General features: G+C 50.7%; 21 protein-coding genes and 3 long non-coding RNA genes across 44 annotated transcripts in view; 8 read left to right on the top strand and 16 right to left on the bottom strand.

The window, feature by feature from the left end:
- The window catches only part of LOC149916058 (galanin receptor type 3-like), a 5344-nt gene extending 1763 nt beyond the window's left edge, over positions 1 to 3581 (top strand). Inside the window, exons 1-2 of one of the 2 annotated variants that reach the window (XM_090150504.1) lie at positions 1 to 302; positions 1873 to 3581. The exon at positions 1 to 302 is cut by the window's left edge and continues 1580 nt beyond it. In XM_090150504.1, the coding sequence (XP_090006630.1) occupies positions 1913 to 2554 (642 nt within the window). In that variant the 5' untranslated portion in view covers positions 1 to 302; positions 1873 to 1912 and the 3' untranslated portion in view covers positions 2555 to 3581. The remainder of the gene's footprint in view (positions 303 to 1872) is intronic. The other variant, XM_090150503.1, reaches the window with a different exon arrangement.
- On the bottom strand, positions 2675 to 5729 carry LOC149916057 (uncharacterized). The gene is made up of 3 exons (XR_016471180.1): positions 5527 to 5729; positions 3869 to 4095; positions 2675 to 2793 (listed from the first exon to the last, which is right to left on the bottom strand). It is a non-coding gene; the product is annotated as an uncharacterized LOC149916057 (long non-coding RNA).
- A 4418-nt stretch (positions 5730 to 10147) lies between these two features.
- On the bottom strand, positions 10148 to 71857 carry LOC116229514 (uncharacterized). Of its 5 annotated transcripts, none has more exons than XR_016471174.1 (10): positions 71695 to 71857; positions 69603 to 69682; positions 69299 to 69480; positions 68321 to 68476; positions 67128 to 67275; positions 65865 to 66065; positions 52048 to 52216; positions 36211 to 36304; positions 17319 to 17459; positions 10149 to 16526 (listed from the first exon to the last, which is right to left on the bottom strand). It is a non-coding gene; the product is annotated as an uncharacterized LOC116229514 (long non-coding RNA). The 5 variants fall into 5 exon arrangements; XR_016471172.1 differs by lacking the exon at positions 71695 to 71857 and adding an exon at positions 70786 to 70870; XR_016471173.1 differs by lacking the exons at positions 69603 to 69682; positions 71695 to 71857 and adding an exon at positions 19539 to 19720 and having other exon boundaries at positions 10148 to 16526; positions 69299 to 69592.
- On the top strand, positions 29344 to 42251 carry LPAR4 (lysophosphatidic acid receptor 4). Of its 2 annotated transcripts, none has more exons than XM_031594019.2 (2): positions 29344 to 29762; positions 39876 to 42251. In XM_031594019.2, exon 2 carries the CDS (start codon positions 40031 to 40033, stop codon positions 41075 to 41077), a length of 1047 nt encoding a protein of 348 aa, XP_031449879.2. In that variant the 5' UTR covers positions 29344 to 29762; positions 39876 to 40030; the 3' UTR covers positions 41078 to 42251. The 2 variants fall into 2 exon arrangements, with proteins under 2 accessions (XP_031449879.2, XP_031449880.2); XM_031594020.2 differs by lacking the exon at positions 29344 to 29762 and adding an exon at positions 30446 to 30583.
- LOC116229513 (putative P2Y purinoceptor 10) lies at positions 68314 to 75711 on the top strand. Its single transcript, XM_031594021.2, has 2 exons — positions 68314 to 68444; positions 73076 to 75711. Exon 2 carries the CDS (start codon positions 73078 to 73080, stop codon positions 74098 to 74100), a length of 1023 nt encoding a protein of 340 aa, XP_031449881.1. The 5' UTR covers positions 68314 to 68444; positions 73076 to 73077; the 3' UTR covers positions 74101 to 75711.
- A 1373-nt stretch (positions 75712 to 77084) lies between these two features.
- LOC149916056 (uncharacterized) lies at positions 77085 to 88076 on the bottom strand. Its single transcript, XR_016471176.1, has 3 exons — positions 87985 to 88076; positions 87696 to 87901; positions 77085 to 77399 (listed from the first exon to the last, which is right to left on the bottom strand). It is a non-coding gene; the product is annotated as an uncharacterized LOC149916056 (long non-coding RNA).
- LOC116229515 (putative P2Y purinoceptor 10) lies at positions 77951 to 82921 on the top strand. Its single transcript, XM_031594022.2, has 2 exons — positions 77951 to 78396; positions 80755 to 82921. Exon 2 carries the CDS (start codon positions 80805 to 80807, stop codon positions 81918 to 81920), a length of 1116 nt encoding a protein of 371 aa, XP_031449882.2. The 5' UTR covers positions 77951 to 78396; positions 80755 to 80804; the 3' UTR covers positions 81921 to 82921.
- GPR174 (G protein-coupled receptor 174) lies at positions 86948 to 92900 on the top strand. Its single transcript, XM_031594023.2, has 2 exons — positions 86948 to 87085; positions 90101 to 92900. The coding sequence occupies exon 2, from the start codon at positions 90565 to 90567 to the stop codon at positions 91585 to 91587; it is 1023 nt and encodes a 340-aa protein (XP_031449883.1). The 5' UTR covers positions 86948 to 87085; positions 90101 to 90564; the 3' UTR covers positions 91588 to 92900.
- A 9317-nt stretch (positions 92901 to 102217) lies between these two features.
- On the bottom strand, positions 102218 to 110586 carry ITM2A (integral membrane protein 2A). Its single transcript, XM_031594024.2, has 6 exons — positions 110429 to 110586; positions 107567 to 107698; positions 107149 to 107337; positions 106473 to 106583; positions 105220 to 105370; positions 102218 to 102781 (listed from the first exon to the last, which is right to left on the bottom strand). The coding sequence occupies exons 1-6, from the start codon at positions 110510 to 110512 to the stop codon at positions 102693 to 102695; spliced, it is 756 nt and encodes a 251-aa protein (XP_031449884.1). The 5' UTR covers positions 110513 to 110586; the 3' UTR covers positions 102218 to 102692.
- A 14007-nt stretch (positions 110587 to 124593) lies between these two features.
- LOC149916055 (uncharacterized) lies at positions 124594 to 129450 on the bottom strand. 3 transcript variants are annotated; one of them, XM_090150262.1, is made up of 3 exons: positions 129395 to 129444; positions 129051 to 129174; positions 124594 to 125429 (listed from the first exon to the last, which is right to left on the bottom strand). In XM_090150262.1, exons 1-3 carry the CDS (start codon positions 129418 to 129420, stop codon positions 125268 to 125270), a joined length of 312 nt encoding a protein of 103 aa, XP_090006388.1. In that variant the 5' UTR covers positions 129421 to 129444; the 3' UTR covers positions 124594 to 125267. The 3 variants fall into 3 exon arrangements, 1 of the variants encoding a protein (XP_090006388.1); XR_016471093.1 differs by lacking the exon at positions 124594 to 125429 and adding an exon at positions 126890 to 127158 and having other exon boundaries at positions 129395 to 129450; XR_016471092.1 differs by lacking the exon at positions 124594 to 125429 and adding an exon at positions 128535 to 128916 and having other exon boundaries at positions 129395 to 129450.
- Positions 129451 to 135916: 6466 nt separating this feature from the next.
- Positions 135917 to 140900, top strand: TBX22 (T-box transcription factor 22). The gene is made up of 8 exons (XM_031593910.2): positions 135917 to 136052; positions 136139 to 136268; positions 136582 to 136683; positions 137172 to 137346; positions 137427 to 137591; positions 137667 to 137731; positions 137802 to 137887; positions 139557 to 140900. Exons 1-8 carry the CDS (start codon positions 135917 to 135919, stop codon positions 140165 to 140167), a joined length of 1470 nt encoding a protein of 489 aa, XP_031449770.2. The 3' UTR covers positions 140168 to 140900.
- Positions 140901 to 150223: 9323 nt separating this feature from the next.
- CHMP1B (charged multivesicular body protein 1B) lies at positions 150224 to 159353 on the bottom strand. Its single transcript, XM_031594025.2, has 8 exons — positions 159196 to 159353; positions 156874 to 156971; positions 156351 to 156497; positions 155539 to 155607; positions 155325 to 155432; positions 154492 to 154535; positions 154004 to 154076; positions 150224 to 153481 (listed from the first exon to the last, which is right to left on the bottom strand). Exons 1-8 carry the CDS (start codon positions 159209 to 159211, stop codon positions 153437 to 153439), a joined length of 600 nt encoding a protein of 199 aa, XP_031449885.1. The 5' UTR covers positions 159212 to 159353; the 3' UTR covers positions 150224 to 153436.
- Positions 159354 to 160202: 849 nt separating this feature from the next.
- ENOX2 (ecto-NOX disulfide-thiol exchanger 2) lies at positions 160203 to 184118 on the bottom strand. 5 transcript variants are annotated; one of them, XM_031594026.2, is made up of 16 exons: positions 183974 to 184118; positions 177327 to 177470; positions 176499 to 176633; positions 175070 to 175153; positions 172700 to 172855; positions 171949 to 172155; positions 171372 to 171605; positions 170461 to 170673; positions 168869 to 168975; positions 166408 to 166522; positions 164915 to 165096; positions 163644 to 163751; positions 163039 to 163095; positions 162260 to 162368; positions 161655 to 161740; positions 160203 to 161518 (listed from the first exon to the last, which is right to left on the bottom strand). In XM_031594026.2, exons 1-16 carry the CDS (start codon positions 184023 to 184025, stop codon positions 161387 to 161389), a joined length of 2121 nt encoding a protein of 706 aa, XP_031449886.1. In that variant the 5' UTR covers positions 184026 to 184118; the 3' UTR covers positions 160203 to 161386. The 5 variants fall into 5 exon arrangements, with proteins under 5 accessions (XP_031449886.1, XP_031449887.1, XP_090006618.1 ...); XM_031594027.2 differs by having other exon boundaries at positions 176499 to 176630; XM_090150492.1 differs by lacking the exon at positions 183974 to 184118 and adding an exon at positions 182036 to 182562.
- A 134-nt stretch (positions 184119 to 184252) lies between these two features.
- On the bottom strand, positions 184253 to 187803 carry GPR119 (G protein-coupled receptor 119). Its single transcript, XM_031594030.2, has one exon. The coding sequence runs from the start codon at positions 187083 to 187085 to the stop codon at positions 186123 to 186125; it is 963 nt and encodes a 320-aa protein (XP_031449890.2). The 5' UTR covers positions 187086 to 187803; the 3' UTR covers positions 184253 to 186122.
- A 1157-nt stretch (positions 187804 to 188960) lies between these two features.
- Positions 188961 to 195399, bottom strand: SLC25A14 (solute carrier family 25 member 14). Of its 3 annotated transcripts, none has more exons than XM_031594031.2 (9): positions 195256 to 195399; positions 195034 to 195181; positions 194771 to 194865; positions 192842 to 192927; positions 192497 to 192592; positions 191730 to 191854; positions 190521 to 190656; positions 190214 to 190294; positions 188961 to 189421 (listed from the first exon to the last, which is right to left on the bottom strand). In XM_031594031.2, the coding sequence occupies exons 1-9, from the start codon at positions 195317 to 195319 to the stop codon at positions 189380 to 189382; spliced, it is 873 nt and encodes a 290-aa protein (XP_031449891.1). In that variant the 5' UTR covers positions 195320 to 195399; the 3' UTR covers positions 188961 to 189379. The 3 variants fall into 3 exon arrangements, with proteins under 3 accessions (XP_031449891.1, XP_090006620.1, XP_090006621.1); XM_090150494.1 differs by lacking the exon at positions 188961 to 189421 and adding an exon at positions 189882 to 190102 and having other exon boundaries at positions 190189 to 190294; XM_090150495.1 differs by lacking the exon at positions 188961 to 189421 and having other exon boundaries at positions 190086 to 190294.
- A 145-nt stretch (positions 195400 to 195544) lies between these two features.
- On the bottom strand, positions 195545 to 198073 carry RBMX2 (RNA binding motif protein X-linked 2). 2 transcript variants are annotated; one of them, XM_031594032.2, is made up of 6 exons: positions 197968 to 198073; positions 197780 to 197895; positions 197605 to 197656; positions 197397 to 197526; positions 197134 to 197314; positions 195553 to 196714 (listed from the first exon to the last, which is right to left on the bottom strand). In XM_031594032.2, the coding sequence occupies exons 1-6, from the start codon at positions 197970 to 197972 to the stop codon at positions 196272 to 196274; spliced, it is 927 nt and encodes a 308-aa protein (XP_031449892.2). In that variant the 5' UTR covers positions 197973 to 198073; the 3' UTR covers positions 195553 to 196271. The 2 variants fall into 2 exon arrangements, with proteins under 2 accessions (XP_090006622.1, XP_031449892.2); XM_090150496.1 differs by lacking the exon at positions 197605 to 197656 and having other exon boundaries at positions 195545 to 196714.
- Positions 198074 to 198083: 10 nt separating this feature from the next.
- Positions 198084 to 204034, bottom strand: RAB33A (RAB33A, member RAS oncogene family). The gene is made up of 2 exons (XM_031594033.2): positions 202168 to 204034; positions 198084 to 198539 (listed from the first exon to the last, which is right to left on the bottom strand). Exons 1-2 carry the CDS (start codon positions 202384 to 202386, stop codon positions 198084 to 198086), a joined length of 675 nt encoding a protein of 224 aa, XP_031449893.2. The 5' UTR covers positions 202387 to 204034.
- An 816-nt stretch (positions 204035 to 204850) lies between these two features.
- On the bottom strand, positions 204851 to 207990 carry MARS2 (methionyl-tRNA synthetase 2, mitochondrial). The gene is made up of 3 exons (XM_031594041.2): positions 207703 to 207990; positions 206940 to 207274; positions 204851 to 206069 (listed from the first exon to the last, which is right to left on the bottom strand). Exons 1-3 carry the CDS (start codon positions 207905 to 207907, stop codon positions 204891 to 204893), a joined length of 1719 nt encoding a protein of 572 aa, XP_031449901.2. The 5' UTR covers positions 207908 to 207990; the 3' UTR covers positions 204851 to 204890.
- Positions 207991 to 208031: 41 nt separating this feature from the next.
- Positions 208032 to 219274, top strand: AIFM1 (apoptosis inducing factor mitochondria associated 1). 2 transcript variants are annotated; one of them, XM_031594038.2, is made up of 16 exons: positions 208032 to 208189; positions 209563 to 209690; positions 210269 to 210362; positions 210938 to 211050; positions 211182 to 211312; positions 212046 to 212136; positions 212847 to 212931; positions 213584 to 213660; positions 214590 to 214698; positions 214848 to 214955; positions 215045 to 215133; positions 215207 to 215347; positions 215887 to 216029; positions 217692 to 217816; positions 218457 to 218653; positions 219067 to 219274. In XM_031594038.2, exons 1-16 carry the CDS (start codon positions 208105 to 208107, stop codon positions 219136 to 219138), a joined length of 1788 nt encoding a protein of 595 aa, XP_031449898.2. In that variant the 5' UTR covers positions 208032 to 208104; the 3' UTR covers positions 219139 to 219274. The 2 variants fall into 2 exon arrangements, with proteins under 2 accessions (XP_031449898.2, XP_031449900.1); XM_031594040.2 differs by lacking the exons at positions 208032 to 208189; positions 209563 to 209690; positions 210269 to 210362; ... (1 more) ...; positions 211182 to 211312; positions 212046 to 212136 and adding an exon at positions 212222 to 212369.
- Positions 219275 to 220720: 1446 nt separating this feature from the next.
- Positions 220721 to 241707, bottom strand: BCORL1 (BCL6 corepressor like 1). 2 transcript variants are annotated; one of them, XM_031594037.2, is made up of 14 exons: positions 241559 to 241707; positions 235095 to 235233; positions 232870 to 232960; positions 230017 to 232590; positions 229539 to 229704; positions 229239 to 229319; positions 228627 to 229049; positions 227287 to 227516; positions 226969 to 227175; positions 226711 to 226877; positions 226085 to 226230; positions 225100 to 225177; positions 223008 to 223161; positions 220721 to 222237 (listed from the first exon to the last, which is right to left on the bottom strand). In XM_031594037.2, the coding sequence occupies exons 2-14, from the start codon at positions 235178 to 235180 to the stop codon at positions 221961 to 221963; spliced, it is 4680 nt and encodes a 1559-aa protein (XP_031449897.2). In that variant the 5' UTR covers positions 235181 to 235233; positions 241559 to 241707; the 3' UTR covers positions 220721 to 221960. The 2 variants fall into 2 exon arrangements, with proteins under 2 accessions (XP_031449897.2, XP_031449896.2); XM_031594036.2 differs by lacking the exon at positions 241559 to 241707 and having other exon boundaries at positions 235095 to 240703.
- Positions 241708 to 246983: 5276 nt separating this feature from the next.
- On the bottom strand, positions 246984 to 252351 carry UTP14A (UTP14A small subunit processome component). The gene is made up of 14 exons (XM_031594042.2): positions 252022 to 252351; positions 251785 to 251855; positions 251612 to 251676; positions 251307 to 251449; positions 250988 to 251143; positions 250372 to 250491; positions 250195 to 250289; positions 249868 to 249991; positions 249701 to 249778; positions 249175 to 249598; positions 248709 to 249091; positions 248451 to 248638; positions 248276 to 248375; positions 246984 to 247968 (listed from the first exon to the last, which is right to left on the bottom strand). The coding sequence occupies exons 1-14, from the start codon at positions 252163 to 252165 to the stop codon at positions 247696 to 247698; spliced, it is 2364 nt and encodes a 787-aa protein (XP_031449902.2). The 5' UTR covers positions 252166 to 252351; the 3' UTR covers positions 246984 to 247695.
- A 221-nt stretch (positions 252352 to 252572) lies between these two features.
- ZDHHC9 (zDHHC palmitoyltransferase 9) lies at positions 252573 to 263109 on the top strand. Of its 2 annotated transcripts, XM_031594047.2 has the most exons (10): positions 252573 to 252652; positions 252930 to 253196; positions 258634 to 258794; positions 259391 to 259549; positions 260483 to 260620; positions 260757 to 260805; positions 261102 to 261204; positions 261361 to 261464; positions 261981 to 262146; positions 262430 to 263109. In XM_031594047.2, the coding sequence occupies exons 2-10, from the start codon at positions 253030 to 253032 to the stop codon at positions 262532 to 262534; spliced, it is 1152 nt and encodes a 383-aa protein (XP_031449907.1). In that variant the 5' UTR covers positions 252573 to 252652; positions 252930 to 253029; the 3' UTR covers positions 262535 to 263109. The 2 variants fall into 2 exon arrangements, with proteins under 2 accessions (XP_031449907.1, XP_090006613.1); XM_090150487.1 differs by lacking the exons at positions 252573 to 252652; positions 252930 to 253196 and adding an exon at positions 256775 to 257095 and having other exon boundaries at positions 258616 to 258794.
- A 1242-nt stretch (positions 263110 to 264351) lies between these two features.
- SASH3 (SAM and SH3 domain containing 3) lies at positions 264352 to 268477 on the bottom strand. Of its 3 annotated transcripts, none has more exons than XM_031594046.2 (8): positions 268316 to 268477; positions 267117 to 267212; positions 266839 to 266994; positions 266629 to 266767; positions 266405 to 266556; positions 265976 to 266182; positions 265536 to 265686; positions 264352 to 265443 (listed from the first exon to the last, which is right to left on the bottom strand). In XM_031594046.2, the coding sequence occupies exons 1-8, from the start codon at positions 268367 to 268369 to the stop codon at positions 265253 to 265255; spliced, it is 1146 nt and encodes a 381-aa protein (XP_031449906.1). In that variant the 5' UTR covers positions 268370 to 268477; the 3' UTR covers positions 264352 to 265252. The 3 variants fall into 3 exon arrangements, with proteins under 3 accessions (XP_031449906.1, XP_031449903.1, XP_031449905.1); XM_031594043.2 differs by having other exon boundaries at positions 266629 to 266770; positions 268316 to 268474; XM_031594045.2 differs by having other exon boundaries at positions 264352 to 265440; positions 266629 to 266770; positions 268316 to 268472.
- A 268-nt stretch (positions 268478 to 268745) lies between these two features.
- Positions 268746 to 272928, bottom strand: XPNPEP2 (X-prolyl aminopeptidase 2). The gene is made up of 21 exons (XM_031593922.2): positions 272743 to 272928; positions 272591 to 272664; positions 272388 to 272498; positions 272256 to 272319; positions 272047 to 272151; positions 271889 to 271975; positions 271659 to 271805; positions 271484 to 271585; positions 271318 to 271399; positions 270881 to 271076; positions 270709 to 270798; positions 270511 to 270620; positions 270354 to 270431; positions 270209 to 270280; positions 270072 to 270132; positions 269915 to 269984; positions 269727 to 269831; positions 269580 to 269639; positions 269357 to 269433; positions 269149 to 269247; positions 268746 to 269060 (listed from the first exon to the last, which is right to left on the bottom strand). Exons 1-21 carry the CDS (start codon positions 272786 to 272788, stop codon positions 268863 to 268865), a joined length of 2034 nt encoding a protein of 677 aa, XP_031449782.2. The 5' UTR covers positions 272789 to 272928; the 3' UTR covers positions 268746 to 268862.
- Positions 272929 to 273344: the final 416 nt, after the last annotated feature.

Below are 273344 nucleotides of genomic sequence, written 5' to 3'. Positions count from 1 at the left end.
CTGATGATCTTAGACATCTTTCCCAACCTTAATGATTCCAGCAGCCAGCCCAACAAGGAGGAACTTCCTTGAGTAACAGAATGAAGCAGAGCTCAGCTGTACGTAGCACAGTTTGGTTTTCCTCCACCACCAGCCAGAAGGACAAGCTTTCACACTGCAGGTGGGGAGGGTTTGTTCCAACAGCAGATCCTCATTCCAGCAATGCTTTTTGTCCAAGCAAGTGGTCAAACCAACACTCAGTGACCAACCCTCCTCTTCACCTCCACTTCCATCAGCAGTGAGGCAGTGCCACATCTTGGCAGGTTAGTGGGCTGTAAAGGGCTGAGCTGGCAAAGACCCTTGTGTTAATGGAGAGAGTCCTGAACTGCAGAGAAGTGTTGCTTTTGACAGAAAGAGATTTTTTTTCAAATTAATCAGTGTGGAAAATGAGGGTAAGATGAACCACGTCCCAGTTCAGCTGCAGTACAGCTGAGTTTTTCCTACCTCTTCAGCAAAGGATTCCCCCAAGTTGGCTCGGGTACATAAAAGAAGAGAAAAGGTGCCCATGGATCTCAGATGAGTCAACCTGGATGAGTAATTGAGCCTCAACAAGCAACAGGAATCCCATCCTTACAAACGCTGGCTCCTGTAGTGCCTTTCTTAGGAATTACACACAATTATCACTTTGGCATTGTCTCATGAAAACAAAAATCAGGCAGGAACCACAGCAGCCACTCAGACCTGTTGGGTAACTACAGGAAAAGCCTTGCATGCAGTACAACCCCAAGGTGCTCCTGCCAGGGGGAGCAACAACGACATCTCCTTCATCTGTGATCTGAATTGACATCAGGGCAGTTTAACAGATGAGCATCTCTTCTAATCCAGGCTGTGCAATGCTGACTCCTTCCGCTCTGAATCATGTTTTAGCTTTCTTTCGTCGTCTTCAATCCACATCAAACACTGCCAGCAGTCGACACCTTTCTCAGACTACTGGACCCACAAACGGTTACAGAATTCTTGCTCATGTGTTACAGCAGACTTCATAAGCTAACTCAATAAGTGAGCTCTGTTCCTTATTCTGCAGATCCTCCTCGGATACATCATTCCTCCAATTTCTGATAATTAGCCTCTCATTTTTCCACCTCCCTAGGCATGACTTAACTGTAGCTCTTCCTAGTCTGCACTGCCTAGCTCACTCCTTTGTATGATGCCTCATAACACAATATTGAAAGTCTTAACGAAATCCAAGAGAAATATATCTTAATTTTATATAGATACATAAATAGAAGATGCTTGTGACTGCTTTCTCCCCCCAGGGTCTATCACCCTGCTAGAGAATGGAGCTTGGCAACTCAGTGTGCTTCACCTGTGAGAAACCCCCATGAGTTTCCTTATCTCCACTCCATCACTCAGATGACGTTTGGTTATTCCAGCAGTTTGCTGGGAAGGGGCCCCTCTTGCTCCTCCCTCGGGACAGGGCCTGCTTTTCTTCTCCAAGTTCTCTGGAGCTTTTCCCGTTTGTCCTTAAGGACTTCTCGGTGATAATCATGAATATCTCTGAAATTGCTTCATCCCATGGCAAGCCGGAAAAAAAAAAAAACTTGCATAATGGAAGTAGCACTATTCTGACCTTGGTTTCCCAGTATTCACACAGAGTCATTACAGTTCCCTGCATTAATTACGAGAAAATGCTAGGATCCCCTGGGTTTGTAGGCCATTTCTTTCATAATTGATGCACTTTGAGGATTTCACACTAAATGACTCCGATTCTGGGTAACAGCCAATGCCACAGCAGTGCTGCAGTGAGCTGGGAGTTTGTACAAGCATGTAACGTTTGTCTGGAACGTATCCCACCAGTCTTATGTATAACCACCTTCTTTATATGCTTTCCAGGTGTTCTTCCCTAGCTGGCATTTCCAGGGAGAGGGACCACATGAAGGATTTCAGAAGATACCTGGTGCTTAAGTACATCCAGTACCTCGTCCTGTCATCTTCCAACGCCATCAGCACCCTGCTGGGTGTGCTGGGCAGTGGCTACGTGATGCTCATCCTGCAGTCCTCCAGAGTTTCCTCCAAATCCACTGCAGTTTTCATCTCCAGCCTAGCAAAAGCAGACCTCCTCATTTTTGTGAGTGCTGTTGCTGAGCTGTTCCTGTGGACCTCCAGTGCTTCTGTCCCACGCACAGCATTCACACCAGCACTGCTGCAGAACCTCCTGGTGGCCAACACACACATCAGTGCGCTGCTGCTCAGCTGTGTGGCCGTGGAGGCATACCTCATCACCTTCTTCCCCATGGAGTCCCGCAGCCTGCGGACAGTGAGAAATGCCAGGCTGACCTCCAGAGCCATCTGGCTGCTGGTTGCTGCTGAGTGCATCCTGCTGCAGGTTGATGATGTCCTGAAAGCCAGCAGCACTTCTCCATCCTGCGGCCCCATTGTCTGGTTGTTCCTCCTCTCCAGTGGGGCTGCAGCCCTCCTCAGAGCCCTCAGCTACCTCCTGGGCATCCTTCTAAGGATTGTCAATGTCTACATCTACTACAAAATATTCTTCAGTGTGTCCAACAGAACAAAGTAGTGGGCGCAGCCAGAGGGAGCAGCACGTCAACACCAGGCAGAAGACCCTCCAACACAAATGGTTTGAAAACCTTCCAACAACCAGGAAGCCAGGGCTCGTGTTTTGGTGCACAAATCTGTCCTGCTTCCTGATGCTTGGTGATGAGGATCGTGGGGGCCTGAGGAGACCTGGAACCCATAGTTGTCCTGTGAGGTAACACAGCCCCGCAGTGGGTGTTCTCAGTCTGGAGTCTGTCTGCTCTGCAGGTAAAACAAATGACATTTCGTGAAGGATGGTGGGAATTGAAGCAATCAAAATGTATTTATATAAAAAATGATGCTTAGAGGCTTACTCAGGGATGCGTTGAGCCAAGAGCTGTACGACTGTATATTAAAACCATTATTTATGTCCTACAATCTCTAACTCAGGTGAAGCACGGGGCTCAGCACTAGGATCAGGAGACAAGGGGGCTTTGGGAGATGAAACCACCTTGGTGTGTTGTTCTGCAATCTGTGGTCATTCACAGACCTTGCTGCCCAGATCTCTGCTTCTACAGCAGAAACCAAGCAGAGGTGATGTCAATGGCATGGCTGGCTCTAAGCAATGAAAGCACCAAGCTCTTACCTCAGCTGCCACAATCCTTTACAACAATCCAATCCTTTGGCTGCAGTGATAGATTTTAAAAAAAAGCAATGGATATGGTTTTTATAAAAAGAAAATCACAGAGGCATCAGCCTAAGTGCCATTACAACAAATACCAGTTGTGTCAGAGGCACTGCATGCAGGGATGAGGACAACACAGGGCCAGGAGCACACAGAGGGCTCATGGCAAAGCAGGGAGCACCAAAACACATTGCTTACTGAGCTCTGCTGCAATGCCATCAGTTAGGGTGTTGCCTAACAAAGCTGATTCCTTCTGCAGGGAGGATTTAATAACTTGTTGTACTATGGTGTGCCCTTGTTTTGAAAGCTTAAAGAGAAATGAAACCTAAAGTGTTGTAACCAATAAAGCTTTGTTAAAGCACACACGCTGTTAGAAATGTGCATTCTTCCTGAGGATCCTTCACTGCTGTGCTTTCAGCAGCTCCTCCCTCAGCCCATGCCTCATTGCAAGCAGGATCAGAGCTTTGCTACAAAAGGCCCACAGAACTTTAAGTCTCAAACCCTCCACCTGGCAGCAGCATTATGAGCCTGATTTTTGTGACAGGTGTTTTGCCCTCAGACCAACTATCTTTCCCTCAAGAAACTGATGGAAGCAACTACTGAGCACAGCTGGGCTCAGGCAGCACCTAAAAGCAGGCAGCCTATAGCAAAACACAGCAGGAATTGACTTACAGCTGGATGCTGGGCTCTTAAGACCAAACTGTGTGTGCACCTTCTTTTGCTCTTGCCCAGCCTGGGGGACACAGAGCTGTAGCAGCACTATTCCTGCAGCAGCTGCAGAGCAGCACAGCTTTCCTCCCAGGAAACCACGCTGCCTGCTTTGCTTTCCCATCAGGTCAGCTCTGTGGCTCTTGGAGTCTGCGTGCTTCATTTCTTGCTTTATCTTGAAGGCTTTAAACCTGGATGTAATGATTAATAAAATGATTACCACGGGTTCATCTTCTGGGTGTCTACCCAGTGTCTGGTGAACTCAGTGCCAGTCGTGGCAGCGTTTCAATGAAATGCAAAAGGCTGCGGCAACAGAAAAAAACCAAGGAAGCAGCACAAGAGGATGTTGTTGTCTTCTGGAAACGGAGACTTCATAATTGTGCTGAGACGCCAGCAAGTTCACGCTGCTCAGAGGCTGCCCTGGGCATCCACTGCTGTCTGCTGTGGCAGGGACAGGTTGGCACCTGGTAGCCTTAGAAAACAGAATTAAATGGAAATACATTGGGGTGGGTGCCAGCAGCAGTGGGGTCTTTGGTGCAGCACGAGGCACTTAGTGCTCCTGAACACAGTGAGATTCAGGGCTGCCCACCACTGGCATCCCTCGCTGCATTTCAGGCCCTCTGCCGGGCTGCAAACTGCTCAGTATTCCAATGTTCTCATAGGTTTTGTTACACCATCATCTTGCAGTGGGAAATTTGGACAGCAACCTCCGTTCAGGAGCAGGATGCTTCCCGTGGCTCTTCTCATGCTGCTTCCTTCTGCATGCGAGGCACTTGGCTGTGAGCTTAGCCCTGTGCCTCACCAGGTGCCCCCCCCCAGCACAGCGCAGCCTGCTTGTCCCACTGTCCAAGGAATGGCCATACTGACATTCAGAAACACCAAGGATACACATGCTCTGGAAAAGCAAAGCACTGAACAAGACCCTCCTCCAAATGGTGAGCAAAGAGAGCTGAGGATCTCAGCACAGTTCTCCTCCCCCCCGAGTGACTCATTCCCATAATGTGAATGAAGCAGTGACTGTAAGCACGGATGTTAGCTGATGCTAATGCTGCTGCTCTTCCCTACAGAATCAAAGGGCTCAGTGGTGGTTACTGTCATACTCCATCATGACTGAGCATGGTCTGTACCCCAGAATACCACCTTGGGTACTCCTTCAGGGTGGTTTTTAGTAGTTACTCCTAGACACTTGTCTGAAAATAAGCATACAGCCAGGTTATCTCTGCCAGAGCCAAAGCAATGCTGCCCTGCTGCCTGCTCTCGTGCACTTTAGCAAGCAATGAACTCTTCTGTGATTTTTCCTGCCTGAGACCTGATGATATACGCACAGAAACAAGTCATCCCATGGCTCCAAGATCTCCTCGTGCTATCTGCTAATGACACATTTTCCTGAAAGGCAAATTAATCTCTCAAAGAGGCTCCAACAAATGAAATATAAACCAAAGTAAAATGCAAAAGCCAAGGGATGATCATCCCTCTGCAGAAGTAACCACAGCCCCATAAGAGCGGCTGCTGCCGGCGCTCTGATTGCTGTGGCTCTGCCCTGATGGGTTTTTGCAGGGAGAGCCACCATCACAGCCCCGTGGGGGTTTTCTCTTCTGTGCTGAAGTCAGAGAATTGCTCACCTCTCATTTCAGTGCATGCAGGACACGTGGGGAGCAGAGCATTCACCTCCTCCCTCTGACACGAGTTGAAGGGCAGAGGTCCTGTGTTAGGCCATAAACTCACCACGAAAGAAGGGCTAAGGAATTTAGCATGATTTTTATTAGGGAACATTCAGACCACATTTGACTTCTTGCAAGGCAAATGGAGACACTGAGAAAAATCAAAGGACAGAGAGGTGCTGCCATGTACATGCATCTCCTGCCCTCCATTCGCACAGCAGAGGGTAAATCCACACTGCAGCAGTCCCCATCTCCTCCATCGCTGATCACCTTCTCGAGCACAGAGGAAACAAACCTTACACAGGATGATAGAACTGATAATACAAAGCGTTTCCTTTCCCCTGTCAGCAGAGAGCCCCCAGGGGGCTCAGCAATCCCAGGGCCTCACATAGGGTCAGCACAGTTTGGTAGCTTGGGGAGAAGAGCCCCTTTTCCTATTATGGAAGGCTGTTTTCCTGCACTCCTGCACAGATACTGGGCTGAAGCAGAGGGGGATGCTCCACAGGAAAGCTCTGTCCCTGGAGCAACACCTTAAGCATCAGAGCAAACCAGCAGGAACTGCATTTGGGAATCCCCAGGCAGCTCTCTGGTTGATGACAGCTGCCGCGCTGCCTCTGTTTGCATCCTGACATGAGATTTCAAAACCATTGCAGGAAAGGGGATTTCTCCACAGCCTTGCCAACATACGCGGGATTTTTTGGTTTGTTTTTCTTTTGTGCTTGAAGCACGACTCCCTGCATGGTGTGGGCTGAGGAGCTGCTCATTCACAGGGCTGTGGCCACGAGGTCAGGCTGCTCTTTGCACCAGCTCTGTGTTTGTCAAGAGCTCAGGGCTATTTCTGCAATGAAATCAGCACACACAGCCTCGCGTTCATTGGCACTGTGATTCTATGGTGACTGCAGGATGGTTTGAGTTGAAGAGGACCTTTAAAGGCCATCTGGTCTCACTCCTTACAATGAACAGACCCCCCCAGCTCCATCGGGTGCTCAGAGCCCCTCCAGCCTGAGCTCAGGTGCTTCCAGGGATGGGGCATCACCACCTGTGTGGGACAAACCACCTGTGTGGGACAATGTGTGCCCGTGCCTCACCGCCCTATGGAAGGGTGGTAGGGACAAAGGGCAGAACACAGCCCAGCACTGGCAGCTGCAGGCAGGCACTGACACAGCCACCAGAACTTCCATTTGCATTTGGTGTGCTTTGGCACCAAATACTCAAAGCCAGCACCTTGGCACCCAACCTAGAATCCTCCCACAGCTCTAAAAAGAATTAGCATTGCAGTGCTTTTAAGGGTTTTCCAAGCTCTTGTTTTTTTGAGCACTTGCCAAGCAGCAAAGCACACATCAGCCCCACTGGGTAGGGTTGCAAAATCCTTGGAGAGCCCATCACTGTCTGCTGCTGAAGTCAGGAGGCCTGGAGCCAGCAGTAGACAAGCAATTCCAGCATACAACTCCAAGAGAGGATCCAGCAGGGCAGGGAGCACAGCTGCACTGAGGAGCATGGGGCCAGCAGCTGACAGATGTGGGCAATTTGGGGCTCTAAGTATGGGCTGAGCGGGAGCTGCATTGCTGTGATCACACTGTGCCAAGCAGCAAGTCAGAATGAAAGGAAATTTGGAATAGATATGAAATGGTGCACAAAGAGGGAAATTTCCAGGTCGTGGGAAGGGCTGAACCAGAGCTGCTAAAATACACTGCCACGATAAGGAGTGTGTATTCCTCACTTAGTAATTATAGCAGCAGCTCAGCCTCTCTCATGTCTTCACCCTTGCAAAGAAAGTCTGCTGGCAGTCTGAGGAGCGATTTCTGAGAAGGAATCAGATGGGGAAGTGCTGCACCACACAGAGGACATCCGTCAGAGATCTGATTTCTCAAGCACTGATGACACAAGTGAAGGTCTTGAATTTAGACCTCGCATGACCCACAGCATCAGATCAAACCCAAAGGCTTTTGCTCCCTGTAGTAAGTTATGTTGCCAGGAGATGCTGAGTTATCTCGGCATATTTTGACAACAGTGCCTAAGAAACCCTGAAAATGAGCACCAGATCTCCTGGTAATGGATGCTGGCTCGATTTTCTTTAATTCACAGAATTCCTCCCAAATCACATTAAAAATAGCCCTGAAGTGAGCAGTGAGAACCCACCGTGCCCACCTCTGCGCTGTACATCTCTTAAGTGCTGCTGCTCTCAGCCACACGGGTGCCCTCTGCTGGGAAATCAAAGCTCGGGGCAGAGGGGAGAACACAGCCCCGCTGTGCTGCTGTTCACCCACAGCCTGGAGCTGTGCACGTTACAGCTCTGCCAAACGAGCCCCACCAGGGCTGAGTGCCCACCTCTTTGCCCCGTGGAGGGGCTGCTCAGATCATCCATGGCACTGCTGCAAAGCCAGGGCAGGGGAACAGATCTGTCCCACTTGTTTTGTAGCATTTTGTAAACATTGGTACTTATGAAATATGTAATTAAGCCTAACATCATGATTCTTCCCTAAACTTTTAGTCCAAACAGGGGTATAATGCTATAATGCAATGGAAGGACAGCAATGATAGCAGAGTAACAAAAGCCCTAGGCTACAGTGAGTGAGGGTATGCTCAACATGAGCCAAAAAAACAAATTAAAAAATGCTACTTACTCTTAGAAAGCCTCAGGTACACAGAGACCTCCAGCAAGGTACCCTTGTCTCCACTGCCAACCCTTAAATGAGGGCTGGGAAGGGGTGGATTCTTCATTGTATGCATCTGAGCTCCCCTTGGCTGGCCCTGCCCCCCCCCCCCCCCCAGGTGCTCCATCACTGCTTCAGGCCCTGACTTGGCATTTCTGCTTCTTGGATTTGCATTCTGACTTTTACTTCCAATTCCCTGATAAGAAAAGCAGAAGCAGGAAAGCACTGCATCCATCTGGGTTGCACACTGACCAGTCCTGGCCGTGCCCAAAGCACTCTGCTGCTGCTCCAGGGCTTTGCGGAGCTCTGAGAACCCACAGCTGTCACATCCCACACACTGAGGGCTTCTCTGCAGTGCCAGGATGAACTGCCTGCCCTGTGCTCAGCTGGGGGGTACCTGGTCTGCTGGGTGATAAGAAATCACTGGGACAAGTGAGCGTGGCACAGCGGTGGCTGTGGCGGAAGCAGTGGGGATGTGTGTAACCTCCAACCCCATCTAAATGCACTGCAGTGCAGGGAAAGCCCTCCCGGGTAGCACTTGGATGGAAAGAACCAAATGCTTCTCCCCAAACCCTGCAAGCAGCAAAGCACTGCTACTCATTGCATTCAAACCCAAAGGCACCATGGCTGGAACCACACAGGGAACAGAGGAGGGGCACAGCAGCACCGAAAGCTTCTAGAGAGGCAAGGTTTTTTTTAGTAAAGCCATGAAAAATGTGCTTTGTGGAAGGGCTGCATTGCACACATCCCCATCATGCAGCAATGTTTGGTGAGAGCATTGCAAAAGCAGAAGAGGTTCAGTTTGTACCCTGCGAAGGGCTCCTAAATGCAACAGGTGGTTCTTTCTGGATGCTCCCGAGGGGCAGCAGGAAGGCTCTGCAGAGCTACTGCTTGGCAATAGTGTGCCTGACAGCAGCAGCCAGGCACTGAGGGCATCGCTATGGAGGATGGTGGGGTGACACAGCCCCCAGGTGTCACTGCTCGTTGGCTGGGGGCTGCCTGCACACCTCCCGAGGGAGGGGAGGTTGGGAGGAGCCACCTAATGGGTGGTTTAGAGCTTGGGAAGAGTGAATACGCCTGGAAATGAAGAACAGAAGTTGCATCCTTAACAACAACAACAACAAAAAAAAAGCACAACAACAACAAAAAGATGAAAATCACACACACACACACAAAAAAAAACCCAGACTTTGCAGCTGCCGACAGCTCCGAGCGAACACAGCCGGGGACAGAGTGCCCTCTGCTGCGCATCGTGGGGCTCTGCTCGGTGCCGTAGGAAATACAGAGCTTCAGTGGGGAGAAAGGAAGGAAAGCCTCTCTTTGCCTGTGTCCCAGCTCATACCTCCTGTTTTACGTGGGTCGCTCCCAAAGTAACGCCTCCTGCTTACTTCCACGGAAGCTGCTCATACAGAGAGCCCCATGACATTTTTTATAGGCAGAGGATATCCTTGGCTATAAAACACTGCCTTCCAACACAGTCATTGCCATCAGCTCTGCATTTTCACCAGCAACGAGCAAGAGCTTGCATGGCATGCACGTACAGATCTGCACCAGCAGAGGTGACCACTGTTCCATGGCTGCTTTTCATGGTTGATTTTCATTGCTAGGGAGACCATGCCCACATCGCCCACCTTTCATTGGCCTCAGCAGATGGCAATCTGAATGCACCAAACCCGGGCTATGCAGTGGGAGTGGTTGGACAGCCCAACCAGGACAGGCAAGACTCTTCACATGAGTTGTTATGTGACCTCAATCACTTTGTTGCAGAATTAGCAGCCGCAGTAGAGGCTGTATGGTATTTAGGGGAGAAAGGACAACCAGCCATCACACTTCCCCCCACCCTATTTTTCAGACCCTCTTTCTCCAGGCATTTCTCAAGCAGGCAGTCAGAATCTCTGCTTAATGCCTTGCTCCACTTTTTTATCCCTGACCATAAAGCCAAAGCCATTTGCAGCATCTGATGCACGGACTCAGATGTGAATGATCCAAATTGTTTATTACAAGTTCTCACATCACTTACATACCTTCACAAGTTTTCTAGCTTTCCCATCCACCCCTACAACTTTCCCATCCACCTTTCCATGTCAGCAGAGCATTCTACAAAACACTCTTCAACCGTTCACACAGGTGCTTATCCAATCAGAGCCGTGAGACGTTCTTTCTTCTCCTAGAGGTGTCCTTGGTTCTCATGCTGTTTATCTTGCTCCACAGCTTCTGCTCTGAACGGTTTTTCTTCTATTCCCACACCAGGGGCCGTTTGCTGGGCAATGCTGTGTCCTCAGCCCACGGTGCTCCCCTACAGCTGGGATCTGCCACAGCCACACAGCCAGGATTCACAGCACCCAGGGATGTGATGGACTGCACAGCTCAATTCTTATTTCATTTCCTAAAATCAGGCCGGACAGACACCCAGACCAGAAGCATCTGTTTCTCTTTTCGATGTCAGCAGTGCCAATAAGAAGCATCTGCAATGTTTTGATTTCACACACACATTGTTTTTGGCTTTCCCTCGAGGATGGAGCTCAGTGTGGCTGTGACCCAGCACCAGGCACAAAGCACTCTGTTTGCAGGGCCGTGGGGAAATGCCTGCAAATGCTCCCACAATTCACCCCATGCAGCTCCTGCAGGATGAGGGCTGGGTGCTGCACCCCACTGCCATCCATCGCACCCCAGCTGGGATGCACCACACACAGCAATAAGCTCACACTCATTGCCACAGTGGGGAGCCAGCATCCTTCACAAAGGCTGCCTGCCTGCCTGTCCTGCAGCTCCTTTTTCTTTTCTTTCTTTCTTGAAGGAGATGAAGAGGAATATACGACAGCTTTGGCAGGGCAGTGGGGCTGGCTCGCCTTCTTTTCCCAAAGAACATTGTTAATGAGACAAGCTGTGGCCCTGAGAATGCAGAAAACATGCATTTTTCTTGTAAACACAGCAGCACAGTGGTTAGCTGGAATTCACCCCAGAGCAGGGAGCAAGCCTCGGGTTCAGAGGTCATGCTATAAGCAGATACTTTAGTACAGTTTACATTTTCAGATCTACAAGCATGCAGCAACAAATTAGATTTTCCTGTGTCTACTGAAGCAAAGCACAGATGAGGCCCTGGCAGACCTCAGCCCTGGGATTGGGACCTCTGGTGCTGCCCCACAGACCCCACCCAGCCCACACTCTGCATTTTCCTCCTTGTAAAGCCATTTTGAATCACACAACCCTGGAACCCTTAATGAAGGTTGGAAAAGACTACTGAAGATCATCTGTGGGGCATCTGGGATCTCTGGTGGGGCTGGAATGGTGGGGGATGCTTTGGGATACCCCCAGCTGTGGGGCTCAGTGTTGTTACTGTACATGAGAAAGCACAGATTTGCTGTTAGGTGGCTGAAGCAAGATGCAAGAGAGGCTCAGCCACAGGAATACAGGAACACTGCACCAGAGAGAGATGTTATCCTAAGGGGAAGCTTTGTCCAACATATAAATAACATGGAATAGGAAAAAATATCACATGGATTGGGACATTTGGAGAAGGAAAAGGGCTTTTCTCTGAGGAGGCTGCAGGGATATCAGAGGATATCAGAGGGAGGAGGCAGTGCCGTGCAGATAGTGGAGCTGCTGACCTCCAACTCAGGCAAAACGCTGCTCCTTGCTGAGGTCAGAAGTTGTTTTTGCTTTTTCAGCAATGCCTCAGAGCTGCAGCCTCTGTTATCCAAAAGCTGCAAGCCTGTGCTTATGGGGGAGGAGAGAAGCGAGGGCGGCGGCAGGCAGAGCTGGAGCACAAAACTGAGGGTTTTTGTGCCAACAGATGACACAAGTCAAAGAATCAAACACAGCTGACATGGGGACAGCCATGACATTTAGAGCAGCCTCTCACCAGCAGCTGCTGTCACCTGGATGCCCGCTGGGCACAGATCCTGGGCTGTGATGCTGAGCCCCAGGTTGGGTCCTGAGCATCCTGCATAGAGGGCAGAACCTGAGACTGGGAAAGTTGCAAAAGCTGCCTGGTAGAAAAGAGAGAGAAGATCTCAGCTCAACTTGCGGGACAAGCTCAGCTTAGCTCTGGACTCCTGAGCAGTTTCAGGCTCGCCTGGCTGTTTTTCCCCATGTTCCATTACATGGAAGCTGAATAGAATAACTTGTGGATAAAATATGCAATAGCCAGTTTGACAATTACTTTTGAATTCAGTTAGCTGCGAGTTTCGTTGACAAGACAGGAGACACATCAAGCAGCTGAAAGAAGAAAGGCATTTCTGAGTACATCCACAGCCAGAGAGCAGAGACGAGAAGCAGATGTTGGAGGCAGCTGTGTCAAGAAAATACTGAGTGGGCCAGAAAAGAGATCATAACAAAATAACAGCACCTCTGCTGATGGCAGCTGGGTTTCAGGGCTGGGGATACCACCATCCTGGGGCTGTGTGTAGCCATGCACAGGGCACCGAGCAGCTGATGCTCTGGGGATGGCCCCATGTGGCTGTTATTGTGACTGCAAACCTCAGCATCCACTCTGCATTACTTGCAAACAAAGATCCAAGCAATCCCACTCTGCCAGAACTCTTCCCCCCTCCATGGGCTGGGCTTGTTCCCATTGCAGCCTGCTTGGATTTTCATTAGGAGTAGAGCAGGGAATGCACAAACAAACCGCAGTGCTGGCAGTGGGAGATCGTGGAGGGTCCCAGGGTGGAAGGGAGCCATGGGGATGGGAGAGAGGAGATGCACAACTCCAGCCCACAGTGCCCTGCAGGCACTGCGTGTCAGCATCACCCCAGGGCAGGACTGAAAGCTATGGTCTGGTAGGAAATGAAAATGAACACACTTTGTTTGGTTGAGCACAGGTTTGTCTGCTTTCCAGCATTGTTCACACAGAAGGAAGTAATGTCTTCCTTGGGGCAAATAAAGCTCCGGGTGAGGCAAACAACACAGTGGTCATTTGGATGTCTTTGGAGAGTGGGGAGAGCATCAGACAGAGCATCATTGGTTTATTCTGCTATGAAATTCCAAAAACATACACCAAATGGCATAGTCAACTCTTGGAAAGGGTAAATAACAGCAGGACAAGGGGAAATGATTTTAAGTTGGGGGAGGGAAGATTTAGGTTCGATGTGAGGGGGAAGTTGTTTGCTGTGAGAGTGGTGAGGTGCTGGAACAGCTGCCCAGAGAGGCTGTGGATGCCCCGTCCATCCCTGGAGGTGTTCAAGGCCAGGTTGGATGGGGCCCTGGGCAGCCTGGGCTGCTCTGAAATGTGGAGGTTGGTGGCCCTGCGTGTGGCAGGGGGTTGGAGCTTCGTGATTCTTGAGCTCCCTTCCAATCTGGGCCATTCTGTGACTCTATGAGTCTATGATATGGCAAGGTGGGGCCCGTTCAGGTGCTCGATGCAAACAACCAAGCAGCCAACCAATCCTGCAGTGGGCTCCACTACGCCATGCGTGGCAATTCCTTACAGAGCCCCGAAATGAGACCTCTGCAACACTGCAGCCAGAGTTCTGGCAATCAAACGCACCGTGAAACTCTTTGTCCCACTCAAGGCAGTACAAAACTCAAGCCAAGGTCCAGGTTACACAACTGCTTGCCATGGGGGGGTCCTCCCCAACACAAATGTAGAAGAAGCCACATTTCATTGTCTGCAATAATTCTCCAAGGAGAGAAACGCCAGCAATGAAAATACTTTGGCATCCGACCAACTATTCCAAATATTCAACAGTGACCTTGAGAATTAGAGGAGGATCCATTTAAAGTTTAAGGAAAAAAAAAAAAAAAGAGAGAGAAGCAACGCAACAGAGCACAAAAGACAAAAAGACATTTCCTGGCAGAATGTGGTGCTGTGCACGCTGACTGTGAAATGCTTTACCCCAGATAAGCTCTGCACACAATGAGAACGGGTTTAAACGTAAAAGAAAGGGAAACCAGCTTGACTCTTTGCCTTAAAATCATTTTGTGACACTGCGTGCGTGTGACAATTAATTCAATTTCCCAACTACTTCATTCCATAGCACTGAGCTGCTGCTCGGAGCAAGGAGAGCGCCCGGGTCCTGCGCTGCTGCTGGGTGCAGTTTGGATTCATGAGATGCACTGCTTCCATGCACAGATGTGCTGCTGCAGCACTGCAGCTCCTCTCCCTGGAACCTCCAGGTGTTGTGCTGTGTCTCAAGCGTGGGTTTTGTGGTCCAACAGACAGGAAGAGGTGCTTTCTGGTGGAGAGACCCTATTTCTCCCTACAGCCCCAACGGGTGCCCTGGGATGCTGAGATGTTCCTTGCCTCCTTTTTCCCATACAATGCCCCATGTCTCCTAGCGGATGTGAACCCACACAGCAGCTGCAGGGAAGTGGCACACAGATGTGCTTTGGGTCAAACTGCAGAGAAATGAGGTTCCTGGGAGAGCTCAGAGCAGGGGGAGATGACAGAGGCCAGCCAGAGATAATGGGGCCCTCTGTGCTTTAACTTCTGTTAGAGCTTATCTGCTTTTTTATGGCCTATGAACTGATTACTCATGTCCTAGAAGCATGGACATCAGAAATACAGCCACAAGCATCCTGGCTCTGCCAGCACAGGGCTGCTCAGCTCAGCCTATGCATGGCTTTTCCCATTCAGCAGACCTTCCCTGGTTCCCAAGAGGGGCTCTTCCCCCGGTTATCAGAGGCATTTAGGAAATACCAAAACACTTCCAGACTCCCAGCCCCAAGCCACAAACAAAGATAAACCAAATAGCTCGAATTGTGGTGCGTCTTCCACTACCTGTCCTCACAGACTCTGGCATTTCTGCTCACACACTATGGCATAGGAGCTCCAGCAGGATCAGTATTATCCTCACTGCTACTGCAGCACAGCATCACCCTTCTTCTTATGGACAGCATAAACCTGCTTTTATTTCTCCACCTCCCCCAGACTGTAAGGAAAATAATCCCAGGTATGAAGCAGAGAGCAGCTCATCCACAACCTCCATACCCAGCCAAGCTGTAAATCTCAGTGCTCATTTCTCTGCAATACTCGTGTTGTTTTTTAACTCGTTGGGTGTGGTACATGGTTCACATTGTCAGTAATGCGCCTTCAAAACAAACTTTGGGCTCCTGTGGGAACTGCTTCCCAGCTGCAGCAAATGGGGCACCAAGACCCAACTAGCCATTAAGTGGTTAATAAATATTTTCTGAGATTTTAGTTGATTTTTCCCTCTAACCTCAGCTTTGGCATTTGACATCGCTCCACCCAGACAAGGGCAAGGATGTGGGGGTCAGAAGAATGGGATGGAGACAGAATTTGTCCAGGCAGCCCACAGCTGCCCAGCATCTCTCTTAGCAATGAAGGAGGGAACAGAGGACTGAAATCACATAGCACAAGCAAAGTAAACACCTACCTTGAAAATTAAATGATTAAATTTAAAAGTGTTTTTGATCAGAATAAAGTAAGTGATCCTCTTTGGGTGTGGGGAGCATGGGGGGCTGCCATAGGGGCTGCGCAGCATCCCAGAGGGATGGCAAAGCTGCTCTGTAAGAAGTGCCAGACGCTTTCACTTGGTGCCCAGAAGATAAAGCACGTGTTGAGGATTGCACGAACACTAGGGAAGTCACACGAGGTTATGTTAATCGCTTACATGTGCCTATTATTAGCTGAAAAAGCTGAAAGGAAGGGAGAGACTGAACAAGGCAAGGTTTCATTTTGTGCTTTTCAACAAAACGAGCAAAGATATTCTTTAAATTCCAACATGAGCACATGATCAGCCCTCAGTGCCAACCTGCTGATGGGGGAATGGGAGAAGGATGTTGTTCTCCTTCCCTCCTTCCCTCCCCAGCACCAGCAGTGGACCTGCTCCCATCTACACTGCGATTGCATGCTGGGCTGTGTGTCCCAGGGCTGTGGACGGGGCGAGGGCAGCCCTCAGGAAGCCTGCAGGAAGACCTCGAGTGCTGCACCCAGAGCTGCCCATTGTCCCACTGAACCTGCAGGGCTCCAGTTTGGCTCCAACCGTGCTCATATGGAGCAACCCTGCAGCGCCATCACTGAGATGGGGACCAAGGGCACGTCCCCATCACTGGGCACAACCCTTCCTAGTGCCAGCACAGGGATGGCAGCAGTGTCCTGAGGTCACACCAACACTGAGCATAACACTGCTCACCCAGCACCCAGCTCCTCACCAGCTGTGGCCAGGGCTGTGCTCACTTGGAGCTACCCAGGCAACTTAGCCCTTCTGACAAATCCATCACCCAGAAAGCAAACAGCATTTGGCATGAGCTGCAGCTGCGTGGTCGGCTGTGGGAAGCATTTTCCAGGTCTGCCCAAACATTTGTGTTTCTGCTCTCTTGCACGTTTCCATCCGCCTTCCAGTCACCCTGTGAAAATATGAATTCCTCTTCTAAGCAGATAATTAACTAACCCTGAGCAGCTGCAAGGAATCAAGCATGGCAACAGACACCCAACCCAGCAGTGCTTACATCCAGATGAATAACATTACTGCTTCCTACCAAAGCCTTTCCTCAACACTGAGCTAAAAAAAAAAACAGGCAAATGAAAATAAATCAGGCAGTGTCCGTTTGCTTTTTTCCTATATGGTTTTATTGTGCAGTGTAACTTGACAGAGCAGAGCCTGATGGCTGAGGCCGTTGTGGGAGCCTGATTTGATGCCCAAGACCTGTTGAATGGGGTTTGGACTTCACTTCGTGATCCATCAGGACTCCATTCTGTGTTGCTACAGCATGCACTGTCCTGTGTGTGCCCTACAGCCAGGACCCCAAAATGGGCAGAGAATGGTCCAGGTGAGCTCCTTTGCTCTAGCTGCACATCCTCTGCTCTGACACACAGAGAACTGAGGCAGTGACCATCCCAGACAGGTGCACAGATTAATTATTATTAGTATGGAAAACCTACATGTCAGAGATGAGTCTGAGCCACCCGCAGGCACTGCTGTGCCTATTGCTGTGCTGAAGCCCCAGCCTGTGCCTCACACCTTGCTGTCCACTCTCTGTGCAGTTCCAGTCGCAGGTCCATGTGAGATAGAGGCAGCCTGGGGATGTTTGCAGTGTTCTACATTCATCTCAGAGCCATAAAACAATGCTGAGTGTCCTCCAAGCTTACAGCATTGCACGCCACGCTCAGGCTCTGTCTCTAATTCTTATTATTTTTACCTGCTTGCTCTTGGCTCCAGCTCCAGGTGCCTTTCCAGAAGCCCAGTTTGCTCAGCTGTAGGAAAAATCTCTCTCAGCTTTCCACCAGGTTCACGGAGAGGCAGCAGCTCAGCCTGACAGCCAGCAGCTTAATTGGCTCCCCTGGAAAATGGAAAAAGTCAAATAATTGTCCTGACCTAACAGAGTGCCTGCCCGCTAATTAGAACCTCCCTAAAGAACTGCTCAGACAGTGGAGCAGTGCTGCTGCCCTTCTGGCAGAGCTGAGCATCCCAGTGTTGAGCTGTGGGTGCTGGGAAACCCAATAGGCAGAGAAGTGCCCTGCAGCTCTCATGCCAGATTTCTGTTCTGTACGAAATCCCCCTTGTGAATGACACCTCCCTGCTGTCCATGGCAGAGGGGCTGCCTCTATGGCACACTGCAGCTGTGGGTTATTTTCCCCCAGTGACCCACAGAGCTGCTGGGGGCTGACATGCTGGTGGGGGACTCTAAGGCTGTGCCAAGCTCTCTGCTTTCTCTAATATGGAGAGCCAGCAAAAAGAAGAAAAAACTGGTGAGAAGGGCTGAGTGTACCTGAAAATCCAGCCCAGCAAGTTCTCCTCTTCCCCCCTCTGTGTGCTCCGTAATGGAACGGGTTTGAATCTAGAGCTATCAAATTCACAGCAGCTTCCACGTTCAGTGAGGACCGAAGAGGCAGAGCCTGAACAAGATCTCATTGATGGCCTCAATGCCTGTGTGAACGGCACGTCCGCCTCCACAAGCAGCACATTCATGGTGCCATTGGCCACCAGGTCCCCATGCTCCACTGCAATGCTTTGTGGATGTGCTGTGGGCTCCTTTCATCCCTGGGGTCGGGGCTATTTTGGAGCCTGGGGCTGACACAGGGCTCACTGTGCTCACGTCTCTGCTGAGACACCTCAGTGCTGCGGCTCACAGAGGGCTCAGAATAGATGCAGCTCAGGAAATCCTCCCGGGTACATTAGCAACAAGAACCCCCAATGAATCAGAGCAATGCTGAGTGCTCCGTGGACCTAACAAAACCCTCAGGACGCAGCAGGCAGAGCCAGGTTCCTGCCTGTCCATGGCTGAGCAAAGCTCACACACGGGTCACAGCCCTGGGAGCTGTGCTGAGCAGATTTCACTGTCTCTATGTCCCTTTGATGATGGATTTTTTGTATTATCCGTGCTGATGTGGGGCAGCAGTGCTGTTGGAGAGCCGGATGGTGATCCCTGCAGCATCCCCACTGCACTCAAATGGTTTCCTCCTGCTCTTTCCCTGCAAGCTGCTCCCTGGGGCAGGAGGGAGCAGACACTTTCCTTCCTTCCTGACCTCACACCTCCCTGCAGAGGGGGGATGCAGACTGAGCACAGAGCAGCCTGCATCCCACTGCTTGTGCCACTCGGAGCACCGTGCTTTGCTCTCTGGCTGCATTTCTGCTGAGCTCCAGCCCTGGCAGGCTCTGTGCCTGCTGCTGCTCTGCCTGTGGCTCCAGCAGCAAAGGATGGCTGTGTGCAAGCCCTGCCAGGAGCACAGGTGGAGGTTTTCCAGGCGAGGTGATGCCATCCTTCAGGGCCTGGCCCAGTGCTCTGGGGAGAAAAGAGATCCTGCAGTGCTTTGTGCACACAGACAGCTCCAGGACCAAAACAAATGGGTGTTTAATGCAGCTTGTTATCAGCTAGCCCCCACGTTTCAAATCTCTTTTGCTCTGTGCTATGAAGGCACATTATGATGGATAGCTTCCAAATCCCATTCTGATATTTTCTCACCAACCATACCCAGGAATCCATCTGGCACAGAAGAATCCTTTGAAAGCAGGCAATAAGAAAAGCCCCTGAGGTAGATAAACTCTTTATAAAGACTTAAGACAGTTTTTCAAGCCCTGCAACCTGCTGCTTATCATTCTGTGCACTACACAGCGCAGCATCTTATGGGGAAAGTGCTGTCCTTCCTGGTGCAAAAATTGCACAGACAACCAAAATAGTGCATGTCCTCACTCCTTGTGCAGTCTGGATTGACTCTACTGCTCTATTCACACTTGCCTGTGTTTAAACCACAAGATAAGAGGTAAATCCTAAGTGCCAAAGAGTGCAAAATGAAATTTCTTTGCAAAAGCAGCTTGTGCAAACCACCAAAATGGTCCCTAAATACTGACTGCACCCATGCAGCCTTGACAGCTCTATGAAACAAGCAGTTTTAAAGGGAAACCTTTACTCATTACTTACTGAAGTGCTCCTGCTGTATCTGATATTCTTTCTGCAAGGACCTGATGATGGAAATTGCAATAGCCATGGCTCACTGTGCTTTGCAGGGCTCCCAGGTCCCCTCCCAGTGATGGCTCAGTGCAGCCATGGGGGTGTGCTCAGCAAAAACATCCACAAATGTTGGAGACGTGCAGCTGGCTAATCTATACATAGGAAAACAAATAACCCCGAGCTTTGATTGTTCAAGTTCACAGCAGAGATTACTTACCTTGGCAGATACATATTCAAGACATACGGCTTGTAATTCCTCAGCTAGTGCTAAGCAAAACCATGTGTTCTGCTAAAATAAGGGGAAAGTTTAACTCTGACATTGCAAAGACAGAGTAACTGTCATACATGTATTCATGGCACAGCTAAACCGAGGAGGGACACCAAGAGGAGAGCAAAGCTGCTGCAGTGGTGAGAAGCTGTGATGCTTCCCATGGCTCCGTGTTCTCCAGCGTTCCCCAAACACAGCCAGTGCCATCTGGGCTCCTTTTCCCTTCTCTCTCCAGGAGATGAGCTGCAGAGGCTGCATACCTCCCTCCTGCACAGCTTGCAGCTCACATCCAACACACTGAGAGCTCTGCTGCCCCTGAGGGCTCAGAGGATGAGGAAAGCAGAACCTAAAAGTTCACTCTCACTCCACCCTCGTGCAACACAACCCATCCCAACCCCAGTGGTTACCCCATGCACTGGCTAATTTTCTCCTGTCATCAGAATAGAGAATCTCTCTCTCCTTCTCCAAACAAAGGACCATTACTGGAAACAGAGCTGCTGCAGACACTGCTTTCCACCCAGAAAGGCCTCTCTTCTGGCTCATTTCCCATGCCTGGTACTTTTTTGGTGCTACAGAAAGCTTAGATTGAACGGCCATTTGCCAACGCAGTCCTCACTGCAAGACAGCATAGTCAAAAGAATAACTAAAATCACATTAGAAAGAAAGAGATTGGGAAGCAAAAGCCTGGGCTTGTACAGCTGGGGCGGCTGCAAAGCACTCCTGGGCTCAGAGGTGCATCCATCAGCATGACAAATTAGCAGGAGCTGAGTCTAAGTGCAAAGAACCAACGTGATGGAAACAAAAGAAAGAAAAGAGGCAACGGTTTTCTATCCCTCACATTGCAAACAGATGTCCCAGCAGTGCTGGAGCAGGGCACCCTAGCCAAAAAGGTGAGGTCATGCTTCTCAGGGGATGGCTGGAAATCAGGCATTGATCCGAGGTGAGGCAGCGAGGGCAGCTTGAACCAACAGGCTGCAATGAGAATGGAGGAGATGAGCAACTTGAGGGCAGCTCAGAAAGATCTGGGAGATGGGAGGAGATGGTTTGGGAAGGGAAGAGGAAAAAAAAAAAAATAGGGAAAATGCTTACAGAATAGGTGTAGCAAAGACTCAACAGAAAGGGAGCGACTGGCAATGATTTCTGTTCAGAACAACGTTGGTGGGATCAAAGCAGTGCTCAAGGAGGCTCTGCTCCTTTTCAAATGGCTCTGGAAGAGCTGCACTCATTGACAGCGATGGTGGTGAGCCCTTTAAGTGGGGAACTTGGAGTGTAACCTCTGCTATTTAAAGACAACTCAGCACCAGGACAAATTTAGCACCCATGGTCAATGTGCGAGAAGTCGCTGTGAATTCCCATGAGAATGCTTTGTCACAAGGCCATCAGAGCCCTGCTGTGGCACACAGCACAGCAGCACCCAGCACTGGGTGATGCTCAGTTCCACTCTGCATCTCCAAGCTGTGTGCCATGTGTGGCTGTCATTGTGCTGCACGAGGTGGGATGACAGCCTCAAGATCCCGGGCAGATTCCATGGATTCTAAGTGCATTTTGTCTCTCCAGTGCTTCCCTCTGGGCATGCTGCAATGCAGCACAGAGCCAGGCCCTGCAGAGGAGCGTGGAAGCTGGGCCATTTGGAATCATGAGGTTAATTAAAGCCATTTACAAGAAGTAACAAAAATACTGAGCAAGCCGGTGGGCTGTGAGTGCATCATTTGCCAGCTGGATTCTGTGAAAAATCACCCTGGCTTTCCTTTTGCTGAACAGCACACCTGCAGCCCTGACCAAGGAAAGGTGTGCATTGAACCAGGAGCTGACTGAACTCAGAGCATCCACAGAGATGGGTGAAGTGGCACAGAATGCTCAGCCTGAACGGCCATGCTGGTATCAGCAAGTCAACAGAGAACAAGCTAAAGAAAAAAAGTCATTGCTCTGTAGGTGCTGCTTTCCTCTGGGAAAACAATGTTTTTTCAAGTGTTTCTTTCCCTCTGACAACAAAGGGAAATGTTACACAAGGATTTCCATCCTTATCAGGGTGCTCCTTGGCAGGGTGGCCATTCCCAGCTGCCTCTCACACTCCTCCTCCCAGCAGCAGCACACACACTATAGGATAAGCAGCATTTTTTCAGTGTTCTCTCTTTTTTTTTTTGTCTAGATGCTCTTTCTTCAACCCAACAGCACCACAGGAACACCCGTGTCCTCCAAAGGACCGCTGTTCCTCAGTCACTGCGTGCCCTTGATGAGATGAACCACAAATTATTACAAAGTCATCACCCATGGAACGATGCTGAAGCGCCCCAGGGCTGAATGTTCATCACCTCTGAACGTGCACCCCATGCAGTGCTGTGCCTTCCAACCCTGTGCATGGCACGGTGACACCTGCATTCCCCATCCCATGGCCCGTTGGCAGCAGCGGAGCAGTGCCCAGGTGTCGCACACAGCCAGCCCACACCGTGGGCATCCCAAGGAAGCCCACCAAAACCACCCGCCGTTATCTGCTGGCAGCACCCGGCTTTGTTCTGAACCATGGCGCCGGTTATGAAGTTTGGCGAGGAGATCTGTGCGCCCTGAGCTGCCCGTGTCTGCAGGAAGTGGTGGTTTGGAGCTCTGTCCTCTGGGTTGGCCTGTATTGCTGCACCAACCCAAGCTGCTCCTCCAAGCCACATGCTGTGTGCTGTACCAGTGACAGGCTGCTAGGACACACTGATGTGTCCCCGGGCACCAGGTGTTTGCACTGCAGTGGGAGCAATGCTTGGCCCGTTCACTGCCTCTCTCCATGAGAAGTTGTCTGGATTCCCCTCCTGGGGACACGCAGCTCACCCTGCATTCATTCCATTCCATCACCGTTAGTGTGGGTACGAACACTGGGTTGTGAGCAAAAGCCACTGAGACTTGTTTGTAATTTCAGGCTGAACTTCTTGCCTGAATGCTGGAGGAGGGACCTCTCCCTGCATCAGGGAAACCCCCAGGTTCTCCTCTTGCACTGAATTACCATGAGATACTTCTAGATTAAGAAGAAAGGAAATTATCTGATGCTTATCTGTTCAAACCCAACGTTACTTTTACGTTGTTTCAGCACAGATGCACAGAGCAGTTCACGGAATTACAAGATGTAAAGATCACAGGCAAAACAGAGATAGAAGAGTGTTAGAAAGAGCCTGGAAAGGGCAACAGCTGCATTTTGGGGGGCAGTTGGGTGTTCAGGGGTTCCCTTGTCTCCCTGCTATTGCTGCAGCAGTGCAGGATGACAGAGCACAGCACAGAGGGCTTCTGCATTCTGGGAGCTGATGTAGGACAAGACAATAAGAGATCAGCCCAATTCAACACTCCCATCTTCAGCTGGAAATGCAGTTATTTCCAAAGTGAATCCCAGGCTTTGCTTCATTTTCACATTGGTATATGGGCAACACAGCCAGACCTTGATATCTACATCAGGATCTCCCCATTTACCTGCTTTACTACACATAACCCTACTTGCATCAGGAATGCAACTGTTGTTTGGAGTCTCCAAAAGAAGAAACCCTGAGACACCTTTTGCTGGTAGAAAAACGCTGCAGGAAAGCATTGCCCTACTGCAGGACATTAAAGACGTCATTTTCTCCCCTCAGAAAATCACTTTGCAATCAGATTAACAAACACTGCGCTACCGAAATAGCTTCCATGAGTCATAGAAATTATCAAAACTATCAAACAAGGGCATTACCACTGCAGCTTGTGGTATATTCCCCGCGATACCCATTGTGCAGAGCCTTTCAGAGCACGAACAATTAAAACCCAAACGGCCAGCCTCCAAGGCTGCTTTGTTAAGAGCTTAATTGCAATCAGATTGACACGGTGCCAAAGGGCTACCAACAATGGGCTGGTGCAGAGCAGGAGGTAAGTGCTGGTGCAACACGGATAACGCTGCTTTGGTTTGCATGACACTGCTGGGCTGTGAGCGCAGCAGCAAAGCAGCCAGCTTGCTGCAATTAGCTGTGTTAATATGCTCTGCTGGCAGTGCTCGGGGCTGAAGCACAATGCAGCAGCACTTCTCACTCAGCATCCCTTGTGCTGAGATACCCTAAAGGGTCTCCTTCTACCATGGGTGTGAGGGAAGCCCACAGCTATACCAGTTGCTAGGTATCACTAAGGAAAACTGGAAATATTTAATTTCTCTTCTGTTCCAGCATATTTCTAGCAAGTCCTCTGTGCAATCAATGGGTGTGCAATCAATGGGTGTGCAATCAATGGGTGTGCAATGGTCAGGCTAAATAGGATTATTGCAGTAGAAAGGTGATAAATGAAAGATACTCACCAATGTTGTAGGCTTGTAATAAACTCTACAAGGAGTGACCTCCAAAAGAGATCCTTCCTCAGTGGTAGTCAGCACTTAAATGGGTCTAAGAGAGGTGCAGCCAGGCTTCATCCCTTCCAGTGGCACAGGAGAATTGCCTTCACCTGTGCTCCCATGGCTGACTCATTGCTCACCTCAGGTGGTCAATCAGAGGTTCAGGCTGTGATCAGCAGTTCCCATACACCCTCTGATAGGAGCCATGCTGCTGCATGTCCTGCATCTCCAGGTCTCCATGGGTTGTACCCATGGAGCTCTGTATCAGCTCTCTGTGGATGATGCAGCTGTGCAGGTGGCATTTCCCAGACTCTGGGTCAGGGGGATCCTGATGGGGCCGTGAGCAGTGGGACACCCAATCCCCCTTTGCAGCACAGCCCAAATTGTCCCATAGCATCGAAGTACCACTGCACACAGAGTGCGCACAGAGATGTGATGGGAGATGACTGTGCAACGGGATTACGAGGGAAGCAGCCGCCCTCTAGAGGGAGCAGGACCGGGATTGATAGAAACTCCTTTAGGAGATGCGGAGAGCAGGCTTCCTCTCGGGGTCGACAGCCTGCGCAGCACGGCATCCCTCAGCCTCCCCGTTTGGAACAACCTCTCCAAAGCCCTGCATCAAAAAGCACCGTGTGAGGACGTTGCTAGCAATAGCAGCGCTCTGCTCCCTGCCTATTGCAAACCGTGCTGCAGTGCTGAAGGATTTCTGTCCGTATACACGTGATGGTTTCGCCCAGCATCCATCCTGCAGCCCAGTGCATCCCTCGGGAGCCTCGGTGCAGCCTCACAGCGTGCATTGTTACAGCACGCTTCCTGACATTCAGCTTCTTCCTTCTATTCACGGCTGCAGAATGGTGAGCTCCTGCCCGGCTGTGCCTTCAATTGTTTGAGGTCCTCCCAGCTCCATCCAGGCTGGGGTTTTATCGCCAGCTCCTCATGTCCCTGTGGCACAGGGGATAAGATTTTGGCATTGCTGGTGCCCCTTGTCCAAACAGCAGCTTATCCATTTATTGGAGCAGGACCCACAGCACGCAGAGCTGACGGCCAGTTCCCTGAACTGTGCAAAGAGAATCATCCAGACCCCACAGTGCAGCAGGACAGAGCTGTGCCCGAGCTCAACCTGCAGGAGGGGCTTCCTGGGTGTTTCTCTCCCACCTGGAGCAGCTCTTGTGTGCCAAACCTCTGCTGGATGCAGCTCCTGAAGGGAGATTTCATGCGCAAGGGTTTGTCACGCCCAACTGGAAATTGCTTCGTGTAATGGGGAAAAATGAGTAATGAGCAAAATGAGTCTGCAAAATGAATGCATTGACAAGAAAAATGAAAGGCTCTGAAGCTACTAGGACACACTTGGAAGAGCCCCATTGAGCTGCTGGGAAACACAGAGAGCAAAGAGGAAGATACCATCCAAAATAGCTGTACTCTCCTGGCTTAGTGGGGATGCCAATGAGAAGGAAAGCAAGGTTTATGGGGAAGATGTCTGGTTTGGGGAGACATGCAGGCTCAGGGAAATGGTGCTGCCAGAGGTCTCTGTGTGACCCAGCCAACGTTATGGACTTTGGTTTGCTTTCCTTCTTTGTGGATTCCATTTCACTTTTTTACCCAATGAAACGCTTTTCAGCAGCTCGTGTTCTAATGCCTTCACTTCAAGTTAATTGCACTTAATAAAGGCGGGCCCTCAGGGCTCATGAATGAAAACAGCTGCACTTTGATAGCTTTGAGAATGAGAGAAATAAATCACAGATTAATCAGTTGATCTGACACTCCTTTGGATGGGAGCAAATCTGAGGCTCGGGGGCTGAGAAGGCTGCCAGCTCCTGGCAGAGGGATCTCTGGATGCTCCAGCACTGCTCTGCCACCAGCAGCACCTGCTCCTGGAGGGCTCTGATTTGAGCAAACATTTGGAAAAGAATCTTCCTGATGCTTGTTAGCAAAGCCCTGCTGGATGGGAGAGGAGCTGAGCTCCGAGCAGCAGCGAGTTAGCAGGACACAGCACACAGACAAAGCCTTCAAACTGCAAGGAAACCCATCCCAAAGAGCTCTTGCTTTTTCCCTCATCTGCCTGCAGCGTTGAAAATGGTTTTCCATGTCTTTCCAAAAGCGTATTTAAAAGCAAATACACAAACAGGATGAGGCTTTGCGCTTCCATTTGAGTTTTATAGCCTTCTCATGAAGCTCTTCAGAAAGGATTTCGAATGGAAACGTTGACAAACTATTAAGCATTAGTGAACACTGCAGCATTAGTGAGCTCCTGATGGCTCTGTTAGATGTGCTCAGGAATTTTCCTTCAGCAGAGGCTGTGGTTTCTGCAAAGTGACTTTTTTCCCCCCATGCAAATATCAGCATTAATAATTTTTTCCTTTGCTTTCCTGGGGACCATCTGAATGAAATTCTCTGTTTGAATGGGGTTGAACCTTTTTCTTTTTTTCAATCATCCAAATGTTTCCTTTGGGGTCACCCCAGCACTACCATCATTCTGCAGGAGCTGCTGTCCTCAGGCTGCTGCTTCAGAAGGGTGAGATGGTAGGAAGCTGTAAGCCTCACGGGCTGAGCAAATGGTACATCACAGGGATGGGCTGCGTGTGGGCAATGTGTTTTGACCCCTCAGATTCTGAAAGCTCAAAGGACAGACATTTTGGCAGCAGAGGGTTGGCCATTTCCCCAAGCAGGATATCCCCCCTGTGGTGAAGAGCATCTCATGCAGGGCTCATTCTGAGCACTGCAGGTAACAGCAGGCTGGCCACAAACCCCCCTGCAGCATGAGGGCTCCCCGTGCCACACACCACTGCTGCACACTGTTGTACCCCAACAGACCAATGCAGCATTCAGCATCCAAGTGACAACATCTGAGATGGAGAGACAGCAGAGAAAGGAAACATCCTGCCAAAGAGCAGAGGAGGAAGGGGAAAAGCAAATATTTGTATCATTTACATTCTAGTGGCCTTTAAATCATAGAATCACAGAATGGCCTGACTTGGAAGGGACCTCAAGGATCACCAAGCTCCCTGCCACAGGTGCCAACCTCCAGATCTGATATTTGTCTTTGCTTTCTACTCTCTAGCTTCTTCTGAGAGCTCAGAAGTGCCCTGCAGCAGAAGTCTTGGCACATTAAAGCACCATTGACTGAAAACGGTCAGTGTGTCCAATAGCATAAGGGATAAGCATCAGTCAGCCAGAAATGCAACGTGCTGCTCACCTAGGCTAATTTATTCCCAAAGTTCAGATATTCCTGCCTGGCTCATACCAATAGAAACGTATGCCACAGCCATGGACCACTGACACAACAGAACCAGAAGCACGAGAGAAAGCAAAATATCAGCTGGGTTTTTGTGCACAAGCAGAAAGTCAGAGGAGAGCAAACACGGGGTAAAACTTCAGCTTCAAGATGCTATGCCAGCTCAGCAGCCACAGTTTCCAACAAGATAACAGTCCTGTCTGCCTTGTTTTCCAAAATAACTGGGGATTATTGGTGTGCTGCCAATGCTGTAAGCAGAGCTCGCCTTATCCCCAGCCTGAGCCCAACGCCATGGGACCGGGGTGGGGACAGCAGTGGAGCAGTTTGGAGAAGGGAGATGAAGAGCCATGCAGTCTGCTCATTGTTTTTCCACGTTAAAGAAAAACACTTCCCTGTAACTGTAACCAAGCAGAGAAGCAGCCACCTCCGTCCTTCATGTTTGGCAAATAGACCTATGCTGAGTGAGGGCACTTCGTTGGGAGTGTTTGTACTTGATTCATTTAAAAAGATACATGCAGATTACACGGACAGCACAGCGTTCGGTCTGTTTGCTCTGGTGTGGCAGAGAGGCTGACGGCGTGCATTGCTCTGTGATGGGGATGGGGGCAGGAATGCATGGCTCTGGGGACATTATTTTTCTCTTCACATTCCAGAAGGGAATTTTTATTATCGTTATTTTTAATGATCTCTTGAGGCTGAAGAGAAGCACTGAGAGTCAGCCTAGAGATACAACTGCCTGGCTCCCTGTTTGGGCTGCAGCTGGCAGGAAAAGATGCTCCTTTTTCATGAAAGAAACCCCAAATCCACAAAAGCAAGCAAAAGGGAGGTGACTGGAGCACCTGCTGGCTAAAGATGCCTTTAAATCCAATGGCAACCCTGGGTGGAGAGCAGGTTGGAATCACTGCAGAAGGACGATCGCCATAAAGGACAGAAATACCGACCTCAGTCTCCTGTTAAGTGAGAGGTAACATTATAAGGAGTTGCTGAGAGCTCTTGAAGTTCACAACAGCTGAAGACTTGTTAGACGTGTTTAATTAAACCAGTATCCCTAGAGAGAAAGCAAACACCCCGGACAGGTACAGCTGCTCGCTTCAATTCCACCAGCATCCGCTGTTGGCACAATGGCCACGTTTTGGCCAAATACTGCATGAAGCACAAAGGTTTTGTTTCATGGTTTATCCTATGCTTATCCGAGGGTATTCTGGCACTCTTTCAGCTTCAGCAGAACTACAGCAAGTCTAATGGCTCTGCCCGGGACTGGTCCCTCAATCCACAAAGGGTTTCAATGTGCTCATTCTGCATCACGGCGCAGCACACCCAGGCTCAAACCATCCGCACCTCTTCCCCTAAACAGAGGGATTTCAAATGCAGACATGTTGTTTAATCAGTCCCCACTGACAGCACTCACACCCACATAAGAATGGGTGCCAGGGGCTGCAAAACTGCTGCATTATACCCGAGCAATCAGGCTTGCCCTGAAAGCAGAAAAATGCCCGCAAGCCATAAAAGGCGAAAGCTGACTGCTGCTCACAAGTTGCCATTCGTTATAGGAAGGATGGGGGAAAGTTGGCAATACTTGAACCAGAAGGGGAAGGCACAGCCCATCCTGCTCCTCCGTGGGGCACCCAGCTGCCAGCCCAGCACACAGGCTGCTCACACTGGTGGGCTCTGCACCCCAACCTCCCCCAGCATCCACCCTTACGTTCACAGCGATGCACAGCAATGGCTGATGCCTTTGGCCTCCCTTTGCAATATACCCAGATCATCTCTCATCTCATCCAAAAAAAAAAAAAAAGAAGGAAAAATGAAGGAAAAATGAAGGAAAAATGCCCCTTTGACCACGAGGGGTAGGAAACATCTGCACCTTCAGCGTTTTCAGCTGAAATCCACGCTCGCCTTTTACGGTCTCTGCAGCACCGTGACCCCTCGGAGGATGAGGTTTGCAGGCTGCAGGGAGGCTGTTACATGAGATATTCAGGAAGTTATTTGAGTCGCCTGGATAAAAGCCTGTGGCAGCTGGGCGTGCTGCAGAAGCGAGACAGAGCCCACTGCATCAGCCACCAGCCCGAGGAATAACATTAGTTCCAGCCTCACAATGAGCTGTTTACTGGCCTTGGCTGCCTGTGGGAACGGCCAAGAAGAGCGGAGGAAAAGGACAGACAAACACAATGCGAGCGGGACGCGCTAGATGGGAGGCTGGGCTTTAAACTCGCCCTCAGGATTTCAACCCTATGGAACTGGAGAGGGCTGAAAGAGAAATAAAAGGGCACTGGCTGCTCTGCAGCACAAACAGGCCGAGACAAATCAGCCATCTGCTGCGCTGCTGCTGCCGCCTGGAGATCCCCGGTCCTGGCTGGAGGGCTGATACTGAAGGTAAGAGATAAAGCACAGCCTTAGGCGGTGGTTCTGCTGAAAGGCAGCTCTGGGGAGAGCTGAACGACAAGAAAGCGGTGCTTTCCCTGCAGAAAGCAGCGCTTGTAGCTGCGTCCTCGTGTTTTTGAGAGCCGACGGGTTTTCCAGCCAGAACGTGGGGCTCTGAGAGCAATCTGCTGGGGAACCACATCCCAGGGGGGCTCCGGGCAACCTTTTTGAGAAGTTTTCCCCGACAAAAAGCGAGCAGCAAACCAACAACAAGTCTTCCTAAATCCCTTTAGAAAGATTTTTCCTTTCCGGCTGAGGCTGCCTTGCAGCTTCCCGCTGCTTTCCCCACTCCCACCCCCTCCTCATCGGAAGCACCGAGGAGGTAAAGCCGCTCTCCGAGGCGCGACCCCCCCCCCCCCCCCCCCCGGCGCGGGGCCCTGCGGGCTGTGCCGGCCCCCCCTCCGGGCGATGCTCAGCGAGGGGCAGCCCGAGAGGGGCGCGGGGCGGGGCGGGCTGTGCCTGCCATACCGTGGCCCTGCCCAATGGAAAGCTTTTCCTATAGAGACCCCCGAGAGCTCCCGCTGCCCGCAGATCCCCGCGCAGACGTCGGGTCCGTTCTTCCCGAGACGCGATGGCCGCAGCCTCCAGCAGTTCTGTTTCCTCTCCGAACAAAGGGAGGCTGAGAGCTGCCGGGCGCTTCGGATTTTAATGATGAACAGCGAAGTTTTAGCGGCGAGAGCGCGCAGCCCTCCCGCGTGGGAATAGCAGGGCGCTGGCTGCAGCGCACGGAAAGGATCCATGGGGAACGGCAGCGAGGAACGGGTCCGAACCCGGTAAGTGCTCAGCACAGAGCCTTCCCATCCCCATCGCGTGTCAGCACCGAGAAACGATTGGGGCCTTTTCTGAACTCTGCCAGCTCAGACAAAGCCGGGCACGAAGCTCGCGGGCGGCGCTGAGCGGTGCGTTTCAATGCGGAATAGCCGAGTTTTGTCGGACGGATCTTCCTCCGAGAGCCGTGCTGTGATTTGAGTGGAAGAAATGAATGTTTGTGTCCGTTTCTGACTTGTTGGGAAGGAGTGGAGCAGCTCCGTGTCCCAACTGCTGCTGGGGAAGCTGTCCTCAATCACAACGTAATTGCCGTCGTGTCACTGCAGTTGACACGTTGAGGGTTTTTCCATCCCCCGGCGTTTGGTGCAGATTTGTGAATCTGCCGTTCCGAGGGTTTTGTTTCAATGCTTGAAGTCAGGGTTGTAAGAACACTTGAATATGAGCTGAAGAAAGGGCTGTGTATAAACGTGGCTTTCAGCTTGCAGTGATACACGTGCTGTGAGATCTGGTTCCTATAGGTTATATTAAAAAGTAGGAAATGAGTTGCATTTCTTATCCTGCAAAAGTGCAGCATTTTATTTCTCACTTTGGCTTCCATTTATGGCTCAAATTGACTCCTTTTAAACTCAGTGGCAAAATTCCACAGGAAAAAGAAATCGAGTACAGCTCTGAGCAGATAAAAATACCTCTGCCAGGAGCAAAGTGAATGCTCAACAGCAGACTTATAACAATCTAAAGATACAGCCGTTTAGAGTCAATAGGATTTACAGTACAAAGAAGAGTTTGCAAGGATTGTTTTGTTGCTTGTTTTAAATGAGAGCCCTTAATCTGTCTTTAAGAGGGGACAATTGTGTGCTGCAGCACTGCTCTCCTGTCTGAGCAGGATGGTAAAACCCACGCGATGGGAAGTGCAAAGTTCACATGTTGGTGATAAGGATATTCCCCCCCATAGCACTTTTTCATCTTCTTTCCCTTACTGAAAGCCAAAATAAAACAGGCAGGAAGCTAACCTTGCTATTTCAGGGGGTTCAAAGCCTATTCAATTCGAAAGACACTCCTGAAAACATGGCAGGGAGGAAGGGTGGGGGAAGCTGAGCTGCATTTCATTTTAATCCTTTGAGACTGAAAATGAGACTCCTGCCTGGCTGGGGTTAGGGCAGCTGATAGAAATCAGCCATTAGATTCTGGAGAGAGGAAGTTGCTCTCTCCAGCTTTCTTTAAGTTGTAGAATTGCTCTCTCCAGCTCCCCGAAAGGAGGTTGTGTCGAGGTGGGATCAGCCTCTGCTCCCAGGTAACAGCTATAGGACGAAAGGGAAAGGCCTCAAGTTGCAATGGGGAGCAGCAGGTTGGATGTTAGGAAGAAGTGCTTCTCAGAAAGAGTGGTGTTGCACTGGTACAGGCTGCCCAGGGAATGGTGGAGGCCCTAGAAGCATTTGAGGAAAGGGAAGGTGTAGCACTTAGGGACGTAGTTTAGTGAGCAGTATTGGTGATAAGGGGACAGTTGGAGTAGATGATATTAGAGGTCTTATCCAACCTTAAGAATTGTATGATTCTATGAGCTGTGCTGGGACACAAACAGAACCAATGCCTGAATGCTGTTATCCACTCACTTGCATTGCAAAGTGTTGCAGTGAGACAGAAAATGGAAAGCACTGTGCTTTCCATTAATACAGCAAGGCCCTGCAGCAGGGGAGGGTGCACTCCCTGCTGTAAGATGGTTATCCTCCTCCTGTCTGTGGCCTCACATGAGATCAGGAATTAAGGCAGTTTCAGCCAAAGCTTCATCCAGCTCCCAGGAAAAGGGAGCAGCAAAGGAGGGTACAATCATAGACCATCTCGAGTTGGAAGGGACTCATAAAGACCATGGAGTCCAACCCCATGGCTTTGGGTAGGAAAGGTGTAAGATTTCCTGAGTCAATGGACTAGGTTCTCAATGATCATATTCACTGTATGCTGGTATTTCTAATGCATCTGTGCAGGCTGCAACTAACCTTGGCTCAAGCCATATCTTTGGACCTGCATTCACTGCTGTCTGAGTGCTGCTGGCCACTTGTATATGGATAACTGCTCTCAGTCTCATGGCCCAGGGTCACAAGCAAGACACCAGTGAGCCACCCCATCCATGGGGCTGGGGGGGGTGAGAACAGCTCCTGGAGCTCACACCCAGCCCTCAGGAGGTCTCTCCAGGTCAAATGCATGCACAGACTCTGCTCCTTCCCACATTGCACCTCCTCCATAAATAAGGACCTGATTTAGTCTCAGGGAAGGGAAGCCTGCTGCCTTGTACAAAAGGCAAATTCTCTCCTTGAAAAGAGGATCTCTGTATTCCCAAGAACAGACAGTGGCTCTGCAAGGTTTCCTCTAATGCACCATCTTCTGAGCTCAGTCCCACAAGAGGTGGTAAAGATGCACGCAGCCTCAGAGCCAAATTAGCCTGAGTTGACCCTAGCAGCAAGGAAAGTTTCGGAATCATTTGTAGCAGTTTGGCTTGGTTCTGTAGAAAATCAGTCTCTTGATCTTAGCAAGTGAAATTGAGGGGCACTGACTGGTCCCTAAGCCTTGAGCAACAACATAGCAATGCAGCAGATTGCTTTCTCTGTGCATCTCACGCTTCCACATCATCTTATGCACCTATTTCTTTCTTTTTAGCTATCATCATTTAGGTATCACGTTTACTTTCACACACTGGTGCAGCGTGTTGCTCCATCACTCTGCACTGTGGCACGGCTGCACGCAGTGCTGCCTCACACTGCACACCAAGGGGTGCTGTGGGGATGTAGCTGCTGAGAAGGGCAGTCAGATTGATGGAGCAGATGAGGCTGCAGCCGCCCACACCCACCCCTGTCAGAACGGAGCCTCAAACCATCCTTCACACCCCAAATAATGCAATTAGAGAGAAAAAAGCCCTGCTTTGTGTACCCCATCCAGTACATGAATGCGGGGCACAAATCCTCACACTAGAGCAATGCACAGGTTGCCTCCTGCCCTGCTAATTCCCATGGATGCAGACCTACAAGGAAACCAGCTGCTCTTGCACTGAGGTTGAGCTTGCAAAAGCTGAAACAGGCATCTGTGCTGCGGTGCTGGCAGCTGGATGAGCCACGTTGATGCTAATGCATGCAAAGGAAAAAAAAAAAGAGCCCATGGTTTTTGGATAAACAGAGGTGAAAGTTCAACAGGGCTATGAGCAAAGGGACTGCAGAGGAAGCAGTGCAGAGCAAGACAGTGGGCATGGCATGGGGTGAAAGGAGGGCTTCATGCTGCAGGGCCAGGGAGGGCAGCTGGGAGCACTGCAAGTGGTGTCCAGAGGCAAAGAAAGGAAGCTGTGGGGCTGGGTGCTGACTGGAAGGCATTCTGGAAGTGTAGGCAAATAAACTGAGTCCTGTTGTTGGATTCCCGTGTGGTTCAGGGAAACAGGACTCTTCTTTTTTTTCCTTAACCACGCTTTGTAAATAAACAGGGCTGCATCAAAGGCACAGCCACCTCCAGCACCACCTTCTGCTCCTGAGTGAAAACAACCTGTGAATCTCCATGCATTGGCCCAGAGGGCAATGCAGCATCTCATCAAGATTTTCCTCATATCTAAGTCTCTTTACCACGCTCTCCATTGCACCTAGCAATTCTATTAAAGCGTGAGCCTCTTGCTAAGGGGAGATCAGGAGTCCAAAGAGCAGCATTCCTACAGCCCTCCATCATCAGACTGAGGTTTCCTTGCGAGCAAAACTGTTCCTCTTATAAGAGTAAAATAAGGCAGATTTTGCTGAGAAGCGTGGGGTGAATCCCACCATTTCTGGGCTGTGGGCCAGGCCCTCGGGAGGCCACAGCACTGCAAGGGTTAAACGGGTGATGTAAATGAAGACAGACATTCTCAGTGAAAACAAAAAGAGAGTCATGCCCCGAGGATCAGCGTCTGGATACGGGGTAAGGCAGTTCACCATGCTCTGCAGAAGGAAACATTTTAATTAGCTCAACACAAAACAGATACAGCACAGAGAAGTGACCACGAGCAGGAAATGCTTTGTAGGTCTCAAAGGACAGTGAGGAGACAACGGCGGTGCTGGGCAATTAAAAGAAGAGAAAAAAGGGGGGAAAAGGAGAGTGCCGTGGGGATGAGGTCCAATAGGATCCAGTTTCCACCTCCCAGCTCCATCTTTGGGAGGAGTAAAACTGGGGTCCTCCTGGGGAATGGGGAGGGCTGGGGCTGCCTGCTGGGGCTAGGAGGGAGCCACAGAAGTGGGAAACACCATGCTGGCACTGCCTGCCTTCTGCTGAAGGAGTGGGAAAGTGGATGGAGAAAGCCAGTGGACTGAAAGGGTCCCAGTGTGGGAGGTGTCACTGAGCCAACAGCAAGTGCTGGGAAAATGGGGGTAACGCTGCCATTGAAGACCCTGGCACTGTGAGTGTCAGAGCCATGAATAAGAGCCTTGCTGCCCACCTTCTGTGCTAATCATCAACATCATCCTCTTTTCACCCAGCACAACTGAGGCATTTGCTCTGATAGATTAACCCAGGGAAGAATGGCCCTTGGAAACTACAGAAGTGCTGCCATAGTTCACACTTCTGTCTATTCCAGATACATCCCTTCAGATTAGTCAAGGAAAGAAATGAAAGCACTTCTGCCTTCCTCACTTCATGCGGGCAGCAGAGCAGTGCTTACAGGCAGCTGCTGCCTCCCACTGCCAAACCCAACCTTCCTCCTGCTCCCACCTCAGCATGGGGTACATCAGACTGCCGGAGGTGCTGGGGAGGATGGAGAGTTCAAAGCAGCCCTGCAGGCTGCTCAGCTCAGAAACCAGCCCTGAACGTGGTGCCCCATCACAAAGCAGATGGTGCTGCAGTGGGGTCTGCCAATGGCACCTGTCACATCACAGCATGCCGTGAGCCCACACCAGGGGGAACAGGGGGATGGAGCCTCACAAAGACAGCAGATAGATTCCCCACAAAGTTCTCCTCACGTGCAAAACTAAACCAGCAAAGCTTCTGCTGAAAGGAGGCAGCATTGGGAAGCCAGGATCCTGCTGTGGTTACAGATATTGCGGGCAGCAGAGCAGTTTGAGCTCAGTGCAAGGCTGCACTGCTGCATTTCATTGCTGCTTTACTTGCTTTGAATTCACTTGTTGTAGTTTTCAGATTAATATTTGTATGCCTTCAGAGCTAACCATTTTGGTGGCATGATTGCCCAGTAGTGTTGCTATAGAATTATCACAAATGATGGCTTCTGCAGCTAGAAAATGGCTGTTTCTATCCATGTATTTCACACTTAGAGCAGTTGTGGTGTATCTCACCCCCCTACAGTACCTGTAACTGGACTGGAATAAGTCCTATGGCCTTGTGGCTGGGTGGACATTAGGACTGGATGGTGTTGGAGGTCACCAACCTCAGTGATTACACAGAATTATCCAAACCATCCCATGCAGTTATTGTGCCACCCGGATAATGGGGATGTAAATTCTCTGGTGAATGTGGTTCTTGTCAAGGGAACCACATAAAGCGTGTGCTGTGCCCAAGGGAAACATCTGTTTCCAAGGTGAGGGGCTGAGATGGTATCGAAACACAACAAGTGCTGCCATGATCTTGAGGGATTTCTGGACAAAACAAAAAGATGCTTCAGGTTTGAAACGTTTCCACTTACGGTGATGAAACGGCTCTGCAGTGCTCAGCTATGGATACAAGTGCACACGGGGTGCCCAGCATCCTCCATAAATCAGTGTTACCTCTGATATCTCCTATTAAAAACACAGAGGAGAAAACATGGAGATGAGAAAAGTCAGTCCCAAATTTCACACTGCCATTCTGCTGACCTCCATTTGACAGCAGCACGGAAATGAGATGAGCGTGAAAGGAGAAGGAACGGCCTTAGTGCTTGTTTACCTGGAGTTATTTTCTGTACAAAACAACAAACAAACCCAAAAGAACAAAAGCAATGGTTGCTCAGAATCCTGCTGATGCCTTGAAGACTTCTTGGGGTGCAAGGAGGAGGAAACAGAAGAACCCCAAACAGGATGGGATAGCTGTGTGCCAAGGGAAGGAAGGCACAGAAGGTCTCCTTTGTTTTTAGCATGCAAAAGACAGGGACTCTGCAGCAGAAGGCAGATGTGAGCAAACCCTGAGCCCCACTTTGTATGAGAATAAGGGGGCTACGTGAGGGACAGCTGCTGTGGGTTTGCTGTATCATCCCCTCTACAAGAGGAAATATTGATAACGTCCCCACGTGAGCCAGGCCGTGCATTCCGTGATGGTGCCACTCCTGACAGTTCGACACAACCTGTCCCTCACCCACAGAGCCCATTTTAGGCACAGCAATTAAAGCTTTGAGCTGATTGAACGACACACTGGAAGAGCCTTCATACCCCACTCAGCATTGAACACCACCAGTTCTCCCAGCAAAGCAGCAGCAGTGAACGTGCTGCACATGAAGAGCATCCTGTTGCTTTAATCCTTGGTGAAAAGGAAGCAGAGCGTCTTACATCCAGAAAACCAAACCTGTGGACTGATGCTGCAGAATTTAAAGCACGTGGCTCAGTCTGAAAGCAGCTTGTCAGCTTGTTTAAACCCCGCAGGGTTAGGTGGGTAAACAACACACGCTTACATTTCCAAGACCATAACCTGGCTGGACAATTGCTGGCAAGCAGTTCCCATACAGCAGAAAAGCTGTATTTGTCCCTGTGATCGTCTGTTGCAGAGCAAGGAAAAATAACCAGCTGATGGAGCTCCTTTTCTCCCGTGCTTTAAGCATCTGGGTCAGGCTGCTGGCAGGGACCACATAGCCAGCAGTGAAGGTAAGGATTTCAAAGCTGTCTTTTAAACCTGCTGCACCCAGCTGTGCTTTGAGGAGCAGCCAAAATCCCGCAGTGTGTGCACAGAATGCAAAGCAGGGCTTCCACCCAACCCCAGCACAGCCCTGTGGAGGCACCCAGCAAGCCTCAAACCTCACCCAGACCTGGAGCCCAACACATCTGGGTTCTGCACACAGCAGGAGAAAAGGTGCTGTGGAGGTTACACTTCAGTATAAGCCAAACTTGCTCCTGATGGAGATAACACACTGCCTCTTTCATTGCTGGACGAGTTATTTAACGCGTTAAGCTGAGGTTGGAGCTAAGAGGCACAAGTATTCCTGTCGGAGCTAATGTTTGCTCTTGAATACAGCTAAGCTCTTGCCAAGGGGCATTTCAACTGCTAGGTGAGACTCTGCTTGTTTAGATTACCATGCATTGAAAAAAAAAAGCGCACCTTTGAAACGTTACTGCCCTTTTCATAGCAATTTTAAGTGTTTGTTTTCTTAAGTCGTTTCACAATGATGTTCATTTAGCCATCAGTTAGGAAGAAAAACGCTGAGATGAGTGCAGAAGCCCATAGGGCCTCACATCACGCTGCTCCCCTGCACAGCCCGCTCCTGCTGTCAGTCCCCACTCGTGCATGAAGGAAAGCTTCACGGTGGGCTTTTAGCTCGTTTCATCTCATTTCTCATTGTCACACAATCAGCTGCCATCAGGTGAAGGCACATCTACCCCTGATTTGAGTGTCTGCTAAGGCAGGATATTGTTATCGCTGCAGATGGTAACACAGAACGCACACAAAAGGAGGGAAGATTTGCTGAGTTAGAAGCGTGTACCAATAATGCCATCTATGGAAACAACTGAGTTCAGGGAGCTCAAGGTTCGCACAGCAAACCCAGCAGGACAGCAGCACGGGGCAGCAGGCAAGAAACCTCCCCTGAAATAGTCCTAAGTCATTTTCTGGGACACCAAAAAGATTGAAGTCGCTCAAAGCCTTCCTGGCTTCACACCCCACTTGTCTGTGGGCAGGATGCTGCTCACAGCACACAGTGAGCCCCGTGCTGCCAGGCTGTGAGCACAGCCAGTCCGTGCTGCATCCCTCCACAGCTGGCAGTTCAGCAGCTGGCTCACTGACAGCACGCAGGAACTATTGTTAGTGTGAGTCTGGTAGGAAAAACATATGGAAAACATTTGATTTTGATCTGTTTGCATCTTCGATGGTCTCAATTCCATGCTTTCTCCCTTCGTTTGTTTGTTTGCACGTTGCCATTCCAACCTTTAACACCAGCCTGCTCAGTTATGTGTTTGCTGTTGTAACCACGTTATCAATCACTTTCTGGAACAGGTCCTACAGTTCACAATGGTTTCATCTCCAAGTTACTCAATAGCTGCAGTTACTAAGAGGTTTCCTAGATTACAAATTACAAAAGGCTGACAAACTGTTTTGGATTCAGTTTGCTGTGTTTAACAAGTCAAAGGTCCCCACCCTGGTTGCCCAGCTTCACATCACCAAGGCGTGCCCCCAGCCCAGCCCACAGCCCTTCTCATGCTGGTTAATGAGATTTCTCCATTGCTTCTGCTCACAGGCCTCAAACACTTGGCATAGTCACAGGAGGATAACATCAAGGTGGTTCAGGAAGCTCTTGTTTCCAACAAATAACACGCTTACTTCAACTCCACTCTTCCCCAGAGCTGACTAAATTGGGATACGGTCCTACAAGAGTGCAGCTCATGAGATTTCCCAAATTTCAGGTTCAGAAAGGTGACAAGGAAGAGAAATAAAATGAAGTTGTCAGCACAGCTTAGAGAGGAGTCCTTTTTGCAAAGCATTTTGTGCTTTAAAACAAAATCCCTTTAGTAAATCGTGTCATTTTTGCAGAAAAATTGCAGAATGGAAACCCCATCATTTTCCCAAGGAAAAGGCATCACTTTGGAAAGTGTTCTATGCAAAATTTTTCTAAGGACAACATTTCAGTTCTGCGCTTCAAAAAAACTGCACAAAAGGCTCCTACTTTCAGGTAGAAAAAAGGCAAAGGAGCACTTTGTCAGTACAAGTTCTCAATATTTTTTTCATTTAAAGGAGTTGCAAAACCATAGAAGCTTCATTCCTGCACAGCTCAGAGTAAGCACTAACATTTCCAGCTCCTTTTGCTCTTGTCACATGCTTAGGTGAGCAGTTGCCTGGGTGTAGAATCAAAGAGCAGCCTGAATATTGCAGCCCATGGCGTCTTCCCAAACACAGTGGGCCAAATCCATCTCAGATTTTAAGGGAAAGCCTTTCCAGGTGGAACATTGGAATTGGCTGTCACTCTCCTTCCAACAGGAGGACAGGGGAGCAAAGCAAAACCAAGTGCGGTAACTGCTGTGTCCAACTTTGCTAAGTTCCACTGACAGTGGAATTCATAACAATTTATAAAGACTGGCTGTAAACTAATTACTGGTCCTGTCTGAACGTTTGGAAAGGACACGCAGGGTGGTAATAGATGGCAAAACTGATGGCTTTTATTTCTCTTGTCTTTAGGATGAAAGGATGCACAATGAGGATGTGGTAGCAAGGATTCAAGCAACCTTCCTGGAATGCGTTTCGTCGGGAAGAAAAGAGATGACAGCCTGATTTTATGGATGGCACTGAAGTATAGACTTTGACACTCTTCGGAAGCACACCACAGACTTGGCATGGGAAACCACAGCAACAACCATACCTGTTTGACAGATGATTCCTTTAAGTACAACTTGTACGGAGCCGTGTACAGCGTGGTCTTCATCCTCGGTTTGATCACTAACTGCGCTTCCCTCTTTGTTTTCTGCTGCCGGATGAAGATGCGGAGCGAAACAGCCATCTTCATGACAAACCTGGCGGTTTCAGATCTGCTGTTTGTGTTCACTTTGCCTTTTAAAATTTTTTATAACTTCAACAGGCATTGGCCTTTTGGAGATAGCCTGTGCAAGATATCTGGGACAGCGTTTCTCACCAATATCTATGGGAGCATGCTGTTCCTCACCTGCATCAGCGTTGACCGTTTCCTTGCAATAGTCTACCCGTTCCGATCCCGTACCATTAGGACCAGAAGAAATTCTGCCATAGTCTGTGCTGGCGTTTGGATTCTGGTCCTCAGCGGTGGAATCTCAGCCTCCTTGTTCTCCACAACCAATGTTTCCAACACCAGCACCACCTGCTTTGAAGGCTTTTCCAAACGGATCTGGAAAACCTATTTGTCTAAGATCACTATATTTATTGAGGTGGTGGGGTTCATCATCCCTTTGCTACTCAACCTCACGTGCTCTTCCTTAGTGCTCAGGACTCTCCGGAAACCTGCCACCTTGTCTCAGATCGGGACAAACAAAGAGAAAGTATTGAAGATGATCATTGTGCACGTGGCCATTTTTGTTGTGTGCTTCGTGCCTTATAACTCCATTCTCTTCTTGTATGCTCTCGTGCGGTCCCAGGCGATAGCAAACTGCTCCTTGGAGAGGTTTGCACGGACAATGTACCCAATCACATTGTGCATTGCAACCATGAACTGCTGCTTTGACCCGTTCATCTATTACTTCACATCAGAATCCTTCCAGAAGTCTTTCAACATAAAGACCCAGATCAAAATGGACTCTCTTTTCAAGACTGAGACCCCTCTAACAAAGACTGCTCTACCAGCACAGCAGGATGAAATGAGTGACCAGGCCATTACAAACGGGGGAGATCCAACGTCTGAATCACACTTCTAGTGCCACGTTGACACGTGCCTTATCCCAAATTACCTTTTGATTAACGCCAGGTGTGAAACAGTTCTTTGAGAGCACACGGGTTCTCGCACACTGCTAATGAATAAAATCACTGGGGAATAACTGCACAGGTAGATAAGTTCCTATGGTGGGATGGTCCCACCAAACAGCTGAACACAAAATATAAAAATCCTGATGGCACTCTGTAGAGAGAATGGCTGAGGGACAACGTATGTACCAGCAAAGGAGGGAACAGAGCAGATTCCTTAATCAGAATATGCAGAACGTGCCAACGTTTGGCATTCCTTCTCCCCAGTGGTTGACATGGGACCAGTTGGGAAATATCAAGTTTAATTTTTCTTAGAGATATCTGCCAGTATTTCACGCCTTCTGGAAACGCATCATCGTATGTTAACTCAGTAACTTCACACAATATGTATGTTTGCTTAAAAAGGTATAATAAAAGCTTTGGGCTTTTCCTTATTTCACTGCAAGAGTATATGCATCCCAGCTTTACTAGATACAGCCACGTTAAGTTCACTGTATGGAAAGGTTTGGAGCATACATAATTCTTTTGAAAGTAGGTAGATCAGTTGCTTGATGATGTAAAAAAAAGCTAAAAGGTAATTAATGATGCAGTTTCAAAGTAAGTTTCATTCTGTAAGACTAAACTGTCTCTTAATTTTTTTTTTTTAATTTTTAACTCTCCCTAGAGATGTCACTTAGGAGCACATCACTGCTCTGTTGCACCTGGGCTTTTGTGTCCCAGGAGATTATGGGACTATTTATGGTAGGTAGCTAAAGGAAAGGGCCTGGAACCCCACAGCTCTCACCAACCCAAGCCTCTCCAATGGGACAATGTGAGGCTGAAGAACCCCAGAGTGCTGCCCTGACAAAAGAGCATTCGGATACAGACAATTGGTGTCAGAGCATCCAATTAACAGAAGACATCCAATTAAGAGAAATCTTGTCGGTAACTGCCTGCTGGATTTTTGCTATACACTCAACTAATTAAACTAAAAGGTCTCAAAGTAACTCCAGAAGAAGTTAAATGAGTTAGCCACATTCTTTTCCTCATTACCACAATGTTGCCTTGTTTTGCAATTAATTTATTACATATCCTGCGTTTCCTTTTATAGAAATAGATTATATAAATACATGTGGAATATTAACTACCTGTATATGTTGTTGTTTTACGAGATGATTCATTTCTCCAGCTGTTGTTTCAAGCTATCCTGACCTAAATAGGCCAATTCATCCGTAAGCATAAGACGCCTAAACGAGAAAACCACCCAAACGTTAAGTATGAAGTATTACCTCTTAGATCTGTAAAGCCTACATTTCCACAGTATAGCATCAAGCTACTTCTCAGGATACAAAGGGAAAAACAAAGGCAAAACAGTAAATGAACGGGTGTTTTCTGCGTAGCCATTTATCTTCACTCTGGTCAAAGCTGATGAGACACTGAGCTACAGCAGCATTATGACAGCAGTCTGTTTTCTGACACATTAAAAGAAAAAATGTTTTGCTTTGACAGGAATATTAATTTAGCAATGCATTGACTTTAAATGAAAAATATCCCATTGCTCACCAAGGCCAAGATGGACCCTAGAGGTCACTGCTCCAGCACTCACAGGACTGTCACTTACCTACTGCTCCTTACAGAAGGGTAAGACCCCAATGTCTGACTTGAACATTAGCTTTGTTCTCACCTTCCTCCTCCTAGAGATCAGTGTTCCTCTCTAACCCCACAAACATGCCCCTGTCATCCAGCACATCTTGTGCCAAGAGAGCTGCCACGCTCCTTCCTCTCCATCCCTTCCCATGCAGTCTGTAGCGTTCATTTAAACCCTTTAAGAATTGTATTTCCTTTGGCTGAGGAACCTGTTTCAGCACTTGCCATGAAATGCAGCTATTTCAGAAAAGATGCTGCCATAATTTGAGTCTGAAATGCCAAGTGAGACAAGAGGCTCCCATGGAAGCACAGTTGTCCAGCACAGCTCACAGTGCTGCCGGGGGACGGAAGGGGCTGAGAAGGGTGACAGCTGGGACACATCCCTGCACACTGCCCTGCCATTTACCACCAGTTGGAAGTGGAGCTCGGTGAGAGGAGTGCTCTATTCATAGGGACAGAAGAGAAAGAGTACAAGCAGAAAGAACCACTAAAAAGCTGAGGGTATGGTACTGAAGGTGCATTTCACTCTGTTGATGGGTAAAACACATGGCACATAAACAAATGTTTGTCTCTGATGCAAAAAAACAACCTTTTCTTCTTTTTTACATAGACTGAAGCTGGGTTCCACGCTAACTTGCTCTCGGTGGGCACCCTTTATTTGTTAGCTTGCAAACCTTCACAGCCTGCAAGGAAGATGCAGAAAGCTGGGATTCTCCTACTGCTCAGGGGCCGGGGGCTTTGTGGCAGGACCTGCTCTCACCCATCACTCCAGGCCAAACAGGGGCAGAATGGGACTGACAGCAAACATCACTTGTGGGAATCCTGGAGCAGCTTCTGCTCTGCTGCCTTCCTCCAGCAAAATCCAGGGGAAAAAAACATCCAGCCCAGAAACCACTGTCTCGCCTTCTTAAGGAAACATTAAAAGAGAGGGGGGAAGAACTGTGTGTGACTGGACAACCTCCAGGCTGTGCATACATAGCTTAACTGTAACCCGAGCATAATGGGTGTCTTTTTCTAAGGGAAACCAGTGCCAATGCTTACAAATCCCTGTTTGCAGTTTTATGGGGCGAGAGCTGCGGTCAATATTCTCACATAAAACGTAACACTGTCATCATGTGCCAAAACGCTAACTGAAAAGATTCATTATTTTGTAATTTAATGCCTTATAAATTATATGGAGATCAGATGTTGACTGACACTCACATCTGGTAGGACAGTTCTTGACTAATTTTTTTCTAGATCAGGTATACCGAGCAAATGCTCTGTGTTTTGTGTATAAATAACCAATTAGGCATTCAGAGAGAAAAAAGTCACTTCTCAGAGGCTGGTAAAGCCAGGCTGGAAGGAATGATGGTGGTAAATGAAAAGTGGATTCACAGTTTTTCTGGCTAACACGCGGTGTTCTTTCTGCTGCCTAACAAAAGGCTGTTGTCAGCGAGCAGCACGCAGCAGAAGTGCGAGTTCCAAAGCAAAAATCAAATTAATGAGAAATTAGTGCCTTATCTAGTTGGAGCGGGGAGACAGGATGCAGCAGCCCTCTCAGATGCTGAACATACAGCATTGGCCAAGGGTTCCACCACTGCCTGCCAGCTCGGTTTTCCTGTCCCTCCACCTTCCTCATGCGATTTGTTTGCTGCAAGCTCACCAGATTGCTCTGCTCTGCTGGGGAGTGAAGCCCCGAAAAGCAATTTCTGCCCAAACTCATCTCTGCATATGTACATCTGTGCACCATGATGTGCTGGTTTGAGTTTTCATGGTGGTTGTCATGGCATAAGGAAGAAGGGCTTTGTATGACAGCCACCATGAAGCTCTCTGCCCATGGTAGGACCTCCTCGTAACACAACAGGCTCTGCATCAGATAAAAGGTGCCCAGTGTTCGTGTGACAGCATAAATCCTTTCAGCTTTGTAGTGTGAATTACTCAGGCTCAAATCTATGAAATGCAAAGGCAAGAATGCACACAAGTCACACAGAGGTTGTGCACTGGCTGCTTGTGCAAGTGAAAAGGATGAGAAATCTCCGCTCCTCAGCAAAGAAAGCTGTTCCTCCTCAGTGTCCATCACAGCCCTGCTGTGTGGGTTCTGCCTCTGGGTCCTTCCACACCCCCAGGGCTTTATGAAGCTGAACCCACGATGCTGCAGGGGGCACATTGGGTCTCACCTCTCTGCACACACCACTCACGCCTTCCCTCTGACCAAAAGCAGGTAAAGGAGCGAGGGACCTTTCACCCTGATGGGACTGCACAACACCTTTGGCAATCTCCTTGAAGGCTGCTGTCCCTGCTCAACCCCCAGCGCTGCTCCGTGTCTCTCAGCAGGAGGATTTGCTGTAAAACAGGCAGGAAATGACCGTCTTGGAAACACTGTCTCAGAACACGGAACAGCAACAAACAACACTGCTGTGAAAGAGCACTTACACAGAGCTCTGTTTGGAGAGAAAAACACTCAGGAGGAGCACGGTACTGGAGAGGAGTGTTTCCACAACACGCCACAGAGATGCTCAAACCATCAGCGCTGCAGACTGCAAAGCCCAAGCAAACAGGGAGAGCCGTGGGGAGCTGCACAGGGGCAGCCGTCCTGCTGGCACAGTGCTGTCCCTCCCCAGCATACAGTGACCCCAAGGCTTCCCTGCAGCCCACAGGGCAGGCTGCAAACTGTCTTTGGGGTGTGATTTAAGGGCAGCAAACACAACAGCCCTTGTTGCTGTAAGCAGATTATGCTGCTTGGCATTAAGGGGCGCAGCTATGCTGTGCAAGATTACAAGTCCCAACCCTATTTCTCCCCATCTAATGCTGATGTTGGCTTTGAGTGCTGACCTCAGGCTCACCTGTGAGCCCCATCTGGGTGCAAGTGGTGCACTGGGTCTCTGGCACAGCTCCAAATTCCACAAGGTGTTGCACTGCAGAGGTGTCACATTTGGAAAGTTAACCTTATGACAGACTCAACAACGCATGCAAACCAGAGCCTCAGAAGTGAGAAAGATCTGTGCAGAACATTTACTTCTCACAACCAAACGATCGCCTCCAGATACAGATCCCTGCTGCTGGAATCTTCGTGCTTGCTCTGCAAACATCCATGTGTGTCAGTAAGGGCTGCTCCTGCCCCTCCCTGTTGCTTTTGCTGGGGGTGTGATGTGCAGTGAGCTTGCACTGATAGAAGCAAAGCTGCCATGCAGAGCCAAAGCAGAGCCTTGTGCTGGGCAGGCTGCTGCACCCTGCAGGTCAGCAGAAAGAGAGACAGACAGCAGGCAACTTCTCTTAAGCTCATCATTAAACACAGTGGTTTTGCTCTCATTTGACAACGAGGAAAAGGATCACACAACTCCTGTTTTTCTACAGAAAATGTTGTTTCTTTTAAAAATAACAACACTGCTGGCTGCCCTCAATCGTTACATTGCACCTCTCCCAGGCTCTCAAACACTGGGACAAGGAGGGAGTCAGGCAGTGTCCTTAGGGTTGCTGTGTGCAGCAAGTCCCAATACTTGTCCCAAGTATTTCACTAGCAGGTACCTAAGAAAGCCCCATGCTGACTGCTCTCTGCCTGCTGGATTTACCCAAGGTAAATACTGTACAGAAATGAACAACATGCATGTTCTGCACTGCTTGCTCTTGTAGAAATGTGTGTGTATAGCAAAGCAGGAAAGTCTTATCTGGAAAAACAGTACGTGTGAGTTTGCGTTTATTCCCAGCTTCTATAAATACACATCAGCTGGCATAATGCTTAAACTGAAGGTTTTCTGCAGAGCTCCTGGGAAAGTGACTGCATCCATCACACGTGGAGAATTCCCTGAAACCACACCATGGGAAGATGCTTTTTCTTCTGGTTGTGCACCCACAGCTTCTGAGATACTGCATCCCCCAGAAGCAAACAACTGCCTTCCTCGCTGCAGAGCCCAACTCGTGCTCTGTTATTTCACTTTGCTATCTCAACCTGTTTGGTTTTGCACTTCAGCTCTTGTACTATCAAAGCACCTTCTGCTTATTCAGCACTGTGTCCTTGGGAAAGAAATAAGCAGTGTTGTTAAAAGCATCCTTTAAAGTTATCAGTGGGCCTGCAGCTAGGAGGGACAGTTATCACTTTATCCTTGTCAGCCACAGCAGGACATCTCGAGTACAGTTACAAGGCCAAAGAAAAAAGGGATCTGGATAAGCAGTGTCAGGATGCATCTACAATTGCCTGAGTTCAGGAGGAGTCCTTGAATGTGTGAGACTGCCATGGCCATGAGCCAGACCTGGATGCAAAAATCACAGGGCTGGGCATTTAGTCTATGTAAGGCTTTTCAATCATAAGTGGATTTACCCAGCAGAGCCTCAGATTTGGTGTGATCCAACCCTGTAGTGACAGGCTGGAGGATGTGCTGCTACACTGAAACTCACCACGAGCAAATTCCCTGAAGGGTAAAACAAACGAAACAGAAAACTCATCTAGTTACCCAAATACAGCCCCAGGAGAGACACTTCAGTTCCCGATTCACCAACACTTAAACCAAGATAACCCTGTGATAAGCAGGAGTGTTGTGCTGCAAGCTGACTACATCCGCTTCTTATTGTACCAGGTGCAATTCAACTAACAGCAATGGTCTGCAGGGCGATGCATCCCTGCACAGCTCCACTGCTGCTCTGCAAAGCAAAGACCACCCCACACTGCTTCAGAGCACAGAGACATGCCCAGAAGTTTGCTCATCCCTGGGGGATGTGGCCTGAGAGCTGCTCTCCATGCATGTCAGCTGGGATCTGATTTCACACGAGGTTTCAAAGGACTATGAAGGCAGAAAGGCGAGAAGCAAACACAGTAAGACGTTCAAGGTCATTAGTTATATGCACTTGTGTATCTCATAATTAATTCAGTGATTTCTAGGAGTTGCTTACACTACAGAGGAAGGTTAGGATTTGGGAGGAACGGGGCTGGAGGAGCAGAGAAAGGTTGTGCTCTGAAATCAGGACTGCACCTCCCCAAGCAGCACACAGATCTGAGCCTTCCTCAGGATTTACATCCACTGGCCAAGCGTGGGGTGGGGGGCAGCCAGCCCCACCTGAGCTCAGAGCAGCACTGTGCTCCAACCCCCATAAATCCCAGCTCTCAGCAGGGGCTGCTGGCCCAGGCTCAGCACTGAGCTAACGCAGCCCCTTGTTTCCTCCTGTCCTTGGCTCACACCTGGGCAGCCCTGAGAGCCAACAGCTCAGCCCAGGTCCACCCACAAAGCACCAGACCTCCACACATCAGGTGCTTTGCAAACAGTTCTGCAGCCCGATGGGGTTTTTGGTTTTCTTTGATTGCAAACAGGGGTTTTTAACCAGAGCAAGCTGGAAAGGAGTTTTCCAAACAAGATGCAATCGTGCATCTTGGGCTGCGGGAGGGAAGAAAATCATTGCCTGTTGCCAAAGCCATTGCAGTGAGTCACAGCCCTGCAGGACCAGAGCCATCCGACAACAATAGCGATCCGGCAGTTCGCATCTGTGAGTTAAACAAGCTCACGAGCCCTAAAAATAAACCTGCTAAGCTGCTGAAGTCGTATTTTCCTACCAAATTTCCTGCTGAGCTGTTCCAACCATCATTCGACCGCATACTGCCTCATTGATAGACCTTTGTGGTTTATTGCAGGCAAGGAGATTTAATTAGCGAGCGAGGAAGCAAGGAATTCCTGTTGGTGTTTTTGCGAGGGGGAGCTGGAGGGAAGGACAAATGAGACAAATTATGAACGGTGTGAGTGTTTTCCTGGCATCAGAGCCACCTCGGGATAAATGTGATCCTATGAAACACACCTCCTTCCTCTGTGGGTCTCCTTTCCTTCCCTTCATACAGCGTGGTTTAAATAAAGAAACATCTGCAGAAACTCTGCAGCAGATGAGCCCTAATCAGGTGAAGATAAACACACATGTAGGGTGCATGGAGAGGTGTAGGACAGCAAGGGCTTTGTGAGCAGGGGGTCCCAGGCTGCAGAATAGAGCTGGCAGGGGTTTCACAGAGCTGAATGTCTGTTCCCAATGGGGAAGCATGCTGCAGCACAGACACAGCCCAGGGAGTGCCATGGGAAAGTACACACTGAATATCACAGCACAAAAAGGAATATACAGACGTCTGAGAAAAAAGGAAATGCTATGAGAATCTAGGCAGCAGATGTATGGGATGAGTTGCTGATAATGCGAGGATATTTGTGGTGTGAGCAGTTTACAGCAAGAGCCAGAATTACCCTTTGGTTCCACAGAATGACTTTTTTTTATGCGTGGGAGATTTCAGAAGCAGACCCTGTCTGTGTCTTCCTGTCTGTGCGTAGGGACAATCCAAGGTAAGACAGTCACAGCCCCAACCAGGGCTTTGTTTGGGAAATGAGCTATCAGGGTCCCCTTCCCAGGAGGTGCTCTCTGGATGCCTCCTGGAGCAGGAGAACTCAACCTCTGCTAATGCCAGTAGAAGACCCAGTCTCTGTGCAACCACAACGATTCACATTGTGCTGCTTTGCTCTGCCACCATTCAAAGCAGTCTCTATCTGTTAGCAGCACTACAGCAGCGTCAGTGCCTCAAACAGGAAATCTGCATCACAGGGCTCTGTGAGCAGCAGCCACTGCTGTCAGTGCTGCTCCTTCCCCTGCTCTTCTGCTGGATGTCCCACCTGGAGGGGATGAATTACAGATTTAAAGCAGCTCCTCATAAAAACCGCTCCGTCCCACTGCTCCAGGAGGGAAATTTCATCTGCTGAAGCTGAGCAGACAGTTGCAGCTGGAGAGGGGTGAGACCAATGCCTTGCACAGGATATATTTTTACTGGCTTGGTCTCCCTTGGCTGCTACAGCAAGAAACCTGAGGGCTCTGGGCAAGGATCAGGCATCAAGTTTACTTCCTTTTCTTGCAGAGTTTAAAGCAAAAGAGCATATTTCACTCTGCCCTCTCATGAAAACATACTAAGCACATATAAATATATTCATTTTGCCATAGCTATGCATGACTGCGGTGGATAAAGACCAGAGACAGGGTCTGGTGTCTGTCTATCATTGACATTACACTGGATGGCTTCAAATACAGAGTTCCAGAGATAGGTTGGAGAACTCTTGCAGGAAGAATGTAACCAGCTAATTGCTAACGTGCTTGGCTGAGGGCTGGGAGGGAACTCCAGAGCCTGAGCAGAGCTGATGAAAGCTGCACCTCTCAGCTGTGTAACACCACACCAGAGCCATGGGGTGCTTATCAGATCCAGGCAGGTTGTGCAGCCCAAGGTCACAGCTAACCTTGCACAGAGCAACACAGTTCAGCTGCAAGCTCACACCATGCCAAGAGCCTTCCTGCTCCAGCTATTTCACAGTGCTAAGGAAAACAGTGCCTTAGAATCACAGAACCCCCAAAGTTGGAAGAGAACTCCAAGGTCATCCAGTCCAACCATCGACCTGTCACCAGTATTTCCCATTAAACCATGTCTCTTAGTGCCACATCTACATGTTTCTTGGTCCCTCCAGGGGCAGTGACTCCACCATCTCCCTGGGAGCTCATTCCAGCACCTGACCACTCTTTTTGGAAAGTTTGAATTTCATCTCCATCTCCCCAGCCCATACTGCAGTGGTGAAGCCACAGCATTTCACACAACAGCTCCAGATCTCAAGTGGTCACAGACTGCCAGGTTGCCACTTCTCAGGGACAAATACACTGGTAGTCAGCTTGTTTCTGACTGCTGCTACTCTTCACATTTTCATGCGAACATGAAAAATGAGGAAGGAAGCTTCATCTGCACAGAGAAAACATTTCAGCTATGGGAACACAGGATAAATGAAAATGCAAAGGGATGCAGATAATCCAGGGGTTGAATTACTGAGTTAACCAGCAAGCTCCAGTCACATTTTGGAGACCATCCTAGAAAAGGCCATTTATTCCCAGCACCATAGCAACAGAGCATTGGTTCATGTTGTAGTTTTGTGCCTCGAGCAGGAAATCAGGGGAGGAATTCTGATTATAAGAGAGCACTGCTGAAGATGTGTCTTTGGATAAAAAGCCTTTTCTGCAGGGGGGGGTATAGGGTGGAGAAGACAAGCCAGCTCCCTTTGTTTCTCAACTCATAGTCAAGCCCTAATCCCATACATAGAGCCTGGCAAAGTTGGATTTCCATAGCAACTCTCTCAGGACAGCAGAGAAAGCTGGCAAAGGGGGAAAGGTCATGATTTAAATACCTTCTTGCTACTACAAGAAACTGGATGCCAAACACGCAGAATCAACTGCATGTTTAAGATGGATCTATTTACAAAAAAAAAAAACAACTCCTCCAGTGTGAAACCCATCCTTTTAGGATATGCACCTTCTTGGCTTCACACAGCATCCTACACACTTTACCTTGCTTCTGAATGACCACAGCCACCCCACTGCTTGCTTTTGCTCAGATCGAGCTGTGCTGCAGACAGGACTGAAGCTGACTCAAACACAAACCTTAACAGCCCTGTGTCCCAAAGCCAAAGGGAAAAATCACCTTTGGAGAGCTCTGCTGAGCTGTCCTGGAGCTATCACAGACCTTGGAAGAATGGAGCCCTAGTTCAGAAGCCAAGTTGAGATGCCTGTTCCATATGCACACAATTTATAAATCAAAATTGAAACTGTTTTGCATAGGGTGTTTTTTCCAACCAACCATGGAGATAACAGCTTTTCCTTTAAGAAGCAATAAAAGCCCCCCAGATGCTGCTTTGAGCACTCAAACAACAACAAAAACCAACACAACAACAACAACAAGGCATCGAGTCTCAAGTTTGCACACCTGCATTCGGACACACGAAGCAGCAAACCACCACCTGCCCTTAGCACAGGGCTTCACACACAAGCACTGCTGCAGCTGAGTGCTGACAACACCATTTTATTCCCCCTTCTGATGGCCAACACCTCCATCTAGCAGCAGGAAGGAGGCAGCCAGACATTTGCTGTGAGTGCCCAGGTGTGCTGGGTTTTTTACTTCGGATGCCCAGTCATCCCATTGCAAACGTGAGATGTCAGCAAAACAACAAATTTGATTCCAGTGCCAGATCCCTAAGGCAACAACAGTGCTATTACTCCAAAATATAAAGAATTTAGACAGTGTCACTGCTTGTCTGTGGCCTTTGAAGCTCTGGTGCTCATTTCAAGTGAGAGCTGAGGTTAGGGTAAGTGTCCTCCAGCATCCCTCTCCCAGTTCTCTGAGGCATCAATACAATAGCTCATTAGACAATGTGACAAACAATAATGCAGACTATTCCAGCTCAAAAGACAATAGGACATCTTTTCCTTCCAGCCTTTGTGAACATTAGAAGCATATGTCTGAAAGTGGCATCTCCACAGCCAGCAGCTGTCTCCTTACCTCCACTCCACAGGCACGATGCTCAGTGCTATGGGATGTGGTCACTGAATGATGCCATACGAGGTCTGCAGACCAGCACGACTCCTTGCACACATTACAGGACTGATGAGATGAGGCCAGGGAGGAGAGTCATCACAACACTTCTCTGCCCACTGTCTGTTGGAGGACCCTGGAAAAGAACAGGATCGTTAGCAGCCAGCATCTGGGTACGTGTTGCTTTGCAGGCACAGAGATGTCAGCTGCTCCTGGGCCCTGCTTACAGTCCTATTCCATCTTTGGAGATTAATTTAGTCCTGGAAATCAAACCAGATTCTGCCTGACAAATCATGCTCCCAAAACGCATCTCCTCAAGTTACCTCTTAGCCACCTAATTTGATTTTACCCAGTTAAATGCATTACCCTGCATTAAGGAATCAGAACTAAGCCTGACTGCTAACACAGGCTGGACAGATGTCTTGAACGCTCCCATCAAATTAAAAGGGAGAAAGAGAGCTTGAAGTCTTCCTATGTCCCCAAAGAAATAGAGGTTAGAAGAAATAACAGAAGGGGAGAACAGGAGAAAGATGTGAAAGTGCCAGGTGAGCTCAGGCAAAGGAGGAGTGGTAGAGCAGAAATAAACCTGTCAAAGCACAAGGCAAGGAGAGCACTAGCTGGAGAGAAAAGATAATGGGGCAGAAGAGGGAAGTGGTGTAGAACAGACAGGAAGGAAAAATCTGGAACTTAAAGGCATGAACTCAGAAGAAAGGTTAAACCATAGTGAGTCACTTGTTTGCATCCCTCAGCCATCACATGCTGAAGCTCTCCTACAGGGCAGACACTTCTGAGTCCAGTTTTTCCTTGTGAGACCCCACATGCAATGATGTAACGTGGCCCAAGAGAGCAGACCATTGCCACTCCATCACTACTTGCACATGCACAGTAATTCCTAAAGAAGCACCTCCCAGCAGGAATTCACCAGGTTGTTATTCTACTGCAAGCTCATTACAACACTAATTCCAATTATTCTCTCCCATCAAGGAGACATGAAACTTTCCATTTTATAGGGTGGGAGCATCAACTCTACGTGAATTCCCAGAACATGCACACTCCCCATCTCCTTTCCTGCTCATCCCATTGCAAGGGCAATACAGCAATACACCCTGCAGGAAACATCTGGGAATTACTTCTAGTTCTGCACTTACTGCCCTTTGGAATAGGGCTTCTCCAGTTAACCACTATGAGGCTGAAAGCACTTTGCTAAGACCTGTTCACAACATTTCTGGGTCTTCAGCTGCCTCTCCCAAATGAAGAGCAAAACATGAACAATTTCCTATTCTTTTGTTCCTGCAAACATCTCTCAGAACCTTTATTTTGTAAGGTAATCATTGTAAAAGCCTGACCATTGAGCGTGGTAAAAGATGCTCCTGGGTTTATTGGGACCCATTTACAAGGAGAGCATTCCCCAGTGACAAATGATTGCATCCACATAGCCAGTTCTTCTCTGCTGCCTAGAGAAGCAGGGCTGCATTCTGCCCTTGTATCATACAGAGAAACTGCCCAAGGTAATGGTCAAGCTCATGGCAACAGATTGACAACAAAACCAGAAGCCCAGCTGTGAGGGCTGGACCCAAAACTGCTAATTGACATCGGAATCCTGGTCCTGCTGAGAGCAGCAGCAGAGGGCAGCCATGGGACACGGAAGGAAGATGCAATCAGAAGCAAAAAAAAAAAAAAAATATGCGGGACTGAGGGTTTCCTTCCACAAATTCATCTCCTGACAGAAAGCCGAGGGTGCTTTTAGAGGAAAAATACTGCTGGTACCCATGTGACCCTGTGAGTAAAGGAAATAAGGAAAAACAACCATTAAGGGACCTTCAGAAAGAAAACTGCGCTCATCTGAAATCTTCTCCAGGCCAATGCGAGGCACTTCAAATCCTAATGACGCCCACAGCCAGGATTTATTTCTCTACAGCTGCTCCTGAAGGTGTTCTCCCTCTGAGCTGCTTTTGTCCCTCCCTCAACACATCCCTTTGACAAAATGTTTGCTGCTCCAAAGCCCCAAAATGGCTTTTCCCATTGCATCACCTTGAGCTAGGAATGAATTGCATTTTTATAGAGGAAAGGAAGATGAGATTTTAAGCATGGGGGAAGAAATAGTTTTCATTTCTTGCAAGCCACCACACAGAAGAAGGATTAGAAGTGTTCACTCTGTTTTTAAAATTGAATACTGCCAGTGTTGCATAAGGCACATACTGCCATCGTGTGTGCAGGAAGGAAAATGAGAGAAAGCTCTGACTTGAGCAGCCCCACAGCTGGGAAGCCACTGTTTTCCAGATCCTCAAGCAGACCCAGGAGCAATGCTCCAGCTGCACCTGCCTTCCAGCACTCTCCCTGCAGTTCAGAGTCATTCTTTGACAATAATAGCCTTAGTTATTATGGTGGTGTAATGCTATAATGGGATGATAATTGCAGGGTGGTAAAGCCTTCGGCTAAAGCAAATGAGAACAAGCCCAAATGCAGCAGCCACAAATACAGAAAAGAAAGAAAAGAGCTGCTTACCTTTGAAAGGCCTCAGGCAGGGATCTCCAGCAAGAGATGCCCTCACCTCCACTGCCAACCCTTAAATGAGGGCTGGGAAGGGGTGGATCCTGCCTCCATCCCTTCCATCTCTCAGTACATTGCATGCACCTGAGCTCCCCTGGGTTGGTCCTACCTTCCCACCAGGTGCTCCATCACTGCTTCAGCCCCTAAATTAGCATTTCCACTGCAGGTGGCAGAGACTGAACTACACACCTATAGATGCTGGGAATTAGAGTGAGGCTCTTGAAAAAGGTACAGAAAGCACTTGCTGATGACTTTCCTTATTAACCCCCTGAACCATAGCATCATTGTCCCAAAAGGAAACTTGGCCATTCTAGGAGAGTTTTTCAGAGCTTATTACAACAAGATAGACAGAGTGATTATTACTTCAGAAGGCTGAACTACTCATGTCTTCATAATTGAAGAGAGTTGATCAGGGACATTAAGAGAAGGGGCAATCTGAAAGACCCCTGGATTCACATGACAGCTGATGTGGAACTCAGCTCCCAAGCGCACACAGAAGTGGTTAAAACTGAGAGAAGAACCATCTGCTAAATGTAAACCCAAAGCAAATGATTTATTCTTTGAGGTTTGCAAGAACAAAGTTCTTTCTGCCCCTCCAGCTTTCACACCTCTTAGAAAGTCATTACGTCATTCCATATTGAAAGTACCAGCGGTTTGCTTGGACCTGCTAGCATCACTGTCACAGCACAGGCTTTTCCCTTTTCTAATTAAGCACAGTCCTGAGCAATTAAGGGCAGACAGCACTCGTTGTTCAGGACACGATTGGCACCTGGAAAAAAGCATTTTTAATTCTATATCAAGAGCAGAAGGAGGATAGGAGGGAGAAAGAATGAAAGAAGAGATGGATGGAAAAGGTGGTCTCAGGTGGAAAGTGTAGGCCTGAAACAAGGTTGTTGTGAGGGATAAAGGCTTCTCTAGAGAACAATGAAAGCTTTCAGAGGCAAAAGGAAAATGTAGAAGAGAGGTAAAGAAAATGAAACAGAAAATGAACAAAATGAGAGCCAGCATTGCAGAAAGAGGACTGGAAACAAGTGGGCGATGTAAAGATAAAGGTGTTCTGCCTGTGCAAGGGGAGGTTTAGGCACCAAAGGGGGCAAGACGACAGGAGGACTGGTTAGAAGGAAAGAAATGAGAAGAGATGGAGGGCTTGAAGACTGGGAAAGGGAAGATACGGGGAAGGCAGCAAAGAGCAAAAGGAGGAAGGTGGAAAGGAGCACATCTTTGTTGCCAGGAGAGCTACACGGAGGGCAGCATCAGCATACAGGGCTGTTGTACTGCGTGGGCTGACAAAAACAAGAAGTGTCCGTGGGTTCAGTTAACAGACTGCTTCCTTCAGAAACCGCCGCTGAGGCACAGGGGCTGCTGGTGGGGGTGAGCCCTCACCACAGCAGCCCCATCTGCAGACACCCGCTGCTTCCCCCCACCACAATGGTGCTGCTAAGATGGCCGCGGGGGACCTTCCGCCCCAACAGAGCTCTGTGAGCAGCAGCTGAGGGCAAATGGTCTCGGAGCAGCACTTGGGTGCACACAGAGCAAGCAGTGGCCCCTCCCTTGCTGCTGGGAGCACCGCTGCCACCATTTCCTCCATCCCCACCACCCCCTGCCTGCTTGGCCACCATTTTCTGAATAGCATCACCACACTGGGCCTGCAGCTGGGAGAGCTTGGCATTATCTTTAGCAACTGCACAGAGCAAGAAGCATGGGGGAAACTGGCAGTTTTAGTGTAGTCCCACACACATCTTATTTCCTGCTCCATGTCGTCTGCTCCAGCAGTTCAAGACAGGAACAGCCTTCAATAATCCATGTTGAATGCTGTACGTACAAATGCTTTCATTTCACTGAATTTCAGTAGTAGACATCATAGCCTGAGGCAAATAATTGCCTACAGAAGATGCTTTAATATCTGAAATGGAACTGAAGCTCATTGTTACAAATAGTCACATAATCAGGTTAAAAGGGAAATAAGTTTTGACAAAGTCAAGTTCCTTCCTGTTCTGAACACACGTGTGCAGCAAGGGAAAGTTCATTTAGCCTGGGCTTGAAGCTGAAAAATAATCTTAAAATAGCAAGCGGGCCCCAGAAGATAAGAAGTCATAATTATAATTAACCCCTAAATGCAAGTGCATGAAGCTGAAATGAGCTCCACAGCCACGTTTGCCATAGAGCAAGTAGTGGTCAGATGTTGTCAGGGAAAGAAGCCCATCAGCAGCAATATCACAGATGTAAGGAAGAACAGCAGTTGCACAGCTGTTCTAAGGGCACAGCATTGAAGGAGTACAGTGCTCAGTTCCTGCTCTGACCCTCAGCCCAGGTACACCTGGCTAGGCTCAAAAGGTGTTTAACAGCTCACTTAGGCGGAAATTAGGACCTTAAATCCCAAACCAAGATCCCACAGTCTCTTGTACTTCTGCTGCCTGAACTCTGTAGGCAATGCTGATCTTGACCTTTCATTAGCTCTAAACAGAGCACGTGACACAACTTACATAATCTTAGATGCTAGTTAGTCATTTAGGGTTTCCCTTTAGCCCCCAGAGAAAAACAAACAAAATGGCAAAGTTTATCTTCGAGAACAGGCAACTAAAACAATCATACCACATCCATACCCATTTCTCCTTGGTAACCAAAGGAGCCCAAAGCTCTGCTGCATGCCTGAAGCAACGGAAACAATCAACTCTGCATTTTTCTAAAGTATGATGGCCTTGATTCTTAATCAAGCACAGAGTGCTCCTTTGGGCCCCAACAGGACCCCTACAAACCCTCCAAGGACTCTCCCCAGGACAAGGTACCTGCACTGCATAGCTGATGTCTATCCTAGTGACGTGACCAGAGGTGATGCTGGAGATGAGCATGGCTGTACCAAAGGCAAGAAAGAGCTGAGAGCCTTGGCCTGAGCTTAATTAAATAGAGCCATGAGCAATTGTGGGGAGCCCAGGTGAGATTGCTCAGGGTTATTAAGGGATAGCATAATAATTAGCAAAGTGATTTTGTAATTGGGTGCAGCTGCTGCTAAGTGTCACTGCTGTGAGGCTCTGCCTGTGGAGTCCTGAAGCCTCTCAGACTTCTATACAAGAAATTGAGTGACTGTTACATCAAGCTTCCCTTTGGCAGGTCCCTGAAAACCCTGCTTCCCTTTCCAGTAAACCGACATTCTGTTAGCACAGCAGATGCCTCTTCATTCTCCTCACCACCACCACAACTGTTGACCACAGGGAAAGAATGTGGCCTTGTAAATGTGAGGCTGACCCTCAGCAAGTCTCCCTGCCTTTATCTGAGCACAGAGACAGGACACGCCTGGTCACAATTTTTGATGACAATCTTCACCTCCCACAGTGCAGCCCTGCTGCATGCTGTTGTACACTATGCCCACTGATGGCTGATGTAGTGAGGAGGCCCTGCAAAAGCAGGGGGAGGCTGAGAGGAACGTGGATTTCCACTGCAGGAGCCATCAACCACAGCTTTGGCAGCAGTGAGAGCCAAGCCCTGAGCAGCTTCTGGCAAAGCTGTTGGGCTGGTGTGAGGAGGTCCCTGCTTCTTCCTGGCCACCTCGAGCTGTGCCAGGGCTGGCACCTGAGCAGCTCCCCCAATCCTCTAGCAGTGCTTGGCACGAGGCTTTGATCCACCTCATCTGTAGCACTTCTCAGACTCTTTCCAAGACTGCTTATTAAAAAAGCCCTAGCCGGAGCAAAGGAAGGATGGCACAGCACAGGAGCCAGCCCTAGTGACTGTTAGGTTTGGGATAGCAAGCACAGGAGTGATGAGGTCTCCCTGTCCTGCAATGCAGTGTGTGCATCCCAATGGCGTGCCAGCTGACTTTCTATAGAGATTAAATAGATAGAGAACCAGCTGCTGTTTTGGAAGTGATTTGAGGCTGCCATGGTATGCTGGACTCATTCTGGTTTTATGAAGAGTGAAAGGCCCTAAAATCTGTGAAGACCTTTTAGCAGGGCTGTGTGGCGATACGCTGGTTTGGCACAGCTGCATCCATCAGCAAAGCTGCAGAGCAGTGAGCCTCTGCACGTGGGCTTCTCTCATCAGGCAGGCAGCTGCAGAGGCAGAGCTGCATAAACACGGATGGGAAAGGCCGCGTGGGTAAGGAGACCAAGAACACGAGAGATCAGAAGCCTTTTGTCTCGGTTCTTTGTGTTTCTTGCACCCTTTGTGCAAAACAGTGCTAATAGCACTGTCCTGCCTGATGCTGAGCCGTTAAAGGTCAGTGGGTGTTCAAACAATTCATCGGGGATGTTAACATAAACACACAAACGAGTCTGTACTTCATCTCACACCTCAGGAGGGTCCCAAACCTGCTGTCTGGGGAGCTAGTAGCAGTCACAGCTGCATGAAGCAGTGTGGGCTGTAAAGCTGCCCGCAGCACTGCGATAAATATATGGAGGCAGCACAGCACAGAGCTGCACCATTACAGCCACACTGCTGGTTGTGCTGGAGCTGAGCTCTGAGAGCAAGGTGTGCTGCAGCAGCTGCACCATGCTGTGCTCCATGGGATCATCCAGAGCTGGTGGGGTTCCCAGTTGGGGCAGTCACACCTCAGTCACACCTCAGTCTAATAAAGGCAGTGGGGAGTGCAGGACAAGTTTATACAAGAGGACAGAGGCCTCCTAAGCACGTTAATCCAAAGCAAAAATGTTGAGAACAAATGTGAAAGCTCAGTGAATCCGGACCAGGTAAACCTGTGTTCATGCAGCTGCTTGGTTGGTGTTCTAGTGTTAGCAATCTTTTGCCAAATTTACTCTTTTAATGAGAAACAGGCTGAGAGAAATGTGTATTATTCTTAAAGCTCAGTTTGGTGACCTGCACGAGGAAATCTCTCAATTGCCTTCACCAGTGATCAGCTTTCCATCAGCAACCTCATGGCCAAGCAGCCAAAATGAGCTTGAAATAAGGACCTGGGCTTCTTAGAAGTGGTTTTGATTGAACAAAGGCACCAAAATTGCAGCCAACGTTGCCACGGATGTACCAAAGAGCTGCAGGCACTTTGTGTTCCCACCTGGGTCCATGGAGTTGTGCCACAGGCCCTGAGCTGGCCCTGCTCGGGGCAATTCCTGCCTCAGTCCAGCTGGAAAGAGCTTCACACTTAATGGGGAACTTAGGTGGCCCCATGAGCCCAGCACACGTCCTGACAGGATCAGGCTCCACTCAGAAAACAGCTGCAGAGATGCTTAGGCTAAACAAATGGAAGCCATGAGCCTGGCATGAGCTGTGGTGGTGCTCATTGTCTGCAACGCCATCGGAGCTGGCATTCAAGGTGGGCTCCCACCCATGCCTCAAGGGAGACTGCCCTCAGTCAGTTATTCACTGCAAAAAGGAAGGGTGCCCTCTCCACCCTTCCTTTCGCAGCTCTTCCAGTTGTGCTGCCAAGAGTTCAAGATACACTGAGTCAAACAAAGAAGGGAAAGGTCGCACTGTGGGCTCGGCTTTTCCTCTGAGCATCTTGCTTTGCTCTCCCGAGGAGCCTTCATCCCTGGGGCCAGAGAAGAATCCCATGAGATGCAATGAATGGAGTGTGCTTCACTCTCCCAGCACCAAGCATAGAAGTGCCTGCTGTGCAAGGCACATCTGCTGGCTGATATGCTGGCTGTAACCCCAGCACACATGGGCGGAAAACAGCCACGTACGCCTTGGGCCAGTTTCAGAAGAAAGTTATATATAGCTGTGCCTGCAAAAGTAGCTATGAGATGAAGGGCAGCCCAGACTTAAACATGTAATTTTCAAAATATAGCTGTAACAGTAGAGGCTGTTGGCTACGGGAGGAGATGAGTTCAGATCTTTATGGGAAAGGGCTCCCATTTAAACAGCACGGCAGTGGAATTTAAATGCCCTGCCTCCATCTTTTGGCATAGAGGACAGAAAAACAATGACTTCTCTCAGCTGCAGAGCTCCTCTGGCTTTAATTTATGTTTCAGGAAGAAAAAATAATATATTTTCTGCCATCACCCATTCACTCCTCAGGAGAATAAGTTTAATTACTTTTGCCAGTTTTAACAAGAAACCACATTGCCAGCAAATAGCAAACATTTCCTGCTTGCAGGTTTGGCCTGTGAAGTCAGTCCCGACTCTCTCTCCCTGCTCTGCAGCTCAAAGCAGATTTCATCATCCGGTGGCTGTGCCCAACCCCATCTCAGTGCCAGACTACTCAAACTCACCATCCCTCCATCCTCCTGCAAGTTGCTCTGTTCCCTGCTCAGGATTTGCTCATCCCTTTCAGCACACAGCACTTCCTACCTGCCAGAGCTGTCTGACCACGCGTAGGTCACCCACAGCTGCTGTCAGAGTGGTGAAGCCCTCCCCAGCCCTGGCCATACCCCTCTCATTCTCTCTCTGGAATTTGGCTGCTGCTCTGACACGTATTGCATTACAGCCACGCGCTCCAGGGAGGGCATCTCTTTCCTTCCTCTGAAGCATCTGCTGAGGCTGCTGACAGAAGGCAGGACACTGCTCTGATGAAGCACGATGCCTTCTGCTCCATGGCAATCTAATAAATACACACTAATAGAGCTAACTTGAAATCCCTGATACAGGCTGTACGGCTCTTCTCCCAGTTGTTAGTCCTCCTTCCAGTCAGAAGGGGAGAAACACGAATCCCTCTGATATCTTTGCACCCCGACACCTTTGTTCTGCTGAGCAAAGTTCTCACATCACCGTGCATGCCTTGACCACAAACCAGGGTTGTTTTATTTAAAAACAAAGAACTGCCTCATCGTTCTCAAAAAAGGACGGCTGCTCTGTGAGTACGTGAGCGGCAGCTCCCCGAGGCAATCAGTTTTATCATCTACAGTGGCGAAACTTGTTTTTATCTATGTGCAAAGATGATGAGAAGTAGGGATGGGGGTGACGTCGGTGTGGAAGAGGAACCTGAGAACTGCCTGCAGGTCTGGGAAACGTCTGCATTTTGCTTACAAAATGCAAACAGAAAAACACACCCCAAAGGGCTTCAATACAGCTCAGCAAGGCAAGCAGACAAGCAAACCAAAACCCACAGCCAGACACAGCCTGATCGTCTGGCCTGAAAGGAGAAATTGCAACAGCTGCATGCAAAGCACTCTGCTGTTTCACAGCCAGAGCCCACAGCATGCTGCCGTTTGCTCTGCACTGCTGCCCAGGGGGCAGGAGGGCTGCTGTGCTGCTTGGAAGTATGGGGCTCTATGCCATGCCCTGTGACCAAAAAGCATCTCCCACCGAGTTCAGGGTGGAGGAGGAACAAAGCATACTCTCAGCCTGGCTTTCTGAATGCTTTCTCTCTTTAACTAACCTTTGGGATGTCCTATACATGGAGCCCACCCAAGAGGTTTGGATGACAAGGCATTATCCCAATCTCCAGGCTGAATGTGGCTCTGGGGAGCCTGGTCTGATGGTTGGTGACCCTGCCTGTGGCAGGGAGGTTGAAACTAGATGATCACTGTGGTCCTTTTCAACCCAGGCCATTCTATGATTCTATGATTCTATAATCTCAAAGGTTTTCTGCCAAATCTCCCAAATATTCTTAAAGGTCTTCATTTGAAAGCAACAAAACCTGAATTTTATACGGCAGGCAGAAGCGTGAGAGATGCTTGGTTCTTCAGGGGGTGCAGAATGGTGTGATCTGGCTTCTTAGTGTTAGCTAAACATGCAGTGTGCATGGGAAGTCATCTGCAAGAGGTGTTTGTCATTAATGCCCTTAGTGTTTGCACACACAGCTCAGATGCACCTCGAGCAGAGCTGATTTCTGTGCTAGAATTAAGCAGCATGCCAGCCCTAGGAACTGTGTGCAGCATTTGCACTGTGTGCAGACAGCTGGAGCTCTGCCCTCAGCCCCAGTGAGCAGGCAGGACTCGAGGCAGTGGGTCAGACACTGTGCACTTTCCCTCTGCACATGGCACTGTAATGCAGAGGGGAAAATAAACTTACAGTGACTCAAAGGAAGCAAACGTTTCCTTCTCCCTGCTCATTAGTCCTAGATGTAATCATTTATGCATAAAAGCAGAGACTTGGACTTCAATCCTTTAGGGCAGCCAATAACCCAGCTTCAGCAGTACAGTATAGGGAACTGGTGGTTTAATATAATCCATTTTAAGGGTAGAAAATTTAAAAAAAAAAAAAAAAAAAAAGAGAGAGAGAGAAACTTAAAAGGTAGAAAACAGTGATAAAAAGAAAGAAAAACAGATGTAGCTGAGTCGTGTCATCCCAGAATTTGAAGGGTGCTCTTTGTTTGCTTTAAACATGGCACAACTGCAGAAAGCTGTAGATATAATTAAGATATTGTGTTGTTTTTCCTTTTCAGTTGTCACAGAAAAACCATATCTGGTGAGTGAAAGACAAAACTAAGCAAGAAAATAGGGCGGGTGGGGAGAAGGAGACGACCTAAATACAGACATACTGGAGAAACCATCAAAAGGAGAAGTTGTGACTGAAACAAATCATCAGGGCCAATGCACTGCCATTGCCAAGGAAATCTTGACTCCTCTATCCAAACGAAACTGCCCATAACCGTACAGGCTTACTCACTGCTTCCAGCACACAGATGGAGCTAACAGCCCCCGTGAGATGTGAGCAAAGGACAGCACTGGCCAGGCTGGGAAGCAGCCCCAGCACTGACATGCATTCCCTTGGCTCCTGCCCTCCCATCGATGCGAGAAGCCCAAATCCACCTCTTTGTGGGACACCACAGCTCCTTTCCAATCCCCTCCCCAGATCTCCTCTGCCTGTTTGCCTGGAGCTTGCTGTTCTGCAGGACTTCAGACGGAGCCCTCCATGCCCACAGGAAGGAGCAGCCTTGGCACCGGTAACCAGCAGCGCTCAGCTTTGGTGGAGTCCAAGCAGTTCAGCAGTTTGGCAGCTTGTTACACGCTGCAAGAATGACAGCTTACCTAGGTCCTTTATAAGCAAAAGAGGAGTGCTAGGAGCCTCTACCAACCAGCAGCTCCCCCAGGCAGAGCTGGAACATGACTTCGTTATCGATGGCTCTGTGGTAGTTGCTGTTGTCATCAAACTTCTTTTTTTTTTTTCTTGAAGAGGTTTACATCCTGATAGCTAGGCATGTGCTGGGATGGGTGTTTGTGTCCATAAGGCACTTTGTTTGTCTTACAGATCCCCCGACCAGCCTTGAACCGCACGACTTGAAGGAATGGTGGCAGCTCTGCACAATGGCTGCAATGCAGAGCTCCCTTGGGAAATAACCCAATTGTAATGCAGTCCCACAGAGTGTTTCCATCGCAGTCCTACTGCTCCCTCTTCGTGTAGCTGTACCCCCACCTGCATCCCCATCAACCCTTTCCTGTCTGGGCTTCAGGTAGTGCTTTCCAGCCTGGATTCCTCTTGGCCCTGTAGGTCAACAGCAGCATCAATGGCTCCTTAGGCTTCAGCCCCTTGCTACATAGGACTCTGCAGGACAACCAGTGAAGTTACAAAGAATTTAATTCTCTTTCAGCTGCAGGTGGCTTTGGTTTAGGGCAGGATGTAGGAATGGACCTTGTATGGGATTAGCATTAGTGTCGTGCCTCTTCCAGTACTTCAATACGTCAGTTTAGCTGACTTGCTCTGACTTTTGCTGTCCCCTGGTTTGATTTGCGTACCAACCTCACTTGTGGACGTTAGCAGCCTGACCTCAGTCTTGTCAACTGATTCCTGTTTTTCAATTTATTCAAGATCTCTGCTAAAACATTTGCTGCTGCCTGCCTCGCTGAAGTGAAAGGGGAAGCACAGTGAAGGACAGGAGTGGAGGGGCTCATGGCTGCTGGGAGGGTATTTTCCAGCCTCGGGAATCCCCCCCGTGGAATTAATGCACTGTTTTTGTGTTCCAGTTCACATGAAAATGCTTGCCTTTCACTTCACAGCCTGCAGCATCACAGACAGCATTCAGGACATCAGCACACCAGTGGCTGCTGAAGCATCGTTGTTTTCCTTCCAGCCTTCTCAGTGTCTACTCCTCTGCCTTTCTGTGCATGCCAAAAGCATGCTGTGGCTCCAGCGCCTGTAGGCAGCATCACACAACGGGTGGGAACTTTTCTGGCCTGTTTTGCAGAGAGGAAGCAATGCAAAGATGCAAATAGCTGAGTTTAGAACCATGGATCTTCCCACACTGGTTTCATGAACTTTCCACAGCAGAGCCAGGCTCTTCAAAGCTACAAAACCTGCTGCCTCGAGCAGCAGCAACAGAGCTGTGGGGGATGCCCCAGTGATCCAGAACAGGTTGAAAGCCTCATTTTCTGAAAGCAAGCTACTGTATTCATGTAGGTTCTCAATGGCAACATCCTGAGGGCGTACTGCTACATGCCAGGATTGTGGCTTTCATCAGCACTCTTCTTCTAATTGTCTTGCCAATAGTAGGTGGTCAGTCACCAGCACTACGAGTTGCCATAGCTGGCAGGTGATTGCTGCAGGGCTGACCTGGCTCCTTTGATACGATGATCTGGTACTGGGAGGTGGGAAAAATCTCCTTGGACTGCATGACCTTGTAGGTCTTTTCCAACCTTGTGATTCTGAGACTCCATTGCTTACAACAGTGCATGAAGAGCTGAATCCTCACACAGAGCTCTGCAAACCCTCTCGTTCGTGTGACATTTACTGAGTTGGGCCCTCCGGGAGCAATGGAAACAAGGACAGTGCTCCCAAAGGCACACTGGGATGCATTCAGGATGTGGGCAGGTAAGGAAACACATGCAGGAGTGCTGGAGCTGCTATAGAGCATGGGTTACTTACAGCTGTAAGACACCCTTAGAAGCAGAACTTTTGCAATCCTCTTGGACAAAGCAAGCAAAGCAATTAAAACCATCATGCTATGACAAATAAGCAAGCATTCCCTCCTGGTCCCTCCCTCCTTTTCTTTCATTCACTCCAAAAAGCCAGAGGTACCGTGTTGGGGGATTTGGAACTGGGAAGGACAGCAAAGAAGTTTCAGGCCAGGCAATGGATAAAGCTATTTTTAGTGGCATGGAAAATGCTCCTCAGAGGCTGTGGAGTGCTGCAGTGCAAGACACGTCCCCTCCTTCCTAGTTTCGGCTGAAAGAAGAGAACTTTAGAAGCAAACAGCAAAAACGAGAATACAACCACTCCATTGGATGACTGCCTGTGGCTGCATTGGCAGCAGCATTTTCTTAGGGGAAAATCCCAGTGCCACCCAGTTTGGGGGGTCCAGGGACTCAGCTGGGGTGCATAGAGCCTGGGGTGTGCTGCCAAGGGTTCACAGCTCCAAAACACAAAGATACCACCAGGTACTCCAAAATTATTTCTCCCAGGACACCTACTTGTTACCTTTCCCCTATGGCTGTTTTAATTGTAATCCTCCAAGGCAGGAATGATTCCCATCACGGTAGAGGGGAGAGCTGGAAGCAGCGCATTTTGAAATGCTTGTCAGCGTTCCTCTTTCTGTTATCTGATAAAAAGGGGTTTAGAATAAATAATGTCCTTCAACGTCCACATCTGCTTTTCGCTTCCTGCTTGCGCTCCTATAAATAAATGATTATAACATGTAAGGGTGACGCACGCATAAAGATAATAACGTGATATATAACATGTGTTACATGTATCATATGTAATATAGAAAGATTAAAAGCCTCATATATAATTTTTATATAACACTGAATATATTGAATATGAACATTGAATATTTACGTAACACTGAATAATATTATTATTATAGTAATAATAATTAAACCCCCACAGCTTCCCAACCCCAGGCAGCGCTGGTGGCTGCACAGAGCCCAGGGGATCCTTCTCACTGCTGAGGCAGAGGACAGCAAGGTGAGCAGTGCTGCAGATCTCCCTGCAGTGTGTGTGTTCTGCCCTGGGTTCCAATTCCCACATTATTGCTCGTGGCGTTTTGCAGGAGCACAGTTCTCCTTTCCTACAGATCATCCTGGTAGCAAAAGTTTCTCGTGAGCCAAACCAGTAACAGGAGCAATTTCCAGCATGGTACGCAAAATCAGGTGTTACCTATATAATTAGGGCAAATCTATGGGGAAAGCACCTCTGTAACCAGCATAACTGTCTATAAAATCCCTAGAGTATATTTGGTTTTATCAGCAAAAAACCCTCTTCCTCGCTCCCTGCCTGCATGATAACGCATAGGAAGCTGACACGCAGCACAGCAAGCAAGATCTCTATCCTCCAGGTTCACACACTGCCCTGTCCTAGCACTGAGCTCCCTTAGGAGTGGTAGCACGGAATTGGAGCGATCACCCAAGAGAGTTTTGACTGTATTATTTCAGCCAGCTCTTACAAAAGCCCAGACAACAAACATCCTTTTGTTTGGGACAGCTGAAAGCTGTCCCCACTTTGCAGCTGGGTCAGCTTCAGCGTGAAGAACTTCAGCAGAGCAGTTCTGCAGGTGCCATGGCTGGTGCTGTTAGAACTGCCGTGCTGTTGCTGTGCTTTGTGTACAACCACCTGCACTGAACACAGAACCGTTTGTGTGCAAATCGCTGAGCTGTTCCAAGCCTGTTGTGCAAGTAGAGCTGTTCACACATACGCAGTGCACTTCTACAATTTTTCTTTTTGGTAGAGCTCACTTTTCGAGGTGGGCAATGTGTTCCATGTACCAACGTGTGCTCTGGTCAACTCCATCTCTCCTTTGCCCAGTTTGGCTCCAATTGGTCAGGCCTATGAGCTGAGTGAGGCTGAAAGGGCTGCAGATGGAGGCTCGTGCAGATGTTCCACCTGTCAGAGAGGACAAGGGTTGTTTCCCAAATGTTGCTCAGGTCCATCACTGCTCCTGAGGTCCTTTCCCCAGTCAGGCTCTGCCTTGCTGAGCTGCAGCACTGAGTGGTGCCCCCATGGAACAGACAACTGCGACTGGATGAATTCCAGCTGCTACAACAGCTTACAAACCAGCTAAACAGGATGCACTGATAAACGCTGCAGTATTGGCCAACAGCTCAATATTGCTTTTCATCAAGTCCCTGTAAATGATTTTAAAAATAAACATCTGACAATCTCCTGACTTCTAGCGAGCTCCTTTGACAATTCGTGGAAGCAGGGCAGCCCATAAAGCACAGCAGGGCATTTTAAGGCGTGTTCATTGTGGGCCATAATTGCCTGAATTAGAGCCATTAGTTTTCCATCCTTTCATGCCCTTTGTCCCCCATCAGGGCATGGGCACAGCAACCTTCCCCTGCACACTCTTAAAACTCAACGGATTGGAGAACCAGAGGGCTGAGCCTCATTTACACCCAGAGTAAAGGTGAGGTGAGATTTCACCCCACTGCTGGAAAAACTTTAAGTAGCGCAACCACTCAACATTGCTGGCAGCAGCTTCAGTACGTCTAGTCTGAGCAGTCTGCTTATTAAGAACAAGAGAAACGTCAAGCAAGGCTCAAGCGAGATCTATAAAAAGCTATTGGGAAGTTGGGCTCTGCTGGGGACAGGAGTGGATGAGATGGAGCAGCCAGGGGCTGTGACTGAGCCCCTTGGTTGGGAGGCGAGGGCAGAGCTGATTGCAGGAACCTTGGGGTCATGTCCATGGTCAGCTCGGCGCTGTGCTTGGAAGAGAGGCATGGTGGCAGTGCTGCTCAGCTCAGGACATTCTGCAGCATCACAAGGATCCAAGCCACCCTGGAGCCAAAACCCATGAGGGCACATGAACCCCATTTGGGGACAACATTGCATGCACCCACCCAGGACTCAGCTCTGCAGGGCTGGGAACCCAGCAGTTGAGTCCCCCCAAAGCAGAGCCACACACCACAGGCACACATCAAAGCATCACCTTTGGGCAGGCTGTGATGTCACGCAGGTTGCCACGCTGGTGTAAACAAGGCTGGTGCGGTGCTGCAGCCGGCGCACTTCCTCCTGCCTGCAGCGCTGAGCCGGCTGGGTCACTGCCTGACGAGGTAAGGCTGCTTTTACTCTCTCTCTTTATGATCTAGAACAAGCATTAACGAGATTTTAGGGTCTCCTGAGGAGGCGTTGCCCTCCCTGGATTTTTCCCTGGGCTCAGGTCATGCAGGGAGGGGGTTTGGGAAGCTCTGGCTCTCGGCACAGCAGCCCTCCGAGAGCTCCAATCCTCTGCACGAGCGCATGCAGGAGGCACAACAGCACTGCATGAGGTTGCTGCCATCAGAGCAGGCAGAGGTTCAGCGTGGGCAGCTCCCGGTGCTCCCCAGGATCACTGCTGGGCCCGGATTCCTTCCTTTACCTGATTTCTCCAAGAATATCTTTGACTTTAAAACGGCACTCGGCAGTAAGGGGAACTGCAGCAGATCTATTTAGGTTTCCTTTTTTTGCTTTTTTTTTTTTTTCCTCCTAACAGCAATTTATATTGCCACTTAAGGAATAATAATCTCATGCTGCCCATGTGGCACCCATGCTGCCCTTTGCCTGAATCACAATGGCGGGACATCACTGCTGGAGGTTGGGGACACAGCGTGACATGCAAGTGGGCTGCTTGGATGTGGTTTTGTCCTCAAGAGTGCTGAGGCTCAGAGCTGCAATTTCAAGTTTCAACTGCAGCCAATGGCTAAAATTTAGCTAACTTCATTCACTGGTGCTTTTAAGCCATAGTTTGTCAGAGGAGCAATGGGATAGCATCCTTAGGAGGAGCTCGACAGCACAGCCCAGGGGCAGTTTGGCAGTGATGGATGAGATCCACATTGAGTGGATCCTAAACCTGAAATTTCTTAAAGCAAATCAAAATGGAAAAGCAAATCAAAGTACTGAGTGTGAATCAGTGTCAAACTGGGCTTACCGCAGACCGGTGTCAGGGAGGACAGCAGCACCGGGGCAGCAGGTGGTGCAGAAGGAGAGAGCTGCTCCAGGCAGGGTTCCAGCTCCCAGCTCAGCCCTGGGTGGGCAGTGGGACCAATGATGTGCCCACACCTCCAGCACTGGGAATAGCACTGCAGCATGGGGCTGTGCAGTCCAAGCCAGCTGTGGGAGTAGGAGTGAGAGCAGAACGCAAACCGAAATCTTCACAGCCCATTCAACAGCCCAGATCCGCTCCAATTTTCTTTGTTGTAAAAGAAAAACAGGAAAAAAAAAAAAAAAAGTACCTGTAACTGTAGGACTTTCCACTTGAGTGCAGAGGTTTCAGACTGAAGCGTGACTGCAAAAGTGTGAGATACTCACAGCCCTAAAATGAGGACAGAAGAGTTTGTGCTGTAATCAGATCAACCTGCTGCAGGCAGGCAGCCAGCAGAGCACCGTGCTACGTTGAGATGAACCTCTTTTTCCTGGAAGTGCCATGTTGTGTTTCCAAATTATCCTGCTACGAGTAATTATGTGCATGCTTCATTCTTTCCCTGTTGCAATAGCCTCAGAAATACAGACTCCAGGGGAAGCAGCACTTAAATAACACTGCATAAGTCTACTACCAATTTTTTTTTATTATTATTTTATTTTTAAACTGCATATTAGGAGCTGTCTTCCCTCAATGTGGTGCGAGGGACCAACAAAAAACACTTTTTGACGTGACACATGGTGACAAGCGCTGATAAAATCAGCTCAAAAACTTCAGCCTTTGCTGATACTTCGCATAGCAAATGCTGTCTGAACAGCTTTGCAGATAGGAAGCCCGATTGCAGGCAGCCAGGGGCATCTGTGTGTGTCTGTGTTTGTCCTTGGGGACGAAGGTGAGAGGGATGGAGACCCCAGTCTGAGCAAACAGGAGGAAGGGGGCAGTGCAGCTGTGTTTTCCTGGAAATGCCATGTTGTGCTTCCAAATTGTCCCACTACAAGTGACTGTACGCATGCTTCATTCTTTCCTTACTGCAACAGCCTCAGGAACACAGACTCTGCAGAGCAGATCCCACAGGAACTGCCATAGGAAGTCCACTCTTACTTGATGCGCCCCCTGGCAAAGCCTAAGGACACATCAAGGAAAAGAGGGCTGCATTTGAGTTAGGGAGCAGCAATACCTTTCCTTTCCCAAGAACCTTGAGATCAGGTTAATCACTCATAGCCACTGCTAAATTGCCTCCTGTGCAATTTGGAGGAAGGGATGGATTCATTTGTGGCAGAGTCATCATTCTCAGCACCCACCACGTGCCAACGAGCAATCACCCATATGCACATTGATGGCATTAATGCTGCTGCACCCAACAGGGTCACCCCACTCAGTCCATGTTCTTGGACATGCCCAGCCCTGAGGCCAGTTGAGGCAGAGAAGAGGCTGTCCCCTGCCCCATGGCCCCAGTGCTGCCCCATGCACCCCCTGCCCACCAGTCACATCCTTACATTTGCTCAGGTAATGGAGCTGAGACATCTCCTGCCCCTTCATAAGAGGGTTCTGCAGCCTGTGGCTCTGAGGGCTGAAGCTCCCAACCTCCACTGTCTCCAAGTAAACACCAGGGATAAGAATACTAACTCCCAGAGCATTTTTTCCCCTAATGCCAGCATTCTTCTTTTTGGGATCATCCTAGAAGACAGCAACACAAAGTCATGAGGATGTGGCCATACCACCACCTCTGCCCCTCCATCTGTCCTATGGGCTTAGAAAACTGCCCTCAACTGAGCAAAGAAGAGAAGTTTTGATTAACTCTGACACCTTGTGGACAATTAGCAGATGAGGACAAAGCCTGGGGGGATCTCTCTGTGTAGGGGGCTCCACCATGGGCTCAGGCTGCTGCAGCCCACTGGTGCCCATCTGGTGTCTGGACACAGCTTGCTGCCATCAGAGCATGAAGGCTGAGATGTGAGACCAAGCATGTGCATCATCCTCGTGTTACAGCAGATATGCATCCCGGACATGTACATTTACCCTAAATATCTCTGTTTGGTGGCCACTTTGAGTCAGCAGCCTGAGCCTGATTACTCTGAAAGTTGCTGTTGCAGCCTAGTTCTGAGCTGTCACATGAAATGTAAATAAGTCTAACTGTACCCTGGAACCCCGACATGCAAACTGACTGCTGTGACTCATCTGACCTCAGACCCTCTGAATATCACAGGTCTGTTGGCCAGCATTTGAATAGAAGCATGTTCTCAAAATGGCACATTTTGCAAATGCACCCAATCCTCTGTGGTGTCAGTGGCCATCTGGTGTTGTGTTTTGTCAGAGCACGGGGCAGTCAGGCTGACCTTGGCATGCAGGCAGCTAATAACTCTGACAGTGATGCTTAATGGCTTCTTGGCAAAGAGGGAGCTCACCTGGAGGGTGGTGAGGGAGCAGCACGCGTCCAGCTGGAGCTGCAGATGGACCTGGCCTGGGACACCTCAGTGTTATTGTGCTGTCCCAGTGAAGGAGGGGTTGGGCAGTGCCCCCCCAGCTACAGCATTTCTTTGCAATTTGATGCAGCTGAAGGATGTAGCTCAGTTGCTAAACACAAGCACATGGCAGGAGATAACGCTGCCTTTTGCAAACCATGAGAAAATGAAACAGAAGTTAAAGAGAAGCAGAATTGTCAGCAGCTCCTGTTAACAAAGCCTGTAGGTGCAGACACTCAGTGGCCCAGGGCTGGGGGTCAGCTGCAGCCCCAATTAACAAAGTGAAGAAAACCAACACTAGTTGTGCTCTTTGTCACTTGAGAGCTCTAATCTCTTTTTGTTTACAGCACAAAGATAAGAACCCTTAGTAACAGGGGATGAGTTACTAATACCTACCTACAGAGACACTTTTTCTGGCAAATGCCCCATGCGAGTTTTGCTGTCAGGAAATGAGTCAGAAGCAGGGGAGCAGTGCCTGCAGTGCCGTATGAAACAGGAAGCCAGCATTCAGTGTTAACCGTTGCTTTAGACACGGAAGGGAATCACTATACTAAGAATTAGAACCCCATGGGGAAATACCCCATAAAACCAAACTCCTGTAACTCAACCACAGGTATAATTCAGTTGTTGGCATCCAGATTTCGGTCACTGGGCTACATGGTTGCTTGCTTGTAGAAGTCAGGCTATGGCACACTGTAACAATCAGAAAGATCAAGGCAATGGAATGGTGTTACAGGAGATGTAACCACAAGGAGACCAGTGCAATAGAAAGGTGTTACAAAGAAAAAGTACTCACCCATCTCCAAAAAGTTTAGGCTCACAGGGAAAACTCCAGACAGGAGGGATCTCCAACCAGAGACCCTTCCCCAGTGGCAGTCAGCCCTTAAATGAGGGCTAAGAGAGGTGCAGCCAGGCTCCAACCCTTCTGATTGCACAGGTGAATTGCTTTCACCTGTGCTCTCAGGGCTGACCAGGTCTTCTCCCCAGGTGCTCAATCAGTGGTTCAGATCAGGACTCCACGGTTCCCTTCCTCCTGTGTATTCCTTGCTAGCTGGAAACCATGTCACAGATGGGTCAGAGCTGCCAGGATGGGAAGCTCCTCCTGCTCCTCCATGAGGAGTGGAAAGCACAGCAAGGGGACTGATGCTGCAGTAGCAGTCCTATCTCCTCTGCAGTAAGAACAGGAGGGACAGATTTGAAGGAGGTAGCAGCATGTTCTGTGCAGGGGGCGTTCTAAACGTCAGTGTTGTCAGATAGGAAACGTGAATACAGACAACTCTTGCAGTGCCTTTGCCTTTACAACCACTGCTTTTGCTCTCCCCAGGAATGACCCACACTCCCTCTCCTGTGCCAAATGCTCCCAGCAGTCCCATCATGATGCACAGCAACTGGACCTGCTCCGATCCCAATGTAATGTACAAATCCACGCTGTACGCAGCCACCTACACCATCATCTTCATCCCCGGCCTGCTGGCCAACAGCGCTGCCCTCTGGGTGCTGTGCCGCTTCATCAGCAAGAAGAACAAAGCCATCATCTTCATGATCAACCTGGCCGTGGCCGACCTGGCGCACGTCCTGTCGCTGCCGCTGCGGATTTACTATTACATCAACCGCGCGTGGCCTTTTGGGAAATTCCTCTGCATGCTGTGCTTCTACCTGAAGTACCTCAACATGTACGCCAGCATCTGCTTCCTCACCTGCATCAGCATCCAGCGGTACTTCTTCCTGTACCAGCCCTTCAAGGCCAAGGACTGGAAGCGGCGCTACGACATCGCCATCAGCGCGGCCGTCTGGCTCTTTGTGGGCGCCGCCTGCTCCCCGTTCCCCATCATGCGCGGCTTCCGCCTGCAGAACAATTCCAACACCTGCTTTGCAGACCTGGAGGTGCGGCAGATCGAGAGCAAAGTGGCCACCGTGGCGATGACGGCCACCGCGGAGCTCTTCGGCTTCATTGGGCCGCTCATCGTCATCGTGTTCTGTACCTGGAAAACAAAGGTCTCCCTTCGGGGCTTCCGGATACCGCTGCAAAACAACAGCGAGGGGCGGAAAGCTTCGAGGATGGTATCCACCTGTGCCATCGTGTTCTTTGTGTGTTTTGCACCCTATCACATCAATTTCTTCTTCTACATGATGGTGAAAGAGAACGTTATCACAGATTGCCTCCTGCGCAGGATCACGCTGCACACCCAGCCCTTCTGCTTAACTCTTGCAAGTCTGGACTGCTGCTTGGATCCGATCCTCTATTTCTTTATGACCTCAGAGTTTCAGGACCAGATCTCCAGGCACAGCAGCATGGCCATCAGGAGTCGGCTCATGAGCAAAGAGAGCGCGTCGTCAGTTAAGGAGTGAAATAAAGCCAGCTTAAGAGAATTAAGATATTTCATCTGAAATCCAAGATTGTTCTTCTACCAACTCCGTTACAGAAGACCCCTCGATTGTTCAGGGGAGTTTTGTAGCAGTGGAAATCTTTCGATACACACAAGATAAAACTTTATGATTAATGTGTAGGAGTGACACAGCAGACAATGACTGCACCTACCGCTGTGATGCCCGCTTCTGACCCAGCGGGAATGGAAAATCCCCAGAGCCTTTCATGGTAAATGGTGGAAACATCCTAGGAGCTCTTCTTTCCATTTCTCCAACTCCAGAGGCTCTTTGTTCAAGCCAAAGATGATTATTCATCCATACACTGGCGTCCGCTGAAGTGCTTTCTCTGCACACCGTGCATGCAAGACCATGGAAGTGGCCAGGAACAGCGAGCAGCAGTTTTGCTGTCCATGCTCAGGGACACAGATGTGTGAACTTGCTCCAGCACGGAGCCCCAGCTCGCTGCTGCCTGCCACGGCTCTCAGAGCATTGCTCTGGTCATCACGCTTACCACTGCTTCATTTCTTTCTGCTCTTTTCATCAACTCCTCCTTCTCACCCTGCTCCATGTATGCTCCTTACCTGTGGATGCATCCTGTGCCTTACCCTGCAGCCAGTGCTGTGAGGCTGCTCACATTCTGCACAGCAGGACCTTTCCTCTCTCCATGCCCCCTTCAGACCCCAAGGAACAGCACTGCCAACAGTGGGGGACCAGCATCAGTGCTGCTGGGTTGGGTGACCCCAGTGGCACCACGCAGGTCCCCATCCCCATTATGTCCTCATCCCCATTATGTGCACGGCTCCTTCAGCCTAGTGCTGAGACCACACTGTGAGATCCTTCTTTAGGGGTTCAGGGACACATCCACTAGAGAAGAAAGGTGCCCTTCCCTCGCTGGTTTCCCTCAGATGTGACAAATCCTAGGCCAAACTCTGCCCATGTGTGTAACAGTGGTTTCTCCATGATAACTGAGGACTCTTGCTGAACAGAAGCACTGATTTATTCCCTCTGAAACCTGTGTCTTTCCAAAACAAATGCATTCAATGGCACCATCTCACATGTTGCCACAAAGCAGATAAAATACCAGAAACACTTGCTGGGTATATTTTAACCACACAATTCCTCTTAACTGCTTTTTCACTTACCCAACCTTTTTCTGCATATTACAGTTTTTTACTTGACTGTTTTACAACAAAGTGGGGGCAATTCAACATCCAGGTTTGGAAAACCATTACACTGGAGCTCTTCTCAAAGGCAGTGACCAGCTGTTGATTGAACCCAATTAGCTGCCATAGTTCTCCTCTTTTTGGTGAGAGGATGATTATGAAAAACAGTATTATGAACTTAATCTTACAAGCAGATAAGTGAGGATGCCAAAAGATGCTCATCCAAATGGAGTAGTGTTCACATTGTGTTACTGCAGCTTCTGTAGCTTTGTATAAGAACTGGGAGCTGTTTGCTGTGTTTACAATTCTCTGTTTATCAGGTGAGAACAAGTTGAAGGCACTGTTATGGCAAGTGTGTAGCTCATCCTACATTGTTCTTTCCAAAAACTGATGCTTCAGAAATAAACTCATTTTTGCAAGCGTAAGCTAAGTTTCCTAGTGGTCCCTTGCACCTGCAGAACAGAATGGGATCAGCTCCTCCTTCAGAGGATCAGAGGTCATTATGAAGTGCATTGGTGGCTGCTGACTTCTCTTGTTCTTTAAGATTCCTCTCCAGTCTACGGAAAGGTGTGGGATGGACCTCCAGAAGGGATAATATTCCCATCCCCATGAGGGCATCCCCAGCACTTCATCTCCTGCTGTCACCCCATCTCCCTGCCTTGCTCACCTCTGGGCTCCCTCAGATCCCACTTAACCAGCTTGTCTGATCTGTTGCACATCAGAGACCGACAGCCTGTCCTCTGCAGTCCCATACAAGAACTGCCAAGGTTTTAGTCCAAGCTAAACACTCAGCAGCAGAACTGGCCCCCAGCAGACCCAGCTGCCCCCAAGGAGGGGATGTGGAGATGCAGATGTGCCAGCCCCACTTCCTGCAATTCACTCCATTTCCCATTGCCATACAATCTGTTTATTATTTTGTCCATAGGAAGCATCGCCTCACGTTGTTCCTCCTCAACTGTCTCCTGTGCTGGTGTCATTAGCAAAAGAGATATGTCTTTTGCAGGGCAAGCAAATGGTTCCTCAAGCTGACTGATGTCAGAGCTGAGAGGTTCCTCTCCTGCCTGGGGAAGGATCCTCCTCTATTGAACAGGAACAGGAGTGGGGTTACAGTCCGTGGGGTTTCTTGCCTTCCTGCAGGTTCACAGTGCTGAGCTGCAGGATTCTGTGAGTGCCTGGGCACACGACTTGTGCATTTCCACTAAAAAATACCTGGCTTGTGCTTTACACAAGAACTTAATCTGAATAGGTTGGCAATGACCAACTCCAATCTTCCTACCACTGCTCTCATAGGGACCCACGTGCCGTGGGGACCAGCACAGCCCCAGTGCCACACACTGCCAGCCTGGTCAGCCCAGTCCCTGCCCAGGGCTTTGTGCAAAAGAGAGCAGCCCCTCCAAGAGCTGTTTGTCAGACATCCTTCAGGTGCATCCTGTCAGACATTTCCCAGTGCCGAGCACTTACAGAGGTGTGGGTGATCTGCCCTTGGCCTCCTGCCCACAGGATACCAGTCTGAATGCAGAGCAGACCTTCCGCGGGAGGCTCAGATAAAGCCTCATGTAGCTATTAAAAAGTTCCTTCGTGTCTTCTGCTTTTAAAAATATAAATGTGCAGAGTGCAGAATGCATGTCCTGCATCTCCTGCTGGAGTGCTGAGCAGCAGGGAGGGGCTCAGTGGGGGTATGAGGGGGAGATCAGTGACCAGCGAGTCCATACAGGTAGCTCCAGAAATGGGGCTGAAGTGGATGGGAGCGGGCTGGATGCATGCCCTGGCCTCAGAAGGAGGACATCCTCACAGGATATCCTGGTAAAACATCACATTGCTTCGAGATCAACCTTTAACCTCTGCAGAGAGATGCTCCGGCACAATCCACCCCCCCTTGTACAAATCTGAGCTCTTTGCAAACAATTGCACACAGTTATTTCTCCCAGGGATTGCAGTCAGCTGCTGAAAATGATTCATGGGGAGAAAAGATGAATGATGAGCAGCTCTTTCACCTTCCAAACCACTCTGCAGGGTTGGTTCCAGGGTTGGTTGGGGACTTGCACTGCACTTGGTGTTACCTCTTTCGCCTCTCTTCCACAGTTGTGCTCTTGCTCATTTTGCAGGGTCATAGGTCTGCTAAAGAAAATAAATACAGAACAGAATAAGATAGGATGGGATGGAGTAGGGTAAGGTGGGATGGGATAGTCAAAACGGACCTAGAAAAGATCATCAAAGAGCCCTTATTTACTACTGCACATTAAGTGCAAGACAAAAGGGGAATATGGCAGCATCCACTTCAGCTTTACCAACCCCAGGGCCAGAAAATGCAGCACTGAGAATGAGGCAGCTCAGAAGAAGTCATGTGATGTGTAGGTTTGACAGTGCTCAGCACTTGAGAAAGAAGAAGGTCATACTCAGCAGTAGGGGAAATAAAAGTCATGTATGTGTATATACGGATACACATACATAGATACGGAGAAGGAATTCAAGGATGTGAAAACTGAAAAGAAATGGGTAATGGTGGACATTCTGTTTTTGTAAAAAAGTACTGCTTGGGGAACATTTCAATCTTAAACCATCACATAATTTCAGAAATAAATTCCAAAGCCCTTTAAGCTTTAGCCTATGGGGTTCATCATCTGAAATTCCAAGAGAATGCAAGGAAATCACTGCCTTCCAATAACTTTCTACTGATCCAGAGTTTGGTTTTCCTTTTCCGTATGAAACAATTTTCACGAGCATGGGAAAGCAGGGAAAAAGAGAAGCGGGCTGAGCAAAGCTCACGTTCACATCATGCAACTTTGGGCAGAAAGAAGAGTGCATCCGAGCTCCGTCCCATGGCATTGGTCACAGTGACATCACCCCCCTTCCAGCTGTTTTCACGTCATTCACCGAACACATTTTGTGTGCTGGAGGGAAACGAAATCCAGGATTTCCTGTTCTGCAGCCGCTGTGTCGGGCTGCAGATGCCGGCAGGATTCCTTCCAGTGCTCCAAAAACATGTGGGAGTTTGGAGGGGAGCCGCTGCAGCCGGGAGCGCTGCAAGGAGCCGCCGCAAAGCAAAGGCGAGGGCTCACTGCTCCTGCAGCCTAGCATGGATGCCAGCCCCGTGCAGGATGAGAGCTGTGGGGAGGTAAGCCCGCTGCTGCTGTGTTTTGTGTGTTGTTTTTCTTTTTCCAGTAGATAGAAGCTGTGGCGGTTCCGAGCAACTCTACTGCGGTAGGTTTTGATTTTCTGTTTTATATTTGGTTTTATATTCTGGCAGTGACTGTGGCTGCGCATTTCTGTGCCGCTGGCTGGGAGGGGGAACAGAGCGCTGTGCACACGAGCTGGAGGGCAGCTTGCAGCAAGCATTGCCTCCTCCAGCAAAGAACTTCAGCTTTGTTACGGGCAGGAGCTGCTAGAACCGACTGGTTCTGTTTATGCATTTCCCGTCAGTGCTTGGATTAAAAAAACAAAACTACTTCTTGAAACACAGCTTCTAAAAAGCCTCTGTTACTTGAAATCAGCAGCTTACTTCAAGCCAAAAGCATGGGGATTCTTCTTTTTCATAATGTTTTCTTTACTCGGCTGCTTCTCCCTCCAGCATCCCAGCAATGAACAGGACTGGAGGGCTCTGCCATTCTGTCCCATCCCATCCCATTCACTCCATCCTGCCTGATCCAATCCCATCCCACTGCAGCCAGACTCCAGCACAGCTCCGTCTGCCCAACAAACCCATGGAAAGGATGAGGGAGAGTTTGAAAGTGGATCTGGGAGCACTAAAAGCTGTACCACAGAAATGCAGGGCTGGGTGGGGCAGGCAGTGATTCAGAGCAGCCAGGCGATTTCCAATACTGACAGCCATGTACGTGTCCAGAAAAAGACACTGCTCACATGCTCCAAAAAGCTCCACGGTGCTGTGATAGCAGCCTTAGTGCCCTGATGAAGCACAGTTAGCTGGTGCTCACAGCTGATGGCTCTGCCCTCTCTCCCCTCTGCATTTCCAGCTGTAAACCCACCAGGACAGGCACGAAGTTTGTCTTGCAGCTGGATAAATCTCAGCTTTGCCTTGGATAAAAGCCCCCCCAGCTTCTGTCCGCATGTAAATCAGAGTGGAGAGAGGGCATTACTTGTTACACCAATAGCAATAAGAAAAAGAAATATAAAAACAATGAAGGAATTGCAGGCAAAGCCCTGCCAAGGCACAGCAGCAGCCCTGCTTTGTAATGAATGAAAATCCGATGCTGTCAGGAGGAGCTGTGCTGGGTGAGCTCCGGCAGGACCCGGTGCTGCTGGCAGCAGGGAGCTCCCCCTGCTCTCACCAGGTGTAATGAGAAGAACTGCCAAACCAAAACTGCACATCCAGGTGATGGCCCAGCCAAGAAAGGCACACTGCTGGGCTGCAAAGCCAACAAATGGAAAAAGAAGGCAGCGAGGCTCCCCATGGCCACAGCTCTTAGGATGTGGGCTGCAGGGACAGGAGAACCCCTCTGACACATAGGATACATATGTAGCATCCTATGTATGAATAGTGTCCTATCTCTTTATAGAGGTCTTTGTATTTATATCATCCTTTATATCTGCATAGAGAAAGCATCCAGTGTACATATAGAGCATCCTCTCCACAGCATCCTCGAGCACACAGATGCACGCCAGCCCCCAGCATGACCTGCCAACACCCCTGTGCTGGAAGGAGAAACAGGCAAAGGAACAGAAAGAAACTCTGCTCACTAGGAGACAGATGCATTTATCTTCCTGCGTGTCCTGCTGTTGGAGGACCACTCCTGTTGCCATAACACAATGCCTGCACAGTGCACCACGAGGACCCAAATTGAGTTAGCAGGACCAGCAGAGGGGCTGGCGTGCGTTCGGCCAGCTATTAGCTTATAACCCAGCTCTGAGTCTGGAGCCAGAGCTCTGATGGATCTGTCTGCACCTCCCTGGCCAGCCACTGCTCTGTTCTGCTGAGCACTGTTCATGGGTGCTTCCTTACTGCCATGCTCCTGGTTCGCACCGAACCTCTGTGCTGAGCCAAAAAGGCCCACTCATAGCCCCTCTTTTTTTGTAGCATCGTGAAAATCACTTGTAGGTGTACCAGGGAGCACCAATTTGGTCAGAGTTGGACAGAAAGCTCTGTGCAGTAGAAGTAGTTCTGGAAAAAGCCTGGAGAGATGAAGATGGCTCAGGTATTAGCAATGGCAATTAATGATACGGCACTTAAGGCAAGGTGATACTGGGCTGGGGACAAAAAAAAAAAAAAAACAGCTGTAGTTTTGCAGACAAAATCTTCCAGAAGCAACACAGAGGATGCCCAGGGTCACCACGGCCTGAAGTGCATTATTCAATGTGGGGAAATACTGTGAGGTTTTTTGGCAGTACTTGGGGACATGGTTTAGGGGGCATTGCAGTGAGGGTTCAAGGCTTGGACTCGATGATCTTGGTGGTCTTTTCCAACCGTAGAATCACAAGATTGTTATACTTAAAACACTAAAGTGTTTGCTCCTTGCAGGAAGACTCCGTCCGCCTGAACCCACTGGTGACTGAGGAGTCTGGGCTGCGATGGAGAGCAACGCATCCTTGGGGAACTGCAGCCAGCCCCAAATGTCCTTCCAGAGCACGCTGTACGCAGCCACCTACACCATCATCTTCATCCCCGGCCTGCTGGCCAACAGCGCTGCCCTCTGGGTGCTGTGCCGCTTCATCAGCAAGAAGAGCAAGGCTGTCATCTTCATGATCAACCTGGCCGTGGCCGACCTGGCGCACGTCCTGTCGCTGCCGCTGCGGATGTATTACTACATCAACCACACGTGGCCCTTTGGGACCTTCCTCTGCCAGCTGTGCTTCTACCTGAAGTACCTCAACATGTACGCCAGCATCTGCTTCCTCACCTGCATCAGCATCCAGCGGTACCTCTTCCTCCTGCATCCCTTCAAGGCCACGGCTTGGAAGCGCCGCTACGACGTGGGGCTCAGCGCGGCCGTCTGGCTCTTTGTGGGCGCCGCCTGCCTGCCTCTGCCCATCGTCAGGAGCCCGGCCCTATCCAACAGCACCACCACCTGCTTCTCCGACCTGGCCGTCAAGCAGCTGACGCCAGGAGCCTCCATCACTCTGGTGACGGTGGCGGAGCTCTTTGGGTTCGTCATCCCCTTCGGCATCATCGCGTGGTGCACCTGGAAGATGCGGCAGTCGCTGCAGGAGGGCGGGACGCAGCTGCAGAGCGCCAGTGAGAAGCAGAAGGCACTAAAGATGGTGCTGATGTGTGCCGCCGTCTTCTTCATCTGCTTCACCCCCTACCACATCAACTTCCCCTTCTTCATGCTGGTGATCGAGAACATCATCAAGGACTGCACCGTGCACAGCAACACGCTCCGCTTCCACCCCATCTCCCTCTGCCTCGCCAGCCTCAACTGCTGCCTGGATCCGGTCCTCTACTACTTCATGACCTCCGAGTTCCAGGACCAGCTGCTCCGGCACGGCTGTGCTGCCCTACGGGCTCACTTCACACGCAGCCGACGCAGCCTCACCACGAGTGACGCCGGCCACGACATCCGCACCAAGCGGAGAAACCTGCCCAGGTTTCGGTTTTGGTCCCTCCCCAAGTTCTTTGGAAGGATAAACAGCATGGAAATCCCCCCGATGCAGCCCGACGAGCTCCTGTTGGAGTCCATCTCTTGAAAATGAGGCATTCTTCTCCACCTTGGCATTCCCATTGCTTGAGTGAAGATTGTGTTACGTCTCCAAGTGCGCATGAATACATGTTGGTCTCCAAATACGTGTTAGTCCATGTTGAATTACCCTCGTGTGCGACAGGTGCAGGGATCAGACCTGGGAGGACATTCTGATCAAGGAAGGTTTGATGCTGCTGTTGGGAACTGTTTGCCTTACAGCATTTTCCTTTATGTCACAGCTAAGATATCATAGCCAACACCAATGTCGGTGTTTCTCCCGTGCTGGACTATGAGGGCCTTCCTCCCCTGCCGTCGTTGTTGATTCAGTGTTTTACCTATTTATCAGCTACAGAAGTCCTCCTGCTGCAGCCTGGCTCTCCGCACACCAGGATCAGGACACTCAGTGATCTGCATGTAAAGCAAACCTCTCCAATGGGAAAACCCATAATCTGGGCAGAACCCAGACGGGTAGGGACCTCAGGGCTGCAGTGGGAGGACGAAGGGCTGGCAGTGCCATTCCTCCTGTCATCACAAAGGCCCTGTGCTACCCAGCACTTTGCTCAAGCCTCTGCTCGTTGATGCAGATGCTATGCAGCCCCTCGGTTCTGCTTCATAACCCAAAAACGGTCCCGGCCTTCACTGGGGACCAAGAAACGTTTACAAACCCAACCTGAGTGCATCCTATGGACTTCAAACTCGGGGGGAAATAAAATGTTCTCAACAAGTCTTCACACACACGGGTATTATTTTAAAGGCTGCCACTTGCAAATAATCTTGTGGTTGTACAGATGGATTTGAGTCTCCTCAAAATGCCCCAAGCACCACTCTCAGGCAGCATTTCCAATCCATGCTCTTCTCAACAGCTGCATTCACTCCATTTAGCAGCTAGACCCACACCAGCTCTGCTCCCACAGCACAGCACAAGCTCCAGGGCTGCCCACCACATTTGTGCTACTGGAAGCTCCAAAAAGCCCCATGGGCAGTGCATGGGTTGGAGCTTTGCCCTCTCAGACCAAAGCACTGGCAACAGCAGTGCCAAAAACCCCTTGGAGAATTACTTAAGTCATTATAGGCATAGGGTTGGGGTTTTTTTTTTTTTGGGGGGGGGGGGGATAAAAAACAGGCTGATTGATAATTGGATGCACATTTCCAACCTGTGCGACACTTCTGGCAGAGTGTAAGCAGGCGGTGTTTCTCTGTAGCTGGAGCTACAGCAGAGGGACAGGCAGAACGTGGAGAAACTCTTTGCTATGTACTGCACACCCAGGGCAGGAGCACGCACACATTGCCCCCCAGTGCACACTGCCCCCCACTTGCCCAAATCCCTCACCAGGACCCCTAAGAACAACAAAACAAAGAGAGGGAAAAAGGTTTTTTAGGGCTGAAAATGCATGCACATAGGGGTGGACTTTCAGGTGGACCCCAGGGAGCGCTCTTGGCCCTGAGTGAAAGCAAACCTGGCCACAGCAGCTCCGTCACTGCTGCGACCTCACCGCTTCCTTCCCAGAGAAAACAGGAAAAAGAAAGCAAAAACAAAAGTGGCAGCAGTCTGTCACATGCAGAGAGCAGCACTTGTTCCGGCAGGCAGCCCTGTCTGCACCACAGCTCACAGGGAAATTCGGCAGTAAGAAACCCTTTGGGGGCTACGTGCATGGGACAGCAATGATTCTGCTGTTGCTGGTGCTAGAGAAAGAGCTTTAATAACTTCCTGAGCAGAGAGATGATGGGAGGGGACTTTGCTCTTGTACCTCGCTCAGCCTAAGTGAAAGCTTTTCTTGTTGCTGTTACTGGTTCTGCTCTGGCAGAAGAGGAATTTGTTGGGTTTTAACCAAACCTGAGGAGATTCCCTTCCCACGGTGGCTGCTCTGACAGTTTGCTTTGCAGGAGCACAGGAAAAGCTGAAGGTTGGAGGGAAAGGAGAGCAGGGGGTAAGGGCTCAGACTGGCAGCATCTACGGGTGAGCAGCAAAACTGGGCTCCCTGCATTTAGCACTGCATCCCGAGATCCCACATGCAATTAGCTGTGCTACCCAAAGACAATGAGTTATTCCACCCGCATGCCATTAATTATAACACCCAACATTCTGCAGCCCTTAAACAAGGACTGCCAGGGTGATGCCTCTTGCACACAATACTTCCGAGGGCGCTGCAGGAAGGGAAGAACGGCTGCTTTTCTCTCTGCTAAAAATACCTTTTCCTGCCTCCATGGCTGCACGCTTCCAGCCCAGCCCCCAAAGCTTTTTGGCCTCTGCAGAAGCACCAGGCAGGAGCAGAGCTCACATCCCCCAGCCAGGAGCGAGCCTGGGGAGCGCTGAGCTGGCATGGGAACAAACACACAGGCAGGGCTGGAGTGCTGGTGTGACCCAGCAGCACAGACAGTAGATTTTGTTGCTTCAAACCAAACTGAGACAAGGAGAGGTTTTCCAGACAGGCGTGATTTCATCTGACCCATGGCCAAGTTTTGCTTCACGGGCACAGCCACCACCCTGCAAAGCCCAGGGCATGGATGTGTACCGCGGTGGCACCAGTTGAGCAACCCATGGCTGTTCATCAGCCCCTCACACACAGCAGAGGGAGCAGAGCAACACCGCGCAGCCACAAATCCCTGCTCACAGCACATTGAAATTGCAGAAAAGTGCACTGATGCTCACAATTGTGCATTGCTGGGACACCCCACACAGTGAGGGTCACTGCCATGACCCAACGCAGCCCAGTCCCACTGCACATAGTGAGACTTTCCCAGACTTTCCACTGCCACACCAATCCATAGGGGATTTTTACCTGGTTGTTTGTTTGTTTTTTTGTTTTTTCTTAAACAATATTTCCCCAAGATAAGCAGAGAGGAAAAAAATTCATCCCCAGGCAGAACTTTTTGGCCGTGGGATGGTGAGAGCAGCGCCAGCTCATCTTGCACACGTCCTATGCCCTGTGTGCCCTTGTGCCCTTCCTGGGCTCCTCCTTGCTAAGTTGGCACCAAGCAAACCAGCTCATTAGCAAACCAGCTCATTAGCACCTGCCTGGGATGGGAGGATGTGCAGCCACGCCAACTACAAGCCCTACTTGCAGCTTCTGAAGTGGGGAGGATGGCTGCGGCACGGCAGTGGGACATTGCCAAAACAGGATATGGTTATGCTCCCAAAGGTGGCTTTGAAATAAAAACCTTATCTGTACAGTAAGTGCTGCCCAAACATGGGTCATGCCTTCTTATAAACGGGCTGGCTTCTGTGAAAATGAAAGTGTAAAGCAAAGCATCCATCGCACAGCTGAGCAGGAAACAAAAATACAGTTTTCGGAGCCCAGGTTTAGGTATGAGGTTTTTTTGGTGCCGTCCCCATTCCCGTCACTTGGCTGAGTTTGAAAGCAGCACCCAAACCCACAGGATGGGGAAGTTGAGCACCCTGAGCTATGCAGCATAGCAGGCAGCCATGCACACCGTTGCAGGCTGCTTCCCACGCTGCCCAACTTGCCCCATTTTGGGGGGTCATTCAGCAAGCCCTTGGGCTGAGGAGCCTGGAGACTGCCAGATCTTACATTACATGGTTTTAGGAAGGATGGAAGAAAAGGGTTTTCTTGCAATCACTTGGCTGAAAGCACCCTGCAGAGAGCACAGGCAGCTGCCAGGAGGCGCAGTGCACTCAGGGACGTTTCTCACCGCTAAAAGCAATAATGGAAACATTGTGGGACCAACAAGACCAAGGGAGCAGCTCCCCAGGGCCCCCAGGGTCACAGAAGCAGCAAAACCCAACCCCAGTGCTTTGATTCCAAAAGCAGCAGCAGATTGATCCAACCCTCAGCCCAAGGGACAGCGCTGCGGTGAACACACCACAGCGCTGACAGCTCCCACACAAGATTAATTATCGTGCATTAAGTAATCATCAGGTTTCAAAAGCAATGCCTGTGAGCTCTGTATATTAGGACATAGCTGTTCAAGCAGCCAAGTGCCCGTGTGCTTTGGGAGATGCAAGCCCTGCACAGGGCTGTGCCACCACAACGACCAGAGCATGCCCCTGTGTCCACCAAAATGAACTGAATTATCAGTCTTCAACACTTCAACAATCCTCAGTCCTTCTTGGGCTCATAGAGTCACAGAATGGCTGGGTTGGAAGGGACCTTAAAACAATCCCAGCCCAAGCCCTGCAATGTGGGCTGGGTGCCCCCCAGCTCAGGCTGCACAGGGCCCATCTGTGGCTCTGGGCACCTCAGGGATGGGGCACCCACACCTTCCCAAGAGATAACTGCTACAACTGCTCACTAAAATCATGACATCACGAAGCACTACAGAGGAAAGCCCTTGTCCTGGTGAAGTCTATCCCATTGACTTCAGTGCATCCCTGTCCAAGGAGATGTCAATTCATGCACATGTTCATTTTTCCACATCACTCCTCAGATCTTCCATTTCTATATTTGCCTTCAACAGGAGGAAAGAATGCTTAAAAAAACACAGAAGTGATCAAATGCTTCTACATTTTGTAATGAAAGCATGTGAACACTCATCCCCACAGGGCAGGTTTGTGCTGGGCGGTGGTGAGCGGGGTGGCACAGGGGGAGCAGCCCCAACCCACATTCTTGTGATAGGGAAGGAAAAAAGAGCAAAATCATCTCGTATGAATCAGGGGGATTGGAAAAGACCACTAGGATCCCCAACTCAATTCCAGCACACCTCACCACGCCATCACCACGTCCTTCATTGCCACATCCCCATGGCTCTGGGGCACCTCAGGGATGGTGACCCCACTGCTCCCTGGGCAGCCCACGTGTCACTGCTCTTTCTAAGAATGAATTTTTCCTCATATCCAACATGAAAAGAGGAGAGAACACAGCTCTCAGCCTCGTTAGCCCCGTGTCCTTGCAACGAGGGGCTCTGCAAAGAGGTGACTGCCTCCACACTGCACCAGGCAGGAAGCTCTCCTTCCAAAACCCACTGAAAGCAGCAGCGCTTCCGTAGAGCTCTTGACCACGTACATAAATAAATGGGGGGAAAAAGGAAAAAAAAAAAAAAAAGACAACCACCTACCATGCTGGGCTCTGCCCTGACACCACGGGCAGCAGTGAGGCGAGCCCTTTGGGGAGGGTCCTGCGCCGGCGCAGCCTGCACGCCTGCAGCAGCGGTTGCACTTTTGCTTTGAGAGCCGAGAGCGGTGGGAGCGCGCCCAGGCACCGTGGGTCTGCCAAGGTAGGAGCACGCTTTGGTCAGGTTCATTGCTGGGGTAGGTTGTGTTTTTCTTATTGTTAGTGCCAGGTAGATCATGGAATGGCTTGGGTTGGAAGGGACCTTAAAGATCAGCTAGTTCCGACCTCTCATCGAGGCGACTTTGTGCCGCTTGCAGTAGGAGAGGACAGGGGATGCTGAGCAGAGGGGCACCGTCAGAAATCTCCTAATTAAGTGACTAAAAGCAAGGAGACTCAATGGTAAAAATTAGTGCTTGCTGTGCCTTGGGGAGGCTGCTGTGGGGATGAGTTGGAGTATGCATTGTGGGAACACCAGCTCTGCTCAGCCGGGGGCACACGGCTGTGCCCCAACACTGTGTGCCAGCAGTTTGGGTGGAAACCTCACGGCTTTGGTGACTTTGGTGACCAGCTAACCCACAGCACATCAGGGAAAGGAGGCAGTGCGGGCTCCAGGCTGAACCCCAGCACTCCCTCAGCGTGCGTTTTCCACTTCAAATGCGGATAAATATCAACAAGGGAGGAAAAGAGCTTGGGCAAATGGTTAAGAGGCAAAAGCAGAGCATCTCACTGGGAATTGAAGTGTTTACATTTTCGTGCACATCAGTGGGACTTACCCAGCTGAAATCCCCCTGCCTGCCCAGCCGCTGCTCCTGGGGCAGCCCCAGTCAGTGCAACTGGGATCGAGCGTCCTGATCCTCCCCAGGAGCAGCTCCAGAGGGTGATGATGGTTTACAATCAGCCATGGGGGCTCCTCTCTGCTTGACCTGGCAGCCCAACCACTTCCAGCACTGCAGGGATGGGGCTGGCAGCAATCACACATCTGGAGCATGAGCAAATGAGAAGTTAATGAGGAACAATGGAAGGAAACCTCATTCAGCTGTGCCAATGCCCCCCAGCCCTAACCTGTACGGTCTTGGCTCTCACTGCTCTTCTTCTGTAATAAGCACTCAGCACTTGAGTGACTCATGTTTCAAGCAACCACAGGCGATGATGAATGGGCAGCTGCTCCAGTGCTCTGCAACTGAATCAAACAGAACAGCTGTATCTGCCTTGAAAACAGACAGCAAATATTTTATGACAAGCCAAAGCAGGGTGGGTGCTCAGCTCAGATGAGATGCTGCATGGAGTGGATGCTCCGGAGGCTGCTGGTAACCTGGGCTGGGGCACAAAGCTCTGCTCCCAACACAACTCTGGGGTGGGAGCACAGAGTTCGGGGTTCACCTGGCTCAGAGCACATCAACATCATGAGGATGGCCAAACACATGAGGATCTGAGGATGATGGCCAGCAAAAACACATTGGCTCCTTTGGTAGCATCTACAAACTGGAGAAGGAAAGAGAGGCACCTGCACGTCTGACTGTGAGATGCAGAACTGCCCCTGGAGAAGATGTAAACCCAAAAATCTGCCAGCAAACTGGTTCCAGAGAGAGGACTCTTTTTTATTCAGAACCTAGAAGCAGTCTTACATAATTATGAGATCATATTTTGATAACTTCTGCTTGTTACTTATTAAGTACCAACAAGAAGCCTCCATCCAGCATCCTAAAGTGTCCGACTGTGGGGACTGCTGGCAAAATGAAGAGGGGGCAGAAGCCTTGGAGGAAGAAGGAAGTCATGCCTCACCCCCACCACAGTCTGAGCTGCCGTGAAACAAAATTTCCCCTTTTTGCAGCCTTTTTTTTTTTAGTCTCTGGCTGCTTTTTATGCAGTCCTCTGCCTGAAACACTGTGCTCAGCACTGCGGCTGCTGGGATTTCCAAGGAGCAGTTTCTCACTGCATCAGGGTCCTGTGGCTGCAGAGCATCCCCCAATCCTGGGTGGGCAGCAGGAAAGTCCCTGAGCACCCACAGAAGGACCCTGAAGCTGTTTGTCCCATTGGCCGTCTGTCCCTCCTCCACGTGATGCTGAACCCCAGAGCTGCTGCTGAAGCCTGGTCCCATCACCCCCCTGCTACTGGTGCCACTGCAGCAGGCAGCGATGGGAGTCCCCAGCTCCCCACCCATGCTGAGACACCCCTGTAACTCACAGATTACTCACACTTCTGGAATTAATCGTGGCTGATGGTCAACTTCAGAGCTAATAAAAGAATTGGGAAGTCTTTGCAAAACAAGCCCACGACTCAGTGCTGGTTGCTTCTGGAGTTAATGTGATTACTGCCCATGGTTACACTGGATGTTGGCTCCCTGGAAAAAGAAACATCTCCATCTCATTGGGCTCATCATTGCGGTACAAGCAAAAGCGACGCAGAAAGCTGCCCCTGGAACTGTTTCCTTTTGCAGGTTTTCTCATTTCATCACCCAAAGCAGCATTACAGCCACACTGGCACATGCTAGGTGTCAGCTTTGTTGGCAGACATGTATTTTAGCACAGGAAGAAGCACCGCACAGCACAGCAGGATGCAGCTCTATAGCCATGTCTGCTGCACCCACGTGGCACCCACGCTGTTACCACTTCAGCCCTTCACACTGAAGCAAAAGCCAAACCAGAGCAATGTGGATCAGAGGGCTGAACTCCCCCTGTATTTATAAGATCTGCTTGTTGGGGGTTTTTTTTGGTCTGATATATTTAGGTAAGGTCAACTGCTCACCATGCAAACAAGCTTTAAATCAAGCCCACCCACTTGCTTGATGCAGAACCGATACCTGGGATTTCCAGTGCTGATGCTCACCAGGTGGCTGAAGGAAAGGCTCAAAAAAGCCACGGGGAGAAAATCAGATTCACTGCCCTGAGTGCATTCAGGTGGCAGAAAGTGGCTGATGGGCACTGGAGCTGCAGAACCAGCTCACAGCCCGAATCTGTCCTGCAACACCAGGAGCTGCTGCTCGTGCCCTGGTTTGCAATGATGATTGAACCCATGTTCTGCTCACTCTCTGGGGGTTTGGCACATGGTTGCATGCAGTGCTGGGTGGGTGGTGAGGAGCTGCCACCAGATGCCACCCATTGGGTTTTTCTTACGGGCAGAGATGTTCCCTGGTTTCTGCACATCCACACTGTGCTCTAAACACATCTTTGTCTTTCAGCTTCTTTGAAGGAGGGTCTGCAGTGCCCAGTGGGGTTACAGACTGGCACTGGGCTGCCCACTGCTTCAGCTGGTGACGATGGGTTTCCACGTGGGATCTCACCTTGTCCAGCACTGCCAGCAGCTGCACTGACATCAGGCAGCTTCTGAGAACACAGCAGCACAGCTCGGACCAATGCACAAAGCTCCTGGCCAAGAGCATGGGGCAGTCGGGTCTCTGAGCCTCGCTCACCAACCCCGGTGCTGGAGGGCCTTAAACCTTCTGATTTCAGTCTCAGGTCAACCCAGTGAGGATGATGTCACCGCATTGGAGCATCGATCCCACACACCTACACGGCCACAGCAGCAAAATTCATGAAGAGCAAAGGCAGATGGTGCTTGGAAGGAGGGGAAGCAAAGCTTTGGGGCAGGGGCAGCACTGAGCTCACAGACCCCAACACACACTAGGACTGGGGCACTGGGGCCATGGAGAACAGCTCCAGCTGCTCCGCCAGCACTGACCTGAAGCTCTACTACGCCATCATATACGCATTCATCCTCATCCCTGGACTCATAGGAAACGTCTTGGCTTTGTGGGTTTTCTACGGCTACATGAAAGAGACGAAAAGGGCTGTGATATTTATGATCAACTTGGCCATCGCCGACTTATCACAAGTTTTATCCTTACCCCTGAGGATTTTCTACTACTTGACCAAGACGTGGAAATTTGGAAGAGGCCTCTGCATGTTCTGCTTCTACCTGAAGTACGTCAACATGTACGCCAGCATCTACTTCTTGGTGTGCATCAGCGTGCGCCGCTTCTTGTTCCTGATGTACCCCTTCCGATTCAGCGACTGTAAGCGTGTCTGCGATGTGTACATCAGCATCGTGGGCTGGGTGGTGGTGTGCATTGGCTGCCTGCCTTTCCCCTTGCTGAGGCTCACTCAGAACGCCACCGAAGAGTGCTTTGTGGACCTGCCCGTGCAGGAGGTGGACCTTCCCACCTCCATCATCATGATGACCATCGGGGAGCTGGTGGGCTTTGTGACGCCCCTGCTGATCATCCTGTACTGCTCCTGGAAGACGGTCTTATCGCTGAAGGAAAGGAATTCTGCTTCACCAGACCTCGGGGAGAAAAAAAAGGCTCTGAAGATGATTCTCACCTGCGCTCTGGTATTTCTGATCTGCTTCGCGCCTTACCACATCAGCTTCCCCCTGGATTTCTTTGTCAAAACCAAAAAGATTAAGAACTGCTGCACCCAGAAGGTGATCTCGGTGTTCCACGCTGTCGCCCTCTGTCTCGCCAGCCTCAACTCCTGCGTGGACCCAATCCTCTACTACTTCACCACGGATGAGTTCCGCAGGCGGCTGTCCCGACAGGAGCTGCACGACAGTGCTCCACTGCACAGCCACGGCCAGCAGCACACGCAGGACACACTGCAGGACAACGTCCCTCTGAATGCTCCTGGCCAGCAGTGTGCACTGCAGGACAAGCCCACCGATTGCTAGCACGGTACCCATGGTTTTGGGGTTTGGCCAATGATTTCAGAAAGGATTTGAGCTTTAAGAAAAAAAGCCGAACTTGAAAAGCCTGCCGTGCTTTAATATTTTGGCCCTGTATGTAGTTCACCCACAACCACGTGTAGTTCCCCATTCCTGAGCTGGGCAGCCAGGAGCAGGACACAGAGCCATGCTGTCACCTGGCCATGTCACGGTCACACCAGCACCACGCAAGGGGCAGCAGAGATTTGAGGGTTTCCTTATGCAGAATTTGGTCCTAAAAGTGAGCACGTGGCCTAGAGGTGTATTCTGCTGACGCAAAAGGCCACTGAGCAATGCAACTCACTTCCATAGGGTGCCCAGAGCCCACCTCATTCCATGCTGACTACATCCAGGAGCCTAACAGCCCTGCTGTGCCAACAGTTAGCCCCTTCTGGGGGTGCACCAGATGACAATTCCCCAAATTGCAATGTCACTCAAGTTCCCACACACTATTTTTCTACCCTCATTTTGTTCTACCACCAGTTATTTTTCTACCATCAATTTATATCTGAATCAGGGTGAGAAGTAGCAGAACATCACCAGCGAAGCCCAAAGCCCTCTTTGCTGCCTGTGATAAGCTTTAAGCATGGACTCCTGCTTCGAGGGCATTCATTCAGGCTCCAGCAAGCCTCCTGGGTCCCTTTTTCCCCCCAAGAATGGGACGTGGCTCTGCACCACTGCACTACCATCAGCACAGCACTGAGCTCACCCCGATCCAACAACTGCTACATCTGGGCAGCTTCCTATAACCTTACAAAGGCCAACTCGTGAAGTTCAGGCCCTTAACCCCAGCTTGGCTGAGATGCTGTCAGAGGAACCAAAGCTGTCTGAAGCTTAAAGCAATGGAATCCACTCTTTGCCGAGCCACACAAGAGGCACGGAGACTTATAAAGAAATATTCGAGGGTGGGTGGATTTCTAATGGTCATTACTTCCAAAAAATCAAGCAACAGCAGCTTTGTGCTCATCTGGCATTTTGTTTGCACCTTCTTGTAAAATTGTTGTGGGAATATTTGAAATGCTACGTTTTGGAAACATAAAAATACTGTGACAATATGAAAACTTTATTTAATGCTAACGCTGTTTTATAGATTTAACTTATGAAAACATAAATATTTTGTAGAAAAATGATGTGAATCCCATTTCTTTGTTGTTTCAGAACCCTTCCATTTAATAAAAGAGAACTCCACCAGCCTGTGTGCTTGCATTCACCACGAATTCACAGAGACCAACAGCACACTGCAACTATTTCTTTTCCGCTACCTACTTGCATTCCCTGCAGTGAACACTTCCCTTTTTCCCAGCTTTCAGCACAGCCCTTGGCCTGCTCTCACCCCAGCAAGCATCACCAGCTCACGCGGCAGGGCAGCACCTGCAGCACTGATACCTCACGTGCACCTGCAGAAACCCAGCTGGGGACGCAGAGCATCTCCCAGGGGATCCAGAGACATCAGACACACTTCACTGCAGCATTTGTGTTTTAAGATAATGCAGATTTTAAGCTTTTTCACCCTCTTATGAACAGCCATGCATTTCAGAGCAGCCCCAAACGGGGCTCTCTTGCCCTAGGTCCATCGGGCTGTGATTGGGCTGGTCCCATTTCAAGATGAGAAACCCCCATTACTGGAAGGGATGAGACCCCCGACCCACACTGGCCGACATCAGCAGCTGCGGATGTGTGGGAGGCAGGCGATGGGTGTCAGAAGTTCAGAAATAGATGAGAAAAACTCACTGTGCTTTGGTTTTCCCACCTAGGAAATACCGTAGGTGGGCCATCAGCCATGTGGTTATTTATATTAGCTCCGTGAGTCTCTTCGTACAGGAAGTGCTGCGACAGCCTCAGCACTCACGTGAGCCGGGTTCAGGGCTCTGCATCCTCTGCGGCCCCAGCAGTGCTCTCTGTCATGGAATCACAGAATGATTAGGATCAGAAAAGCCCTCTCAGATCCCCACCCCCACCCCACCGTGTCCATCACTGCATCCCTCAGTCCCACGTCCCCACGGTTCTGGAACATCTCTGGGCAGCCCGTGCCGATGCATCACGGCTCTTTTGGACAGTAAGTTGTTCTTAATGCCCAACCTGAGCCATCACCTCTCATCCTACCATCTCACAGCCTTTATCTGATGCTCTGTGGACACTCAGAGAACAGAGACATTGCCTTGCATGGGCAAACAGTGAGGCTTGTGCCCAGGCAATGGCTCTGTAGCAGCTCAGAGGGATGCTCTGGGTTTCTTCAAGCATCCTCTGCACAGTGCATTTCTCCAGCAGTCCCCATAGAGCTGGGCTGACGCCATCCTGAAGCAACACCCAGCTCAGTCAACCAGTGCTATGCCAAAAGGAAAAGTCTGTCCCCTTCTTATTTGCAGCATCACATTTCAGGAGAGTTCTCCTTCATGGAGCAATGGAAGGCTTCTTCATGGATTACTGAAGGAATTTTCCTTGCAGGGACGTGCAGCTCCAGCTGCAATTGAGCCAAAGCTCCCACAGGGTCAGCTCTATTTCTGCTTCCCCACGCTTTATTTTTTCAGATTGTTGCACAAAGTTTATTTTCAACTTTGCAGCTTTCACCATCACCCTGAGACACTCCAAACCTCAGAGGAACACGGATGTTTTCCTGGGAAGTTCTGATCTTATCAAAAAGCTAATTTTCCATTAATTAAAAAAGTCCAAATCAAGCATTTTCCCTGACCTCGTTCCAACACTCCATCTGCAGACTGAGACCTGTGCTCTCCCTGATGCTGCTCAGCATCTGCTCCCAGCAGCTGCATCCCACCCGATGCCATTTGTAGCAATAGCACAGAACCGAGGAAAAATAGGTTATGTGGGGACCTGAGCTGCTCAGCAGCAGCACCAAGGTGGGCTCTGTTTTGGGAAACGGGGAGCTCGACTGGGCTGTGGGTCACAGCAAGGCTCTCATCTCACAGTCCCATTCCCACTGCCTGCCCTAGTTTCAGGAGCTTCCACCACCAGTGCTGTCTTGCTTGGCTTCCTCTGGTCTGGCACCAGGGCAGAAGCACAGCAGGGCATGCATGGCAAGGCCTGAAGCTGCAGTGGCTGCAGGAATTGGGGGAGCGTGCACCTGGGCTGTCAATAGCAGGGCCATCCTCCCTCTCAGAGGGCAATCCTCAGCCAGCAGATGTCCAGTACAAACGTATCCATCTGCTTGTTAAAGACTAGATCCAAAGCAGGACTGGGGTTTTAGCAGCACATGAATCTTGCTGTCCTAAAACACAGGGAAAGGATAAAGTTGTCACTGCTCCTCCCTGTAAGTATAAGACAGGAAATGGTTAAGATTACTCCTTCATCCAAGAGGGGATTTGAAACTCTGCTTCCTCACGCTCTGAAAATGCCTTTGGCTGTTCTACATGAGGACTCCTCTCCTCTCATCGAAGCAGTGGAGAAAAAGAAAAGCTGAGTAGCTGGTGCTGGGACCAGGGAGCAGACACAGACACAGCTTGCAGTGGTCAGTGCCCTCTGCTCAAAGGGGAAGGCACTTGTTCCTGCTGCAAGCTCTATTTCTGTACCTGACGTCAGACCAACACTGGTTATGACCCATGAAAATCACCAGCTGCTGGGAGGGGCACAGTGTGTTTTGGTGGCAGGAGGCACACCCTGCTAAGGGATCACCATCCTGCCAGTTTGGCACCATGCACCGATGTCCTGAGAGCCTGTGCAGGCTGCAGGGCATTTGGATGTCAAAACAGTTCTCAACCCCAAAAGAGAAAACGTCCTTAGGTGGGTCAAAGCTCATGTTCACACACAGAGGTGTCAGCATGAAGCTAAAGAGAGGGAAAATGAAGCCTCTTGGAGGCTGCCTACCTCTACAGTTTGCAGCCATTTGAGCAGTGCTTGTCAGGATGGCAATTCTCAGTGCAGTTCTGATGAAGTTCAAAAATCAGACCGAACCAAACAGTAAGCTTAGGATGAATGTGATAAACATAACCGACTGCCAGCGAGAACTAAAAACTCCTTCACTCTTCTGCATATTCATTTTCCCAGTGTGATCCAAGGACACATCTTGTCAGGGCTCAGGTGGGTGAAGGTCATGGCTTTTACCAGCCATAGCATACAGCTGTCCATGGCCTGGTGCAAGCACCCAATGACCAGCCTCACCCCCTTGCCTGCCTTCCAGATGTCCTAGCAAAAGACCCTCTATGTCAGACTCCCTGAAGATCTGTCTCTGCTGACAAGGTTCTGTAATCTGCTGGAAGCCCATGTATCAGCCCTGTGATTCAGTGCCATTATCTCACACAAACCCCATATTACATGACGTAGTCAATATTTAAAGAAATGGTGAGTCCTTGTGGTCAGAGGTCTGTGAGCTAAAGAGAAAGTTTCCAGGAGACCTACATAAAACAGAAGCTAACAATTGCACGGCTTTGGGTTTCTTGTTTAAGGAGAGGTGTCTTATTTAAGCAAATTAACACTAACCACAGCTTCACATCCCAGCTTGTTCCTGTTGGTTAGCAGACCTTCAAACCCATCACAAGCCCACAGTAGCACCTGCTCCACCCCAAGTTTCCTCTCTAGGTTTGCTCACCCCTGGACTCTCCCACCAAACAGTCAATGGCATCTCTTTGGCTGCACCCTGGTTCTGTGGAATTTCCTACAGCACTCACTGGCCTAGGACAGGTCTAGGCTCTATCTATATGACTAAGGAAGTATTTACAGTCCATCATTTTGTCTTCTAAGCAAGTCACGTTCTACAAAAGGTTCCAGGAAATAGGGTGGCTGCAGGACAGGGGTGACCTTATAAACACTACTACAAATGCTATCCAATCTCTCAGAAGTAAGAGTCAAGCAGGTCTCTTTTATTGGTAAAAGGGATGTGGGGCAGCTGGCACAGCCTCTGGAGGGAGCAGAGGATCCCTCTGTGCCTTCTCCTCAGAGCTACGAGGCACGATGCTGAACTTGTGCCCAGAGAGGCAGGAGGTAAACCACCACAGCTGCCTTGGATGGAGAAGCATGATGGTATGGGGCAAACAGCCCTGCTGCTCACAGGGGCACCTGCAGGCAACACACAGCCCCAGACTCACATCATCAGGCAGTGCCGTTTCCTGAAGCCAGACTCAGCTCCCAGGGCACCCTGCCTGGTCCCCACACTGCTACAAAGCCTCCAGCTGGTTTGTGTGTCTGGAGCCTGGCACCAGCTCTGCTCTCAGCCTCCCCTCTGGTTTATGCTCCTTCCTTCAAAGCTGTCCATGATGGAGTCAGGCACTGCCTTTCTGCTCCCTGAGAGGGATGCTCTGCTCTCAGCTGCTTTCTTCCTTCCTTTGGGGCACAACAATTGTCTCTATCCAGACAAAAGCAAGCCAGGCACTTGTTTTCCTATTCCAAGTCACTTGTTTCTCTCAAGGCTCCATATTGCATGCCTGGAAGAGTTTAAAATCTTTGGTGATAGATCATTTAATATTGACTGGAAACAGCCATTTATTATTTTTTTTTTAATCAGTTTTCCCATAACTTTCTCCTTTCTCTGAGCAGCCCCAGGACATGTGTGTTGTACTGGAGTGCACTCAGGCAGTGCTCAGTCCCTGGATTAGCAAGCCCAAAGCAAGAACAAAAATCTGATCTCTGCAAGACAAACCCTTGTAGAATTAACAAACAGGGACTACAATGATGCCCATCCAGAGGCAAAAGGATGAACATAAAAGCAACACTGCATGGCTCTGAAGAGCACATCCATGGAGCCTCAGCCAGCACGACCTCTTTGATGTATGAAATCACAGAAGAAAATCAAACAATGCTGGGAGGGAAAATAGTACATTTTATACAGGGAAACCATTCATTTCTTTAAGAAATAATGAATATTGTGAGTCTAGGATATGAAGAGAGCTTCTACAAATAGGAAAAATAGAGAAGTGGTCGAGGTCTGGAACTTCTTTCTGCCACACTCAAGGCACTCAGGTCAGACACTTTGTTCTCCCTCCTGTTAGCACCAGTCAGGCTGGGAGGCACAGTGAGAGCAGGGCCCAGGAGGACACTGGGGGTCAGCAATGGGAGGAGGCAGTGCCTTCGGACGGCCTCCCCTCCTCCTCAGCTATCCATCCCACCCAGCAGAGCTTTGCAAACCATCAGAGGTGACAGAATCGTTTTTAGAAGAGCAGAATCCATACAGGAAAGCAGCTCACACTGCAGCACAGATGTACAAGATAAGGAGAGGTGCTTTCGTTTCTCTTCAGACTGTTAACTTACGCAAAAAAAAAAAAACAACACAGCAGTTGCAGCTCGGATCACAGCCACAGAAGTGCTGCTGTTTGCTCTGTACGAAGCAGTCTGACTTCCTCTTCTAGCATAAGATGAGCAGAGTTCCAACGGCTGCCGGCTGTGCTGGCTGAGGAGCCGTGCTGCGAGGATAGCAGCTCACACAGAGCTCCAATTTTCCGAAGCAATAACTCAGTGACAATGGCTAAGAACCTGCAGCGACAAAGACGACAGTACAGTCAAATGCAGAGAAGGCAAAGTGCTGACTTACAACTGATATTACTGTCCCAGCAAAAAAAAATAAGCAGCAAAAGTCAAACACAGCCCCCACCTACCTCAAACCAGGCATTTCTGATCACAGACCACCTGTAGGCTCCTGACCAGCCTCACAGGCAGGCATTCTAACTCCAGAAGAAGAGCACCTGGCTCTGCTCCAGAGAGGGATCAGGTTTACAGGAAGGAAGTCCCTATTTCAGAATAAGGTGTCCACGTATGGGCTTAACCTGGAACAACTTCAAGTGTCAGCAAGCCTTCAAAATGGAACGGCTCAACGTCGAAGCCGAGCACTCCTATAACAAAGGCAGCCTGCTGCCATCCACAGTCAGAGTGCTGCTTAAAAATTCACTCTTGCATTTGTTAATGAGGCTTGGGAGTGGTGTCACTGCACAAAGAAATAGCAAAGAAGCTTAAGTAAACCAAATAATTGGAACTGTAAGAACTAATTTCCTCTGGAGGCGGAGCGCTAGACAGCGAGGCTCTAATTACTCTCAAGACAGGAAATACAGCCATTTATATCGCCTAGCAATGTCATCAATATAAACACATAATAAAGAAATCATTTTAATGAAATAGTGTGACTAATTACACGTACTTGTGATCGTTTTGGTTAGAGTCTCAAAGCCACAATCAGTGTGTTTGGGCACCATGCCACGGCTGGCAGGCGAGCCATCCCCCACAGCTCAAAATGAGGACAGGCAGAGCAGCTTTAATCCATCCGAGCCTCACCTCGAGCAGTCTTCCAGAGTTGTCATTCAGCCACATGGCAGCAAACATAGCACTGCAGAGACTCCATGAATTGTGCTTATCCTATTGTAGGCCTTCTCTTCCACTCTAGGATTTGAAGTTCAGGGCACACCAGGAGAATACGAGTTGAAACACAACAGACCAGGCATGGTTTTACTTTATATTTAAGACCACCGTGTTTTCTCTCTCCCTAACTTTCCTGAGTGCTTCAGAAAAGGCTGAGAAACAAAATGATCCACCTCAAAAAGTAAAGCTGTCAGCTGCTCCATCACCAAGGAGGCCATCCAATTCAGCCCGCCCTGTTGCAAGCAGAGCTGTAAGAACTGGGAGAGAATTAATCGCAAGCACAGGAGGAAGATTTTAAAGCATGAAAACAAACTTCCTCCGGGAAATACAGAGCTGATTTCAGAGCTTGAATACTTCTGCCACTCACCACTAAAACCTCTGAGTGCATCTGTATTTTTGGTGGTTTTTCCTGTGATGCTGAGAACCACGAGAGGCCCACAGAAGTCAGACTGGTCTTGCTGGAGTCCCAGCAGATTCCTCTTCTGGCCATGCAGACAACATGACCTCTGCTTTAGATGTGAGGTGAGATTTTTCACACCAATGTCAGCCTGATTGTGCTGTAACAGCCTGTGGTGCAGAGCTGAGCCTGTGGTGAAAAACGACTGACTTTTTGCCAAATGGCTCATCAGTGGTTGAGGCCTCTGTAAGTCTTTCAAACGTCTCCTTGCTGTTTCCATTTTAATTTCCCTGGATCTCCATCTCGTAGTATTTATATATGCAAATGACAACTTAATTCCTATGAATTTTTACAAAAATCAAGCTGGAGAAAACCTAGAGTTCAGGTGTAGGCAAGCACTTCGCTGGTGGAAGCATCTGCCTATCATTATGCCACCAGCAGCAGCCTGCACCTTAAAGCCACGTTCAGAAAGCTGCCAGGCTTCTGCAAAGGCCAGCAGCATCTCCTCAGAGTAACAAACTCACGCTTGCTCTTACGTGCCACTTTCTCAGGTGTCCTTCTGATCAGCATACAAGGAAACACAAAAAAACCTCATATGCTGGAACAGGAATCATCCAAAGCGCTGGATTCCATTTTAACATTCCTAAAGGTGCTTAAGACTTAAACATTAGATCAATAAAAAGATAACTGCAAGGTAGCATAAGCATAACTGGTCTAGTAGCTAGTGCAGAGATGCTTCTGATTATACTGTGTATGTTGATCACTTTCAGTAAACAGACTTACCAAAAGCAGCAGCTTCTGTAAAGAAGTTTGCATGTGCACCTTGGTAATGTTATCATGCAGTTATCACACTCATGGGTGAAGCTAAGTTTTACCCAGATATTAAATAGGATTTTATACACTTACACAAAGATAAAACTCATGCCCATAACCAAAGATGCTTAACATCAGCTGAAGAAAGCTTGCATCAACCCGTTTTTAGGCTTAGTTATGGCAGCTCACTGAAAATCTGCATTTTAGGCTAAAAAGAAAGAGCAGCAGTGTGGGTTAACTCAGTGCACAGCTGGTGCTGATGCACCAAGGTTTTATCAGCTGCCCGTACTTCATGCCCAAGCAGCTCAGAAGCACAAGGGTTTGCTGACTGTGCCATCTGCTGGTGCAAACCATCTTTCCAACTCAGCCCAGCTTCCTGCGGAGCAGATGAAGGCAGGAGCTGCTCGGGTACAGAATCAAATCCTGGGAATACTGGTTATTCTCATAGAAACAACCTTGAAACTGTGGCCCTTTGATCCCAATGCCTGCTTGCAGAGTACGAGTGGTTGGGGCCACGCACAGCACACACTGGCCTGAAACTGCAGCTACCTTCTCACTGAGGCACACAAAGTAGGTAAGGAGAACAATATGTTCCTTTGAATACGTTGGCTTATTGCCTAGAACATCTAATAGGTTTTTAAGGAACTGACTTCATTCTTTTAAAATCTTTACCAGGCAAAGGTAAGAGAAACTGTTTCAGCCTATCTGGAAGCATTTCTAGTGTTTCTATTACATGTCTCAGGATAGCTGGGAGGCTTTAGTCTTGTGCAGTGAGAGCTATCTGTCACTCCAAGCTGGAAGGGAAAAAAAAAAAAAAAAATCACCTTTTCTGTTCTCAATAAAGTCAGAGCTTCGTGCTGCAATCAGATGCTCCCTATTCTCTGCAACGAACTCATTTCCAGACCTCTCCACTCAAGGCTACCAAAACAAACCAGACAACCACCCCACCCTTGATATCCTCTCAGACAATCAGGAAATTGTTGCAATAGTAACTTGTCCAAACCCACAGCAAGCAACTTGTCCGGGCAGCTACCTCCACACTACAACGCAGGCTTCGTTACCAATTACGAGTTTTATTTCAGTTTTATGCTCTCAACTTCGTTACTACCTTCTACATTTACTAAACCCCAGTTTAGGGACACATCATCTGCATTGCTATGCACCTAAGGCCTGCACTGCTATACACCTAAGGCAAAGAGCTGCGTTAGTTTCCAAGAGGAGACAGCAGGACTCCCTGCTGCCCAGGAGCTGTTATCTCACTCACCAGCCTCAACAATACCCAAAAATACATGCTATAATTCAGCTGTTTTCTTTGCCGTATTCTCACGCCAGGAAGTCTGCTCAATGAATTCAGTTTACAGCATTCAACTGTCCCTCGGGGGATCAAGTTTGAAGTGATGCATCTTTTCCTCCCCCTGTTGCTCAAGCTGGCCTTGCAGCATAACATATTTCCACCATTAACAATATGAGGAAAGCGAGCATCACAGGCAGAAGGGGATGGGGGAAGAAGGGAGAACAGCAGATGCTGCCCTGGAGCCACACACTGCTGTACTGCACTCTGCTTCTGAGCACCAGGAAGTCACACAAACACCAAGTTTTTAGAGAAACATTTATTATAGGGTCGCAGAATTTATGCCAATATAAAGTCCCTTAATAAAACTCTCATCAACTGCAGGATGCTAGCTTCACTACCTTCATAGACAGCTTTCAAAGAAAGAACAACGCGCTGACTGCAGTAGTAATGCTACTTGCTCATAAAAAGTTGATCTAAAAAGTCTGTATAAGCCAGAGTAGTTTAAGTTTACAACTACAGTCACATTCACAAGTGAGCTATTACCAGAACAGATTCTTGAAATAGGAAGTTGTAAGATAAACCAATTCATAACCAAAATACTGACGAGCTTTAAGAGCAAAGCCATCTGAATCTAAACAACTAAATACCAAAACAAAAATAAAGGGTAGAAGAATTAAATGTAAGCTCAGGGAGGGTTCCAAATATACATACGAATTCAATACAGTAATTGCACAAAAAGAAAGAGGGTAGTGTTAGAGGTTTGTGATCACTGAGGTTGGATTTTACATGCTTCACACATGGATGTTAAAAGAAACCTTTAATGATACACATCAGGTTTTTAGCCAGAAGACTGAGTGCAGAACTATTCTACAGAACTACACAAGATGTGCAAACCACAGATTATTAATACAGCAATCATTCTGTGAAAGTTAAGGTGAACAGAACTGGTTCCTGGTTAACATTGTTGTATATATATGGGTTTTTTTCTGCCATTCCCAGGTTACTGCAGATCACACGCATTCAGTGGATAAACTGATATCACCCTTCTAAAAAAAAAACTTACTCAAACTTAAGTTCTACATGAGACAACTAAAAATAGATATACCAAGGATCAAAGAAAGCTGAAATGGTGACTGTCTTTTTGAAATACAAGCAATACACAGAAAATGCATAAGGCTTTTGATTATCACTGCACATTTTAATTTAAGAAGTCGACACCTAAAGCTCAGACTTCTCAATGAAGGTGTGAACTGGTCACCGCCCACCCAGCACCTCTCACTGCTGACAGATCTTTGTTTCAACAACGAAAGAGTTTTCAAAGTGTCTGATTGAATGGCAGTTCTCCACTGAACGTTTCTGCAGACCTGGGGAGGAGAGAAAATGAGAGGCTCAGTACAGCAAGAGATCAGCAACTCTGCAGCAAGTATTTACACACTTCTCTTCTTAAATAATTCTGAACAGCAGTGAGTGACAACCATTCTGTGCTTATTGATTCCACAGCCATGAATTCATGAATTGCCATTTGAGCTGGACACTCCATCACAAAACCTTCCATCTTCAGAACAGTGACAACTCAGAGGGCCACACAAACAGGGAATAAAGCAAACAAAGATACTGCCAATTTTTCCCTAGTATCCAGCAAACATTCCAGTGACAGAAGAGAACATTAAATTGATTCTTTATCATTTCTCTTAGTCCTTCCTAATCACAAAGGAAAGAAAGGCAAAGCAGGATGGAACTACAGGGAGAGAGCTGGAAAACAAATCTGAAAAGGTACAGGAAAAAGGAAAAAGTTAAAAAAAATAAAATAGTTATCAGCATTTCTCCACTCCCACTGCACATCAACAGAAAGTGTAATTCCATAGCACAGCATTCACACAAGAAGAGAGATGGGGATTTCCCACACAGCTGATGATGATCTTATGAGGGGTCTTTTCCTAACGTTATTAAAGATTTTCTCCTTTCTGGGACATGTCAGCAGAACCAATAACAGTTTACTTTTATCAGCTGTGGATCTTTAATAGGAGATAAGAACATGGTAGTCTCGCAACCAAAGCCAAGCTGATTAATTAAAGCATTCCAGTATACAAGAAAAAAGCTTTACAGCTTGTTTAATAAGCACAGAATCATTCAGAGCTGTAATTCTATGAGTATTTTCTCTAAAACTAAACACAGCAGGGTGCTGTTTTATTTTATGAACCCTTAATGAATGGACTGTGAGCTCATCCTTCAATTCATCTCCATCCCAGCTTGTACAAGCATTAGGAAGCTTCCAATGGCTATCTAACCAGACACACACACAAAACAGCAGGATGATCTGTCCAGTCTCCCATGCCTTCAACCACAGCTCTAGAAACTGCCTCAGAACCTATGGACAGTCCAACCTAGCAAACCAATCAAGCTCTACAATAATCTGAGGGCAAACACAGCATCAGCTAAACGAACAGACTTCCTCACAGAGGTTACAGGAGTTCATCCTCTGTGGTCTAATTAAGTGGGACAGTTTTGTACTTGCCAGAAGGTGTGCAAACACCTAGAAGGCAAGAAGTGTTTTCTCCTCATGACCATTATTCATCTGTCTAGATTTTTCTCTTCCCATCAAGGGCAAACAAAGTCAATTACAGGAAAGAAACTGTCCCAAGAAGCATCACTTATTTGCTAAAATCCTTTTGTGGAAGTACTCTACAGAAGTTTTTACTGTGCAGTGAAGCTGTCAGCAGCATGAACTGAAACATAGGAAGGAGATTTTAAGAAAATACTGTAACTGCTCTTCATTGTACTGTCAGCAGACTACAGCCAGAGCAACAGCCAGTTTAGACTTATTCACAAAAGCATGTTTATAACAGCTAAAATACACATGCCTCTCCCTCCCTTAAAGGCAACATGTATTGTTTCATCTGCTTTTGCTACACAGTACCACTGTTTTATGTTTCCACATACAGAGCCTTCCATCTTGTTGTAAAAAGGACGTTTTAAGATCTCGCAAACAGCAGATGTGGTTCCTAACACTACAAGCTGCAACTGGGGAGAGGAAAATCTTGCCCAACAGTTTGGCAGGAAAACTAGAGCAGAGAGTTCTGACAAACCCATCATTTGCATTCTGAAAAGCAGTTACGGACAAAGGATCAGTTTGCTCTGCATTTGGTGAGAGCAGCAGACCTCAAAACGCCTCAAGTGAACACAGAGTCATAGTTCTATACTTCAGACCTCCTTCCAATGTGTCAAAGCACTGCCATGCCAAAATCAGTCCTTTCCACAGGAGGGTAAGGGGTGGCACAAGGAGACATGGGAAAGTAGAAATAGAGCTCGTAAATTCCTAAGAAGTCGTCTTCCCCTTTCAGAGAGGAAGCCTGGGATGTCCAGATCCAGATGTTCAATTTTTTCAGAGCAAATTAACAAAATGATAATGCTGTCATTCTGTGCTCCGGTGACTCAGATTTAGAAAGGAGAGTGGAAGAGCAAGTTACAGCTACAGCTAATCACATCATCTGATGGACCATGTGAATTCTGGGGCCAAACCAACCCATGGCTCCAATCAGAAGAACTGAACAAGTTGCATTTAAATCTGTTTCAGCCATAAGTTTCAACTTCGTAACTGCAATCTTCTATTACTTTGAGTAAAGCTTACAGTAATGCTTGAAAGTAGGAAAAAACACACAGCAGTTTTATCAGTAGTCTCAGCTCAGAAGGCATGAGTAACACCAACAGATTTACAGGTAGAAAAATACTAAATTTCGAGGTATTTACTCTTTCCCTACTCTGATAACAGTTTTAGTTTTACTTTTTACTGAAGGAAACTTACCCATTATTTGGTCTCTGCGCTGAAGTTTGAAGGTCTCTTTTCCAACACAGAGCTGGTAAATGAAGATCCCCAGATCAGATACATTCTCTATCTCCTCTGTAACCACCATTTCTTCACGCACCAGGTAGGTCTGAGGCAAGTAGGAACCAGTCTGAAAAGACAAAGTGCTCTGAGATATACTGTAACACCTGAAGAGGACAAACATCACTACATTTTATCCTTAGCTTGGGAAGGACTTGAAGTCCTAGATTCCAGCTTGCTTTCTTTTTTATATTAAAGATACGCTAGTCTTGAAGAGCTGCATACCAGCAGTGTTAAAAACCAACAAAAGCTGTGTCAAACAGCTGCAGTTACATTCAAATACAGTACAGTTAACTTTAACACTGCTTTCAAGTGTTTTGCACATTTCTCACCTCATACAAAGCAAACACTAATATGATCTGTTCAAGTTTATCTGTGTGCGACAGAAAGGTCACAGAAGTATGGAAACAAGAAAAATGAAGTATTAAGAAGGTTCTCTTATTTGAGGCAATATTACCCAATACAGAAAGAAGCAGCATGACCTATAAAAGCTAAGTCCTCACCAAAAGGTTATAGCTCTATTAAAATAGCTTCCTGCTGCTCACAATCAACTTCTAAATGCAGAGGCAAGGGAACACACTTAAATTTTGTCTTTATTAAGGTGAAAAAAGGATGAAAAATGAATTGAACTAAGCTAGATCACTGGGCACAAGATCGTTCAGTATTGCATTCAATCTGCAAATAACAGCAAGCTCTATCAGCTTGACCTGTAAGTTAAATCCTCCTGGAAGAACACCACTTTCAGTCACTGAAAAGTCAAAATGCTTGCAGTGAGCTCATAACCATAGTGATAGTGAAACAGAAGAACAATTGCTCTTTTCATGACAACTCTTGCAGAGCAAGTGAGCTTTCCAGCAGTCACTTTCAGGTTTAGGCTTTCACCGACACTTGGAACCACACGAAATTCCTTTATAATAGCTAAATTTGACCTTAGTTACGAGTTGCTTTCAGTTTTCATAAAGCTATGTATTAGTAAGAGCATTATGCATGAATCTGCTCAACATAATATACACTGACAGCTGGCCTCAACTTCAGCACAGTGACTGAGCCAGGAGGATTATGCACTTTGATAGCAAGAGGACTGTTCTAGCAAGAGATTTTAGCTCCAGAGCTAACATCCAGCATTCTTAGCAGGAGTGATCATGTCAGGACAGCTAAAAGCCTCCACGTACCGCCAGTTTTGCAAAGAGATCCATCAGATTTCTTGGTGGCATAACTATGGATGTGTTCAGTGGAATCACGTAGCATTTACCCAGTTGCAGGTCAAGATATGCTGTCAAAAGCTATTTTAGGAAAAAAAACAAGTTTTCAGTTCATTTAGCGTGGCTTTTGATTATTAGAACACAAATCTACAGGGTCTAAAAAAGGAATTCCAAACTGCTGAAGACCATGCACAGCAAGCTGAACGCTTTGACACAAATGTCTAGTACAAGAACTTGGCAGTGACTGCTTTTCCAAACAAAGCTGTTACAGTAATGCTTTGCTCACATAGGATTCTTGAACTGCAAGTGTCACTTCCATACACACCATGGGCAACAACAGTCAAAACTGCACATCACTGAGATATATTACTTGAGAAACGATACAGCAGACTCAGTCTGGGTCTGAATTTTTCTAATATAATTGTAACAAAGAAATCAGTCCACTACTGGAGAGTTAAAAGGCAACAGACCCACAGTATTCCAAGGGCCCGATTTCCCACACTGAAGCCCAAACCCAAAGAAGTGTTTGCACTAACAGTAAGCTTCAGCATCTCAGCAACTAAAACCCTGGAGCTACAACTTCCATTTGCTCCAGCTTCCCAGGGAGCACGGATTAGCTATTTCTTGCTGCCTCACATGCACTCACCCTATCAAAGTCATGAACAATCGCAGCCGGATCACTGTCGGAGAACTTTGGAACGGGCACATCAATGATGGCAATGTTGTCATCCTCCCGGATGTCAGCTTCTTCAGCAATAGGAAGGAAATAAGGTTCGACCGCACGATCCCGATTCTCATTCTCAAAGTAACACATTTCACCACGGTACACCTTGTGCTGAAAGGAAGAGCAAGGGTAGGTTTCTCTGTTAGTTTGTTTTACAGTGAATGGTGCTTTAAAATTGCATTTCCAACACTCGTGTTACAATGAAACGCAAATCTGCAAGACCTAGAATTGTTAAAGGATACAGCAGTCTTGAGACAAAAGATTTATATTACAGAGGTAACCATTTATAGTTACAGCTTTTTGTTTATTGATGCTTAAAGAGAACAAACTTTCACATTACCTTCGGCATGAAGTACTTGTAGATGCAGGCTCCACCAACAACAACTCCTGCCAAGATGAATGCTAAACCCAGCAGAGTCAACAGGCATCTTCCAGACGAGTTCTCACCTCCCTGCGTGGCAACTTCAGGATCCTTCAAACAATGAATGATGAGAATTGAGACTGTGTAGCCACTCGCAATTTAAAAGCAAGCAGAAATCAAGTACTTTACTTTGACCAACAACTATTCTCAGCATACATACAGAAGAAACAGAAGTCAAGCATAATACAGTAAGAAAACACCTGCATGAAATGCTGTTATATCATATTGAGATCAGTTTTCAAACAGCGCTGAAGAGAAGATATTGTCTCAGAGTAAGCTTCCTAGACTAATCTGTGTTCAGACACTGAAGCTATTTGAAAGAGGCAATTTGAGTTACAGGAAATTTAACTAGCTGTAACAGAAGATACAGTGCTGCAGCTGCTGAACAGTACAAGGAAAGCAAGATTTGTAGAGCAAGGTCACTTCCAGGTACACTGTGTTTTCAGCCCTGTTCCCAAAGCCTACTTTCTATACTCCTCTGTCCCTATCAGATGAAAGGAGATAGTGTTGCTTTTCCTTACAGTGCTGGACTAACAGGAAAAAAAAAAATTGAGGTGCTATTCTTTTTTCCTATTAGTTGGGAAAGAGACATCCAACATGAGGCTGACACTCAGGTTTCAGAACTTACTCATAATAAGCACAGGTTCACCGTGAAGGAGAACTACTCATTAGCTCTAGCACAGCTTCAAATTATGTCCAACAAAAATAAACTCCTGCAGCACATCCTACCTTGCAGCCCCAAAATAATCCTCCTTCCACAGAACCACGGAAGCTGTTTGTTTCTTTTTAATCCAGCAGCCTACAGCTCTCTAGTTCAGCGCCTTGTTTTTTCCTGGTGTGCTCTGACAGAGCAGGACTGCAGCCAAGGGAAAGGCTGATCACCATTACATAACACAGTGATCCCATTGTGATACCTCGTGCTGATATCAGAACATTCATTTTTACATGCTATTCTCTAGGCCCTTCCAGGCTTACAAGCAAGAAACCCACACTGAGCCCTTTGGAGAAGAAGAAAAGCACCCTCAAATACTAAACAACCAAAGAAGGCACTCACCTGGAAAACACCCTGTCCTTAGGTCCTTAAAACACCCACAAACACTGATAATGTTTGGTCAGGAACGTCCCTGCGATGATTCATGACTATAGGATTTAACTCCCACGTTATCAGGACTTGCTCTTTCACTTCTACATGCAGAAAAAGGATTTCACGTGGGGTGCAAGAAGTCTTTTCTTCCTGCTATTTCTCCATTCAGTGCCTACATTTAGCACAGCAGCCTCCACAGCCCTTCTTAATCCCAGCCCCCTTGTTTGCATTCCTGCACAGCACATTTCAGTGATCTGTGATCAGAACAAGCCACAATACCACTACCAAAGCTGCACACACTCCTGTGCCCAGCAAGATATGTCAGCACAGAAACCAAACACACCAACTACACAACCAGGGAAACAAACACCAATCTGTTTAGTGAAAATCAGCATTCCTACATTCCACTCTCCCATCCTCCAAGCAGAAAATCATTAGTTCAGCAAGATTAAGCTGCTCCAATCAGCTGGTTAAACACTTGCCAAAAACATGGAAGAGAAAAAACCCAACAGCTTGGTTTCAAGTCAGAACGATGCCACCCGTATACACCATTATGCAGAATGCATCTTTCAGAGCTAGCACTGCTTTAGGATCACCTGCTTTTCTGTTCTCCTCCTGTTCTGCCATCTTCTCCCACACCTTTCAGCCCCTCAATTACTCATCAAGCCTTTCATTAGCTGAACACAGCAGTTTGCAGCAGGTTTTGGCACTACAGACAGCCCAGCACTTGCATAATGTCAGTATGTCAGTAGCTACACTCGCACTACATTTGTCTCAAACAAAGCCAAGCTATTTATCACGTTAAGACACAACGTAGGAAGCCTGACTCTCAGAAGGCTGACAGAGCTGATAAGGGAACACAATACCAAGAGTTTGCTCCAGTGGGTTACGCGGCCTCTGCTCTAAAACAACAGGAGCATAAAAACGCAATTCGAAGCCGCGCAGTAGCAGGCAAAGAAAGCCGGGAGCAACAGAGGAAAGCAATCACTCGCGTTCACATCTGCAGCAAGGTCAAACCACGAGGCTGACAGCCACCTCCACGGGACCAGCTCTGCAGGGCCAGCACTCCGCGAGCTCCGTGCAGGTATCCTGGTGGCTTTTTAGAGGCGAAATCTATTTGCTCCGCACAAACGTCCCACCACGACAAAAGCAGCGGCGCCCCGGCAGCTCAGAGCAGCGCCGCGAGCTCAGCGACCGCAGCGCGGAGCTCAAGACAAAAAGGCAAAGCGCAGCACAGGCTGACACCGAGCGCAGCCCAGGTCCGACACAGCGGCGCAAACGGCTTCCGAGCCGGGCAGGGCGGCTCCGCGAGGGCAGGAGCGGGCGTGCGGCAGCGCCAGGCCGAGCGCCGTTCGAACAGAGCCCGAGCTGCCGGGTAGCGGGGCCGGCTTCGCCCCGCAGGACCGACGGACGTTCTCGCGCACTCCGTCCTCTCCACCTCGCCGTTACCCCGCGCTCCTAACAGCCGGCCGGGCTCCGCCCGCACAGCCGAGCCCCCCGTGCGGCTCGCAGCCGCCACATCCCGCCCGTGCCGCCCCGTGCCGCTCCGTGCCCGCGGTGCGGCGGATCCGCGCAGCCCGGCCCCCCCCCGGCCCTCCGCCGCGAGAAGATGGCGGCGCTCCGGCCTCCGCCTCCCCCCTCACCGCCTCCTTCCCCTCGCCCCCCGGTCCCCGCCGCTCCCCGGCTCCCCGAAGCACCTTGTCGGCCACCAGAGCCTCGCTCGCCTCTTTCTTGGGTTCGCCCTTCTGGGCGAAGGGGGAGCTGAAGGCGATTTTCACCATGGCGCCGACGCCGATCAACGCCGCTCCGCTTCGCAGCCTCCGGCCGAAGGGGGCGGGGCCAGTCACTGAGCCACGCCCACAGCGGGGCTCCGCCCACCGCCGGGGTTACAGCGCCCCCTGCCGGGCGGGCGCCGTCACAATGCGGGCGTTACGGCGGGCGGCGTCCTGCCCGTGCGGGGCGGGAGGCGGGGGGGGGGAGGGGAAGCGAGCCGCGTGCTCGCGGTGTTGCGAAGCGCAGCAGCGTCGTGCGGGCGCCATGAGCCCGTGAAGGGGGCTGAATCTGCCACGTGTGCCAACACAGGTCCTCCAAGCGCTGGGGTGCTGCGATCGGCTGCTCTTGTGATCCCCCTCCTCTTGCGATCCCCTGTGCTGAGCCCGGCAGAGGCTTTTTTAAGCCGTTCCTGAAGGTGACAGTTCATAAGGTGACATTAAACATGGACGCCTCTCATTTCAGTGGCGGTGACGCTGCAGGCAGCCCAGGCAGCCCATGAGTTGTGACATCGGGTAGCATCTCTTGCTGAAGCATGGGGTCAGTGGGTGATGTCACTTGAACCACCTTTCTGAGCAACCCTGCCGTAGCACTGGAACTAATCTTCAACACGTAGGAGTTTTTGGATTATTGCTATGTGGTTTTTTTTTTAAGCATGCAAACATTATGAAATGCATCTGCATTTATTCTGCCTCCTCCTCGTGCATGCCAGGAGAGTGGTTCCTTACCTTTTGGGAGCAATGTGGTATTTGGTTCGTCACAGTTTGTATTCTCAGACTTTGAAACAGGAGGCACTGCGTGCAATCTCCAGCCACGTACATTGCTCCAGTTCAAACAAAGCTGTGAGCAAGAGGGCTGCAGTCTGGCAAGATGGAAGCACGCGCCTTACGTTTCAGTGCTCGCTCACAGCTGAATGCTGAGCACATGTTCAAGGATTCTGTCAGACCCGAATCCGTGTACACAGCCAAACGCTGAAGTGCATGTTCAGTCAATGTGGTCTTGCAGCTCTTCCTGCACATCACACACGTTCACATGGATGGTGATTGCCCCTTATGAAAAATACATAGGGAGCATTGCACTGTTGAGATCCAGCCTGGATCCGCATGAGCACACACAGAGAAACAGTAATTAATACGAGTCATTGATAATGGTTTTAAATATACACGACATCTTTCAATTGAAATTCATTTCATGAAATTCAGAGTAGCATAATTACTGAAAGAAGGGCAACAAAAAGTAAACAACAAGTGTTCATGGAAGACTTAAAAATGAAAGAGAAAGTACAGGCGTGGCAACGTTTGCAAAAGGAGACCTTCCTTAATTTTGACCACTTATGGTTATGCAGATGCCTAAAGTCCTATTTTTGAACTCCAGTCCTTTTCATCCCTCTTTATAAATCTTCCTCATCTCCTCAGCCCATTTTCCTTCTCTCTCTAACTCTGATAATCACCGACTTCATTACTTCTCAAAGCTGTTCTTTCTTCCTCCAGTCCCTCCATGTGCACCTCACTCATGCTTGTAAGGCTGTTGATCAGGAACAGCATTTCAGGCTGTGAAACTGTCGTGCTGACAGCTGCCAACACAAACCTTTGCAGGAGAAAAGTGTTCCCCGTGGGTTGTGGTGAATTTGGGCCTTTGACTGAGGGTGATTCTGGACAGCACTGACTGTGTTTGCTCCACTGTTTCCCACGCTGCGTGCAGTGCTTTTCTTTACGGCGTAGTTGCAGCAATATTAGATTAATATCTGTGGCACAACCAGCAAGCATTACTCACTTCTACTGATTGCCTCATTGCCAAGGACCGTAACGAGAATATTAGTTACATGCAAAGTAACCCATCTGCATTCAAGAGAAAATCACGAGTCCATTTTCTCCTTGGTGACAAACTGCGAGGAGCACAAAAGCGAGCCTGAAGGAGATGGAGAGGTGACCCCAACCCAGCATCACCACCAGCCTGTCCCCCAGCAGCTGTGCTCAGGCTGTGCTGAGGACCCAGCTGCCCACACAGCAGTTGCCTCACCGTGCAGAACTCCACCAGAAATTCCAGTCTTCCATAAAATGTGCAGTGCAAGCAGCACGCCCAGGGCACCCAGCGACTGCAGGACCGCCTTCACCTCTGGGGTGGCTGCAGTGAAGCAAGCAGAATTCCACCGGAGAGATACGAGGGAGACAGGTCTGAAAGAGCATTGCTTATCTCTGTTAGTGGAGGAAAACCAATAAACACTCAGAGCTCATGCTATCTCCCACTGAGCTGACCGGCAACGTCCAGCTTCTCTTATCGGTGGCAGCAAAACAACGACGTGTTGGAGGGTGTTACTGTGAGCTTAATTTCACACAGTGCACAGCACAGGAGCTCCTTGCTTTGCTGTGTTGTCTGATGCTGCACTGAATGCTGCCTGTGCTTCCCTACAAATGCTGTTAAGCTGCAGCTGTGTGATGATCTTCCCAGATCAGCAGTGCTGTGTTGGCAGAGGTCCCCACTGTACTGTCAAACCATGCATCAGCTGCTGCAGCTCGTTGGACACGTTGTGTGCTGTTTTGTTTTGCAATGTGTTGATATGGCTGCGTGCACAGTCTGGCATGATGGAAATAGAGTCAGGATCCCCCTAAATCATGCAGATGGTTGTTGTGGAGGCGTATGATCAGCTTAACATTCATTAAGGCTCACGGTGAGGAGGCAGTTCTGAAAGAAGCCGAGGAAACAAAAGCTCTCCTCTGCTCTGATTGTTTACATCCATGCTGTTTGCAGTTTGCATATCGAACAGCTGTGTCTGTTAATATGGCATTAATAAGGGATGTATAGATAGACAGCATTCCAGCTGGAGGCTCTTCCTCTTTGCAAGGTGATGCAATCAGGTGCTCTGGCTGTGGAGCACTGTGCCAGGAGACTGTGGGAGACTGTGGGAGAATATAGGAGACTGTCGGAGACTATAGAGACTATGGGAGGTTTTGGAGCTGGCGTGAAAAATCCCAGGTGCATCTTCAGGGGCTCTGGCAGAGTTTCATTCATTATCACAGAATCAGAATCACAGAATTGTAGGGGTTGGAAGGGACCTCCAGAGATCATCGAGTCCAACCCCCAAATTATGCAGAGGTATATCGAATTTGGAACTGATTGTGCATAGTGTGAAAGCTGTGCTACAGTGGTAGAGACACTTTGCCTACACTTTGTCACTTCTGCATTCTTTTAACTAATGAAACAATATGATTTTTCAGCACTTATGGAAAATGAAGCTGCCCTCACCATCATCAGCTCCTCTGGGTGTTTTTTTAGAGTACAGGTGTCCTTTTTCATCTGCCTGAAGCTTGCACTGTCAAAAATAGCAGTACCACAGAACACCTGTCCCAACAGCAGCAGCTCGGAGTACAAATATTATCAGTTAAAGAGATTTGCTGCTTTTTTTTCCTGCAGATTGGAGGAGAAGTTGTGCAACGGGCCGGAGATTTTCTGTTAAGGAGCAGAGCAGGTGACAGCGGTATCCTGTTATGGCCTTTATCTCTGAGCAAGGGGACTCACAGCCCTGAGAGGCAAAGCCTCATCAAGGCTGTGGTGTCTGCTCCGGGTGAAGACGAAAGCAGCTCAGTAAGATGGAGGCTGCAAAGCTCAGCTTGAGTTTCCTCGTTACAGTGCAGAGAGGAAGAAGCACAAAGATAGGAAGGTCGCACCACACTCAGACAAAAATGCCTACTTACACGTGCTAAGTTTGATGCTTATAGCAAATATCACGGTGTCCAAACAGATCCCAATAAAATTATTCTTGTTTTTATTATTATGAATTCAGAAAAGGTGGCTTTTCATGTTGACAGAAGGGAAATCTACTGCCTGCATCATTTTTGCAAACTGTTTTACTGCAGATGTTTTCTGTACATCCGATACCACATCACGGCACAGGAACTCACTTGCGGTACTTTATTTTCCTCTTCCAAGCAATCTCTTCAAAGAATTTGTTTTCATGCTGAGGAGACACCTGGTGATGTTAGAAGGCTTTGATGGGACCCCCTGCAATGCTATTTTTGAACGTGTTGGATCTCCAGCAGACAGCAGAGTAAACAGCACTCAGATTTTAAAGGAGTGGAATTGAGAAATGCTTTAAAACTGTGTACTTTTCCCTATTGCACTTTTGTGTGAAACTCCCCAGTTCTGAAAGCAGTTCAAGACGTATTGAAATCTTACACACTAATGCTAAGGGCATGTGTACTGGCCTGAATTTAAGATCATAGAAATATGGAAACGTTTGCTGGAGAGGAATTCTGCTGGGCGTTTAGTCCAACCTCCCACCCAATGAAGGACTTCCACTAGCGTTCAATTGGATTTTGTGCTGCTGAATCTTGAAAATCCCTAAGGATGGAAAGTCTCCAACTGTTCCTCAGTGACCTGTTCCAGTCCTACAGCACCTTACCATAGGATCATCGAATTGCTCAGGTTGGAAAAGACCTTTGAGATCATCCAGTCCAACCTCAACCTAACCATGCTACTCAACCCACCACTAAACCTTCCTACTGATCCTTATATTCCTAACGTTCAGTTGGGTCTCCCAAGCCACAGTTAGTGTTTGTTGCACACATTTCTGCCTCCTGGCCCCACATATGGTGTCTCAGTGTCCTTGGCCTGCATGAAGCCCAGCAGTGAAGCTGAATGAAAGGCCTCGCTGAAAGCTGTAATGGTTTCCCTCATTCTACTGCAGGCCAATGTGTGGTTTTCTCTATTTGAGACAATAGCACGCTATTGGCTCATGGTCAGCCTGGAATTTGCTGTAATCCCCAGGTGATTAAGTAAAATATTCTGAGATACTGGTTCATATGCTTAGTAATGCAAAGCAGTGACAGCAACACCACAAATAAACCCAAACCAACCAACAAACCCAAGCTTACAAACCAACAAAGCCGCAGCTCGCTACGGTTTGATTGGAACATTCACACCCCAAGCAGTGCTGGGATGTGAGCTCAGCCAGAGCCCTGGGAGTGCTGGGAACAGCTTTGGGACACAGGGGAATCGTGGCTCTGCCCCGTGACGCCGTGGCCTTTTCCTTCATAACCTCAGGTCGCGTGGCTGCAGCGATGTGGAGGAGGTCACGTTCCCCATGCCCTGCTTCTAACTCCATCGTACAGCTGAGGATGGAGAGTTTCCAGGAATTTGACCATCCTGTTCAATCAAACACAACTCTGTTCTTCTGGAATTGAACAGCTCCTTAGAATTTTAGTAGCCCTTTACAGTGAGGATCGTTTCAGGGCTTGGTGTTGCATTTCCTGGGGATGACAATGCAGTTGCCCTACAGGAAGAACTGCGCAGAGCCAGCAGTGTGTTTACTTCCTCTTCTTCAAGGCTTGCACCACAGAGAAATACAGTTCCTGGCAGTTATGTTGCAATGCTTTATTCTTTAGTAATGCTCACATAAACTAAGATCCAAACCGTTTCCCTGCTTCATGCAACAATAATGAAATTCACGGTGCTGGGTGTTCACATGGGACCACTTAAGGGCTCTTCGTGGTCTCTTGGGGTTTTTAGTATTTTCCAAAGCCTGTGCTACTCTTGCTTCCCCACGATGGGTGTCCACCTGCCTGCCACGCTCAGCAGGAAAATTACTTCAGTCTCAGCACTACTTGGGTTGTCTGGAGACCAATGACCTTATTTCTAGGTTATTTTCTCCTACTTCTTCCCAAGTGAATATTCCCCCTTTGTGAAGGATATGATCCCCCCTGCTGCATCCTGCTTACTCCATCTCATTTGACAGAGGCCTGGAGATGGTGCTGTATTTAATCCAAATTTAACCCTGCTTCATGTGTGCACTGCCACCTTCCTGAAATTCAACTGCTTTCAACAGGTGGAGATGGATGGTGATTCCCAGTACAAAAAGTTGACACAAAATTAATGAGAGCATTAGAAATTCTCCCGCTTGCATTCTGTATAACCTGTGGGGATAATAACTACACACCATGTAACGAACAGAAGTCTCTTTGGAAGTGCTTTCTGAAGAAAGTTATTTGGATGAGCTTCTTTTTCACCTTGATTAGCAGAACTGTGCCTGGTTCATTTCAAGATTTGTTGGGAATTGTTATTAACTGAGGGCAGTATCTGTTCAATTACTGCACCAGAAGGGTAAGGAGCAGCCTCACTGCTGGTTTCCATCCTGCAGACAGTGCAAGTAGACATTCCACTGGAGATATCACACAGATCATTGCTTTCATAACCATGTTGCTCACCACGTTTTAATCACTGAGATCGGCAAGAAAGGAGGGGCTGGAAAGTGCTGTGCAGGGCAGAGAGCTGGGCAGGAAAGAACAAGGGGCAGGAGTGGGAAAGAGGTGCTGAGCAGCACTGAGGAAGGAGGAATTGGGAAGGAAATGCTTGCCAAAATGCAAAATTCAGTGCTGCTTGAGAACATTCGACCATTTACATAAACACACTGATCCTCTACGGAGCATTGCAGCTATCGGGCAGCAAGGGGCTGAGGGTGGTTTTGGAGCTCTGCTTATGTGAGGAAGTACAGAGCCCATCACTGTCACCTTGAGCCCATGACTTACAGAGGAAGCATCATTTGCTGACCAAAAAAAAAAAAAAAAAGAAAAAGAAAAACAGATGAAGGGAAACAAATGAATTCCAACACCTGAAGACGAAAGTTTGGCACCAGCACCAGAGGACCTGCAGTGAACTCAGCAGCAGTACAGGCGTGTGTGTCTGTTCATGTGCTACAAATGCATTACGGACTCGTGGCCCCAGAAAATAGAGAGAGAGCAGAAAGGAGCTGGTGCAGCAAGGCAAGGCACTCAGAAGGGTTTTAAGCCTGGAAAACAAGGGCTTCCCAGGGCACGGCTGCCCACACAGGGCAGAGGCAGCAGAGCAGTGGCCAGGTGAGTTCACTGCCTTCTCCTCATTCAGCTGAACATTTTCCTTGCCACCATGTGCCTAAAGAGGCACGCTGAGAGCCCAGCAGGCCTTACCAGCCCCTGCTTTCTGGCAAATGCTGAACTGCATTCTGACTTTGGGCTTCCAACCCATCCTGGCCCCAGTCCCAGCAGGAGGTGGTTCCCCCCAGCAGCACAGCGCTCTGCTGTCAGCTTTCAGACACCTCTGCAGAGCCCAAGAGCCGTCAGAGGAGCACCAGAGCCACGTTGCTTTTCCCAGCTTCTTCACAATAGCTTCAAACAGAAGACAAAAAATGAACACGGAAATGCACCGTGCAAAACGAAACATTCAGTCCCTCGGGGCTTTAAGGCAGTGAAATCAAAGGGAAATGAGATCTCGGGGTGTTCAGGGACGTGGCTGTGGGCAGAGGGCAGGAAGGAGCTTGGCAGATGGGTGCACAGCGGGCAGGGCAGGAGCAGCTCTGTCGGTGCCAAACAGCAAAGCCCAGGGACATCTTTCCAGCCATCCTTTTCCATTGCCCTTCAGAAAGAACGGTAAGATTTCAGAAGTAGAATTGAGCCAGAAGGTGAACAAGAGAGAAGGGCAGCACGCTGCCATCCAGGTGTCCCTTTCAGCCCCCACTCGTGCTCCAGCTTTTGCACAAGACGCTCTTTCTGCAGCCACGTTGACCCTGCAGTGTGGCATTGAGCAATGAATCAAGCAAGGACAAGGGGAAATGTTTTTAAGTTGAAGGAGGGAAGATTGAGGTTGGATGTCAGGGGGAAGTTCTTGACAGAGAGAGTGGTGAGGTGCTGGAACAGCTGCCCAGAGAGGCTGTGGATGCCCCGTCCATCCCTGGAGGTGTTCAAGGCCAGGCTGGATGGGGCCCTGGGCAGCCTGGGCTGGTGTGAAATGCTGAGGTTGGTGGCTCTCCATGTGGTGGGGGGTTGGAGGTTTGTGATCCTTGAGGTCCCTTCCAACCCGGGCCATTCTGTGATTCTGTGAGCAATACTTCTCCAGGGAAAAGAGCTGCAGCATTCACTGTCCTCTGCAGAGCTGGGCAGGAGCAACACCTATTTTGGCAGCCTTTGCAGTCTCCTCGTATCAGATAAACGAGAGATGATGAAAAATACGGTTCATTAAAAAAAAAAAAAAAAAAGAAAAAAAAGAAAAAACCCACAGATAGTAATCTGAGAAAATTAAACACGTGCAATCTCTAAATGCGGCTTAATTGCCTTAAATGACGACCAACCCGAAGGCAAAGAGCTCAATCTGAAGGCTCCATCTCGCGGCAAAGAGCAGCAAGTTCACTTCTGGTGAAGAAATACCGGCGGGGTGCCAACGGGAGTTGCTCCCACTCGTGCAGGAATTCGCCACCCAGCACTCATTGCTCTGCCTACCACCCCAATGAGCTCCCCGCTCCCAAACTGCATCACAGCCCCTTGAAATCCTTCCCCAGCGCTGCCTTCATCTTTCTGCTGGGCAGCCCAGAGGAAGAGCAGCAGCTGCCGCCTTATCGGCCTTCTTGCCAGCACCTCGCTGCCGTGCGTCATCTTTCTTCTTCTCCTTCTTTGTTTTCCTTGGCTATGATTGCATGGTTCAAATGTAAAGTAAGGCTTGCGCCATGCCCGGTCATCCCCTCCTTCCTCCCATCCCCAGCAGGAAGAGGAGCACAGAGCCATCAGCTGCCTTAAGGACGCATAGAGAATGCTGCCACTTGGGTAATCACACTGCTCTAGATGTATTCATCACTCTGCTCCGTGCCTTTCTATGTGTTTCCCTGCCCTGGCTACAGTGCCAAGTGGCAAACGAATGCACTGTGATGTAACATTAGATTTAAAGCAGTGTTTTCCTGTTGCTGTTCCCCATGAATTGGTCCTTAATGTCCTTCATAAGAAATATTTACTTTGAGGACTTTGGTCCTGAGCACGCCAAGTGATCAAAACCAGACAGCTCAGTTTTTCCTGGAGAAAAAGAAAGGGGGAACAAAAAAAAAATCTCACTTTCCAAATTAACAGAAATCAGCTTGAAGATCAGCTTGTCCCAATAAATGAACACGATGTTCTTTCTCGGTCACGGGCCTTTCTTGTGGGAGCTGCAGAGAAAACACTTTTCAGCTAATCTTGTGGCATGGCAGCATTTCTCCTTCTCCGAATTTCCTCCCTGCAGACACACCAGGCAGAGCTCACGCTGCTCTCCGTGCAGCTGCCCTTCAGACAGGTGACCTCGCTGATCCTAGAGCTCTGCCCTGCTGGTTCCCTGCCTGCTGCTCCCTGTGTGAAGCTTTCTGCTATTCCTCGATGCTGCACGAAGCCTTCTGAGGGATCCTCGTGCTGTCTGAAATACGGTTTGCCGTTTCATTCTATGAGGTTTTGTCCATAAAGCAGCAGGGTGTAATTATACCCTGCGACCATCCCGACTTGAAAGCGCCGTGCTCCCTCCCTTGTTCTCCACGAGCTGTAACTCAATGCAAAGCCCTCTGTCGGTTCCCATTTTCCAGTTCTTTCATTCAGTCCTGCTGAGTAATTAAAAATGGCTCATAAATAAACACCGGGGATGATTTCCGAAATGTTCCGTATTTACTTGCAGGGCTGGTTCTTCTGTCATTGGCCCACTTAAGTGATTTTGAAGGCTTGTATACGGGCTCCTTTTACAGCGTATTTGAAGTTTGTAATCCTGCTTAAATACACAAAAATAGGAAGGATTAACAAACTGCCACACTGAGGCCAAAAGAAGACAGAACTAAAAGCAATCAAGGAGCGGCCTATCGGATACATGAAATAAATTGAGGGAAAAGTGGAAAACTGTCAACAAAAATAATACGTTATGGATCCTCAAGCCTTTGTGTTTATGCTAGAGGAAGCCTAAAATAATCTGTGGTTTCTGGTGCTTGATTTAGTTTTCCACAAGCCTAATTAACACCAGATTAAGCTTGCTGCCACAACAGTTTATTACTGAGATTGACAAATACTGGCTGTTTATTTGTTTTCTACAAGAAATGACTGCAGGCAATAACAGTATGACACAGCTAATAAGCTTGAAAACAATGTTGTAATATTCATTTCTGTAAACTTCATCTTTAGGAAAAACCCCGTGACTTTCCATATGTTCTGCATCCTTCTGTTCTGTTTCCTTTTGAAGGAAAAAGTCCCATTGATTGGAAGTCCCTGTGACTGGATGGCCCATTGGCTGGAAGGCCGTTGATGGGATGTCCCACTGATTTAGGATACATCCCTGGATGTGCCCAAGGCCAGGCTGGGGGGACCCTGGGCAACCTGATCTGTTAGGGTACAACCAGCCCACAGCAGGGCTTTGGGAGGGCTTTGGGATCCCTTCCAACCCAACCATTCTATGATTCTGGGATTCTGTGATGCTGTGAAATGAATACATCAATGAATAAAACCAGGGCAGGGCACAGGGGGGTGAGCAGGTCAGATGGACACTCACTTCACAGCAGATCAAGGCCAGCCCCGCTGCTGGGATTTCCCTCTGCAGTCCTCACCTCTCCCCAAAGCCAAGGCTGAAAGGCACAGCAGAGCCCCAGCTATTTCTGGAAAGCATGAAGGGATCAGCCAGTGCCAATGCCTGGTGAGAAGGAGCAAATGTCAGGATTTAGTGGCTTTCTGCTGTTTGCATTTACATCACTGCTGGAAGCAGCTCACTGGGGTATGACACGGGCTGTGAGGACACCCACAGTGGGACACAGCTCACATCTGTCTCTCCAGCCATGCAGTTCAGAGGTGACACCTCTGTGCACTCTACCCAGAGCTACAGCCCCATCCCAGGTGTGCCTGGGAGCAGCTATTGCCATGCAGCAGTTCATCACACCCCACACTGTTGTTAATTTTGCTGAGCAGAGTGGACAGGCTCCAGGCCGTGGAGCCATTTGGATTTAATAATTCACTTCCATTCCTTCTTAGCCCAGATTTCTCAACCAACTGTGCGAGGATTTATCATTTGTGAGCTGTAAGTGAGTTACTGCAGGGTAACCCAACCCCGAGGAGGGGGTGATATCCTGCATATGGCTGCAAAGCAGGGACTGGGGCTGCAGGATGGGGAGAGCCCAGTACCCTCCATGGGACGTGATTTCCTTCAGCAAGGAGAGGGAAAAGTGAAGGATGGACACATGGCTCAACACCTGAGAGCAGTGGGACGAAGGTCTGCTGGCTGGCATTGCTCCTTCTGGCTCTGACTGAGCCCAGAAAATAGGTCCCAGCCAAAAGTGCCATTTTCTAGTTGAAAAATTGTATTTTTATCGTGGGGAGCAATCCTGGGCTCAGGATTCAAACCATAGGGTTTGAATCTTCTTTTTCCTTCTCCCTCTGTATTTTGCGTTCAACATCTGATGTTCCTCATATGCAGCCAGCCTCAGAAATGGTGTAGCAGAGAAATCCAGCAGTTGATTAAACTCTTTGCCTCATCACTGTGGATGTTACCTTGGCTTGCTTGGCTCTTCCTTTGTTCAAATAGAAGAGCAGCCTTGACTCAGGTGCAGCATCGTGTTGGTGTGGCACACAGGGACACAGCACTGGTGGGATGGGTGGATGGTTGGACTTGGTGAGCTTCCTAAAGCTCCCGAGCTGTTGGCAGGCCTCACAGGGACTGATCCTGATTTTGCAAGTAGCAATGAGACCCAAGAAGTGCAGAGCACAGAACAGAGTCACCCCTCTATCAGCCCATAAGGCAGCACCCATGCACCCACCACGGAGCATCTCCTTGATTCAGAACTGACCAGCACCAAAGTTCAGCCCTTTTGCTCTCTCCCTCATTGCACACTGGGTGTTTTGCATTAAGGGAAAGGCAAGAAGTGCTGCAGCAGCTTGCAGCTTATTGCAAGGCTTGGCTGGCCCTGCAGCAGCCGTGAAAATCCTCCTTCCTTCTCGCAGCCTCTATCCACTTGTTCCCCATCAGCCATTGTACCGAGTGATCTGCGTGCTTTCAGCTTTCTGCTTTAATTGCCATGGAAATCTGATAATTTCATTCTACAGCAGAGCTGAGGAAAACTCAGGAAGAGCTCCGATTACTGAAAACTGGAAAAAATTAATCTTGATTAAAGCACTTCCCCCCTGAAAATAAGGACCTCCTGAACCCCGCAGAGCTGATTGCTCAGGAGCTGCTCTTCAGGCAGTGTCTGTCTGTACTCGTGCTGTATTTGTCCTGCAGCAGTGTGCAGGGTGCAACCACTGCAAGGCAGAAAGGAGAAAACCCCCAAAGGTGGAACCGAGTGGGATGTCAGCAAGAACTTCCAAGGCAAAGAGCCAAAATATTCATATTACCTTCCCAAGCCACAAAGGTTGCACAAATGCCCATCAGCTGTCAGTGCCCATAGAATTTCTCCAGAAAAAAAAAAATAGGGTTTGAGCATCAAAGGTGTTTTGCCAGCTCAAAACATTATTTTTTATACTATTTTTATTATTTTTCTTTAACTTTCCATCCCCCCCACACAACAAGGCTCTCCCATGCTGCAGGGCCCCAGCAGCCCATCCCATGCAGCCCCATTCCCAGAGCAGGGCTTTGCCCTCACCTCCCCCCCCCATCCCCACTCACTCAGCCCCACAGATGCTTGCAATTATCCGCAGATGCAGAATGCGAATGCAGATTTGGTGGTTACAATTTGTACCCCCCAAAATTGTCCTTTTGAAGAGTTGTCTCCGAATTTCTCCAGGCTTTCAACACTGTATTTATTCAGCAATTGACTCCAGCAGAAGAGAGCGAACGTTAGCCTTGCACTGAATCCCCTTCAGCAAGGGAGATCTGTGGCACAGTTATGCAGAAATGGGCCGGATTTGCTCGGAGGAAGGCACATGCAGGGCAGGAGCAGCCTGGTTTTCCTTCAAACCTGTGATATTTGCTTTTTATTTCATTTTGCTTGATAGCAGCTTCCAGCTCCTGCTTGACATGGATGAAACCCCAGCAGGCACTGACACAGAGCTCAGCAATGCAGCCCTGCCAGCACTGCTCACAGTGCATCAAATCCTCACTACAGAAAATCACTGCAAAAGGGGAGGCTTAGGGCAAGGAGACGTGTGCAGGGTGGGAAACACTACGAGCTCCTAGCAGCCAGCCATACCAGCTATGCTCAAGCAACTGAATGCTGTCCTGTTTGCAATTTGACACGGTTGCAATTAAATAGATGTCAAAGAGACAATAAAGCCCAGCGCTGCCATCCTGATAGGGGCTTTGGGTACTTGAAGCTCACTGTTAAATGAAGAGATGGAACTAGAAGGCAGCAGATTGATTACCACAGGGCTGAGATGTGCATACTGTCAGATTTTGCAGTTTCCTTACCCCAGGGGAAGCTCAGCAGCACAACTCCACATTTCCCTTGTGCAACACTTTGCTGTGTAACACCCAAGTGGGTCCATGGATGCATATTCGTGCCCATGCCTGCACTGATGAGGTCCACGTTAAAAAAAGACACCAAAATGCAATAGCTGCCAAATCACCTCCTGCAGCATCAGGTCTTCGTGTATGAAGTACGTGGGCCTAAGGGTGGGGTTTTTAGCATCCTGGGGAGCAAGGAGGGGCTATGGGGGGAGGAGATCTGTCTGCATGGGAAAGCTGAGAACAACTGCCCTCCTGAGCAGGATCCCGAGGCTCTCTCTGGGCACCTCCTCCAACGTTTTCCCCTAGATATCAGAATCGTGGAATCATTAAAGCTGGAAAAGACCTCTCAGGTTATCACACCCAACCACTGACCCCATCACAGAAGATCCCACGAGGCACAAACCCATGGCCAAGTCCATCCCCTTTCCCATCCATCACACCACTCACAGCCCATGCACGGTCCCCAAGGGTGGCTCGAGGTGACCCTCCCACGGGCAGCCCCTCCTCTCCCCTCAGATCCCCCATCCTGGAAGCTCCATCAGTCCCACATCTCTACAGAACACCCCCGAGGGGCCGCAGCCACTTCCCCTGGACCTCATTATTCCATTGACAGCAGTCAATATCTCCCCACATAGGAATGTATTTACTTACAGGCACATAAGTAATTCATTTATGAAATTGAATTATCTGACTAGGGAGATTGTGTGTTTTGATTGTGTAGCTGTACTTCTGAAACCGACTTAGGACTGATAAAAGCCAGATGGAAAGCGGAAACCGTCCATTTCATGACTCTTTAAACGTTTAAGTTGGTTAACCCTTGTACTGCACGAGTTTTGATGTTGGGCCAGAGTGTGGAAGCAATTTGTTGGTGAGTTCTCAGGATGCAAAGGGGCTGCGAGCGCTCAGTGGGTTGGGTGCCAAAGGGAAACGAGTGGTTGGCCTCCAGCTATGGAGACCTGGTGGAGAAAATACTGCAAAGCAAGAGGTGTCACCACGAGGATTGCTGCAGCCAAGGAACTCCTAAAGGAAGAGGCAAAATCCCAATGAGCAGAAGAGCTGCTGAGCCATGCCGGCTCTCCGCACTGCGCTTCCCTTCTTATTTTTGGAGTTTGCTCTTCCCCAGGGCCACACGGTGCTAAATTTCCATTACTTCTCCAATTACCCGAACCTGTCCAAAATACACGTCGGTGGTATTACAAACCAGCATCACATTCCCTTAATAACTGAGGCAGAACGTGACCCGACGGCCCGAGCGCGGTGCCCGCGGCACATCTGGGAACATCTGCACTGCATCCCAGCCTGCAGGTGCTGGGCTTTGTGCACTGCCAGAGCTCTTCCTTCCGTGAGAAGGCCCCGAGGTTAAATGGCCCTAAATTGGCTTACGGCCCTGCTGGTGCCGGTCACAAAAGGGAAAAGCAGGCCAGAGCAAAATGCTTTACGATCTCAATTTTCATTTTGTTAATATTTTCCAAGGCAGTTTTCTTGTTTTCCTGTTGCCAAAAACGCATATCAGGAAGGAGGAACATAACTCACATAGCAGAGATCTGAAATAATCGTTGCTGCTCACTGAGAAGTGCAGCCCTGGTGCTGCCCTGCTCACAGCCCGTACTGCAGCCCTACGTTCCCCATGCAGATCTGTGCCACCATCACAGAGGCTTTGGGGCCATCCTTCCAAAACTGAGGGTTGTTCCACTCAAAGAGATGTTTTGTGGATCCCAGCAGAGGTGGGTGCTCTGTCCTCATCAGTCCAATGCACTCCTGTGAGGCAAAGAAAGCAGTGAGGATGCAGTGAGGCTGCAAGAGGAAAACTTCCCTCTGCCTGCAGTTACCCTTTGCAGGGCTAAAAGAAATGAAAGATTGTGGTAACTATGAAAGGCCACGAAAGGAAAAACCTTCTTTATCAGAGCATGAAGCAAAGCAGCATAACAACTCCTCCATATCAGGTTGCTTCATCAGGAAAATTAGGTAGATTGTGATTTAAATATGCAAAAAAAAAAATGTTAACTCTTCAGACTTGCTTGGTGGGGACAGGGATTGCCAAAGAGAGCAAGGAGGGGAGCGGATCCTCACATCAGCTTTCCTAGCACTGTCCTACCAAAATTCAGGCAGATTTGGAAAACTCAATCAAAGCTTTGGGTCAGAGAAGCAAAGCTCTCACTGAACCTCCCCACCATGGGACGGAGGGCAGAATCCAGGCAAATATAGCCTAAAATGGGTGCTTGGATCCCATCCTCTCCTGCAGGTCTTGCTGCTTGCAGAGACACTGAAACACTTTGAGGACTGGATTGGGAATGTATTTTTCCCTGTGACTTTCTCTAGGAATCAGATTGGAGACTTATTTTTTCCCTGTGATTTTCTAACACGGGGTTTACAAAACCTGATCTCACAAATAGCATCCTATTATTTTCTCTTTATCAAAAAATGGATTTTTTACAAATCGTGATTTGTTACAACTGAAGCAAAGCAGATCAACACAGCCAACAATTCTCGGGGCAAATATTTTCCACCTCTCCTTCAGGAACATTAATAATTATCCCTATTTCCCAATAGAAACCCAGGACAAAACCCTCACGGGGATTCAGCAGCTGCCTCAGTGACAGCGACCACATCCCAGCTCCATGCAAACGGCTGTGAGAATCACATTGTTTCAACTCAATACTCGCAGAGCTGCTTACTACGGCGCTTCTGAGGAGCAGGAGATAATTACTTTACCAAGGGGGAGAAAAAAAAAAAAAAAAAAACAGAAAGAAAATTAATTTCCTTCCCTCTGCTCGAGTTTCAGAGGAAATTCCGCATTGTCGCCCCAGGGAGAACCCGCAGAAGAAAACGGGGAGGAAAAACCTTTTGATGCGATGATGGGGAAGGATGCGAGCGCTGCGCGCTGCTGCCCAGCTGGACTGGAAGCGAAGCACGGAGCCCGGGCAGGAGAGCGGCTGGGATGGGATACCGGGGGGGGGCCGCTTCCAGAACGTGCCCGTACGCTGCGTGCACAACCGGGGGGGCTGCATGAAGCGCTGTTTGCAGGCTCCGGCCTCCAGGTGGCAGGCAGAGGCCGGGGTGCTTCGGGCGGTGCGTCCTCCGAGGTGTCACCGGTGCGCGTAAATAACCGGCACGGATAAACGGCGCTGGGTCCTTCAGAGCGCTGTACCGGCTTTGCATCCCTTATCCCCGTACATTTCAGTTCGCAGGTGATGCCTCCCCCCCCCCCCCCCCCATCTCCGTGCCAGCATATTTATTTTTTGTTACTTCAGCGTTTCCAGAGGCGCGTTCCTTGTTGCCATCCCAAGGTACCCGTCACACAGCGGGAAGTGCCTCCCATCCTTCCGAAGAGACCGTGCACCGACCCGCAGCATCACGCTGAGATGGGAAGGTGGCTCTGGGATGAACGAGCTGAGAGCAGGGACACCCATTGCTGCACCTTAAAGCGGCTCCTGCTGAAATCCTGGTACCGAAGGAAGGAGGTGGGGCTGCCAGGCAGGAGCTGCCCCTGTAAGGCACCACTGGGACAGAACCAGCTCACCTTCCCATCATTATTTTCCAAGGAAGCAAATTGCATATGGCAAGTATTTGATTAGAGTTCATAGCCAAGAAAAAAAAAAAATTACAGAATAAACATCTCCTCTGCTTGAAGGGCTCTCGTCAAGTGTCAGGAAGTGGAAATGGAGCAGGATGATTAGCACTGGCATCCTGGTGCCCCACTGCTGAGCTCAGCTGGATGAGACCCCATTCCCTCCCCAGGTCACTGCTGTACTTTTTGGGGTTGGCCTTGGGACAGAGCCATTGGCAAAGACAGAGGTGGTTCATCCCTTCAGGGAGATGCAGTGCTGTAGCATTTGTTATTAGTAACACCCATCTCATTCCCAGAGCTGCTTGGGCACTGTGTGCCACGGAGCAGATGGGGTTCATTTGAAGCCCTTCAGATCACAGAGGTCCACGTGCAACTGATAAAGGCCAATTTTGGGGGAGAGGGGGGAGCAAGTCCAAGCAGGACGCCCTATATGTTTTCTAAGTGCTAAACTCAAGGGAAATTACTTCATCAAAACCCGATCCAGACCACAGTAATGAAGACTGTGATGTAGCCAGTGTTCAACCATGTTGACTTTGCAGCACTGGAATTAATCCATCTGCATTGCAGCTCGGTGAAATCACTTCCAGCCCGCAGCAGCTCCGGGACTGACTTCATCCTCACAGCCCCAGATGCAGAGGCTGGGGGGGGGGGGAAAGAAAATCACATGGTGACAGCTGCCCATCCTCAGGGCACTGGGTTCCTGCTGGGGACAGTTGGGTTTTGTTGGCTGGGAGTTGGCATGGGCAGCATTGTGGTGCTTTGTGTCCCTGGGCAGGTTGGCTGCTTTGTTCCACCAGGTAAAAAAACATCACAGAAATCCCAGTTTTGATGGGTTTTCTGCAGCCAAACTTTGGGAATTGCTGGATTCTGACCCTGGGAAAGGCTGTCACAAGCCCAGGATGTTGGGATGACCAACACAGGTCACTATCAAAGACGCACAGCCTTCCTGCCATTGCATTGCTTATTGGGACAGCCTGCTCAAAGCACCCAAATTCACCAATTCTCAGCTTTCTGAGGGCCTCCCTGCTTTTTCTGCCAGCAAAGGCAGTATTTAAAGCACATGGAAGGGGAAGAAACAAAACAGGCAGCTCATGCAGAGCTGCAGGCAATGGGATGCACCTTTAGAAACCATCTTGAAAGGACACAGCTTTGAAGGAAAGCCTGAGTACACCTAAAGGCATTTTTCAGCCCCTGTGCTCTTGCTGGGCTTTTTGCAGTGTTACCTAACCCTGAAATGTAATTTAATTAAGTTTGTTTAATTTTTTATTTTTTTTTTTTTTAATGCATGTGGGACTGGTAAACTTAATTAAAAAGAAACATTGTTAAGCAGTCTGATACAGTTATAATTTGATTTAAAGTGCTGGATGATACCAACATTAGAAACGTAAACCGATACATTACAGAAAAAATAAAAGGCTCTACGTGGAATTTTACAGTTTCTCCTCATTCGTGGCAGGTTTTAGGGATGGGGTGAGTTGCAAAGATTTCTTCCTCCTGTTCATTGCTGCAGAGTGAGGGATATTTCCTACCCAGCAGAGCAGCTCTGGCTCATTGCACTGCATACAGGTGGGTACCTTTGTTCACGTAGCCCGGATTCCCATCTGCACAGCAATGCACAGCAATCTGAGCCAAAGCTCCCCAGGATTTCAGGGCCCGAGGGGAGATTTGGGTTTGCTCCTGGAACAACCAGTGGGGTTTCAGAAAGGGAAGAATCTAGCCAGCAGGAAGGAAGCAGCTCCCACCCCCCATCTGTAACACTGCTGTAGATGAGCAGCGCAATGCACGCCGTTACACCATGCACTCAAACTCACCTCGTGATGCTCTTTGCTATCAGCTTGCTTAGGTTGTGCCTCACAGCTCATCCAAGCACCCACAGCTCCATGCTCAAACCCTGCCCAGAGCTCATTGATGAGCCAGGCCAGGCAGACATTGAGGCTGCAAGAGAGAGAAAGCGGGGCACAGCTCTCCTCCAGCACCTCAAACCCCTCCTCAGAGGGGGCTGCAGTCAGACACAGGCTGAGCAGCCCCAGCTCTGTACCAGCAATATGCATAACTATGCTCTGGTTGAATGTGAGAGCTAAAAGTCTCATTCCCTCCCCCCCCCAAAAAAACACTAGCTTATTTTAGCACTTTTTTTTTTTAAATTATCCCTTACCTGAAGTGCTTGCAGAAACACCCCATTGCTCTGAAGCTGAATGCTGGGCAGCACCACTCTTTTAACTGCTGTGGCCCAAGTAAATCCCATCAGTAATTATGAAGGCAATCACTGTGCTCACCTGCAGCCCACAGCTGCTGCCTCCTTTGCACCCCTGCTCTGTAGGGGACAAATGGGTGCAGGAGGCCCCACACAGCACCATGTGGGCACAGGAGAAGAGCAAACCAAAGACAAATAATTGAACAGATACTGAATGCTGGGACTGCTTCTATCTTCAGCTCTGCTGCTCGTTTCTCTGAGTTGCTGCATGTCTTTAATTGCATTTCCCTCCCTCAAAACAAGCCCTTCATGGCCAAGGAGCAGTGCAGGCACTCCCTACAGCCACAGCACCTCCTGTGTGCAGGGATCCCCAAGGGAGCTCACAGCATTGCAGTGCATTCAGTACCTGTTGGATCGGGCACTGGATGACTGCAGGCTTTGCTTTTTGTCCTGCAGAATGTGCTCGATGTGCCCTTGATTTCTGTGCAAGCAAATGAAGTGCAGTTGTTTTCAGACTCTGCTCTGCTTTGCTTGCACACAGTGGGGCAGGCAGCAATCCCACAGCTCTGCACAGAGCCCTGCCCATCTCTCTGCCATCAGCTGTATTTGTCAGTGATGGAGATTAACAGACACAATTCCATAAGCTTTTTCCTATGCATTTCCTACTAATCTTTCTCCTTGCATTTCACTGATATAAAGGACAGAAAAACAAATCATTGCACTGCCTTTGGATATCCCTTCTCCTGCTCCTACAGCTGGATGTATCAGAGGGTATCACACAGCTCAGCACCCTGACCCTCAAACTGCAGCTTCCCAGGCACGAAGCACACCAAACAGCACGTGATGCTGGGGCATGGATCATAGCAGCACATGGAGCACAGCCCAGCATGGTTCCCTGCCCTCCTGCAGCACAGAAAGCTTTCCTTGTCCCCAGCCATTCACTGCACGAGCAGTTTCTCGGGGAGGTCTCAAAGATCCTGAATTAGTGTGGAACAGAAACCAGGGCTGCATGCGTTGCTTTGCATCGACATTGAGCTCCGGTGTGATTTTCACCAGCCCTGCTGTATCTGGAAGAGCCTGAAGTCTGTGGGAGGTGGGATGCAGGATGAGGGTGAGAAAGGGGACATTTGTTGTGCATGAGTTGTGGCCAAAGCTCAGAGTGCTGGCCAGCACTGGCAGGGCAGGGAGTGGGTGCAGGCTGATGCTGTGCACACAGGGCTGTTTGAGTTCCTGGGGCCGTTGTGCCCGTAATCACAGTTTCAGGAGTATTTCAGGGCTCCTCTGCATGCTGACAACCTTCCTGGGGATATTACTTCTTTGTTCCTGCTTTATAAGCTGCATCTTAGCTTAAAAAATCCAACAGGGAACGCGAAGGAGCTCAGACCAAAGCATTGCACAGAGCCCTGGAACCAGCATTCCTCTCCAGCCTCCCCATTCCGTGCTGGGAGTTTCCACTGAGGGTCCAAAGCTCTGTGCAGATCACTGCACCCTGCAATGCTCGCTGGACCCTGCAGCCCCCAACAGCCATCCTGCCTTGTTTTCCCATTACCCAAAGACCGAGTGGGTTTTTACAGAGCAAATCCCCTGCTAACGTTGCAGGGCTGTGGATTTATGGCCGCGGAAGGCGCTGAGCCACCAGGCCAGATGGTTATTTGCTAATTTTGAAGGTTTGGAGTGGTTTTTGGATCTCAGCAGAACTGTCCCCGTTTGCAAACAAAAGGAACCCGCAAGTTGAACTGCTTCGTCTCTTAAATCCCTGCATGTTTTCCTTCTTTCCTTATTGAAAAAGACCCTTGGATATTCTGCCATATAGTTTACAGTGTGCATTCTACAACCCCGTGCAGCCAGAGGGACATTTTGGATGCAGAGATAAGACAGATTTCCCTGCTCTCTGACCTGCAGCCCCCATGAAGCCCCTTGCCCACTTCACTTTGCACTGCTTTCCTTTCTGATGGCAGCACCAGCAGTAGGAACACAGCATTGGCACCACCCCTGCAGCCCCCCCTGCGCTGAGCTGTGCGCAGCTCCACAGCCACCATTGGGTGGCAAATCCATCACGTTTATTTATTACTTCCAAATTAAAACCAGAGAATAATATCCCTCATCCCTAAGGGGAAACGTGAAAAAGCAGAGTTTCACCCAGCTCTGCATGGAGAGTTCACGTGGTTTCAATTTCAAATACAAAGAATATATATAGCTTGGTTTGGGGCTGACATCACTCTCCTTCGGAAATGTCTTGTAATTCATTTTCCTTTTATTTTGAAGCTATTCTCTTACATATCTGCTGACAGATATTTGTATTGGCAGCTCCCATGGAATATTAAGATCATATCTATTCTGTTTCATTCCAATAATCACTTCCTAAGCAAAGTGCAAGCTCACGGTTCACCAGCACTTTGGTGCCTAGAAGTGAAAGCTTCCTCGCACACTTTCTGACTTGTTGTCCTTCTCCCAAACACACTCCCCTCTCTGAGCTGCTCCTCTTCCCTCTGATATTTGCTATCACATCAACAATTGCTGCAGTATCCAAATGGAGAACGTCAACAAAGTGCTCTGGGACAGCAGCTTTGGGAAGAGTACATCCCTCCCTGCCGGGCTCAGCTGAAGCCCAGGGCTCACACTCACCTTGCGGATCCACAGAAGTCTCCAATCTGTCCTCAAAGGTTTCCCACTCCAGCCATGCACTTCAGTTTGCTCTCCCCAAATCCTCTATGATTCCACATTCTTGGAGTGTTTTCTTTAAGTATTACAAGGAAAGTTCACCGCAGCCTGGCTTCTCCCCTTCGCTCTGCAGTGGAAGGAGCTGTTTGTTGGACAGATTTTGTGCTGGGGAAGGAAAGCCCAGCAGGACAGGACCTCATTCCCACCAGGCAGAGATGCCTCTCCCAGCCCCATCAATGTGCCTGAACTTCTGGCAGAGCTTGGAAAATGCCTTGCCCTGTTGTTTGTTTATGGGGCTAATAGCCAAGCAGTGCACAGTCCTCAGCTGCAAATACTGACGCCAACAAGAAGGCAGGAGATGGGCTGGGAATAGAGACCCAAAAAACATCCTTTGCAGCACAGAGCCAATAATTCTTCCTTCTCCCCAAAACACATTGGGGTTGCAATGGGATATGGGCCCTCTGCAGCATCCCAGTAGCTCTGCCCTGGCAATAGCAGTGGGCTCAGGTGGCAGCAGGTGGACATGGAACTGCTGGGACAACAAAATGATCCCCAGCACCAAATTCGGCTTAACTTTCCCCCAGATGCTGTTCGGATTGTTTTTGCTTTGCTGAATCATTTCCTCGGGGCTTAATCCTCCTCCCTGTACAACCTTCCTTTGTGCTGATGGATAAAATAACATAACAGAGGTTTATTTTAATATATCCCCAGCTAATGCCGTGCATGTGGCAGGAGGGGAGAAAAGCAAATCCAATTCCAAAGTGCCACGGGCACCAGCTGTGTGCCCTCCCATGCCCACCCACTGGGCTCAGCACTGCCCCTTCCTGCACCCACGGGTCCTTCAGAGTTCATGATGGGCAAACTGGGATGGGGAGTGAAATAGAAGCTACGCCGTGGGACCTGACATCCGAGAACGCAAGGGGAAGCAATCTCACCAGCGCCGTGCTGAGCTGCTGGGTGTTTCTGCCAATTTTTGCTTAGACTTTAGGAGTGTCTTTTCAAACCGTTGTTTGCTGGGAATAGCCTTTAATCAGCTTCTGAGCAGCGGCTCAATGATTCAGATGAAGCAGCCACGCTTAGAGAAACCGAAGGTCGATGCACAGAATCGCTCCGAGCCGCTCTTAGCACAGCTGTAAAGCGGCCCCAGAGCAAACTCCCTGTCCTCCCTGTGGCCGAGAGCAGCGGTGCGCGGGGACGCAGCTCCTCCTGCAAGAAAACAGCGCGATTTGCACCGTGCACCATCAGCTTCTCGCTCGCCTTTCTCCCGCAGCACAACAGAATGAGCTGAGCAGCGGCTCCCAGCCCTGCCCTGTTGTTGTGTGTCTGATACCCGTGGGCACATATTGGGTCTCAAGGTTTCTATCCTGTAATTCTGTTATGAGATGAAAATAATTTTCCCATCCGCACCACGAGTGGAGATTTTCCAGGCTCAGCAAACAGGGCTTTGTTTCACACTGTTTACAAAGAAAGGTTTTCTTGCCCGTGGTTCTCAAAACAGAGGCTGAGCGATCCTCTGCTTTCCTTTTTGACCTGACACAGCCTCAGCCCCAGATTTATAACCACTTCTTACATAAACTCGTGCCATTCAGGTGGAGGCACAGAGGATGACGGCGTACGTCAGAGCGTAACGCAGCACAGAGGATCCCTGCGTTCCCAACGGCAGCTTTGAGTCCTTTCCTTCGGTTTGGTTTCACTTTGTTAAACTCAAAGTGAATCTGGGCAAAACCGAGCAGTGCAGCGCAGTGAAATGCCTCATGGCAGCCCCAGCATGGCCAGCAATGCCAGGCTTTGGCATCTACTTGTGAGCCTCAGCGCATTAATGGGCGCCATCCAGGATCGTTCTCAAGTGAAGCAAACATTTCTGGTGCATTGCACGACACTTGCTCCAAAATGGAGTTAGTTCATCCGAACTTTATGCCAAGGGATTATCTGCTCCGTTTTCTGATGATGGAAATATATGACATCCCACCCCGCGATTCGTTAAGGACAATAAGATGACAAAGCCCAGGGAGGGGCTGAGTTGGTCTCGGATGAATGAAAGCAGCCCCTGGAAATGCAGCCCTGCTGCCTCCATCTGACCTAAACCCTCAAAATGTTCCTGATTATGTCGTCTCAATTGCGCTTTATTTTTGTTTTATTTCTCCTTGTAGGAAATTAAAAAGGGGCTCCTTGATCCTGCTCCAAGTTCTTGCAATGTGTTGCAATGCCGAGGAAATCAAAGATTACTTGAAATACTTCTTAATAATCTGTCATGTCAGCAGAGATAAAGGCTTGTGGCCCGTGAGCTCAGCTGGCTTCTATCAGTGCTGGGAAGGGAGGGACCCCCCAGACCTCCTTCTAATTACCAACATGCTGAAGGAGTGGTCCATTTCTCTGGGTAGAGAAGTGCAGATGGGTATAGACAGGTATAAATGGGAATTAATGTGTTGAGCCCACTTTGAGCCGACTAATGAGCATCCTCAATAACGAGCATCTTCAGTAATGAGTAACCTCAGCAACAAGCATCCTCAGTATTGTCCATCCTCAGTATTGTGCATCCTCAGTATTGTGCATCCTCATGTGGGCTGTGAGGCCAGCAGCAGTCTGTGGCACTGGCACAAACTGGACACATCAGCAAAGGGCTGACGTTCAATGCTCCCACTGCCTCAACCCCACCTGCATCTCACCCACCTCCACATTCCCTTCTGAAGGCTCACCTGCCTCAGCTGATGCTTTACCAACACTGCCCACAAATTTAACTTCCTTTTTTTTTTTTTTTTTCCTGGCCCGGGGCTGCAGCCCCCATCAGCTTTGGGGTGCGAGAGCCACTGGAGCACAACAGCCCTTCAGGGGAGACTGGGAGTGGGACACAGAAACGATACTGGGATGTACGAGTGGGATCAGGATGCTGGAGCAGGACCTGGGTGCAGGAGTGGGATTGGGATGCTGGAGTAGGAGCAGAATAAAGGAGTGGGATCGAGATGCTGGACTGGGACCGGGATTCTGGAGCGGACCGGAGTTACGGGTATTGGGATGCAGGAGTGGAGCGGGACTTCAGGCTTCCCTGCCCCACCGAGGCTCCGTTTCCGAGCCGCTGATGCCGCAGGACGCGTGAGCACGGAGCTCTGGCAGCACGCGGGGTCAGTGCGAAGAAAAAAACCGACGGAGACAAAAATGGGCACTCAGCGCCGCACACGGCGCGGGGACACCGAGATCCGCCGGGAGCGGCCCCGTCGGGACAGCCGGAGCCCGGAGCCAGCATCGGGGCTCACCGGGGAAGCCAAAGCGCGGGGGGGTTTTTCCCCACCTTTTCTCCCCCCCCCCCCAATCTCCTTCTCATAACCTCCCTTTTCTTTTCTGTCCTTCATTCTTTTTCTTTGGGTTTTGTTTTTTTTTTTCCCCCTTTTTTTGTGCTGGTTCTTGTTAAACGTTATTTGCACTTTTGTTGGGAAAGTGGCCCCTAGTGTGCAATTATGTCAAATTTCTTTGAGTTTTACCATTTAATGGAGAACAGTAACTCTTTTATTGATCCTAGACGGGGCCGGCTCCTCTTCCCCCATCTTCCCCTCGCCTCTCCCTTTCCCCTCCCACCCCTCCTCCCCCCGTCCCAGTCCTACCAAATGTCACTCAATGTTTCTTACGCTCCCATCAGTTTCCAAAACAAACAGTGGGAGCCGCAGCCTCCTCTCTCCTCACTCGGAGCACCTCGCCGTGCCCGCTGCCCCCCGACGGCCGCCGGCTGCGGGTCCCCCCCCGCGCCCTCATGGAGCCGCCGCCCGGAGCTCCGCCGCCCGCCTGAACCCCGCGACCGCCCGGGGGGAACCCGGCCCGGGTTGGGGGGGGATGGCGCTCAGCTCCCGGGCTCACGCCTTCTCGGTGGAAGCTCTCGTGGGCCGCTCGGCCAAGAGAAAGGGACCCGACGGCCGCGACGAGGAAAGCGGGGCGGGCTGCAGGCAGAGCCGCAGAGCATCCGAGCCCGGTTGGTAGCGGCGGGGCAGAGCGGGGGGGTCCCGGTGAGGTCCCGGCAGCCGCCCCAGCGCTCCCTCCGCTTTCTCTTCCCCGCAGAGAAGCGGCCCAAGGCCGGCGCCGAGAGCCGGGAGGTGGGGGACGAGGTGCAGGTGGAGCTGCAGGGCTCTGAGCTCTGGAAGAGGTTCCACGAGATCGGCACCGAGATGATCATCACCAAGGCCGGCAGGTAGCAGCCCCCGGCTCCCCGGCTCCCCGGCTCCTGCCTTCAGCCCTTCCCGCTCCGTTTTCCCCTTTGCGTCTCACACCCATTTCTTTTTTTTCTCCACTCCCCTTCGCTGTGTTTTTATCTTCTTTTTTTCTTTTTTTCTTTCTTTCTTTCTTTTTTTTTTTTTGCTACATTTGTTTTTTGTTGTTGCCATTTAATATATATATATATTTTATTTTTCTCCAGTATCTGTTTAATTTTTCAACCCATTTTCACCTCTTTAAACAACCACTGCTATGGGCATTCTCTAACTGCTGCCCCGTGCCCTGTGCAGGCGGATGTTCCCATCAGTCAGGGTGAAGGTGAAGGGGCTGGAGCCAATGCAGCAGTATTACATCGCCATTGATGTTGTGCCAGTGGACTCCAAACGGTACAGGTATGGTGAGTTCCAATGGTGGCTGCAAAAATGGAGCCTTCTGCATGGCCAAATGGCCAACGGCTGCAATGGGGTGTGCTGGGAATGGGGAGATGGAGGGATGGAGGGATGAGTGGAGAGATGGAGGGATGAATGGATGGATGGATGGAGAGATGGAGGGATGGAAGGATGAATAGATGGAGGGGTGGATGGATGGAGAGATGGAGGGATGGAGGGATGGAGGGGTGGATGGATGGATGACACACTCATGGATGGGGGGATGGAGGTATGAGAGGATGGACGGGTGGGTGGGTGGTGGATGGATGAACATACCGATGGATGGATGGACGTAGGAATGGACTGATGGATGGATGTAGGAATAGCCCAAGGGACAGACATACAGATGGATGGATGGAAAGATTGGAAAGACATATGGATAGATGAACGGACACAGGGATGGATTGGCGCATCAGGGGAACAGTGTGCTGATGGTGTCCCGCTTGGTGCAGGTACGTCTACCACAGCTCGCAGTGGATGGTGGCAGGGAACACAGACCACTCCTGCATCACACCACGGCTCTACATCCACCCCGACTCCCCCTGCTCGGGGGAAACATGGATGAGGCAAATCATCAGCTTCGACCGGGTGAAGCTCACCAACAACGAGATGGACGACAAGGGGCACGTAGGTGTGGGGCAGCCGTGCAGTGGGGCTACGGTGAGACTCCGGGCAGCGGCTCAGCCCAGCCCTCTCTGCCCACACAGATCATCCTGCAGTCCATGCACAAGTACAAGCCCCGTGTCCACGTTATCGCCCAGGACTCCCGCTTCGACCTGGCACAGATTCAGTCACTGCCAGCTGAGGGGGTGCAAACCTTCTCCTTCCAGGAGACCGAGTTCACCACGGTGACAGCCTACCAGAACCAGCAGGTACCCGCGGGGCTGTGTGTCCACTTGACCTCCCGCTCCCCAACAGCCCCATTGAGATGTTGCTTCCGCCCACAGATCACCAAGCTGAAGATCGACAGGAATCCTTTTGCCAAAGGCTTTCGGGACCCTGGCAGGAACAGGTAACGGTTCAATCACCCCCCATCACAGCCTGAGACCCGGCCCTGGCTCTCAGCCCCGTATCGCCTGCAGGGGAGTGCTGGATGGGCTCCTGGAGCCATTCCCATGGCGGCCACAACTGGCTCTGGACTTGAAGGCCTTCGGCGCGGACAGCCAGGGTGAGTCTGGGGCCGTGGGGCCGGGTTGGAGCTGTGGGCAGGAGGATGAGGATGTAGGGCTGGGTGGGGTGTGGGTGTGGGATTGGGGCTGTGAGAGTGTGGGTGTGTGGGATTCTGTGATTCTGTATGATTTTTTGCCTAAAGTCCCATTGAATTCGGTGTGAGCGCTTCGGGGGGAGCGGTGATGGACGTGGCAGAAGCTGCAGGAAGATTTAGACAAAAAGAAAAAAAGAAAAAAATATATAAATATAAATATGTGTATGTATATATATGTAAATATGCAAGAGGTTGTTTTGGAGTGGGGTTGTTGTGTCCTTCAGCCCACAGTGCTAATTGTTCCCAAACCATTGGAGGATGTTGTTTAGAAACACCACATTAAGAATAACGAGTTGTAAAAAGGAGACTCGGGAGAAATTAAGAGGTTTAACAGATTGTAAAGACAGACTTTTTTTTTCCTTTTTTTCCTTTTTTTCCTTTTATTTTTCTTCTTTTTTTTTTCCCTTTTTTCCAATTTTTTTAACCTTTTTTTTTTAACTTTTTTTTTTTTTTAATAGAAAAGACCATTTCTAAAACAAAAAGCGTCTCTTGAACCAACCGTGCAGGCTGCAACGTGAGAGCAGGGAGAGGGGCAGCAGAGCGGGCTGAGAGAACATTTGCAACTTGCAGTTATTGTCACACAGACACTAAAACGTTACGGCTTGGTTGGATTTATTTTTTAACTAATTGTAACATAATGGGTATTTTTCCTAAGGGCCAATATTTGAGGTGATCTTAATGGTCCCTTCCAACCCAAACCGTTCTATGATTCTGGAAAGATGGAAATAGAACAAAATTCTTATCTCTGCTGATAAGAAAAGTGTATTTCTGGGGGAAAAAAAAAAGAAAAGAAAAGGAAGGAAGAAAAAGAAGAGAAATAGCAATCTTGGAGCCTCAAAGCCAGGAGACAAATAAAAAATGATAAGCTAAATAAAATAGTTGGTCATCAACTTGGATTTTAAAGCCTGATAGGAACGGCAAAAAGAATTTGCTCTTTGAGTTGCTCTGTTCTTCCCACTGCTGTCCCCAAATTTTTATGGGGGTTGAGTGATGTGCTGCTTTGGGCACGGGCTGCAACCAGCGAGCTCATCTGGATGGGAAAGTGCTCGTTCATTTCTCTCCTAAAAGAGAATGTCAAAATGCTTTGTGCATTTACGGCTTCGGGAGACACCTACGGTACTCGAGGGTACGTCTCAAATTGCATGGGGAGCCAAGGAAAATGAGTCAATTCCTGTGAGCAGGAAGGTACAAGAAACTCTCCATTGGGCTGAATGCATCTTTTTGTTCTCACGGAGAAGGGGGAAAAACTGCCTGCAATTTGCACAGAAAACTGGGAACCTGAAATAGCAGTCGTGCTGTCACGGGAGGTGGCTATCGCTGGCACAGCAGGTGCAGAGCTGGCGTGGGGCTGTTCCAGGCACACCGATGGGGTTTGACCACATGGGTATGGACAGCCACACTGATGGGGTTTGATACACATGGGTATTCCTTTGACAAGTGGGAGCAGCATTCAGATGATGGGTGGATCTCCCTTTTTCCCACTTGGTGACATTGGGACGCACAGCGGCGCGAAGCTGCCGGCTGGAGCACCACCCGCTGACCCACTGCAGATTATTCCTCTTCTTCCCTCCAGGCAGCAGCTCCAGCTCTTCCCCGGTGACCTCCAGTGCTGGGACACCCTCTCCTCTCAACCCGCTGCTGTCCCCTCCATGCTCACCTCCCACCTTCCACCTGGCTGTGAGCGGTGCCGGCGCGCCGTGCCCTGAGCCCCATCTGCCCGGCCTCGGCGTGCCCCTCTGCTACCGGCTGTGCCCCGCCAACCTCCTCCGCCAGCAGCCCCTCATCCTCCCCAGCCACCAGAAGCCAGGCGGCCCCGGTCCCCCCATCCTGCCCCACTTTGTGGTCGATGTGCCCAAACTCTCCTCCCTCGGCATCGCCAGCCTGAAGAGCTCTAAGTCTGAAGACCTGAGCGGGCCGTGTCTGCAGGTCCCCAACTCCGCCAGCCAAATGCTGTATGGATTACACGCATCTGGAAACATTTTCCCATCGAGTCCCATTGCTCGGGAAGCACTTAATTGTTCCTTACATCCTCCATATGGTTTGTACGGCTACAGCTTCTCCGTGCCATCCAGACTGACGAGCGCGGCGAGCCATTTTGGGGTGAGTGACAGCCTGCCCGCTGCCTTCAGGGACGGCCGGTGCAATCATCCCAGCTGGCACTCAGCAATTAACCACTGCCTTTAGCGGGATGCTGTCATGTTTCCGAGCACATCGGTATGTAATGCAAACCTGTTCCCCAGGTCGGACCCAGGGTCTTGCTAATTGCTGAGTACGAAACGCGGTGCGGTGCAGGAGCAGTCTGATGGGCCTTTAATTTGGGGGTAAACGTGCAGTATTGTAGGCAGCACGGAGGGCTGTGTTGATCCAAGCAAGCCGATACCCATCGGTGATATTCGTGTAGGGTTGTAAGGGACGGTGAGCAGTGCAGACACCTTTTTACTATTTGCACTCTGAAGTGGGAACACAGATGTATGCATTTCCACAAATCTGTTTTCCTGAAACTATCGAGCTTCCCTACAGTCAGACCTGAGCCCCACCGGCTCCTGCTCATCCCCCCTGTGGATTTCCCCTAATTCCAAAGGGACCCTCAAAGAATGTGGGTCAGCAAAGGAGCTGCGTGCAGCCAGGGACTGGAGTGCGCTCGTGTGTTGACTTGGAGCTGGTCAACCGCATGGAAGTGCCCTGATGGACCCACATCACAATGCAGACATGGATTGAAGGCTCCGGTGCTGCGTTAAGGACACAGAGCCCCACACAGGTCTTCCCAGAGCATCCCATCCCCATGCAGTGCTGGGGGTGACGAGAGCAGGAGCTGCAGAGGATGAGGATTGAGCAGAGTTATGGACACCCCTCCCACAGTTCCACTCATTTTATTTTCACCTGTGATAACTGTGTTATTCCTGTAAATAATCTCTGGCTCTGGGGGCACAGTGCAGCTCGTTGTAAGTTGGGGCACAGCTTATATTTGCCCCCCTTCTGTTACCTATGACAGATGTGATACAAAGTGCCTGACGGGGACCTGCCATATTTTGGGATTAAGTAAAGAGAATTCTGTATCTACAAACATAACAGCAATATATAAGAATTAAACGTAGGTTTAAAAACCAAAACCGGTATTGATACTTTTTATTTAAAAGCATGAGATTTTTTTTTCCCTCTGGGAGCCCCCATTTCCAGGCCGGTGGGCTGGTATGGGTGCTACAGAGCACTGCTCGTGGCTGTGCTTTTGGGGCTCTTTGGGTTTGGGCTGAAGGTGGTGGGCAAACGTTCATCTTCCAGATAGTGAAGCTGCATGGAATATCCCTGAGATGTTGGCCGTGAGCTGGGGGGATCACAGCACACTGAGGCTGTTCGGTGCTTCCCATCACTCTCAGTGTTTGGAGACTGGTGATGACTGTGTTCTCACTTTTATAGATGGAGGGGTGAATAAGAACACAAACCCAGCGCTATTGTGCTGTCGTTAATGGGAACAAGGAGAAAACAACCCGAGGTTTCGGAAAGGTTGAGGCGCTTTGGCCACTGAGCTCTCCCAGGAGGAGCCCAAAGTGACTCAGAACCTCCTGCACTCCGACACGGCAAACAGAGCCAACAGCACCAGAGGTTCCATGTGGTCCCCGTGGGGTGGGTTGGGGTGGGTTGGGTGGGGTGTCCCAGCTGCAGGACGAGGACTTAAAACCCACAGAGACGCAAGAACACTCCTGGTGTTATCACCAAAGCGACGTTCTGCCATCACCTGCACACCGGGAAGGGAGGGTTGGTCGCGCCAGGAGGAGCCCCCTCACTCCCATTTGATCTCCTGAGGTTTGGGCTGTAATTAGCTGATAATTTGTATGGCAATTACGCAAACCAAAGGGGGGGCTGGTTAGCGATACGCAGCGGGACAAATAGGAGCACGGAGCATTTGAAATGTATCCAGTATTGAAACCATCCACATCTGCGGCTCCGCCGCATCAGACATGCTGTTCCAATAAAGGGGCAGAAGGGAACAGGCATCGGCTCCCACCAGAGCATCAAACGCCCGTGTTTACAAATTTGTATTGCGCATTAATATGTAAACACGCACGATAGGAAACAGATGAGCCCACGGTATTGACGTCTCCTTTCTCCTTCCATTTGTGTGTGCAGAGCACACGAAGATGGGTGACTTTTGGAGAGGAACGCTGAACAAAAGCTGCAGCGAAATGTTGGAAATCCGTGCTTCCCATTTTAAATCTTTGCATCCCTTTTTAAACTCACACTTCCCAGTTGTGCACGGGTTGGAGCACAACAGAAAAAGCCTCGTTGAGACAAAGATGGAAAATAGAAAAGTCACCTTCCTTGTAATTTACAGGCAAGACTGAGGACTGCCAGCCACTCCTCCCCATCCCAGCCAGTGTTTTAGGGTGCAAACCGCACTGCAGTTTTTCACCCAGAGGGTGGTGAGGCACTGGAACAGGTTGCCCAAGGAGGCTGTGGATGCCCCATCCCTGCAGGCATTCAAGGCCAGGCTGGATGTGGCTCTGGGCAGCCTGGTCTGCTGGTTGGTGACCTGCACACAGCAGGGGGTTGGAAGTGGATGAGCATTGTGCTCGTTTTGCAAACCAGGCTGTTCTATGATTCTATGATGTCTCCATCCCTACAGCAGCATCGATGCTCAGCAGCACCGAACTGCTGGGAGAAACAGCTATTGCATTTACCAAAGGCCTTCCAGGATCACAACACATCAGATCCCAAACTTCCCTCAAAGCAAATCCAAACCTTCACAGCACCCCAACATCGGTTTGGTGCGAGGGTCTCCCACTGCAGAGGCAGGAAGGTTGTCACAGGGGGCTGCTATGGGATGGGGTGGGAGCAGAGCTGGGGGGACAGCACGGAGCTACCCCTGGATGGGCTCAGAGCTCAGCATTCCTTCCCTAACAGCACTTCAGAGGAGGGCTTACAGCACAGTGGGCCCTTTTAAGATAATTTGTCGGTTTAAAAAATAATCACCACGCACACAGGGAAGGGCAGAGCACTCTGAGAGCTCCACGCATTGACACAGGGCTCAGCCAGCTCTCATCTCCTCCTTTCTGCTCTGACAGCCACGCTCGCCCCAAAGCAGCCCCAATTCTGCCGTCTTTCTTCCTAAAATAAGGCACACCTGCGAGGAAGGAGCTTTTCTTCGGGACATTCCTGATCTGGAGTGCATTACGCTGATATTTTTGTTGTGTATTTTCGATGATTTGCTCCAGCGATAACAGAGCAGCGTGATGTTCTGCCTGGGACTGATTAGAACGGCGCTTTTGATCAGCCCAGAGGATTGAAACAGTTGTTTATTTCTGGACACGGCTTCAAGACAAAAAAAAAGAAAAAGGAAAAGAGAGAAAGGAAAGAAGCCCTGAGTCGCTGCGAATGCTGGGGTGGGGTTTTCTTTTTGCCAGGGGAATTTACTTCGTTTTTGGAAGTGGTGGAAAATTCCTCTGTTCGGCTTCAACGCTGCAATGGGGAGATGGGGCGGCCCGGCTGCTGTCCCTTCTGTATATGAGGAAGGGGAGAAAGGGGGAGGAAAAGGAGTGGAAGGGGGAAAAAAGAAAAAGGAGAAGGAGAAATAGGGAGGAGAAATGGGTGGAAATGGGGAAGGAAAGGGAAAAAAAAAAGAAGGAAAATAGGGGGGGAAAAAGGGCAGAAAAGGGGGGGAAAGGGGAAAAAAAAGAAAATGGAGAAAGAAGGAGGGAAAAGGGGGGAAAAAGGAAGGGAAAAGAAAAAGAAAACTGAGAAAGAAGAGGAAAAATGGGGGGGGAATAAAGGGGAAAGAAGGCGGAAAAGAAGCTCCTTTCCCAGTCTCAGAGCACGCCATGCCCCAGGCACAGGAAACACAAACTCCTATGACCACACAGCATTTCCTACAGCGATCCTCTCGGAGCATTCATTCAAATCCTCGCACACCTGGCAGCCACCTACGCCTCAAACATAACCGCAGCTAAACGGCTTTTCCTTTTGGCTTTTATAAACTGAAGCCAACGTCCTTCTGCTGCAAAACCTGGCCGTGAATGGGCTCTTTTGGTTTATCTCCAGCTCATATACAGATTTTTGGGAACGCAGATTTTAATATTGTTAACAAAACCCTGCATGCAAAGGCTGGCAGGGCTGCCACCCCATCCCTCCCCATCACCACGTGCTTACATCAGCCCATTCCTTGGCATTTATTGTCTGTTTGCTTCCCCCCTTACCCCCCCGACCCCCCACAGGATGCTCAGAGCCACATGTCAATGCATTGGTCACATCCTTTGCTATTTCTCACCACAAACCAGAGCCCACGGCACCCAACCATCCCAACGCATCCCATTGGCACCAACACAGGGAGACAAAGCATTGCCATTTCTGGGCTCTCATTCCACCTGTGTTCACCTCAGAGGCAGATCCCCATCCCTGGGACAGCCCAGAGCTCAGCAGATGGTGACCTGCAGGCACTGTGCACTCCCTGCCCTCCCCCAGCCCTCCCAGCACAGGAAAGGAGCAGCAGCAGTGGTTATGGAGGCACTGCTCCGCACTGAGCTCATTGCAGTACAACCACAAACGGGTCCGTTTGTTCAGAGGGTTAAAGCAGAAGCAGCTCCAGCAGAAATCCTGAATTGGGTCTGTATTGATTTCTAGCTCTCAGCATTGATATTTCCAATGGGATTTGTACCTCCCATCGCCACACAACCTGGAGGTGAACGTTTCCCTGATTTCCATGTTTTACAGCCACAAGCTTCGAGGACTTTCATGAGAAAAGGAGCAGTGCCAGCACCAGGTTGATGGCAAGGGGCAGCCCCGGGCCCCTTTTTGGCTCTGCCCCTCTCATTGAAGTCTGTGCAAAGGGAAAGCCCAGAACCCAGTGTGGGAAACACCTCCTGCCCCATGTTGGCAATGGGATGGCCGGGGTGTCAGCTTGGGCAGTGCAGGCCAGGAATGAGCTGTCAGCAGCTCCCCGGGATCTGACAGCACCCAACAAATGCTTCCCCCCTCCTCCCCCAGTCCCATACATCAATCAGAGCCCAGCACTGCCTGCTCCACACTGCTGGTCACAATGGCAGCAGAGCCCACAAAACCCAGCTGTCTGGGCTGCTCAAGGAAAGAGAGAAATTCAGTCTCACTTCCTTCTTGGGGACACAGAGTATAAATCAGCACTAAATGCTTCAATGCAGAGTTATTTCCTGCTCCCCAAGCAATGTTCATGACGTGGATGCTGATCTCCCCTGGACTCAGGGGGAAGTTCTTTACAGAGAGAGTGGTGAGGTGCTGGAACAGCTGCCCAGAGAGGTTGTGGATGCCCCATCCCTGGAGGTGTTCAAGGCCAGATTGGATGGGGCCCTGGGCAGCCTGGTCTAGCATTAGGTGGGATGGTTGGTGGCCCTGCATGTGGCAGGGGGGTTGGAGATTCATGATCCTTGAGGTCCCTTCCAACCCTGGCAATTCTGTGATTCTGTGACTCACATGTTCAGCAGTGCACTGAGCAGTGTGAACGTGCTGAAGAATCTGCAGCAGGAGGGCAGGGTGCAGAAATAGCAGGGTTAGGATCTGCAGAGGAGCCAATTGCACATCTCACACTGAGCTCCGTATCTCTGAATCTGCTGGCTGCACACATGGCTGCTCATCAGCAGGGTGCTGGTGGTATCTCAGGGGATTTCTCCTTGAGGGTGGCATCCAAAATACATCAGAAAAAGATGATACCAGGCACCGTTTTCATCTTCTTCTCATACATATAATGGTCCCACAGCAGCAAATGTTTCATGTTGTTGTAAGCAACCTAAGCAGAATTGTAAGAACTTTGTTGGCAGCATGCTTTGGAAACACGTTGAAGCAGCTCTAAGCTTTCATAGGCTCACTAAGATTGAAAAAGGCTTCTAAGATCACCAATCCTACCCCAGCCCACCCCACAGTTCTGAACACCTCCAGGGGCAGTGACCCCACCACCCCCCTGGGCATCCTGTGCATCACCGCTCTTTTGGAGAACAAATCTGTCCTAATATCCAACCTGCCCTTCCCCTGACACAACATGGGGCTGTTACCTCTCATCCCAGCAGGCTGGGCAGATCACAGGTCTGCACAAACAGGGGAGACGCTGTGCCCTTGCACAAGAAGCTGTCTGTGAGCATCCCACCTTGCTGCCGGGATAAAGCAACCCGTGCCCACCCCACGAAGGCAGCAGAACACGATGCTGCTGCAGCAACAGAGGCAAAGGGGCAGCTGTGAGCAGGGCTGAGTGCACATCTGCCACTGGTTTGGCCACACCGTGCCATCAGACCACAGCACTGGGCTGCCTGTAGAAATAAATAGCAGCTGGGGCCGTATCCTGTTACCGCTCCTGGGGCGAGCTGCTCCTCTTTGACGTGATGATGAAGTTCACCTGTGACCAACGAGGACTTTGTGTTCAATTAATTAAGATGCCACGCTCTGCAAATGATGCCTTTCATTCATTCAGTCCTGACAGCACTTGGGATGTCTCTATCACCACCGGGCTGCTGCCAGCACAGTGTGTGGGGAAGGGAAAACGACAGAAAAGAATTGCAGTCTTTCCAGTCAATGTTACTGTGTTAATGGTGAGTTACACGAGGAACGAGCATGAGATGGCCCTCGAGGTTCCTTCCAACCCAAAGCCACTCTAAAATATTGCCTGAAGAACATCTTCCCGTTTGGAAGGTCAGTCTTAATCTCTGAGATTGCCTTTGTGCAATGCCAAGAACTGAAAAGCATCCAAAACTTCAGTAAGAGCTTCAGATCCTCTTTCTCCAGCCTGAGAATTGATCTGCTCTGTAGGAATCACCCCCAGTCCTCTGCAGGAATCATTTCTTCGTCACGGCCCCATCTGTAATTATCTCCTGGAGAACACTCTGTTGGTGCATCGGTTTTCAAACACAACATTCATTTCTATTGGCCGTGTTTATTTAATTTGAGCTGATTAGCACAGGGCCCAGCAAGTGGCTTAGACTAACAGCGTGTCACTGCTGAAGCATTCTGTAGGCAATGGGAAGACATGGGACAGCACACGTGTTGCTTTGTCTGCATTAATCTATTTACATTGTAATTCTTCAACTGGTTTTAATGGCTGCTTCAGCTGGAAGCGATTAGTCACCCAAATGGAAGACACGTTCCTCTCTCTGCGTGCTGTGAGGTTTGTGGCTGTTGTCTTTTCGTTGCTTTTTGTTTTCCAATTTGTGGCAGATACCCCTTGAAAACAAATCCTACAGAGGGGCTGGTCCCACTGCTCAGCTCCGTGCTCCCATTTCTTTCTTTTTCAGCCAAAACCTCAGACGGGCCACAGAAGTGCATCTGAAATGCAGAGCTCAGTGCTGTGTCTCCCTGCATCTCCCCGAGGTTCTTCCAGCCCTGCTTCTCTCAGTCCGTGGCTGCTTCTCAGGATGAGAGGTGATGGCCCCACGTTGTGCTCAGGTTGGATGTTAGGACAAATTTCTTCTCCGAAGAGCAACGCTGCACCAGCACAGCTGCCCAGGGAGTCACCATCCCAGAGCTGCTCCAGAGCCCCAGGGATGTGGCACTGAGGGATGAGGGAGTGGGGACGGGTTGGGGCTGATTGCCGCAGCTCTCCGCGCTTCTCATTTTGCCACAAGCCAAAAGCCCTTGTGGTGTGTGCATCCCATCTGCAGCACCTGCAGCTCATTACATGCTGGGGCACAGGGTTTGGACAGCCCCCACCCAGCACCAGGCAGCAGTGCTTCTCAGGGCTGCAGACAGAGGCCATCCACAGCACTATAGCAGCGTTAGAGGATCCCTCCTCGAGCAGCTGAAAACCAAAGAGCTGCCAGCTGTTCTCCCTTGCTGTGTCTCTGCAGCCTCCACGTTCCGCCACATCTTTCTTCAGCACGCAGCCCAGCATTAATCAAGAGGGTTGGAAGCATCCTGTATCAGCTCTGCAGAACAGAGCTTCAGTGATTTACTGGCGGATTCCTCCAGCTCCTGTTTTGCTTTCATGCTGGAGCAGAGGTCAGCAGAGGCAGATGCATGCTTTCACTTTGTCTCGCATTTGCTGCTGTCAGTCCAGCCCCGCTCAGTCCCCGTGGAGCAGCAGGATGTGCTCGTGCTCTCAGCCCCGTGTGCTAATTGATTTTCGGGAGCCCATTCATCAGTTTAATTTAGTAGATCACCCACCAGGTTTGCTGTTCACTGTCAAAGGTAATTCAATTAAAACTCCCGAAGTGTGACTGACTGCTCCCTGTTAAATGTGCTCAGCAGCTGTGCCGACACATCTCCATCCCACGGTGCCTGCAAACAGCCCCAGCCCAGGAGCAGGCCATACCTTGGCTGATTAACACACATAGCAGTGCCAAAAATTAAGTCCAAATGCCTCCTTCTGTATGCAACAGTGTGCAAATGCATCAAGGCAATAATTCCAGCAAAGGCAAAAGCTTCAAAAGTGGCAAAAGTCAATAGTGGGTGCAATGGCTGAATTCAATCTGTGCATCTCACTGAACCAGAACCACAGCAGGCTAATAGGTGTTAATAATTCCAACCCCACAAATATCTCTGGTGCAGAAATGGATGTAAGTGTGCAGAGATATCAAGTTCTTAAGTGCTTGCAGTGGGGCAAGGGGGTCAGGGAGCACTGTGATATACAGCTGCTGCCAGGAGCCCTCCTCTCATTGCCATCGAATCCCTCCCTTCTCCTGGTATTAATAAATTAAGGCACCTGCTACACCAATCTGCAGAAATCTGGAAAATCATTATCGCTTCGATCCGGAAACGACGTCCATCACGAGGGAACAAATGAGGTATGGCATCTACACGGGACTTTAAAAAGGAAAAAAAAAAAAAAAGACTGCATTTGTCAAATTGCTGCAGGAAAAGTCGATCTTGCTGTGATGGACTTAATCCACTTCCAGGTCACAGCAATTGGTCACGGCCAGCTCCGGGAGACTGGAACTAATTGACAACACTCCGAAGGGGACTGGCAGCTTTCCTACAGCCTGCAGTCAGTGCTGGGCTCCATCCGGGGTCGGAATCGATGCAAGCACCAGCAATTGGAGCAGCACTCAGCAGCCAACGTGGACCCACTCTGCAGTGAGACGAGAGAAATGAAGCACTGCCTTCTCCACCAAAGCAAACATCCCAGCAGGATGGCAGTGTTATGTCAAAGCTTTTTAAAGTGATCTTTGGAATAAAAAGAGAGTTCTTAAAAACAAGCAACAATATATATATATAGAGAGAGAGAGAGAGAGAGAATACATGGGGAGGGATTGGGGAGAAAGTGGGGCGAGAATGTCTTTATGGAATGTTTCAAAAGGTTTTCCTACCCCTGCCAGCTCCTTCAGACAGAAATTGATGATAACAAAGTATTACGAAGCAGATAGTGGGGAAATTAAATTAAGCTGATTGTTATCTTGTCGGATAAGCTTGCATGTCTGATTTATGACTTTAGACTTCAGGGAAACAGTTACTTCATTTAGAGCTAACAACTTCAGGCTCTCCTTACCAAGGCATGCAGTCTGTCAGCAGAAAGTCTGAGAAGGATGAGTAACAAACAGGGAGCAGTGAGTCTACCCCAGCTCACTGCTGGAGGACACTGCAGGGCTTCCCAAAGAGCTCACATCCCACAGCACAGTGACTGCCTGTCTGGAGCAGCCAACTGCATCTTCTTCCATGTCAAACAGGGTGATGGCACTTGGAATCAGCTGCAGATTGCTCACATCGCTCTTTTCCTTTATCTGAATGGTAACAGAGAGCTGCTTCTGATACGAGTAAGGCCACTGACCCCACTGGGATTTCATGGAGAAAATATAACTTTACAGACATGCCAACGCTGACAGCAGAAAACTGTGCTCTACAGAGTCCTGAACCAAAGCCATCAAATGCTCCATCAAAATCTCAACACACACCTTGAAAACAAGAATGAAACTTTCTGTTAAAACCTATTTTCCATCAGTGCACTGTGTGCTTCCGTCTGTATGAAACGGCAGCAATGCTGTCTGGAATCAATGGGTTCCCATGAGACAAAGCTGCTCAAAGCAGTCTGCATGGCTGCCAAAGCCCCCTCTAAGAATGAAATGCTGATTTCTGTAGGACCCACACAAAAGCAGAGCTCAAGGCTCCCTCTGCTGGGTCCCAAACAATGATGGAAGGAGAAAATAAAGCTTTTTAGCTCCATGGAGGACCAACTCAGCCACCAGCAGCTGCCACTTCTCCCACTGTATGCATTTAGGACAGCACACCAACAACACACTGCTCATCTGTCCCCGCACAGAGCCATGCCAGAAACCATCCACACAGTCTGGGAACACACCTGAAGTCATTTGGCTGTACAATTTTATTTACCAGTTGCAGTTACAGTTACAAATTGTCCCATACAAGTAAAGCCGTTTCCACCATGAACACAGCCAAGCTACAAAAATTATTCTCTTCTTTATACAACGTCACCAACTTCAGAATTTGTCTCTGTACATTGTTGCTGACCATATATAACAAAATTTCACAATTTTTGGACTCTGAGGGTCTCCACCAAGGCAAAGTGATGATCTTATCCCATTGGCACTGAGATTTCTTTTCCTTCCTTTCCTCCCCTCTCTTTCAGCTGGATCTTTTCATGGCTTTGTTGTGGAATCCAAATGAATGAAGACTGCCTTGACACGAGCAGTTGGAAGCATAACACAAAGATACCACTGTCTATAGTAAATCAGGAAATAAACAGTGAGCAAAACCACCCTGAAGCAATGTTTCTCCTTAGATGTGCCTGCTCATAAGTACAAATACTGAAGTACTATTTGGTAAAGAGGTTGCATAAAAGCTCATACAATTTATTTAACACAAAGCAGACTTCTGCAGAAGTATACCATCATCTTACAAGAGACACCAGGAATGTAAAAGCAAGGAGCCACAGTGGTTCAGAAAAAAAAAAATGTTTCCAGGAGAACTCCAGTGGAAGAACCATACCAAAGTCAAATATTGCTTGAAGGGTAAGTTCCAGTTTTAAGCACTTTCAAAACACTGGAGAAACACACATACATCACAAATACAACTCCTGCAACGTGGTGAAGGGCAGCTCACACACAAAAGCTCCTTCCCCAGGAGAAGACAGATCTACACACAGAAGCAACTGGTGCACGATGCTGGCAACACTCACACACAGCAATGCTCAAAATGAAAGCAGCAGGGCAAAGATTCCTTCTGGTCCCAACCTTCTTTTCTTTATCAGCAAAGTCTGCCCAGCTCTGTGCAACACAGCCCTGCAGAGGTAACGTGGATTGCCAAACAAAAGGAATCCTGAGCTTATGGTACAGCCCTACCAACAACCAACTGCAAAGCAAGTTCAGATGTGCATTTATTACACAACAGCAGCTTCTCAGTCCTGTCATGAGATACGAAGTAACTGAGTGTCAAAAAGTACACCAAGTTCACCAGGACAAAGGCACACACACCAGCAGTTTCCACAGCTGTGGGTAACTTGGTTGCATAGATACACCATTACCATTTTGTTATGCTGTTCAGGAGTAGCTGGGAGGAAAAAAGGGGTAACATACTTTTTCCTTAATAGTTTTAAAGGATTGTACCTATAGTTAAGAGTGTTTCATTTCTAAAATACCTTCCAGCTTCTCCTATTTGCAGGAGGAACGCTGAAAAGTGTTTAAAAGAAGGCTGCACTGAACTTAAGTGTAAACATAGGAAAAGTGCACATTTAAAACAAATCACTTGAATTCAGGCTGCCAGTCTGAGAGATACAACCCCACACTTCAGGTTGCTTTGTTTATCTTATTTTCCACATTTTATGCCCTGAATACCTCAGCACATAACATCCTGCTACACTTGCAAAGCAACTGAGCAGCACATCAAAAATGGCCTGAAACAGATCCAACCTTCCCTCATTTTTGCACATTTTCACTGAAAAAGAATCCTGCTGACTACAAGAAAGTAAGCAGTTTTTTATTGAAATATTTGTCCAGTGCTGGAAAGTCTGCATGGTCCTCAGCACTGGTAAGTTAACAACTAATTCTAAGTCTATAGTGCTTCATATCTTCCTCACCCCTACAAAAAATGAGTTCAGAAAAGTCAGGAAGAAATTTTTAACATCACCACTTACCAAAACACACCACAAGTAGTTTCTGCTATGAATTTCTACCCCCATTTCTTCACAACCACAGGAGTCTGAAAGCTCCTGCAAGCAATCCCAATCCCTCACTGTGCAGAAGTGTAAGGAGATTAACTACAACAAACCACCTTCTCCATAGATGACTTCAATATTACAAATCACATTACTCCACCTGCAGAGAGCAATATTACACCTCACAAAACAAGGTAGCTGTTCTTAACCCAACAGAACCAATGCATTCATCCAGCAGCTGAGTGGAGGCACAGCAGGTGTGCCCTCCTTGCTCACCCAGTTCTCACTTTGCTCTCTCCAATACCAGACCAGCTGCAACGAGCAGAGAAAACAAGCTGACCTAGGAGTGTGCCCTGGTTGGAGAGGACAGGGTTGGGATCTTGGCTCATGAAGGATGACTGTGAGGATGTAAACCTGAGGAAAAGCACTTTGGTGTTTCTTATATGGCAGAAGTATGGGATACGATCAATGCCTTTCCTTGCTTATAAAAAAAAAAAAGTAAATGGAAAGAAAGCATGACAAGAAATGGAGAAAAGCAGGCTTCAGTTATCTCATGAGGTTTCTCTCAGCTTGAGCCTAAGGATAACAGAGAGCAGTGGCTCCCTATGAGCAGGAGCTACACACCACAGTGGTCGAAACAGAGACGAATGTGGCATTACTGGCTGCACCACAGGATACTGAGAAGAAAGCAAAACGGAGAAGCTACAGCATTCAACATTAAACAACATGCAAGCTAAAATATTCAAAAGAACCAACCAAGTTGAAAAATATATTTTATTCCTCCTGGACTGAAGTGATCAAACCGTATACAAGTTCCCAATTACATGAAAATAGCTGTTGGTAACTTATTTTTAACTGAACCTGCACAATTACTGTAGCTTTAAAATATTAAAACCACCACAGACTGAAGTCCACTCTTCCATTTTGACAAGTGTACTTTCATGAAGTCCACACTGTCCACCTCTAAGGTTCCAGGAGCTTGGCTATATAAGAAAGTTGGCTACTACAATCATCAGAACTGAATACATCAGTTCTCCAACCACAAACAGTTCTCATAATTAAAAAAAAAATCACTTCATAATTTAAAATATTTATCAATAACACTCTGCTTTTCTTTCAGCTAGAATGCTCCAACATTACTGGCTGACTTAGAATATCAACTTGATTCAGTGAAAAAAGCTTGCAAAAAATATATCAACTTCAAAATGTACAGAAAAAGACATTAGAGAGCTGATACTTCTGGATTACTTAATGTATTAGAAAGAAGAGCAAGCTCAGAGTGAAGAACCCTATGTTACAAATATTGGAACACCTACGCCATACTGTGCACACCTTTTGAGTGCAGTAGAGGGGTAACCTCAGAGTATTCTGAAAGCACAGACAGAGGGGCTGCAGCTCTGCTTAACTTAAACTTGATCACGAAGGCGGGCCAGTCTCTGTGACAGCTCATCCTGCAGAGATGTAAAGCAAAGAAACCATCAGTAAAATGAACAGTAATTTTTGGGAAGCGTGTGATCATTATGAGGTTTTACAGTCGTGTGTCCAGATGGTATCATCTCAAGTACAAGCCCTAACAAGAAATTCTAAGCTATCTAGAGCAAATGTAGAACATTTCACACTAATCTTTTAAAAATTTTCACAAGTTAAATGGGGGAAAAAAAAAAAAAAGCAAGGCCTCTGTGTGTGGTAAGGGAGATGGCTAGATTCATTAACTTTGGAGCAGGTAGGAGAGTCAGCAGTTTGGAACTCTACTAAATAATCATGCAAAAAGATTTGGAAACATCTAAACTTATCACATACACTAAACAGAAATGTATTTTTAATTACTGTGCTTACAAGACTGCTTTAATTACATATTATTTCTTTTGAATTGCTAAAATCTAATTAGAATTTAGTTTGCTCCAGCTGAGTGAAACATTAGTTCAGTTCCCACAGTTCTTTAGAAACATTGATTTCTATTGAGTCTAACTTACCTGCTCTGCTGAGGCAACGCTTGTACCAACAGAACCTGTCTGCCCTTGAGGTAGTTCCATGTTCAGATCAAGACTACAGATAACAGAAAAGTACAAAACCAGAACAAAAGTCAGCACACATGGCTAAAGGAAGAAGTACAAGAAGTGACACACTGAGCAATACTGGGATAACAGGAGAACCCTATCATCCAATGAACACTGTAAACCAGCTCATTAGACAGTCCAATCAAGAAGCTAGTTTCACCACCAAGAAGACAAGCCATTACAACCAGCATCAGGACAGAGCAAGATTTCAGTTTAACAATAATATATCAGATACACTACATATATGAGTGATATAAAGACAAAAATCTACAGCTAAGTTATAAATAGTGACTGATGCCCAGAGGTGAAAGGAAAAATACTGATACTTGTCTGCTTTCAAGAGACACGTTTGAAGCACTGATACCTCACCTCTATGTCTACCTGGAAGGGTTGGTGTTACCTACCCTGCTTCATCTGCCATTTCCTGTAGAAGCATATCCACTTGGTTCTAGAGAAAAGAAAACAAAACTGACTCAGTTGCACTGTTGCAGTTCACATCAAGTTCTTCTGTTCAATCCTGTGAGAACAGATTTTAAAAAACAAAATACTGCTTTAAAGTAACATCTTTAACAAAACATCGTTGTGCTTAACCACCAGAGGGCTCTGCATGAACTCAAAAACCAGCAGAGTTCAGACTGCTAAAAGCCCATTCGTTGAACTTCAGCATCAGAAAAATAATGCTTCTGAAGAATTACACTCATGTTAGCAAACAAAGCAAACACATATCTCTGAATGCAGTGCTACCAACTGCAACTGACTACAAATTCTTAAAACAGTGCTTTGCACAATATGAAAGAAAGCCCATCTCCAACAGATGTGGTTTAAGGTTTATTCACAAAGCACTATCTTCAATATTTCTCAGACAAAATTTCTGATGAAGTTCAACATCTTGTGGGCTACCAGGAGCTGACAGGTGCCAGGAACATTTAACTACCTTAAGCATTTTAAGAATGTATTGCAGCTAAGAAGTTTACCAAGAGCTCATTAAAACACTGTTCATTCAATAGCAGGGTTAAAGATTTTGATGTATAATATAAAATCAGTCCTACTAAAAGTGAGAAAGAGTAAAATGCAATTATATGACCAACCACACTTGTGGCTATAGCTTGAACTACTCTCTTATCATCAAGAAGCAGAAGGTGAAAACACTCTAGCTCCAGGGGTCTCAAAGCAGGCAGAAAGGAGCACACAACATTTCCATGCAGTTTCAACAAAGTTTCTCATTTAGTATTCTTACCTGTGGCGTTGTTAGTGTTGTAGTGTTGCTCATTGTGTCCTCCATCTGCTGTGTCTGCACATCTAGTGTTTCAAACTGGTGTTCAAATTTATCCATTAATGCAGATATCTATAAAAATACAATTCAAATCACTGATCTGCAGATGACTGAAGAGCAACACAACTCCAACCAGTAGAACTTTTTACATCTACCTCCACAAAAAGTTTCCTGTTACCTTTTCCAAGTTCATGCTCTTCAGAGTGGCATCCATGGATTTAACTACCCCTGCCATCGACTTCGTTACCTGAAATGAGGTCAAGAATCATTTTTCCTCCTTGTGATGGATGAGTTTCTTACTGAGTTCTCTCATTTCTATCCAGTTTCTACAGTATCAAATAGCAGGGCATACTTTACTGTCATCTAGAACATCACTTTTTTTTTTTTACAGGTCATTCCATTGGAAATGTTATAAATTCATTCATTCACTAAAAGCTGAGATCTATATGGCATTAACTTCTGAGGGTCTCAAAGCCTGCCAAATGATAACAGATGTGTTTAGATACACAGATCACAGGGCAGAACAAACTCTGTGCCTGAACAGCACCACAGCAACGTACCATAAAAGATTACTCGAGCTAAAAAGAAGGCATCTGAAATCAGAAGTCCTACAACATGACTGCAAGTATTCGGGAAGGGATCTCCTTGGGAGCATGAATAACAGCAATTAATGAGTTACAAGCTACAATCATAGTAAAGAATAACCTATTACTAGAGAGCAAGTGTCAGCAGAATTCCTTTAGCTTCTGTGCAGATGCTGTGCTGAGGGATGTGGCTCAGGGGAAGTATTGGTGATAGGTGGACTGGATGATCTTAGAGGGCTTTTCCAACCTTGGAGATCCTATGACTCTATTCTATGATTCCAGTACCTGATTTATTGACAGATGCATCTGAAACCAACCTTTCAGCTCATTACAGATGGAATTAAGTCACTCCAAAGAGGATCAGAGGGGACTAATCCTTTCCAACAATGCATTAAAATAGACTTACCTTGCCCATTGTCACTGCAGTCTGAACTCTTGCTGCCACAGCATCAACCCTTGCACTCATGCGCAGGAAATTAATGGCTTGGTTCTTCTGACGGATGGCATTTTCTGCATGTATTCGTGCAACTTCCATGTTCCCCTTCTGGATGGCCTGTATAAGAAAAGAAAAAAAGCATTCCAACTCTCCTGGATCTTTATAAACATGTTTTCCTAACAGCCTATTCTGTTTCTATAAAAGCATCAATTGATCACACATATATACATACATATATATATATATATATATATTTACTAAAGAACAAACTAAAACAAAATAGATTTAAGACTATTTTCCTAGCAGCTAAATGCCACCAGTTCTTCCTAAAGAACACATCCTTACACTTATTAATAAGTATGGGAAAACATACAGTATATAATTTAAATCAGCAAGCATTTATCAGTACTATCAACATGTATGCCAGGAAACTGTAACAGATTCTGCTACAAAATGTAATCAGACCTGAAGATGTTTCAGACCCAGTGCTCACCTTCTTAATTTTTGCTTTCTCAGCCTTCTCTTCTTTGTCGCATCTTTTTGAGTTCCTATTGAGTTCCTTTGCAGCAAACTTCAAATTAAACAGGTGTTCTGCAGCACAAGTTAAGGATCCATGAACAGGATCAATCCTTACTCGGTACCATCCTGCTCTCCTGTTTAAGTTGCTACCAACCCTAACGCTGCTCTACTGACATTAAAAATGGATTTTAAAATTATACTGACACTTATCACATAGATCCTACTAGGCCATAAGAAAGCAGTTCAGATCCCAACTGGCTCCACATAACAGCAAATCCAATTCAGACTGATACATAGAACAAAACAGACATCCCCCAAGAGAAATCAAAGTCTCACTATGCTACTTTCACTCACACACCCTGAGTCTCTGGCTCTCAGATCCTGCCTGGATCCTCCTCAGCCCCCCTCAAAAAAATGTTATGGAACAACAGACAAATTTCCTGGATAACAGCAAGCTGGCTCTGCTGACCAGACCCAGGATAAAACAGGAGGCAGAGCTGCCCTTTCGAGCCAAAGGATGATTTCAGGCTTAAACAGCAGCCTTTCCATCTTTGTGTCACGTGAGCAGTTCTGACGTCCTCAACAGTTCTGTCATCTGACTTGGAAAAGAATATTTAAGTCTGCAAGAGAAATGTTTTTCACTTTTTATTTATTTTAAGTTCTACTTCAGCTGAAAGCTCCGATAAGAGATCAGAACAAGCCTTCACCATGACTTGTAGTCACATTCATTCAACTGCTAGCAAGGGAGAACAAAGCATGTTTTGAAAATATTTAAAAATCAAATTGAAACCAAAACACTTTTAAAGTACTGTTGATAAAAGCTCCCAAACAACATCAATCCTTCTCAAACAAAAAGCAGTATAAAGCTGTCCAGATTTCGCCAGGCCACCTTTTGACACTCCAAGAGGAAGATACAACAAGTATTAAAGTGTGCAACAGTTAACTGAAAGCACATTAAGCATTATGAAGTTTCCTTAACGCTTTAAATAGATAAGTCATTCCAGAGCCACTCGTCCTTTTTTCCCTTTTAAGTCCAATCACCCATCTTACAGCTCTGACATCAACTTGAAGACATGACAAAATCTGCTGATATATTTGTTAGTCCATTCTATAATTACAAGCAGGCTATAAAAAGTTTACAGCTGTGCCTACACATCTAATATAGTAACTATAAGGGAGCTAAAACAACAATAAAACTGAAATTGCTGTTGTATTTACATTCATTTCTTTAAAACCTAGGTCACTGTTTCTTTCTAGGTCACAGCAATAAGCATACTGCACTGAGTCACAAACCAGACCATTTACCAAACAAGAAAATACACTGAAGTCCATTCAAGTATACAACAGGTCAGAGACCAGAATAACCAGGTAAAATATGAGATCACCTGCTTACACCAACTGCACTGAGGAGTATTTCAGAGTGGCTTATTTTGAAGTAACTCCCTCAGTTACTCATCAGGTACTCATTTACCTTTGGCATTCTGCTACTTCCATGGCTCTTCCTCCTATGACACCACAGCCTCGCTCCTCCCTTGCAGCTGCACAACCTCATAGAAACCAAACTTCCACCATCAGCTGTGAGATGACTCACAGTCACCTGCTCCAAGCTCCACCCACTCTCCCTACCACAACAACCAGCAGCACGCTTCAGCTACACTGAGACCTTTATCATCTTTTAAGGTTTTTCTACTTCTTTGTATTATGATGATTACATACAGCCAGAAAGCTCAAGTTTGCCCATAAGGGTTCTCCTTCGCTGCACTTTCTTTCTCACACCAGGAAGCAGAGAGAAATTCGTGCAGCTGACAGAAGTCAGGGTTCAGGAAACAAACACCCAAGGAGCAATATGCCATCAGCACAGCAGCCACTGCCTGGCGCTTTGTGGGTCACAGTGTTTAGGACAACCTGCAGCATCCCACAGCACAGAGAAAACTGGTTTTCTGCCTGAGCCACGTACATTAGGCTCCAACGAAACCAGCCAGGCCTGAGCTCACCATCAAAACAAGAACAGCATTTCCCATTCTCCTTTTACAACAACTACAACCTCAGCTCCCACCATTAACCCCAAACCTTTCCCTCCCGATCAAGGCTTCAGGCAGCGACCTCCGTCCCCGGCCACACGCGGCCACCACACCGCCCACTCCTCCCCTCACACCCCGCCCGCCCCGAGGCCTCCGCCAGCCCAGCCCCACCGAGGCCTTCCGAGGGGACCGGCAGCCGCAGAGAGCAAAGCGCGACCGCACCCCGCCCATATACCCCCAGCCCCCTACAGAGCTGCCTGTCGATGTGAGGATACTCTCCATGTTAGACATGGCGGCCAAGCGGCGCTCCGGCCCGGCGCAGGGCAGGAAAGCTTCGGCCGCTCTCGTTCCCTCTGCCGGTTCTGTGGCGGCTCCCACTTCCGGCAGTTCTCTCTTCCGGTAGTTTCCACTTCCGGTAGTTCTCTCTTCTGGTAGCTTCCAGTTCCGGTAGTTTCCACTTCCGGTAGTTCGCTCTTCCGGTAGTTCCCTCTTCCGCCTACTCCGAGGCGGAAGTGCACATGCACACTTCCGGTCTCCTCGCGGCGCCGGGCCCTCTCCCACCTCCGTTCCTCCAGACCCCGCCGCGGGGCTCGGGGCTCGGCCTGGCTGCCTGGGGGCGGTGGGACTTGGGCCCGGCCGTGGCCGTCAGTGTGCGACAGGGCCTAGAGGAGCAGTGGGCGCTAAAACGAGAAATGCAGGGCTCTGAGGCGTGCTCCTGCAGCCTGGAAGCACGGACGGAGCAACACGAGCTTCTCCAGCAGTGCCTTAGACCTTCTCTATTTAAAGGCAAATGAGAATGATGAGTTCCATTTCATTATACCTAATGACTGCTTACCATGTAGCTAGAGCAGCTCTAGGAACACAATTATACCTCAGAGAAAGAGGTGTTAGCGGTCATTAAGGAAAAGATGTAAGGGATAGGAACTTCTGAGAGCAAGAAGTCTGTTGAACGTTGAGCATTCCATGTGTACGTTTGCATGGGAACTCAGCCAGATCAAGAGCCATGTCAGCATTTGTGTGTGTACCTGCACACACCTCGCCCAGAGCACAGGAAGGTGCCAAAAAGTGAATCCTGATCTCTTCAAGGACATGCACAGCAAGGAGCCCGACACACAGATATGCTTTGGGGCAGATTGAAGAACAGATGCCTGCTGCAAAGGCAGTGAATATCCAGGCCCACAAAGGGCTTGGCCTCCAACCCTCTGTCTTACTTCTGCAGCATCATCTTTCCCGTATCAGACAATGCAAGTCAGGTGAGAAAAAGAAAGCAGCAAAGCTGAGATTGGAACATAAAAAATGTTTATTCCTTAAAAATACAATGTTCACTTGTAGTGACACAAATACTCAGATTTCATTAAAAGGGTTTCCAGTGTAGCAGTCTTTCAGTGTCAGGAGCAAGGTGAGCAGGTAGCTCCCCCCAGCATGGGCAGCCTGGTCCCAATAGAAAGGTTTGTTCCACTCATTTCTGCAGCCTGCACCACAATAAGCTACATGCAGGTCCCTCACTCACTTCTACAACTCCAGGAGGTATCCACTACCAAAGCTCTGTCTGATGACAGTGTGGGTTCTTCTTCGTTTGGTTTTCTGATTGTTAAAGCATTTAACAGTCTATCTTACTAATCTTCTGCAGAGGGCTGAGTGTCTGATGTTTACTGAGAACATGAGGAACAGCCCTTGGGAAGCTGCAGTCTGTGCTGCTTCTCACACTTTGTGAAGATCAGTCTCAAAAATAAAGCGGGTGGAGAAATTTGATGGTAAGCAATTAGTAAAAATACAGGTCTGATGTAGGCCTTTTGCTCCACCCAGATCAGTAGAAAATTAAATACCCCTCCCACAAAAAGTTTGATTACAGACTGATTTTGCAATGCATACTCCAGAGGTACTGCTATAATCACACTCCTGGTGACACTGCCTTCATCTTAGCTTAACAGTTAAACCTTCAGTAGAGAAAAGAGTGTGAAAAAGAACTGATTGTTAGGCTCAGAGAGACACTGAGCTAATTAAATCATCTGCTTAAACATATTTAATTTTTTATCATATAAATGTCTAAAAAATGCCTTCTTTTTTCCTTTTGGTGGTTCTAGAAACCAGAAAATTATTGTCTCAGTGGATAGTCTATATGTTTCTATCAGTAAAAAGAAGGTACAATGATAACCAGAGATTTGGGCACACGAAACAGATACAACATCAGCAAAACACTTGGTCTACATGCTGTGCTTAAAAATATCAGACATGAACTTTGTACACAAAATGTATCAAACAGCACTTTGCCCGTTAACAAAATAACTCAAAGAAGCTCCAGCACCTGAAGTTTCTCCTAGTGCTAATCTGGACTTAAAATTTCACTTACATTATTATCCCATGCGTGCAAGATAATCATCAGAAACAGAGGTAACAGGCATCCCAAGTTTTCTTGACGCACACATCTTGCTGTTGCTTTCAGTGTTAAGTTGGTTCAGCTGAAGTTCAAGTCATTTTCAAGCCATCAAAGCCACAAAACTTCCATTTTTTCTCTAAACTGGCCCCAACCCCACTCAGCTCCTGTTTAAATGTAGTTTGTAGTCTGGTCATGAGAACTTCCACTTCTGTGGTGCAAATCTGTAAAAAGAAAAGGGAAATTTCACTAAAAAACAAGACACTTCTGGTTACAGAAGCCCTCTACTGACTGCATACATTCAAGCTCAAACATGTTTAATTGGTGCTAATTGGGAAATGAAGTTATTAGTACACCTACTTTGCTGTCCAGGCGCTGCAGGTAGGAACAAATGTACTCTATGCTTGCTCCAAATGGGTGCACGTGAAGAAATGTTGAAATTATTCCTGGGGAAAGGAATGCCACAAATGTCATTTTCATGAGAACTATCAGCTGAGAACACCAGCTCTCTGCCATTGCTAGCACTGCACACAGGGATCTTATTTGGCATTTTTGGTTTTAAATTCAGTGAAGTTTGGTCTGTGGGCTGCAAAGTAAACAACAGCTGAGTGATGCAACTGGCTGACACTTAGAGATCTCACCACTCTCACTCCCTGCCAAGTAATGGTAATGTGCTCCATGACAAACCTCACCAAAATTCAGCAGGGGGCTATCATAAATGTGGGGATACAAGGCTAAAGTAGAGGGAAAGCAGAACTCTGCTCCAGCTGTACCAGGTCAAGGAGCAGGAAAAGACAGAGGTAAATGGGGAGCACAGTAGAGGTATGTGTGTTCTTGGTTGCAGGACTCCCACCTCCATAGGCATAATTCAAGAAACAAAAGGCAGTCACTAGCAGCTGTGAGGCCACTCTGAAGTAACTCCCATCACTTCAGGTCTCTTAACATCACTAATCAAAAGGCCTTACCAACTAAGAGAGCTTCTCGTTCTGATTTCACAGGGCTATTGCTCAGTGTCTTCTCAACTGGACACTCCTTCTCCTGGCTGCATGCACAAACTCTGGGCATACTGCTCTCCTGCAGAAAAAAAAACACACAGGCCTGTTCCACACACCAACAGCACAGGAGGCACACTTACACACCAAGCAGCAGCTCAGTAAGATTTGACTTCGTATTCTTGTTTTCCTGTTTCTATGAGCCATCATATTGCTTTATTTACCTATCTATTGAAAAAGGCATCCAACACATCAGAATGATGTTCATGTTGCTATCAGAACCTGCATGTCTGAATTACCAAGCTAGACTGAAGCTAATGATGTTAAAATAAAATACCACAACATGCACTTTCATCATCCCTTGGTCACTCGCATGATATCTGCTCTGGAAGATCAAAACTAGACTAGATAGAAAGTCTTGCAGCAACTAATTCAGATGCACATGTACATTTTTTAGATGCATAAACAGTGGCAGCATGATTATGCAAGTGCCTACTGCCTGCAGAGGGTTTGGGACCACAACTCTCCTTGACTTGAATTCATAGAATTGAATTAAAACATAAATTACATAATTTATTATCCTCAAAATAAGCTGCTGTGGATAACTTGAAGTTCTTAACTTGTAAACAGATAAACAGTCCATTATGTACCACGTTTGTATGCTTCACAGCAGTCAATTGCTCATTTTACAATGAGATGTCACTACTTCCCTCAATAAAATACTGACTAAAGCAGCAGTTGACTTTACTTACATTCCCTTGGCCATCAGTAACATCTCTCTCTTTGTCCTCTTCATTTGCTACGCTTTGCTATGTATAGTTTAAGAAAAGGAAAGATTACTGATGTTAGCATGTTATTTTTGTTCTTTAATATCCATCAAAGTTCCACACTGGAGATTACTGGTATCCAAACTATTTTAATTACTAAAAAGCTAAGTATTTATCACCTTCCCTAGACCAAGGCACAAAATGGTGGGGTTAATGATACAAAGTCAGGGAAGGAAAGGTCCAAAGGCACTTCATAGTACTTCTCATCTATCCTGCAGGTACACACATAATTGAGATTGCTACAGAGGAGAGGACCAAGCAAGCTTAGATTCACATGCAAACCCACAAACAAAATACAGTCTTATATTTATCTAGTTGCTTCTGATGATTGTCTCACAGTTACACTAAGCAATCAGGAAGTTCACTTATCATATGCAACCTCCAATTAATCAGGTAATTTTTTCTTTAGACCACTAAGCAAGGGTTAGGCATCTTCTACACCCTCTCCTTCCTCGCACATGCTACAGGCCATGAAGTGCAAGAGCTGCATTTACTACTGAAGAATAAGAAAGGATCAGGAAGTCACATACCTGCTCCTTAAGGGTTTCTAATAATGTTTCGATTTTTAGTTTGTCTTCTTTCACTTTTTCTAGCTCAGCTTCTCTCTTTTTGTATTCATCTTGAACTTTCAAAAGATGCTGGAAGAGAAAAGTTAAACCGTTCACAGCTCTTTCAGCATGGTAACTTATCCTGGCAGTGGCATATAGAGAAACTCCCTGATGATCTGCAAAAAGGAAAATCTGTTGTCTGGCAATTCCTGCCATTTCCTTACGCACAAATAGCTGAAGGTGTTTACAGAAGGCTTCTCCAGCCAGCTCTGATGTTACAAACAGCAATGTAATTAGTTCCTACCTCAGATTCCTTCAGTAAGCAACCACAGCCTCTGCAGCATATGTAATTTTAATGAAGTGCTTAGCTGGACTATCGTGTACTCTATATTACAGAATCACAGAATGGCCAGGGCTGGAAGGGACTTCAAGGATGATGAATCTCCAACCCCCCTGCCACAGGCAGGGCCACCAACCTCCACATTTAATGCTAGACCAGGCTGCCCAGGGCCCCATCCAATCTGGCCTTGAACACTTCCAGGGACGGGGCATCCACAGCCTCTGGGCAGCTGTTCCAGCACCTCACCACTCTCTCTGTAAAGAATTTCCCCCTGATGTCCAACCTAAATCTCCCCTCCCTCAATTTAAAACCATTTCCCCTCATCCTGCTGTTATCTACCCTTTCAAAGAGTTGATTCCCCGCCCCTCTGTAGGCTCCCTTTAGGTACTGAAATGCTGCAATGAGGTCACCCCACAGCCTTCTTTTCTCCAGGCTGAACAAGCCCACCTCCTTCAGCCTGTCCTCATAGAGGAGGTGCTCCAGTCCCCTGATCATCTTCGTGGCCCTCCTTTGGATCCTCTGGACCCTATATGCTTTGGTTATCAGTCTGGTTTAATACATGAGGGGATACTGTTAAGATTTACGAGGAACCTAAACACTTGATATTTGACCTAAGGAAATCCCAAATCTATATGATCTACAAATTTATGTGAGAATGAAAGCCCGGTAAACTTCAGAAAAGGTTGCAAAGCAAGCTTGGGATTTCCCACGTTTTTGCTCATGGTAGCAATCAGGATCTCACAGGGCTTCGAGGGAACGTTAGCACGCCCACTATTTCAGGAGTCACAGCCAAGATCACACAAGGAATTCATAAAGTATGATTAACAGAACACCTCTGCTTGTGCCTGTACCCTGCAACACAGCCCCCTTGCCTTTGTAGCAAGGCCACAGCTAGATTGAAGCCCAGGCCCACCTGCTGCATTCCCTGCAGAGCCTGCTGGAGAAGTTTCAGCTGCTGCTCTTTGGTTGTGTCTTCATCCCTACTTGCTTTGCCATGCTCCTGCTTTAGGAGTTCTACTTCATTCCGGTAGGCATCCAGCTGCCAGCGCAGACTGTCATTTTCTTCTTTCAGGGCTTCCACCTGTGACACTAGTGCTAGAAAACAAGGCAGGCAGTGATCAAAAATCAGAGTTGGGGATGAGCTGGCTCTCACAGCTCTGTGGCTCCCAAGTCTCAGTTACAAATCCAGAGTACTAAAGAGAGTTTCTTACAACCACTCTTCAGAAAAATAAACTGCTGTGGACAAAGTACATCTCCTTAGGGGAAAAGTAGTATTTAAGTTGGGGGAAAAAAAGGAAAAGGCAAAAGAATGTGTTGGAGTAAAACAATGATGTAGGCAAGGAAGTAGGTTTCCTAACCAGAAAAGCTGAAAGACTCTGTACAGACTCCACTGCCAGCCTCAGCCAAAAGATTATCCCCATCAAGCCATGGGATGAAACAGCTCCATCAGCCTGGTGTTGATAAATTTAGGAATGGGGTTATATGACATTAGTACTACAAAGATAGCTTCAGCAGATTCCAAAGCATACCCACGATGTTGTTCTGCCACCCGCCCTTGCTGTTTTCTCTGCTACCTGGGCCATGGTTACAGCCTGCTCAGGAGTTTATACAGGACTTGGACACTGCACTTGGAAGGCTAAGAAAAGGCTACAGAATCAGGAGAGGTGAGGAAAGGGCGGGGGGGGGGGAGGGGAGGGAGAGGAGGGGGTGTGGATAACGTAGGGAATGATTTTAATATCAATACATAACTCCAACTGTTAACTTGCTGTTTCACCTCAATTCAGCAGGAGATGACAAGTAACAATAAGCAACAAGGATTTTGAGAATTATAATCACATTTAAAAACTTGTGCAAAAGGAATGATTGAGATGGCAGGAGCTCAATGGAGCCACAATGAACAATTACAAAATAACAACTGGTTGGAGAAGCAGTCTTCTTTCCTCTCTGTCTCATAACGTAACCTTCAGATGCAAAAGGAAGAGTGTCATGTATGTATGTTCTGTACCTATGATTGTAGGATTTGCTGCAGCAGGATATCTACCAGCAAATTCAAAAAGACATCAGGAGCTTGGAAGAAAGGAAGAGACAAGGTAGAGAAGCTGACAGCAACAGAAGTAGCTGTAAAAACCACTGCGTAAATAACCAATATCCATTGACGTTGTACTTACCTGTAAAAAAGTTTCCTATAGCTTCCTCTTAAGTCCTGGTACAGTGCTATGAACTTCTCACTGTCCATCAGAGTTTGTATGAATGCACAAAAGTTTAGCAAGATTAATAAAAGGCAAAGCGAGTATTAGAGACTGCATGCTGTTTAACCTCAGCAGCAGAAAACTGCTGTTGATTTTGCCCTGAACAGTCAGATCTGAGTGGGACTCCTAAAACAAACCAGTGCAAAAAGTAGTTTACCTGATTCATCTGTTTCTTTCATTTCTGATGGATCTTCTATTTCTTCATCAGACATTTCCATTTCCTCCTCTCTTCGAATGCCCATTAGTTCATCATTATGAATGTTACGAATTTCCTAAGGTTCAGAAACCAGATGTTTTTTAAATACAGATTATAAGGAACAGATTGTATGGATAAAGAACAACGTCTAGCATGAACAAATCTATCAGCATGACTGGCATTTCTGACTCTTCTATCTTCCTTCTAAGCCATGCTCTCCTTTGCCTCAGGAAAAATGCACATACTGTCAGCCTGGATGATTACCTTGGGAACAACAAGGGGAAAAGGACAAGAATACACCAAACCTCAGCAGGGCTGGTTTCAGTTCCAAAACAACTGCTACCTGCCCTGGAGACCACACATAAAATGGCAGCTGGGTTGAAGATCATAGAAAAACGTTCCTACTGTTTTTAACTGATTGTGCCCAACAGCTAAAATCTAAAAGTTGGCCTAGAAGCTGAAAGAGCCTGAGAGAGCACAGCACACAGCGAGGCCAAGGCTGCACAGCAGGATGTGCCAAGGCTGCTCTGTGGCTGAAGGGGAGCCATGGATGGGGAAAGAAAAGCATCAGAGAACAGAAACGCTTAAGCAAGGCCGTTCCAAAGCAAGGACAGAAGCTGGCTGGTAGTTATAGCAGTATGGTGTTTCACCAAGTCTCAAGCTGCCATGGCTTCTTCGTGAGCTGCCCTCAGCTACAAGACCCACCTGCACTGTCTGGCAAAACCATCTTAAATCACCACTGACAGAGCAGCAAAGACCCTGACCCAGCCCAATGACTCCCAGTACACACCCACTCCCCAAGCTGCCCTCCAAGCTTTCCTCAAATTCAATTCCAACAAAAACCATAGCAAGAAGATGTTGGGGGGCATGTTGAGCCCAGCAGCACCCCTGGAAGATGCCTCATAACAGGTCTCGCTGCCTCTTCCCACTGGGAGAACTTACCTTGGAAAAATAGACCACTCCAAATGGAGAGAGCGTTCCCACCCCAACCATGGTAAGTAATCTCAGGCAAGCAGAAAAGAAAACAGCAGCACTAGGGCTCAAAGCAGAGGCATAACCTGAATCACGACTCTCCACTTGGCTTTTTGGATATAAAAACAAACATTAGCTTCTCCATTATAGCTGCTAAGAAAGGACTAACTCAGTGGGATTTGGAAAGAAAGCCCCAGAAGTGCAATCTCATGGTGGGTTCTCAGCTGTGAACTTCCCAAAACAGTCATTCAGAGTTTAACAGAGTTGTGGAGGATCACTCCTCCGCCTTTTACCAAAAGAGTGTTCACTGAATATTATCAAACTCTGCAGACACTCCAATTTTTCTCAGGTTGCAGCTATGCTGAAAGGTGGCCTGCATATAGCCAACCCCAGACAAATGGCTTTTGGATAATCAGTTACCACCAACTTGTTCACTTTGCCCAGATTTACAGATGACATTAAAATTATTTTAAAGGTGAAAGGTGACTTTTAGCTTTGTTGGAATAGATTTGTTTGTAATAAGGAACATAATACATCAGGAAAACACAGAATCACAGGAAGGCTTAGGCTGAAACCAATACTTCCTAAGGTCTTTAAGATAACTCTGGCTGTCTTTGAAAAAGTGTTCCCTGCAAATCCGTATCAGGCTGCCAAGGGCCTTACTCAGAACTCAAAGATGGAGATTCCCCTGTCACCTTGGGCTCTTCTGCAGGGCTGAACTGCTTTTCAGGAACAGAATTTGAGCCTTAAACACAACTGCAACTTCCTCTGTTGTGACATGTGCCCATTGCTGCTCACCCTCATGCTGTGTGCCTATCAGAAGAGACCTTTCTGAGGAGGCAGAGTCCTTTCTGCCTCCTTGTGACCCCCTGCTTTAAATAGCAGAAGGCTGCCTTTCAGCCTTCCCTTTCCCAACCTACACAAGCTCAGTTCCCTTAGAATCCTAGCAGACATCTACCAGATGTTTGAGTAACACACTTCCTTTCACCCACTCCTGCACCACTTTTAAATCCTTATTTCCCCACTTAGCAACATCAATGCATGAAATAAATGTATAAATATGAGAATATCTTCCCTCAAATCTTTCAGACTGTCCAGCTGCAATTATTTCTATCTCCCAAGTCAATCAGTAGAAATGTGAAAAAACAGATCTCAGTGGTAATCCTTATCTTCTTTCCCATAATATCTCTCTAGAAATACCTCTTGCTTTAACATTAAAAACAGATCAATATTCAACTTCAATCATCATACAATCTGAACGTATTGCTGCTAGTAACACAAATGCTAACAGCAAATTCATTACCTGGAACAAGAGTCGACCGAGTAATTCCCACCTTACACTGTGAATTAAGATGTTGTTATCCACGTGAGCATCGTGCAAACTTAAAATCAATATCCTGACAAGAAAAGAGACTGGCTGGAGGATCTAGCACAATAAAAAATTACCAACCTCTGCTTGTTTGCACCACACGCTGATGTTCTTACGCTGAGCTTTCGTGAAATGGTCCCAAGCCTTTTGTTTGGAGGCAGAATGGTACACGGCCACTATTTGCTCGACTGTAGTATCAAATCAGCAGACAAATCAGGCCAGAATATCATCCAGAGAGGGCGAACAAGAGGAGTAAAGGAGTAAAAGAGTGGAATCAGGCAGGTGTTTGGCTAACCTTTTGTTATAACACTGTACTGTGCTGAAGCCATGCTCAGGACTCTGTGCCTGGAAAGGAAAGCGGGTACTTCACCAGGCCAGCAGCACAGAGTAATGCTCAGCTGGGAAAACTGCATCTGCACTCAGTTGGAAGAAAGGAAGGCACATGTTGCACTGAAAAAAACATTCCACGTGCAACACCATTTATCAGTGCAATGGATAAACCTGGGCAGCATTTGCTCTCTAGAATTTGCTCTCACCACTTGTGAAAGCTGGCACTTTGTATGCTCTGGGGCCCACTGGGTAGAATCCCAAAGAACAGTGCAACTGCATCCTACGCATCCACCATCAACTTTTTCTTCCTTTATTCTAAAATATTTTCCTAGAAAATTTGCAGAGGTTTTTGGAAATAAGAAGTGCCTCCCCTGGGAGGAGATTTCAACCAACAGCAGAAAGCACATCTAGCTGTTTTTCCCCACACCTGTGATGCTGTAGTAGATAAAACTCTTAGGAAATGAAATCATTTCTCTGCTCCTTAGATTAACTAAAGAATCTCGACGTGTCTGAGATACCACTAGGTGCTTTATAGAGGTGACTTGCATGCAGTTGACTATTACTACTTACTCTGCAGTGCATACTGCTTTTTCTTCTGGACCGTTTGCCCATATTTTTTTAATAGAATAAAATATATATAAACCAAATATTAGACAATTAAATTAATGAATATAAAACCAAAGTTACAAATGTTCACATCATAGCCAAGAGGTTCAAGGAGGCTTAGTAAAGCTATGGAAAAAGTACTCTTAAAAAATATTTCAGACTTAGTAAAGAAGAGCTATGTAACAGGCTACGAATGGGTTGAGGACTACTATAAATCACACTCTAGAACTAATAGAGCCAACGCCTCTTCCTTCATTTAATAAAGTACTGGGACTCAGGTTCAAAATTCTGTTCTGCAATAGGTTTTCATCATAACTTCAGTTGTAACTGAGAACGGGGTATTGGGAGCACTCTAATGCATCCTACCTTTGATGAATAAATCCTGCACATTTCGCTGAGCCATCAGATTACCAGGAACTTACCTTGTCTGTACACAGAAGTGCAGTGTTGAAAAGATTATAAAATTACTAATAGACTATAATTAAAAGAGGAAAAAAAAACCATTAGGAATTCATCTCGCCTCCCCTCAGATGTGGGCTCTGACTTTAATAAAAGGTACCACAAGAAACTTTTGCCAAGTTAATGATATATGCTTATAAATTAACTGTAGCTGCATAGAAGCCATTGTCATTCATGGTTCCTGGTGATTTTTTAGCATGATCTCACCAGACTCTACAGATTAAGCATCCTCTCTACAACAACAGGTAGCAAACACTCAGTGCAGAAATACTACTCACACTGAACCAGAATCCCTGAGAGAGCAAGCTTGAACTTCTCTTTAGCTTCTTCCATCTCCTTCTCATGAGCTGCCTTCTCATTCACCAGTCTGCGAATGTGGCTGTTGGCCGACTGAATCATGGAGTAAAAGTTGTTTGCAGTCCTTCTGTTCACTTCTCCACGCTCTATCCAGGTGAGCAAGGTCTGCACAGCTTCTGAGAACTTAGTGTCATCTGCAGCAAGAAATGGTATCTTTAAATCATGGAAGCACAAGTTTGCCTGTGCAGCTTTCAGATCCTTTTCCTGCTGCCAATGATCTGCCCTCTCTGAAAGGTCAGCTTGCTCAGGTTGGCTGACCTGGATTCATGAAAGCACAGCATTACCCAAACACAAGACTACACAAAGGAGTCCAAGTCTAATTCATAGAATCACGAGGATGGAAACGAGCTGACAGAAAGCTGGAGAGGCATCATAAGAAAGAGGAGAATCAATTGCTGCAAATTTACAAGATAACTTTATATTCCTATTTAGATGTACTCTTTCGTGACAGCAAATATCCTCTGACTGAAAGAATCAGGCTACAGATGGGGTTTAGGCTTCAGAAAAAAGCCTTAGAATCATAGAACGGCTTGGGTTGCAAAGGACCACGATGATCATCTCGTTCCAACCCCCTGCTATGTGCAGGGTCACCAACCAGCAGACCAGGCTGCCCAGAGCCACATCCAGCCTGGCCTTGAATGCCTCCACGGATGGGGCATCACAACTTCCTTGGGCAACCTGTTCCACTGTGTCACCACTCTGGATTTAAGATTTAAGCTCGTCACTTAAACATGAACAAAAACAGGTTGGAAGAAACTGAAGTCAGGCGTACATCTGTTTTTATAAGACAACCCTGTGCAGACAGGTAGCTGCAGGCCACAGAACCACTCACCTTTCAGCTTCTCTGCAACAATGCTGCACTCGTGGTCAGAGTAATGCACAACAGGAGGTGGGGAGGGTGGGTGGAAGCGTTCCTCCTCCAGCCTCCTGCGATGGCGCTCCTCCCTCGCCAGCATGCGCTGCTTGCACTCCCACTCATAGAGGTCATCCCGAGCCTGGGCAAAATCCACGTGCAGGCGCCCAGTGTCCTTCTTGTCAGTGCTGGAACCCAACCTGATGCGATAGCCTGGTGGTGATGACAACAATGTTCATATGAGATAAGTGATTTACACGGGGTAGAACCTCCCTCTGCCTTTGTCTGTCTGTGATTCCCACAAAGATAACAAGACCCTGAACAGAAGAGCTGATAGTTTGCAGAGGTCTACAGTACCCAAGGTAACGAAGCATTGCTCTCTTTCCTATCAGGAGCAGCTTTTAGATATTGAAGCAGGCAAGCATTAAAAGCAGAGAAAGAGACAAACTGACACCACATGAGACAAATGGCTATCAAGCCTATTGTAACCACACAGAAATCGTTACACTCACAGCCCAGAATTTTAAGCTTCCATCTCAGACAGAAATATACCTACCAGAAAGATACAGCGCCTTGTCCACCATGAATTCCTCAGCAAAGCGGATGTGACAGAAATTCTTCTTACTCTTCCGAATAGCTATGACTTCTCCACACTGCTCAAACACTTCCATAATGATCTGCTCGGTTCCATTTTCCGGCAGCCCCCCAACAAACACGGTCTTACAGCCTGGGGGCCTCTCTCTCGTTGCTGGAGGGGGCAGATCTGAAGACAGCAAAACAGAAACAGCCAGGTCTGTCAGCACAATTTCCATAGATCAGCCCACCTGCTCTAACAGGTGTCCTGATTTCCTTCAAATGCATGAGTTAGCCACAGTATATTTGACTTGACTGACAAATAGTCGTACCAAGCACTGCTGAGGTGCCATACAACAACAAACACGTTTACTAGCTTGCTTCCAAACCAAACATCTGGGGTTGAGTCAATTTCCTGCACAGTAGCTGATTTGGTGCATTGTTTTGGCTTTAAGATGAAAACAATGTTGATAACAGAGATGTTTTAGTGGCTGTTGAATAGTGCTTACACAAAGACTTTTCAGCTTCCTATAGTGGTCTGCCAGCAGGGAGGCTGGAGGTACACAAGGAAAAAATATAATGCAATGGGTGAACAGCTGGCTGATGGGTCTGGCCAGACACTAAAGGGGTTCCACATGGCTCTTCTCTGATGTACACATTTTAATGTATGTATTTTTCTATACAGACACATAAATTCATAGATAGAAAGGGGACAAAATATAAACAGACGTTACGTGGGTTAGGTGGGAAAAGAGTGCAGCTCTTGCAGTGAATGATCTCCTTTACAGCAGGCATGTCTGGAGGAATGGGAGGAGGGACTATCCCCAAGCCTGGCATCATGGGGTTGATTGGAGGGATTCCAGTCATCATTCCAAGAGCAGGATCAAAATCTAAATGGGGGAGAGAACAAGGGAATCAGTTTTGGACTCATACAGTAATTGTTCATTTGGACAGCAAATTAAGTACTCCATCTACAAACATCAGTGAAAATTACCTGAATAAACAAGAGAGAGGGGACATGACCACTTACCTCACCAGAACTTCACATCTGTACCCTTGAAATAACTTTTAAAAAATTGTCAATAGCCTCAGAAAAATAAATTTCCTCTGCTCACATTAACTGCTCCTCTTTCTACTCCATAGATTCCATCTCCAATCTAGCACTAGAACCTTTCCCAGTAAATACTACATTACCCAAATAAAGTATAGGAAAGTCAGCAGTTAAGAAAGTTCCAGGAGAATTCTTGGTAAAATGTGCAGCAGTGTTTAAGGAAATACTTCACCATTAAGCGTGACCCACAGTGGCAGCACACATCTTACATTGCTCAACTTGTTCCTAGGCTTTATTCAGATATCGTCAGAGCACTAAATAAGAAGTATGCTGTTCTTCTGCTCTTTGCTCTTAGATTTTACCACCAACACCAACTAAAACTAAAGAGAGTTGTCAAACGTGAGGTATTTCATCTGTTCAGAAGCTGTGAACCTTGGGGAAATCAATACTTTCAGGCAAGCAAAATGGAAAACGTATACTTAAATAAATGCCTTACAAAGAAAACTCATGAGCTGGTAACATCAGCAGCTAAGGACACCCAGCACCACCAGGGCCAGCTGGTACTAGCAGGTTAAGATCCCAGCTGCAAATCTCCTTCTCTGCTGTCTACCACCATTCCTCTCCCTGCAGCAGAAGCAGCTCTGAAGACACAGCGCTCCCCAAAACACCAAAGGACACTATCACTGAATATGCAGTTTTGAGCGCTGCAGAACTGGCTGAAGCTGGCTGCTTTTTACAGATGTAAGCAGATAAGATTAATTTTGCAGGGCACAAATGAAAATTGCCAACAGGCAGAGCAGAGTGGTGCAGAGATTGCATTTTCCTTTGATCTTAAGCTGGCACCATTTCAATGCTATTCATATCGCTAACGCAGGGAAACGATTTTGTATTCTTCACTTTGCAAACACTAAAAAACAGCTCCTGCTTGGCTCCACAGAGATCCGGGAGCAAGACAACTCCTAGTGCACAAACAGGATGTCTCAGTTAGGTAGCTGAATTTTATTTTCCTTTGTAATTTGAAACATTTTGTATAGGGCTACGTTTTTGCACACTTTACCTACAATGCTTTGCTTGCATTTTGCTGTTTGCTTTACGCCACACATGAATGGTGCCAACAGACCCAAAGCAAAAGCTCCACCATAAAACAGACTTCAGGAGAAAGGGAAAAAGTCTTCCTACCCCACCCTAGATCCCTGCTGAACTTCAAGATGAAGGTCACCTTGTGAACAGCTGTGACTTTCAATGGTAGAGATCACTGAAGATATAAGGCAGCAGGAGGAAAAATAAAAGACCTATTTCTGAGCAAGTAAGTTCCTGATCCAACAGGATCCAACAGCTGAAACAACAGCATCACCACTGAAAGCAAACTGCAGTTCAACAAGCTGGAAGGAAGAGGAATGACCAATGCTCTCACTGTGGGGATGAGGGGGGATATGGAGCAACAGTGACCTGCTGGAAAAATGCAGCGACTGTTGAAATGCCCATGTGTTAGAATGTAAAGATCTGCTCGCCTTCTCAGCACAATTTGGCAAAGGTACATCTATGAGATCAAGATTATTTCAGCACTCACTGGAGGGAAAAACAGGAGCCGGAAAAATCAGAGGGATAAGAAATCCAGGATGGGTATTTTTCTGATTCAGGCTTTAAAAGAAAACATGAATCGATACAATTAACAGCAGCAAAAGAACTAGCAGAGAAGAGAACTACATTATAATGAAAGGTAAAAAGTGTACATACAGGGGGAAACAGATCCCAAGGTCTTTGGATTTGTGGCAAATCCCATTTTATTACTGCTCCAACAGCAATATACTGGACAACTTGCCACCTTGCCTAGGGGTCTGCTCTTCCTGTTAATAAGCTCATCTTATGGCTACAGGCCAGCATCTGAGAGGCTTATGATGCTAATTCAGAAAAGCCAGTCTCCATTAGCAAGAAGGAGGAAAGAGAAAAAGAAAAAGAAGTCCTCGAGGATTCTAAGAGGTTCAAAAATATCAGGCCTGGCAGCTGCTGTTTGCTGAAAGCTGTGAGAACTTTTATATAAAACTAGTATTACCTGGATGGCGTGAAAGATGATGTGTATTCATTTTAGACATTGTAGTCTTGTCAAAGCATCTCACAACTACATGCTTTACTTCATCTGTAGAAACAGAATGAGGCTAGTGAGTTCTTAAGCATTTTCAAACAATTTTTTTAATGTGACCTGAAACTTTAGTCTCACCTGACACTGAGTAAAGATGTTCCAATTCATTTCAAGCTTTCATTACCTCTCCTCTTTCATTGGTACTACTACTGTGTCTGGTCTGAACCTCATCATTATGCTTTACAACAGATCCACATTCACCAGAACATTCTGCTCGCTTGCACTCGGGTCACAAAAAAACACTGTGCTCCTTCTAAACCATTCTGAGTCATCTGTCTTGGGAGCAGAACCCCTGATCTCAAAGTCCAATCTCAGAAGGATCAGAACAAAAATTACTTGGAAGTTTACAGTCTTCTCTGTTCTTACAGCAGGGAATAGGAAAGCAACTTCAAACTTGTGTGCTCTCCCAGGACAGACTTATGCTGACTTTTATTTGACACATATATATGAATAGGGGAAAAATGCATGAAGGCATCTCTTACAGCAAAGACAAATGTGAAATAAGGCCTAGGGAACAGAAGAGTACAGACTGCATGCAAAATTTACATCCAGTGATGCTATTAGCTAAATGTAGGCTCAGCTGCACAGCAAACTACCTGCACTGTGCCATCAGAGGAGTAATAGGATTGTAGAGTACCACCAACGCAGGTCCTCTCCTTAGGTATGAAGGCAGTTAAACAGGCATGGGACAGCATCATTCTCAAGTGCTTAATTGTAACAGAGGACTGAAACAGTGATTTCAACTTGGGATTTTGATTCACAGACCCATCACACTGCTGTGAAACCATGTATAGCACATCTCTGCTGCCACATAGGAGCTCTTTAACATACCCTGGACACAGGTTGACTCACCTCTGAGCAGTACTCCACACTATCAGGTGGCCATTTCTTGAGCAAAATCCTCCATTATCTTCTGCCAAATCCATTTTACTGCCTTAATGTTTTCCTCATTATTCCCTTCCCACCCTTCAGTCTATGCAGTTTTAGTTCAGCTTAGATTAATGCTTTACTTGGTATCACTGGCTTCCTGAGCTCTGTAGACATGTCTCACATGGAACACTTCCCCTGCTAGCCTGCTGCAGTTACCTACAGGTACAACCCACCTTCCCACTACCCCAGTAACCATTGTTTGCATCCATAAACATGTATTTCTTCTCAATTCAGCTTCAAAAAAATCAGTGGCCCCTAGATACACTGCTCATTGATATCAATACAATTTCAAATGCAGCTTATAAACGTGTACTGCATATAAAAACCCATTAATCCAACTCAGCTGACACAGGTTCTTCCCAAAGACACGTTTGAAAGAAAAGGGGGGCACAGTCTGGACAAAGTCTCACACCTGGCAGGAGGGGCTGTCCTGTCATCCCCATGGGAGCCATCCCCAGGTTGTTCATCGCAGTGGCCCAGGCAGTTGGGTCTGACATTGGCAAGCCCATTGAAATGGAGTCTAGGCTTAGATTTCTGCCACCATCTGCTGAGAGAAAAAAGGTGATTAAGAGCTCAGTGTATGCCTTCATTGCTCTGTAGGACAAATGTTGCTCAGCAAGGCCCTGCTGTATCAGCATACAAAAGCAGATTTGATCCCACTGCACAGGAAAGGTCTGTTTGAGAAAAGCAGTGTCCCTATCAAGTAGATGACATTTCAGGGATGCAAGGTGTATGAAAGCACTGGCTTCCAAGAACACTTAAAATTCTGTTTTTTCCATTACAATGCACAGCTATAAGGGACCCTGAATACTGACTAAAGATAAGAATCTATGAAGGAGGAACAAATATTCTGCAAGTATAAATGGCCACAAACGCACTGAATTCAGAGACGACCAATCTGATCATGCAGAGAATTTCCACTGCCACCTGAAGACATTTCTTCCATGCTAAACAGGGAAATGAAGCAAAGAATGATTACACATTTCTGAACACCCTCAGCTCCTTTGATCTTATTCAGAGGAGAGGTGCTGCAGCCTCTGATCGTCCTCATGCCCTGTGCACCTGCTCCAACAGCTCCACATCCTTCTCATGCTGAGGACCCCAGGCCTGAGACAGCACTGCAGATGAGGCCTCACAAGGGCACTTTCTGCACTGACACCTCAGCACAGCAGTTGGCTTTGGTCTGTGCTTACACAGATGCCTTCCCTTTTGCCAAATATCAAGCTGCTACATGGCTTACCTGGAGGAATGTTTGTTCTCTTCCTCTTCTTGCCTGGATCACTCCCATTCTCAGTTGGGCTTTCCGACACACATGCACCACTCGGGCTGCCAAACTGCAGAGATTTGCTGTTGCTGGCAGGATCAAAGGACAGATGGTTTAAGCCTGAAACACAAAAATAGATTCAGATACTTTATAACAGTTTGCAATGCCTCAGTATCACCATCATGAAAGCAACGTCCTGTCCCCCCTGCTGCTGGTATCCTTCAGACCCCTGAAACAATTACGCCTCCTGTTTGTCATCTCCAGTATGCCCCACTCAATGCTATACTCACATCAATTTAAAATATTATCTACAAACATTATTCCCTCTCTGGACCCACACAAATCAAGCTGCATGATGCTATAAAACCAGGGGTGCACCTCTCCTGCATTGTACTGTATTTCCCAGTTCAGAAACTTGAAAGCCAGAAATTCATTCTGTTTCTTCCAACCCATACTAGATATTTAGTCTTGCCTGGTTTGTCACCAGTAGTGACTTTACCTGGACTCATTTACTAGCAAAAACACGAGGCGTGCCTCGCTTGCAATTGCTACTGCTATTTTTAATCAAGAGGGCTGGCAAGCAGTTGAGCCCTCCTGTAGCCAAAAAAGAGTGCTCAGCAATCCGTTCCCTCAGGAAGGAGAGCTGGCAGATCTAGCTGGGGATCTGCAAGAGATATGGGGAAACGGAGCAAGGAGGAGACAGATCCTTGAACAGCCAGCCACCACACACAGGAAGAAAAGCTCATTTTGCACATTTGAACCAAAGATGACTGAAGAAAAATTGCTTTGCAGCTTCCAGAGTGTTTCCGGGTTCAAGGCTTTACATCCATTTAAGAGTAAATCTGTGCTGAGTCACCTGGTAGATGATCCACAAACCATACCAGCTATGCCTCTTGTTCACACCCCTATTGATCCTGCCTCTTCAACTTGGCCTTTTTCTCAAAACGAGAGGTGGTAACAAGAAAAAGGGACTCTAAACAACTCCACATTACCAGAGGCTTCAGAAATTCAGCACTTTGAACATAAGCTTCAAGCACAAAACCAATGACAAGTCTCAGAGAAGTGCACTGCCCTCGACTGAGCTCTGAGTTCACGACTGCATCTTCTGTTGTATTCAGCACTTGTAGGGATCCAGAACCGAAGAGACATTAAAATATTCCACCGTGTTTAATCTTTGTCTCAGCAAACTCACTCTGAATTCAAAGTCAATGCAAAAAAAAAAAAAAAAAAAAAAAAGCCCTGGACCAATGAGAAGTGATAAAAATAGCTGCATTCCTGCTAAGGTACACATATGTTCTGGGGGAAGCAGCACAACTACAGAAGCATCCAAGCTGACGATGATGCTGCCTCACAGCACCAAGGGGCTGAAACATGGCAGCTATTTCATGTATACCAAACCTTCCCCAGGCATGCTGCAAGCCACAGCCAGCACTGTAACATCTATTCTAGAGGATTCCACTTCCCAGAACTTGCTAATAAATACGGTTGCTGTGTATGGCTGTAAATAGACAAGAGAGTGGATGCAGGGAGCCTAAGGGGGCTCTCATCTCATCTGCTGAAAGGTGAGAAGAGCAGAAGCAGCCAAAAAGCTGAGTGCTGTTCAGCTGGCAATAACAATAGTTGCACCCAGCTATGCAAGATGCCTACAGCACTGCTTTTTAAATGCTCCAAAGTCAAAATACCACTGCGGTTGGGAGGGTTCAGGAAAACGAATCACAAATGGAGCAGGTTAAAAATAGAGAGGCTGTGCATAGTAAAGAAACAGCAAGAGAGTAAAGGAGTGCTCAAGAGGCACCTGGATGAGTGCTCTGAGGTATGGATCAGTAGCCCAGTGGGTAGAAATGGTGATGGGAGGGTGGTTGGACTGGATGATCTTGTAGGTCCTTTCCAACCTTGTGATTCCATGTGATTTTATAATTATAAAAGTTACTTTATTATCAAGTATTAAACTTCAAAGCACGTTTTCTCACACTTGGGTCAAGCAGAGCATGCTGACACCAGGCAGATGCTGCCTGTGTTGGGCCTGGCACTACACAGCCAGCACAGCCTGCACGAGCATCACACCACACCAGCACAGGGTGTGAATGCTCCTCACCCAGATCACCGCTTTCTAACCCACTGGAGAGCAAAGGCAGCTACATAATGCAATTATTTCCATCGCTGCTTTTGGAAAAGATAAGATTCATTAGCTAAAGGCCAAACACTGGGCTGTATGGAAGGCAAAGGACGCTCCTGCAGCACCACCAGGCAGCTCCTGTGGTGCCCAACCTGCCTGACAGAGCAGCACAGAGCAGGAGGGAGCAGCCCTGCAGCCATGCCAGCCAGCCCAGGCACTCGCTGGAACTCCCTGTGATCTGATTCAGCTTGCTCCCCTGACAGGCACAAACACAGCTCTGAGGAACAGATCATTTTCTGCTAGGATCCACGTATCTGAGTTGCCCACAGAAGGCTCTGCTGCTGGTGTGACATGCAGGAAGGAGCAGAAACAGATCTACAAAGGCTCTTAAGTCTTCAGCATGATTGTCCACAGCCTCTCCACAAAAAAATAAAGCACTGCTTAACTGCAAACCAGCAGGCAACTTGTTGTGTAGCAGCTGTGAGCCTGCAATGCCCCTCCTGCTTCCAGCAGGCAGATTAACAAGAAAAAAGCTATAAAAGGAGAAAAGACTGTGGTAATGGAGTCATTATCGTTTCTCATTTCTCTTCTTGCCTTGCATCATGCAGGAGCAGAGGTGGGGTGGCTGCTTCAGTTCCAAATAAAACACTCTTGAATGGGTACAGACCACTACTGCTGATTCAGCAAACAGAAGTGCTGTGTCCAAGAGCTCCCAGTCTCATCAAGATAATTAGCAGCAGCAGCCTAAGTCTGCAGCACGATCTTCCAGAGATTATATGCAACATGGAAGAGATGGAGAAAGGAAATTCCCTCTCACGCCAGGCAGAAAACACGGGGTACCACCCAAGAAGTTGATTTCTTCAAATGAGAACGACAGCAAGAAAGTGAAGAGCCAGCTCCTCATTTGGACCTCTGTACAATCAAAGCAGCTGCATGTTTTCAGCCTGGAGAAGAAGGGGCTCGGGGGGATCTTATTAATGTGCATAAAGATCTGCAGTCAGGATGCTAAGATGGTGGAGCCAGGCTCTTTCGGTGGTGCATGGTGCCAGGACAATGGTCCTCGTGGGTCCCTTCCACAGCTCCACGATTCTGTGAGATGATTTCCAGCACAGGTCCTCCTCCCACAGCAGCCCTGAAAGCAGCAGGCTGCTCCAGGCAGCCTTCAGCCCTGCATTCTGCTGGGTCCTGCCTGCTCTGACTGGAGACCTGCTGCACCCAGCAGTTCCACCAATGCACAGACCTGCCCATCACTCCGGGTCCACGCTGATGCTATATATGGGATTAGGAAGGGCCTGAATACAGAAATGAAAGATCTCAATGTTCCAGGCATAAATCAAGGCAAGTATCTATCCTCGCTGGGTCCCATGCCAGGGCCTTGACAAGACTTCGTTTTCCAGCCACTGGCTCCCACTAACAGAACTTGGCCGTCTGTCTTAATGACCAGCAAAACGTATGTGTGTGTAAATACATCTATATTAGAGAGATTCAACTCCAGTTTAACTGAAAAACATTGCTTTACAGATCATTCTTTTTACTGGCAGCAGAAAACATTGACAGCGATTCTCCCTGAGACACAAACTGGCACAGCTCACCATTGCATTACTTAAGGCAGCACCCCAACAGGGCTTCACTTCAGGACTTCTGCAAAATCCTTCCCTGCTGCATTCACTCACGTTCCATGTAACACCACCAGCTCTGCCCACAAACCCAGCACTGCCTGAGGGCACACAGAGCTGCTCAGCCCAGCACATGCTCTAGCAGCAGCAGCCTTGTACTACTGCTGATCAGGCTCTCAAACATCTTTCTTGACATCCAACTGGTGAACAAGAAGGAGCTATACAAATCCATCCCCTGTAACTCAAATCAAGAAGTAGTAACAGGTACCCTGACACCTTCGTATGCCTAAAAGCATTTCAAGCACATGCTTAGAAAGCCCACAGAGTTTACACCTGCTCACCAAGCTTCTCACTTACTCAGCATCCAGAAGGGAGAACTCAAGAAATGGGCTGACGCAGGCTTTGCTATAAATATGGATCTATCTTTTGCCAACATTGGCCAATATATGAAATACATATTTCTCAACCTGAACAGTGGTGCTTTCTCTTAAACAGAAATAAACAGGACTGCAGAATATAAGACTCCCACCTGGTTACGTACCACTTGTTCTGATGCCTAAAGGAATGCACTTTAAAAGAAAACAAAGTACCTAACATCTGCAGCAATCAATTAGAAAACACAGAGAAGATAACAGCAAGGAAGGGAAAGGAGAGAAGAAAAGCACAGAGACTTCAAAGACACACTACCAAACCCAGCATTTGCTTTCTGGATCTGGTTCCCAGGCTTCACACCTATCTCTGGGATCGTGCACTGCTTTCTACTCCTGGCTTCACCGTCATGGTCAGAGCTCTATAATCATCAGCTGCCAGCACACCGTTGGTACAGGAGCTGCCTAAGCACACTGCAGAGATCAGCAAGCCTTCAAGAGTTACTTCTATTAACTCCATATAATCCTACGTTCTAACAACTCTCATCCAGACAGCATGAGAGAAGCACACAGAACACACAGTACCTGCATACTGCACCAGGAACATGGCAAGGTGCTCATAGTACTTCAGTAGTTCAGCCAGTTTTCCTGCCACTGCCTGCCTGTCTGCAAGGTGCAGCTCCCTGCTCAGCACCCACACAGCACTCCTGGCTCAGCAGAACACAAATGAAAGTGGGTCCTAATGCAAGCAGAACCACTGCTGTGCTTCCCCACATGGGCAGTGCCAACGGAGGCACCAAGAGCTCAAGTTGGGGAGACAGTTCACAGAGTGCAGCTGCATGTGTCACCATCAGTCTGCTGTGAGTGACACCCACGGGCTCGTTCCTGGATGTGGGGGAAGGAGGTGAAGGAGCAGGTGGTAAACCCATTAGCAGTAAGTAAATCTGAATTTGTGAGGGATTTCATACATCAGCGCGCTAAGCACTGCGGGCAGTTAAATAAACCCTACTTGCATGCCTGAAATTGGTTGCCTTTGCATAGGAAGATTAAGCTCTGGTAATCCTTGAAGAGGCACACAGCACAATTGCTGATTCTGGAAACTTAAAGTGAAAAGAAATATCAACTTCAGACAAGGTAATTACTGCAGCAGGGCCCTGGAAAAGAAGAAGAGGTGGGAAGAGTCTTTGGTTGCAGTGCTCACAGTACCAAAGGGTTGCCTGCAGTGTTTTCAAGGAAAGGCATCCACAAACCACTGCCAACACAGCAGCAAAAGCACAGGGCTGATCAAGCTGGATATGAGTTGGGTTCTAAATGAACGAAAAGGAAAATATAACATACTGGTGTATGCAAGCAGACACGTATGGCCACACATATGGCCTTTGGAAGGCCCTCTTGAGGCTGATGTGCCCCAACCACTGTGATAAATGACCAGAACTACCAGCACTGAGCGTTGGGAGGATGCTCACATTGCTGCCAAACACACATTTTCAGAACACAAAATGCTCCACGTCTGTGAATGAATTCCAGCACACAGGACTGTCACCAGAGCCCAGTGCAAACACTGAGCTGAGGGCCGAGTGCTGCTCTGCAGGTGAGGGCACTGAAGAAACGCACGGGCAGCTCACAGCTGGGGGACACCCACAGCATCGGTGAGAGGAGCAGGACTGCAAAGTGTCAACAGAGAGCAGAGCAGCCAGGAGCTGCGGGGAGGCGCTGCTCTGGGATCCAGCTGCTGGCAGCGGAGGAACGACAGCAGAAAACCTGGGGATTAGGCGAGAAATCTCACACCATCTCTGGAAGGGATTCGGGATGCCTCTGTAGCAACACCTTTGAAATTGCTCGGAGATCGAACCTCATCTCTTCCACGGGCTGAAGTCATTGATACTAAGAACATGACCTTAAAGCAAGAAACCCGACCTTACGGAGGCTTAGAGGGAGCTTTCAACAACTTAACACAGAGAGCTTTCTAACGAGATCTTATTAAGCCTCCCGAACGTAAGGTTAGGAAACAAACACAACAGCTTCTCAGCTGCCAGACGGGGAAGGAGCGACGAGCCCAGGAATGGAAACACCGACAAAAGCATCTGCGCGCATCCCGCGCCGAGCGTCTCTCGCGTGTACCAGCGCACGGGACGGGCCGAAAATCGCGGCGGCGTTAAGAAGTCGAACGGCCAAAGAACCGCGGAGCCGCGCGCAGCCGGGCACGGGCCGCACAGCGCCTGCGGGCCGCGGCACGGGAACGGAGCGCTGCCCCGGCGGTCCCGTGGGAGCGGGCAGGGCCGGAAGCGCCGCCCTCCGCCGGCACAGCGCGACCGGAACCGCCGGCAACGCGCCCCGCTTCGGCCGTTCGCCCGGTACCGGAACCGCCGCCGACCCAGAAAGGCGGCCCGGAAGCTCCCCGCGCCTCGGGCCCCGCCGAGCCGACAGACGCCGGCTCCTCGCAGCTCCCGCACACGCAGCGCGGGCTGAGATGGAAACGAGCGCTGAGCGCTGGCCGCCCGCCCCGCGCCGCCCCGCACTCACCGCCCAGCCCCGCGCCGCGCCCGGCCGCGCCGCGCCCGCTCTCCACGAACATCCGCGTCCGGCGGCCCTGCTTAGCGCCCCCCTGCGGCGCCGCCCATTGGCTGCCGTGGCGCTGGGGGCGGGGCCTGGCGCGCACTGCACGCCGGGAGAGGGGCGGGGCGGAGCGCCGTGCGTCCCATCTCTGGCCCCTTTGCTGCCGGGTGCGGGCGGCGCAGCCCTCGAACCGCCACGGAGGGCAGCCCGCCCCCAGCTCCCGCGAGTCGGAACAGCGAGCGTGCATTTATGCAGCCATGCGATTTATTGAGCAACGAGAGGAAGCGCTCCTTATCTTCAGCCCTCGCGCGGCGCTCGGAGCCGGGGGAGGAGCGGAGCGGAGCGGGGACGCGGACGGACCCCGCAGTGCGGGCCGGCGCTCCGCCTCCCGCTCGGTACAGAAGCGCGTCATCATCTCCCGCCCGTCCCCCGTCGCCCCGAGGAGATGCCATCCCCGCGTCGGTACCGCTGCCAGCCGGCCTGCAGCCCCGAGGCACCGACCCGCCCGCAGCCGTGCCCGTGGGCAGCAGGACCGCAGCCGACGCGAGAAGCGGGAGGCCCGCTTGTCTCCATTCCCAGCGGGCGCTGGCAGGCGTGTAGGAGGAGGCGGAGGCTTCGGCGTCGTCAGTTACTCGGCGAGGATGGGGCGGCTTTGCAAAGCAACAGCTGGTGGAGCCCACGCTGTGCCGAGCGCAGACAGCAGCCACGTCACGCTGACACGCGGTTGTGCTGATCCCCACAGCTGAGTCAGAGCGGATCCACCTACCAGACCCACCTGCGAGGCATCAGTTCAACCCACAGAGCCCATCTGTTCCGTGTGAGCCTTATCTCGGGCTCTTTCCTTCGTGCACAGGATACGTTGTGTGGTGTTTGCTCCCAGGCGTAGAGATGGGTGCCACAGGCTGCCTGCTGCTCTTGTTTTGGTCTTAGCAGGGTGCTTTTATTTTCATCCCTTCCTCTGAGATGATGATGGGGGTGGCCCCAGGACCGAGGCAGGTTCTGCTCATGTATGGGATCAGGCCTTGAGCCTTCATCTCTACCAGCAGGGCAGGTGACAGAAGAGGAACCAATTATTGTTTGCATAAAGCATCCCCATTTTCAGATTGAAGCGAGTCCTTAGCTATGCATCCTGTTTTAAGGGAAATGTTCCTGCTATGTGGATTTTACAAATTGTTACAGTTTTACAAAAAGCAATTAGAGAACATCATAGCCTCTGGCGGGACCAGCAATCTGTCCATCACTGCTCTGTGGCACGATGTGCACCAAGTGCTGTGTGCTCCCATCTGCTGAGTCAGTGTAGAGGCATCCTTATCACCCCATAAACAGTCCTATGGCATTGGTGGGATAAAGCAGCTCTTCTGCACAAGGTTTTCCCTGTCTCCAAGGCAGTCCTTCCTGCTCAGCACTCGGTCAGTCACTCATTAACTTGCTTTACAGCTCAAACCAAACAGTAACAGCACCAACCGGTGCTGCCCTGCACCTCTCCCAGGCACACCACGTCTGGGGCTGTTCAGCTTTTGCTCCAGTGCACATATAGCCAAAGAACAGCCACTCCCCTCCCCCCTGCATTACAGCAGAGATCCCAGACCCAGACCCTTCACCTCTGCCTCAAGGATCGATCCTAACCAGAGGATGGTTTGAGGAATAGCCCAGATTGCATGTGCTGGATTGCATGTTTGGTTTAGGTAAGGCATTGATAGGGAGTGACAGAGCCAACACAGTGAGAGCAGCCCTGCCCCACGTGCTGGTGGGGAACCTGGTCCAGACAGCTGTGCTGCAGGCAGAAAGGGACAGCAGAAGGCTCCCAGATCTGGGCTGGGGAAAGCCAGGCTGCAAAAGATGAGTGATCTTAGTCTGTGAAAGGCTTGGTCCCACCAGACACAAAGCTGCTCTTGCTGAAGCTCTCCAAGCAAAATTCAACATGTGCCACACACCTGCAATTTTGGGTGCCCTGGAGCTGGTGCAGAACTGGCTGTGCTGGTTGTGCTGTGTCTAAGCATGCAGAGCTGTCCTACCCCACATAAGATCTATTCCGCAGCTGGCAGCCCCCAGGTTCACAGTCCTGGTGAGGGAGACGAGCTGGAAAGAAAGCCAATAGTAGCCACTCCTAACCACATCAATCCTGGAGCTGCAAGCATGACACAGTAGGAATGGACTCGGTGCCTCTGCTGGGGAAACAGCGACCATTCCCCAAATGAAGGACTTTCCTCTTCACTCCAGCAGCCAGCTGGGAGAGCTGCCGCCGCACGTCCTTCTGCCAGTAGGAGTAAAGCAAGGGGTTCAGGAGGGAGTTGCACAGTCCCAACAGCCAGAGGTAACTCTCAATGACTCTGTAAGGGAAGCACTTGGTACACACAGTTTGCACGATGCCAGCGATGAAAAACGGCAGCCAGGACAGCACAAAGCAGCCGATCAGCATGGCCACGGTGCGCATGGCCTTCATGTCACTGGTGCTGCCCCTGGCCAGCCCTGCACGTTCCACTTCCCGGATTTGTTGCACGTGCACAGAGGCAATTTTCAGCATGTCACAGTAGAGGTAAATGAAGAGAAACAGGACTGGAAAGAACCCCATGCAGGAGACAATGAGCATGTAGCTGAGGTGGAAGACTCCGAAGAAGGAGCATTTTTCCTCGATGGAGATCTTCTGAAAGCCTGGGATAAGGAGTGGGAGAAAGCCAACGATACCAGCAAGCAGCCAGAGCCCCACCAAGTGCAGCCCGACCCGCGTGCCTGTGACCAGCTGGTGATAGTGGAAAGGCTTTCTGATTGCCAGGTGCCTGTAACACGCGACCAGGGTCAGGGATAGGATAGAAGCAGCAGAAGAGGATGTCACAAAAGCCATTCGCAGGACACAGAAGATCTGTGGGGGATGAACGTGCTCAGACAACTCCCCCCTGACCAGACCTACAACCGACAAACCAACTATGGTGTCTGCAGCAGCAAGATTAAGGACAAAATAGTGTCCCTTGTAGCCAGTCTTCCAGATCAGGCGAAGGAGGGCAATGGCCACCAGCACGTTGGCAGCGATGATGAGCGGAGCCAGCACAGCAAGGATGATTCCCACAGCCAAGCTAGCCATGTCTGGTCACTGCGGGACACAACCCAAAGATGGTATGTCCACAGCACGATCCTAGAGCATTCCTCACCTGGGGCTTCTTGGTATGCACAGCTCAGTAAGCAGGCGATGGGCAGCTGTGAGCACAGCACCTCACTCTCCAGGTGGTGCCTCAGGCTGCAGAGCAGAGTTCTGCTGTGCCAGAAGGGACTGATGCACTCACAGCACCCGTTGTGCCCACAGAGGTCCCTCCCCTCATGCCGCGTTTCCAGACAACCCGAGAGCAGGAGGGTGAGCTCAGAGCACTGAACAGGAAGGCAGTGTGAGGCTGGGCTGACGCCACTCTCCTCCCTAACAGCCCACTCCTGCTCCCCTGGCTCCCTGTCCCACCAGCAGGGCAGCAGCTCCCTGCACAGGATGTTTCAGCATCTCCCATTCCAGGGCAGCCTGTGCTGCTGTTGGCCTCTCCATCATCTCCTAGTGCAACCGTGAGACCTGCTTGGGAGCTGTGGTCTGTTTACAGCACCAGGATCACACCCTGATCACTCCTCCTTGTCCAGTGGTACTGCTGTGGTGGCATGCAGGGAGGTGAGCACCCCAACCAAGCACTAAGGACCTGAGCAGAGCCAGTGCCTGGCTTTGACACAGGTGCAGATAAAGGAGAAAAGCCCAGCAAGATGTACAGATGGTACAGCTCATGAGGCTTCTACAGGGTCACTGCCAGAACTACAGCAGCCTCGTCCCAAAGGGACCAAAGAAATAACACTGATCCCTTTAAACAAATCTGCCTCTCCTGGACCAAGAAGTGGAAAAATCAGAGCTGCCAGGAAACAGGGAAGGCTTCAGCCTTCCTCTGTCAAATAGCAACCCGAGGCGAGCGGTCTGCTCAGGAGAGGCTGAGCACAACCAAGGTCAGGATACAGCTGAGAATGCAGCCAAAGGCAGAGCATGGCACAGGGCAGGTTGTAGGTGCTAAGGGTGGAAAGAAGAGCCTCCCACCAGCACTTCACATCACAAAAAAAGAAAGCCAAAAACCTGTAAGAGGCCATGAATACACTGTTCATACATTTCTGAGGAGCTGCTTGTAGAGCTTTGCTCCTGAAGAATAAAGATGGGATAGCAATGGCTGACAGCAAAGAAATTACAACCATCAGTATAGCTGCACAGAAGGGTCTGCTCCAGAACTAAAGTAACAGAACCGTGAAGGAAGCCAAACGAATGTGTAGAATTACTGTTAAAATTCTTCCCTCAAATGGATTCGTATTGATCCATCACATCACTATGTCTTTACTTTGAATATTCAGAAATTCTATTCAAGAGTAAGGCAAGCTGAAGCATGCAAACGTTGTCTGCTTTCAATCCTCTGCTCCCAGCCCCTGGTAACTTGCAGCTTAACTCTGAAACTGACCCTCCAACCTTCCAGGATCACCTCCATTCATTGCACTATTTAAGTCCACAGGCCTCACCTTCCTTATGCATTCAACCAGATCCCTATAGAACCACACAAATAACTCTCTTTCCTTTGTTTGGCTGAACATCCCTTGTGCAATCTGCACAGAGAACGTCACTTTGCAGCAGTCTCAAGCAGGAAGCATTGCTGCACATCACATGGGACCTTCATCTGAACCAAAGCTCTCCCACAGAGGAGGAAGGAAGTAGGGATAAAAACTGTTTGCTTTTATGGCACCATCATTTCCTGACTATCAAGCTGTCTTTTAGAAATACATTCATTGCAATGAAGTTTGAAGACTATGAAGAAAAAATAATGTATTTAGGGGGAAAAAAGGATATATAGTGTGCTGGAAAAACAACCTTCTCTTGTTTCCAAGGGCAGACATAGCATCTGCTCTGAAAAATATACCTAATATGCTAAGTCTGCACAAACACAAACTCATGCCATCCAGTCAATAAATAATTTAATGAGGTTACAGGTTGCAGGAAAACATGACAGCACCCCTGTCCAGCCTCCAGCCTCACCCCACAAGTACAGCAGAACGAAGTACATGAGTCAAACAAACCACAGCTGCATCAAAAGGCCACTGGAATGCACAGATCTTCACAGAAGATATTGCTTCAGGCCCAAACACTCGTGCACAGTTAATACTCGCCTCTGTGTGGAACAAAGCATGCAGTACCTGCCATCAGCCTCCCAGTTACACTTCAGCCAGAACAACCTTCAGGGACCATGAATGTGGGAGAGGAGGAGAATCCAGACCCACACGTAACAAAACATCAAAACGTGGGGATGGTGAAATGAAGGCTGCAGCAAAACACTGCTGTGAGCCTTGAAGATGACACTCGTGGAATGAAGCTAGCTCTCAGAATGGAAGTCGCTTCAGTTGCTCATATGTGATAAAAAACTGAAGGAAAAGTCAAGGAATTAGGCCAAATACATACAGCAGCTGCACTGCACCTCCCTCATAACCAGGCCAGACCCCACAAGGCAAGGCAGGCAGATCATCAGCATAGTATAGCTGAAAACCAATATGGGGAATCCCATCTTCCAGGCAGCATAAAGTGATCTGTACAGATGGAAGAGAGCTGTAGAAAGAGGCTACCAGAGAGGGAAGAAACTGACCCCAAAATCAAGCTGGCCAAGGTTTGCCTGGACTACTAGGAAAGGGAAATAACTAACTGGGATTTTCTAAGCAGGGACTTCTTTAAAATAAATTACATACACCATGCCAGAAGGAATGAAGAAACCAGTACAGCAACACAGCAGTGACTGACGATTCTGCAGAGCACGTCAGCACCTGTCTCAGGAGAAGAATATTCCAGGCTTCCCTCTTAAAACAAGAGCCAATCTTGAAACCGCTGTGACTCCAGCAGCTCTGGCTAAATGGAAAGTTTAAAGCTGTGCACTTGAAAGTACTTACTGTACAGGAAAATGCCTATGCTGCTGCACTGGAAGTCCCTGCATGAACCACCTACAAAGCTGTCAGATGGATCAATCACAGCCAGTGGTATTTTTTGGTGCTCGAAGCACCTGCAGTCACATCGCAGTCTATGTCTGTCCAAGCATAACAGGAAGTTGCTCTGGGCTAAGACAAAGAATTACCCCATCAGGGTGTCTTGTCTGAACTTCTATTTACAGCTTAGTCTTCCCCTGCTTGCCCATACTCATCACCTCCCAGCAGCATACTGAAGGATACAATGATGTTCCAGGGACCGAGCCGAAGCCAGTTGGGCCAGAAACCTTTATAGAGTGCAAAGAACCCTTCACTCTTCCATGTCTGGGGGGAAAGAAGAGAGAGATCAGTTATCAGATTCAACTTAGGATCAGTCACAGATTCTGAAGAGAGCTAAAGAGGAGCTCTGCTGTGGAAACACCACCACTCTCTGGGCTTGGCCATTCAGCCAGTTTTCAATACACCTCACTGTCTGCTCACCCAGCTCGTATTTTAACAGCAGCCAGCCTCCTAAAAAGCAGTGTTTTGCCCACCTGTTTCACCTCCTTACCTTCACAAGACCATCAAGAGTGCCCTTGTAGAGCTCCACACTGCCCACTATCGCTCGCTGGTTCATCATTCGTGTCCTCACCACATCCACGGGGTTGGAGGCAATTGCCCCTGCCAGCCCACATGTAAAACTGGAACTAGATATACCAGAACATTAGAGAGAAATAGCTCTGAATATGGCCAGCCTGGCTCAGACAGGCCTGGACATAAGCACAAGAGTACTTTTCAATTCCATGAAAGGCATTTAGCAGTAAACATTAGCTGTCCTGTCTGCTCCCACCCAGAACCAATAGCACACTGAGACCCAGAGAGCCAGAGAAGCAAAATGCTCAACTCCATCTAATGAAGACCCTGCCAGAGCCCACTGCCAGGTCTCCACAGGGCTGCCTGCAGTCCAGCAAGTGTTTCTGGGTGCTGACAGAGTGACACAGACCTGAAGGCAGGCTCTTGGAAATGCACATCCTTCTCCCCAGAGCAAACATTTCTTCGTGGCTGGGAAGGAGGGAGGAAGACCAAAGGCAGCCACAGGGAGCATGCAGCTGCTAGTCTCCTCCCTGCACATATGGTCTAGTGCTTGTCACCTTCAGCCCACAGCAGGCAAACCCAACAGAAGCACTGCAGCACCTCCAGCTAAAGTGTCTGCTAGAAGAATAATAGGAAAATGTAGGTGAAGAAAAACTTTGGGAAGTTTCTAATCCACCCCCTGTTCAGAGCAGGGCTGACTTCAAAACTAGGTCAGATTGCTCAGTGTATTCTTCTAGTCAGTTCTGCAACTTTCTTTGTTTCACAAAAATTCTTATAGCAAGGGCTGCAAGCTGACATTTTCTGTAGATGAGAACCTCAGACTGGAGCAGCTCTTTCAACCTATTGCTACCATTCATCACAACTAGAACTCCTGCCAGGTTCATACCATGGCAGCAAAATGGAGCAACAGCATTTCTGGTAACTAATGAACTGAATTCAAGCTTTTATTTCACTTCACCAGAAGGATTTCTGCCATGTTCCTTCTCCAGGGAGGACTCTCTAGGGATATTTTCTGGGCATCCATAGCTGCTCCAGTCAACACAGCAGATCCCTCAGAAGCACTGAGTTTGTTCTTGGCAGCTCCAGAGCTCTTGCTCTATAAACAGATCTCCAAATCCCACTTTGCTTCTTTGCTTCATACACCCTGCCAAGCCTGGAGAGTGCAGCAGCTGCAGCAAATACTCACACAAAGTGGGTAAAGATTGTATCACCCATCAGGCCTGACAGAATTAAGTGCTTCTTGGTGATGTCGTAGACTGGCAGTTCCACCCCAACCACAATGGCAGCTCTCTGGGCTGTTGGAACAACACCCTGCAGAACACAAACATCAGTCACAAGCATGAACTGCTGCCTTGAGACCCACAACTAGTATAAAACTTCTTTCCAGCCTCCTCTCAAGGGTCTTTCTCTCAACAGGACACTTGGTATCCTCATCATCCTGCCTTGCACCCGAATCTTGAGGTAGAGCTTGCTCGCTGTCTCCCAGTATAACTCCAAAGCTAAGGAGGACTCCTCCATCCTCCACCCTAGCAGTTTTACTACAGCCAGATTAACCAGATGCTGCTTCTCTCTGGCCCACAAAGGAATAAGGCTATAATTCACTTTTCTTCCTCACCAGCATACTGAAATTTCAACTCCAGAAAAGATCCTGTACCACAAAAGTCCTGATCTACTTGCCCAGACCTAAATACTGCTCCACCCAGGGACAGCTTCAGCCCTGGGAGCCAGGTTTGACTGGCCCAGTGCTGACGCTGCCACAGCACAGATGCAATCTCCACCACAGATGTGCTTCTGTTTGCCTGTTAATGAGGAGAAGGACTTGACTACCATCCCTGGTTCACAGTTCTCCTCAAGAGTTGTACTTGGGCTCAAAGAAGGAGCAGCAAACAAGTTGAGGAAGCTTTTAGTTCTGATACTAGTAGAGGTGAGGGGTTTCCAGCAGCTGGTGCTCACCCTCCAGAGGCCTCGGGTACCCTCTTGCTGGTAGATATCGATGAAGCTGCCAATCATGCCACCCTGGAACAAACTGCCTTGAGCTTGCATTCGAATCTGAAAGAAATGTCAAGTCAGGGGCACAGCATCGGCGCCTGCCCTGAGGGCAATAACAGTTTGATGGATTTCCTGGTATAAAGGAACAACAGAGCAACTCCCATTCATAACAAGCCCAAATTAGCAGAACTAATGTCAGTAGTGGCTTAGAGAGAGCACCTCACTGCAGCTGGGAGAGATGCACCTTTGTTAGAAAGCAGGAGCATGTGGCAAACTGCACTGGGCTCACTGGACACACACACTTCTTACCTTCAGCACATCTGTCGGATTGGCAAGTGCAGAGGAGATCACCCCTGAAACCACTCCACAGATTACATTGATTAACAACGTTTCATCTGCAATCAAGAAAAGGAAGTCAGATCCTAAAGGTCTAAAGAGAAGGCGCACAGGCTGTACTGAACAAGCAAGAAGCTCTGGAAAGAACACAAAAGCTAAATTCACAAATCACATGGTGAAGCTGCACAAGCAGAAACTGGCCATTTACCACCAGCTGACAGCAGACCTATCTGTAGCTGCCAGTGACAAAAAGCAGAGGCTGAAACAGCAACACATTGTCAGAGAGAAGCAGGTCTGACTGCCAATTCTAGCTGATCAGACAAGTAAAGGGATGCTATACAGGAAAGTGCTAAACAATCATCTGAGATTTCAGTGCCCAGGGATGCATTTCTCATAATGGAGAATGGCAAGACAAAGGGGCAACTAAACACTCCTCAAGGCAATCTGACATCAATTAGTTTTAATTTGGAGCCCCAGCTGGCCACACTCAGAATATGCAGCCTCCCTGAAAAACAGAGAGTAGATGATCCAGGCAGAGAAAGTTAGATGCAATTAGTTCCAGAGAAGGAAAAAAAATCCAAGATTTCCAGGTCCAGTATTAGATTGATGGTTATATTGGAAAAAGGCCCTTTGCTGGTACTGACCACAGCACTTCCCAGAGGAGACCAGGCCACGTGCTGCCCCAGGCCTGTAGGGAGACAAATATTCAAACAACAGTACTCACAACTGGAAATGCTGCAACAGCAAGTGAGATGGGCAGCCCAGAGCACATGCACAGAACCATCCACAGGGAGAGGCATCACTCAAGAAGAGAGCAGCCCCTGGAAAACAGGTCTAGTGCATTGCACACCTGGTCCTCTCACTGGTGTGAATCTCACATCTCACCTTCGCAGGCTGAACATCATAAAGTATTCACTCACGATAGGACAGGGTACAGAACTGCACATGCAGCTCTCCCAGTAAAGAAAACTTCAACTTTGGCTGCTCTACCATCTTACAAATAAGAGCAACAAAGGTTCCTGTCAGAGTCAAGAACACACACTGTTTCTTATCTCTTTAATCCCTGCAAAAGCTCATGAATTGGACAACTTCTTAACCAGAGCTGCTGTGTTCAGGCAGAAGGACTTCAAGAGGACAACAGGAAAGGCTTCTTAGTGAAGGTTATAGCCCAAGTAACACAGAGCAGTGCAGGGAGCATAGCTGGGATATCATAAAATCCTAGAATGGCCTGGGTTGCAAAGGAGCACAATGCTCATCCAGTTCCAACCCCCTGCTATGTGCAGGTCGCCAACCAGCAGACCAGGCAGCCCAGAGCCACATCCAGCCTGGCCTTGAATGCCTGCAGGGATGGGGCATCCACAACCTCCTTGGGCAACCTGTTCCAGTGCCTCACCGCCCTCTGTGTGAAAAATGTCCTCCTAATATCTAACCTAAACCTCCCCTGTCTCAGTTCAAAACCATTCCCCCTTGTCTTATCACTATCCACCCTCATAAACAGTTGTTACCACTCCTGTTTATGCAATCACTTCAAGTAATGAAGATATATATGATGTCTTCCCTCAAGCTAATGAGAAGAGATGGGCCTCTGTCAGTACACTGGAGGTTTCCTGAGCTCTGATGTCGCAAAACAAAGATGAAAGCTGGGGAAAGCATGGATGTGTTCAGCTTAGGGACCATTTCTGTGACTGTGGGCGGCGTCAAGCGCAGTGAGATTCCAATTGGTGCTGCAGCCTATCCCTGCATGTAACACAGCCGCACAGCACGAAGCGAGAACTCCATCTCTTGGAGAACCAGAGCTGGGAAGGACAGGGAAAGGAAGGAGCAAACCCACACAGAACAGAGCACACAGCACCGCGCCGTGCATGTCTGGCAGAAGAGCTGCACCACGTTCCTACCACAGACCTTCCAGGCGCTCCACGAACAGCCGCTTCAGGCTCTGGTAGATGCCGATCTTGATGGTGCCGTAGGACGCCTGTCTCAGCAGCGCAGGGGCGATCCTGAGCGAGGGAACAAACGGCGGAAGCTGAAGCCCCCAGCAGGGCGGCACCCCGGGGCGCAGCGCCGGCCGCCGAGAGGCGCTTCGTGCACCGACCATCCCCGCAGCGACGCCGACACACCGCAGCCGGCCCCGCGCAGCCCTTCAGCCCCCCCGGCTCCGTACTTACCCCGAATAGAGGGCGCGGCCGCCCTCCTCGCGGCAGATGCGGAACAGGGCATGGAACATGCCGCGGTAACGCACCTCGCGGAACCGCGCATCGGCGCTCTGGCCCTGCACCTGCAGGCGCGTCTTGGTCAGGTCCACGGGGAACGTGCCTGCGGGGAGAGCGGCCGTCAGCGCCCCGCCCCGGCCCCGCGCCGATGCCCGCCGCCCGCCCGCCACACCTCACCGAACTCGGCCACGATGGAGGCGAGCCCGCCGTACACGAAGGGTTTCCAGTTCAGCGCGGACATGGCATGGCGGAGCGCGCCGCCGCGCCGGGCCGGACACTGCCTCGCCTCGCCCCGGAACCGGAAGCGCCCGGAACACGAAGCGCCCCGGAACCGGAAACGCACCGCGACGCGCGGCAGGCGGATAGCGCCCCCCTGGCGGCGAGGCGCCAGCAGCTTGCTCTTGGAGTTCCATCAGCGCCGCCCGCCGAGAACGGACGGCGAGGAGACGAGCGAGGACTGCAGCTACTGAAACCACCCCGAAACCCACGGGGTAGGCGGCAGAGAGAGCTAGTTAGCGAAGCAAGGGCTCCGGCAGCAACCAGATGCGGCTCAAGGTCACCGCTGCGTTCTCTCCATTTCTCTGTCCATTGCCATCGATGTCAGCCCAAACACAACGAAGTAGTTCACCTTTCCCTGCTACCCAGACACAGAAGTGGTGCTCCCAGTTGTTTCTTCTGGTTAACAGATCGATTTTATTAAAAGGAGTTTAAAACAAAAAACATGAACAGCAACGGCTCAGCAGCACAGCCTTTGAGATCCATCTCATAAACAAGGTAAGTGGGACAGGCTGGGGGCACAAAGCACTTATGCCCGCCTGCAGGCACCCACCGGCCCCACTGCAGACAGGAGTGCTCCCATTGAACATGGGCCGGTTGGGGGTCCATAGCATCCTGCTGCTCTGCACCCCTACTGCCCATGCTGTGCCGTGAGCCCCTCCACAACTGTCTGTGGGATGCCACTGCACAGAAGGGCTGAGTGAGGCAGCAACAGAGCTCACATCCCCGTCCACAGCACAGAGAGAGCCCTGTCTGAGGAGTAAATGAGTCAAAGTTGTGTGTGAGCAGACACAACACCAGCTGTGGTACCCTCAAGGACATACCAGGAAGCCGCAGACAGCTCCTAGTGCAGCTCACAGGGCGCAGCTGTCTCTTGGTGGGCACAGCTGTGGCCCAGAGGGTGCTCGCACCAGGGCTCAGTGATGGCTGGAATCTCTGGTGGAACCACGCTCCCTGTGCTTGGAATGGGGCTCTCTGGTGCTGCTCTCCCACCGGTGCCTGGATCTGCTTCCTTCATGAGACTCCTCTCGCCGGCTACTGTGCCCCTCACCCTTCCTGCTAACCTCTCCTCTCTCTTCCCGTGAACCGTTCTGCCCTCTGTGTTCCTGAGAGCTCTTTTCCCCTCTCCTCCCCAAAGACCTCTGGTGCCTCTGCTCTTCCTCATCTCGCTGTGTCCTGCTCGCATGTTTCTTCTCAGACTCACTGCAGGACTGCTGACTCCCACCAGCATATCGGTCATAGCCAGGATCTTCCTTCTCCTTTTTAATCTTGATTCTCGGATGTGCCTCTTCAGCAGACGCTGTTCTCTTTGCAGCCTGAGAGCTCTGCTTTTGCTGATCACGCTTACTCTTCTCTTTATCTGAAACAAAAGGTTCATCTTTAGAGATGGATAGTCCTGTAAGCATCATCTCCACAAGCTCTGTTACAGAGCACCACCAGCTTTTTTTTTTTTTTTTTTTTTTTTTTTTAAAGGCTTTTTTTGGAGCCTTTCTTCTCCCTGACCCCCAGTGTCCTGACCCCCCCCTTGCAACAACCCCGCAGCCTAGCAGACAGCTCCTTTTCTCCAGGAAGAGTGCTTCAGAGGCTTGGAGTCAATTATCTCAGTAAGGGTAAATACTGGCAATGTGATGCATATCACAGAGTATAGCCTGGACATTAGGGTTGCATCTCTTTTCAAGAAGATACCTATCCCTGCTGTACGCTGAGCTAAGAGTCCCTGATACCCACCCACCACAGATCCTCCCACCCAGGGTAGAGACTGGCAGAAATGCATTTCACCTTTTTGCTTTTGGACTGGCGTGTCATCATCCTCCAATGAGGAATCTGATGATGTATGAGGTGGTGTTTTCACTCCACAGCCCTTTGCATGGAGGGCTTTTGTAACATCATCTAAATCATCCGAGTCCTTGGGAGGCCGATAGTTGGCCACGTGGTCCACACGGATCGTCCTTCCTTTGATCTAAAACAGGAGTCAGCAGCTGATGGATCTCCTCCCTGAAGTGATGCAGTGCTCCAGGAGCTGCTGCAGCCCCATCACTCACCTTGATCCCATTGAAGTTATCAACAGCAAGAACGGTGCTCCTCTGGTCCTCATAGCACAGAAAGCAAAACCCTTTAGACTTCCCAGTCTTCTTATCCCGCACCAGATTAATGTTCACCACCTCCCCATACCTGAAACACACCATCAACAGCCACAGAGCACACGGCTATGGGGGCACAGCAAGGCGGGGGGGGGGAGGGGGCACTTACTGCGAGAACACACAGATCACGTCCCCCTCCGTCAGCTGGTAGGGCAGCCCGCCTGCAGGGAGGGGATTGGGCAGCGATGTGGGGCGGCCAGGCTCAGCACGGAGCCCAGCACAGCCTCCCGCTGCTCTCCTCACCCCCTCCACACCGCCCCCCCCCAAACGCGGCCTACACGTACCGATGAAGACCCAGGCGCTGTCCTTGTACTCGGCGTGCCACGACACCGCTTCGCTCACGCCCAGCTCCGCCTCCCGCGCGTTCAGCTCGTTGATCAGCTTCACTTTGGTCAGCGGGCTGAGGGCGATGGGTACCGTTAGCACCGGCCGGGCGCGCACCCCCCCTCCGCCCGCCCCCCACCGAACCTACTTCATGATGGCGGCGGCGACGCGCACTGCGCATGCGCCCCGCTCCGGCCGCGCATGCGCGCCGAGCAAAGCAACGAGTCCGAGCGCAGGGCTCCGCACAGACTTTATTGAAGGCGCTCAGCACGGACACGCGCTTTTACCGTGGGCGTCGCGCGACTGCTCCAGCTTCTGCGCCCGGCCCGGCCGCTTCTCCACATCGCGATAGAGCAGCGATTTCTGCGCCTTCAACCGACAGGCCAGGCACATGAAGATGGACTCCACGTTCTGGCTCTCCTTAGGGTCCTTGGCTGAGGTTTCGAACAACAGCATGTTGTGAGCGTCGGCGAATTTGAGGGCCATGCTGGACGGCACTTGGATCAGGTCCTTCAAGTCACACTTGTTCCCTACCAGCACTTTGGGGACGAGGGGGGACACGGCGTGCCCGTTGCACTCCTCGATCCACATCTTGAGGTTGGTGAATGACGTCATCTTGGTGACGTCATACACGAAGACCACGGCGTGCACGTTGCGGTAGTAATGCTCCACCATGCTCTTCCGGAACCGCTCCTGCCCGGCCGTGTCCCACACCTGCACCTGAGAAGCACAACACGGGGTTCTTGAGGCTGCCGGAGCGCTGGGTGCCCACCTGCTGCAGGAAGGTGTGCTGCAGCTGCTCCGACAACCGATGGGTCGCACAGCTTTCATCCCTGTGCTCTGAAGGGGGAAAAGTCCCAGCCCGATGACTTACCTTCCCCAGGAGCACGTTGCTGGGCTGGTGCACCCAGCCAGCACCCCCGCCACCAAGCTCACAAAACACTGCTCGTTTCAGAAATGCCAGACTAGGTTAACACGTCGGCCCACCTAATGCTAGGCTGTGTAAGAGAACACTGAAAGTGATGCTCTGTGTATGCATGAAGGAGGTGGGGCAAAGAGAGCAGCGTTCCTGCGTGGAGCTCTGGGGTTCCTGCCTGGGGACGGAACCAGCTGAGAAATAAGGGTTGGGATTAAAGAGCAGAGAACCCTGGTGACAGGGCAGTGGGCAGTTCCAGCCTGACCAGGAACAAGAACTGGATGAGGCCCTCTGCAGACAGGAGGAGTCTCACGTTCACAGGTCCTTCTGGAGGCCTTCAACCATTCCTGTGCATGCTGGAGGGGCAACACAGCAGAGAATAAAGTGTGAGATTTCTGGAAAACATTGGTGGCAACTTCATGATAGAAGAGCCGATGAGGGGAGGTGCTATGCTGGGCCAGCTTCAGCAGGGCAGCTATCAAGGTCAAAGGCATCTCATCAATTATTTTGATTGCCCAGGGAGGTAATGGAGTCTCCTTCTCTGGAGATATTCAAGACCCACCTGGACACTTACTTGTACAACCTGGGGTGGGGAAACTGCTTTGGCAGGGGGGTTGGACTCAATGATCTCTGGAGGTCCCTTCCAACCCCTACGATTCTGTGATTCTGCAATCAGTGTGATTCTGTGATTAACCATGAGGTGGTGGAGTTCAGGATCCTGAGCAGAAAGAGCAAAGTGAAATGCAAGACCGCAACAGTGAGAGCAGATTTTGGCCTTTTCAACGATCTGCTTGAAAGAGTTCTGTGAATTAAGGCCCTATAGGAAAAAGGGACCAAAGAAAGATAGCTAATAGTGATGTACCTCCACCTCTGAGCTCAAGAGCTGTCCATCTGAATGAACAGGAGGTCGGGCAAAAATGCCAAGAGGTACAAGGAGGAAATACAGGGAAGGTGGAAGGTGAGACAAGTGACCTGAAAGGAATATAGACACAATGTCTGAGCACACAGAGAGGTGATTTAGAAAGCAAAAACACAACTGGCAATGAATGTGGCAAGAGATGTTAAAGGCACCAGGAATAGCTTTTCCAAGTATTTAGGTGGCAAAAAGAAGGCTAGGGACACTTGAATGTTACTTCTGATACCTGTCTGCCTTAAGATCCTTATAGAGAAACTAATGAAGCCTGGGCTGGATGAACAATAAATTGCATTACAAATTGGCTGGATGGTCAAACCCAGAAGGTGGTGATCAGTGGTGCAAAGTCCGTTTAGGAGCCAGTAACAGGGGTCATTACTGTGCCTGTTCCTGTTCAACATCTTTACTCAATCAGGAGGATGCAGCAGTGCATCCTCAACCAGCCAGGACATGGCAAGGTGGGAGGAGTGGCAGATACACCAGGGGGCTGTGCTGCCATCTAGAGGGACCTAGATGGGGGAGAAATGGGCTGACAGAAGCCTCCTGAAGTTCGACAACCCCAGGACTGAGCAGACACACAGCTGGGAATAAGAGGACCTTGGGGTCTTGGTGGGCACTGAGTTGAACATGAGCCAGCAATGCGTCCATACGACAAAGTTGGTTAATGATGTTCTGGGCTGCATTAAGCAAAGTATTGCCAGTAGGTCAAGGGAGGAGATCCTTCCCCTCTAGTTGGCATTGGTGAGGCTACATGTGGACCCAGCATTCCAGGTCTAGGCTGCCCAGTACAAGAGAGAAATGGAGATAAAAAGGGCCTTGAAATGATGAAGAGACTGGAGCATGTCATGCAAGAGACTGGAGCAGCCCTTGCAAGACAGGCTGAGAGCTGGGACTCTTCAGCATGGAGAAGAGAGCTTATCTCGTAAATGGTATAAATACCTGCACAGAGGGTGCAAAGAAGCCAGGCTCCTTTCAGTGGTCCCAGAGATGACAGAAGAGACAGGGACACAAACCAAAACAGTTGGAGTTCTTTCTGAACATCAGGAAGCACTTATTTTCCATGTGGGTGACAGAGCAGTGGCACAGGTTGCCCACAGGAGCTGCAGAATCCTCCTCCTTGGAGATGTTCAACAGCTGCATGGATGCGGTCCTGGGCAACCTGCTGTGGGTGGCCTTGCTTAAGCAGTGTGGTCAGACCAGATAGCCTACAAAGGCTCTTTCCAACTCACATCTGGCTGTGAGCCTGATTCTATAAGTCCTGCTTGCACTTGTAAGTAATGCCTTGAAGCCTGGAACTGGCAGTTTCTAAGTAAATGCTTTCTATGTGAACTACTCTGGGCTGTGACAGCGCCTGGCCCAGAATCATTCAGCATGGAAAAGTGCTGGAACAAAGAGGTACTGCTCATTCATTTCCATGCCTGTTTATCCCACACTGCTTGACTCTGGACACAGCAGGAGTAGGAGGGTGCATCTCCCACCTCTCACCTCCCCACTGGAATGCATGGTCCCAGAAGAAGGTGTAATTTGCTGCACTGCCTCCTAATCCTGCCTGCTGCAGCACAAATCACATCCAAGAAGTAGAAAGCCTGACAACCATTACAAGCTGGTGGCAGCAAGGCAGGCTTTGTGCCAGCCTGCAGATACATGGTGTTGAGTGGAACTGGGGAAGGCAGGGGGGGAAATGAACAGCTCTTCCTCCTAGAGAGGGGGAGAGAGAGAGATTCATTGACAGCTTAACAGCATAACTAAAGTTCTTATCAACAGACATTAGCTCTGCATTCATTGTGATCAGTCCTTCAATTTCTGATCCCCCATTTGTCAGCAGAATGGCAATATTTGCCCCCTCCCTGTAATTGCACAGACTGCTGTTTGTTCTGATCCATGTCACTGGGTAGGCCAAGACCTGCTGCAAACTCTGCTTCCCAGGCAGTTTTGTACCAACTGCAGCCCATCTGTGGATCTGCTCTGATCCATCAGTCAAAGCTCCTCTGGTCTGAGCTAATACACTTCTTACACTTGTGACACTGGTCTGCATACAGCAAATCAGTCCTGTTCTAGTTCTGTTGGAACTGCATCCTCCTATCGCTTGCTAACACCAGTTTTGAGTGTTAAATCACAGCTGTCAAGCCCCCTGCAACCAGGCAGCGTGAGCCCCGACCTTCCAGCGAGCCCCTGCAGCCACCTGCTCCACAACACACCGCTGTCTGAGCACAGCTCCGGCCCAGCCGATGGAGCCGGCGGCTCTCAGCACCCAGCCATGCGGGATGCCGGCAGCGTTCCGCTCCACGCCATCGCTTCAAACCCCCCGCGGACTCAAGCCAACATCAAAAAGCGGCAGTGACACGGTCGGAAGACGTCTCCGCAATGAGAAACCTTCCCCGGTTCCCCTCCCTCGGGCTGGAATCCGAACGGCCCCCGGGAGGCAGCCGGCGTTCGGGCATCCCGCGGGCGGTGCGGGGCCGGGACCGGCCGCCTCCGGAGCCCGATGCGATCCGCCCGCCGGGGCCGCCGCGGCCCACCTTGATGCGCTCCCCCTCGATCTCCACCGTCTTCTCCCTGAAGTCCACGCCGATGGTGGCCTCGGTCTTATCGGGAAAGGTGCCCCCGCAGAAGCGGAAGGTCAGACACGTCTTGCCCACGTTGGAATCTCCGATGACGATGATTTTGAAGATGCGGGTCTGCACGTAGGGCTCCAGCGAGGAATCCGGGCCCGGCGGCCGCCCTCCTCCCGCCGCCATCCCGCACCGCCGCACCGCACACACAAAGGCTGCGGCTGCGGCGGGCGGAGCGGATCAGGTGGTCGGGCGCAGGAAGGCTGCGGGACCGCCCCGCGCAGCGGCACCGCCAGCGGCCCCGCCCCGCACAGCCCCGCACAGCTCCGTGCGGTGCAGAGCAGGTCGCAGCCCCCCGGGTCGGCCCCGCTGCTGTCAGCATCGGAGAGGGCAAAGACTGGGGCTCCTCGTCCCCATCCTTCACAGAATGGCCAGGGTCGGAAGGGACCTCAAGGATCACGAATCTCCAACCCCCTGCCACATGCAGGGCCACCAAGCTCCACATTTCATAGCACACCAGGCTGCCCAGGACCCCATCCTGGCCTTCAACACCTCCAGGGATGGATGGGGCATCCACAGCCTTTCTGGGCAGCTGTTCCAGCACCTCACCACTCTCTCTGTAAAGAACTTCCCCCTGACATCCAACCTAAATCACCCCTCCTCCAACTTAAAATCATTTCCCCTTGTCCTGCTGTTATCTACCCTTTCCAAGAGTTGATTCCCCTCCTGTTTGTAGGCTCCCTTTAGGTACTGAAAGGCTGCACTACGCGGGGATATGGGAGCATGCAGCCTGAAGCATGCACACCTGGGAGGGAGTAGGGATGGGAGCAAGAGGCATCAGGTCAACTGCACAGCGCTCAGGGAGAAGTACTGCTGCAAAGGGGGTCTGTGAGAGCACCTGGCTTTCCTGGGTAACACAAGATAGATGGGCAGTGCAGTACAGCATGGGGAGAAGGGTGTAACAGAACCCCAATGGAGAAGCAACCTCCTTGGCCCTTCCATCTACAGACCCCAGTGCTCCTGCTGCCCCTGATAACATAGCCCAGACAGCTCCAGAAGAGATCACAGCCCCCTAAAACTGCACACAGCAGGGCTTGGTAAGAAGTGAAGGAGCCAAAGACTGGAAAGAATTTCCCAGGGGTCCCCCAGGAGGTCACAGCTGTCCCGGGACAACAGCACATAGCTGCCAGCTTCTGGCAATAATGAAAGGACAAAAAGAGGTGCAATAAACCACGCAGCAGGCAGAAAAGGCTCACAAAGACTGGTCCTGAAACACATGGATTCTTCCCCCCCCTTCTGATTTTGCTGATGTCTGCAAGTGTCAGCTGAGTGAGGCCACCCACCTGACCAGCACACCACTCTGTCTCATCACATTGCCTCCACTCTAAACAACGGGGATGCAGAAGAGATCCTCCCCATCAAGGCTACATCAGCTGATCTGAGGGTTTGACTCATAAAGGAAGCTCAGCTGATGGACTCAACACATCCAATTGGCTAAACCCCAGAGGTGTTACCAGGACACAATTTCCAACCACCCCCAGTTGCTTCTGTTTCAAATAGCTAAAAACCTCCAGAGCAAAGTCAAAGGGACACAAGGACATTGGCTGCGAGTTGCTGCTCAGCCCTCCCCTTATGTGAGCCCCAAGGGAAAAATCCCTTCCTTGGGGACAGCTGGATCCCCCCCGAGACTCAGCCTGAACATGAGCCTGCTCTGAGCAACATCTAGCTACTGGAAATGCTCACCGCAGCTCCGTAAGTAATGCCACCACTCCCTGAATGAGAGCATAACCAAATAAACAATCTTATTTGCCCACAGCCTTAGGGTTGTTTGTTTTGGAAGGTTTGTTTCTACCTGTCAGCTGCAATCTCCTCTCCTGCAGGAGCTCTGACACTGTTGCCATGTGCATCCCAGCTTGTCTGTCTCCACAGAGTCTGATGGAGGCACAGTCCCAGCACTGGGAACACAGCAGTGGCCCAAACATCCACCTCAACCACAGGCAGAGGTGAGCTTCTACATTTCTGATCCTGTGACTTCCCAGCAATTCCTCTTTGTCATGGTATGACATCAGGTTCGAGCCTGCTGTTCTGCTTTTCCTACTCCAAGTTCACTCAAACCACTGTTGCTTGCCCCAGATGTTTTGTTTTCTCAGGTAGTGATAGGAGGGATTCCCAGAGCAAGCAAGCTGGGGGACCTGACCTACTCCTCACATTAGAAAACGCAAAGTAAAGGAGACCAGGGTGGAAGATGCAAGTAGGTATGACAAGAGGGCTTCAAGGCTGTGCAGGAAGAGTGCCCTGTTTTACATGGACAGATATTTTGCTTCAGCCCCTTTACGTTATTAAAGCATACTGGAAAACAAAGTAGCAATATTCAGACCCTAGTCTGCGCCTTCAGTTCATTCTCTGCTACCAGCTAAGCTGCAGAGCTGTTCCTCCAAGGATGTTACCCCAGATGCTTTCCTAGCTCTCTGGCTGTATGCACACAACCAATCTGTCTGCTTGCTTTCCAATTAGGGCAGACACCTATGCCAATCTCCTAGGCAGGACTGGACAGCACAGCCCAGACCTGCTCAGTCCCATCTTATCCACTTCATACCACCACCAAGAGATGGGAGGAACATGCTGTGATAAAAATGATGTTTGCTGGGAGTTCCTGGAGGCTTTTATTTACAGAAGCTATTTGTTAGACACTAAAGCCTCTTGTTCTCTATCTGATGCTGACTTGATTTCTCTAGTTTGTGAAACAAAATGCCAGTGTCAGGTCCAAGCTGTCTCCCTTCAAAGGGACATGGCTTCCCATTGTAGCGTGGCAGAAACGTCAAACTTGAGATCTTTCTCTCTTCTGGCTCAACAGCCAGCCTGGAAAGCAACTTGTCTGCAGTGTGTGGGACCACTGGCTGCAGGAGAGTCCCATATACCCGCAGACATTCCAGAGTGACATGGATGATGGTGTCAAGCCAGAGCTTATCTGCAGGGTCTTTTCTGTCAAGTTTCCAAGGCTTGTGTCTCTGGAAGAAACCATTAGTCTGCCTTACACACAGGGCGATGCATTCTAAAGCCTTGTAGATCTGGAAATCTTCAAAATAACTAGCTACCTGCATAGGCAGAGAAGCCACAGACACCACAAACTCATAGTCTTCAGCAGCAGCCCTACCCAAGGCTTCTGCCTCCCTGTAATCCACAACCTTAGGAAAACAAGTCTCTGAGAAACACGGGTAAGTGTTGCTGGGGTTAATGCCAGGGGCTGTTGACCGATTCAGAAGTCCCCCAAGTGAATCTGCCAGTTCTGAATTCACAACCTTAACAACCTTCTCATCGTAATAATCACAATCCCTCTCAGGTACACCCTGCCTTAGCAGGAAATACCGAAATCCATCTACTGTGTATCGTTCATTACAAGCAAAGGGATCAATCACATTGCCCAGGCTTTTGGACATCTTCTGCCCATGGACAGTCCAGTGGGAGTGCACAAATATTCGCTCAGGCGGGGACAGCCCAGCTGCCATCAGCAGTGCTGGCCAGTAGACAGCATGAAATTTGAGGATGTCCTTGCCCACCACATGGTGTGCAGCGGGCCACCACTCACCATGCGTCTCAGGGTAGCCCAGAACACTCAAATAATTCACTAAGGCATCTACCCATACATAAATTGTTTGCGTTGAGTCACTGGGGACAGGGATACCCCACTGCAACCGGCTTCTCTCACGTGAGATGGACAAGTCTGGCAAGTCCTCTCCCAGCCAGCAAAGCACACGCTGGTAGAAAGGCTCAGGGGAAATGGCACGTGGGTTGTCACGAAGCCACTTCTGCAGTGGGTCCTGGAATGCAGACAGCTTGAACATGTAATTCTCCTCTTTGGTCCAGTGCACCTGAGAACACAGGAGGGGGAAAAAAAAAAAAATTAGAGCTCAAATGCTCTGCGAATGGTTTCACAGCTTGCACACAGCATACTCAGCGTCGAGTTCCTCTGGAACTATTTCTCTTCACCATAAACTCAACAATTTCACTGAAACAACTTGTTTCAACAACTTACAATCATCCTCAGGGTTCCGAAGCCTGCAACCTCTATTCTGCATCTAAGGCTGCTTTCTCTGCCATAAAACGGATCTTTTCCCTCAACCACATTGTGTGCTTTATCAAGATATGCTATTTTACAACCTTACTCTTTCTGAGTGAGCCAACACTTGTATACCTCAGTCCTGAACATATACCAAAGGAGATTAATCTCTGCTTAGCTTTGAAGCATGATTATCTGCCACAGTTGAGTTAAATCATGCAACTCCTGACACTGTATAAAAAAAAAAAACAGTGGTAGAGACACATTAGGTCAGGTACCCACACTCCTGATTCCAATGCTATTCAATGGTGAAACTAGCAACAAACAGCTCAGTCATGAACAGCTGTATTCTTCCTTTCATCCAACTCTTTTCATCACCACTTTAAAACACTGTTTCCAAGCCAACAGTCCATTCTGCAGCAGCAGAATCCCTTCTATGCCACATGACTGAAATCTGCACCTAACCCTTAGGGTCTAGGATCCCATTGGCAGCTCTCTCCCATTGAACCAAACACAGCTGTGAGATATAGAGAACATGCTTTGAAATCAAGGCAAGTCTCAGCTGACTCAGCTGAAGCACTACACAGACAGCATTTTCTTTTTCTAGAACAAAATGTATACGAGTGTGCAGCGCTCATACAGAACAGCCTAAACTTGGTCAGCAAAGCTGGGGTGCTGTTACCTCATGGCCAGACTCCGCAGACACCTTGTGTGTGCAGCCCTGGGCATCCACCCGCTCCGTGAGCTGGCTTTCAGGCAGGAAGCCCTCCTCTGCCGTGCAGTACCAACCCTCATAGGTCCCTTTGTAGAGAGCCCCGCGCTCCTGCAGGGCAGCCCAGAAGTGACACACAGCTTGGCAGTGACGGGGCTCACTGGTGCGAACGAAGTCAGTGAAGGAGATGGCTGCCTGGGTGAAGGCCTGGTGGAACAGCGCTGAGATTCGTGCACAGAGTTCTGGGGGTGACGTTCCCGCTGCGGCTGCGGCCTGTTGGATCTTCAGCCCGTGCTCATCAGTCCCTGAAAAGCCAGAGATGGTCACGGAGAGGGGCTGTGGAGCCGTGCTGGGACACAGAGCCAGGGGAAACAGGGACAGCCCCAGGGACACGAGGGCTGGGGGTCAGCCCCAGGAATCACCAAGGCTGGAGGAGCCCTCTAAGGTCTCCAAGCCCAAGCCCAACCCACCCCCCCCCACTGACCACGTCCCTCAGTGCCACATCCCCACGGTTCTGGAACACCTCCGGGTATGTTGACCCCCCCACTTCCTTGTGCAGCTGTGCCACTGTATCACCACTCTTTCTCAGAATCATTTTTTTCCCCTGTACCCTGAAGAGGATGAACTAAACTTGAAGAGAAGCTCCGGACACAGGGACAGCCGCCACAGCCCGCGGGGCCCGGGGCCAGCCCTGGGAGAAGCCGAGGCTGGAAAGCGCAGGCCCCACGCTCACCTGTGGAGAGGCGGCTCGGCCCGGCGCTCCGGAGGCCGCGTTGGCGGTGCAGCGCGTCGGCCAACAGAGCAGAGTAGAGGTGTCCGATGTGAGGCGGCCCGTTAGCGTAGAAAATGGGCGTGGAGAGCAGCAGGCGGCGACCGGGCCCGGCGGTGGAAACAGCGCGACGGAACGCCTGCGGGAGGCGGAGAGGAGGCCGCAGCATGACAGCGGCGGCGACGGAACCATAGAGACGGCGGCGGAACCACAGAGACGGCGGCGCAGAGCGGCCGCGCGCGCGAGGGCGGATGGGAGAGAGGCGGGGGACGCGGCAGCCAATGAGAAGCCGGCTTGCTGGCGGCCGCGCGTGCGCCTTGCGGGCGGCGGGGGCGGCGCGAGGTCGAGCTGAGGGAGCGGCGCGCGATGAGCGGCGCCATGTCGTGCTGCCGCCTGGCCGCCGCCGCGCTGCGCCCCCTCAGCTCCGTGCAACGCGGTCGATCCGCCGCAGGTGAGTGGGGACGGGGCGGGCCCGGCTCTGTGAGGGCATCCGCGCACCGCCTGGCGTCCGGAGGGATGTCGGGCACGGGCCCGGCCCGCTGTGAGCGGAGCGCAATGAGAGGCGCAGTGAGAGTCCCGCCCGCGGATGGCTTCATCTGAGCCGGCGGCCCCGCCGCTCCTCGGCTGTGGGACGGCCGAGCTGCCCGCCGAACCGCTGCTTTCCGTGGCGTGCATCAGCGGAGCCTCTTCTGCTGGCAGGGATTCCTTGCGGCTGTACGCACGGCTGCCGGTTGTCCCGTGCGGGTGTTGGAGCCCCGGGGCAGGGCAGGGAGCGCTGTGCATCTTTCCTGCGGCCGTTCTTGTTAATTTCTTTAATTGCGTTTTGATCTTTGGTACCCGCGGCAGCCTGCGGCAGGCTCGGAGCCGTTTGTTTTGGCAGAGGAATTCACTGCAGTCGCTCAGATGTGGTACACCAGGCTTTGCAAACGAGCAGCTCATTTACTCAGCTTAAGAAACGATTTGCTCTCTGAATTTCAAAACGTACCTTTGTATTGCCAGTCTTGGTGTTCTTGTCTAAGAAGCTGCACTGCTGGGTCACCTTGTTGCAGTGCTGGAATGTTCCCGTGCAGATGAGCAGACAAGCGGCTCTCCATGCTCTGCCTGGGGGCAAAAGCTTCTGGTTTTGCCCCTGTGGGTTTCTCAGCATGAGAAGATGTATGTGTGAGCAGCTCGCAGAGCGACAGCTCTCCTGTCAGACCTCTGGGGGAAGCAGCTCTGATCTGTCATTCAGGATATTCATTTCTGAACGTTAAAAGCTTCTTTGTGAAGTAGAACTGCTCTGTGATGGTGTGGGCATCCATTGCCATTGGCAGTCAACATGGAGCTGGCAGGAAAGTTGTGCTAAAGCTTTAGAGAAGGGCCAGAATCCATGGTGTGACCTGATGCTAAATCTTCGTTTGCTTTTAGTTTATATTTCACTCACTGTCTGCTGAAAAGCTTGGTAGAAAAAAAAAATCTTTGATGCTATTAATAAAGAAAACATATATTAAATAGGCTCTTGAGAGAACTGCGTGTTCCCAGTGCCTCCTCTCCCTGCCCCAGTCTACACTGGAAATTAAAAGGTCAAACTCAAATGAATCATTAACTTTCAATGTAGAAGGTGGCATAAATAATTGAGGGGTATTCATATTCTGAGTTGCAAAATGTTAATGTCTGTCCCTCTAAGCAGTGGGGTTTCCTTTCCTTTTTCAGTGTTGTTTTCTTTTTTTTGACCAACAAGTTAATTGAAAATGTATCGTTCTCCTCTCATGCTCTGTGTAATTGGGAGTCCTTAATACTCAGCACTTCTCCCTCTGTTCTCTCATTGCTTGTCTTCCCCTGCAGTTTTGCAATGCCATCACCTGAGATACCCTTCGAGAGCACTGACATCTTCAGGTGTTCCTGGCAAAGCTGGCAGCAACCTACTGCTGTATTTAATTGTGGGAGGAACAGTCACTGGGACAGGAGCTTATGTAAGATGCTTAAATAAATGTGCTTTTACTGGGGAAAAGGGTGGAGGGAGGGTACCATCTTTACCTTAATTATTTTTGGTAATGAGTTCTCGCTTTCTGCTGTTTTTGTCATTGCTTCTTTTCACTTGATATGCTTCTGTCTGTCTCACTTCTTTTCTGTGCCGTGCATTAAATTCCTTGGTTCTTCTTTGCATCTGTTTGTAATGTTATAAAATGCTTGATTATGGGTAAAATGCACAACATCTAGGGAATAAAAGAGATGTTAACTCCTCAAAATAATTCACTTCTGTTCAATCAGACAATTGGTTCTGCAGCCCAAGGACCAAACATATGCAGAAAACTTCATTGCTTGCTCATGGAAAGCAATCAGCCTGCTGAGTCCCATCCTATCATAAGTAGAACAGCTATGTGTATATCCACAGATGCTTTTTAAACTCAGGTATATCTGGGTTTGTTTGCTTTAATTGAAAACATGCATTTTCTGAGCAAGTAGGATAGACAGAAGTTTATGGGGAATAGAAGCAGAATGATGCCCTGATGCTGTAACACATACAAGGTGCCTTCTTGTCTGTCTCCAGGTATACAAAACATTGAGGGAAAACAAGGAGAGATTCACCAGCCGTGTCACAACAGTAACAACACGGTCTCAAGAAAAGGAATCATCTCCTTCTGGTGGGTACTTGCCTGCAGTTCTGGGTTTGGAGCTGTTTTTCATGAGCTGCTAACTTGAGGCATGCAAAACAAATAGAATGGAGCCTGCCTGAAAACACAGTGGTAAAAGGAGAAGAGGCCCTGCTTTGGGCTATCACCTTTTCCCGGCCTGGCAAAGGAGCAGTGCAGTTCCCAGCACAAAATGCTCAATGCTGAGCCATGTCCTTGTTCCATTTAAGGAGTATTATAGAGGGAGAAATGAGGACAAAGTAGCAAAGCTCTTGATAATTTCTTGCAGACTGTATATGGACCACAGGTCACTCACTGAAGGTCACATGAGTGTGCGGATGTAGCTTAGAGAAACTAAATTGGCTGAAATGTGGCACTATGAGTTGTGCAGGAAGCAGGCCTCAAGTGAAGTAGGTTCTTAGGAAATACGGTGAGATAGAAAGGAAGAAGGGAGGAGAGTGTATTTGGAGTGTTGTCTGCCAAAGGAGGTCTGTATGTGGAAAAAGATCTGGTGACACACTGTTCTTTGCATGCGGACAGTTTTCCGTGCTGCATCTGCAGTCAACTGTCTGATCTGTTTCCTGCAGCTTCAGAAGCTCGCCCTGAGGTCCCATCTCATGTTCCTTTCCTGCTCATTGGTGGAGGAACTGCTGCTTTTGCTGCTGCCCGATCCATTCGGGCTCGTGACCCCGGTGCCCGGGTAAGGGATGCCCTGTTCTAGAGAAGATTCATGTGGATGGCTGAGTACATTCTTGCTTTAGAGCCTACGTAATGCTTTGATGTTTGACAGCATTGGTGTAGCTGATCTGTTTGATGACTGCTTGTTTAAAGGTACTGATTGTGTCTGAAGATCCAGCACTGCCCTACATGCGTCCACCTCTCTCCAAAGAGCTGTGGTTTTCAGATGATCCCCACGTAACAGAGACTCTGCGGTTCAAACAGTGGAATGGCAAAGAAAGGAGGTATGTGTCACTTGGGCAGTGAAGACAAAGAGGAGAGTCTATGGAAAAGTTTATCAAAGTATTCTTGTGAGAGAGCCACTGGGGAGCTCTGTAGTGTTCAGAAAGCAGTTTGTGGATACTGAGTAGCACTGTGTTTGTGATGAAGGCCCTGTGTGCATATCTGTGTGCATTGTTGGTTGACTGATCCAAAAAGGAACAGAGCATTGCATGCTGTGGGCAGAATTTGTGTTGTTTGCAATGGGCCAGTCTTGACTCCAACACAATAGCCTCGCCTCCACTGCCAACCCTTAAATGAGGGCTGGGAAGGGGTGGATCCTGGCTCCTTCCCTTCCATCACTCAGTACATTGCATGCACCTGAGCTCCCCTGGGCTGGCCCTGCCTTCCCACCAGGTGCTCCATCACTGCTTCAGGCTGTGACTCAACATTTTTGCTACAATCTGCCACTAACAGGAGAAATCTTGTGAAATAAGTTAACAGTAGATGTGAGCATTAAAGCCTTGCAGTACAGAACAGAGCTCCTGGAACTTTGGATCCCATTGGATCCCTCTGATATTTGTGGTCTTAACTCTTACTGATCTAAACACTTGAATTTAACAGCATGCAGCAGCTAGTTCTTTGCTATTTCTGAAGTTTGTTATGGTTGCACAGAGTTGCTTTCATGTCATTGGTAGTTTCTGTATAGCTGGTATCAAAGAGTAACTGGAACACATCTGCTACTTGATCTTTTCCCAGTATATATTTCCAGCCACCATCATTCTATGTGCACGCTCGTGATTTGCCTTTTGTAGAAAATGGTGGAGTAGCAGTTCTCAGTGGCAGGAAGGTGAGTACTACACTGCTAGCTGTCAATCTAATGTCATACAGTTCTTCCCAAGCAGAGCCCGTGTCTGAGCTGAAAATAAACAGCTGTAGATGGTGTTGTGGAGGTTGGCTGAGGAGAAGAATGTGGAAAATTTTCAGAAACGTGTATACAGTGAATCAGGGACTATCCTAATATTAAAGACAGCATGTGTGAAGCTTGAAAGCAGGAGAAGCTATGAGGAGTAGTAGCTAAAGGTAAGATGACAGTCTGTGTGTGGGATAAGAATATGTAGAGCTTAGAGACTGTGTGACAAAATGAGAGCTAAGCTGCATATGAGTTTGGAAGGTGAGGTGAGTAGAATGTCATCTAAGTAGTGGATTACAACATAAATAAAAGCACAGTACAGAGGCAGCAGAAAGGTGGAAAAAATTGTTTCCTCAGTTCTCTGTATCTTGCTAAAATAAAGAATTTAGTCTTCTTACTGCTGAACTGTTTCTTAGATTCATATCCTGGGATAATCAGTCTAATTGTCATTGCTACCAAAAGAAACTCTGAATCATATTTTCAGTTCCCCCCTCACTGAAAAATTACAGAGCAATTCAAAGGTGTGAAAATGTTGCTTCCGAGTATTCTTCTCTTATTTGGTAGGATGTGCAATCTATCTCAAGTAGAGAGCCTACAGTGAGTGGAAGCCTGAGCTCCCCTGCTTTTTTTTTTTTTTTTCCTGGCAGGTTGTGCATATGGATGTGAGAGGCAACACTGTGAAACTCAATGATGGTACCCAGATATCCTATGATAAATGTCTTATTGCAACTGGTAAGGCTTTTGTTTTTATCTCCTCCTGTTGTTTATGTTGTGTCAGGCTTTTGATTTCAGTGGCATTAACTGACAAGCCTCTGCCATGTGGCAGAGCAGTCACACAAAGAGCAGTAATACAGACAAATGTGGCACTGGGTTTTTCACTTGGTTTATGTAAGCCAGCTTCTCTGGGATGTTCAAAGTTTTACTCAGAATCAGCAAGGAAAGAGGAAAAGGTGACTGCCATAGCAGCTGGGTAAAGGCACTCCTCTACAGTCAGGTGTTTTAAAATCCTGCCTTTAGCAGTAGCAAAGAGAACATCCAGCTCTTACCTTGGCAGAGCACTGCTTCAGCATCTAGCCCTAGCAGTTACATCCTTGTGTGGTTAATATGGAACTGACTTTCTCAGTGGAGAAAGGTGTATGGCATGAGGTTGTCTGGGGGGGGTGTTTTTGCTTGCTTGTTTTAACTCTGACTGCAGAGCCATACACTGCTTGCACAGAAACTCTTCCATGGTGAAAACCAGAGGGCAACAGAGAATAGAGCGTATTGTAACAGCTTTCAAAGCGCAGTTCAGATGGGTGATAGCTCTGCGTTGCTGACATGGCCAGCAGTCATTAGTATTTCTCTCTCCCTGTCTTTCTTCCCCTCCCTTCCACCCTGTCCTCAGGTGGTTCCCCAAGGAACCTGCCCGCCATCGAAAGGGCTGGAAAAGATGTACAACAACGGCTGACGCTGTTCCGAAAGGTAATCTACAGGCACTGGGGTGAGGCTGAAGTCATCACAAACACCACCAGCATTTTCAGCTTGTTAACTCTTCTGCTTTGGGTCCAGGACAGCCTTGCCTTGGCTACCAGCTACCCTCAGCTGCTAACCAAGGATCCATTTACTACTTATTCTTTTCCCTGAGCACGTGAAAAGCATAAAGTCTGACGTTGCTCTCCCCCTTAGCCTGAGACATTCCTCTCATACACTGAAGTTTTAGCTGAGTTTTTGTGTTAGCTCTTGGATTAGCTTAGGTAGTTTGCTGATATTCTAATGTCCATGTCTTCTTCATGGCATTTCTTCACCTTCATCCTGTGCCTTAGGGGAAAGTGGATGAAAGAATTAAAGTTTGTTGGTGGACTCCTAGTTTTCATTGGAGAGATGCTTTTTGTTGACAAGCTGCACATTTCTTGAAATTGTGGGGTTTACAACAGACAAGGAGTTTCTTCCTTAGTCTGGTTCAGGGAATGAATCAAGAATAAGGAGCCCTGTGGAAATGTTCTGCCCTGCACTGAACTTGCCCTGGCCTGGTCACTGTCAGGTCTGGTGTGATCTGTTCAGCTGTGTAAGGCATGTGTAAAATACATGTAATGGGAGACAAGGTGTTGTAGTACTGTGTGTGCTGTAGATCATTTGCATCTGGAAATTTCATTGCAATTTCCTCTTGACACGTGGGAGAAAATGCTGAGATTGTGCAAGTTTTTCCCTGTCAGCTAACACTAGGAAGCCAGAGGGTTTGGTTTTTTCTTTCCTTTTTTTCTTTTTCTTTCTGTGCAATAGAGGAAGAGGAGGAAGGAGAAACATGTCTCCCATTCTAAGTCAAGGAAAGAGTTACTCTTATTTCAAAGGGAGAAATTGCAGAATTTTCCCACTGCCATTCCTGCTTGAAATGAGAATAAATCTTCTTTCAGATTGAGGACTTCAGAAGTCTGGAGAAGATTTCAAGACAAGTCAAGTCCATCACAATTATTGGTGGTGGTTTTCTTGGCAGTGAGCTGGCCTGTGCTCTGGGAAGAAGAGGTAAGTGCACTCCAGCAGGCAGCTTGCTTCAGCTGGCAGCTTTACAGAAGTGGCAGGCATTGAATGCAATCAGCCTGACATTGCAAACCACTTTTTTATTACACATCTGCTGAATTTTTGCACAGATTTGCTCTTTGCTTTCCTTTCAGCACAAACCAGAAACCTGGAGGTGATTCAGCTGTTTCCAGAGAATGGTAATATGGGCAAAGTCTTGCCTGAATATCTGAGCAACTGGACCACAGAGAAAGTCAGAAGAGGTGAAGCTGTGCTCCAGTGCTGCTCCTCCTGCTTCAACTGGAGTCTGCATGGCCCTGTGCAAGCAGTTATATTTCCCTTTTGTTTCCAGAGGGTGTTAATGTTATGCCTAATGCTGTGGTCAAGTCTGTCTCTGTTTCTGGAAATCGGCTGGTGATTAAACTGAAAGATGGCCGAAAGGTAAATCTGAATGCTGGGGGTGGGAATGGGGCCTCTGAGAGAAACAGAATAACTGTTACAAATTCTCCCACAGGTGGAGACTGATCACATTGTGGCTGCAGTTGGGCTGGAGCCTAATGTGGAATTAGCAAAGTCTGCTGGTCTGGAGGTGGATTCTGACTTTGGAGGGTTCAGGGTGAATGCAGAGCTGCAGGCACGCTCCAATATCTGGGTGGTGAGTACATGTGAAGGGGTTTTCTTCCAGCTGTTTAGACCAATGCAGTCAAAGTGCCTTGAATTCTGGGGGCTGGCATACCTAAGTTAGGTGAATAATGCAAAAAATGGCAAGTAATGAAACCAGGTGTTGTGCCTTGGAGCCTGTTCCTGCACTACAACGTGCTTTGGTACCGTGGTAATGACTGCACTCCTTTGAATATTTGTGCTCCTTAAGAAAACTTGGGGTAACTTAAAGGTAGCATGGGTTACTGTGTTGTGCAAGAGCCCTTTTGGTGGGAGCTGAGACTGATTCCTCTGGAAAAAAAACCAACACATACCTGATGCTGTCTTAAATTTTCTGCAGCTCAGTGAAAAATGTTGAGAAGATAGAACTGGCATAGCCTGGGAAATGAAAGACAGTGTGAATGAGTGGAGGCTGTCAGAACAGCTCAATTCCTTATTTCAGTCATCTTTGTCCCAGTGCCTCTTCTCTTTTGTGTGTTCATTTGGGCTTTTGATGTCTGTGTTCAGTCATCACTGAATGAATTTCTCTTTAAGGCTGGGGATGCTGCTTGCTTCTATGATATCAAACTAGGTAGAAGACGTGTAGAGCACCATGATCACGCTGTTGTGAGTGGCAGACTAGCTGGAGAGAACATGACGGGAGCTGCAAAGCCCTACTGGCATCAGTCTATGTTCTGGTAATGCTGAGTGCTTGTAAAGTTTCTTATTTGACCATATTGTTAGGAGCTCTGACAAGATACACCTTGTAAAGCTTCCTGTTTTCAGACTGTAATAAATCCAGAGCAAATACCTGTACAGCTTATTTGCAGAGTCTCAGGGAACTGGAGCACATGTGAGCTTTCACTGCCCTGCCTTCTCTAAGCTATTTTTCTCCCCTGCAGAATCCAGTTTCTCCCCAGTTGTGTGTAATTCAACAAAGCAAGAAGCAAGAAATAGCAGCCCCTTTCTTAAAGCAGGTTAATCTGCACATTGAAATTCACAACTTCTCTGTTACAATTATTGGAAACTCCCCAGCACAATCTGTTGGTTTCAGTTCTGTTGGACCTTTGCTGGTTAGCTCCACTGGTGCCTTGATAGCAACACAGCAGTGTACTCAGGCCTCTTTTTGAAAGCATTTATTTGTATGGAATGGAGAAAACAAGGCATTTTCTTTTAAATTCTTTAAAAAGAGAGCAAAAACTTGTCTGCTGGCTCAGAATGTACCAGAAGTAGAGTTAGCACAAATTTAAATGTGGGAAAAGAGCTTTTGCTCCTTGGGGAAGAATCCTCTCCAAAAAATTCCTGACAACTCCTCATCATGTGTCTGAACACTTGGTCTGTACTACATGGGTTCTGCACGCAGAGCATTTATTACTCAGCTGTTAAATGAGGATACTGAAGAACCTTTTGACTGTGTGTTTTCCTTTGAGGTGCTCTGTGAGACTGGGGGCTGTGAGCTGCAGCCTCGAGTGTGGCTGGCAGGTGCTAAGTGAAAGTCTGCCAGCCTTTGCTGACTTAGATGTCCTTTTCCTGTGCTAAAAAGTTGCCAAACAGCAGGCAATCCTTAAACAGTTTTCCCAGTGTTCAGGGTTCCCGCAGAGCTCTGTGGTTCTAACTCAGAAAGGCAAGACATTTGTATAATCCATGAATACACGGATGTTATAATTAAGAAATATACAGGAAAATTAGGCTGAACAGGTTATCAAACTAAAGAAGAATAGCTGGAAAGCTTACCCTTGTCCTGGGCTCACTGAGAAGACTCCAAGAGGAGCAATCTCCAGAAGAGATCCTTCCCTCCTGGTAGGCAGCTCTTCAATGGGGCCTAGGAGAGGTACAGCCAGGCTCCACCCCTTCCAGTAGCACAAGAGAATTGCCTTCACCTGTGCTCCCAGAGCTGACTCAGTGCTCACCTCAGGTGGTCAATCAGAGGTTCAGGCTGATTCAGCAGTTCCCATACAACATTTGATCTTATGGCCTCATCTAGAACCCAGAGAAGCACTTGCTTCTGCCCCAGCTCTGTCTCCAAGTTTCATCAGCACTCACTGAACAACACAGAAGATTTCTGCCAGTACCTACTAATTGTGTACCTACTGATTATGTCCTGTTGTTCCTATCTGGGTCCTGAGCTTAGGTGTGTAACTTCCTAAAAGGTCAAGGTACACACAGCTCATGGAAGCAGCCTGGCTTCCTTCAAGGAGAAATCTGACATGTTTTGAGTTTCTGTTCGTTAAACTGGTTTCTTCTGAAACGGATGCACTGTTTTGATTCCTCCTTACACAACAGTCACTAGGATTTGGAATTGCTGTGTGTTTGTAATGCTGTTCCTACAAACGAGCTTTGTTGTTGTTGTTAATTCCTAGGAGCGATCTGGGTCCTGATGTGGGCTATGAAGCAATCGGCCTCGTTGATAGTACCTTGCCAACAGTAGGGGTCTTTGCTAAAGCAACAGCAAAAGACACACCAAAATCTGCAACAGAGCAGTCAGGTAGGTTCATGGCCTTCCTTGGGAGATGTCTGCCTACATGGAGGCTTTTGTGGCTGGCTGTGTGCGGCCACAGAGACGACTTGGTCTCACTGTGAAGCTCTATGAGAAATCCACCTGTGTGCTCTATTCTAGACCAAGCTTTAAATGCTGGTTTTGATGTTAAAATGTGATAAAAACATAATGTTCCACTAGATCAAAATACAGTTTATTTACCATATTAAACAGTAAGAGGGAAAGTTTAGAAGAGGTACAAGGAAGAAACTCTTTCCTTGGGGGGTGATGGGATACTGGCACAGGTTGTCCAGAGAAGTTGTGTGCCCCATCCCTGGGGGAGCTCAGGGCCAGGTTGGGTGGCCGTTCCCATGGTGTGGGGTTGGAAGTAGTTGATCTTTGAAGGTCTCTGTGAACCCAAAGCATCCTGTGATTCTGTGGGGTATTTGGTAATGGAAGCTGGGAGTTGTCAGAGTTGTGCTTTGTGTTAGGATTGCTGCTTTATTGTGTTACAGAAGCTTTTGCTGGACACAACTCGAAAGCACACCTAAGTCTTTTACAAAAGCCGTCTGTCTGTCCTGCTTTCCCTAGCACAGAGCTCCTCCTTTTTTCTGCCCTGGATGTTTGATATCTCCCTTCTTTGCCCTAGGGACAGGTATTCGATCAGAAAGTGAAACAGAAGCAGAAGCCTCAGAAGTTCCCATTTCTCCAAGCTCTTCACCAACGCCTCAAGTTCCAAAAGAAGGAGAAGATTATGGCAAAGGTGTCATTTTCTACCTCAGGGATAAAGTGGTGGTAGGAATTGTATTATGGAACATCTTCAACAGGATGCCCATTGCTCGAAAGGTCAGTAGAGGACGAGTATGCTGAACCAGTGGGGCTGTGGCATTTAGCTTGCTTAGATCCAGGACCTTCTTGTGGAAAAATCAATCTACCAGTAGATAATGAGGACACACAAAGGCAGATATTATTCTAGCATGAAATTAGCAGCATGATAAATGAGAGGAGCATATGGTCTTTCTGGACTTGATTAAGAGTTATGACACTGGAGCTCTCCTCACAAACAAACTGATGCAGCTGGGGCTGGGTGAGCAGCGAGGTGTATTGCAAAGTGGCTGAAGGGCCAAGGCCAGAGGATGGGGATCAGTGATGCCAAGTCTATTCGAGGGCAGTCATAGGCAGGGTACCCCAGAGGTCAATGCATCTCACAGTATCACTTATAGCATATACAAGTTATAATGCATATTTCCTTCTTTCAGATCATCAAAGATGGGGAGGAGCATGCTGATCTCAATGAAGTAGCAAAGCTTTTCAACATCCATGAAGACTAAACTCCAGGATCATTGCAATAGGAATGAGTAGGGCTGTGTTTGTCCCTGCGGTTTGGAGAACTTGCTTTGAGCACTTGTGAATATTTCCCATCACCTAGAGTTCTAATATTTCACCAATAAAATCAGATTCTTCTAAGTTAAGTGCCTCCTTCCTGCACTTGTGCATTGCTGGTTTTGAAAGGGCAGTATGTCGCGTGCTGCTGCTGTTAGTTTTTCCCTCTTATCAACACCAGAGAAGCCTGCAGAGGTGTTTGTTTTCTCACAGCACTGCCTGGCTGGTGAGCTTTCTGTCCTGACTGGGTGGAGGGCTGTGCTTGTTGTAACAAATGCCGCCAGCATAGGAAAATTCTGCCCTGATGGGATGAAATAGCCCATGGAGGAACTGATAGGTATAACCTGCTACAATCAGGCTGCCTGGAGACCCTCCAGCTCACTTCCCCTCCTTCTGTCTGTGATTTGAGTCAGGGACCCTAAAAACTTCAGTGCTGCTGTTGATTTGTCCTGTTCTACTCATACTTGCACCGCATTGTATCACGTTGGGCAAGTGTGGAACCTCACCTTGGTGTTGGGATGGGAGCACTGAAATGAGCCATCTACCCTCTCAATTTTTGAGGCTGTTCTTTGCTGCTCTGTTGTTCCCATATGAATGATGCCATGTGCAGTGCTCGTACCCCTCAGGGTGGTGGGGCACAGCCCAGGCTTTCCTTTCACAGTCCTGCATTGTTAGGGCATTCCTGCTCCCCTTGATCTCCAGTTTTACAGTCTGATCAGCAACTGGATAGACGTGATGGAGAACCTTACTGGGTCTAATGCTGAAGGCACACCCAGACAGGGCTTTTATTACAGGGATTGGAATGGGCCTGCAGTGTGTCAAAAAGCTCAGGAGCTCCTCTATTTTCTCCAGGTCTCAGGGAGGGGCACCAGGGAACCACAGCTCTTGCCAGAGCTTCAGACTGAGCTCAACGAAGTACAAAGGGCAGCACGAGGCCAGTGTATGCACCCATGGAGAGCTAGGAGAAAACCAAAATGAGAAGCAAGAAATGTTATTTCTTCAGGCTGGGTTTGCTCACCACGAGACGGCTGCTCCCTCTCAGAGTTCTTTGTTTTGGCACAGAGTGATGATGAGAAAGGGGAGCTGGCAAACCACGCTGTCCAGACCTGGGCACAGGGGGAAAGGCAGCCTGGCTGCCAGCAGAGTTGCTGCATCCTCCTGCCCCTGGCAAGGCCCAGGGAAGCAGTGCAGCCGCTCTCCCCCAGGTGAGGAGCTACAGCATGTGTTTCAGTCCTACACAGGTTAGTGAGCGGCTGCTGCAGTCTTGGGGCTCATCCTGCTGGTAGCAACACACCAATGCCAGCACACCTCCCACAGTGCTGCAACAACTCCCCCGTGAACTGAGCCAGGGCAGAACTGCAGGCATGGAGACCTCCCCCAGCCCTCACACTACCAACAGCACATCCCCCTCCCCAGGCTTTGGGCCCTGGCTGATGGGAGGGAGCTGAAGTCCCTCCCTCCACTGCAGCCCCACAGCTCTGCTGGGCACAGCAGGCACCGTACAAAGAAGAAGAGGCAAGAGACAGGGGGCCTGATGCAGGTTTTTTTCTGTACATAAGTGTTTTTGACACCACAGCCTGTTGCTTATAATAAAACAGAAATCAGAAAGAGCAGCCAGAATACACACCCAAAGGCAAAAATCCTCGGCTTAAAAAAGGAGTGGCCAGACCCCAGTGAGGGGAGGCCAGCAGCTGGGAGTCCAAGGGGGAAAAGGTACACCTGCCCTGGCTGGGAAGAAAAACAACACAAAGAAAAAACGAACCAAAAACAAAAAAACCAAACACCCAGTGCTCCCACTGCTGAGCAGAGGAGAGACAGAAAAAAAAAAAAAACCGAAACAAAAACAGATTGTCCCATCCTCAGAGTCCTGTTAGCACCTGTACAATAAAACTGTACCATCTACCGGGAGCGCAGCAGCCCTGCCCTGTGCCTGCTCTCTCCGGTAGAGCTGCTCCCAACGACACAGGAGGGGGAAAGGCTGAGCAGACACCGTGCAGGGCAAGAGGGGAGAGAGCCCAGCGGGGCTGAGCTGCTGGAAGTGTGGGCTGCCTCTGTATGACAGCTGTTGGGGGAGGGAGCAGCAGTGCGACCGAAACGCAGAAGGAACCTGGTGAGGATGGAGCAGAGCGGGTGAGAGTGCCTTCAGCAGAAGCCAGCTCCAATGCTAAGAGATGGGACCGTCCCCAGGCTCTCAGCCGAGGTGCCAGAGCCACAGACCCCAGTTCTGCAGCTCAGGGTGGTGCTCCAGGGGAGCGCAGGCCCTGGGGAGTGCTGGAGAGGGGCCAGAGGAAGCCCTCATCCCATAGCCCGGAGCTCACATAATCACAGTGATACAGACTGCAAAAACAAAAGGAAACGTAACAAATTAAATACTAATTAAATAAATACTATGGAAGACATCGGGGGTGGGGTGGAGGGCAGACAGAGAGGTGCAGTTCCACGGGGTCAGGCAGGGATGGGCGGTGGCACCCACTGCCCCACGCTGCAGCAGAGCTTGAGCCAATCGCTGCCCCACAACGCCCCACAGAGAGGGTCCACCTCCCTCTGCTGCTGCTGGATGGGGCTGCCAGAGCTGCGACCGCTGCTGCTCATCACAAAGAAACCCCAGGAAGTCCTTGGAGGCAGCGTCCTCTCCCCCCAGCCAGCACCGAGGCACCGCCGGGAGGAGATCAGCTGGCTGAAGCCTCAGGTCCTTGCTGCTGGCTCAAAGAGGGCTGCTTCCCATTGGTCCTTATTATTGCCTCATGATGCAGGGAGCGATCTGCCCCCGTCAGCTGCTCCACGCCTCGTATTCCACGGCAGAGCCCAGCAGCTGCAGCAGCTCAGGCTCATAGTGCACCAGCTCCACTGTCTCTGCAGCACCCTGTGCCGGCTCAGGGCTCTCCTGCACCTCGTCCTGGGCCAGCACCTGGCTGAGGGCCACCTGGCGTTGGAACTCAGCCCTGGGCAACGTGGCAATCTCAAAGTGTGGGAAGCGGGCCTGGAAGATGCGGGAGGACAGCTTCAGCCGCTTCAGCACGTCGGAGAAGAGGAACCAGTTGCAGGGCCTGTGAGGATAACAAGGTCAGAGAATGCACCAGCAGCATTCCCAGCCAGCAGGAATCACAGCAGGGCTTTTAGCTGCCAATGAATCCCAGGCTGGGGCTTCTCAAAGCACATCTAGGCCATAGAAGAGCCAACCTAAGCCAGCCCCCCAGCACCGCAGTCCCTGCAGGGCTGCACCCAGTGGTTCATTTCAGCCCAATGCTCCCTTCCTGCCCACGGCCAAATAAATCCCACTGTGAATTCTTTCCCAAGGTGATCGCCTCAAGGATGGACCTCTGAGAATCAAATCACACCTTGGTGTCTTCCACTTCCTTCACTGACGTGGGGCATAGCAATGTTCTATCCTCAACATTTTTCTAAAAGTAAGTATGTTGTGCTTCATTATGAGGTGGTATAAGACAGAGAGAGCCACAAGGAGTGCCCCATCAGCAGCTATTTACTGCTAAGAGGAAAGCTGCCCTACAGCCATGGCTGCCCTACAGCCATGAATCCTTCAGAATAAGGATGAAGGTGTTCTTCTCCCCTGGGAAAGTGGTTTGAAATGTACAGGGCAAAAACATGAAACACTGTCCTGCCTGTCTCCTTGGCCAGCAGTCACTTTGGGCTCTCAAGAGTACCTCAAAGCACGCAGGCTTTTTCAATACAAGAACATTTCATATTAACTCCACCCTGGAGGGCAATCTCCAGGCTCACGAGCACCCCCCCCACCCTACCCCTCCAATGTAGCATTAATGTCACTCAAACGCTCCCCATTCCAGGAGAAGATACCCACCCCCGAGAGACGGACACTTGGAGGTTGTAGCTGGGCAGCAGTGGCTTGTCTGAGAACTCAAACATGAAGTTGTCAGGTTCCTGTTCTTCTTCCTCCTGGTCTGAACTGCCTGGAGGGTTGAGCAGAAGATCGCATCCAATGCTGTCTTTTCCCTCTGCAACAAGAAAGACAGATGTTGGTGTTGCTCACACTTTCACTCCATCATCCCATGGGGAGCAGCTCTGCCCAACCAGACTGGCTGCCACTACAGTCCCATGTGCACATTCCCACAGCATCACACTGAATTCAATTGGTGAGTCCCAGCATCCTCCTGCTCTTCTTCCAGTCCCTCATCTCTGAGAAACTCAGAGCGAGTGCAGAGCTGCTCTGTACAGAGAGCTGCCTGAAAACTCCCCTCGGTGAGCAGACAGGGTAGGAAAAACACCTTACACTGAGAGTAGGATGCCACTGATCCCACACGTGAGACAAAGCACTGCCTGCTTGCAAAATGAGACACTTTGACTTGGCACTCTTTTCAGGGATCAAGCTCACGCTGGTCCTTGAGGACCAGGCTCATCAAAACACCCTCAGCCCTCCACTCCTCTGCAGCCTGGGAGAACCTGCTCCACTTGAGAAGAATGGAGGAGATGCTTTGTCTGCACAGATCCCATAAAGGAAGGCACTGCTCTCTCCTTGCTGACCACCCAGATCCCACTCTCAACAACTGCCAGCAGGTTATTGAGGTGTGTGCCAGAAATTGTGTCTAAATATGGGCTGCCAAGCTGTGCTACCCAACTGCACAGCAGATCTGAGCACAAATACAACAGAACAACAAGAAGCATGACAGCTGAGGATCACCCCATAAGGTTTCCGGCTTGCAGAAACCTTGGACTTGTTTTTGTCCTGCTGAGTTAATGTCTCCAAAAACTTTCAGAATATACTAGAGGTAAGATCCCATAGAGAAAAGCAGACTAAATGTGCTGAGAAGCAAATAAACCATTTGTGCAAAATAAAAAATAATAAAAAACTCAACACCACAATGCATGGAAGAAAAGGCTACAAAAAAAAAATCTTAAGGTGTGCTGCCCTAGAAATATCCATGCACTGCACTGCACCAAGCAAGAATGTTAATAGGGAAACAACAGCAGGTGACAGGAGGCGTGCGTTCAAACAGGCTGCTTAAATCTTCAAGAGTTACTGCAGAAAGGAGCAAAAATAAGGAATGTGAATGTTGGTCTGAGATCACTGCTGGACAAAGCTGAAATACCATGGCTGGAAAAAAAAAAAAAATAAATCCCATTTCTTGAGCAACCCAGGAAAAAGAAAATCAAATGCATTCAATGTGGACTAAATATGGTCCAACATCTCAGCCCTGTCTGTTAGCCAAGTGAGAGCTACTCACAAACAAGGCCATCCCAACCCACTGTAAGGCAGAGATGAACAAGCACAGCAATGCTAGTCCCAAATGCAGAAGAAACCCTGGAATGGCACTCTGTTTGTAGAGTGACATGAGCACGAAGGGCATCAGGCTGATGAGCTTACCATAGCCAGACCTGAGAGATCTCACACTCCCATTTCTCTCGTTATCTTTTGGCCCCAAGAGATGTGCAGACCTAAGGGAAACTGTGGACAGCTTTCCTGCCTTGAAGAATAGAAATGGACTGAGCATTTCCTAGGGTTTCTCCTCCACCCTCAGTGACGTGTAATGAAAAGGGACACTTGGAAGAACTGAACCTCTGAAAGCCCCTTTAGATACTGGAAGGCTGCAATAAAAGCTCCCTGGAGCCTTCTCTTCTCCAAGTTGAAGGACCCCAACTGTTTCAACAACCTGTTCTCGTAGGATAGCTGCCCCAGCCCTCTGATCACACAGTCCTGAAGCTGTGTCCATCAAAGCACGCGGGACAACAGTCCAGAAGGATCCACAAAAGCATCTTACCAAAGAAAAAATCCCTATCAGGAGCAGTGGGAACTCTCAGTATGTAGCGCTGTGGCAAGATATCTAAGATGTGACTTGGAAGGGAAGCTGACAGAACTGAAAGAATGATGTGTTACATCACAGACACACTTCTCCCTGCTCTGCTGCTGTAAATGAAATCAGGTTGGCTGAACTCACCAAGTACAGAGCTGCTATAGAAGTCCCACGCTGTTCGAGGATCTCCGTCAGTGCGCCCCTGGAGATCCGAAAGGTAATCTAAAGAGGAAGAATGGAGAGGGTTAATGCACGTTTACTGGCCACACCACAGTCCTGGCATACATATCTACTGGTCCTGAGTAAGCCATGCCATCTCTGCTGCTCTTTCTCTGCTGTAACCGTTAGGCATTATGGTAGAATCTGAACCACAATCCACTTGCAAGAAGGGTACCCTCACTCAGGAGAAGGCAGCATGGCCCTGACCTGAAAACTTGAAATAGAATCCAATGGGGAAAAGCAACTGATAGCACTATGTAGGTTGGAAAGCAAGGTTCTTAGGGTCTTCTTACACTCAAGATTGCATCCACAACAGGTGCATGTACAGTTAAGCCTGGAGGAGCACTGATAGACAAGTGGCAAACAAGACTTTTTAGAAATAGGAAATTTTATGTCTTGTATCTACCTGGGAACCACCATCTCTTCTAATTGTCTTTGCCTCACTGTTATGTAGGAGCCAGGACACTCATCTCATTTCTACTTAAACAGTACAGAAAGTGGGCATGCTTCACTCTCAGTCAGTCATCAAAGATGGCTCTCCCCATAGGCAGAGCCATTTTAGAGCAGATGGCATCGTTTTGTGGCAACAAAAGCGTATCTTTTGGGGTTTTGCAGTAGGACCAAAAAGCAATGCTGCTCAACAGCATCTCCAACCCTCCTGCATGATATTGACTTCAGGATGTGACCAGAGCACTGCCTGTACATTAGAGAACAGAAAGATACTTGAATCTTAATTGGAAAATGGTGTGCTAGTCTAGAGACATTGAGTGTAAAAACACACACAGGACAGAATTAAAATCACTCAGTCATTGGCTGCTCAGGCACTTTTAAACCCTCAGACACCCAGATCTGTGGTCCTGTGTGCTGCCTCACAGGAAGGATGGAAATGCAGCCACCCCCAGGCACCCACCACAGAGGAAGCGCTTCATCACGTCGCTGGTGGCAAGCTTCACAGCTGTCTGCCCAGAGTAAGTGGCCAGAGTGGGATCAGCACCATAGGAGAGTAGAAGCCACATGGTCTCCAGGTTGTCATTGGCTACTGCATCATGGACAGGCCTGTAAGGATAGGAGTGTTAGCAGAAAGAGATTGGAAGAGAGGGCATAGCAAAGAATCTGTTCTGGGATAAGACAGATCTAGTGATGACCATCAGCTCTTCCCAAAAAGCACACTGTAATGCTACAACGGCATGATAACAGGAGGGCAGTAAAGTCTTAGGTTAAAGCAAATGAGAACAAGCCCAAATGCAGCAGTCACAGATGCAGAAATGAAGGAAAACAGCTGCTTACCTCTGGAAGGCCTCACGTAGGCAGGGATCTCCAGCAAGAGATGCCCTCACCTCCACTGCCAACCCTTAAATGAGGTCTGAAAAGGGGTGGATCCTGCCTCCATCCCTTCCATCACTCAGTACATTGCATGCACCTGAGCTCCCCTGGGTTGGCCCTGCCTTCCCACCAGGTGCTGCATCACTGCTTCAGCCCCTAAATTAGCATTTCCAGTACACAAGCCCTGCTCACTGCCCCATGTTCCTGGCTTGCCTCGTGCCATCCTGCGCGCTGCAGTTCACGTTGGCGCCGTGCTCCAGCAGGATGTGCAGGATGTCGATCCAGCCTCGCGCACAGGCCTCGTGCAGAGCTGTGTAGCCAGCGTTGTCACGATGGTTCACATCACTGCTCTTCTTCTGCAGGCAATAGAGCACCACATCCTACAGAAACAAGAGCGTTGAGGGCTTGGTCACACACAGACCAAAGCAAGGCAGCACAGGACACAAGGCGGGCAGCAGCGCCGAGGCTCACCTTGTAGCCCAGGCGAGCTGCTCTCTGCAGGAGGGTCTCCCCTGCATTTTTGTTCACTATCAGCCGTCGTGCCTCAGGAGGAATGTGCTGGGCTGTAGGCAACTCAGGGGAGCTCCCTGGGCTGACACGATGGGATTTACAAAGAGGCCACGAGTCCTGGGGTTTCTTCGGAGAGTGCGTTTTGGGCTGGCTCCAGCGTCCTTTCACCTGGAAAAAAAAGCAGTACAACCCTGGCACACATTGACCTGGTTTACTGACACAATGGGAGTCACTCTCGTTTCTCCCCACCCACGTTCCCCTTGTCGATCCAAGCCATACCTTCCCCTCATCACAGATCCCTGCCAGGTGTTTGGTTTTACATTTGCGTTTTCCTGATGGTTTCTCCAGCTCTTCCTGGACAGGAGAGCTGTCTGAGTGCTCCAAGAAGAAGCCGTTCCGAAAGTCTGGGCGTCCTTGAGATTTCCGGGGGGATGGGGAAAGCCTGCTCCTCAGCCTTAGCTCTGTGCTTTTACCCTGCGCTGACTCCTTCTGCTTTCGGTACCTAAAATCTGCAGGAGAAATGGGAATGAGGAAATTCTGCAGGTAAAGGACACCTTTGCCACCAATCAAACCAAACCTCAGCTCTCTGCTGGCTGCACACCCAGAAACACAGACCCATGGTAGAGAGTCACAAGCAATGAATATGCAAATTTTCTCCACCGTGGATGGACTTAGTGTGGGCACATGAAATATAACAGGTCTGGAAAGACCAAGCCTACCGAGCTCTGGGATTTCCACATGACTCGCCAGGGTTTCACATTAGTTCTAACAGTCAAGGAACCCAGCTTGCTTCCCATTGGCCTGCTAACTGTGTGCTGCCATACAGTGCATCCCCTCCTATCTCCAGGGCCCAGTGGGACTCATGTGGGATACCCTCTGGATAGACAGGACATCCAAGCACCTGTGAACAGTCACTGCTCTGCTGCTTACAAAAGCAGACCCTGCCTCACCCTCCTGTCTTCCCCTTAACTTAAGTAGCACTTTAAAGTTTCAGTTTGACTTGCAGGCAGGTGGGAAGCACCAGGATGCCTCAGGGGAAATCCAAGCCTTTCTTCCTTTCATTACACAGAGCTGCAGAACCCAACACACCACACAAGGACATGCACTCTGCTTCACTGAAATAGCAACACCCCATAGCAAGGACACTACGGGCTGGTGAGGAGATGGTTGAAAGGACATGACTGAAGCTTGCAAAAAAAACAAAAAAAAAAAACCAAAAGGGTGCACCAGCTGAACAGAGGAACCTTGTTCACTCCATCCTGCCGAGCAAGACTTAGGGGCACTGGATGAAATGAGTAAGAGAGCAGTTAAAAAACACACGGAAGGAAGAAGTGCTCTGCACAAGGGGGAAACTTCAGGGCTTTGCTGCCACCCAGAGGTGGTGGAGGCAGTTGCCATCAGCGGGACCAGAAAGGATTGAATCAAACTCACGGCCACGAGGCCCGTAAATGAACTGCAGAAAGCCTGGCTGATCTATGGAGTAGCCCAGACTGCAGACATCAAGATCACTGTCCTTGCTGTAGTGACAAAACCCCATCATCCTTTAGAGGGAATAAAACTGAAAGCATTGGGCCCTGACCTGGCACCAGAAATCCCTTCCCAGCCCACACCTGTCATACCTGCTTTGGATTTTCGCCTCCTGTGAGGGAAGCCCACCCGTTCTTCCTCCCTTTCAGTCAGATATTCCCCAGTCTGGTATCTCCGGCTTTTCTGTCGTCTCCTTTTCTTTCTTTTGATGTGGCTGTCATCCTCCTCCTCGTCGTTGGGCTCCCACAGCTGCCTGGGTGCATCCACTCTCCAGGGCAGCTCCCGGCTCCTCCTCATGTGACAGCTGCTCCTCTCAGACACAGACCTGTCCCTGGCCCTGTGGCTGTGATAACGCGATGCCTGGTGGGATTTCCGCAGCTTGCGACGTTTCAAGGATATCTCTTCCTCCTCTTCCTCCTCCTCTTCTTCCTCATCCTCCTCCAGCAAAGGTAAAATATCCTGACCAGTCACATCACACTCTCCCATCACGCTAGCAGAAGAGCCAGCAACGCTTCCTGCACAAAAGTGGAAACAAGTGTCAAAGAAGGCAAGGCCATCTACAGGAAAATCCCTGCCAGGCAGGACAGAAGATGGACACAGGGCCACATGGACAGGAGATAAATGAGGAAAGCTCATAGTCCACCCAGGAGGTGAAGCACCCAGTTCTCCTGGCAGGACTATCCCAGTGCTTGGCACCAACTCACCAGACTGGCTGCGCGTCCGACTGCTCAGCACCACCGGGATGAAGTCCCGGAAGTTGTTCTTGGGCTTCTTCTCAAGGTAACCTGTGGGGAAAACCACCCTTTGAGAAGTACGTCACAGATCTCTGCTCACACGTCTGCTGGCCTGGGAAGCTCTGTTAGGATCCCAGTTTGCAGTGGGAAGCCACCAGCTCCAGAGGCCATTCAGCTTCAGGACAACAACAGCTCAGCCCCACAGCATCAGCACAACCCAAACTGCCAAAGCCCGACCCCATGAGAACACATTGCCTTTGACAGCAGTACCTTCCTCGTGGCTGTCCCTACGGTGCTCGGGAGAAGGGAACTCTGTCTTCGTTGGCCTCCTGCGCTTACGCTTTACCCTGAGGCTGTTGTGATCACTCACTGATCCCAGGCCACTTCGGCCCTCTCGCTTGCTGAGCTCGTGCAGATTGTCATGGTGCTTGCGCCACTGTGAATGGAGGACACAGACTGAAGCTTGAGCTTGTGACTAACAGTGCTGGAGGAGCAAAGGAGAAGGGACAAAAGACCATCCCCCTCTCATGATGCTGGTGCTCTCCAGCATTTTTGACACCCCAGATCCATTTTGTTCTTTTACATACAGATCCAGATGTTTCAGACATTAATCCACTGCAAGACAACGCCAAAGAGCATGGGTAGAAAGCTCTGTGCACTCAGCTGTCCTAGCCCACCAGAGCTCCCACCTCACCCCCAGCCTCACAACCATGACCCCACAGCCCGAGCTCCAGCCAACCTCACCCACCTTCCGGCCATGCACGTTCTGGCTCCCTGATTTGCTCGGGGGCTCCTCGCCATCCTGCGCTTTGCACTTCAGTCTCTTTTGCACCTGCCTGGCATCGCCGTCGTGCTGCCGCTTGGACTTGCAGCGTGTGCCACTGTCTTGCTTGACCTGGCCTGCTGCTGTGAGCTTGGCCTCTGCCAAGGCCTGGGGAGCAGCCCCAGCTCGCAAGCAAGTCACTGAAGGCAACGACACGTCGCTCTCCACGCGCTCCTTCTTCACCCTGCATAGATCCACCTGATGTGTGCACTGAAGGGGCTCTGCAGCTGGAGGCTGCTGGGAGCCTTCACAGCCTGGCTCCTTGTGCTGATTCTCTACAGGTGCTGCAGGCACCTCTGGAACCACCCGCAGGGCTTGCTGCCCAACCACGGGCACGTCGTGCGACAGGTATGCAGCTAACACTTGGTTTTTAGGCTTTGCATCCGACTGCTTGAGGCTGCAGCTCCCCTGGGGAGCCTCAGTCTGCACAACGCCCTCCTTACTGGAGTCAGTCTCCGGTTCCTCATGCTCTTGACTCTTTGAAGGGTTGTCCAGCTTCCCCTTTCCTCCTTTTGCATCCAAAGTGCTGGTTTGAGGAGATGGACCTGTGTTCAAAGGGATAGCACTGTCCTGCTCCTCGACGGGTTTGGGCTGAGGTCTGCAGCTCTTGTTGCTCTTGGATGCAGCTTCACACTCCGCAGGTGGGAGCCTGGGCAGCCCCTCGGGCAGGCTCTGGGCTGCCGCACTGGGCTCTGTGGGCTGCACACTCAGGAACGTGGGGAGTTCACCTGTGCCAGCGGGCTTGCAGGAGCTGTTGGGGTTTGGGGGCAGCTGCCCTGTGGTGGAGATGCCGATCGAAAGCAGAGGGGTCTGATGATAAGGAGACAAGCCGAGAGGCAAAAGCTGAGGATTGGAAGGTTTGCCATTCACGGGGCATCGCGGATACACGCTCCCCTGGACAGGATTCCAGGTGGAGATGTCCTTGGATTGACACAAAGGAGCTCCTGGAGCAACTTTGCCATGAAGCAGTCTCTTGGCAGGATCCTGCTGTCTCTCCGTGCCCGCCTGGTTGGCTTTCTTCCCGCAGGGAACCCCAGCGCTCCGGGGCTCTCCCTGATCGATGATGGAAATGGGCTCCTGCTTGGGAAGGTGGTGGGGGTCCCTGCTGAAGCTCACGCAGGGGTCCTTGCTGAGCAGCAGCGAGGCGGGCACGGGGTTGGCAACGCCGACGTAGGTGCCTGGAATGGTGCTGATGAGAGTGGTGTTCTTCACCCAGGAGCCCTGCTCTCTGTTCCGCAGGAACTCGGGGAAGATGACGAAGGGCGCGGTGGTGCTGAGACACGAGGTGACGCTGCTGCCCGCGCTCTGGGCCGCGCGCTGGGACTTGGACAGGACCGTGGTGAGAAGTGCTTTGCCACTGGTGTGCACAGGGGTGAGGATGGGCATCGGAGGGGTTTTGCGTTGGCTGGGTGGAGGCAGCTTCTGGCGATTGGACTTGGAGGAGAGATCGAGAGGCATCTCGCTGCACTCCGGAGAGGAGACCATCTCACGTTCCAGCTGCGGAGGGGATTTCAGGGGTGAAAGCGAAGTCGCGGCCCCCGGTGCGTGCGGCTCGGGAGCTGCCGCTGCTCTGGCTTGTGTGCCAGTGCCAGAAGAGGGAGCAGCGCTTCCACACGGTGCTGCCGGCAGAGGCTGGCTGGACGACAGGGCAGGGCCAGCTGTGGACGAGGGAGCGCCATCGGCAGCGGTCTGGGCACCGCTTCCACCTGAGGGCGAAGAGCAGCTAAGCTGATTCACCTCCACCGACACCACTTTGGCATCTGAAGCCAAGGGTCTGGTGACAGAGAAGGTGTAGGGGTAGGAACGCAGCTCTGGGGAAGCAATAATGCCTGGCACGCAACGCTCGGGCAGGTAGGAAGGCAGGACGGGAAGGGTGAGCGTGGAGGAGACCCCCAAAGTGCTTGGAAGCGTGGCCACAGTGAGCGGCTGCCCGCAGCTGGGCGGTGGGATGTACACTAGCGACTGGTTTGGGCTCAGGACCGTCCCAGGCTGAAAGGACAGGGGCACTTTGTGCATAGCAGGGGCCTGAGATGTGGGAAAGCACACTCGACTCAAAGTAAAAGTTGCAGGGGTGGAGGCTGAGGTGCTGCAGCTGGAGGCGACCACGGATAATGTCCCTTCTGCCAGCACTGCTGGCCCTTGCGCTCCAGTGCTTGGGGCGGTTTTCTCCTTCCCAGCAGGCTCATTCTCTGGAGCCACAGAGCAGGTGGGAGGAACGTCAGCCTGCTTGTCGCTGGGAGGATCTGCAGGCATCCCGGCAACATCAGCACTGCTGCTCTCCTGCTCAGCAGCTTGGGGGACTGCAGGCTCCTGCCCTCTGCCATCCCCCTGGCTTGCCAGAGGGCCCTGGACATCATCTTTCACAGTCTTTCCCACACACTCTGGGTTTGGGTTAGGATCAGGTGGCTGCTCTTCCAGTTTGGGTCCAATCTTTTCCTCCACCTTGCCACTTGCATCCTGGGCATTGCTGCCACCACTGCTGACTGCTGTGAGCTCCACCTGCAACAAGAAGGGAGAAAACAATCCTGAAAAGTTATGGAAGCAGCTTCTAGCAAGGCAGACAGGACCTACTCTCCAGCCCTGCCCTGAGGAGGCAGAGGCCAGCAGATGCTCCTTCTAACCTGGAGGTTGTTTGCCCCTTGTGCATGTTGCTGCAAGTTGCTGCTCTCCTCTCAAGAGGAGGTCTGCAGGACCCATGAGGACAGGTGCTCTTGCCTGACCTGTTCTATCACAGAAAGGCCTTCCCAGAGGACCCGGATGGGCACAAATGGGGCTCACCTTGGAAAGGCTGCTGCTGACGCAAAACTCTTGAGATCCCAAATGCTGGGAGCTGCTGGTTTTAGACTCCTCATCAGAAAGTGGGGCTCTCCTAAAGGGGGAATAAAACATAGTGTTACAAAACCCCAGGATGCTCTCCCAACATCCTAACCTTTCCTGTCCCCACACGGGACAGGAGAACAGCTGACAAGCAGAAGCATGCTCCAGACAGCCATGAGCTCACTGCACCTTACACCTCCCACAACAGCAGTGGGTGCTGACCGCTGCAGGACAGTGGGGACGAGAAGCACTGCTGTCCATCACTGTCTTCTCCCTTCACCAGAGGGCTCCATTCACCTGCTCCTGTCCCTTCCATCTCGCCTTCTGTTCCATCACACACTTCCAGCCCTGTCCTCCTCAGAGGACACACACCCTGTCCCGTTCCTCTGCCTCCCATCCACATTCCTGCTGTCCCAGCTCAGCAGCTGTGTCTGTGAGCTGCCCACCCATCCTGCTGGCCTAAGTGCAGAGTGTGAACTCAGAACAAGGATCCACAGAGACGGGACGCACCGAGCACACGGCTGTCCTTACAATCTGACAGAGGAGCAGGCATTGCTCACACGCTCTCTATTTACGTATTTAAGGCAACTTCCAGCCTTGTTCTGACCCAGCGCCGTCACAGACCAGCGCTGCTGTCAGGATCAAAGAACTCGATTTCAGGTTTTGCTGATGACAGAAGCGCAGGGGCTGGAAAGGACCTCAAGAGCCTCTGCACTGCTTCTGTTTTTGCCCTCCTGATGCCACGCACTTCCACAACAACCAGATGATGCCGCCAGCCCCATCCTCGGGCCACACATCTCAGTGCGGGCACCAGGAGCGGCTGTGGGCAGCCTCGGGTGGGACGGACAGCGGGACGGACAGCGGGACGGACAGCGGGACGGGGCCGGGCTGAAGGCCTGGCGGTCGCCCCATCCCAAAGCCTCGTGGACCCGCCCAGCCTCCCCACACGCAGCCCGGACATTTCCGTCCCCTCGCCTTCCCCGTTCGGCCGGGCCACCGAAGGTTCCGGCGGGCGGCTGTGAATAACGGGACGGGGCAGACGGCGTTTCCGCGGCGCTCCGCAGACGACGGCCGAGCCGGGCGCTCCGCGGGCCGAGCCAGGCCGGGCCGGGCCCAGCGCGGCGCCGAGGCCGAGCTCCACCCCGGCGGGCGGCGGGAGCGGCGGCAGGGGGCGCCCGAGGGCAGGCGGCGAGCGGAGCCGGGCAGCGGGCGGCCGCCCCGCCCGGTCCGGGGCCCCGCAGGCCCAGGCCTCGAGCCGGAGGGGCGGGCCGCGGCCACGAGCCTCGCCGCCGGGCCGCGCCGTGCGTCCCGCAGCCCGGAAGGCGCCGCCGCCGCGCGGCCTCCAGCCCCGCCGCGCGCCCGGGGACGGCCGTTCGCCTTGGAGGCGGCGGCGCCCCGCCGTTCTGCCCCCCCCCCCCCCCGAGGCCGGGCGCCGGGACAAAGCGCCGCCCGCCGCGACGCTTCGGGGCGTTCGTTAGGAGCGGGGCAGCTCCGGGCGGTTTAGGGAAGGCAGCGCCGTCCGACGGCTCTTATCTGAGGGCTGCACGGCGGGGTGAGGCGCGGAGCTGATCGCCGTCTGCTTTTCTGCCCCGCGAGAGAGCCCGAAGTCCGCCCCGTCCGCCGCCCTGGGCGGTTTGCTGCCGAAAGCAGCACGGAGGGCCGCGCGCTGCCTGCGGGCGCCCCGAGCCTCCCTGCAGCTGACGTGCGCAGCTCTGAGGAAGCTGCCGACCCGAGCCGTCGGTTGCGAGAACGAGACCCCAAGGCGGCGGAAATAAAAGGCGATGGCAAGCCGTGGGACGGGCCAGGAACCGGCCTTGATCAATTCTGCCTGCCGGCCACTAATCCTCCCTAATCTCCTATTTGGTTGGTGGCATGTCACAACTCTCCCATCTAATCGTGCGCTCTGCGCTCACCCTCCTGGGTCACCGAAGGCTCTTCTTAGCAGCTTGGCTCGCGCTCCTCTCCTCCCCTAACACTTAACAGCACAAGTGACGATGCCAACACCGTGCGCGCAGTGCACCCATGTCAGTGTGCGCAGCTGGCGAGCGCTCTGGAGAGCAGCAGTCCTCATCCCCCAGCCTGATTCACCGGTAAAATCGGCCACGCCAGCACCATTTCCATTCCTGCAGCCTCTCCGCATCCCTTCCTGCCCCTCCTGGGCCCACCGAGCCTCCCACGCACCTCACCTCTCCTCGTTGAGGCCACACATGCGAATCCGCTCTGTGCTGGTCCAGTTGTGCACCCCGCTATAGAGAGGTGCCGTAGAGATCATGACAGCTGCTCGTCACCAACCCGGGACCTCTAGGGCTCGAGGGGCCACTCTGCCTGCAGGAAGAAAAAAAACAAACCAACCATAAAACAGAGAATTGGTGACTCTTGTAGGATGCTGGCATCCACATTGATCCCCAGCTCCATCGCCAGGCAGAGCGAGCACGATGCCTGAGATGCTCCATGTCTGTCTGGATCAGGGCTGGAGGGAATAAGCAGCGCCTTGGGATAGGATCTGCTCATCCTCACACTAACCAACTTGCTTGCCAAAGCCTCAGGCTACCTTGAGAGCTTCACACAGCCATTGGTGAGGCTGTGCTGCCCAGAGCTGGGGGTGCCCCGTCCCCGAGGCGCCCGAGGCCATGGGTGGGTCCTGGGCTGGAGGAGGCACCCAGCCCCCGGTACAGGGGTTGGGACTGGGTGGGTATTGAGGTCCCTTCCAGCCCAGCCGTTCTGTGATCCTATGATCTTGACACACACGCACATCACTTCTGCAAGACCCCCCTGTTCTTCTCCCCACCCCAGAGGTTCCCAGCGCAGGGCAGTGAGCCCAGGCAGAGCTGCACCCAAGCGGACGGCTGTTAGAACGCTGACCCCTCCCCGAGGCTTCGCATCACGTTGATAAAGCAGGACGTGCCGGGCTCAGCGGGGAAAACCTCAAACGGGGAAGAAGCCGGGGGGGGGGGACGCGGGAGGAGAGGGCGGAGGATTGCCAACTGTGCCACCAACGTGTCATCCAGCGGGCGTCCCCTCAGTGCGCCGCGGAGGGGATGATGGTGTTCGGCGGTGTTACGGGTAGAAAACAGGAGGAAATCCAGAGACTTGCGAGCATCCGAGACGCACCGTCTGCGGGGTGGAGCTTTCGGGGGAGGATGTTACAGCCAATCGTGCGGCGCTGGGTGCTCGAGCATTAAGGCAGCTTTGCTGCTGGAGTCGTGTCAGGGAAAACGCGAGGAAGGAGGGAGGAGAGGATCCCCTGCGCTAAGCGGAGGGCGAGGTGGAAGCGAGGAGGGAGGACGGACCGCGAAGGGCAGAGATGCTGTCCAAGAGGTTCTCGATACAAAGGCATTCTGGACACACGAAAGGAAAGCAGGCAGAGGCACAGGGCGTCCTCGGTGCAGCGGTGAGAGCAGGGAGAGGCTAAAAGCAGCACGTCACCCCCAGCCTCGCTCGGCTGTCTTTGCCCTGCCAAACTCCTGGGGACACGAGCTCTGGATGAGACCAGAAGCAGGATGCACGATGCTGAGATGAGTGCAGGGATGTACAGGCCGGGCTGAATGTGCCCTCTGAGCACAGCTGCTGCTGTGTTATCCCCTCCTCAGCCCGTGTGCCAGTGGGGAACATCCAGAAACAGAACAGCAGGGCCATAGGAGAAACAGGGACAGGGCAGTTTGCTTGCAAATAAAGAAAGAAAGAAGTGACAGACAAATCCACGCATATGAAAACAGATCTGAGCAAAGCCATGGAAAATGGGAATCAGGAGAAGAGAGGAACGTCCAGCCAAGGGCACACGGTGCAGGGGGAGAAGGGCTGTGCGGTGGAAGGGGAGCAGGGCAGGTTCTAAGGCAGAGAGCAGGGTCATACCCAAAGAGAATGAGAGGTGGCTTGGAGCAGGAAGGGGAGGAGTCTTGCGATGCTTGGAGTGAAATGCAACATAAAGGAAATAGGGGAACAAACAATCTGTGGGGATTTCACCATCTTAGGCTAAACTGAAAGAAGGGCAGGAGGACAGTTCTGCCCCCGAGCACGGCGGTGGGGCTGATGGTTTGGGAGACGGAAAGGGATCCACTGTGTGAGTGGGAAAGGGGCTGTGCAATGCGGGACAGGAGTTCAGAGAAGAGCTGGAGCATGAAAACAAGCACAGAGCGTGGTCTGAGAATAGGTCTGGTGAGGGAAAAGCAGGGACAAGGACGTATGGGGAGCAGGGAGGGATGGCACGTTTGGAGTGCTCGAGTAAGAGCTGGCTGACAGAGCAGGATGGCCACCAGAGGAGAGGCAGGAGAACAAGCACAGCCCCTGCTTCGTGAATTCTTGGCCTCTACCCTCTATGGACGACACGGGACATGTGCCAAAGACAGGCATTCCACAGGGAGCCAGAAGGAACAGAAGAGAGAAAAAAAAAAATCACGTTTTCAACTCGAGGAAAAGGAATTCAACATGGAGAGAATGACAGACGTGCTCTCCAACACAAATGGGAGCGACCAGCGAAAGAGGAGCATCCTTCAGAGCACAGACAAGGGAGGATGTCTGAGAAACCCGGGTAGGAGCAGCCGCAACGTGCAATGGGCAGAGCAGGGCCAAGCACCCAAGGAGACCTTGAGTGGAGTCAACACAAGACAACCTCTCATCTGCACCGGTTCAGCTTGAAACGACTTTAAACGGCTGTAATTAAACTGGCAGAACCCCTGGAGAATGCAACTAGGGCATGCTTTCATGTACCCTTGGAGCAGAAGGAACTACTGAAGCCCTTCTGTCCCCTCACTCCTTCCATTGGCACCGCAGGGTGAGCCCAACACATCTGTGTTTCAAACCAGCGCTGTGGGTTTCTTCCCTGCCTGGAAGGGTTTTAGCCCACAGCAGCTCCCAGATCAGGTTCACCAGGAGGGAGAGAGGGCGCAGCCTGGCACAGAATCCGTTTAATCCAGCACCTCTGCCAAGAGAAGCGTATATGAAACCACAGCTTTATTTTGATGTAGCTAAATAGGTGCCCAGCCAATTCTAATTAACTCCAAAGAAAACGAGTTTAGAATGAAAGAAGACCATCAACATCCCATTCTGCTTGGAGAGAAGCTTGTTGCGCGATACCAAAACTCCTTCACATCTCCAAACAAAACACGCTCTAGAATTGCTGGTGAGAAAGGGTATGAACACTGCCTCCAACAGCAAACCCTGCAAGAGATGCTCAATGAAACTAACACGGATGGATTACATTCACCAAGAGCAAAGGGGCTCTTTATTCCCTACGCCAAACCCCCTCACCGCCCTGCAGCTGGACAGGACACCACAGTGCAAACCAGTCCCAAATCAGCACAGCAGAAGATGTCTCTGCTGCAGAAGAAGCACACTCTGCTCAAGTCAGCACCTAGCTCACCGTGCCTGGCAGTCCCCTTGGATTGAGCCAAGACACAACTCTCTCCTCTGCAACACAGCCTGGAAACAACTTCCTTGAGATGAAGATCTCTGGGAACAGATCCTTTCTAATAATCACCTATAGAGAAATCCCCCTGCGGTGCCAGGACAACTGCAGCTGCAGCACAGGCCGAGCTGGGGGTGGTGGATGGGCTGCTCCCAGCTTCTCCCTGCAGCTGAGCCGAACCCCCTGCACTGCCAGCAGCCCTACTCCTCATCCTCTGCAATTCTAACTCGAGCTGCTTGGGCTGAGGTTTCCTAACGTAGCTTTTGCCCCCCGCATGGCACTTCCCACCCTGGCATTAGCACAGCAGAGGTGTGTGACAGCCACAAAGCACATTTGGCACCGCCAGTTCTGAGCACTCTGAGCTGCAGTGCCCTGGGTGCACCCATGCAGGAGGGAACAGAGCGGCTGCGTTTCCCCACTCCTCGTGCCAACCTCTCCTTAACACTGTGAATGCATTCAGTTTTAGGCCAGTGATAGCTTCTCCCCCAACAAACTCCATCCTAAAATGGCTCAGATTTTGAGACGCTCACCTTCCCTCTCCCTAACCCTACCACTGCAGCACAAGCTACACGCTCACCGATCTCCACCACCCTGCCTCAGCCAGGCAGGAGCCGACGGACACCAACACACTTCAGCAGCCCCCAAAACCCCCCGCAGGGCTGCCCCAAACCCAATCTCTGGGCAGGGCTGAGAGCTGCACAGCACCATCAAGCAAAGCCCCGGCGAGCCGCGATGCGCAGCGCTGACAGCAGCGGGGCTGTGAATTGCAGAGAGCTCCCCCGGGTGAGCAGCAGCAGCCCCACAGAGCCCCGCAGAGCCCCGTGCTGAGCTCTGGGTTGCGGCGGTGCGAAGTTGGTGCGACGCAGACAAAGGGATGCGGCCAGATGGGGGCCGAGCACGCCGCATAACTGGGACAGCAGCACGGAGGGAGGGAAGGGAAAAGGAAAACGGGAAAAGGGAAGGAGCTTTTCCCATCTGAGCACGCTGCACGAGTCCGGCACATCCCTCTGCAGCACGAAAGCAGGAGGACGCGGCTGCTGGTACTGGGAGCGCTGCGCAGCACGGCTGGCCAGGGGGCACTGTGGGCAGCCGGCAGGATGCACTTTGACCCTGGAAACACACCCAGGGAGACACCTTTGGAACACGATCCAGGAGAGGAGCAAAACCCAGAATGCCACTTTTTCCCACCCCGATGACTCAAAAACGTAAAGCAGTCCTGGATGTGGGGAACCCGGGAGGGACTCCCTGTCTGCACTGCATTCACCACGAGCTGCTGCCATCGATGAGAGCCAGAGCATGGAGCTGCCCCTCGGTGGGGCACGGATGGGCCGAGAGGAAGCGATGTGCATCCACGGGGACGGCCTCACTCACTCCTGAGAGTTTGTTCACTTTGGCAATCTTCGTTGCCATTAGTAACAGGGGCGAGAAATTATATTTGCTTTTAGATGCGATTGTCGGGCGTCCATTTGAGGTGCAGAGGTCTGGAGCCAAAGCTGCCCCTGGTGCCCCAGAGGGAATTCAGCCCTGAGCAGCAGCTCAAAAAAAAACCTTTCAAGAGAACTGCGTGCAAAAAGAATTTAAAAAGAAAAATCAATCGTGACGGTCCTCTCCCAGGACCTACATGGGGCTTGGGTGGGAAAAAAATAGGCGAGAAAAGCAACGAATTGCAGCAGGACTGAGCAGCAGCAGCGGGGCACCAGCAGCCAGCAGGGATCGGCCCCAGCCCAGCTCGGTGGGCACAAAGTACCGAGTGCAGCCCCGACCCGGTGGGTTTGGGATCCCCCGGGCTGCGTGGAGCCCCGGAGCGCTGCGGTGCTGAGCCAGGCTTTGCTCAACGCATTTGCTTAAGCTGCTTTAAAGACACAGCAGCACCGCGAGTAATTATAGATACTCGGCGTGATGAATTGGGAGGGAAAAGGGGAAAAAAAAAAAAAAGAGAGAGAGGAAAATCGAGAAAATCCATCCTCGTGTGGAATAAAATAAAGTTTGCTGCACATCGGTTCCTGCAAGCTACAGCTGCCGGCCAACAGCAAACCCGCGGCAGGAGCGGGTTTTTAAAGGGACGGGGAGAGAAAACGCCACGGAGGGGTCGGGAGATATCTGCAAAGAGACGTTAAAAGGCCCACGTCGTGCGCGGCACGGCGAGCAGCCCGGCCCTGCAGCACGGAGCCGCGGCCTCGGGGAGAGCCGACGGCTGACAGCGGTGCGGGACGCGGGGATGGCGGTAACCCCGCAGCACCCACGGAGAACGGCGCTCCTCGGGAGCGGATGCTCGGAGAGAGCACAAACGGTGCCCTTCCCCGAGGGCTGCGCTCGGGCGAGGAGGCGGGGAGAGCCCTGCGAGCGGCGGTCGGGATGCCGGCTGCGACACGGCGCCGGAGCTCCGCTCTGCCCTCCCGGCAGGAAGCGCCGCTCCGGTCCCGCCGCCGCCGCCGCCGCCGCGCACCTCGGGCACGGCCCCTCCCGCCCGGAGCCGCGGGGCCGCAGCGGGGGCAGCGCCGAGGCTCGGCCCCCACCCGCCCCACCCCGCACCGCCCCGCCGTTGGGGGGGGGCGGGGGGTCCGGGCGGGCACCCCTCGGCGCAGGCCCCGCCGCCGCTCAACAGTTGTTCCCCGAGGCCGCTCCCCGGGGCAGGAGCAGCCCCGGACGTGGGGCGCCGTCCCCGAGGAGGGCCCTTCCGCCACCGAGCGGGGCCGCGCCGCCACCGGGACTTTCCTCCGCGGCCACGCCGCCAAACTCCGCGCGGAGCGGCCGCCGTCCCACCGCCACCGCCGCGCCGCACCGCGAGAGCCGCGCCCCGCCCCGTTCGGCCCCGGGACCCCCCGGCAGCGGCAGGTGCCGCCGGTGCGCGGTGTGTCGGTGCCGGATCCTCCGCGCGGGGTCGGGCAGCGGCACGCGGCGCCGTCGCGGGGCACACGGAGCGGAGCGGCACCGCCGCTGTCACCGCGCGCCGCCCCCGCCCGCCGCCGTCCCGCAGCGGGACGCTGCCGGCCCCCCCCCCCCAACCACCACCGCCACCACCCCCTCGGCTCCCCCCCCCCGCCCGCCGTCCCGGGACCGGTTTCCATGGAGACCCCCGTCCGAGGGCCGCGCGGGGCCGTCCGCTCGCCGCCGTCCGCCCGCCCCCGGCGGTGGGTGCGGGGCGAACGGGCCCGGGGTTACCCGTGCGAGCGGGGCCGGGCGTCCGGCGCGGGGCGGCGGGGCTGGGGAAAGGGGGGGGGGGCGGTTGGGGGACCGGGCGCGCACCTGTTTCCCTCGACGAGGCGGGCGGCGGAGCGGGGAGAGCGGCGGGGCGCGGCGGGCCCCTGCCCGGAGGAGGCGGCGGGTCGGACCGCGGCGCGGCGAGCGGCGGTTCGGCGGCGGCGGAGACACTGGCAGCGGCAGCCGGAGTGTGAGGGCGAGAGCGAGCCGCCGCCGCCGCGGGGGATGACGGGAGCCGTAGTCCGCCCGCCGCGCCCCGCCGCCCGCCGCGCCGCCCCGCGGACTGCAGCTCCCGGCGTGCCCCGCGCCCGCCCTGCCCGCGATGGGGGGGGGCGCTGTGCGGAGCCGGCCGAGTCCGGAGAGAGGGAACGGGCGGCGGGGAGGGAGCGAGAGAGGGAGGGAGGAGGGGGCTCCGCGCCCGGCACGGCCCGCGGCGGGAGGAGGGAGGGAGGAGGGAGGGACGCGGATAAGGGGTGGGGGGGGGGGTTGCTCCCCGCCTGGGAGGGGCCGCTCCGCACCCACGGGCGGGTGGAGGCGCGGCGCGGGGGGGAGCGCACGCACGGCGCGCACCGCACACCCGCACCGCGCCGGGGCACCGGAGCCCGCACCCGCAGGGGGAGGGAGCGGGGAGTGGGGGGAGGGAGGAGGAGGAGGAGGAGGAGGAGGAGGAGGAGGAGGAGGAGCGGGCGGAGGCCGGGAGCTGCACGGCGGGCAGCGCTGGACGGGCACCGCGCGGCAGAGAGCGAGCGCGGAACCCGCACCGCACCGCGCACCTCCGCTGCCCGCAGCCCCGCGGCGGAACGGGCGTGGAGTGTCCGAGCGGCCCCGCCCCGCCCCGCCCCGCCGGGCCGACGTGGGCTCGGGCAGCGCGGCCCCGGGGCGGCGGCGGACATGGCGCTCGGGTGTCGCCCCCCACCACACCCGGGGTTCGCCCCGCGGAGCTCCCCGCCGCTCCCCGGCCCCGCGCAGCGCCGTGCGGAGGAACGGCGGAAAGGACGGCGGCGCCGGGGCGGTGCGGAGCGCCTCGCGGTGTGCGGGGACCGAGAGAGGAGGAGGGCGGCCGAGGCCTCGGGGCTGCGCTCTGCCGCTCGGGAGGGCACTGAGCTCGGGAAGGCCCGGAGGGAGGGAACCGCTCCCGCGGGGTGGGATGATGCGGGTTCTGCCCCGCACCGCACCTCCCCCCCGCCTCCGGGCTGTGCGCGACCCCGTGCGCTGCGGCCGCGCGGAGCCGGGACTCCAGGTTCGAAGGCCGGAGCTGCCCCCGAGCTCCCGAGGCTCTCTCTGCCCTATTTGCGTAGCAGTGCCGTTAATGCCGCGCGGTTTGCGGTGCCCCGTCCCGCGGCGCTCGGGGTGCGTGGTGCAGCCCCCAGCAGAGCTCTGCTCCCGCTGCTGTCAATTGAAACTGGCCCACGCTTCGACATCTCTGGATTGGGACAATCCACACCCGGGAGCTCTGAAAGGTGCTGCTAAAAAAATTCTGCGGCTCTTCCGCAGGAAAAAAAAAAAAAAAATAGAAAGAAAGAAAAAAAAAAAACTCCAAACAAACCAACCTCCTAAAAAACAGACGCTCCTTAAAAATGGAGAAATCTGAAGAATACGGAGCATCCCCCATGGGATGAGATGCTAAAAACTCCACGGGGCATCCTCCATTGGGTGAAACATGAGATCCTGACAGTTCCACGGGACAGCTCCCCCCGGCCCCACCGTGAGCCCCGCAGCCCCCCGCAGCCCCCTGCTGCTCTGTGCTCCCGGTGCTGTGCACGGGGTTCATCCCACCCCACGTGTCCCCACTGCAGAGCACGGCCCGAGGTGGAGCTGTGGCCGCTGGAGCGGCACTGGGGCTCTGTGCTCGGGGGGCCATTGCTGCGGGGGCTGCTGGGCTCTCTCTGGGGCTATCCCTACAGCTTCAAAGAGTGAGGCTGCATCCACGCCGGGCAGACGGCTCGGCTCGGTTTTATTGGCGTGCGACAGCAATAAAAGGTGTCAGCTCCCACCGCAGATCCCGCCGTGCCGTTTTCCATCCCAGCTACAACTACAGAATGATGACTTCTCCCATTGGAGCTGCTGCCACCGCCTCCTCCTCCTCCCTGCACCCCAACCCCTTCACGCTTCTGTGCTGGGAAGGGGGATTCTCTGCTCCCAGCTGTGGGCTGTGCTGCTTTGTGCCACCCATGACTACTGCAGAGAGCTCAGAGCGGGGCTCGTCCCTGCTGTGTCCTGCAGGAGGTTCACTGCAGGAGGCCGAGGTGACAGTCACTGCACTGCCACCATATCCATCCCTCTCCTTTGGCCTTAGAAGACACTGCAAAGCAATAGGGGTTTGGGATGCCTGGGACGTGGTACAGCTCTGAGCCTCTCCCTGCTGCAGCCCGGCTCTCTGCTGTCCCATCCCCAGGTCTGGCTTCAAGAGGCACCGAGCGCTCCTAATTGTGATCGCAGACAAAGAGAGCCGGCCTTTGAAGGCTGCACACGCGGCGTCTGGCAGCACGTGCCTGCAGATCTGCCACGCTGCCGGCAGCCCCGGGGACACGGGGAGCTGGGGGTAGGAGCGCTGCTGGTGCCCGGCTGCGGGATTTGCCCCAGGCTGTGAGAGCAGCTCCCAGCCCAGTGCCGTGGACAGAGGCTGACGGCACCCAGCGATGAGCTCCGTGTCGGCCACCATTCATAGCGCCGGCAGCGTGTGGCTGCACGCAGCTTTGTGTCCAGCCTTTGTCTTCAGGGGACATTCGGCCCCATGGGAGGTTTTTGGGACCAGTCATGCGTCGGTATCACACTGCTATGCCAGGACTCTCACCCTCATCCCTGCTGGTGAGCATCTCTGTGGATGCAGAGCCCTGAGAGGTACAGGTGGCAGCTGGGATGCGCTTACTGGGGGGATGCAGAGGCTTTTCCCTAATTGCTCAGCTGCCTGGGGACACATGGAGACACGTGGACATGGGGACACGGGGACACTCGGGGTGTGGGATCAGTTAGGTATCTGTCAGCTCCATGACACCCAGCGAGTGAAACACTATGGTGCAACCCAAGTGACCCGAGCAGCAGTGACAAGTCTGGTGGCCACCAGCCCGCATCCCCCCCCCTGCTACCGACCTCCGTGAGGAAGCACATTGCCACCCCAGGAGCCACACGGGTGGCGGCCGCCCGTCCTCAGAGTCATCGGCACCACAGCAGGCACCAGGGTCCCGGCTCCGGCATCGCAGCGGCAATCTCTCGCGCAGGTTGTGCCGTGCTGGATACGGCATCTCCATGGAAACCCTCCCGCTCAGGCTGTGCGGGCTCGGGAGATGCCATCTCCACGGAAACGCGGGGCTGTGCAGGCCGGGATGCGCGGACTGTGCCTGGATGCTGCGGATAGGGGCTGTCCTGAGCTATGGGGTGACACGGGATGAGCGGGGCCGCTGCTGCGGCTGGAGGGAGCCCGGAGAGGAGGGGACGGGGATGGCACTGCGGACCCCAGCATGGGGAGGTCCGGGGGAGCTCCGCCGTGAGAGGGAGAGGTGCGGGACCCCCTGACGGCCACGGGGGCCCCGTTGCAGCCGGGGGGGACCCGGGGTTGATGCCGGCAGTGCCATAGCATGGGAAGCCGGGGGGCCTCCGGCGGGGGCTGAAATTTCACCCTGAGGAATAGCCCGGATGAAGTACTTTGCAGGTTATTTATAGCCTCCCCTAAAAAAAAAAAAAAAAAAAAAAAAAAAAAAAAAAGAGAGAGAGAGAGAGAGAGAAAACAACAACAAAACCCCCTTTATTTATTGACTTTAAATCTGCCTTCTCCATTCATTCCGTTCTCGAGGGACACACGAAGCCCCGGCACCGGATGGCCAAACCCCCCCCCATCCCCCCCCAATCCCTCCAGGAGGTCCCCACGGGGTCTCCACGCCGGGGCACCGCCGCACGCCACGAGCACCGGGCACGGCCGCCCCGGGCTCAGCTCGGCTCGCTCCCTCCGGCCCCGCTGGCAGCTCGGCCGCCCTCACCCGGGCTCCGCGCGCTGTAAACCTGGCTTTGACGTCGCCCGGAAAGTAGGCCAGTAAGAGCAAACTGCAGCCGCTCGCAGCCCTCTCCGGGGACGGCGTGCGCATTAGCAACGCCGCTGCTCTCCGGGGGTTCCGCGCCTGGTGGAGAACCGCGGTGTTCTCTCGTCTCGGTGCGTTCGGACTCGCCCGAGCTCCTGGGGCGGTGCGTGGTACCGGGAGGGGACGGGCAGCTGCCCGCAGGGATCCCCAGCAGTCCCTTCCTGCAGCGCTTTGCAGCTCCTGATTTATTTTTTTAATTAAAAAGCGAGCACCGATGTGGCCGTGCTCTGTAGCCTTATTTCTGTGGGGGTGTCGGGGTGATGTGTTCTGCCCTTGGCACGGGGGTGGATGAGCCCGGGGGGCTGCATGGGGCACAGTGTCCCCAGCAGTGTCCTCGCTGCTCCTGGGTCCTCCTGTGACCTCCCCCCTGTCACTCATACCAATGTTTTCTGCATTTATTTTGGAAGTATTTCCGGATACTGGAAGCCTCAGCTCAGCTCCTATCTGGCCATTCCTGGCAGGATTTGGCACCGGCAGCAAAACTCAGCATTGAAGCTGCCTTCAGACTGAGGGGCTGAGCGCCAGCAGGTCCGTGTCACTGACTCAGATGGGCACAGCCCGTGACAAACTTTAACTCTGCTCTTCTGCAGGGACCTCAGTACCTTTCAGACTGGATGGCCTCAGTCCACAATGGCCCATGCCATGAGATAGCTGAGAAGGCCCCATGGTCTCCGTGCCCCCAGCAAGCCATCCCACCAGAGAGGCTGAGCTGGCTGCAGAGGGGCTGCAAACAGCCCAGTCCAGGTGCTGCCTTCTCCTGGCTCCAGGGCATTTCAGGTTTTCCTGAAACAAACAATAAAACCCCCCAGTGACACTCCTGTGACATCCCCAGGGGCTGTCAGCAAAGGTTTCCAACAGCATTTTGGGCAGAAATAAGCTGGGGTTGGATCTGGGGGCACCAGCCCTGCAACAGGCTCTTTGGCATCGTGGTATGGAAACAATTACCTTTTCTTTTTTTTTTTTTTCAGCCCTGTGTTGTGTTTCCCAACAACACAACTGCGTTCCTGCCCATAGCGAGCTTAAACTAGCAGCCCCAGGGCACTGCATGGGGCTGGTGATGCCCCAGCAAGGGCAGCATCCAATCTGCATCCCAACATCTCTTACTCCCACATCAGCCCGAAGTGAAGCAGCTTCTCCTGTGCAGTGTAAGACAGTCCAGCATATGCAGGAGTATGGGATGCCACAAGTTGTTGGGTGGACTGCCCCAACCCCAAAGGACGAGGATATGCCCCCAACCCCACAAAGCTGTAGGGGACATGTGGGAAGCCAGCCTGGCTGCAGTGCCCAGGCAGGACTAGGTTGCTCCAGTGCCAGGGACGTGGTTCCTTGGAACAGCAGCAGCTTCAGCTGCAGTCCCTCCTTTGCTTGGGACAGGGAGTGTTTCTCCAGCTGGCACAAACACAGCACACGTGGGAAGAGGTAGGAGGGCTCCCAGCCTGCTCCTGTTTCATTGTACTGCTGCAGCACAGTGCCTGGCCAGCCCTTGTCCCGCAGGGACAACCCTAAGTGCCCCCATCTGAGGAAGACATACATGGATCCAGCCAGGCTCAGCTGTGGGGAAGATGGCTATGCCAGGGCAGAGCCCAATCCCAGCTGGCACAGGTCAGGAACAGGACCATCGAGACCCACTGCTCACCTAATCACTAAAGTCATGAGAGGAAGGCAGAAGGCACACAGAGCAAGCTGGAAGTCAATTTAGCCAAGATGAAATTATATATGTAAAAAACAAGGTATTAAAAACAAAAACTAGAGGCAGATGAGATCCAGCCTAGCACTGACAGTGCTGGGGCAGTAGCTCCACCTCCTTGCCACGCTCCCCCCCCACTCCCAAGCTGTACCCCAGCAGCCTGACCTGCAACAAGCTGTTCACATTACCGTGGGACACAGAGGCCTGCCCTGCATCAGGCCCCAAGGACAGGCAGGAGGGCACCAGCTGTCCTGTCCCTGGGGCAGCCACACAGACTGCACACACACAGCAGCCCAGCGCTTTTATTGTCGAGTTAAAAAGCCCTAAGACAGAACCAGGAACCTCTCTGCAGGAGGATAGCCCTGGAACACAGCTCCCACCTGCTCCCCAGTGCCATGGGGGTCAGCCCTGGCACCCACAAGCTATCGTGATCTCTTGTGGGGGCGGCGAGAGAACTGCTTGTGCTGTTCAGGTGGGGTTTCAAGTGCCAGCTTGGTTCCACTGTCAGTTGTGGCAGCCACAGAGGGGACGTCCTCAGCAGAGAGAGGCTGGATGATGTGACCTGCCCGTGTGACAACACGGGGAGCGGTGAGCTTCTGGAAGGCACGCTGTGTGTTCCACGTGGAGCCTATGGGCGTCCGGATGCACTGCTCAAATTGCTGGTGACTCTCAAAGGGGAAGGGCAGCTCGCTGACCTGCAGGGAACAGCAGAGAGGGTGACACTGCCAGCAACCTGGCCCTGCGCTCTGGGGCCGCTTTCATCCCATGTGGACATCGACTTCCATCGCTCCATGACCTGTTCAGCCCCTGCCCCACGATCCCCTCCTCCCTCCTGCCTTAAGTCCAATGTTTAGTAAGCCTCAGGACAGCAGATACAAGAGCACTCAAGGGAATAGGGCTATAAATTCCACCTCATCCACTGCCCCCAGGGCTGTCAAAACTAAATGGCACTTTTACAAGCAGGGAAGTTTTGGAAAAGCCCAGGCCAGCTCCAGCACCCACCTGATGTGCTGCTGCATGGATGTTGCGCTGCTCACTAATGATAACGTGGGGCAAATGCTGGTCCTTCCTGGGAGGTGCCGGGGCTGGCTTGATCAGAAACCTGCCAGACAGGTGAGAACATCAGATGCCGGAGCAGGGCTGAGGCACGTTGCTGCAGCAGCCCGTCCACACATACCGTTTTATTTTCTTGTTGCTGGGCTTCAGGCCGGTGCCTCCCCACTCGCCCCAGCCTGGCAGAACCAAGTTCAGTGGCTGTGGCTTTGCAGCCTGCTCTGCTTTGTGCTTCTCCCGATTGAAGTCGGCAACCACATCGTCCCCAGCAAAGGCCTCTGTGATCACTCCTCGCTGGTCAAAGTCATCCTCCTGCAGAGATGGGAGTTACAGCCCCACAGCCAGAATGGCCCCCAGTCCAGGACAGCCCCACGCTGCTCACCTCTTCCACCATGACCGCAGGTAGGTTGGGGCACTGAGCCTCCCGGAGCTTTCCAGACAGCACAGACTGCAAGCTGATTATTTTCTTCTTGGTTGCTGATTTCTCAGCAGGCTTGGCTGTAGCTCTGCCTTCCTGCTGACGGCGTGCTGGCTTCTCTGTGCCCACAATCACTGGCTTCTCCTGCTCTGCTGTGAGCTCCTCAGAGGCCAAAGCCTCAATGTCCTCCATTGTCTGCACACGGTGCAGCTGCTCTGACAGCAAGGGCTCCTCCTGGGCCTGGGAAGGCAGCTCGATCACTGGGCTCACCTGCTCCTCGACACTGACTGGGTGGATGGAGCCATCCCCTGGCAGTTGTTCAGAAACTTCTTCTGTCTCATCAGCACCTACGCATCAAGAGAACAGTGGAGGAACATCCACCCCATGAACAGGAGAGGAAAGAGAAGAAGAGTTGAGTGAAAACACAAACCTAATGACCCATCTTGCTCTGTGACACTGCAGACACCAGGCAGGACTGTGAGCTCCTCGCTGTGCTGCTCAGGACTCCCTGAGTGCCGCTGCCGTGCTTGCCGCTTCTGCTGAAAGTCTTGTAGCAGTGCCTCCTCCTCTGACAGCTCTTCCTCCTCCTCAGACATCTCCTCCTTGTTCTCTACAGCAACTGGCACTGCAGCATTTCCAAGGTCCTCTGGCACATCAGGCTCCTGGGCTGGGTCACTGGGTTTGCCCAGCATCCAAGGATTTGCTTTGTTTGCTCCGACAGAGACAGGAGGGATAGCTGTGGAAGTGAGGTCTTCCTCAGGCACGTCAGCTGGCTCTTCCTCAGGCAATTCCACCCGCACCTTCTGCGTCAGCTCCTTGTTCCTGGCCAGCTGCTCTTGCATGGCCTTGCGGGCCTGGGATGGGATTGAGATGTTTCTAACACAAGCCAGAAAACAACATGCCCCCTTCCTTGACCCACTCTCAGCTGCCCTCCCCTTCCCCAAGCTGCATCTCACCTCCAGGTCATACTTGGCCATAATGGCCCGTGAGCGGGCCCATTTTCCCTTGTTCTGGTGCTTGAGACTCATCCGCTCCTGGGGCAGAGGCAAAGAAAAGCATCAGAAAGAACACTCTCAGGATTAGGGACTTCCCAAAGGATGAAGAAGAAGCAAGAAAGCAGCACCTCCATCCGGAGCTGATCCAGCTCCTCCAGTTTTGCCAAGGCAGCCTCGGGGTCTGACTTCTGCAGCATCTCAAACTCCTTTAAGGCCTTGCGTCTCTTGCTTTTCTTCAGCACACGATGGTACCTGCAGCACAAGAGCAGACAGTTGAGGAGTGAGATCTGGTACAGGCACCCAGCCTCTGCTTCGGCAAGGGAGGACTGTTTTGTGCAGGAAGCAGCACTGCTTCCCAGCAGCATTTCAATTCGAGTCTCTGCTTTCCTCCACCTTTTAACCACTCTCAAGCACTGGGCTCCAGATCACTGAGCCCAGCAATGCTATAGCCTTACTTCTTGCTCTTGATCTTCTTCTCCCGACGAGCCTTGGCTTCATAGTAGGACTGCAGAACTCGAGCCTTCTGCAGCTCTGCTCGCCGCCGCTTGGCCTGCCAGGAAACACAGTGCAAAGAAAAGCATGAGGGAAGAGGCCTGCAGAGGCAGAGCGCAGCTGAAAGAACCACCACTCACCTCCTCCAAGCTCATTGCCTGCAGTGAGGCTTTCTCCTGAGGTGTCAGGAGTGGGTCTGTGATGGGCTGCTGTGTTTTGTGGAGCAGACCAAAGATTTCCTGCTCCAGCGGAGTTCGGGGCTGGTGATGAGACAGAACAGGCAGTGAGACTGGATGAGGCACAAAAGACTGCAGGAACAGACACCCACACACACCTTCCCATCCTTCCTGAAGCCAGAGCAGTCCCATAGGAGGGCACAAACAAGCCGAAGTCCCAGGCCTCACGAGAGACAAGGAGAAATCTCTACGCAGACAGGTGCTTGTTGAGCTGGGAGCTTGATAAAGACTGCCCTGACCTGGGAAAGCTCTCCAAGGATGAGTAACTCTCCTGAGGAGCAACGCAAACTACAAGGGAACTTGTGTTCAACACTAGAAGAATAACCAGAACTTATTGGCACACAGCATTTTGTGAACCAAACCCTTCAACTCAAAGACAAGCAGCTGAGTGCTACGAGCAGGCACCTAAGTCAGGAGAGGGACTAGGAAACAGCAGGCTTAGCTGATGTGCTGAGTGCTAAATAAAAGCAGGGAGGAGAACTGCGTCTAGTGGCAGCATTGGGCTTGTGACAGCACCCACCTTCCATGCTGAAACCACTTGCTCCAGGGGGGCAACTGCCACAATCTCCTCCTTCAGTGGGAAAACCAACTGCTCTGCACGGCGGTTCTGCAGGACCACTGGTTGCCATTTGCCAACATCTTTAGAGCTCTTGACATAGGCAGCCTCCCTCACAACCTGCAGATGGGAGCAAGAAGGAAAAAAAGTGAGCAGAGAAGCTGATTTGTGGGACAAGACAAGCCAGACAGAATCAGAGAGACACAGATGGCACAAACGGGCTAAAGATTGTCCCTTAGGGCTGGAATGCCCTCTCTGTGCTGCCTGCAGCAGCCCCACATACCCGCTCTGCCTCCTCCTTGCTGAGCGGCAGCTCCACCGCCTTCTTCTGCTTCACTCTGTTGAGCTCCTTCTTCACAGCGCTCAGGGCAGACCGGGCACGGATGGGCTGCAGGAGCTCGGACAGGACAAGTTTCTCCCCAGCACCTACACAAGACACTGTGCATCAGCACCACCACGGTGCCACCAAGTGGGGCAGCACCAGGGAGAGGCGCCTTCAGCCCAAAGCCCAGCACAGCACACCCTGAGAGCTCTCCCCAGCAGATGGGGAGCAGCCTCCTCAACAGGGGAGCTAGGGAGGGACCCCACCTTTACAGCTAACGTTGAACTCAGACACCTGTGCACCGGCCTCGGAGCGCTCGGCCAGCTTCTGCCTGTCAGGACGATAAAGTACAAAAATGAAACAACCGCGTGGGAGCGCAGCGTCCCGCCACGTGCTCCTCCCGCCGGGCTGCAGCGGGAGCTCGAAGCCCCGCACTCACCGCTTCCGCCCCGTGAGGGCGCTGACCGCCTCCAGGAGCTGCTGGTGCCGCCGCTCGCCATCGTCCTGCTCCTGCCGCACCGGGCACACGGTCAGCGGGGCCGGGCCTGAGCGGGTGAGGCCCAGCCCCGACCCCCCAAGCCCGCTCGGCGCCCCCACCGGACCCCGCGGGGCAGCGGAGCGCCCGGTGCCGTGGAGCACAGCCCCGCACCGCGCCAGCCCCGCGGATCCCGCTCACCTCCTCCTCCTCGCTCCCGCTACCCGCTGCCTCGGTGCCCAACCACTCCTCCGCCATGGCGTCGCAAAGCGCCGTAGAGCGCGACGCTTCCGCCCTGCACGAGGCGCCGCACTTCCGCCCGGCCCGTGACGTCACGGTCGCCATGGCGGCGGGGCACGGGCACCGCCTCGAAGCGGGCGGAGCCGCGGCCGAACGGTGGCGGAAGGGCCGTAGGGCCGCGCTGCGGGTGGGGCGGGCCGCGGGGAGGCGCTCGCCGCAGCGGCTCGACGCGAACGCGCGGGAGCGGATCGCCCTTTTCCTTTCTGTCCCGTTCCCCTCCGTCTCCTTCCCCGCCCCTCCGGCGGACCCCGGCAGCGCCCGGCCCGGCCCCGCCCCCGCCACGTGCCGTGCCCCGCCCCCATCCCCGCCTCCCCTTGTTCGCACGGGAGCGTTGGTAACAGCCAGAGACCGACACCGAGTCCAACCAATGGGAGAGCGAAGAGGGGAGCGGAGGGGCGGGGCGCCGAGCGGCGGCGGCCCAATGGCGGGCGCGGCCGCTCCCACAGCGGCGTCGCGGGGAGTGGCGGCCCCTCCCGCGGCGCTGAGCAGCGATCGGCGCGGCCCGCTCTGGCGCTGCCGACACCGCCTGGGGGTGAGCGGCGGCCGCGCGCTCCCCTCCCTCCCTCCTCCCTTCCTCCTCCCGATCGCATCCCGTCCCCGTTCCCGGGGGGGCGGGAGCCGCGCTCGGTGTGCGCGGGGCTTTCCGCGGCCGCGCCCTGTCCCCCCCCACCCCCAGCACACACCCAGCCGCGGGTTGCCATAGCGACAGCCTGAAAAAAAAAAAGGGGGGGGGGGGGGATGTTGCCATGACGACACCACCCCCCCACCCCCTCCCAACCCCCCCGTGCTGAGCCGCCCTCTCCCCGCAGCGCACGGCCCAGCCCAGCCCGGCCCAGGCGGGCCCGAGGATGCCGGGGGCGGCGGAGCGGCAGCGCCCGGCCGAGCGGCGGCCCCACTGACGGCCCCGCCATGTCGGTGATGGTGGCGAGGAAGAAGGTGGTACGGAAATGGGAGAAACTGCCGGGCAGGAACACCTTCTGCTGCGATGGCCGCATCATGATGGCCCGGCAGAAGGGCATCTTCTACCTGACGCTATTCCTCATCCTCGGCACCTGCGCCCTCTTCTTCACCTTCGAGTGAGTGCTGGGGAGGGGGGGGTGGAGCTGGGTGGGACCTCCTGACACCGCGCTGCTGTGCTGGGGGGGCAGGAGGGTCTTTGTGCCCTTCTTCCCATCGCCACGATGGGCCCGTGGCCTTGGCTTAGCGGGAGGGGTTGGGACCCAACGAGGCATGGATGCAATCTGACAGCAGAGGGGTCAGCGCCCATCCCACCGCCCCGGAGCTGCTGGCAGCGCCTGGTCCGGTCCTGCAGCCCTTACAGGTGGGTTCTGCCCAAGGGACGGGGCCTCCCACCTCCCCACAGCCCTCTTTTGGAGGGGCAGCCCAAGCTGTGTGCTGATCCCCCTGAAAAATAGACCGTGGCATTTGTTTGGCTGAGTGCTGCTGTTGCGTGAGGGGGCAGGACAGCTCTTTGGCCTGATCAGGAGATGTCAGCTTCAACAACAACAGAACTTTCCTTCTTCGGCTTCCGTCGGCGTGTTTTTGTTGGACTCAGAGCGGTGAAGTCCTGGTGTTAGGTAACACAAAAGCTCTTTAAGGCAGCAAGGTGAACGGAGGAACCTGTTTGTTCTTCTGGTTGTTCTCCCAAATCAATAGCCCGGGTGCTGGGCTGCCCCAGCCCAGGGAAATGGCCTCAACTTCCTCTGGCCAAGCATTGCCCTCTGTGTTGGCAGATGTGGCCTCAGAAGGGCTTTCTGGAAGCCCCAGGGAGGCTCTCTCATGTCCCAGCCAACGGGCAGTGCCTGCTGTCAGGCCCCAGTTGGGTACCAGATTGGCTTTTCTGCTTAGTCGCCGCGTAGCTTTGGGATGAGCATCACACAGCTGCAACACAAGGTGCTGGGCTCCTGAAATGATTCCTGACTCAGTGTCACGGGTAAGCAATGGCACTGCTTCCTGATGATGTCCTATCAAAAAAATGGGGCTCAGACTTCCTGCCTTGCAGGAGCAATTACTAAGTGTTACTACTCCTGAAGCAGTGGCAGAGATAATTGCTCCCGCTCCCTGCGGAGCCTGTCCCCAGTCTGTCCCCTGCTGCAGCTCATAAAGTAGATGTGCCCTATGTCCACAGCCCTGCACGTGCTGGCAGTGAAGGCGGTGCAGCCGGGAGCAGAATGGTGCGGGGTTCTGCAGGTGAGGGAGAGGCTGGAAAAACCCCAGACATCGATGTGATGATCTCAAAACACGATGCCTTAACGCGCTCTGTTTGAGCGAGGTGGTTTTGTTATGAAATTGTTGGTGGCTTTTTGAATTTGGGAGCGGAATGAAATGTTGTCTTCCAAACCAGAAACACTCCACAGTGTTTTTGTTTTGCTAGCTGTGCTGCGAAGGCTGTCAAGTCTAGTGCTGGAGCCCTGGTTACCCTTTGTGTTATCTGTGTGCATTAGGGTGCTCTACCCGGAGGGCCTTGGCTTTCATCTGTCTGTTGCTGGGTGTGTTACTCATTCCTTTCAGATTCAGATTCTTTGGCATTTGCACTGAAATTCACCGTTCCCCCCCCCCCCCCGAAGTTTGTTCTACAATGGACCAATTGGGGTCGGTGGGGTTCGGTTGCAAAGACGAGCAGCCTGCTGGGTGGAGGAGTCGTTTGAGTCCTTGCGTGCTGACTGCAGGGTGCCTCTTTGGAGCGCTTGTTCCATTCAGCTGAATCACTTGCGCAGTCACACCTTGGCTGAGCGAGGCTGGAGGTGCCTGCAGCCAGCCAGCACCGCAGCTCAGCGCTCACCGCCGTGCCGCGCTGGCTCCGGTTACAAACGCCGTGGTGTGGATCCGTTGCCGACTGGCATCGCACGTCACGAGATAAGCTGCTCGCAGAAGGAGTCCTCCCCAGCCGCCAAATGACAGCCTTTCTGCTTTGGCTGCTGCTGGTGGCTTTTTTTTTTCTCCCCCGATCTGCCGCATCTCCGCTTCAACAGAGCCAGCGAGCGGGCGTTCCGCTGCTTCTCTTCTCTTGACCTCAAAGCTGCAGATAGGAATGCTGTTAGAGGGGAGAGGAGGAGGCCCGGAGGATGGATCCAGCTGCTGGACCCGGAGGTTGGCCCCTCCATCCCAAAGGAGCAGAGGCACTGGGCTCTATGGGAGCACTGGGCAGTGTGCCCAAGGGCAGATCGCAGCTCCTGCTGCTCCCAAGCTGAGCTGGTCCCCATGGAGTCGACCCCTGTGATTCGTTGGGTCTGCTTCACAGCCATAACGTGTCACATAAAATTGTGTTTAAATGGTGTTATTTGAGGCATTTATTGAGTGTGCTGTACTCAGGTGCTCAGTGTCCAGCTGTACCCATGGGGTTGGATGCGATGGGAAGGACAGGTGAAACCCTGCTGAAATGGCTTTGGGAAGGACGGGAGGGGATAGAACGTCCCCTCTGACTGTGCAGGTTTCTCTTTGCTGTTTGCTGGTGCCCTTGCAAGGGCTGTCCTGCAGTGACAGGCACCCACTTCTCTTTTTCTTTTGTCTCCAGCTTTTTAGCACAAGCACTCACCGTTTGTAAATGTTACAGCAAGATAGTGCCCGCCATGCCACGCTCCTGGCTGTGGGAAGGGGCTGCTGTTTGCTTTTCTGATAACCAAGCTCGTTTATCTTTATGGTTTTTTCTACGTTCTTAGCTATGTAGGCATTAAAACGTCTTTGTTTTTTGATAAGTTGAGAAACCTGAGCTGACCCTTCGTCTGACTTTGCCTTCCGCTTATTTTTCTTTCGTAAACCCCAGAGATTCAGGATTTTGTGCTGTTCGGAGCTGCAGCTCAGGTGGCTTTCCTCTCTGCTCAGAGCCTTGTTAAGCATTGTCTAAAGCTGCACAGGAGCTGTTAGGTGCTTGTTAGTGTTGTCGTGCTCTCTGTACTCTGAACTTGATGGCACGCAGAGCTCAGTTCATGCTGCTCACAAGGACGTGTCCGTGTGGAGCTGCCCCTGTGTTTCTGCATTACCTGCCCTTTCTCTTGCACTTTTCAGGTCACTCCTCTGCTCCACCAGCATTCCCCACACAGACCCTGGTGCTGCCTTACTGCTGATGTGGGTTTGGGCAGCTTGGGAGCACCCAGTGTGTGCTCACAGTGTGACTGCACTCCAACATGTGGTTCTGCTGTTCCTGCTGACTGATGGGGATGGTTTCTCCCAACGGCTCCAGCTGTGCCTCAGTGTGGTGAATGACTCCCAGCCTGAATTGCTGTGCTGCAGACAGTGCTCAGGTTTTCCCCTTCCTCTAGGCTGTGCTGGTTGTGCTGGCCACGGCACGGCTTCCCAAGTGGCCTCAATGTCACCAGGACAGCGAGCCTTAAACTCGCAGCACCTCCATCTGTTGCTTCTGGCTGCTCCCCCCTCCCCTTTCTAATGGTCTCTTTGTTTCAGTCTTTCTCACCCCCCTCCCACGGCGCATTGTAATAGTGCTGTTATTGTCTGGTATTAGATGACAAAATGCTCCAGAACACAGATACTGCTCTGGGAGGGGAGGAGGAGCCATATCCTGACATCCCAACAGTGTGTCTCTGTTGGCGCTCAGCTTTCCCAAACAAAAGATCTTTAAAATGTCTGTTACTTAGCAGTGTAAATGAATTACCAAGCTTAATCACGCTGCAAAGCATGAACTGAAGAATCCCAGCACAGTGAGTACCTGGCTGCCTCCTCGTTCCTGCTGAGCCAGGACCCAGCCTGCTCTGCATGGTGCTGTTTCCCTTGCTGCAGCGGAGAGGACAGTCGTGCACTCATCTTCCATCTCCTAAAATCACAGCCTCCTTCCCATTCCCATGCCACATGGTGTGACAGCAGCATGGTGCAGCCTCAGCTCTGCCTCCCCACACTGCTGCTTTCCTTGCAGAGGTTCCCATGAAGTGGTCAGCCAGCAGCAGGTCGTATCCATGCTGGTGCTTGTGCACAGAACCTCTGCTGTAAAGCTTCATTCTGTGCCTGAGGAGCACACCCAGCAACATCACATGTTTGCAGGTAGTAAATCTCTGTGCTGACAGCACGCTGAAGAAACTTGTGAAGGTGTCGATGTGTGGCTGAGGTTGGGAGCTCTGGCCCCGTTTCAGCTCAGCTTAATGCAGTTGATGAATCCTTTCTCTAAGCCCATAACGTGTTCCTGTTGTTACAGCAGCTATGAAAGCTGTCCTGTCAGCTGGACAAGGGTCACGCTGCAGCCCTTTGGGACAGACCGTGTGCAGGAGTATTCCTTCCCAAAACAGGACCCAAGGTTGCTGTTTAATTGCGAGTTGACTTGCAGCTCTCTCTCTCTAGACTTTGTCCTTACAAAAGGGAAGGCAAAGTTATCTCGAGCTGCATTGAGGCAGTAAGCCCAGCCCTCCCACTGCTCGCTCTGCCTTTGCAAACTAGGAGCTCCTCGCTCCAAGGGTTGTACTGTTTTGAGTAATTGCAGAGTTGGTAGAGTCTAAAATTAATGATGTTGGTTTAGGGGATGGGCCCTACGTGTCACTGCGGCCAAAGCGTGCCGTGCTGTGTGGTCTGTCTGTACTTTGCTGCACACAGGGGACAGGCACCAGAGCCGAGCAGCAGCACATGGAAATCTGTTGAGCCTTCCTGCAGTGAAGGGTGAGTTTGCAGAATTTGTTGCTGCAAAGGAAGCAGAACTTCACCCCAACACAAGCAGGCTTTTGTGAAGGAACCAAGGTAAAAATGTATATTTTATCAGCCTGATGCCACCCTAAACCATGATTTCCGTACACACCTTCTGTGTGGCCTGTGCTGAATCACCCGTGGAGACATTTACAGGTGTCCAGAAGAATCATGAGGCATAATGAGATTATTTTCCTTTGTCCTTCTGTACTGCCTCCATCAATAGGATTATCAACACAAATTTCTGCTTGGGCTTTTCTGTATGTGTAAAGCAAACAAACCTCAGGCCGTGTTTCCCCTCTCAGGAACACACGTGGGAGAGCCTTCCTACTTCATTTGGAACTTCTTTTGAGTCCCTTGCCTCAGAAGAGTCAGGGGAAGCCAGGTGTCTTGTTGCACAGGGACACTGTGCTTGAACGTGAATCTGTCCTGAGAAGGAAAGGTGGTGCTGGAAGCTGCCTGAATATGGGACAGCCAGAGATTCCTATTGCTCCAGTGCATGTTGGTGCTTGTGGGCTTTCAGAAAAGGCTTTGGGTGCTTCTCCTGTAAGGTATGCCTTCTTGGCAGTGGCTGCCATAGATGTCCTCTAGGCAGGATCTCTGGAGCTGGCTGTTTGTTTCTGTTGTCACCTGTGACTGGGCAAAACAGGAACTGGAAACAAAGCAAAGTACTCAAAAGTATACTGTGTTCTGCCTGGTTAAATTCATGGTGCATCTCTGGTCGTAGCTGGCTGTTAGAGCTGCCCCAGTGATGTTGCCTCTTTGGTGGTGGGATCAGAAGGAAGTGCTGAACAGAAGTGCCTGCATTTCAATGACGTGCCAGAATTTGAGGTCCTGGTCTGGACAGACCTTACTGTGATCCAGTTCACTGCTTCCTGCCCTCTTCTGCAGGTGTCGATACCTGGCAGTCCAGCTCTCTCCAGCCATCCCTGTGTTTGCAGCAGTTCTCTTCCTGTTTGCCATGGCCACACTCCTGCGGACGAGCTTCAGTGATCCTGGGGTGATCCCAAGAGCCCTGCCTGATGAAGCAGCCTTCATTGAGATGGAGATTGGTGAGTGCTGCACCAGCCCAGTTGGTGATGACTGGAAAAGCTTCAGTGTTTCTGGCATACTTTAAGTTCTCTGCACAGCTTTATTCCCTCTTGAGCCTCTAAGAGTCCCGGACTGGGCATCTTACAACCTGAGGGCTAATTCTGCTTGGCTGAGTCTCAGAGAGATGGTGCAATGTTCCTTTCTGGCAGCCTTTACGCACGCAGTTTTCTCTGTCAGTAGCTGTGTACATTATTAGCTCAGTTTGCTCTTGGTAAGGAGTGCAGGAAGCTTGATGCAGGACCTGTAATTCTTCAAGTAAAAAGGAAATTTGGCGGATGAAGGTCTGTTCAGTGATTTATGTTTTTTTTTTTTTTTTTTTAATTTTTAATTTTTATTTTTTTTACTTTCCTCATACCTTCATGAAAGCTCTGGCATCTCTTCTTCCAGCTCCAAGCTGGCAGATTGGCTCTGGAGTGTGTGAGCAGTGCTACATCCACTGGCTCTAGACCCAGCAGGTTCTGAGCCAGCAGGTGGAAAAAGCAGGGAGGAGATTTTGTTGCTCTAGTCTTGTCATGTCATAGCAGCAGTCTGATCTCTGCTTGATTCTTGCTCTCAGAGGCCACCAATGGGACTGTGCCACAGGGTCAGCGCCCGCCCCCACGGATTAAAAACTTCCAGATCAACAACCAGATAGTGAAGCTGAAGTATTGCTACACGTGTAAGATCTTCCGTCCACCCCGTGCCTCTCACTGCAGCATCTGCGACAACTGTGTGGGTGAGTAGAAGAGGCTGTGGCTGCTCCTGCATCTGGGTGCTGGGTGAGAGCCTTTGGAAGGGAGCAGGTGAAGATCTGCACTCAGTCTCTTTCTGCGTCCTGTCTCACGCTGCACGTGCTTCCAGCAGTGATGGAGGAAGTCCAGCATGGTGTTGTCTGAACAGATGGGGACAGTCTGCCTCATCTTAAGCCTGAGGAGCTTGAGATTTGCTCAGAAACCTGAAGCCAGATGGTTTGTCTTTGCCAGCATCTCTTTGGCAATAACTATTCTTATATAAGTCTAAGTTAACCATGTAAACACACAATCCATTTTTGAGTTTCACTGAACTGCTGGGCCAGAGGAAGAGCTGCAACTTGTGTGAAAACAACTAATTGTACGAGCTTGGAGACCATGCTCTTTCAACAAGTACCCTTTTTTTGTCTTGTCCCCTTCCTGTTGCCACAGCAGCTCTCTTAGTCCTCGTACGTGCCATAATTAGCTCATATTCCCCTTTTGAATCCATCTCCTGTGCAGTCCTTTGACCATTTACTCAGTCTCTTCAACCCCGTTTTAATGATCTCAGTAGGAGTAAGGTAGCACGTGGGTTCAATGAGAACTGCTGAACCCCCAGCCCCTCAGCCAACCTGCGTGCTGTAAAAGCTATTATACCACAGGTCTCTGGGAGAGAAGACATGCATGGGGCTGAGCTCTTAAATTAGCTTAAGATGCAAACTGACTCAGTAGAACAGTTTCACACTCTTTTACCTAGCCTCCACTGCTCCCTCTGGAAGGGAGCATGATACAGAGCCTTGAGTTAGCAGGGAGGTCACCTTGTTAGCCCAAAGAGTTCCTGTCAGCCGTGTAGATTTTTGAGTTCAAGGCACAGAAATAAACACCTGGAGGCAGACAGAATTGCTTTGGAGCAGCACTGATTTCCATCTTTGCTTTCACAGAGCGCTTTGACCATCACTGTCCATGGGTGGGCAACTGCGTGGGGAAGAGGAACTACCGCTATTTCTACCTCTTCATCCTCTCGCTGTCACTCCTCACCATCTACATCTTCACCTTTGACATAGTCTACGTAGCACTGAGTGAGTCTGGCTGGGCTGGCTGAGGGTGAGGGAAGATGCTGGTGATGTTATGAACCCAGAATTAACAGACTGTGAAAGGGAGTTGGACTCGGTGTGATGTCCCAGAGACCGAATACCTCTTTCTTTATATTGCCAGAATCTCTGAAGATTGGGTTCCTGAACACATTGAAGGAAACCCCAGGGACATATCCTTCCCGCAGTGCAGAGGGGTTGGCTTCTCCTAAGCTGGTGGGGGAAGTGTGGGCTGCATTATGGAGGGAATGAAATCCTGATGCCTAGGCTTCTCTAAGGAGTTTTTCAGGGCATCTCCCCATTCCTCCTTGATTTACAAGGTAATAAGCAATTCCAGTGGCTTTTGGGAGGGCATAAAACAGAAAACTGTGCTTGAGTGAAAAAGAGAAACTGGACCAGTGCACTTGGGTGGTGTGACTCATCTGGGGCTTGACTGTCTGCCTGATTCCCAGTCCTTAACTGTTCTCACTGTACTGGAGGTGCTCATCTGTTTCTTTACCCTGTGGTCGGTGGTGGGGTTAACTGGGTTCCACACCTTCCTGGTGGCACTGAATCAGACAACCAACGAAGATGTAAGTAGAATCTGTTCCTCCTGAGTCACCCCTGTTTCACTTTGCTTCCTCTACGTGTCAACCATTGCAACCATCTTGCTAAGTTGCCCTACTCATGCTGCAGCTGGGGGCAGGTGGGGGTGGAGCATATCTGAGCTTGTGTCCTGTCTGTTGCAGATCAAGGGTTCCTGGACTGGAAAGAACCGTGTGCAGAATCCCTACAGCCATGGCAACATGGTGAAGAACTGCTGTGAGGTGCTCTGTGGGCCTCTGCCCCCCAGGTACGTTCTTGAGGGACAACCTTGCTGTTGCTGTTCCAGATCCTGGGACCCTGAGGAATTCTCCTCCTTGGGTGCAAGACCCAGCTGCCTTTCTCCACTGTGTGCTGAGGGCTTCTAGAATTCTTTTGGGCTACTGCCAGATGCTCCAAGGAGGAAGGTCTTGTTTTGCCTTCTTTGCATGTTTCCAGTGATGTACTCCCAAACAGTGTGTTTGGGAAGCAAGGGAGGGCTGAATTCCCCCTCTCTGGGCCAGCACATGGAGAGGAGGCAGTTTCCAGGGCACTTGTTTTGGTGGACTCCCACACTGAACTGGGTTGCTTTCCAGTGGGCTTGGTTTTCCTAGCAGAAACATTGGCACTGTAAGCTAGGATGATGCTGTACATAGCCTGTTTTGGAGTCAGGGAACCTCTTCCCTTGACTTTTGTCTTCTTCTATCAGCAGTTTTCCTGCTAGGAAAACTAGAAGCTGATGCAGGTAAGGTGCAGATCTCTTAACAGTGTGATTTTGTTCTTGCAGCGTCTTGGACAGACGGGGCATTTTGCAGCAAGAGGAGAATGCAGCTCAGGAGGAGACGTGCACACGGGGGCCCAGTGCTCAAGAGCCCACTGCTGCTCAGGGCCCTGGTGGGCAGGCAGAAGAGAGCAGCACTCAACAGGATGGCAGCCTTCCTCACCAGAGTGCCGTGAGTGATCCCTTCTATATGGACTGGACCTACTCCTGCTTAGGTGTGAGCTGCTTATTTCTCTAGCAGAAATAGTCCAGACTGCTCTTGCTGGAGCAGTCCTGTGCTCCACATCTTCCTGGAGCTGATGTTCTGCCTCTGTGGTGGATCCTTGCTTTCCATTTTCTGAAGCACATCTGAGAACTCTGCCTGGCAGGGCTGGAGGCAGGGGCTTCAGGGCCACATCTCTGTGCACAGGCGTGGAGGTGCCTTCATGTAAGTCACTGCTGTTTTCTCTCTCCAGGTCCCTGTGCCATCCCTGAGCAACGCTGAGATGCCAGAGAAGAAGCAGCTAACAACTGGGGAGCTCCCAGCCCTATCCCAGGATGCTGGGCAAGCAGAGCACTAGCCTCTGCTTGAAAGGGAGAACTTTCTTGTATTGTCGAATCAAAGCTGGAAGTGATTGAGGAGAGGAGGAGATGGGCTGGATGGCAGGCAAATGATTCCTCACGGCCGTTTTGCTTTAGTCATTATTCATCTCGATGTGCAGGCAGTGCGGGCTGGTGCTGATCTTGCATGGTGGCCAAGGATAACGAGCACAAGTGGCCTACTGTGATCACTGAGGGACACTCCCCACCACTGGCTGGTCTCCCTGCAGGCCGAGGCAGGAACTCTTGCTCTGCAGGTTGTCTTCAACGCTAAATACTGGCTCAGTGGTCTGAGCTGTCCCCACGTCTGGCTCTGACTGAGCAGATGACTTGTGGTCACACAGCTTGGATGCGACGTTAGGGCCGGCCTGTGCCCTGCTGCTGAGGAATCCTGATGGGAAGGGGAAAGCGATTTATGGCAGTAACGTCCTCTCTCCCCTCCTCCCTCCTTCCTCTAATCTGTGGCATTGTTTTATTGGTGAACGTGGCAGGGGTTGTTCAGGAGACATTGCGGTGCCAAAAGGGCCCAAAAAACTGGGAAGGTGTTCTGCTGGCAGTGGTTTCTCAAGTCATTTCCTTCCTGTGTTCCCTCCTCACACGACTCAGCAGGTGTGAGAGCGGTGGTGGTGTGGGCCTTCCTTGGCATCTTTCCCTGCAGCTCACGTGTGCCGGGGCGGGGAAAGGAGCAGAGCAGCCCTCCTTCCTGCTGCTTGTCTCTGCGTGCACGGTGTGCCCAGCTGCCTCCCGGCCTCATGCCAGGGCTGAAGGTGCTGTGGGTGCCTGCACCCTTCCCTGCCGGGCTGGGTCACACCGCTCAGCTGCTGCTCCATGCAACCTCAGCCCCGATTCTGTGTGGTGTTGTCGTGTCCCCGTGCCCCCCCCCTGCATTTCTCAGACATCTTTGACCGGCTTATAGAGCCTTCGTGCTGCCCTACTGCACGAGGAAGCAGGAGAGATGGTGAAGGCCCTGATACTAGTTTCCAATCATAGCTCTCCCTCTCTGGGGCCACGCAGAGGCTGGAGCTGGAGGGAAGGTGTCTTTGTGTCCCAGCAGCTCACCATCCCTCCCATCTGGGTGTGCTCCATGCTGCAGTACCCCCCTCATTCCCTGTCCTTCTGCATCGTGCTGCTTCCAGTAGTGATGTGAGATGGAGAGGAGGGCAGCCTGGTCCCTGCAGCTGCCTGCAAGGAGCTCTGGAGTCCTTCCCTGCGTATCTGGAGTGGCCCCACTGCCCTTGCACACCTCTCCTGCCTGCACCAATGCTCTACTGGGCAAATCTCAAAGTCATTGCAAAAAAAAAAAAAAAAGAAGTGTATTTTGGGGGGTGTACTAATCTATTTTCTAACTCAGTGTGTCAAGTGCTGCCTGCTAGGCTGTCACGGATGCTGCCTGCACCTGTGGTTCCTGTCTGCTCTGTTCAGGTTCTTGTGAAGGAAGTGGGGGTAGGGTGAGGGTTGTTTTTTCTTCTTCTTTTTTTTTTTTTTTTTTTTTTTAAACAACAAAGGAAACTTAATTGCTTTGGAAAATGGCTGAGCTGTAGCCTCTGCCTCTGTTTGTCTGTGCTTCCCCAAGTGAGCTGCTTCCTTCCTCATCCCCCCGTGCACCTCACACATCCATGCAGCGCTGGAGCCAGCCCTTGTCTTACCTGTGTCCTGCTGTTCCCCCAAACACAGCCACCAGTGCAGCAGGAGCTGGTCCTGGGAAGATAAATTGCCTGCAGCCTCACTGAACAGGCACTGCTCGGCCCCCATCTCTCTCCCCAAGCCTTTGGGGTAGGTAGGAAGGAGGCTGAAGGCCAGAGCATGTATTTATTGGGATCAAGCATAAAAGAACAAACTCGAGGCTCAGAGGTCCACCACAGTGGTCCCACAGTGTGGGAGTTGGAGGTGATTGAGTGCAGCTGTGAGGGCCTCAGCTGTCTGAATGCTGCAGTTCCCACAACCCCAGGGTTTGGTTACAGGTGATACACACTCCTCATCAGCTCATTGCCCCAGTAGTGCTGCAGCTCCTCTGCCCCTTCCCAGAGATGCCTGGAGCAGCTGATGCTGGGAGGGATCAGCCTGTCGTGTCCTGCAGGGCTATGGGAAAAGTCTGGACCTGCATGGGTTCACTTTCAGGCAGCACAGTGCTCAGCCCCCTTCCTCACACAGCCCCTCTGGAACATGGGCTGCCTCCTGGTGTCCTGCTGGGCTGCTCTCAGGGCTCAGCTGAACCTCCTGCACACCTCCTTCCCCGATCTGCTTTGGCTGTGTGAGGATGGTGGTCGGGGAAAGCCAAGTCCTGCTTGTAGAGATGTTGCCTCGATGCCTCTGCTTGCTTGCTTGATTTGCTCAGTGCTGTGCTTGCTCTGTCCATGCTGTCCCTGTCCTTACAGGCTCCTTTGCGCCGCTGTTTGCTTGGCCTGGCAGATGTGGGCTCCCAGAGGAGCTCTTGAAGCTGTGGATGAAATGGGGCAGCCCAGCCCTGGCAAACAGACCTGCAGCATTTCTGGGACTCTCCCGCAGTGCCTGGAGCACTTGCAGCGTGGGATGGTGGTGTGAGGCAGCACAGAACGTCCTGGAACAGCACACCTGGGGGATCGACCCACCTACAGCACAGGGTCCTGCAGTGTGCCCTCATCCCTGGGGCTCACCCACACCCCACCGAGTTCTCCCCTCTGTCCGCTGCCACACCAGAGCCTGTAAAGCACGGCGGGGGCTCAGGAGGACTCTGCCAGGGACAGAGCCTGCAGCTGCCCCTCAGGGCTCGGCAGCTCGGCCTCCTCACGGCTGCTATCCAGGGTCTCAGATCCCTCGAAGCAGCCCGAGTCCCGGGGAATGTCCCCCTTGGGCTCTGAGGGCGAATGCTGCTCAGCGGTGCCGTCCCCTTCCTCTGCCTCACTGCTTGCTGCTGGGGGACACAGGACAAAACATCAGGCCATCAGCTTGCTCCCAGCCGCCAAGGCTAGAGCCAATGTGGGACATCCCCTGCCCAGCCCTTACTGTCATAATCCAGGAGGAGCTCAGCAGCTGTGAGCAGCTTGGCGCGGTGCTGGGGGTCGGTGATGTTCAGCTCATTGAGGTGGGTCTCCCGCAGCTCCTTGAAGTCCTCCAGAGTCTGGTAGCCGTTCAGCAGCAGCGTGGAGATGTGCTCCTGGGGCAGCGAGCAGCACGATGGAGAACCCAGCCCTGCTCCAGCCTCGTGCATCCCCTCTGTCCTCAGCCACGCTCAGGCACGAAGCAGAGGGACCAGAGGATGGGACAGTGCGGGAGCAGAGCGGAGGCTCCACCTTTCCTTCCTATGATGCTCTGATCCTTATCCCAACCCATCCCATCCCTACTGCTCCCCTGTGCTACCCATGTGATCCCCTACTGTCCCCCATGGGCCAGGTGAGCTCTGCCCCTGCCCCACTGCAGTGCCTGTTTCCCCCCCCAGCCCTCACCTGCAGGTTGATGCGCTCCAGCAGCTCATGGAGGGTCTTGGGCTTGAGCCGCTTGCTCTTGGCCTGGCCCCGGCTCTTGCGGGTGGGGGCTGCCTCCTCAGGGATGACATCCACGTAGATGAACTTGAAGGAGCCCACCTTGTTGTTAAGCAGCCCCGTCCAGGTGCCCACAGGTGGCTTCTCGATGATGCCGATGATATCCCCTTTCTGATCCAAGAGATCACAGCATCATTTGGGTTGGAAAAGCCCTCTCGGATCCCCAGCCCAGCCCACCCCACCATGCCCATCACTGCATCCCTCAGTGCCACATCCCCACAATCTGGGTGATGGTGACCCCACTACGGCTTCGGCAGTGTGATATCCACCCTGAGCCTCCCACCACCGTGCCCACCCCCCTTCAGACATTCCCAGACACCCCCTGGCCCTCACCCGCAGCTTCAGCGAGTCCTTATCATAGGGGCTGGGTGTGAAGTCGGTGTGCACACGGGCTCTGCCACAGAAGGGCCCGGTGTAGGCTGGGCTGCTGTCCTCCAACCGCGGGCTGTCCTGGCTGGTGGAGCTGGGGCTGAGCCCCTCACTGCCTGCAAGGGGATGGCAGGGCTCAGCACCGGTGCCGAACTTGGGGCCATGCTTGGAGCCTGGGCTGTGCTCACCGCTGGACAGCTGGCGGCTGACAGACGGGTGTGAGTCCTCCTCCATCTCCATGTAGGACAGCGGCATCTTCTCGTGGCCCGGCTCCTCTGTGCCAGCTGAGGGCAGGGGAGACGGACACCCCTCTTCCTCCACCTCCGCCTGCTGTGGGGAGTGGGCTTGGTGCTGCAGAACGGGGATGGCTGCCCCACAGCCCCAAGCCCTGCTCTCACCTTCCCCTCAGCCAGCGCCCGCACGGCCATGCGGCCCATCTTGCGGTTCATGGTGCGGGAGATGACAGCCCGCCACTTCTTGCCCAGCTTCATCCCACTGCTGCTGCCCCGAGCCGCCTCCTCAGGGCCTGCACTGCTGGGCTCATCCTCGGGGATCTGCGGGGAGACAGAGAAGGGAGGGCATGGGGGGCTCCCAAGGCTCCAGATCAGGGCAATGCCAGGCCCCTGGGTGCCTCACGGGATTTGGAGAAGGGCTGCGGGTGGGGACAGGTGCTTACATTTTCCTCTAGGTTGAACTCCTTCTCACTCGTCACCGGGGAGCTGACTTTGGATTTGGCAAAGTCCTTGAAGCTGCTGGAACGCTGCAGGGAGAGCTGGGGGCGTGGGGAGGGGGTGAGGGCTCTTTGTGCTGCTCTCTGCTCACCCCCAGCATGGCAGCGCTGCCCTCAACCACGGCCTTGCAACTTCCCCACCCAGTTCTTCTTTTTGCCAGCTCCACTGGGCACCCATTTTATTTTCTCCCTGCTCCTGCACTTTGAGCTCTCAGAGTCTCCTCTGCATCCCTGTGTGACAGCAGCTCCCGGCGCTGCAGTTGGCACCACGGCTTCACTGCACAGCCAGCCCCATGCTGGGGAGGAGCCGGTGTTGCAACAGCACTGGCACAGCGTTGGCAAACCGCGAGCTCGGAGGGGGGGGCGGGAGGGGTGAAGGGGGGCCCTGCCCTGCGCTGCACCCTCAGCAGCATTGCAGCCAGGGAGCGAGAGGGAAGTGAGAGCGGTGGGGATGCCCAGCGGGGCTCTCTAGGGCAGCCCTGCTCCGCGGGATGCTGCACAGCCATTCGCTCAGCAGCCCGGAGCTTCTCAGCGCGGTGACCCCGCTCGGCTCTGCTGGGGAGTGCCTTGCAATGGAGACTAACGAAGAGCAACGGTGCTGCTGCTGCTGCAGACCCTGCCCGCAGGCCGAGGGCTCCGTGCCGGTGCAGAGCTGCCGGAGGAAGCGGCGGATGCACGTGATGGGGCTGCAACCTCGCGCTGCCTCGACCGCAGACACCTTGCTGGGAGCCGTGCCCGGCAGCCCCGCCATCCCCCCGGCAGGAAACGGCAGCGGCCGCCCACACTGCAGAGAGCAGCGAGGAGGGGGAGCTGCTGCCCCCCGGCACGACCCTACGGATGCCCGCAGTCATTTAGGGGTCTGAGCATCCCCAACCCCGCATCACTGCCGCACCCCGAGGATGCAGCCCCTGCTGCCGCCCCGCGTTGGGCGGGCACCGGGTGGTGGTGGCTGCTTCCAGCAGCTTCAGCTCCCAGCCTGAGCTGCGCGTTCGTGGGGCTGCGGTGTCGTTGGTGGCTGCTGGCAGTGCCACCTCTGCCCCGCTCCATCCCAACCTCCCGGACGCACAGCCCGCATCACCCGGTGCTCTCAACCCTCAGTCCCATCAGTGAAGGATGGCCATCTCCGGGCCAGTCCCGGCGCTCACCTTCCTGTGGCCCGGCTCCTTCTCGCCGGCATTGGATGGCTTTCGGCGCAGCATGGTGCTGGGTGCCGGAGCACGGCGCAGCGCCTGGCGGGGCACGGACCGAAGCGTCGGCACCGCAGCTGGGAAGCGCACAGGAAGCCGGCGGTCACATGAGAGCTCTGAGCCGCTCAGCTTCGGGGAGCGCAGCCCGGGCCAGGAGGAAGGAAGCTCTCCTCGAAGCGGCCGCCCTGCCCAGCGCCCCGGAGCGGTGCCATTTTCACACCCTCGCACCCATCCCCACCGCTGCTGCTGGGCTCCGCGCGTCCCCGAGCAGAGGGCGAGGTTCCCACCGTACCCATCACGTCCCATTGCCCTGCACTTCGGCCAACCCCTGCGTGGGGCACAGGGTTGGGTCACGCTCAGCCAGCCCCAGCACACTGATGCACACAGCCAGCGTTGACGCCGTTTAATTGCAAAGCACAAATATTAAGAAAGAAAAATAAAAAGAAGACACAACGAGGAAGTGAGCAACAAGGAGAAGAAACGTCCCTGGCTGTTGGTGGCAGGGTCAGGCCTGCAGCACGGAGATGAGGGAGGTGATGGCCAGCACGCCCAGCATGGCAGCGGTGGTGGAGGCAGCACTGCTCAGTGGGAAAGGCTCAGTGTTTCGCTGCAGCCAACGGTACTCCTCCTCCAGCTGCTGCCGCTGCAGCTCCGGTCCCACACGCGCACGGATGGTCTCATAGTAGGCGTTCAGGTACTGGAGCTGTAGGCAGACACATCTCCATCTGAGTGACCGTCCCCACCCCAGCCCCACGCACCCACCTCAGCTCTGCCCGTCCTGGTTCCCATACGTGCTCCTGGGACAGGAGGCTGACATCGATGAGGTTGCGGTCATAGGGCACCAGGGACACCACCTCGAAGGTCAGGAAGGGCTTGTCCCCTGTAGAGTGCTGTTGGGGGAGGTCAGAGGGTGGCTGCAGCCCCCGTGGCACTGCCAGCCCCTCGCTGTGCCAGAGCCCCCCATCCCCATGCAGAGTCCTGGAAGGGGGTCAGCAGTACCTTGGTCTGTGCTTCCACCACCAGCACGATGTCCTCGATGCGGATGCCGAACTCACCATCCTGGTAGTAGCCAGGCTCTGGGGACAGTGCCCAGCACATCCTGAGCCCCGGCAGCACCTCCACCCCATCCCACCCCCCTGGGCAGAAAGCTGTGGAGCCTTGGCACTGCCCCGCAGTCATCCCCACAGCCCCAAGGCAGCAGGAGCCGGGTGGGCGCACGCACCGATGGATGTGAACATGCCTGCAGTCAGTGGCACGTTGTTGGACTGGAAGCCCACCGGCCCTGTAGGGGACACAGGGTAGGTTATGGCTCACTGGGACAGTGTGTTCCCCCCCCCCCACCCTGTCCCATCTCACCCCCAGTGCTTACACTCATGCACTGAGAGGAAGTTGCCAATGCCGTGCCCGGTTCCGTGGCCGTAGTTGAGCCCCACTTCCCAGAGCGCCCGGCGGGCAAAGGTCTCCACTGTTCTCCCTGGAGGATGAGGAGGTGGAACAGAGCTGGGAGCAGCAATGGGACCCCTGCCCTGCTCCCACCACACCGAGCTCCACACCCACCAGCTGTGCCAGATGGGAAGATGAGGCGGGAGAGGTCAATATTGCCCATCAGCACACGGGTGTAGGCTTCCTATATGGGAATAAGGGGCTGAGCACGATGGTGTATGGGACATCCCTCTGGCCCCACGGCATTGGGACCACCCCACAGTGCCAGCACCTTCTGCAGCGAGGTCGGTGTGCCCCAGTGCACGGTGCGTGTGATGTCTGTGGTGCCATCCCTGCAAAAGGGATGTGAGTGGGGCCCCATCACCCCACTGTGCTGCAGGTACAGAGGGAACAGGGAGTGCTACGCACAGATATTGCCCGCCGGTGTCTGCCAGGTACATCTCATCCACTGACAGCTGTCGGCTGCTGCCGTTGGCTGGGCTGGGAAAAAGGGGGAGGTGAGAACCCATCCAAAACGACCCCACACAGCACATCTCCCTCTCCATCCCCACACCTGTAGTGTGCCAGCGCCGCGTTGAGCCCGCTGGCAGAGATGGACTCAAAGCTGGGCCCGTGGCTGTACTGCTGTGCCCTGGAAGGCAGCAGAAGGGGGACATGCCGGGGGGGTCCCTGCTGCCCCATGCCGGCTGATCCCCCATGTAGGCACCGACCTGCGGAGGGCATCGATGTGGCGGGCACCCGAAAACTCATCCACCAGCCCCTGCGGCACCATCTTCTCCAGCCACAGCAGGTATTGGATAACAGCCACCGCATCCCGAACCTGCGGGCAGCCTCGTGGTACCAGGAGGTGTCACCTTCCCTTCCCCCCCTCCCTCGAGCTGCTGGTGAGGGGATGGGTACAGCCTTACATGGGCAGCTCGCAGCAGTTCCTGCTCCTTGGCATTCTTCACAGCCTTGGCGTGCATCACCGGTGAGTAGCTGTCCTCCAGCAGCTTCTCCTGCACAGGTGACAACGGTGGGACACAGCCAACCCATCCCCTGCTCCCAGCCTCACCAGCAGGATTTCGTGGTGAACCTCACCTGGGGGATGATGCTGTAGAGGCCGTAGGTGGTGTATTCAGTGCCCAGCCAGATGGTGACGTTGCCCTGAGCATAGTGATGGAGGTGGGAGCTCACCTGCCCGTAGTCCCACAGCTCCACACACAGTGGCCCCGGGCAGCCGGAGCGCAACGACTGCTGAGCCTCCACTGTCAGCCGTGCAGAGTCCACGAACAGGCTGGGAAATGGGCATGGTGATGGGGGGGGAAGGGGCTGGGGGTGTGGGAGGGAGCCTCTGGGTTTTACTGGGAGGGGTGAGGTTGATTCTGGGAAAGATGTAGGACTTGGAGGTGGGATGCAATGGGGTGGGCACTGCAGGATACGAGGGGCGCATGGGAAACAGGTAGAGGGATGGTGGGGGGGTCGAATAGGATAAGGGAGGAGGGTTGGGGCTGAGCCCCACAGCAGCCACTGCTCACCTGATGGTGGTGGTGGTCAGGAGAGTGTAGGAGTAGAAGACGGGGTTGTAGGGGATGTCGTCTCCGCGGAGGTTGAAGAGCCCTGCCAGGGGTGAGACATCAGAGCTGTGCCCACCCACACCCTGATGCCCCTGGGGCAGTGCCACAACCCTGGTGCTCTACTCACAGGCCGTCTCCTCCAGCCCTGAGAGCAGCAGAGCTGTGGGACTCCGCATGTGCTCCTCCATCTGCTGGCGGATCCCAGCCACCTTCTCCTGCCAGCTGCTTCCTGGGGTGGGGGGGGGGAGGGGCTCAGCACATGGCCCTCCCCTGGTTGGGCAGAGATGGATGAGGGGGTGTACCTGTGAACTCTTCTGGGAGGCTGTAGATGTGGCTGGAAGGTAAAGGGGGTCTCTGGTTGCCCCACACTTGGTCCACAAGGTTGGTCTCCATGGGCAGCAGGGTGATGCCAGAGCCCTGCAGGGCCTGCTGGTAGCTCTTCCATGTGTCTGCAGGGAGAGTGGCCCACGGGGCTGCATCACCCAGCGACCAGCCCATGGGGAAGCATCCCCTCAGTGCCAGCCCACCCTACCGATGGAGAAGAGGAAAGGGTCCAGGCTGACGTTCCCCCCTGCAGGAACCACCTCCACGATCCACATCCCGATGGACTCAATCCAGGCTGCAAGGCAGAGCTGTGCGGAGGGGGTTCTGGCAGTGGGCAGCCCCTCACCCCCACATCCCTGCACTGACTGGTCCTCTGCAGCTCCCAGTTGCAGTCCAGCTGCCTCTCTGCCTGTGTCCAGTAGCGGCTGTCGGTCCACAGGGCTGCTCTGTCCTCTGTCACCACGCCGGTGCCTGGGGGGCAGAAGGTCTCAGGCATCATCTCTCCCCCAGTCCCAATCCCCAGCAGCCCACATCCCCCCAGGGCTGGGCACAGAGCCCAGGAGGGATGCTCCCACCTGCAGAGCCGGTGAAGCCGGTGAGCCAGCCCAGGCGGGCATCCCTGTCAGCAATGTACTCGCTCTGGGGATGGGATGGAGAGGTGAGAGGAGATCGGAGAGCCGGCACGGCGCGTGGGGATGGCACCTCACCATGTGGGCATCCGTGGAGGGCACGATGTAGGCGTGGATGTTATGGGCACGCATGGCATCCCGCAGAGCTGTGAGCTGTGCCGAGCTGTTGGTGGCCGTGGGAGGCAGGTACTGGTGGCACAAAGGGACAGAAGGGAGTGGGGCTGGGCAGCGGGCCATCGAAGCACCCCAGGGTGGGTGTGGGCTGTGCGCGAGGGGCTCACCGGGGGGTCCACGGAGCAGTCCCTGATGTCGGTCCTGGGGGAGGCGACGAGCTGCGAGCGTCCCATGAAGCAACCTGAAGGGTTCTGAGCCTCAGCTGGAGCTCGGGCTCCTGCTCAGCCCCAGCCCGGCCGCAGCGATGTGTGCCCCGTACCCTGCAGCAGGAGCAGCCAGGCTGCTGTCCAACGGGAGGGTGGCATGGCTGTCACCGCGCTGCGGGACGCGGAGGGGACGCTTGGTGCCGTGGAGCGACAGGTCCCTCCTCCTGCGCCTTTGCTCCCTGGGTGGAGGGATGCCGAGGCCCCGGGCAGAGACCGGGGGTCGTTGTCCTCTTCACAGAGCGCTTCTGCTCTCTAGATAACCAGATAACAGCAAACAGCTCAATCAGCACCGAGTCCAAAGATCTCCCGGAAGCGGAGGTGCGGCTGTGCCAGCTCAGCCTGGCACGTCCCTGCCGGCTATGGGCGAACCTGTGGGTGCTGCACTGCCCCAGAACCATCCGCCAGGGGGAGAGGGATGGCACGCGGGGTGGGTCACGGCGGCATCCCGCTCAGCCTGCCCTGCCATCGGCCTGGAGGGGACTGACATTGAGCAGCACGGGGCGAGGGTACGGTGCTGCCGTCCTCCGGCCCCGCTATGGAGAAGGGCAGAGCTCGGCTCCCGAGGTCACATCCAGCGAAAGGACGAATCCTGCCGCGCCGACGGGGCGCGACGTCCTCCCGCTATGGGGACATCCCTGCAGGACGGGCTCCGTGC

This window comes from Phasianus colchicus, chromosome 14 (genome assembly GCF_987193195.1).
Source record: "Phasianus colchicus chromosome 14, bPhaCol1.hap1.1, whole genome shotgun sequence".
Taxonomy (NCBI): Eukaryota; Metazoa; Chordata; class Aves; order Galliformes; family Phasianidae; genus Phasianus; species Phasianus colchicus.
This window is presented reverse-complemented; position numbering and strand designations above follow the sequence as displayed.

Coding starts and splice junctions, on each gene's coding strand:
- LPAR4 (XM_031594019.2), top strand. CDS start 40,031: ATGGGAAACCACAGCAACAACCATACCTGTTTGACAGATGATTCCTTT.
- LOC116229513 (XM_031594021.2), top strand. CDS start 73,078: ATGACCCACACTCCCTCTCCTGTGCCAAATGCTCCCAGCAGTCCCATC.
- LOC116229515 (XM_031594022.2), top strand. CDS start 80,805: ATGGAGAGCAACGCATCCTTGGGGAACTGCAGCCAGCCCCAAATGTCC.
- GPR174 (XM_031594023.2), top strand. CDS start 90,565: ATGGAGAACAGCTCCAGCTGCTCCGCCAGCACTGACCTGAAGCTCTAC.
- ITM2A (XM_031594024.2), bottom strand. CDS start 110,512: ATGGTGAAAATCGCCTTCAGCTCCCCCTTCGCCCAGAAGGGCGAACCC. Junction 107,338..107,566: donor ACAAGTACTTCATGCCGAAG/GTAATGTGAAAG, acceptor TCTTCCTTTCAG/CACAAGGTGTACCGTGGTGA. Junction 106,584..107,148: donor TTGTTCATGACTTTGATAGG/GTGAGTGCATGT, acceptor TTCCTAAAATAG/CTTTTGACAGCATATCTTGA.
- LOC149916055 (XM_090150262.1), bottom strand. CDS start 129,420: ATGGGGTGTTTCTGCAAGCACTTCAG. Junction 129,175..129,394: donor TGTTTCTGCAAGCACTTCAG/GTAAGGGATAAT, acceptor TCTCTCTTGCAG/CCTCAATGTCTGCCTGGCCT. Junction 125,430..129,050: donor ATAGCAAAGAGCATCACGAG/GTGAGTTTGAGT, acceptor TTTGCCTCACAG/GAGTGCATTGGACTGATGAG.
- TBX22 (XM_031593910.2), top strand. CDS start 135,917: ATGGCGCTCAGCTCCCGGGCTCACGCCTTCTCGGTGGAAGCTCTCGTG. Junction 136,053..136,138: donor CCGCAGAGCATCCGAGCCCG/GTTGGTAGCGGC, acceptor TCTTCCCCGCAG/AGAAGCGGCCCAAGGCCGGC. Junction 136,684..137,171: donor GTGGACTCCAAACGGTACAG/GTATGGTGAGTT, acceptor CGCTTGGTGCAG/GTACGTCTACCACAGCTCGC.
- CHMP1B (XM_031594025.2), bottom strand. Junction 155,608..156,350: donor CTGCAGTGACAATGGGCAAG/GTAAGTCTATTT, acceptor ACCTCATTTCAG/GTAACGAAGTCGATGGCAGG. Junction 154,077..154,491: donor GAAATGGCAGATGAAGCAGG/GTAGGTAACACC, acceptor TGTTATCTGTAG/TCTTGATCTGAACATGGAAC.
- ENOX2 (XM_031594026.2), bottom strand. CDS start 184,025: ATGTTCGTGGAGAGCGGGCGCGGCGCGGCCGGGCGCGGCGCGGGGCTG. Junction 170,674..171,371: donor TGTTGCAGAGAAGCTGAAAG/GTGAGTGGTTCT, acceptor TTCTTGCTGCAG/ATGACACTAAGTTCTCAGAA. Junction 163,752..164,914: donor CTCTGCAGGGAATGCAGCAG/GTGGGCCTGGGC, acceptor TTTCTCTTCCAG/CATCTTTTGAAAGTTCAAGA.
- GPR119 (XM_031594030.2), bottom strand. CDS start 187,085: ATGGCTAGCTTGGCTGTGGGAATCATCCTTGCTGTGCTGGCTCCGCTC.
- SLC25A14 (XM_090150494.1), bottom strand. CDS start 195,319: ATGTCCGCGCTGAACTGGAAACCCTTCGTGTACGGCGGGCTCGCCTCC. Junction 195,182..195,255: donor CTCCATCGTGGCCGAGTTCG/GTGAGGTGTGGC, acceptor CTCTCCCCGCAG/GCACGTTCCCCGTGGACCTG. Junction 190,657..191,729: donor ACAATCTTTACCCACTTTGT/GTGAGTATTTGC, acceptor TGGTATATCTAG/TTCCAGTTTTACATGTGGGC.
- RBMX2 (XM_031594032.2), bottom strand. Junction 197,315..197,396: donor ATAACTTCAATGGGATCAAG/GTGAGTGATGGG, acceptor CTCCTGTTTTAG/ATCAAAGGAAGGACGATCCG. Junction 196,715..197,133: donor GCCAGTCCAAAAGCAAAAAG/GTGAAATGCATT, acceptor CTTTTGTTTCAG/ATAAAGAGAAGAGTAAGCGT.
- RAB33A (XM_031594033.2), bottom strand. CDS start 202,386: ATGGCGGCGGGAGGAGGGCGGCCGCCGGGCCCGGATTCCTCGCTGGAG. Junction 198,540..202,167: donor TCGAGGGGGAGCGCATCAAG/GTGGGCCGCGGC, acceptor TGTGCTTCTCAG/GTGCAGGTGTGGGACACGGC.
- MARS2 (XM_031594041.2), bottom strand. CDS start 207,907: ATGCTGCGGCCTCCTCTCCGCCTCCCGCAGGCGTTCCGTCGCGCTGTT. Junction 207,275..207,702: donor GCCGAGCCGCCTCTCCACAG/GTGAGCGTGGGG, acceptor CTGGCTTTTCAG/GGACTGATGAGCACGGGCTG. Junction 206,070..206,939: donor CTGCGGAGTCTGGCCATGAG/GTAACAGCACCC, acceptor CTGTGTTCTCAG/GTGCACTGGACCAAAGAGGA.
- AIFM1 (XM_031594038.2), top strand. CDS start 208,105: ATGAGCGGCGCCATGTCGTGCTGCCGCCTGGCCGCCGCCGCGCTGCGC. Junction 209,691..210,268: donor TCACTGGGACAGGAGCTTAT/GTAAGATGCTTA, acceptor GTCTGTCTCCAG/GTATACAAAACATTGAGGGA. Junction 214,699..214,847: donor CTGTGCTCTGGGAAGAAGAG/GTAAGTGCACTC, acceptor CTTTCCTTTCAG/CACAAACCAGAAACCTGGAG.
- BCORL1 (XM_031594037.2), bottom strand. CDS start 235,180: ATGATCTCTACGGCACCTCTCTATAGCGGGGTGCACAACTGGACCAGC. Junction 227,176..227,286: donor GGATCTGTGATGAGGGGAAG/GTATGGCTTGGA, acceptor TTTTTTTTCCAG/GTGAAAGGACGCTGGAGCCA. Junction 225,178..226,084: donor GATGAAGCGCTTCCTCTGTG/GTGGGTGCCTGG, acceptor CTTCCTCTTTAG/ATTACCTTTCGGATCTCCAG.
- UTP14A (XM_031594042.2), bottom strand. CDS start 252,165: ATGGCGACCGTGACGTCACGGGCCGGGCGGAAGTGCGGCGCCTCGTGC. Junction 251,677..251,784: donor GCCCTCACGGGGCGGAAGCG/GTGAGTGCGGGG, acceptor TCGTCCTGACAG/GCAGAAGCTGGCCGAGCGCT. Junction 249,092..249,174: donor AGAGCAAGATGGGTCATTAG/GTTTGTGTTTTC, acceptor CTTGATGCGTAG/GTGCTGATGAGACAGAAGAA.
- ZDHHC9 (XM_090150487.1), top strand. CDS start 256,917: ATGCCACATGGTGTGACAGCAGCATGGTGCAGCCTCAGCTCTGCCTCC. Junction 261,205..261,360: donor ATCAGACAACCAACGAAGAT/GTAAGTAGAATC, acceptor TGTCTGTTGCAG/ATCAAGGGTTCCTGGACTGG. Junction 262,147..262,429: donor GCCTTCCTCACCAGAGTGCC/GTGAGTGATCCC, acceptor TTCTCTCTCCAG/GTCCCTGTGCCATCCCTGAG.
- SASH3 (XM_031594043.2), bottom strand. CDS start 268,369: ATGCTGCGCCGAAAGCCATCCAATGCCGGCGAGAAGGAGCCGGGCCAC. Junction 266,771..266,838: donor GGGCGCTGGCTGAGGGGAAG/GTGAGAGCAGGG, acceptor CACTCCCCACAG/CAGGCGGAGGTGGAGGAAGA. Junction 266,183..266,404: donor AGGACTCGCTGAAGCTGCGG/GTGAGGGCCAGG, acceptor CTCTTGGATCAG/AAAGGGGATATCATCGGCAT.
- XPNPEP2 (XM_031593922.2), bottom strand. CDS start 272,788: ATGCCACCCTCCCGTTGGACAGCAGCCTGGCTGCTCCTGCTGCAGG. Junction 272,320..272,387: donor CCTCCACGGATGCCCACATG/GTGAGGTGCCAT, acceptor TCCCATCCCCAG/AGCGAGTACATTGCTGACAG. Junction 269,248..269,356: donor TGGTGGAAGCACAGACCAAG/GTACTGCTGACC, acceptor CTCCCCCAACAG/CACTCTACAGGGGACAAGCC.